General features: G+C 40.2%; 1 protein-coding gene, 1 long non-coding RNA gene and 1 other non-coding gene across 3 annotated transcripts; 1 reads left to right on the top strand and 2 right to left on the bottom strand.

Moving 5' to 3' along the window:
• Positions 1 to 103,683: 103,683 nt before the first annotated feature.
• LOC115485166 (small nucleolar RNA SNORA13) lies at positions 103,684 to 103,816 on the top strand. Its single transcript, XR_003945905.1, has one exon. It is a non-coding gene; the product is annotated as a small nucleolar RNA SNORA13 (small nucleolar RNA).
• Positions 103,817 to 107,660: 3,844 nt separating this feature from the next.
• On the bottom strand, positions 107,661 to 225,007 carry EPB41L4A (erythrocyte membrane protein band 4.1 like 4A). The gene is made up of 23 exons (XM_018924420.3): positions 224,789 to 225,007; positions 178,522 to 178,626; positions 171,632 to 171,683; positions 171,101 to 171,179; positions 167,361 to 167,458; positions 164,778 to 164,898; positions 160,540 to 160,627; positions 158,354 to 158,442; positions 157,914 to 157,977; positions 148,661 to 148,752; positions 147,672 to 147,749; positions 145,173 to 145,285; positions 138,961 to 139,042; positions 134,634 to 134,717; positions 132,338 to 132,451; positions 129,918 to 129,965; positions 125,481 to 125,558; positions 120,958 to 121,077; positions 115,532 to 115,579; positions 114,880 to 114,948; positions 113,899 to 114,009; positions 112,801 to 112,882; positions 107,661 to 111,768 (listed from the first exon to the last, which is right to left on the bottom strand). Exons 1-23 carry the CDS (start codon positions 224,885 to 224,887, stop codon positions 111,640 to 111,642), a joined length of 2,043 nt encoding a protein of 680 aa, XP_018779965.2. The 5' UTR covers positions 224,888 to 225,007; the 3' UTR covers positions 107,661 to 111,639.
• A 1,594-nt stretch (positions 225,008 to 226,601) lies between these two features.
• Positions 226,602 to 234,939, bottom strand: LOC127061067 (uncharacterized). Its single transcript, XR_007780498.1, has 3 exons — positions 234,882 to 234,939; positions 229,779 to 229,860; positions 226,602 to 226,669 (listed from the first exon to the last, which is right to left on the bottom strand). It is a non-coding gene; the product is annotated as an uncharacterized LOC127061067 (long non-coding RNA).
• Positions 234,940 to 249,006: the final 14,067 nt, after the last annotated feature.

Raw genomic sequence — 249,006 nt, 5'->3', positions numbered from 1 at the left:
AGAAGCTCTCTAAGGTTGGAAAAGACCTCCAAGATCATCAAGTCAAGCCATTCATTTACGGTGCTGTTCACCCCAGTCAGCCACCAAGCATTAATGAAACTGGATTTGTGACTGGAAAAATAATGGGGTTCTATAAATTTGTACTAAAAAGCATCTTCACTATTGTTACTAATTTTAAATCTTTTAGCTATAAAATATTTTTTAAGAAAATTATGAATAAATGGTCTGGCCCAGTCTATTTGTCAGTCTGTTCCCTGGAATTTTCAGGTGATTTATGACTCCTGTGCTTCTCCTTTTGAAGTGAGCTTTCTAGAAATGGTCAGCTTATTCACCTCCTTTTGAAGTAAACAAGCAGTATTGAAGTCAAGCATAGACCAAGCAGAAAAGTTTAAGACATCTGTGCTTCTGTGAGTATTTTTGCTCACAGAAATCTTTGAGCCTTCATCTGCCTATCTTTGAAATGGAGAAAAGTTACATTACATGGATGAAAAATTTGGGGCTGAGAATAAGTGTTGTAATTTGATATTTGTTTTTGTTTGAAGTTATTCTATTGGGAAAATACTTTCTCCACATCTCACAGCTCACAGGTTTGCATACATTAGCACATATATTAATGTATACATTAACATATATATTACATATGTTAATGCAATTTATGTGTACAATAACACATATATTAGATACAGCTTAGCTGTATCTAATAGTCTGATATAAAAACTATGCAAAAGGGAGAGGCAAAAAGAACTCATAATCATGCCATAATACCATCTGAAATCCCTCTTCTTTGCTTTATTACCTCCAAGCACAATTCTGCTGCAATACTTTTCCATTAAACATATTTCAGGAGCATCAGAAGAAAATAAAACCACTTTTTTAACGGGCTCTGTGAGCATAATTCTTGGCTTCCTCTACAGCCAAAAAGGGTTTTTGGTGGGCCCCATGCCACCATGCGTGGAGCAGGAGGGGGTGTGAGCCATGGGGGCGGCAGCAGAGCTGTGTCCCAGTCCCCACCATGGCAGGGGCAGCTGGGCAGTGAGAGCTGGCGTGATGTGCTGCTGCTCCAAGGACAGCTCCCCTTCCTCCTGGCAGCCCTCAAATGGAAACTGAGCAACCTGTGCAGAAGGAGATCTGTGTTGGGGTGGCTCAGGTGACCCAAGGGCTGCGGTGGCTGGCTGCAAACCCTCCAGAGGGGACCGGCAAGCAGGAGAGGCAGCGGGGAAGCCCTGAGTGTTTTGACTGCCAAGAGCTTTATGATTGTATGGATTAAGGCTGAATTTTTATGGGTGAGGATTAGGGGAAGGGCCAACAAGGCAGATATCCCAGGAGTCTGTTAAAGACCACCCAACCAGGATGAAGAGGCAGGTGAAATACTCCACAAGCAGCTCAAGAGTACATGTTGGTGCTGGCCCTTGGTCTCTTGGGAAACAAGAGAGCCCCGTGATCCAGGAGGAGATGGTCAGTGACCTGCTGCTCCACTTCAACATTCCAGATGTACTAAGGGAGCTTGTGGAAGGGCTCTTTGAGCCATTTTCCATTATTCTCCAGCAGTCCTGGCCAACCAGAGAGGCCCCAGGGAACTGGAAGTGAGCAAAGTCTCTGGAAGTGTTCAAGAACATGTGTAGATGTGGTAATTAGAGATGTGGTCTAACAGTGGACTTGGAGTGCTGGGTTAACTTAGAGTGCTGATCAACTTCTTATCCAACCTTAATCACATAATCACAGAACCATTAAGGTTGGAAAAGACCTCCAAGATCATCATGTCCAACCTTTGACCTAATGCTACTATGCCCAGTAAATGAAGTGAGAGGTGGTTTTGACTCTGTAATATGCAATTCAGGTAAAAAGAGAAAAGTTTTTTCCTTTGAATCTTTGTAGCAGTGAAAATAATCTTGTGGTTTCTCCCCAAGCCTGCCTCAGCAATTCCCTGGCAACAGTGCTTCAGTGAGAAATGTTGCAAAAACTAGAAAGAATTTTCTGGGCCCCTCTAACACTGGAAAACTTCCACCTGTTAAGTTAAAACTTCAGCATGAACTTCAAATGTTAAAGTTAAAGCACTGTAAGATAGAAAGTTATGTTTTATACCAAACAAAAACTGAAATACTGCAAATGTTTAGTGACCTTTGTTGCATTTAGGAGCAGTTTTGAGGCTATTTCAAAACTCAATTTTTCACCTTCATAGTGAATAGAAGAGTCTAGTCCTTAACGAGCGTATCACTTCCTATTTATTACTCTTTTGCTAATAGTTAACACAGAGTTGTTTCCTCACGCTGCAATTTCACTGTGACATTGCCACTATATTGCAAAGAAAGTATGAATCTCCTGCCACCTCATTTTCAGCTACAAAACCATATTTGTTCATTGCTATGGCAACAGCTGCCCCAGCCCAGCCTAATCGGCTGCTTGTCTAGACAGCATTAAACATATCTGTGCTTATGTGTGTCTGGTGTTAGCAGCCAGAAGGCGGGGTGAAAGGAAGAGAGGCAAGAGGGAAGAAGTGAGTGAAAGAGTAAAAGCATCTCAGAAGTGACCACATTTTACATTAGAATTCTTAGTTCTGGAGGCCTTTCCTGGGATGGGGTGTTAAAATGTGTTCCTCACTCCAGGCACACACGTTTGTAGGCTGGCATGAAAGAACTTCAGACTGATTTCTGATTTAGCTGAGTAAGGGGCCAGCACCACCCGCAGGCTACTGCAGAACGAAGGCATTTCTCAGGGGCAGAAATCCATTTCAATTTCCTACGGAGAAGAGTGATGTGCCTGAGTCTGAGCCAGGTCAGCAGGTCTTAGAAAGGACCTGAGGAAAGCCTTAGCTGTCATTCAGATCTGCGGGTTGGCTCCTGGGGGAAAGAGAGTAAAGCGCCCCAGCACTGTGCACCTCCCTTGGAAAGGGAGAGTTGAATGAAAGCTCCACCGCAGGGACAGTGGAGCAACTGAGCCCGGGTAGACCGAGAGAAGCCACTTCTTTCATGCAATCAAAGGAATACATATTTTCAGCCTTTTTCTTTCACACTGATAAATCCATATTTCACAGTGGAAGAGCGTGCAAACAGGGATCCTTCTTTTTTTCCTGTGCATGATACAAGCAGATACTCCCAAAGCCATTTCAACATATCTCTTAGATGTTCTTCTGGAAGACAGGCATCGACCTTCCAGCTGGCACTAAGTGACAAAGAAATACAGAGCTGTTCAGACTCAATTCAAGGACAAGGCCTGGTGGCAAACAGGCTCTTAGCCTGTTTGAGAAAAGCCAGAGATGAGTTTTACAGGTGTTTGTGGTGCCAACACCTTGCTTCTGTGTAGTGGGGATGATTTGTTGCCAGAACTGCTCAGAAAGAGAGCATCTCTTGTTGAAGAAAAGACAGCTAGACATTGTTGGTAGAGATACATAATTATCTTATTCTCAGTACCACCTTGTCTAGACAGAGAGTTGCTGAATCCAGGAGAAAAGACCCTCCCTGTGAAAACATTACAGGCAGCTCCCACTGTTGACTCCGTATTTTGTCTATACAGGACAAGGGGATGCAGTTTGCACTTTCTGAAACAGATTGAGTAGGTTGAGAGGAAAGATTGAAAGGGACAGTTTTTAACAAAAACATTATTTGGTGATCATATGTCCACTGTCCATTTTGCAGCCATCTCAAACTCATGTTCTCAGATAATATGGTGTTCATATGTTGCATCCCAGTATCCCAGCCCAACATCAGCAGAGTTACATTATACCCTTCCATGTTCTTGGCTCAGCACAATTCAAATTGGAGCATCTGATCATTCCAAAAAGGGATATTCTTGTAGAACTTTCATCCACCCCATAAATGGGAGGAAATGGTAAGCAAAACACCTACATATTGTATTTTACAGTTGAAAAGTATAACTACAGTCTCAACTGTAGTCTGGCAAACAATGTCCCACTTTTCAAGAAGGACGAGAAGGAGGACCCTGGAAAATACAGGCCTGTCAGTCTCACTTCAATGCCTTGCAAAATTATGGAGAATTATTTGGGGAAGTATTGAAAAACACCTGAAGGACAGCACAGTCACTGCTCACAGCCAGCACAGCTTCATGACAGGAAATTCCTGCTTATCCAACCTTATTTCTTTTCATGCCAATGTTATACCCACATAGCTGATGAAGAGAAGGCAGTTGATGACATCATTCTGGATTTCAGTAAGGATTTTGGTCCTGTCTCTCACAGGATCCCTCTGGACAAAATGTCCAGCACACAGCTGAATATTTATTTTATATCAAAAATAAAATAAATATTTTATATTTTTTAATTTTCTATTTTTGATCTACCCAGATCATCCCTATTACTTGGATGCCACATCAGGACTATTCCAGCCTAGGTGTCAGTGAGGGTGGGACTTTGACCATCTGTTTATGGTCCTGTACTGATAATTGTAATTGTTTGGTCTTAGGAACATCTCTTACATACTTACTGCTCTTCAAAAGTCTTAAAAGTGTCCACATCATACAAGTCACTCTCCTGCAGCCAAATTAATTACTTGTAGCTCTTTGAAAATGCTTTAATTGTCTAAAACCCAGTGTTATTTGGGTTAGCAATTAAGCCCAAGACAAGCTTAATGAGAGCAGTAGCATACATGAGGGTACTGTTGCTAGGCTCCTGCTTAAACCCCTTGAGTTTCCTTTGTTTAAATGCTCTTGGGAGAACAAAATAACTTCCTGAGACATCAAGTGCCTAAGCTGAAGCATTACTTGTAAGAGCTTAATATTTTCCATCAGGAGGCCAGACTGCTGATGAATCCCAATAATTGATATAATGTAGAAGAGATTGTATATGAGTGAGGATTTTATCTCAGTGTTAGTACTGCCCCTAGGAAAATTACCATCTGTGTTCAATAAAGGATGAAACTCACTGCTTGAATATGATTTTTGTGTTTAATGCTTAGCATCAGTTCTGTTTCTGAGGCAGACAACTATTCAGGATACTCTTTGGCAAAAAGTGCAGATGAAGAGGCACAATTCAAACACCGGAAGAATGATGTCTGTTATACAGAGAGATGCTCCAGAAAGTTTATTGTTTTTCTAAACAGAAATGATGTCCAGATGTCCAAAATTTACTGTCAGCTACTTCTCTCATGAGGCTGCCAGACATGCAGGAGAGCTGCCCATGTCTGATACTGTCTGTGCTCTGATCCTGGTGTCACTCTGCACTGGAACTGCTGGATCCAAACTGGATTGAAGCATTTGCTTCAGAATATTGGGAGCACATAATTCCCAACTGGACTGATGAAGGAGTGCTAGAGAGTATTTGTGTTAAACATCAGTTAATAAATATATCGTTGTTTCATATGGCATGAAATCTGAATTGTGATAACTGATGATTTCCATGAATAATAAAGCCACCACTATTATACATTTGATTGCACAGTAAGGTTGCAGGATTTGCAATCACTGCACTCTTTAATGAGGAAATTACATTTGCTGAAGAGACGCAAAAAGACAAATAGTTTGCATATTTTAAAAGGAAACACAAGATCTTTTAAAATTTTTTTTATTATAAATTAGGGAAGTCAAACACACTGCAGAGATTTACAGCAACACAGTAGAACTTATCTTTCTTCAGTTCTCTGTCATAATTCCCAAAAAACTTCAATGTTTTCAAAGCTTTAGAATTTTTTTTTTTTAAAACACCAAAATGAGCAACCACTCTGCTTCAATGCTTCTGCTTATAAAAAGGTGATTAATATTTACTTCTGCAGAACCTTTTTTTTTTTTTTTTCACATTGCTTGCCTTAGTGGACAAAGCTTTGTAATGTTCGCAAAGAATTTTCAAGCTGGCATCTTGTTTGTCTGTGCAGCTTTTCTGGCATGCAGTTGTACATTTGCTGTTATAATTCTTCTTGATGCACTTACTGCTGCTTTCATCTCGCCAGACCCTATCTAGAAAGAATCACTAAAACAGCTGCTACGCTGAGTGACTTCATGAAGGAAGAAAGGAGTGTTGCATGTCTTGAAAATTTCTCTGGTGTACAGCTTTAGCAAGTAAATATTGATAAAGTTGCCTTGATAAAAGTCACAGGTGCTTTTCTATTAGCATACTAGGAGATTTTTTTTTGGTGGGATAAGGATTTGGCCCACCTGTGTATTTTTACTGACACTCCTGAGCATGAACACCAAGTATTTAAAGCAGTTTTTTGGAGAATGATTTCTTACTTTATTCAGCTTTTTACAGTTTCTCATCTATGCCTCTGTTGTGCTTAGCTTGGCAAAACAATTCTCAGTTGTAAACTCAGCCATGAAAACTGTAAAAACTCAACATGTCCTGCTTTTGCCAGCTGAAGTAGCACAACCGTGCTTGGTGTGGATGCCACTAAGTTGTAAGTAACTAGTAACAGAAATAGTATCTGCTTCTGCCCTAAGGTGGAGACCTGCAAAACTTCCACAGAGCAAATCTTGGGGTCAGATTCTTGGGTTCCAGGCGCAGCCTGACAAATCCTGGGAAGGAGAGACAGGGCTGTGCAGTTGAAAGCAGAAGCCAGTTCTGTTCAATGTTTAGTTGCAGCTGCCCCTATGGCATGTTTGAATTTTTATGGTGAAGTTTATCTTACACATATGAACGCAGCTGTAGTGCCTGTACCCAGTCTGAGGGCTGCCAGGAGCTGGGGCAAACATCGCTCCAGAGTGTGCTGCAGCTCCACAGATGTCACACACAGGAACTGGTAGGTGTGGCATTCCCACCTGCTAGCCAAACTCTGTCTCAGCCCTAATTGTATTAAATAAAGTACATTAAATACATACATAAGAAAATCCCTGCCTAAAGGCCTCCAGCCCCCCCAAGAAGACCATAGTCTTTGGGAAAGCCAAAACAGGCCTTCCCATTCTTTTATCTCCTCATGCTTCCACTGCAATATTCCTTGGAGAAGAATATTGAGCTGAACTTTAAATGTTCCTCCTTTGAACCCATAGGTTGAGAAACCCTTCTGTGTGTTGCTTGTGAGGGTAAACTAAGCACTTGGGATAGAATCTGGCTTTTATACTTCTATTTTAGTTTCAGCAGCATTCATTAATAAAGCATGGCAGTTTGTCCTCATTCCAAATCAGTGGCAGCCTTGTTATACAATGTACTTTGATGTACGGTAATCTCTATCTGCTATCAGATTGGGAGACAAAATCATGCTGCTACACAGAATCTGATAATTTATCTCACTCTGACTTGGGAGCATGAAGGTTGCATCTAAAATGTGGAATTTGGTCCTTACATAATGAACTTTTTATAGTTTTTTTTTTTTTTTTAAATTGCTACTTGAAATCTGCTGTGACAGGCCTTTTTGTGTTTGTATGGATTTGTGTCTGCAGCATTAGTAGCAGTTTGGCCTTTCAGCCCAGTATTCATGGAAGGAAGGAAGAACTGGTAAAGGAAAGATTCACTGAACCATGAGTAAAACATTAAAACCGAGTAAAATATTAAGTGATGGCTGGTGGATCTGACTGAGCTTCAGGAAGGGAATCATAAGTACTCCCAGTTTCTCCTGGGTCATTATGTTTACTGCTGTGGATTGTTATGGGGTACATTTTATTTTCAATGTTCACAGAGAAATTGAAAACATTCCCTTAGAAAGATGGAGTTCCTGGTTCACAAGCTAGTTTTTCATGCGGGAAAATTAAGTATCCTTAAAACCAAAAATGATAAAAACATGTTCCTGAGTAGTAAGATCTAATCAGTTGTGTTATTATAGACCAAGTAATTAACCACAAACTAGCTTTACTTTAGAAAGTGAAATATTTTATTTTCTAGCCTTTCTGTCTAGGAAGGGATTTGAGTGTCTGTCAGATTTAAATCTCCTTAACAATTGACCGCAGAATAACGTGTATTAAAATTCAGACAGATTTATAATTTCAAGAAGATCTAAAATAACTCTAATGGGAAGAAATTAAAATAATAGAGACCTTTTTTCTCTATTGTGTTAGCAGAATCAGCCAGAGATGAAACCAACAGGATCCTAGTGTTCCCAAAAGGAATAATATCAATAGAATGAAATCACCTTCAGATTTGCATTAAAAAAAAAAAAAAAAAAAGTGCAGTGAATTCTTTGCCCTAGTATGATGCAAAGAGAGTTCTAAGAAATTAAAATGTACTTTTTCTTATTGAACTGCTCTGAAGGCACAAAGAATGTCATTTATACATTAGTTTATTTCATGTATTTCTGCCATAGAGTAACAGAACAGTTTGTGTTGGAAGAGACCTCTAAAGTTCATCTAGTCTAATCCCCTTTTCATGGGCAGGGACACCTTCATCCAGAACAGGTGGCTTAATAGCCCATTCAGCCTTGCTTTACACTTCCCAGGAATGGGGCATCCATCCACAGCTTCTCTGGGCAACCTCTGCCAGTGCCTCATCAACCTCTCAGTAAAGAATTTCTTATATCTAAAATAAGTCTACCCTCTTTTAGATTAAAACCATCACCCCTTGTCCTGTCCCTAGACACCCTGGTAAAACATTTTCCCTCTTTCTTATAAGCCACTCAATGTTTCCAAAGGGCACAGTAATGTCTTTCCAGAGCATTCCCTTCTCAGGTTGAACAACCCACTGTCTCAGCCTGTGTTCATGGCAGAGTTGTTTCAGACCTCTGAGGACCTCTGTGTCCCTCCTCTGGAGCCACTTGCACAGGTCTGTCTCTTCCTTGTAGCAAAAACCACAGAGCTGGATGCAGAGGGCAGAAATGTAACTCAGAGAAATGCTGTTCTGTAGTGTGCCCTCAGTACCCTGCACCCCAATAATGGCATTTCACCAGCCCTCAGGTCTGACTGCCTGTTGTCTAGTCTTAGTGAAAGGCACTGGTATCAAAGCTGAGATTGAACATGTAGGGAATCTTGAATATGGGAGTCTAGGGAGACACAGAGAACAGACAGCCTAGGAAAGGAGGGTATCAAAGGCTGGTCAAGCAGCATTCTTCTTTTCCAGTCTGTTCTCTCTCTGCGACAGAAACTTCTGTGTATCTGATTTCCAGGAAGGTCACAAGCCATATTTCACTGACCTTTGTGTTAGGGGAGGCACAGTAGGTGAAATGAATGCAACACAGCGGTGTTTGCTGCCAAGCTTTTACACCTTATTTGCTTGTGCAAAAGAAACAACTGGATTCATAACTTCAGTCATAAAAAAGGACAAAAAGGGCTAGACTAGCATAAGGAAGCAGCTTGATTGAGACCTCCCTCTCTGGCCTGGAAGCAGCAGCATCTTTCACCTCTGCAGCAAGAAATGAAGCTCCACAGACAGATCTGCACACCCTGAGAGAACCACGAGGAGATGAGGTCCTGCATGTCTTTTTCTAAAGAGCAGTTGCAGGGATTCTTGCAGCCAAAATTGCTATTGGAGAAACACTTTTTCACCTGAAACTTTAGCTGAGTGTTAATTCTCTCACTGGAATTCTGCCCTCTAAGTCTTGCAGACACGGGATCAGATTGTCTGTGGCATCCACCTCATACTGTCTTCTGGCAGAGTGGGGTGGCTGACAGGGAGTTCATCACAACACTCTCAGTCTTTCTATTTAGGGGCCCAGTGTGGGTTACACCACAGAGGATGCATGCCAGCTGCTGCACTGAGAAAAAAAACTCAGTTTATTCTCTCCCCTCCCTGCACTCTTGGTTCTTTAGGGAAAAATCGTACTCGAGCTATGACCTCTGAATACACTGAGATTCTTTCCAACACAGAAATGTATCTAAGTAAAGCTTTTTCTACCTTTACTGAAATATACAGGTGTCTAAGAAAATACCCAAATGTGGCTGCCACCACGTTAGAAGATTTCTAGGTGTCTTCAGGGACACTTTGATAACTTCCAGGAGTATGAAACCATCTGCAAATTCCAGACAGTGGTTTTAACTGAAAATATTGTGTTCTGGGGATAGATTGCAATGAAAAGTCCTAAAAATGAGCAATATGACAGAGAGGAAGATGCTTTTGATCTTGTTAGACCTAGGTTAGAACCTTAAGAAGTATCTGAACATAAGACTCCGCGATATTCTCATACCTTAGTGCAAGAATTACACCAGTTCAAAACTTCTCTGTCATGGAGAGACTATTTCTTTGTAAGAGCGTCAAATGAACACACATTTACCATCAAACTTATCTTCCAGTAGATACAAGTACATAAATTTCTATTCTATATGCAACAATTGTGCTGGGGATTCATCACTGTGCTTTTCCAATTCTTGCTTCAAGTAAGAGGTTGTCAGAGTTATTCTCTGCTGCTGGGCCCCTTGTTCCTCACTTTCATTTCATCATTATAACAAGCAGGAGGTACCAAGAGGGCTTATAACTTTCAAAGACTATTTTCCATGAGCTGTATTTGACTTTTGTCTGTCAAATTCCTAATTCTGTAGTTTAACGTACATGGCCCCATACAGTCACCGTGTGAATAGGCAGACCCTGGAGTGCCACACCAATTCTTGCTTGAACTAGTTTAGTGAGGTTGGGGTTTTTTGTTTGTGGGGCTTGTTTGTTTGTTTGTTTTCAATTTTGTTTTGGTTTGGTTTTGGGGGTGTTTTAGTGGCTTTTTTTGAAACAGTCCATAAAATGAATCTGAGAAGAAAGGGAACAGTGGTCTGTGAATTATATTGCCAGTACATGCTCTTATCTGCAATACTGACATGGTACTGCCTGATCCAGTATTTAGTGGAAAACAGTTTCTCAGCAAAGAGTTACAGATTGCGGTAGGGTTGCTGCCAGAGCAGAATGTCAGCTTAAGCAACAGAGCCTTGAATCCAGGGTGGCTGTCAGGAATCCTTGCTGGAGGACACCCCATTAGGCTTTAAATTTTCATGCACTGCAGAACTGCCAGCTTCTTCTTACTCAGCTTCAGTCATTCATTACTTTCTCTGTCACACTTTTTTAATCGTGAATTTCAGTAGAGAATTCATGAGCAACTCCACACATCCATAAGAAAATCCCTTACATTCTCCCCTTGAAGCTAATTTTGTAACCCTGTGTAAAAGAAGCTGACAGTGAGATCATCTGTAAGGGAGTTCTGGATCATTTCTCTGTTACTGGAAACACAGTCAAGGGAAGAAGAGACCACTTGGAGTATATTTTTGCCAATCTTCCATCATACAGTGACACACAGTCACTGACATCTACATTCTTGCATAAATTCTGCTACTTCTTTCCTTCTTTCCCTCTATTAAATGACATCCCAGGAAAAATCAGTGTCTGAACTTCTGTGAAACTAATATTTAAGGTTAGTTTGTGGTACCATAACAGTGGGAGGGTTTCTCTCATTTGGATAATAAGAAAAATGTGGCTTTCAGGAGTACAAGACTAATGAGAAACAGTAAAGGTATGAATGCCTGCCTCTTGTTTTGCTAAAGAAAAAAAAGTCTTCACTCCCTCAGAGCAGTCAGAAAGCTAGGCTTCTCAGAAGTCATGCATTCTGAACACAGCTTTTTATCAGTGGCTTGACCTAATAAAGATATTTGGAGAGGGGACTTTATGCTTTGGTTAATTGGCAAACAGAGATCAGAACAGACCAGCTCAGTCAGTGGTTCAGATAGAGCCTCAGTAATCAAAACGTACATAGTGTTCAAGAAAATGGAGTGACAGGACCATGATGATCTCAGCTTGGTGTAAATTTAACAGGACTAGGGGGCAGAGCTAGCCTAAATATCTTGAAGACAGGTAAACACAGTGACTGTGAAATGTGCTGTCTGACACCCATTCCCCAAGGAGAAGCAGTGTACCTCTAAATCCCCAGGCAGAAACAACTTCCCAGGCAGCAATAAGCTTCAGCTCTTATTTAGCCAAATCATTCCCAGCTGTTCAGTTTTCTCTGTGTTACTACTGAAACTGTCAACAAGACTGACCATTACTGCAAAATCTTTGTTTAGCTTCAACTGGACTTGTGAGGCTCACAAGGAGTTGGACCTTTTCTAGTGGAATCCTAGGTGTGACAGGATACAGCCTTAGGGAACAATTTTGATTCAGCTTTACAGGGAGGATAATTGCATTCAGCAAATTCAGATGCCAGTAGAAAGTCTTGTGTTGAGTCCTGCCCTAATGCAGATGTCCAAGAACACAACTGCAAGTAATGGATCACATTTCCAGTGACAGCCATATGAGGTTTTTTCCCCCTCTCAGATTTCTTTTGTTGTGGTTTAACCCCAGCCAGGAGCCAAGCCCCACGGAGATGCTCCTCCATGAGCAGGACTGGGAAGAGCATCAGAAAGGTAAAAGCTACAAAACTCATTGGTTGAGATCCAGACATTTAATAGGGAAAACAAAAGCCACACGTACAAGCAAAACAAAACAAGGAATTAATTCACTGCTTCCTGTGGCCAGGCAGGTGTTTCAGCCATTCCAGGAAAGCAGGGCCCATCACACTAATGTCACTTCAGAAGACAAACCCCATCACTCCAAACAGCCCTCCTTCCTCCTTCTCCCCACTTTATACACTGAGCCTGATGTCACAAGGTCTGGAATATCCCTTTGGTCAGCTGGGGTCACCTGTCCTGGCTGTGTCTTTTCCCAGCTTCCCAGGCACCCCCAGCCCTTTCCCCAGTGAGGTGGTGTGAAAAGCAGGAAAGGCCTTGGCTTTGTGCAATCCCTGCTCAGCATATCAAAAACATCTCGGAATTATCAATTCTGTGTTCAGCAAAAGTATGTAACACAGCCCCATGCCTGCCACTGAGAGGAAAACTAACTCTACACCAGCCAAAACCATCACAGAACCTCAGAATCAAAGTTGAGTAAGATACAAAGAGAAGATCAAAAAGAAAAAGCTCTTTCCAAAGGTGCAGCAGCTCAGAGGCCACTATGCAAGATTGCACCACCACGTGATTGCACTGCCATGCACGCAGCTGCCCACTGGGAGTAAAGCAGAGGTACAGAATCTAAGTGTGGGGATCATGGGTCTGTTCTTTCATCTCTGAGATACTCCTCACATTCCCAAAATTAATGTGTGGTGCAATCACTGGTCTCTATCACACTGATTTCCCAGACATGCTTGAGAGATGGCGAATGTCAGATAAAGATAATAACACAGTAAAAGTTAATTGTTCAAGCAGGATCAAAGCAAGAAATTTCCTGAGGATCCTTCAGATAGAAAGCATGAACTCATAGTATATAGCTGTAAAAATTACTCCCTTAGTAAAAAAGCCACAGAGTACTGGCAAAGGTCCCTTCATTTTCTCCCAAAAGATCCAGATAAAAGTATGAAGAAAAAGGAGTAATATAAAAGCAGCAAGATGCACTAAATGGAGCAGTCCTTGTTCCAGGACTTCTTGTAAGTTATCACCCTAATACTAATGCTCTGGGTTGCCAGGGAGTCAGAGAAAAGCAGGCCAGTAAATGTATTGATTCCTCACAATATTATTTCCAGCAGAACAAGCAGTACTAATATTTAGTCTTGTTCCTCTCCTTTCCCCTTGAAAATATTTTGCTGCCAGACACATATCTGGAAAACAGGCATTCTGTCTTGGAGATGGGGGGCATTCCCCTGAGAGGCTGTTTCAAGTGGTGACAAACTTGATGGTGAACCAGTAAATTGTGCTACCTGGCTTCTTGTGGACTTTGTTGTGGCCGCAACTTTGACACAACTCTTGGCTATCTCCAGTTCTTCCATGTTTTGTAAAATTGTATCAGCTCCTGCCACAGCACCATTGATTGGAACAAAAATTCAGAAAATTTTTGCTGTTATGACACTGTTATTGTCCATAAAATAAAAGGCTCACAGAGGCAAGTTTAAAAGGAATTTATTAGACATCAGCGTGCATGTCTATTGTATAATAGATTGTATATTTATTATGCAGAAGACGAACATGTATACCTATTATAAAAAGCTAAGCTTTACAGGAGAGAAGGCATCTTTTACTAGCAGGCTGACACAGTTTATAACAGTCAGGTAAGATCACCCAGTCCCTTCATCAAGCCAGACAGAAGCCCCAAGCTCCATGCCAAACAGATGTTGGAAAAGATACCTGCCTACACCGTTCTTCCTACTGCCACATGGGCAGTAATATGTCTTGCACTGGATTGTCAGTTGTTCCAAATAAACAGTGACATTTTATACCACAATAGGTTTTTTTTAAATAAAGCACTACAGAAATTTACTGCATTAAGCATTCTCTTCTATACTGTTGTTATGTAATTCTAAATACAAAATACCTGAACCATAGACTACATATCAGACCATGGTTAAGTTTGTCTATATAAATAACAAATAAAAGTGAATATTTGAGAAAAATACTGTCTTCAGAAGATGTGATATATCACAGTAGCCACAGAAAAGGAGAAAATATTCAGCACTTTGAAGGTTGAGTATTAAAAATATTACACAATTATTTTTATGATAAAGGAAGAAAGAGCTTTTTTTTCCATCTAGAATAAAATTGTACAAATGTTTCTAGACTTCTAGACTTTAAACCCCTTAATAACCCCTCGTGAAAACACACAAGCATGGTCTAGGAAGGAAACTGTTTTCTGTCTCTTGTAGTAGGTAGTACAAAACTATACAAGAGAAAATCTCCTATTCAGTCTGTAATTTCTAAAACAAGTTTTCAGTACAGATCACATATCCAGGCATCTCAGCCCCACCAGCAGCAGATGAAGTGTCCAAACCCCCTTTCCATCCTTACTGAGGAGGCAGGCAGGCAGGCAAGGCATATTGAGGGAGACGTGAAAGAACAGGGACAGTGTTCTACCTGGAAGAACCTTGCCCTGGACATGCAGTCTCCTCAGATTTTGGGAGTGGCTCTTCACCACAAACCATCTGTAAGCAGCTGTTCTGTGCCTAGAGCAGTGGTTGTGCTTCCAGCTCCTGTTGTAACTTGTGTGAACTCCCCTGCAGAACTCATTAAGGCACCTGGTTGAGGAGGTAAAATGAAAGAAATTTCCATCATTTAATAGAAGACATAATTGTCAAACTGTTATTAAGGACTCAGAGGGATTATAGAAAATCCTCCAGGTGCTTGAAAAAAAAACCCGTTAGTCCATTAGGAAGGGCTGGAAAGATTGCTGTTTCAGCTAGTTTTCCTGTACAACTCATAAATATTGCCTGTCAAATCCCAAACTCTTTACCCAGACAAAATCCTGCTGAGCAAATGGAATTTTGCCTGAGGAAGGACTGAATGAGGTTTTCTACAGTTAGCTCTTTGAGCCTGGCACTGAAGGACTCATTGTCACGATAACACAACCTATTATCACTGAATCTGACAAGGTGGAGCACATCTTTATACATTGTCCCATGTGCATTTGTTTAGTCTGGGATTCATTGTCACCAAATGTACACAATGCACTGGTCAAATTTGTGTTTGTCCCACACACACCTATGATTCATGCATTGTTATTTTCCATCATTTTTGTGTCAGGTAAAGATACAAATACAAGTGTTTGTTTTTTTTTTTTTTTTGTTTTTTTTGGGTTTTTTTGTAACTGTCAAGCTTTCTTCAATTTGTGGTTCTCCTAAAAACAGAACACTATTGACGATACCTTCACTGTCCTTAACTGTCTTTTATGAATTCCTCAGAGGCATCCCTTAAGAGTTGCTGTATCAGAAAGCTGAAAGACACTGCTATCTAAAATAATTTCCTCTTAAGTACTAAAGCTGCAGGCACATGGGTTAAGTAGTTCTTAAAATCTGACAACAAAAGGAAAGGTTCTGATGTTTTCACTTGCTCTTTGACAGAAAGATTTTCAGTGGGTCTACTCCTGCAGTGAAATAACATAAGGTAAATAAGAGCATTATGGTGCAACTTTAAATTATTGGTCTTTATCAATACTGTGTGCACAAGTATCTGCTGCAGTCTTGGAGCACTGCAGGACCTTGAAATTGTCCTGACCTGGATTTTGCTGGTACTGGGTAACTTCCCGATATTATTCCTCATAAATGAATTACACAGATTGTGTTTACCCTCTGTTGGAGGCACAGCACTGTGTGTTATTGTTATGTCTAATGTCAGCATTTGCTCAGGGCAGAACCAGACAAAAATAAATTGGCTGAGATTAACCTAACACACTTGAATTTCACAGGCTCACATGAATGCCAGAAGTGTAAATTAGGAAAGAAAGTAAATCTAAGTGTTCTTTACGCAAAAAGTTCAGCTGAAGTGCTCTGAGAGAGCTCAGTTCCTGGTTCACCCATGAAAGAGATGGCTTGGTCAGATGCCAATTCAGCTCAGTGCATGAAAGTCCAATTCTTCTGTAGGACATGAATGAGCAGATACTACTTGGATGATCTAACATCATTTCAATGGGCTTGATGCAAATCCTGAACAGACTGACAGCTGAGGCCAAACATCTGAATCATGAGCGTGAGATCTACTCCCCTTCTCTGTGCATTTTGAAGGCAGTGGGGCGTATTCTGCACTGATCTAGTGCACTGAGGAGAGCAGTAAAGCAGCTATGTCTGTTAAAACATAGTCACACTATTCTCTTTCAGTGGCATTTAAAAGGAGCTGTGAATATTTCAGCATAGAAGGCCTGAAATCATACTTAGCAACACAAATTAGTGTCTTGATTTCCAGATTAATTGGACGCCTGAAAGTTCTTTTCCAGCTGCTGTTGCTAAACACTGTAGAAAACAAAGCCACTAATTTGTACAAACTAACTACAGACATGATACACAGAGGAACGTGTGTGTGCAGGTAGTCATCCTCTCATGTCTCTTCTGTCTTTACCCACCAAAAGTGATGTATTAATGAAGATGTAAGAAAAAGCCTGAACTCAATAAATTGCAGATGGAAGCACGAGCTCCACTTAACACAGATGACAGTGTGGATCCCTGGATGTCACTCACTTTATTCATAGAATCATAGAATAAGCTGAGTTGGAAGGGACACATCAGGATCATTCAGTCCAACTCCTGGCCCTGCACAAGACACCCCAAGAGCCACATGATGTGCCTGAGGGTGTTGTCCTACTTGAACTCTATCAGGCTGGTACTGTGACCACTACCTTGGAGATCCTATTCCAGTGCCCTAACGCTCTCTGGAAGAAAAATCTTTTCCTGATGTCCAGCCTAAATCTCCCCTGGTAGAACTTAAGGCTACTCCCTTGGGTCCTGTTAATGGTCACCCCAGAGAAGAGGTCATTGTCTGCCCCTCCTCATTCCCTGATGTGGAAGTTGCAGACCCCAATGGGGTCTTCTCTCAGTCTCCTTTTCTCCAGGCTGAACAGACCAGATGCCTTCAGCCACACCTCATATGACTTCACCTCAAGGCCCTCCACCATCCTCGTGGCCCCCTTTGGACATTCTCTGAAAGCTTAACTCCTTTTTCAAATTGCGATACCCAAAACTGCCCCAGACTCAGGGTGAGGCCATCCTAGTGCAGAGCAGATGGACAATAAAGAGCTAAATGTATTCTAGTGTGAGCAAGTTCCAGTGAATCTGACATATATCGCCTGTGCTTCTTTGCAGCATGCATGACAATGAGTTTGCAAAATGCCTGTAGAAGTTGATTTTATAACAGGATCTTCTCACACGCACACGAGGTAACTAGACTGGGGTTCATGGCTCTGTGTTTAGTCATAATTGTTGCAGGTCTGTGAGCTGGGTATGCACATACCTGTGACAGTCAGAGGAGTCCTGGTCTGTAGATAGGCTATTGAGAGTAATCAATCTCACCACAGATCAGTGTGTGCTTTAGGATCAGATTAATCAATTTCTCCTCTGCACTGCTTAGGCAGACCCTACACACAAGGCACATATCACTTTCGAGGTTTTCCTTGAAAGCTTACACCCCGTCTTCATTTATCAGGAAACTTTGTGAAAAGTCAGCTATCTTCTTGAAATATTGTTTTGCCTCAATGTTTCTTCTCCTGTTTTACTTGGTGAGACTCTGATATTCCTGCAGGCCGATCCTCATGTCTGAACTTCCACATTTCTCACTGTTGCAATACCATTCTATTCTCCCTTGTTATCACATTTCTCACTTGTCTTGCTTGCAAATGCAAGCCCAAGAATAATCATGCAAGTCACAGTGTTGCCCCTTTGGTCTGCAGCTGTCTCATTCTGACCAACCCAAAATTCAGCAAGTTCCTCACAGGGAACATCACCTTCAGTCCAAGCTGTCTCTTGGTCCTCGCATTCAGGTCCTGATTAATGTCAAGGATATTCTTTTCAATAGTAGTAGTATTGTATTACTGGACCTTGCTCCATGACACATGTACCTACCAGGATTTTTTTATTATAGCAGCACACAGGGAGAGCTCAGCCCTGATCCTCATTTTTAAACTAAAATATAGGCTTACAAAAATAACAGAAGGCCAAATTTTCTGATCATGTCCTTTCCAGGAATTAACTTCAAATGGAGAAATGTCACTTTTCCAAATGATTGCTGGCTACTCTAGAGAATAATTATGCAGCCTGCAGAAGGATGCAGAGCTTGTAAAGTCTGCTGCACATCCCAGTATGTTTTTTCCAAGGCAGTTTTTCATTCAACATTTTTTGGATATAGATAAGAGAATTCACCCTCATTTTAGTGTGGTATGCATCTGGTTTTCTTGTTTCAACAAGAGCTTGGAAGATACCCATTTCCACATTATTTTTTGAGGGCTTTAGAAAAAATAGATCTGAATATATTCTTCTCATTCCTATTTCTGACTGAGTCCAGCATATTATGAGGGATGCTTTAACTACAAAACCAAGTTGTTTTACATCTACAGCTGAGGGGAAAAAGAAATTAAAATAATTCTTTCAGAATGTCCTATGGCTATAATTCTTAATTCTTTACTGTCTCTAATATTCTTCTTCTAAGGTTTGTTCTCACCAATGGTGCTGTGGTAAAACGGCTATGAGCCAAAATTGGGAAACAGCATATATTTCTCCAAGTCTTTTCCATTTCCTGGGCTCCATCACAGTGACGTATGTGTGTCCAGAAGAGTGGTGGAGAGAAGAAGGGAAATTATTGGTTCTGTTGGTCTCCTGCTAGAAAAAATTCCTGTTAATACAGTAGACAGTAAGAGCAGCTGTATCAGGATATTATACCAAAGGACATACTGACAAATCCATGAACTCCTTCTCCTGTAGTGTCAGTACTTTCAGAGTGTACTTTCCATAAATCTTGATGAAATGGTCAGATTTCTATATAATAATTTATAAAATATCCTTCCAAACAATATCCCCTCTCATTTGAAATTTTACCGGAATCCTGTGAGCTTGCTGATTATTGTGAGTTCTCACAAACGCTCTTAACAATGGACCAAAATAAAATGTTTGACATGGCAACTTCACTGTGAAACCCACAGATTCTTCAAGGCTTCCCTCAACTACCCTTAGGACTTGGCATCTTTGCCACACAGTGCTTTTCCTCTGCTTAATCATCCTTGATGCAAAATGGAAAGCAAAGAATTACTGAACAAGGAAGGTTGTTGAAAAAGGTTTCATTCTATTATCTCTCTGCTATCTAAAGTCCACATTTACCATATACCTCTATTACACATTTCTTCTATGCACTGCCCTAATCATTACTTCATTAATTTACTTCATAGCTGTATTACATGTAAATTATTTCTGTAAATGTGTTGTAAACACATTTATTTTCACTCATGCCTATTTTCGTTTCCATCTATTTTCACTTCAGAAATGTTAAATTACAAGACCGAAGAGTCAACATGTCAATTTTAAATGTTAGGGAATCTTAATAAGTATAATTCAATTTGTAGGTGCTGTGACAATGTTTTCCTAGAGAAATGTTCGTAAATTTAAAAGGAGGGGCAAAATTCATTCCTGCTTTATCTACTTCTGAAGACAGCAACTCAAAACAGTGAAATTCGATGGATGCAGAAGGGGAGGACCCTCGGTGCTGTGGATCAAGCTGTGTCCTTGCTCCAGTCTCCATGACTGGGAAAGGACAAATGCTGTCAGCAGTGCCTTGCAGTGCCATCAGGCCATCTGCTCACACACCTCAGGTGCAGGAGGACTGCTGCAAGGCATCTCATTTGCTGGGCAGCAAGGCAGCATATGGAGCCCTCACATCAACACCTGTCCAATATAAACCTGCAGCCACACCTCCCGTGCCACCTGGCGCCTTTCCTGCCCTGTTTTCGGCAGGTGCAAGTGCAGGCGCAGGTTTGGAGGTGCTAAAGCAAAAGCTTTTCAGAGCTCAGACCTCTCTGCATCAGACACTGTCTGCCAGGCCAAGCATGACCTTGTAGCACACAGCTGGGCATTCTCTCACAGTTCCTACCCCGGGATGTGTGGAAACACTACAGGTGTGGTGGGATCAGCTGCGTGCTAAACTGGGATTATCCACTAGTCTCTGCTCTTGATCTCTTTAGGGATATCATGAGCAATGAAAATTGATAGCAGCAATGGGTGCTGGCAGCACTTTCTCGGGTTCTCCAGGTCTCTTGTTTCAGTCACTGGCCCTTTCATATCAGGAAGAAACACCAGAGTGTTGTGAGAATACAAGGAGAGACAGGTGGCACAGAGATTAACCTGCAGGGAAAGTCTGTAAGAAAGTAGATTGCAAAATAACTGAAAGTAAATATTGGCTTAATGTCTATATAAACATGTGTCTCTCCCTTCTTTCCAGAGCCCTGAGGGAGAGACAGGCGAGTGTGAAAGCACTCTCTATGGCAGTGTGGCTGTGACACTGCCCTGGTGTCATTCAAACCCCTCACTGTTAATCAATAGCAGAGATGGAAATGTTAACAGCACAGAGCAGGAAACAGAGCTCAAACCATAAACACCACCTGCTTCCAACCGTCTAGTGACTGCATCTTAAAAATCAGGAAGGGGTTGTCTAAATCCATTAAGGCACTTACCATAAATATGTGTAGCAGACCTGTCATTTTGGGTTAGGGAGAAAAGAGAACAAGACACCCTACACACTGAGAAAATACATGAAATTACAGACAGTTTAAGTCAGACTGTGCAGTTCATGGCCTGTCAACTTCTCCATTTAACATCAATTTTCAAGATTCAACTGAAAAATTTGCCCTAAGTCTTGCCAAACAAAGTTTTGAAAAAGGGCAGGTAACCAATTTTCCATTATTCCTTTCTTCACAAGCATTTGAAAACAATTATGAAGTCATTTTAGACTTCAATAGTACAGAGGGATGTCTATTTTACAGTAGCCGGTGTGAAATACAAAGCTGTGTTTCGTGCCAGGTACATAGAGGCAACATGTGTCGCCCTGATTTTGTAAAACTTTGTTAAGCCTTCTGATGTTTACATTCTTTCAACAAACTTTCTCACACACAATTCTGTAAATAACCTATGTTTTGCATTCTTTCATGGAGGTGGAGAGAATTGATGGACCCTTGGTCTGTCCAGTGGCATTGGAGAGGTGGCACTGTCACCCTCCAATCCACTGTCGCCTTTGGAAAACTATAAATGTTGGAGTCAGAAAATAAAGGTCCTTTTTTTTTGTTCCCCTCAAGAGCAGCAGTGTCTGTGTCATAATTTCGTGCCTTATCACAACAAACATGTGTATTTGTGATTGTAATATGTGTGAAAACTGACCCTGGGACAGTTAGAAAGATGAATTCTAATAATGACTGAGAAAAATAAAGCATGGAAGAAGGCTTGAACCTATCCTTTGTTTGCAATTAACCTTTATAAGTCTTAAGTAGATTTAGGAGCATTCGAATTAAAGCTTTAAGGATGTTGCTTTTTGACAGGAATTTTCTGCTTGTAGATAAGCCTTAACTAGTTTTGCAATAATAACCTTTTGAAGTATAATTTTAGAAGATTTCTGGTAGTAAGGATCTTTGAAACTATAGCTTTATATTATATAGAAAGGAAACGTGCAGCTTGAGAATGGAAGATGAACATCAACTCAAGGACTAATAGGTTCGACCAAGGGAAGCTGGACATCACTGCTATGAGATTTATAGCCCTTGCAATCAGATGCTGGACCCACATCTGGAATCTGGACTTCAGCAGATGAAATACTCCTTCCTTCTTTCAGAAACCGAACCACTGCCACCTGGGACACTCCTTTTCTGGGATTCATCCCGAGAAAAATTAAATCACAATAGTGTGTAGACTTGTGATATAAAAATTGGGAAGAGAAACTGCTGATGAGTAAAAATTTGGAATAGAAACTGCTGAGAAAGCTTATGAGTACCCCTATAAATACCTGTAAGCCCCAACCATCGGTGTGCAATTGGAGGGAAAACTTCCCCCACTGTACCCAGCGCTGTATTGCTCATACTTTACCACATTAATTAATAAATTGATTGCTGCTTGAATATTGGCCTAGTCAAGCTTCTTATTTATAACACTGGGTAAGGATTAACAAAAATAGGATGTAGACAACAACACAAATACGTACATCAATGAAGCACTATGAAATGTAAGTAAGCATTTAGATTGGAGACTGCACTTTAACAACCAAAAAAGGCTTCTGTATGATGGAAAGGGTAACAGTGAAGATTATAAAAGAGTGAGCATAGATTAAAAATGTCACCCATGAACAGAGAAGTTGGCTTGTGGGGGAGGGGGGGCAGTATTTGTTTTTGACTCTTAAAACAATTTCACTTTCAGTGTAGGTCTTCAGAAAATGTTGTACCTTGTTCAGAAATTAATTTGGTCACTTGATATGCTGCTAAGCTTGCTGAGATAAACTGTTGCCCCTATGGGTATTTGGGAAGTAATGAAAACTTGAGTTCAACAAGTTTTTCTGCGCAGCTCTAAAACAACTTGTGGTATTTTTTTTCAGGCTGGTGTGCTAAGAATAGAGGAGGTCACTTCTTGAATAGGATCAAAAATGGGTAGTACCCCTTTTGCATGTGATAGTGAAAATGTGCTACTTAACTCATTAGGTTACTATGGGTCATTTACTTATTCTACTGTCACTCTCAAGTAGGTGACCAAAGATTGACAATACATGGTCACCAGTCAGCAGCCAATGTAATACAAACTACCAGACTCAAAAAGCAAATGAAAGTGAAATTTCTGTAGAAACACCTTTCCTTGAAGTGCTACTGGTTCTTATCTAAGCTTTTGGATGCTATGCCTGCAGGACCCCTGATTCCTCTGGGCTGAAATGATGAATGTTTGGTCCTTAAATGCACTCCCTTATGGATCCAGATTTTCCATCCAAGGCTCTTACTTGGTCTTACCACAGACCCATTGTAAAGGATTGTTTAGGCTGATGGGGATTGTACTTAGGCATAAACACTCAAGATCTGGCATGGCTCTTTCCCAGGGGCTGCGGGTCAATACTGCCTGGTGCTGTTTGTAAGAGTAAATTAAACCCCCAAAAATCATACAAAGGAGTATCATCTGTCAAAGAGTAGTGAGATAAATAATGCTTCTATTCCTATTGGTAGTCTTTGGAAACAGAGGTGAAACAACCTCACTGATGCTGCTCAGCTGGAAAGAAAAGCCATCCAAGTTTTTAACATCATGACACAAAAATATCATAGTTCAGGGAATGTGTGGTTGAAAGCAAAGAGAACATTCTTTGTACATAAAACTTGGTAGAAAAAACTGGAAAAGCTTAATGGGAAGTTAATAGTGTGCTAGAATGTAACCTGCACAGCTCATATTAGAAAACCACTGCTCTCTGATGCACTTTCAGTTTCCTGTTTAGGGTTTGTCAGGGTCCCTTTGCCTTCAGAGTTGTAATTCAATTTTTCAAAAGACACCTGTTCTCTCCAGTTTTCCTCTATGTTTCTTCAGCAAAATCCCTGGCCAGCCTAGGGTTTGAATCCTTTTATTCTCTAATTTACTAAGTCTCTCTTTCCACCTACAATTTATCTTTCCTGCTCTCTTTTCCTTCAGGCCATCACAATAGCACCAGTCCATGAACACCCATACTTCCTCTTTCTTACTTCTGTTCCCTCTCCATTAGAACAGAGTCTCCTGTTTAGTCAAACTGACTTTCTTAATGTTCTATCATATTTACTGGAATTTTGGCCCTCACATGGAACTATGACTGGGCCGTCCATAATAAATCCTGACAGTAGCTGCCCTCTGGCTCTTTAAATAACATGTCAAGCATTTTTCCTTCTCAGATTATTTGCTCTGCATTGATTTGAAGCCACTGGTGATCCACAAAAGAAGACGAGAGCTGGGTGAGGGTGACCTCAGTTCTTCAGTATGACCATTTGTACAGCAGATTAAGTGCTGTACTTCATCTGCAGCATGATTAACAGGATCAAAGGGGCTGGCAGTTAGCTCTGGAGGTTGAGCTCCTATTTTGACAATAGCTTCATAGAGACTTGCTATCAAATTATTGCTCAAATATGAAGTGGGTGGTACATATATATAGGGGTTTTTTTTAGCCTGGTGAGCTGTGTGCAGGCTGAGTGCTCTTTCCTGCAGAGAAAAATTTATGCAGTCATAGAATGAAGGGTTGAAGGGACTTTAAAGGTCATCTTTTAGGGTAGGGACACCTTTCACTGGAACAGATTACTCAGAGTTCTATCCAACCTGGGCTTGAGCACCTCCAGAGATGGGGAGTTCATGGTCTGTCTGGGTAATCTGTTGAACATCCTTATAGTAAAGTGCCTGAACATCCTTATAGTAAAGAATTACTTCCCAATAACTAATCTAAATCTCCAGTCTTAATGTAGACCCACTTTATTTAGGGGTCTACATGAAGGGACTCTGAGTTCTTCCTAGAGCCTTCTCCAGGCTGAACAGCCCCAACTCTCTCAGCCTGCCATCATAGGAGATAATATTTTGTTATAAGAAACAAATTACCATTCCTCACCACAGTATAGCAGTGTCAACAAGTGGAACAATAGTGACATGGTCCCTAAACTGCTCCACAAGTCTCTGTTGACTAGCCTGCCTTACCTTGCCAAAAGAAAAGCTGTTTCTCAGCACTGCCTTCCTGTTCACACCTGACTGCTCTCAAGCATCCCTTCTCTGTGTCCCTGTTGCCTGTGTGTGACACAAGGGTGGTAAATGGGAATGTACCCCAAGCCATCCCCTTTATTTTCCTTCCTGTTGTATGCCATCCAGGAGCATACATCTGAGGGAAATGAATGGGGAAAAGTAGAGGGCAGCTGTAGTATGAGCTATCTCTCTTTGTCATAGCAGTCTTGGCTGGCTTGAGCTTCCCAGCAGCAGCTCTTGAAATGCAGCAGCAGTCCAATTTTATTATAGCAGAAGATACTAATACTGTCTTTTTTTTACAAAGGATAAGAATAACATTTATTTCCGGCTGAGGTCAGCTGTATTTCTAAACTCTTCAGAATGTTTGCACTAAAATATTTACATGGGTAACAATTACATGACAAAAGCTCATTATGCTATGACATATTATAATAGATTGTAATTTTACATACACAGAATCAGTTTCTTTACATGTATAAAATCACAAAAGCACTCTTTTAACTTCTGTAACTGGGTAAAATTACTGCACATTTTTTCCCAACTGTTTAGTTCTGAAAACTCCACATCCAATAGTCTCTATGGGGAAGCTCAGTACAAATCTAACAATTCCACGTACCCAGTAAAATAAAAAACAAGTGCACTGAAAAAATAAATGCATTATTTGTCATACATGTTTACTCAAACAGAAGGACTTCACTGCCTAAGTTACAATAAAACATCCCCAGCACTGGAAGGACATGGAGCTGTTGGAGAGAGTCCAGAGGAGGCACCAAGGTGATCAGAGGGATGGAGCTCCTCTGCTATGAGGGAAGGCTGAGAGAATGGGGATTGTTCAGCCTGGAGAAGAGAAGGCTTTGAGATGACCTATCTGTGACCTTCCAGTCCCTGAAGGGAGCTCACAAGAAAGATGGAGAGGGACTTCTTACAAGAGTTTGGAGTGTAAGGGGGACAAGGGGGAATGTCTTCAAACTGAAAGATCAGGTTCAGATAAGATATTAGGAGGAATGTCTTTTCTGTGAGGCCCTGGCACAGGTTGTCCAAAGAAGCTGTGGCTGCCCCATGCCTGGAAGTGTTCAAGGCCAGGCTGGATGGGGTTTGGAGCAGCCTGGGATAGTAGAAGGCATCCCTGCCCATGGCAAGAGGGGTTGGAGCCAGATCATCTGTCAGGTCCCTTCAACCCAGCCCATTCTGTGATTCTGATTCATTGGGCACTTCGTGACTTGATGGACTCTACCAGGAGCTCAGCATTAGATTAGGACAGCATCAGAATCATGGTTTTTAGCCAGAATCGTCACCCCAGTACTGCACTGACCTCATGTGCACACCAAGCAGCCACCTGAAGCTGGCCTCAAACAGGCCAGAACCGGTGCTGACATGAAGAGAAGAAATGTCAGGAGCTAGTCAGGAAGCAGAACTTACTCTTTTTCTCATTAATGGGCCAACAGGGAGCATGTGTATGTCAGGCCAGCTTCTGCACAGGAGCACATCAACAGCAACAGTGGCAAGAAATGCCTCCCTCTATCTTTAAGCCAAAAACTCTGTGTCATTTCCTCTTGGACCAGAGCCTTGCTACCATGATTCATGCTCTGCTTGGTTACTACAACCCACTGCATCTGGAGCTGCACAGATGCAGACTGAAAATCTACAAAGCCAGACACACTCATGAGAATCCTGACTGAGGAATAACTGTCTACAAGACTGGAGTGAGACATTCTGGTACCTTGAAAATGTAGTCTCAAATAAAGTCAAAAGTCCAGCCATTTTTTCTTGAGAAGAACAGAACCACAAAGAGGTAAGGAGGAGGTCTTTTATGTCAGCAACCAAGTCATTAACATAATGGGTGAACATACATAACATTACTCTCATGTTTAACTCCATTGTCCAGATCTACCAGTAAGAAAAATGAAGGCAGATGAAAAGTAGAAATCTGTTTCTCTCATGCAAGGAAGTTTCCATTGCTTGCACAGCCTCTATAGCTTAAGCTGTACTTTTTCCCCATAAGCAATAAATTCAGTTAAGAAATAACACTTTGGACACAACTGTCTTTGACTCATTGGGGATCTAAGTCCAGCTGAATTTCTCTCCAGACTGGGGAAATCTGAATTTTATCAGCTTCATGAATCACCACCAGCTTTCCTCACTTGACTCCAGAGTCACCCAGTTTCCATTCTTTGGACATTAACCCATTCAGAAACAATGTGAAATAATGGGTGGAGGGTCCTTCTAATGCAGTGCCTGGCTGTGAAGAAGGGTTAGTCATCTAGAGCCTGACAAAAGTCTTCCCAAGAGAGCTGGTGACCAGTTATTTAGAGGAGAACACGGAGTACAGCCTGTTCCAAGCCAAGTAGTGTCTTCCAGGCAAACTGATCCCACTTCCTGTCATTGTAGCTACAATACCTTGCAAAAATTATGGCTTGAAGCTGCACAAACCAGGTATAAGTGAACAAATTACCTTGGCAAATGGAACAGTAGCTACAGATGATGATGATGTAAAGTGGATGGATTTGTATCTACATAAGACATTCAACTTAGTAGCTTTTAAATGTATGTTAGCATTCTAACAGAGTTTTGCGTAATGTTCTTATGCTAATATCAGGCCAGGCAGAACCATGCTGTATGAATGTTATTCATCAGTGACAATCAAACCAGTCATAATCAGAGTTTAGCGTTTTCTTTAAAATATATTTTGCTGTTATCAAGCTCATGCCTAATGAAACATAACAAAAGGACACTGCAGATTTAGGTGAGGTTTAACAAAGGATAGCCATTAAAATTAAGCAATTTGGTTTAATTGTCTCTAGTCATTCAGCATGGAAAGCCTTATCAAAGCATCTGACAGTGACTACCCTAATTTATTTCCTCAGTTTAAATATGATTCACACTACAACCAAAGTTGCTTCTGTGAACTCTACTACACCGTTTTAATGGGCGGGTGGATAGAGAAGAGAATGAGAGGAAAAAAAGATATATTGATAGTCAGTCAAGGAATTTGTAATTAATCTAACTAAATAGGTTCACAAACCATACTAGTGGCAGAAAGACTATAAAATCTTCAGAAATGTTGAAATGTCTAGATGTAAGATCCCAAATGCATAGACACTTTAAAAAACAAGATGTAGGCTCCCAGCTCACTGCACTGAGTGTCTTACACCAAATCTGTGTGTACTTTCCTTCCCACTCAACCCCCTGGCCACAGGGTAAACAACTGGAGAGAAATTTACAAAAGGGTGAAGCACCCAATCCCAAGCCTCTAAGCACCACTTTCTAATATTAAGCAAAACAGTGTGTATCTTTCCAAGCTCTGCCTCACTATTACTTATGGAGAAAGACACCTAAATATTAAGATACCTGCATTGTGGTGTGTCTGGTGGGGCTTAAGCAAGAAGCAGCTTCATCAGTGCAGCTCAGGGACAAGATTTAACAAGGTTTCTCACTACTCTGACTCCACCCTGCCCATTTTCTACATCCAGTCCAGTATCTGCTGCACTCTCACACAATGTCCCATTTTCAAACACCTAATCCTGAAACAAACTTCAGGTGCAAAGCTCCAGCACTGCTCTGTGACAGCCAAAGACTGGGCCTGTGCATTAAGGCCAACTGTACTGCTGTTGGAATAAACTCTATGAAGAAAATCAATCTCCTTTAAATGGAGAAGAGCCATGACTCCTATACCTTCAGACCTTGCACCTCTCATTCTTGTTTTCCTATGGGATAACCTGAATCCAGACCTGCATTGTATTTACTCCCCTACTTCTACTGGCCAGTGAAAAGGGGGAACATCACCCACAAACACCAGAAAGCTCTGTGATTGTGGCAAAACCTGGTAAGAATCTCTGTTGCTATGGTGAACGTCTCCGTTTTTAAAGATGAGTGTATGGTAGTGGCATGAACAAGCCAAGCACAGCGAGTATGAGAAGGCCACCTAGGCTATGTACAATGAGCACCTTCACTCGCATACATTGAACAACAGTAACTGTACAAATTAATTAACTAGTTGCTGCCCTGATACTGAGAATTCCTTCAGACTGGCTAGTTCTCATTCTGAAAAGAAATGGTCTTATTTGTCACTTTCTTGATTCTCCAAGAAGTGTCCAGACAACAACATTAAAGCAAGGTGTCAACCAGGGACAATTTTTAGGCCAATTGCTTCTCCATTGTTCATCTTGACAAACCAGCCTTCCCAGAGTACTCATCTATCAACTGTCTGAACCATATTTTACATTCAAAGGTTTCTAACACTGTGAATTAAACATGTTGGAGGCAACACCTGGAAAAAATCTAAACCTCCCCCCTGCTGCTGGCAGATTGGAGAGCAGAGAGCTCTGTACATCATTGATTGAGATCCACTCTAATGAGGGTGAAAACAATCCTATCAATCTAAATACGAAATTAATATTTAGAGACATTCTTTGGATAGGTAAGGCGAGGTTATCAGCTCTTGGCAGATTGAACAAAGGAATGCATGGTAGGTTTTCCCAGGGAGTGATCTCTAAAAGGTACACCCCAGCAAAATTACTGTTAAGAATTTTGCTTCTTTATCTTTATTTGTGCTTTCCAAACCCCGACTTTTACACAACTTCAGAGTTTTAGACTGTGTGGAAAGAAGGTGTATCTACCAGACTTTAGTGTCCTACTGAAAGCAAGCATGCGTCTTTGGAAAACCTTTGTCCAAAATCTCTGGTGCCTGTAGCCTCTTTATCTTTTTATCTCCAGACTGAGAAAATAGGAGCCAAATATTTACATTAAATGGACACTTAATAAAAAGTTTACTTTTATTAAGTAAACTTTTAATTTGTTAAGTTGTTATTTATTATAAAAACTATGTATCTGGAAGGAATACTGATATTCCTTCTTTTTTTGATTCTTTTCCCCTTCAATTTACTCAAAAAGCTCCTCAAAAGCAGGGCTAGTCAAAGCATCCATTAAACAATGGGAGCAGGGGGCCCTGTCAAGGGAATAATAACTTGTGCAAATATTTTAATTTAGTCATCATTTCTTGAAGTTCTTTATTCCATTTAACTATGGAGAATGAAAAATTTTGCTCAGATTTTATGCATTGAAAACTGACTTTGTTCCTTTGGCTTTTTGTATTTAAATTATAAAACAGAAACCTTTCAGCAGAAAATATCTTGACAACAGTAAAATATTTTTGGGGGTAGTCAGTTTCCAAAAGAGAATGTTGATTTTTTTGACTGGCCATTCTTATCATTGATCTTTCCCTAACAGTGTGGAACATGATGTCAGTGAATTATCACACAGAAGAAAATTGTTTTCTTTTCTCACTGTAGTAAACACTAGGCTAGCTTGTCTCAAACAATAGGAGAGACACCATTTAATTTAGACCTAAATTGATTTAGTCCACAGTCAGGCTGATGAATAAACTGTGGACAATAGGAACACTGAATCTGAGCTAAAACAAAAGAATCAACATATACTGAAAAATTCAAGTCTGGAAATGGTGGACATTCAAGCTTGAGCAGGCTGAATTAACTTAGTTATCTGCTTAAAATCTGGTTTAAAAGCTCATCATGAAAAGGAATTAGCACAGTACTGCTCATTTAGTTCCCATCAGCAAAACTGTCATTTTACCACTTCGTGGCTCTGACAGGTTATGTCACAGCCCTCTCACTTCAGGTCTTTCCAGTTAAATAATATTTTATTGCTTATTAGCAGTGTCATTGTCCCACCAAAAGCACATATCTAAGCACCAGTAAGACCGTGCATATAATTAACTAATTAGATACAACAGGACCTTTTGCCAACAGAAGAGAAGAATCACATTTCAACCCTTGAATCACTACAGCCTGGTTTCATGGATCTGAAAAGAAAAAGCATAATCTGAAAACAAAAGCCTACTTATCACTTGAATTCCCCACAGAAGGAGTTGTGTAAGGTCAGAGTGAAACCTTGGCTCTGCCTTCCTGACACACAGAGTAGTCCAGCTGAACAGGCACAGTTGGTGTTTTTCTGCTGAATTGTTGCAAAAATTTGATCCTGTCAGATAGCAGCATGAAGGAATCTGACTCATATTCATAATGCTCCTGAGGTGCTCTGGGGTGATGGCAATAATGTGACTCTGTTTGCTTCAAACACTCTAGAGAGGTAGAAGAAAAACACCACAATATGGTATGTGTGGTCTTAAGCATTCTACAGCCATGGATAGACTGGAAACAAACAAACAACAGAAAAAATGTAGCCATGTGTTACTTAGGTAAGAAGCAGTGAAGACTTAACATTCTTCAGTGATTGCCTGCGACAGGAGATGGGCTCAGAGCCAGGCATGCACACATCTGCCTTCCCTGCCAGAAAAATATGCCTGGTTAGAAGTTAGCTGCTAATCTCTTCAGCAGGGTATTTACAGTCCTACTGTAGGCCTGGAAGAGTGGCTATGGAAGACTTTTAACAAATCTTCTTCGTGTTTGCAATAAGGAGGTTAATGTATACATTTTATATTTGTTGAAGATTCTTCTCTGCACAAAATTTATATGTTTTTCTGAGCATCCCAACACCTTTTTTTAATACTGGAGAAAGAAAACAGAAATCACCTGTAGTGACAGGCAGTGTGAACCCTTGATTTCAACTAAATTCACACCAGAAGACAGGAGAGGTTAGCAAAAAGAGGAGCCACAAAACTTCAATTATCCATTTGAAGTGTTTGAAATATCAGGGGCAACACCAGCAGAGAGGCTACAGACCCACAGTTGACCAAAAGACTGGCCACAAGTAGGCACTGAGTGACCCTGTGCTTTAGCACAGAGGGCTGGAATATCTGCTTAGCCACAGCCCCAGCCCTCAGGAGTGGTGTGGGTGAAGCTGATATCCCTTTTAAAAGGATACCTATCTTCAACTCAGCCACCTACTGGATGGGTGATGATCATTCCCCCTCTGTGTTATTGAATGACCTTGGCCTTTGTGTGTTACTTGGACAAAAAAGTCCCACCTGGAGATAGGTCTTACATGAATAAATGTATCTAATAATGAAAAAAGGTAAAGTAGCTGCCATGTGATAATCACTTATATTTTTTGTTATTCTAAGCTGTGCTTTTAATGGCTCAGAGTGGCAGAAATGGCAGAAAAAATATGAAAAAAGAATGTTCTTCTTCTCTGGTAGTAATCTACACCTTAATTACAACATTCTGTTGTTAGCACCTTTTAATAAGTCTTAAATTAAAAAAAAAAAAAAGGAAAATGAAAGACATGAATGCAGAAGATACAGCTGTGAAAGTTCATAGTGGAGGAATCTTGGAAAAGTAAATGGATGTGACTCTGACAGCAGAAGTAGACCATCCCTGATGCAAAAAAACATAGTTATAAAACTCCTAGCATTTATACTGAGAAAGAAAATGCGTAAGAGGTTACAGAAAATCCTTTTCCAAGCAGTGCTGCTTGACAAGAGCTAGTTTGAAGTTCACAGAACATCCTGAGATAAGCAAAGCAGTAGGAGCTAATGGACAGAAAGGGCTTCCTGACCGCTTGCTCCCATATCAGGAGACAGCCAAGGCTTACTTTTTTTCTGGACATACTGCAGCAGTTTGATTTGCTGACCTACTTGGGTGGAGCAATTTGCCAAGAAGACTCTGTCCAACAAGCCATCATCTGTATCGTGTGATGCAGCCAAACAAGCCTCCAATTTTGCCAGAAGCAAGACCGATGCAGTAGCAGGGGACTTAGCACAAGCTGTCTGGGATGGTGCTCTGATTCATCTGCAGCACTGGCTGGGACAGGGGGACTCTATTTTTCACTACTGTCTGCCTGAAAGAAGGCAGAAGGAACAAGTCTCATTAGTTCTGGACACCATCCTAGGAGGCAAAGCGCTGCAGAAACATAAAAATCATACTAATCCAGGAAGACAGGACTAGGAGGCACCTCCAGAAGCTACCTAATTCACATCCTACCACTAGTACTGCACTTCTTGCTGCCACCATAAATGTGGCTGTGAGGAACCATTCACAAAAGAGAAAAATGTGAACCAAAGTGCATACATAGCCACCCACAGCAATGCTGAAGGAACGGGAAACTGAAACTCATTTACTACATATTCATTTTCGCCTTAGACGCTTTTGTAAGTCCAGCCTAAAAATAAAGTCAGAATGTTGGCTAATATTACAAAGAACTTGATGAAAGTACTACAGAGCTCTTGAAGAAAGAGTGATAAAATTATCCCTTTTTCCACCATTGAGATTTTCACTCTATTTTTAACTCTGTTTGTTTCTCTCCTCTGAAATGTTATAATTACTGGAGAAGCAGAGCAAACTTTTGAAGGAGAAGCTGAAAATTTCCTGGTGTTACCAAAAATTTCAAAATGTACTTCTGGCTTCTAGCAGTTTCCTTTATCTCTGTGTATAGAAATAACACAGCTTCAGGGCAAAGATCCCTCCGAAAATTAATACCTATTTCTGGTATTGTTTCTTTCTTTTTTTCCTGTCTTCAACAGCACATGTTCCAAATACAATCTTGTAAACTCTCAACAGTATTCTTCTTCAATATTGCAGTATTTTCATAAACAACTTCAGTCTGAAAAAAAAGAAAAAATTGTTAGGAAGCAAAGACAGACTGCAGCAGAAGCCAGAAACAAATCTGGTTTCTTGAGGACTCTTCAGTGACTAAAGGGAGCTCTTTTCATTTGCATCATTATTCTGGTGCTTGGTCAAAGTTATGACTGCATTTTTGTATTTGAAGAATTTTCCTTAGTAGTTGCATATAGAGTAATGGGTCAGAGTAGCTGGAGGATTTTTCTAACATATTTATTTTATTTATGAAATAGACACCTGCCGTTTACTTTAGATTTCCCTGGAAGCCTTTTTAAGATTGGGTAAGGCAGTGGTTCATGTCATAAATTTTCAAAACTTTTTCCTTGGCTGCGTAGAACTGGGCTACTTGAAATAAATTTTTTTTCATGTGTGAAGAATTTGCTGCTAAAGCTCTCTCAGTTTTCCTCTGAAAGTAGATTTTCCAGAGCTGAGTCACAGGTCATGCTCGATATAAACAGGGGGGTAAACAGCACAGGCCAGCACACAATATTGCAACAAAATAAAATGTTGCAGCAACACAGCTTCAAAAAGATGCTCACAGTACAGCTCCTGTGAGTCACAAAACTTTCAGGATTACTCCTTTATGTGCCATCCAGACATATAGATCAGTCACAGTGCAGTCTGTCCTTCAGGTGTGTCCTGATACCTCTCCCATCTCAGGGCTATTTCACATGGCTCATGGGTGTTCCAGCAGCCTGAACAGCTGGATGTTTTCTAGAAACAAGTGGGAAACTATTAGTCTTTTCATCAAAGATCTCAAGATTCCTTCAGCGAAGAAAACATTTTGGGAACATGGATTTATTTCAACTTAAGACCCAAGAAACCTCATGGCTTAGTGTTTTATAGCTGCTGCCCGTCTCACTTTGGAACCCAGCCTGTGTTGCATTAGTCATTGGTTGCATCAGTCAGCCTTTTCTTGTAAAGGACACCCTATCAGCTCTCTCTGAAGGCATGGCTGTAGAGCAGAGGGGATCTGGGCTCCCACACAAGACCTGGCCATCCACTGCCCCCTCAGACACAGTGGCTGGACACAGGACAAGGCAGGAACATGCTGTGCTCCCCAGGTCCACAGCACTGCCACACCTTCATTTCAGAAGGACAGGAGTTATTCTAGCTAATTTAACTAGTTCCCTGGAGGCAGAGTGAGGAGGAGATCAGACTCTCTCAGATCTGAATCCATGAGAATAGTTGAAAAACTTACATATTAAAAGTAAGGGTCCTCTTCCTGGTCCTTAAGTGCTAAGAAAGTAAATACTTCACACTCTGTTACTGCTTTCCAAAGCTGGGTAGCCCCAATAAGTGCATGCCCTTTGCTTTGGAATGTCAACTGCTAGTGCTAGCAGTATTTTACTCAACAGTGGTGAGCATTAATAACCACTAATTAGTATGACCATTAATGGTTGAGATGGAAAATGGCTCAAGAGAATGGTCCTTTCAGGCAGCTGTGGACCATCGGGTGCATCGATGGTCATACCTGTATTCTCCTTATCACAAGAAATGCAGGAACCACAGGGGAAGCAAGTCCAAAGTCCTTGATTACAGAGCCAGACTCACATAAACACAGGTACCAAGGTATCAAGGTGGGGCACAGATTTTCCATTTACCTCTTTAGAGAGGCAGAGCTCTTATTTACACCCAAGACATTTCTCACTTTAATACATGCCCTCTCCTACATTTACCCTCTAATAACACCTGCTATTTTACTCATAGACAAACAGATCCCCTGGCAGAAATGTAATATCATACTCAGGAGTGGCAGGCTGGCTGCTGGACTTGCACTTGCTGGCTGAAGGACAGTGCTTTTCTTTCACGAGATCAATGTCTTTGCCTACCAAGTGCCAGTGTGACCAAAATCAGGGTGGCACAACTGTTTAAGAAAAGATAAGGGTTTCCATTCCTTTATGTGCCCATATATTGTTCTACAAAGGCCATTCCAGAAAGTTTGCTGCTGTCTGATTCTTTTTATCTGAATGCCTGTGCTGACATGGAGGCTGACTGAAGTACTGCAGTTATTATAAAATAATCAGGGGAATTTGGGAAAGCAATGTTCTTGTACCAGCTGCCTCTGAACAAATAATCCTTGCAAATGTAAAAAGAGCAAATGTGTGCCAGTTTTTGCCATGGGCCAAAGGACAAGTTGAAGAACCATCTATGGCTATGCAGTTGTGCACAACAGCAGATAGCTTTGAACATCCTGTGTTCTTTCAGGAGACCTCTTGTCCCAGCTCTACATCACATAAATTATTACAATTATCATGAGACACTTGGTGGGCTATCAAGGTACTTCATGACATTTAGCCCTTCTTTAGTTAACTCTGTCACCAAGGCAACAGAAGTGCACTGTCGAAGTGACATATTCCATGCTCAGGTGTTAGCCATCCTAAATATGATCTTGTCAGGAGTAGATGAGCTGAGATGATTAAACTTTTGGATGAGTCTGATTAACTGATTAGTCTACAATCTAAACAGCTGTTTTCAAAATTATACTCTATGTCTTCAAGGGAACAGAGAAAATATGGCTTGAATTATGAGGTGTACTTTTCTTCCCACCATTAATTGGTTTTTGTTGAATTTACATCAAATTTTCATTACTGTAGTGTTCAGTGGAACTCAGAAGCCAGAAATTGCAGATATATTATCAGAATATAGGAAAAGGATTAATTGAGAGATTTTCATAAGGCTGTCTTGAAGTTATGAGAAGAAAAAACATACCAAGCTTCTTCTGATCTGTGGTTATGAGTGCTTAGTCATGTCTGTATGTATAGCTTTAGCACCATGCAGCTGAGTGCATAAAATGGCTTTTGCATTGATATCACCAGTTAAGAAAATCAAGTCCACAATTAAGACAGAAATAGATTTTAATTACAAATGAAGGTTATGTAAGTGTAAGTGCAGATGAAATAATTAGAGCCTTTATAGTGAAATCCTGAATGCTTGTTCATGAAGACATAAGAAGTTATAGCAACATCTGGTTCAATAAGAGAATAGAATACTCTTTTCATTTTTTAAGTACCTGCTAATGTGAAAAGAAAATGTCTCTGACCTGGAACACTTGCAAAGTGCACACACTGCACTTTAAAAACATAGCAGCATGTTGTTTATTGATGCATGTTGAATGTTTTAAAGTAAGGCATGACAAGCAATGCATAAAGAAGTAAATCAACTAATTTAATCCTTTCCACTGTGACTCATGTTATCCAGGCTGCACACTGGAAAACAAAGTGGCAACTTGCTGAAAACCAGCAGACAGCACAAACATAGAGACCACCCCTTTACAAACACTTCACTGGAGGATGTCCTTTAGAAGCTGGGGTTTTCTGCAGTCTTTGATAATATTATAGTAAGATAAATTCCTTTGCAGCCTCTGCTTATGACTACCACAGTTTGCCCAATTTTTTTTTTTTTTTAATAAAAAAGGGCACATTGCTTTAGATCACAGTTACTGTGATTCCTTGATTACAAGTCAAAATCTGAATGTTTCACAGTCCATGACAAATAAACTTGTGTGGCTTTTGCTGTTAGAGGAAGAAATGCCCTGAAACAGAAAAATAGTAGCACTTGTGGTGTCATTACAGTGACATCAACTGGGAATACCCCTAGGATGACTGTACCCCAGAAATACCCTCTAAATATCTCATGGAAGGAATAAGGAAAAACAAACTGAACTAAAATTGCTCTATAAAGATCTTTCAGTGGTAAAAGCAATATGACATGTGATTGCACTTCCTGTGTGCATAAAATTTGCACAGGAAGTCTAGGAAGTTAAGATGTCTTTGGAGCCTACTTTGGTCAAAAGAACGCAAAGAAAATGTGTTTTCCATTACTCCCTCTAGTTGGCACTTTCTAAGTGGTTCCCTAAACACAGATAGCAATGCCTCATCTTGAAACAAAAAATAAATTCTTTATCTCAGTTTTGACTTGAAATCTGAGGACTTGGATTCCCTGAGAACTCAAAATCCTATTCTGCAGAATGATTTTTTTTCAGGCTCTAAAGGTATTAGCTGACAATTCTTAAACCTTAAACCTCATTCTTAAACCTCATGTACACCCTTTATTCATTTACCTTCTACACCGACTTCCTTAAAAAATGCCTTATGAAAAAAAGTGTTGCACTGACCTCAGCAACTTGCTCTACAAGAAAAATATGATACAAAACTAACACAAGAGATAGCAAGAAAAAACTCTTTCTGGAATACTACCTTTCCAAATAAAGGGCTCTTTAATAATGATTTTATCTTCTCTCATTTTCTTTTTCAATCTCACATTTTTTTTTTTTACTTCCAAAGTAATTTGAGAGCTACTACTTAATAACTAAATATACTTCTTGCTGCTCTTTTTCTGTAACTCAGAGACCCCAAGATTTTCTGCAGGTGGAAGCGATGCCACCTAAAGACAGATAAAGATATTTAGTACTTCTTTCTACCTCGGCTTAGTTAAGAGAGAGCAGATAGATCCTCCTAAACCTCCTGTGTACACAAACTCTGATTTACATTAAAACAAAGCCATCATGAAACCTCTCAACAGGGAAGATAAAACCAAACTTTGCCAACTCACTGTGGGGCAGAGCAGGACTGTGTCCAGGACACAGCCTGGGAGCGGGAGAGCCAAGCACTGTCTGATTGCTTTGTCTGGCAGAGGAGGGGCTGGGGGTTATCACAGGGGCTTCAGCATTGTTGCTGCACTTCAGACAGTGCAGCAAGGTTCTGAGGTTTCATCTTCCCTATAGAAATTATCCTTTTCCCTGCATGTGCCTGTAGCAGGTTCTGAAATGGCAATTCCCATGTAGGCACAGCATATCCAGAGGCATGAAACTCTGTAGATTGATCTGCTAGACATAAATCCAGATCCAGCCCTAAGTCACGGGCAAAATGCATTTCAGACAATATGGTCCCACTGCCACTGTAAAAAGATGATGAGGAAGTTGTGAATGGGAGATGTTTAGGATACAATCTTCAGGCAGAAGGATTTTGTTTATTTTGTTGTTCTGGGACATGGGATATCATTTTCTTCTGAGCAGCAGGTTATCTGCATTTGGGGATCCACTTGGAAACATCAAAATAGAAAAAAAAGCATTCACTTTTCCTTTACACTGGTACCTCAATTTCTGAAATTTTTTCATGAGTTGCATGAATATATTAATTCAAATATAATAGCAAGAAAGAGTGAGCAGAGGTATGATTAAATTAGTCTGATGTTTGTTTCAGTGAAGAAAGTAAGTTTCAGTAAGTTTGTTTCAGTGAAGAAAAGCAGCCCCAGCTTTGAATATAGGATTCCTTGTTTCCTTTATGGACAGCAATTATTAAATTTTATACAGACATAGGTTGACTTCATGCACATGCACACAAAAAGTCCAACAGCAACAACCAGAAAAATGAAAACAACAGAAAGAAATCTTAGAAGATTTGCAGAAGAGACCAGAAACTAAAAAAATTTAATCTATCCAAGCCTAACTGAAGTCGTTGCATTCTGTGGCATACTTGATCTGAATGGGTTTCATTCATTTTAATGACTAACAATGTATTTATTATTTTGCATTTTGTAATAACAGATTGGCAGTGATATCTCTAAAGTATTAAAAATGCAAATGACCATAAGAGCTTCCACCTCAGTCTCTCTCTTGTTTTTCTTGGGCTGATTAAGGACTATCTTCAGTATTTAACTCCATGCTTAGCATATTGTCTGTACTTGTCTGTGTTCTGGTGATGAACCTGAAGAGTTAATTTGAGGAAAAAGAAAATAAATACCTTAAAATTTATTTGTATGAGAAAACCTGAGCTATTTTTGCTTCAGAAATAAATAATCTTGTACCTGTTCAGCTGCTATGGAAGTTATGACTTTGTCTCTTTTAAGCCTGTCCCTGTTTTATTGATTAAACCTGTCACAGTTTGAAAACATCTCTATCAAGGACCATTTCTGATTATCAATCCCATGAAACAGCTGGAAACACTACTATATACAACTGTTACTTTCAAAAGGAAGTGAGTAGAAAATAACCAACAGAAAACAAAATAACCAGTAGCATAAAATAATCATAGTGATTTTTGCTGCAAAGAAAACTGGCTGATTTCATCCATTTCATATTGATGGATTTTTATCAAAGTCTATAACTTTTTTTTTTTTACTGGAAATTATGCCTAACTGCCTTGTTTCTACCACCAGTTTTGCCTTTGTTGCACTATGTTTATTGGAATATCCCTGCAATTTGTTGTCTTTGCTCACAGCCACGGTCAATGAGTGCCTTAGAGATGACAAATACGTCTTGTGATAACAAGTCTGCCACTGAGTGAAAAGAAGTTGGGCCTTGTTTTCATCCTGTATTCTTTTCCTTAAGTAACCAGAGGGTACAAATGACTGATAATGTGAGAAATTATTGGTGCCACTAGTTCAAAAGCTTCTTCTGACACCAATGCCTTTGTCTGGACTGAGTTGAAAGGAAAGAGTTTTTAACCCCTGCTAGAGCCACGTATTCCTTTGTAATCCTCTCAGAAATACAGAAAATCTCCTGGCACGTGATCTCTGTGACAGAGAAGACTGAGTGGCCAAGGATTCATCTTTCACAGCTGAAAGAAAGCAGCAGAGTTTTGTATGGCTGTTTGTGGTTTCCCCCACCTTGAGTGCAAAGACCTGTGCTATTCCAGCACTTCCACTGTGTCCCGCAATTTGTTGGAACCAGAAAAGGACTGATTAAAAGGTTTGCCATTATAAGGGACACCCAGCAGACTAAGAAGGAACACAGTTTCTTTTTTCTTTTTTTTTTTTTTTTTTTAATGGAAATGGCAAAATTATCTAGAAGAGCTGTTTCTCTGTCTTTGTCTTATTTGCAGTCTGGATGCTGGGGACCCAAAATGTAAGCAGCTCTGCAGTAGTGACAGGCTGCTCTTCTTACCTTCTCCTTAGCTTGCTTGCAAAACTCAAAATTGGAGAACTTGTATCCAGTGTTACTTTAAGAGAAAAGATAGATCCTCTTCATGAAAATGGATTTCTAGTTTCCACATGACTACTAGATGACAACTGCTTTTCCTAATAATCTGTAAAGGAAAGTATTTGGGAGGGAAAATAATTCCCCTGTTGCTATCAGGATGTCTGTTCTGTCTAGGCCTCCTTCTTGGAGATGATTATTTTACATCTGGATTGTAGTTATCTGATTGTACCAGAGGTACACAGTGGTATTTTGCAGCTGAAAATGGTCCATCACAGATTCTCAAACTTATTTAGGTTTATGGAAAAAATTCTTATTTGGAAAAGTTAAAAAGGAAGGTGAACAATGTTGCTGAAGATGTAACCCCCACTCACTTCAAACAGTCCATCCCAGTGCTATGCTAAAATAAGACTAGATTTGTTTGCAGATGAGCCTTTTTTGTGTTGATCAAAGATTTAAAGAACAAACTAAATGGTATTTTAATTTGTTGTGATTACTTATACTGTCTCCAATCTTGATAAGACTGATCAAGGACATACTACATATGTCAAAGTTTAATGCCATTTTGACAGCATTGTGCCATCTTTCTCTGGAAAGATTATTGTATTTTTCTCAAAACACAAAAAACAAGGCTGACAATATCAGTTTAATTTTCTAAAAATAACTCCCTTTACTGATACTAAGAACTTATTCTGGAGCTGTCAAAAGAAAATTTTCTGTTCACCCATTCCACTGATAGTGAATACTTATAGAAAAGAGGAGTGTCAGTTTTAACTGTGGTTTCAAAAGTCTTCTGAAGCTTCCAAAATGGATTGAATCTTCCACAATTCACAGGTCAGGGATGACACAGAGATCTGTGGGCTCTGTTTCATCACAAAGAAAAACATGGAAACTTTGAACATCTACTTTCAAAACAACATTGTAATATTCTTTCTTTCGGGACCATGACAGGTTTTCATAGTCATAGATAGGTGGAAAAGAAAGAAAGTCAAACAGCAAAAACAAGTAAATGTGTTGGAGAGAATTAGTTGCTCTGGCAAATCAAGTACAAAAGGGAGGGGTAGGGGTTTTTGATCAGTAAGAGTGCAAATCTATGCCATGAAAACTCAGAAATTAAATATGAATTTTAAAGGGACAAGTTGATGGTCATTAGTAGAGTTTCCATACTACACCTCCTCCCTCAAAGAAATTGGATGGCAAAATCAAAAGAATATTGGATACATTTATAAGACATCTGATCCTTGGAGAAATGAGGCTTGATAAACAGAAATTAAAATTGAAGATTTAATGAAATTGCCACTATAGCAAAATAACTCTTCCGGCTGCTATGAGATAGATACTCATGAAAGCTGTAATGAGTTGGATGAGTAACTTGCTTTTAATCAGCCAGCTCTTGCATGATGACTTTTTAAAATATGCAATTTGGTAATAACACAAGAAAATTTTTGAAGTAGCAGCTGGAGAACATGGCAGGAAACCTGTGGTAACAAAGACTAAAAAAATACTACTTCTTTGCTTATTAGTCAGCGACTAGGTGGTTTGGCTTACCCAAACCTTGATTGCAAATTAACCAGTCTGTCAAATTCCATGTTTTTTGAGATCCCCAAAAGTTGACTAGCATTAAATAATACTGCAAATGCAAATAATACTGTATTTGTAATGAGACAGCCTAAGAGTCTGCTAGGGGTCCAGAGGTACAATACTCATGGCACTGAATGTCTTCCCAGTCCATTCTTCCTTTGCTGTTATAAATATCAGGATCAAAATAAAAGTTTTTATGCAGTCCTTCCATGCATAGGCATTTCCAAACCTCAGTGATCAATTTCTCATCAGTGAATGCAGCATCACAATCAAGAAGTGTCCATGTATGTCTCTGTCAGGACTGAATTTCTGGCCAGGTCTGGCTAGAAACAGGGCAGCTCTCATGTGTGTTGCCATCTGTGGTAAAGATCTTTCAGCAGTGATCTGTGCAGAAATGTCTTTCCAAGTATCTCTGGGACCAGGATCTCAGGAACTTTAGGCACACTGGTTCATTCAAAAATCTAAACCAGTGGTAGGCATGAGTAGGAATGAGCTGGGCATCGAGTTCATCTGTTGTGACAATCAAGGGCTCCTGTGTATCTGTAAAGAGTCAAACTCTTACAAGGTGGAGGACATGAAGAAACAGGCCACAAGGAGGGCTTATAGGAGTGCAGTTTTGAATTTGAGTACCTACAGTTTTTTCTAGCTGCACTACAGTCATCCTAACCTTTGCAAGATTTTCAGACTGAAGAATCACCTTTAAAGGTTCATTGAAAGCTCTGGATGGACAAAGGAACTGAATAGTCACCTTACTGTTCCATCTGTTCTTTCCACCAAGAATATCCATCAAGCAGCTTTTCCCAAACCTAAGGGTCAGTAGCAGCTCTCAAGCTTTCTCAGTCTGACCAGTTCCTTACCCAGCTGCTCTTGACTCCTGTGTGAATGGCCTCCCAGAGCCTTCTATGTTCCTTTCTCCAGCCTTGGCTTCTAGACTGACCTGCTTATCCACTCTGACAGGACCAGGTCATCCTCTTTAAACTGAACTCTGGAAATCCAGATTTTGAGACTCAGCCATGTGCACTGCAGCCAGCCCAAGGCTCTGCTGTCTTTCCAAAGGAATGTGAGACCAGCATGATGTAATTCCTGCTTAACCCTTAAATTAAACAACACCTTCCTTCTGGTTTCTCCCTCCTGTTCAAGAAGGAAGATGTAGTGATAAAACAAGTTCATTCTGGACAGTCCTAATGTTTTAGAGGCAAGAAAATATAAGCTATAAAGGCTCATACAAATCACCAGAGAATTTTGTAGGTGTCTGTTAATCTCTGAGCAGTCCTTTAGCCAAATCATACTTTCCAATGCAGCTGTTAATTACTTTGCCAGGTCCTATCCCAGACTGCACATTCTGAAGTCTAACGCAGTCATATTGGCAGTGGCATATTCTGACAGATTTCTTACATGGAAAGTCCCTCCTCTGTAATTAATGTTCTCCTTTTAGTTTCCCAGTAGCATCCCAGCGCTTACCAGCCTCCCGAATGAAGACTGAACCATATTGCATTAGTTAATGAAATAATCAGAGCAGACAGTCTTGTCCAGAGGTACTTGTCATATACATCAAATGAGCCACAAGCAGGAGGCACAGGGAGGGAAAACAAGTGGGTAGGACTGTGCAGTTGCAGTGACTCAGCCTGTGTAATTAGCATTAGATGGTGGCTTTTATGTCATTACTCAATGTAAGGTGAAGTGCAGTTTACTTCAAGATGCTGCAGTCTTTCAAGGGAATCCTTGTGCACTTGGTAATGAGTAATTCACTCATGCACTGTGTCCACTTCTTTCCTCAGCACTGAGGAATGTACAGTACAGCTTTCAGTATCCTTAGGGCCCACAACAAGGAGGGCTGGCATTCCCGTGCTGCAGAGATTGCTGGGCTGCATGAGGAAGAAAGAATTGCCACTCAAAATTCTGGCTACAAGTAGAAGTCTCTTTTTTTTCTCTTTACACACAGTTGAATTGCTTCAGTAAATGAATGTGTACAATATACGTTGCTGTGCACATAGAGATAATTAACTGCAATACTTCCTTCAAGGGTAAATAGAAGTGAAATGAGTTTATCTGTTTGTAATTTCAGTAAGAACAAATTTATTTAGTTCTCGTAAATATAAAAAATAATTCATCCAATTTCTTAACTTAGTAAAATTTTCAACACTAATATAGTGGTAACTACATAAATCTACCACAATAGCAAAATAAATTCACAAAGACACCTGGCAGTATAACCTCTTTTTTTTTTTTTTTGACAAATGTGATTTTGAAAATTCAATACAAAAATATATTATTTTCAAATAAACTCTGAAAAGAAACATATAGCTTCATCAATAACCATTTTCTTATCATTATTTTACTATGAATAGAGCTTGAACAGAATGCTCTCTAATATTTTAAAGGATTCAAGTTTCTCCTAAACACCAGATCACTATGTAGAGCTTCTTTTTGAAATGTACACCTTGTATTTCACACAATCACAAACACCTTAGTAAGTGATAGGTCAAAATAAATCCTGACCCATTAAATTCTGAAACACATCTGGTTAAATATAATATTTTCTGCAAAGTCTTCTATTCACTCAGTTGCAAGACAACAAATCCTGTTTGTATTCAGAAAACAAAGTAAATCATATTAAAGGAGATACAATAGTCTGGATTTGGAACTGGGTAACTAGTAGCAACTGGTTTAACTTTACTTTCCGTGGTGATGTTAGCAACATTGGTTCCTTGAAATGACTGCATGTAAAGGAATCAAAAAATACATGTATTGGAAAGAAATCAAGCAGTAGAATAATTTCATATATTAGGAATTAGATTATAAACCATTAAGAGCCCCAAAAGCACCAAGTACATTTCCCTACATGCCATCTCTACTTGCAGTAGCATAAACATCCCTAGTTCAGTAATAAAATGTTTCTTTATGACGCAGTAGATGATTTCCCAGTGATGTCAGTTCCTAAGCCATGATCTTAAGAAGCAGCTTTGATACTGATAGCAAGAAGACTAATAAATGCAAATTCATATTGCTCTATGACTGGCCTAGTAATGCTCAATGCAGTGAAAGTTACTCCAATATTGTAATTCACAACTTTGTCCTTAATATCTGGCAGCCTTTTAGCCTCTTACTGAAGGAAAAACCCTGGAGGCAAAACTAGCTTTACCTCTTAAAGCATAAACCAATGTTTATTTTTCCTTCATCTCACCTAGGTCAAGAGAATATTTGTTTACATAGTCTGATAAAATCTTGATTTTTATCAAAACCCAGAACTACTATGAAATAAAATACTAAAATGGCTATTGAAATGGGAAGGGTTAGATGGGGGTTTTTTTGAGATTCTTCATGCTGTGTTCACAGTAACTGAAATGACAGCAGACATGGTTCTTATCACTACGTACAAATCAGTAATCCTGCATATTTCTCTGCACTTCATACTGCCTAATAAAAGAATACAGCCCTAAATTTGGTAACATATACTATTGGTTGCTGTGGAAAGGAAGTGGAGTGCCAGCTGGGAAGATGGGGATCTAGGAAATGGGGAAAATATCTACTGCCTTAGGGTAGAAAGGTGTTTGGGAGATCATGGGACAGGAGATGAGAAATGGGAATTGAGCTACGTAAGGGTCTGGTCAGGCAAGAAAAGAGCCTGGAAATAAAAACTAAGTCTGTAAAACTAGGACTGAAAATACAGGTGCTTATATCCATAGGATACAGAAATACATGTCTTTCTACCTGTTATCATACACCCAGTTCTGCAGAGGACCACATGTCAGGGAATCTTGTACTCCTTCCTATGCTTAGTGTGTACTGTTTTCCTTGGCTACTCTCACCTCTTCTTCCCAGATATTTTTCTCTTCAGGTCATTTTTATGCTTCCTTGCTTCTCCTGCTTCCCTGGTGTCAGCTTTGTGCCAGCACCAGAAAGGGTGCCCCATGTCCTTAAGGAAGATGGGGCCCTGCCTGCACCAGGGCAAGGAGCTGGCACAGTCACAATCCCCTCATCCCACAGCAGCCACAGCTGGACAGAGGGTCTTCCATGCTCAAAAGCCAACAGCCAGGCTCTGACAAGTTCCCACTGCACTCCTGAGAGATGAGTTCTTTTTTTGGACTCATCATCTGTCTAAAATACATTTTTCAGTGATGTCAAGAGACGCATTTTGGTTGTAAGCAGCCAGCCTTCCTGCCAAATCTACAGCCCTGCTTCAAAACATGGGCGTGCAGAGCTTCCACTGAATGACTGCATTGCTTATGTTAACACGGAAGGGAGCATGGGTATTTTTGCCTCATACAGTCTTTGGATATGGCTGAACTTTCCAAAATGTTTAAGCCTGAAGGTTAAATGATACATTAATGTACAGAGGGTTTTATAAGGCAACTTGCCAGGCAAAAATAAAGATAGGCTTCAACAATTTGCCCTGTTGAAAATACCATGATCTGATAGGAGCAAAGATACAGATGAAGAACTCAAATATGAAAAATGAGAGGAAGTGTTTAGAAGAGATAAGCAAGTTTAAAATAAAATAAAATTAACAGATTGAAAACCTATAGTAGAAAAAAAAAATCTTCCCAGCACTGAAATTTGATTAGACGTAGAATGCTAGTCCTTTGGGGATGGTGTAAGCCCCATGATTCGTGACCCAGCCTATAAAAATAGGTTGGACAAAATATTAGAAACATATGTCCTGCTGAATAACCCTGTGCTTTGAGATGGATGAACCGGATGACCAAATTTGACTTTTCCATCTGTACCATCCATGAATCCAAGAGAATTTCTGTATCAGTCTGTGGATGAACAAACCAGAAACCTCACTGAAAGACCTAGCGCTGTCATCAGTGCCTGTGCCAATTAGCACCTTGCTTCACAGCAGCCCTTTCTCCTCTAAATTCCTCTTAAAATTGTATTCCAAGGGAAAAAGCTCACAGAAGAGAAGAAGATAAATGTGAAAGTTCTTGTGCAGCAGTCCAGGAAATGTCTGAATTTCTTCCCTGGACAAAGGGGATGGAAATGCTAGAAAAAGGAAGGAAGAAGAAAGAACATGATTTGCTAGAAATGTGATCTGAAAACTATGGCCAGTCACCAAGGTCAGCACCTCATCCTGTAACTCTGCCTCTCCTTCCCATGAGCAGCACGAGTGGCTCAGAGACTTTATCATTCTGCTGACTCGCTAGCAAATGTACACCCCCTCTCTCATCAGTGCAGGAATCTTTGTGAGATGCTTCAGTGATGATTTAAAAAGCAAAATTAATTTACAGCTTGAACAGCCATCCACAGAAGAATTCCTAGTTTGCATGGGTAACCTGTGCTGTAAGGTCAAACACAAGGTTGACACAAGAGAGCTCCCTGCAGCAGCAGGAGTAGGCTGCTCAGCAAGACAAGAAGAAAACAGGCAAAACAGAGAGTGATAACAATTTTCACATTCAGTCATAAAATTGCAAATTCTTCACTTCCTACAAAGAGAGCCACATGTCTCACTGCAATAGAACTGAAAAGAGAGCAGTTTGAAGCCATAAACTGCATGATTTTCAATAAAAGGAGTGCAAAAAATTCTGTTGCTTAATAGTTGGAATGCGCTTTAACAGTTTGTAGAATTATGGAATCATAGAAAAAGCTGAGTTTGAAGGTACCCATCAGGATCATCGAGTCCCACTCCTGGCCCTGTGCAGGACACCCCTGAGAGTTATCCCACGTTGCCTGAAAGTGTTGTCCAAAGGCTCATTGAGCTCAGTCAGCTTGGTGGTGTGACCACTGCCCTGGGGACCCTGTTCCAATGCTGCTGTGATTAAGCAGTTGTAGAACTGCTCAGTTGAAATAAATCATGCAGCTGAGTTCTAACACTCAACAAAAGAGTGTTAGAAATAAAATAGCTACTTTACCTGCCCTCTAAGGGTGGTTATTTTGGGTTATCTGGTTTAAAATTCAGTATGAGAAGTGACACCTGGAATTACCATTTTGAATCTGCTTTCAAATCAGGGTGACTGTGTGAAAACTGGGCCTTTGACTTTCATCAAACCAGACACAAATATATGAACTCGTGGTGAAAACATTATTTCTGGATCACCAATTTCTGTCTGGCCTAACACACACCTCTTTCATCCAGATTCAGTGAGGATGGAGCAGTGTCCTGTCACGGGGAGCTATGACTGGCTGTCAGATGCTGAGTTCGGATGAGCCTCCCCAAAAATCTGAACTTGTTTGGTAGTTAAAGGGCAGAAACTGGAACTTCCTGAAAACTATCAACTGTCCTGTTCATTTTCTTCTAAGTCTTGATGTTTTAATAGTTACAGGTGTTTGCGTTTGACAACATTTAGATATTGCTGAGGACAAAACCTGCTGCTTCTCAAAAAGTCTTTCTAATTCTTACTGTAAAGTCCTGCGTAGAGGAACATTTCCCTAGCAGTGGAGTTGCATTAATCAGTTCTGCCTAGCTGTGGCTCTTTCAGCATCCATCCTTCTCCTTTTGTTCCACTACAATACAGCACTGAAGCAGATGCAGTAACTGACTTTTGCATATAATCCCATGCACTTGCTTTTAATTTTGCAAAGATTGCCAACAAATTATACAGCTTGAGTTTCCATGCTTAGCACCAACAAATTTCACATTTAAAGCAGGGATTCAGCTACTTTCATTATGCAGGAGGAAAGAAGCATAAGTTTCATAATTATGACATTCATCTTCCACTTTATGGAAAGTGACTAGTTGTATTGTGTTTCTGCTGCTAGGTTTTGTTAGTGGTGGGTTACTGGGTGGTTTCTGTGAGGATCTGCCAGAAGGTCCCCCCACGGCCAGCACAGGCAGTGCCAGCTGGCTCCAGGATGGATCCACCGCTGGCCAAGGCCAAGCCCATCAGCACTGGCGGCAAAGCCTCTGTGACGACAGATGTAAGAAGGAAGATGTGATTGAGCAGATGTAATTGTGCTCAGAGAAGAGAGGGGAGAGAACATGTGAGAGGAACAACTCTGCAGACACCTGGGTCAGAGGAAAAGGAGGGACAGGAAGTGCTCCAGGTGCCAGATCTGAGATTCCCCTGTAGCCCAAGGCAAGGTGCAGCCTGTGGTGAAGACCCCGTGCCTCTGCAGCACATGGAGATCCACAGAGATGCAGAGATCCCCCTGCAGCCTGTGGATGAGCCTGACTGGAGCAGGAGGATGCCCGAGAAAGGCTGTGATGCCATGGGAAGCTGGACCAGCCTTCTGGCAGGACCTGAGGCCCTGTGGAGCGGGTTTCCTGGAAGAACTTGCAATTCTGTGGGAACCCAAGCTGGAGCAGGCTGCTCCTGAAGCACTGCACCCTGTGCTGGGGAAGTTAATGAGGAATCATAGCCCTTGGGAAGGATGCATGCTAGAGAGGTTCATGGAGAGAGAGTCCACACTGGAACAGGGGATGAACGCCTCTCCATGAGCAGCACCAGCAATCAAGTGTGATGAACTGACCATAACCCCCATTCCCTGTCTCCATGGGCCTCAGGGAGAGGAGGTAGAGCCTGGAAAGGAGGCAGAGGTGGGGGAAAGCTGTCTTTAATGGGTTTTTTTACTTCTTATTATCCTGCTCTGATTTTTGTTGTTAATAAATTCAACTAATTTCCCCAAGCTGGGTCTGTTTTTCCTCTGATGGTAATCATAGAGTGATCTCTCCCTGTTTTTGTCTCAACTCATAAGCTTTCGTGATATTTTCCCTCCCCTGTCCAGCTGTGGAGGGGAGTGACAGAGTGGCTTTGACGGGTGCCTGGCATCCAGTCACAGCATCAGCCCACCACAAGAAAGCCAACACCGTAACAGACACCTTGAGAGATATGGTTCTCTCTCTTTTAAGGCCAGTGAAATGGAAAATGTTGTCAGTGACAAAACACAGCGAGACACAGCTGGAAATGACTGAAAGCTTGGCATGATGTAAATGAGAAGACGCAGAGGCAGAAGAGTGTCTCCCTGCAGAGGCTGACCTGGCACAAACCATTGTAGCTCAAGGTTTGGCCTCAGGAAGGCACCAAATTATTATGAGACCTCAGACTTCAATGCAAGTGTAGAGAATAACAGAGAGAGAGAGAGTCATTATGGTGATGGAGCAGAAAATTGGTAGGTAACCCAAGACTAAGAGGAACATCACAGAGAAAAGTAGCAGAAGAATACTGATTTGGATGGGTTGCCTGTGGAAGAATGTGAGGACAGAAGAAAGGGAGGAAGAAAGCTCCCAGAGCAAAGATATTCCCAAGGAAGGGTTTGGCTGCACCTAAGGGAAAACAGAAAATAGAAACTATGAAGCAGCTCTTCCCAAAAAGGGGTGGAGAAGCAGAAATAACAAAAATAGAATGTGTCATAAGGATGATAGACAGAAATAAATGTAAAATTGAGCCAAATCACAGAATGATATGCAGACAGGAGAAAAATGCAGGGAAGGAATTCCATATGAACAGCAAAATAAGTGGGTTTACATTCTCCTTTAGAAGAATTTCATGGGCCATTCACAGAATGGGGGAGTGGGCTCTCTGCCAAGATGAAAAATGCGGGCATGTCTCTGAAGGGATCATCACAGAAGGGGAGGAGAGGGCAATGAGATGCATGATTCAGCTAAATTCCTTCTGGGATGATTAAAAGACACTTATGTGCCACAGGAGAGGAAGGGAAAAAGATGGAGGTACTCAGTCTCCAGTGAAGTGCTTCTAGTATTAGAAGGGATGAAAATGTGGACAAGATGCCAAAAAATACAAACAGGTATTAAGAGAAACAAACTTCTAAGAATGAATGCTACTTCATGGAAGAAATTTTACAACTTCATCCTGCTTTTTATGCATCCAGACACATAAAACATGAACATTTTATTCTAAATTTTTTATAAGTGTGTAACTGATTCTCTTGTTCCCAGTAGTCCTCAGGATTCCTCACACCAGCTAAACACCTGGGCTGAAAACAGCAAACTATCATTAGCTATGGAGACTCCAAAACTTCCTTACTCCTCTTAGGCAGCTCTCACAGGTGAATGCTGCCATGAGTGCAAAGGAAATAAAGGCTTGTGGTACTAGATGAGCTTTTCAGGTCACTGTATGAAGTTAGCTCTCCTGAGCCTCCATATTGAGACTGTCATTCCTCCCATGTATTGCGGCGTTGGTCAAAGTAAATGATAAAACCACTGCATTTACAAATATTTAGGAAGGAAGGAAGGACGGTGGAAGGAGGAAGTCAGGAAGGAAGGAACAGGAAGGAAGGAAGGAAGGGGAACGGCCTACTGCAGTCCTTGCATGCCGGCATGCCGCAGGCAAGGACGTGCCGTACCGGCCTGTGCGCAAGGCAGTCAGTGGCGAAGGACTCACCGTTTTCTGCCTGCCGTAGGGGTCCTGCCTGCCTCTCCGACATTACGTTAAGGAAGGACTTAAGGACCGGACGGAGCCGGAAAGTACTGACAGTAACTGGCCGGCCTGCCGCCGGCTTCCTTCCTTCCTTCCTTCCTGCCCTTCCAGTTCCTTCCTTCCTTCCGGCCTTTCCTCCTTCCGCCCGTGTCCTGCCTTCCCTCCTGCCGGTGCCGGCCTTGTCCCGGCCTCCGGGTGCCACCCCCCCCCCCCCCCCTCGCTTCCGATCCTCTGCCGGCCGCCTTCCTTCCTTTTCGCGCCCTTCCTTTGCTTCCGGCCAGCCGGCCTCCTGCCGGCGCCGGCCCGTGGGCGGCCGGCCGGCCGGCCTGGCGGCCAGGCCTTGCCTGCCTGCCGGCCGTTCCGCGACGCCAGGCCGGCACTGCGGCCGTCCTTCCGGCCGGCCGTTGTCCTTCCCGGACCGGCCTACGCGCTGCTGCCGGCCGGCCGGTCCGGCCTGTCCTCTCCGGCCCGTGCCGGCCCGCGGGGCCGTTGCCCGGCCGCCGTGTCGGGCCCTGCCGGCCGGCCGTTGCTTCTCCTGTTGCAGCGGCCGCCGGCCCGTGCCGTGCCGGCCTGCCGGCCTGCCGTCCGTCCTTCCATTCTTACCGTCTCCCCCGTCCCTTCCGGCATGCCTCCTTCCTTCCTTCCTGCCTCCTGCCGGCCTCCCCGTCCTGCATGCCTGCCGTACCGTCCGTCCTCTTCCTTTTCCTGCCTGCCGGCCGCCGTCCGTGCCGGCCGGCCTTCCTTCCCTCCCTTCCCTTCCCTGCCGTCCTGCCGTCCTACTCCCGTCCTTCCGTCCGGCCGTCCTTGCATGCCGTGCCAGTGCCGTCCTTCCTCCCTGTGTTTCTCCTTTCGTTTTTTTTCCGTCTTTTTTCTTTCCTCTTAGTCTCCCCTGCCCCTCTTCTATCCCTTTCCAGAACAGGGAAAATTAAGATCATGGGTCTGATTTACACTTCTGGTTAATTTCTAATTGAAAAATGAGAAGCCTGATCTTGTGATAAGTTTAATTGCTTACCATTTTTAATCACTATTAAATGCCACTACCAGGCACTAAACTCACCTTACCTGACGGGAGTACAAGCTCTTTTTGGAAATTCAAAGTATTTTTATATGATCCTACACACAAAATATATTAGGTTTGGCAGCAGGATAAAGGGATTATTTTCAATGCTTAGGATAAATTAAGAAAGAAAAATCAATTATAAAAGCAGTCTATTTTGTGTTGTTGAAATAGAAGTAATCTTCTCCAATAATCTAATAATCAATACCCTTTGAATGTTTGAAAGATCTCCTGTCTGCAATAAACATCAAATCTACTAATTTTAATGTGTATATCTTACGGCATTCACTTCCCCTGAACCTGTTATCCATGGCCTACATTTTTGTGAAACCTAGGTTTCAATGCAAAACTGAGAAGATATTGTCCAAAGGATAAGTTATGATCCTCTCTAAAAAGGTGTATGGATAGCAAAACAAAAAAAGATAAGGAATTGTTCTTTTTACTATCATACATATTCATAAACCCTTTGTATTTACTCCAGTCAGGCACAAGAAGATTATTAACCCTTTTAAGATTACTAACTTTTGTTTATCGAAGCCAACTCTTCAAGGTAGGTGAAAACTTTTCTTAGATATGTTTGTATGTTGCTAACATTATGTATGCAGTACAGGAGACACACAGAGAGATTTCCATTCTGAAATGTTTACCCTAAGATAACAACATCTGTTACCATGATGTTTTAGATCTTACTAATTTAAAACAGAAGAAGGACTTACAGCAATGTGTAAAAAATCATTTCAGATATTCCCTCTTTGACTGTTTCAGTCCATCTGTAATCGCTGGTGTCCAGCATCCAAGAAAACATCTTGCCAAAGCACAGAACCACTGGGAAAGAATTCTAATATCCTACAAATTCAAGTATGTACTTTCCTTGGAGACTGTATTTTGAAACTGTATTATTTATTGTTTGTAAATGTCAGTCATGCTCTTGTCAGACATTTTTAGTTTCCTAGGATGAAGAATTGAGGATTTGCAGAAGAATTCAGAGTGTAAAATAAGTCAAAATATTAAATTCAATTCCAGAATCATAAAACTAATTTAAATTGGGAGATTAATTATTTCAGTGGTTTTCCCTTCAATCCCTCAAGACCTCCATGTACACTATTACATTATCAAATGTAAGAATGAAAATGTCATGTTTTCATGATTTCAAAAATTTTAAAAAAACATTTTTTACAAAATAGACTCTATTTACATGGAAGTTTTTCTTTAGACAGTCATATTCTACAGCAATTCCTTTCTCATGAAAAATTACTGAAAACTCATAGAATATTTGAAGACTACAGTGTTGAGATACAGTTTTGTAACCCAAATATAAGCAGCAGGTACTGGAGATCACTGAAATCTGAAAGGAATAGCATTAGGAACTGCCACATGCAAAAGAGCAAAGTGAGTCATGTACATCAAAATTTCTTCTCAGCATCACTATTTACCTCTCACTGATGGAGATTGTTACACTGCTAGCAAAATCCATTCCATTAAATAAGATGAAACTATGTCACCCTTTGCTTTGCACTCTTTTCTTCTTTCTACTAGAATCTAATTGTAAATTCCCCTTGGTATGATCACTCACTCCCTTCCTCTCTTGCCTGCTTTTCCCTCCTCTTCCATCTTTCTGCCAGACTAAAATAACCTTTAGAGCAGCACAAGGCTGTCACAACCTCCCGCAGTAAATAGTGAATAAAGGAGATAATAAACTCAGGATATGACAAAGAGCTTTCTTTTCTTTCTTTTCTTTTGAAGAGTGAGTACAGAGCTACGTAAGAAAAACAGATTCCCAAATTCTTCACATTCTTGTGGTTCAACACAAGACATTCCTTCCAGCCATATATTTTCCATAGGGAAACCACACAAGATAATATGTAATAAGAAGCCTTGCAGGCAGACTGCCTTGGCTTCCTGTAGGTTTTGCAAAGAAAATGCTGAACAAAGCAGACAGTTCCTAGGCCTGCCCCATTCCGGCCCGGATATGGAGATCCAACTGAGCTCTACCAGTATGGAGAATGGAGCTGGAAAAGGCAAAAAGGCCCACAGTCATTTTCTACAGTGTAGTATTAGCTTAAAATAATAATCCAGTCACTTCAAATAGGTGACATTCCTGCCAGAGCAATGGAACTGTATTTGCCTTATAGAAATATTCAGTATGTGTCATCAGTCAGAGGCTGAATTAAGATCAGCCTGTATGAGCTGGAGACAGCACAAGCTGAGCTGAATTCTACTGTGCTCTGATTTTGTCATCCATTCAATTGCAAAAGCTGTAGGAAAACCACAGTCCCCCAGGGACAGCTGTGCTATTGGAGATGCCTAACTCCTAACCTTCATCCTGGGAACAACTAGACTAAACTACAGTACAGAGAATATTCATCACTAAAATAGAAAGGACTACAGGAAATATGAAGACAGACTCTTCTCTGATGCACAGTGAGGAGCCAACTGTCCCAGCTTGCAGCAAAAGCAATTCTGACTAGATTTCTGGAGAAAATGTTCTCTGTGGGAGAGGTTAAGCACTAGAAGAGGTGTCCCAAGAAGATACTCCATCCTTGGAGGAGATGTCTTGTCCCCAGCCAGGCCAGGCTCTGAGTGACTTCATCCAGCTTGGGTATGAGATTGGACTCGATGGTCTCAAGAAAACCTGTCAAAACTGATTTTTTTTTTTTTTTAATGAAGTTAACATTTTCTACACAAATATTCTCCAGCCATGTTTGAGACTCACTTTTCTGCATAATTTTTTATTTTGATACCAAAATGTTACCAACCAGGAAGCACAGCACGTGAAAGTGTAGATAAACTTCCTCAAGTCTACGCTTCCCTCCAGTCCCAGCCTCTCTCCTGACCAAAGCCTGCTTACATGTTTTTTAACAGATTAGGCAAAATGAGATTTTTCTTTTTTGCTTTGCAGACCAGCTCAACATTGCAGCACTCAGAATTCAGGCCAGGAGAACTAGGAGCAGACAGCTGATTTGGCTACCTCCACCCAAAACATGCTCCACACAGATGCTCAGCAAGTTGCCTGGCATGTGCTAGCAGCATCTGTATCCAGGATGTCATTCACTGAACAAAAAGTGGGAGGTCATAGTTCCATTTTGACCAGGGTCTGGTCTGCCAGCACATCCATGCCCGTGCTGTGAGTGAACACAAAAACCTTCCCCAGGAGAGAGGGAATGCTGCTAGCCATCAGAATCAAGGCAATGAAAGGTCTTGTGCTCCTGTCTTGCCTAGACAAACCCGGTCCTCGGTACCTTTATACTGCTGAACAAATTAGTGCAGAGCTCTTCATCCACCCTTCTCCTCCTCCTCCTCACCTCTAAAAGGCCACACTGTGCACTTGGAACAATTCCTAGGCTCACAAACTGCTTTCAGAACTTGTCAAGGAAACTCAGTGTTTACCAAAGTTTTGTTGAGGGGTCTCCTCAAAGGCTGCATGGGCAACTTCAGCTGGAGACAAAAAAAATGGGCTGGTTCACAATCTGAAAAAGAGCCTTGTGTATGATGTGCTAGGCAAAAACTTCTCACCCCTATCATTCTTCAGAGGTTTACCACAGGGTTTTATTCCATCTCCCACCTGGATTTCCATGCCATGGTGCCAACCTCAGCACACAGGCAAAGTTCATATAAGTGCCATGGCTAGTAAGCAATGAGACAGACTATTAGAAAGAGCCAGGAATTCATCCTAGCAAGCAATTGTATAGCAACCAGTGCAACATCAAGCAAATGATGAGTCATATTATATTAATAAAATATTTTAGGCAGTTTCTCTTCACAATATGATATTATCTGTGCAGGAGTTTTCCAGAAAATTTATAATTGACTAGATGAAGAGACGAGAGAAATCAGTTTGAATAAAGCATTTCAGCAGGGAATTTGAGCCAAAAGGTCATACTCAGAGATTAGTATTTTCTACAAAACTAGGAGGAAGAATGTCTCAGGTGTTGAGGAATATATTTAGTGCAGGTAGCTCACTGTGCAGATTGAGGTCTGGGTGGCAGAGCCTGAGGCAAGCGTCCATGAACCCCCAGCCTTTTGCCTAACAAATGCACAGGGATCTCTGGCACAGCCAAGTGAGGGACACTGCAGGAGACAAGGACTCAGCAGGGAGACCCCAGATGCCCCCATGCAAACTGACAGAGTATAAAAGCCATAGAGTCCCTTTCTGGGGGGTCCCTCCTCCTCCTCCTTGGCACCAGCCTGAGGTGTTATTCTGTGGTTGCACAATGATTACATTATTTTAGGGTCCCAGAGGTGTGAGACTCTGCTGTGGGAAACCAGAAGTGGAGGCAGTAAGGAAAGTGGTCTGGAAGCCGAGCAGGGGATCCATCACCTCCCTGGGGCCGCAGCCACTGAGGGGCTTCGATCCAGGCAGGTGGGGCCAGTGCGGCTGACAGAGCAGCCCCTGGGTGCTCAGACAGCAAAGTTTCCTTAAGGCACTCAAGTCTGACACAAGAAAATGACCTCCAAGTGCAGACATTATTAATAAAGATCCAATACTCATCTAGGTTTACACTACAAAGAATTTGTATGAGAATAATGTGAAGCTAAGAAAAATACGAAGCCCTACCCAACACAGCTGTACTGACAAAAGACCTTACTGGAAAAACGGCATTTTTTCAGAATAATAGCTTGTTTCCCCCAGGGGCAGGTGAGTGGGAGGCCACGGTGGCTTTGCTATCTGTGTAAACTGGAAATCTTTGCCTTTATAGCTCTACTGCTAATATATGCCATCTAAGTGTCTACATTCTAGGAAAGCACTCCTTATGTAAACAAACACAGGCTAAAGTTCAACCTTTTCTTGCTAAATTCCCTAGACTTCTCTGTTTTAAAAGTCACCGTTCAGATAAAATTGGATAGGCTCTGTGTATTTCTGAAGTTGTCATCCAGGCAAAATTCTTTTTGCCAGAGCATTACTTTTTGAAGGCACTTTAGAACAAGCATATTCAAATGTAAGTAGGATATACTACTAGTTCAGATTTTTAAGCTTCAAAGTAGAAGTTAATAAATCAAAACTAAGAGAAAATAATTTACCATGTTCTCTGATAGTTAACAAGCCTGATTCACATCTCTTGGAAAAGTTTGATAGTTGCCATATATCTGCCTCCAGAATAGTGCTAGTGCTGGCATATCCCACTGCTGGCAATGCCTGTAACTGCTGTTTCAGCATTTTCCTCCTCTGGTAAGCATGCTAGCCTACCTGCATAAGCATGCCATTTGGCCTTAAACAAATTACTCCCCAGATTCTTGGCCAGGGTAGTTTGAGTGTGTTATTTAAAATGCAAAAACCCTTTCTGTTTTTCTCCTACTGATTTATCAAAAATGTTCTACATAAAAGATTTGGCTTAACGGGAACATTATTAGCTCTGGTCAAGTCCTTGACTTGGCATCATGCAGAAGGCTGGTAGCTATTGGTCTTATAGGCCCTAGAGTGGTAACCACGTTTATCTAGCAATTTTCTTCAATCTTCTGCCGAACATGAAAGCAGGCAAAAATGTCTCCACAGTCTTGAAACAAAACCAGAGGGGGGAGGGGGGGGGGGGTGTTGAAGGAGGACTGCAATGAGGAAGCAATTAGTCAGAACTGCAAGGATTGTGCATTTCAGCCAGGCATGTGTTCTTTTATTTATCTGGGTTTATAAGTGAAGACAACAAGGGGAGCCAAATTTTAAAGAACAAATTGTACATCTTTAGTACCTAAGTTCCATAAATATGTAATACTGCATGTCCTAAAAACACTGATCCTGGGCCAAGATAAAGTCAGTTAAGAACATTATAACAAAAAAGGAAAAAAGAAAAAGAACGTAAAAATAGTGTATTTTCATACCACAAAAGATCTGTAGATCATCTTAAGCAAAGAAATCATGTGGGCGTTCTTATATTAGATTCTGATTTCTTCCACTGTATTACTTACAGAACAGAAAAAAAAAAAGGTACAGGATTTTAAGTGTCCTTCATTATGAATATGCTAGTCTCAAAAGAAAATATTTTTACATGCGATTATTTATTTATATATTTTTATAAAATGCAGCTAAGTGCAGACCTCTGCTGCTCTGTGACAATAGCCCTCATCTTCCACCTACAGGCACAAAAGTTACTTGTACCTTGCATTTACAAGAGGTGTCCCAAGGCAAGGTTCAAGCCCAAATGCACCATTCACACAAACAGAAAGTACAGCCAGAGGCCACTTTAGGAAACACAATACATGCCCAGATACGCCCAAAGCCTTGGCTGATTGTTGGTTGGATGTCCTGACACACATCTTAGAGCTGACAGGCTCCCCGGGGCCTGCCTGTGGGCAGTCACTGCAGCAGTGGTGTGGATTAGGAAGTGAAGTCAATCCTAATGCTGCTCACAGCTTTTTCTGGCACCACTCACAAAGCACAACATAGATAAAGCCATAGAATCCAAGGTGTGTGTCACTGCAATTCCACTGAGCAAAGAAGACCACAGTGTGGAAAGTTTCAAGTTTTCTTTCACTTCGCCTCTTGCCACTCAATGCCCACTAGCTCAGGGCCATGAGCTACACAAAGAGTGTGTCTTGCAGACCACCACAGAGATGAAGAGGAACTGCTGGGTTGTGCTTACAAGTATGACCACAGGCAGAATATTCCAGATGTGCCAAATGGCATAAGAGAGAGTGGATAATGAACCTCTGTCTTTCTGACCAGCCCTAAGGGTCTTGCAAACACCCTGCCTCATACAGACTGTGCAAGATTTGTGTACAAGAGCTTTCCTCTTTCTCCTGTTTCCTTCTATCTCATGTTTTTCACAAAATGAGACACATGTTGTAGTCTGATTTTCAGCCCTCTGGCTAAGTGCTTGGTGTTACATAGCAATTACAAAATAGCAAGTGTTTATGATGTGTGCTTATTCTTGTACATATTTTCTTATGTTTGCTTAATTAGGTTCTGCATCTTTTCCTGTTATTATTTGCTCAAAGACAACAGAAGCCCTCTAGCTTGGCTAGTGCCTTTTCTTATTTGAAGATTGGTGTTGATAAGAATTACATTTTCATTGCCAATATCACACTAAGATCAACGACTCATGAATACCATTTATTCATTTAGTATAAACTTGTGAGTAAATGTCACTGCTTAAACTAACAGAAAAAAAAAAAAAAAGACCAGCAGAATACAATGTGGATGACAAGCCCCTCACTAATTTCTCTGTTGTCTGAAAAGTATAAAATGTTTGCCATCCTTCACATGACTATTTACTTTGTTTATACCCATGACATTTAATTCATTCTCTGATTCACTAAAAATAGCTTTCATTCCTTGTGTAACACAGGAGAAAGGTTGGTCTTAGCTCACATTAGAAAATGAGTAATACTGTTGCTGGTTCTCAGTGAGCTCCCAATTCCTGTGGGTGAAATTCATCTTCATGGGTGGGGAGGAGGGGGGAGGAGGATCTACTCCAGACCTGTGCCACATTTTAGTCCACAGAGCAGGGAGTTAGCACTAAGCTGATATTTAACCCTTCCCACCAGAGACTGACAAGCCATGAATTTGAAAATGAGTGTCAGTCCGGAGCCTTGTCCCCCTAAAGACACAGCAGTCTGCTCTCAGCTTTCATGCTACAGATCCAAGCCTATGACTCAGACATATGAAAGGATTTAGATCTCTGAAATAAATCACCAGCAGGACTTCAGTCAAAACATTCAAGTCTTGTGACCTCTGTCTAACCACATTGCTGAGTAAATCTTGGAGATACCTCAGGTCTGAGGCAGGCAGTTTAATGGGAGCATCTTGTCCAGCTCAGCCTCTGTGCAGATGTGACTCAGAAAAGCCTCTGCTGAAATCACTACCAGTGAGGTCCTTCAAGGCCCAAGGATGCTCCCCACCTCAGGGATTTTAGCAGGCATCCACAAATCTTACCCAACACACCCCAACAGCTCGTTCAAAACTGCGGCCAGACAAGAGAAAGCTGATAACGGCATAGCTGAAAACAGCAGCACACCCAGTAGGTGTCTATTGGCATATTTTGATGTCACTTGCCAAGATTAAGCTACACAGCTTCTAAAATAAGTCGTTTACAACAGTCTTTTACGGTACACTAAATATTTTCATTGAGTTCAGAAAGGATAAAAAAATGTACCAGCACCACGAGGTCTGGACAGATGTTTTGTCTTTCAAAATTAAATTCTGAAAAAAACCACAGATCTGGATCTCTAAAAATGAGAACTTGGTTTTCCAATGGCTATTTCAACTATCCACCAACTGAATTCTTACTCCCTGTCTCTCAAATTTCCATCAGTCATTACAGCTTTTTATGGGAAAATGTTGTCTTCTTTCAGTTTCACAAACAAATTACACACATAAATTATTGAGCTAATAAAAAGAGTTGAGGAATATCCTCTGATAATCAATGACAGTAATAACTTACAAACAAATATTTCAAAGATTTTGCCATAAAGAGGATCAGAAAATATGAGGCTGTGACATATTTACATCACACAGCATTCAATACCACTATACAGACTGTACATTAAATTATCCACATTTCACGGCAATGATGAACAGCGAGATCAGCATTTCAAATATCACAAGAATCATCCCTGCAATTAGTCACCAAGGAATGACTACTACACATGGCAGACTGTACTGAATAACTAATATTCTGTAGTGCTAATGAAAAGCAAATCTATAGCTTTTCTTATTACTAATATAATAATTAATTCAGACACAGATCTTTCACTTACTCTAAAACCGGGACTTTAAATCAGAAAGTAAAGGTCAGTTCTATTTTCCATCACTTCAGCTGCTCTGAGGAGCTGTACAATTATAATCAGGAAATGCACAATTATAACTCATGGGAAAACTTAATCCAATGAATCAAAATATTTTTTGAATTTAATTAATTTGTACGCTACCAAGAAAAAATGGTAATTTACCGTTTTGAGGTCAAATGGTATGAGATCATTTACCTGCTATTATTCTTTTCCAAGAACTCCAGTAGCTTTACATACCAGCCTAGGACCCCTACTTAATCACTCATTTCATATACTGAGATACCTGTACGTTGCAAAACTATTTTCTTTCTTGGTTTCAGAACATCACAAAAACATTCCTACATCACAATCATATGTTAATGGCCATATCACTAAATTATTAGTACAATTTAGAATTATTTCCTCTTTAAGGAAATTGGCCCAGATTGTTTCAATATTTTGCCATTTCATTAGCATTGTGTACGTTGCTTGCCTTGTTAAGGGATAGAGATTTTCAAATTTGACTACATTTTTTGTGTATCAAGTTTAGATGCATTAAGAAGACTTCACTGTCTAAATAACTCTCTTTAAAATTATCAAGAGTGGGGGACACAAGGTTTGAATCCACAACTCAGATGTAAAACTTACTTTTGGAAATCAAAATAGCTTCTTTTTATAACCATGTTCAATAACATAAAATAAACCAAAGATGTTGCTTAAAATCAAATTGTCTCTCACCAGTTTCCCACATGATTATATGACAGGCTGTGCAACACAGAGGAGGATGAGGGAGACAGTGGTGGGACCTTCTCAGAGACCCTGCAGGCTCAGGAGTCTCGTCCCACCACGGCAGCAGAGGTGCAGGTGGACTCTGTGCCATCTCAGGCAGTAAGGCAAGGGTCTGTAGAATGTGAGGGCTGGAGGCAGGTCACTGACCACACAAGAAAGAGGGCTCCTGCTCCACCTGAAGACCAGCAGTTAGCAAATAGTTTTGGTACCTCACAAAACAGGTATGAGGGTCTGGAGTGATCATAGATTCATAGAATGGTTTGGGTTGAAAGGGATTGTAAAGATCTTCCAGTTCCAACCTCCTCTGCCATTCAATAGCAACATCTTCCACAAGACCAATTTGCTCAGGGCCCCTTCTAACCTGGACTTGAGCACCTCTGGAGATGGGGCAGCCACCACCTCCCTGGTTAACCTGTGCCAGGACCTCACCACGCTCACAGCAAAGAGCTTCCTCCTAATATCTGATCCAAACCTACTCTCATTCAGTTTGAAGCCATTCCCCCTTGTCTGATCAGTACATGTCCTCTCCATTCTTCTTGTAGGCTCTCCTCAGGTACCAAAGAGATCTCTGCTCCAGACTGAACAATCCCAATTCTCTCAGTCTTTTCTCATAGGAGAGTTGCTCACTCCCTCTGATCACCTTGGTGGTCTCCTTAGGACTCGCCTATATTTTTAAAGAAATATGTGACTCCTTTATTATTCCATGTTCAGTTATAAGTTCAACAACTGAAAAGATGGACAGACTTTCAAAACTTCTTAGCTTCCATAACTGAGGATAGATTTTTGGATTAGACAGATATATCAAGCACAAAATTCTCGGGTGTCCAGCCACTAGGGTCACAGTGGAAACTGGTAAACAATGAGAATTTTAAAAAAAGCCCTAAACTGGTAATTGCAATGGGAATTTAAAGCATCCAGTACTGCATATTTTCACTTTTTCAAAATATTAAGTGCACAATACTCAAAAGCCAATAATTTCTTTTGCTTTAGCAAGGCTCACGATCCCATGATTCACAATCCTTCATATTACAAATCAGTACTGTGGTGGAAATGAATTAGTATTAAATTTTAAGGAGCAGGATGATGTCTGAATCACTTCCCCAAATCTTCAGTGTTTAGAAGATGGATAGTGTGGAGAAGAGTATACTTCTCATCAATCCCATTATATATTTACTTGATGTCAATATTCCATTTATTCCACTTAAACAAGTCCACAGATGCAGTTACACTGTAAGTTATTAGTTTGATTAAAAATTGTACTTAAAAATATAATTTTAAAACTGGTCTTCCTCTACTACTTCCCAATGGTCTCTGGGAACTGCTATATACAGTTCTGGCAAGCACTAACTTCACAGCTGCTATGAGTTAGTTATTTATTTATGCATCATCCTACTTGGCACAATAGGTTTGATTTTGTTAAAGGCACAGTGAATGGGCACAAATCAGAAATTTCAAATTAATTCATGGCTATCAACTGTTAATGTTAGAGGCTGATAGCCATTGCTCAGACATTGCTCACTCTCCAGAAGTGTGAAAGCCATAGAGGTTGCTCAGCCTTCCTCTCTTGGCCCTCTGACTTGCTTTCCTCTCTAACTTGGCCCTCAAGCTGTGAAAGGACAATCTCTGGCATCTCAGGCTCTTGGCCAACAGATACCTGACTGGAAAAAAATCTCACAGAAATTACCTGAGTGGGAATTTTGGATTATGAAACATTTTCAGGGCCAGTGCCTTAACTGATTTCTCATCTACCACTTCCAATTAGGCAGCTGAAAAAGCACTATGGGTGAATCTTACACTTCTCGCTGGGAAGGTGATGAAATTCAGTTTTCTTCAGGTTACCCAGTAGCTGCCAAATTCCATGAGGCCTCCTGTTACTGGTGATCTCCTGTGTTTGAAGCCAAAATTCCAAAGCAGTGAGGTGCTGGGCTGTGCTGGGGAGGATATGGTGTCCTACAGTAGTCAGTGACTGGGGAGCTGTGTGACACCCTGGCATGCCATGTCAGTGGAGCATCCCACAGGTGCCTGACAGGGCACACTGTGACACCAGCCTGTGCTTTGCACCCATCAGCAGATTAGGACTCAGGGTCACTGTCAGAAACATTTACCCACTGGATGACATCCCTTTGCAGCCCATCCTGATGGCAAATCTAGAGTGCTTCTGAGGGCTCTTGGGACAAGTCTGGAAGAGCAGTCAGGACATTCCCTGGTGGAACTGGCTTTTGCTGTGAAAAGCAGTATGAAATATCCATGTATGCATGCTGCAATCAATCTGGCATGTTGTCCAACACTGATCATCACTATAGTTACAGGGCCTGATCTATTTTGGGTCCAAAATGACAAAGAAATGTAGAATATCATCCATTTGTAGGCTGGCCAGTCATGCAAGCATTAAAAATACGTGTGGTAAATCAAGTAACTAAGCAGAGGTAGGCAGACAGAAATGTGGATTTTGAGATGCAAAATATTATGCCTTTATCTGTTTCAGTGAAATGACACATCCTTCAGCAGAGGATCTGGTGTAGTCATCGGTTTTTGTGGTACTGTACAAGTACTGCACTTCTGGCAATTGCCACTAACTAACTGAAAAAAAGAACAAAATACACAAAAACTATGTCTTACTCCCTTTCTTAAAAAAAAAATAAAACCCACGAACTAGAACATCTTGAGTAAATTGTGGAATAACATCTCTGTTTGTTTTTGTTTGTTACTAATACTACATACTACACCATACTACAGTGAACTGTTTTGAGGTCTTAAAAAATGCATTCAGCCTCATCACACTAAATGGGAAAGTTTCTGTAAAAACTGTTTTGCTTGTGAAGTGAAAAATTATGTTTTTAATAATTTAAGCATCATCTACCAATACTGCACTATCCCACTGAATAATTCAGAAGTATATTAGGTTGATGTTACAACATTTCAAATCTAATATTTGTATTTTAAGTCACCCTTTCTCATCAAGTCTCCATAAATAATCTGACTAAGATAAATTAATCCCTGATTTGATGCCTTGTGCTGATAAGTAAGTGCAGATAGTTTGCAGGCTAGTTTTAAAGTTGGGGCTATGTCTAAACAACCACTGCTTCAGTCAAATCTTTTCAATCAGTTCCTCACATCACATTGCTACTGAAAACTAAACCACTTTTGATACCAGAAAATGTGGTATGCATTTTGGGCTCTTCATTTTCAACTTGAGAGAGACTTGGCAAAGGATTAAACTAGAGAGCATAACTGGATTTTGAATACCAGAATAGTGCTCTGCTACCAAACTGCCTACCCATGCCCTTGCTCACCAGGAATTTCCAACACTAGGACATGAAAACAGCTGAAACAACAGTTCTAAATTCTCCTTCCTTGATTTTCCCCAGGGTGTCAATCAGGCTAGAGTCCTGGCCCACACATAACCCATTCCCAACATCAAAATCAGACCAGTTTAGCCCTCATCCTTAAACGTATTTACACGCAGTCACATTCTGTCCTTGCTTACACAAGCATGGATGAGAGGCTTGCCAATAGCCCACTTTTTGGCTGGCAGCTGTCAGACTGGCAGGGCCAGCCACAGGCCCAGCAGCCAGCTGTTCCTCTACTCTAAATTGTTCATTAACCTGATGCTCAGCACCTCACTGGCTGTTTGCCCAGGCTTTCTTCTGGCAGACAGCTCACCTCCTGTTTTCAGTCGTTACTATCTGTGCTATTTTCTTCTTCCCCAAGTGATTCAGTGTTTTTTGGGCATAATTTCACCACTGTTCCACCATTCTTTCACAACTTTGTCCCATCCTTTTTCCTCCTAGTGGCTTGCACTACCTTTTCTTGTCTTTATTGTATCTTCCTCCTCACCTCATGCCTGTTAATAGTTCCTTGTTCTCTTTCTCGCAGCACTATTCCCACCATCTTCCTGTTCTTCCTCTCTACTCCAAGGAAAATTTTCTTGCCTTCTCCTGGCCACTTGTCTTACTCAATCTTTGGCACATTTTCCTACCTTTCCTACCAGCCATCTCTGTTCTTCCATGGTTTGCTGCTTGATCCTTGCTCCTAAAGTCATGCTTCTCCACATCTTCAAACATTTCCAGAAGTCACCTACTGTATCTGGCTGCCCCACTTGGCATAGAGCCCTGCAATTAACACAACTCCATTTCTGTGTTGGCCTCTCCTGCTCTCCTTCATGCTGCCTGTTAACATGCCTAAGAACAAGTAGCTGGAAAATGAGGTTTCTCTTTTCCTGTTCAATTCACCTCAAACTATCCCTTCATGCTCCTATACATCATATGTGAGTTATTTTCCCCTCAAATCTGGCTCCTCCAAGTCAAAAACCTTTTGCTGTGCTTCTCAAATAATGATTAAAACATTTCTACTATGCAGACTTTCTCCGTTCCCTCCAACATTCCTTTTTATTCCAGTTGGACGTGTCTGATGTGAGTAGATTGAATTTGCTTGTAAAGTCCTGAGTGATGTTCCTGACATACTCTAAGTTTATTTACTTTATGTCTTGTAAAGGTTGCAGTACTGTTCAGGACTTACTATGCACTTCTAAATGACAAACAAACACAAATTATAAAATTCAGTTCCACTGCAATCTGCAAATATATTGCTGCTTCTTTTTAATGCTGAAATTAGCAATTGAAAGTTTTAGTGAATTTTTTAGTGAAAGCGAATTTTAGTTTTAGCGAAAATGAATTTTAATTGTAGATAGTCCTCTTCTACTCTTTCTGTCACATAAATCCCTCTTTCAGTAGTGAGCCTGAGAAATGTCAAAACCAGGATGACAGAAACAATGCAAGGAGAAAGGTGGGGAATGCTAAAGGAATAAATAAACAAATTTTTAAAAAGAACAACAAAAAAACAAAAAAACAAACCAATCAAACCAAGTAAAACAAAACCAAACCAAAACAAAACCCAAAAACCCCGCAAATAAACAAATAAAATAAAAGAAGACAAAAAAAACCCCACACACAGAAAGGAAAGCATGCACTCAACAGTTGATCTAAGATCTAAGACTCGGGCTTATTGCATTCACTGAAAACTAATCTTCCATTTTCCTGAAGCTCAAGGCAAAACCCTGAGCCCATTACAGTGACTTAGGCCAAGGTGTTGACATGTTACCTGATTTCTGAAAATTTGTCCTCTCTGTCAAAGTGAAAATATTTGATTCAGTGAGGTCAGTAGAAGCCTCTTTTCTAGTTAAAGTACAAAAACACTTACAAATGCACCCCTATGGCAATGTACTTCTATCCATCTCCTCAGGCCTTGACACAACAAAATAAAAAAAAAACAAGGACTGATTCTGCCAAGGTTTTTTCAATTATAAAAGTTTACCTTATTTTTTTCCCTATTATGTGTTAGCTGAATTTGAGTGAAGAGTATCATGTCTCTGAAATCATGAAGGGAGCAACATATTTGAAAAAATATGTTCTAGAAAATTAATGCAGTACCTGGAAATTGTGTTTAACAAGGTTTCCTAAAAGCTGTGGGTCATAGCAAATGACAGTATATCTCCTCCTCATGTACTTTTTTCGGTGGATTTGCCACCCACAATTGTACTGGGACTAGAGCAGGAGATGCTGCTATGATGTATACTGCCTGTCCTTGAACCTTATTGCACATAGTAAATCTATAGCTGTGTAGGTGACCTTGCTGGAGGATAATAATTTAAATAGTCAGAATAGCAGGGAACAATATTTAATCTAGGGTGGAAATTAATGTCAGAGAAGGACAGGAAGATTTTCTTCCATTTCTTACCACTGCAGCCAATATAAAATCATTGGTTTCTACATTGCCATTTGTGGCTTTTCTGATGCCACCTAAATTGTCAGAGGCCATTGTTTCAACAAAGTCTCTAATCTGCGCCTGCATTATTCATTTGTTCTTGTTGACTTACAGAATTTTCACATACACTTATAAATGTGTGCCTGCATCACAATTGTAATATCGATTGAAAGGCATTTTAAGAACCACTCAGCATGTACTCCACTAAGCTGGCAGCAGCAATCTCTACACAAAATGCCTCTTGCAGCCTAATTTCAACAATCCCACTCTCAACGACAGATTTCCTAGTGGGTAGCAAACATCTGTAGATGTATTTGAGTATCTGTACAACTGTAACCATGGGCTTGAATAAATCTGTCTTTCTTCTTCTTACAAAGGTAGCCTGCAGTGATTACTACTTATGGCAAATTTCCACACTTAAATTTTACTCTTTTTTATCATGTGATGCTACAATCCTTGCTGCAGTCTGAGTGTGAAAACAGGAGTGTGACTGTGTTTCTGTCTGCCACAGAAGTTTGAAGACAGCCCACACCCTGGCTCCCAGACAATCCCACCTGCAGCTTTCTCTAACATCCAAAGAGTTTTACTAGGCCATAATATCTCTAGAGAATTAATTTTGCATTTTTCTCTCTCATCATTGCATCTCAGTTGTTGTTTTGGTCTGCATTTTGTATGCAGTATGTACAGCACATTTACAAAGAGAAAAGTTATTTACCATCAGGGAAGGAAATGTTTGCATGTTTTGGTCACATTGAGGTATGTGATTTGGTGCAAGGGAGATATGTATGCTTCAGTGCTGCTTGAGATGGAAGCAGGTAGAATTACAGAAAGTACAGAGCAAAAAGGTTGGCATGACCTTTTGAGAACCATGTGTAATGTTATACTATCAGGCAGGAATATAATGTGAACAGACAAATGGAAGAAGAAATTTAACATGTCCTGTTCCTGAGACAGTTGCCAAACAGGCTGAGTAAAATCTGCCCACAAAAAAGTATGAGATAATGCAGGCATACCTTAGCCTGAATGATTATCACAATTAAATCATAATTATTTGAGAAGCATTACAGCACAAGCAATATACCAAGAGCTGCCTCAGTATAGCACAAGCTTGTTGCTAATACAGATCACATTCCAAATCCACTTCAGTCTATGGCACGCAGCCAAGTGGAAGAGTATCTGCTATGAGCTCATCGTCCTGGGGGAAAGGGGATGGGCTGCAGGAAGCCAACTACACTGAACAGCCAGTGCTGGCTGGGTGAGCCTCCTTCTCACTCAGCCAGCGGCTCCCAGCAGCTTAAGGTCAGGTACCACCTCTACACAGAGATGACTTTACAAAGGGGTGTTAAACAAAGGGTTTGCAACCACTTTCTGCCTATAGCTTTCCTTCACTTGTCTCTTTCTTTCTGGAATTAACTCTTCTGAGGCTACTCAGTACTTAAATCACCCTTCACCCTTCACTCTCCTGCACTGGCCATTATTATGGATTGTTTATTGCTCTCAGAATTTCTAGAAGTGCTTCTAGAAATAAAGGGCACTGAATTCTTAACTTCCCAAGGTTTTCCTCTTCCCACTCTTCTCAGTGCCTTCTGAACCCGAGAAATATACACCCCTCTACATCTCAGCACATAAACTGCACTTAGAAAAATGACATCTATTTATTTATCCTGGTCACCCATAAAGGAGTCTGTGTACAGGTTCAATTTTCAGGGAGTCGCAACTGAAGAAGCCTTGCCATTCTCACAGTTGTCCACTCTTCCACTTTCAACTCATCTGTCACTGACTATATAGGTAAACATAGCTCATTTCTTCCAATTTACAGAGAAATCCACTTCATTTCAAAGTCTGGAGTTTTTTTGTTTGTGATGTGCTGCAGAATATTGCACCATTGCTTACTGCAGTATTAATAATTCTTGTCCCCAGGCAGCATATCCTGAAAGATCTCTTCCACACCACATGGTTGCCGAGGCAATTGCAGTTATTCCAATGTGCAAAGCTTGGCATCTGGGTCCAGGAGCTTAATAACCAGAGGGTTAGCTCCTGATGAATCCCCTGGGAGTCTTGAAAAAACATTTAAGAATTGACACTATGGAAGCATTGAGTTGATATCCTGTGCTTAGCTGAAAAATACTTCTACAACCTGAAATTTAGACAAATTCTTGGACTACACCTGTGAGTTTACATTTCAAGGTTTTCATTAAAATTTTGGATTTAGACAAGTTCTTACTTTGTCTGGTTTATGATACTAATTGTGCTTTCAGCTCCTGTCTGAACCTAAGTGAATGATTCCCTGTTTTATCAACTGGAAAAATTCTTCCTTTGCTCAGTCATTTTTGGTGTTAGGTCCTTATGTGAGACACCTGCATGTGTCATCCTGATTCTCCCACTTGCAAACAGATCTGAGATAAAAAGAACAGCTAATAACACCATGGCCTCACATTTCTTGGCTAGGGTGTACAAGCTGGTTTCATCACTAGATACCAAAAAGATGTACCGATAATCCTCAAACAGCCACTGCTGTCTCTGGATCCCTGGGATTACTCATGCTCTGTATCTCACAGGACTTGAGCTAGAGGGGGGTCAGCCAACCCTGGAGTCTGTCTAGTTCTTTGCCCATGGTGGATCACCATTACTACTGATGTTAAATTATACTGAGTTTCAACAGCTGTTGTGCAGCTTTCCAAGCAGCTGGGAGCTGCTCTAATGCTGCAGTCCTTTCCCATGATGTGCTTTCCATCCAGAAGCAGTTGAGAGAGAAGACTCAGATGAAACTACCTGTTAACAGCCATGCAGCAAACTGAGTGCTCAGGGACAGACCTGGTACCTGAAATTGAGTTTGTACTGGACTACTTACAAAAAGTTTCTGGTCTACTAGCCTATGTAATTTCCTCAGCTTTACCACCATTACTCACAAGTGACCTCACTGACCATCTAGGAAGAGTTTTGGGTCAGATGTAATTCTGCCCTGTTATTATATTTTATGCATCATTACTTTCTCTTGGTTTTGTAATGCTGATTGGGTTTTTTACCACCATGAATCTCCATGAAAAGCAGCAAAAAGAAAGACAATACCACACTCTGTTAGGGCAGGTCCTGTCAACATGATAATCCATCCCTGAGAAGTGCAACACCCTTTTGCAATACAGCACAGAAATACTTTTCTTTCATTATAGCTGATTGTGTTTGCTCAATTAAATTAATGCACACAATAGTTCTGTCTAAATCAGAGCTTTCAGCTTTGTTTGCACAGGCAAAAGGAAACCTCAACCCTTTCAACACATCCAAGAGCTACCCATTCAAGCAGAATGTCCCAAAAGCAAACATTCTCGAAAGGGAAACCAGAATTTAAAACCTGTTAAAACCTTCAAGTTTCAATGCAAACTGTTTTGTGCTCCCATTGTTTCAGCAGAAATTGCTCCAATATGCAGTCTAGACCATAGCCTTGACAGACTTATCTTTTATTCATGGGAGAAACTGAGAGAGCAGAAAAGAGAGATGATCTCTCTGCTGCAGATTTCATTGTACACCTACTCACTCCTTGCTGCTGTTTCGCTGACATCAGTGTGTTTTGTCCTTTAGCATCTATTATCCATCACCATATGTCCTCTGTTCACAAACATGATCCTCAGGGAGTCAAATAGCAAAGCATTCTAAATATCAGATATTCATTGCAAATGGTCTGTCCCTTGCACCATACGCACACTCACTATGTGCATGGCCCCACCTCTGGACAGAAGCAGGTTTCCACTCAAGTTTTAGACCTCTTTTCCACAGATTGTGGTGACACAGGGCTTTAGGCCAGTCTACTTTTGTTTAATTTGAGCATTATAACGTCAGTCCTGCACAATGCTGATGCAGGTAGCACCCAGACTGCACAACTCAGAGGGTTCAAGTCTTCCACAGCCCTCTCCTTATTGCGAGGTGAGAAGGGGAGAATCTTTTATGCCCTACAGGCCACAGGAGGAAACTGAGGCCAAGCCATTCCCGAAATCCTTCTGTCCTCCCCTTCACTGGCCAAGGACTGACTCCTCTGCAGAGGGAAGCAGCAAGAACAGGGCTCTGAGTTGAGCAGGGGTAACACAACTTGGCAATGCACCAGCAGCCTGCAGTTGTCTGAATGCCACACCCCTCTGTCTACTGCAAGTCACCCTTGCACAGAACTGGAGGAAAGGAGGAAAAGCACAGAGATGCATTCTTCTGTGACTGTGGGCATACCTTCTACCTTATCAGGGTAGGAAGCTTGGAGCTGTTTCAAGTTTGCTTTGATTTAACTGGATGCATCATGCACCCAGAATCTTCTCACTGGTCTGGCTCCTTGGCTTAAAAAATCCCAGCTCTGCTGGGTAGCCATGACTTCTAGCAGAGAAGTGATATTTTTGAAACAGAAGGCAAGGAGATTCCAAGAGAAAAACAGGATGCCTGATTGTGCACCTCAGGGAGAGACTGACTAATGCCCGGTGGCAGTAAACCTCCGCTCACCGCTGAGAGAGACAACTGTGGACAAGGGAGGAAGGTAGGGAAATGAGTGGAAACACCAAAGACTGTGGAATATAAATAGTTTTGTATTCTTCCAGAGTATGCCACACTAGAAATTATTTTCCAGTTGCTACATTCGCAGGCATTAGACAATCAGGAAATTCAACCTTCTCTCCCTTTTAACATGTTACATTTTGGCAGCTCACAGCAGTTCATTTGGCAGGCGCGTGCACCAAATGTGCCTTTCAGTCTTGTAACAGATGGAGTACATTACACACAGAACTGCATGTCTCACATACAATATCTAACACTTAAACTAGGAAAGGACATCCAACAGATCCCACTGACCACAAAATTACTTCCATATTGCTGAAGGGAAGAATTTTATAAATTAGTTAGAAGGAAATATCCTCCCTCCTCTTGGTAAATAAATGTGTTATGCCTGACTCTGTAGACCTTGTTTTCAAAGATGCAAACAAGTTATTCTTATATTCACATTTCACTTTGGATATGTCCCACCTGAAATCTAAACCTAAATTATTAAATATCCTCTGATCTGTTTACATTTGTGGTATAATTCTTTCATAAAGAATGAGTACTGGATCATTTTGCTAGCTATTTGGTTTTAGTGGCTTCTTTGTTATATGTTTATAATTCCCAGAATAAAATATAAACCATAGGCTTAGAGGATCATAGGCTTCTGATTAATCTACAGATAAAAATGTTTTTACTCAATTCATAGATCAAATCTAAAGGTACTGTAATTTCAAGTACAACTTACAGATGATTTTCAGAAATTCTCAGAAATTTATTTCCTAAGTGCCCACAGCATACAGGTCGATGGAGTTAAAGAAGGTACCTTTTAAAGCATGGCAGCTACCAGGTGCATGGAAAAGAATAGCCAGAGGGCAGAATAGAAAAAATGAAAGGAGGACAAAATATTAAAATATAAACACTGATGGGTTTACTATTTATATATTCAGAAACTGAAGGAGGGATTTGCACAGTTGTGAATTGCATAGCAAGTTAGAAACTACCAGTGAATGTTTAATACATATTAAATACATGTGCTAAATTATACAGAATATTATACAACATATATTAAGCACTCATGGGTGCTTTCTAATTTGCAGTGTGACTTGAGGTGAGATAGTCACTTCTTCAATTTCAGAATCGTTCAGATGGGGATAAAAAATATTTGTTGATATCAGTGGTCTAGCCTGAGGATGTCCCGGTATTTGAACAGCAGCCATTTATGTGTATAGTGCTACAGTTTTTATCACTGAATTATGGATAGTGCTGTCAGTACTTCAGCAACTCAAACACCAAGGTAAGCCAAAAAATCCTATCCTTTTCACTGCAGAGCTGTACTTAAGAAACAGGCTGTGGGCCTGCTTTCTCCTGTGATCAACACTGTCTCGTCTAGAGCAGGGTCAACTGTAGAGACAAAGAAATTAGGTGTACAATGGATGCTGCAATGTTCGCTGCTGCTCAGTGTGACTTACCAGAAATCATGGGAGACTTCATCCTGCCCCCTCGTAAACTCTTCATGGGGAAGAGTTTAAAGAGTTTCGTTTCTGCAATTTTTTATACATGTATGTGTGACTAGCTGTTTATTGATATACATCCTGACATGAAATAAGTCTGATACAAAGCAAAACATAACACTTCATTTGTGGACATAGCAATGCATTGTTTGGTCTGTCTGAAACCAGACCCTGTTTGGTCTGTCTGGAGGACAAGGGCATATAATTAGACAGTAACTATACATATGTGAACAGAATTGCAGTACAGAAAGTTCAACAAAATAATTGATTTTATTTGTTCTCATTTTATGGAAGATAACAATAGATCTTCAAGAAAACCTCCAGAGCCAAATACTTTTCTTCAAAAAATTCATTTCCTGCTGTCACAGAAACAATCTTAAACTGAGCAAAGCAGAGGAACAAAGTTAATGTTGACTGAATTCTTACATTCCAAAAACTTATCCAGACCATGAAGACAAGATAACAGAGAGGGGTAAAGAACAACTCTTAATTCACGGAACGAGAGTAAAAATTTACAAAAAGGAATAGTCGTGTATTTAGCCAAGCCTTATCTCTTTGCTCCAAGTACAGATGCATTTTATTATGCCAGAGACAAGAGCCAAAAAAGCAAGTTCACAAATTTCTGTATGACACAAAACAATGCTGTTTACAACCGCAGCATGTAGATGTATTACTTCACTATAAACGTATAACAAACAATTTCAGGCATAAAAATTCAATTCTGCTTGAGAATTCAGTTGCACCTATAAAACAAGCCAAAACAAAGCAGGCAAATAAGACGAATAAAAAGCGCATCAGACTGGCTGTGACCAGTCCAAGGCTTCTCCTCTCACACATGTGAATCTTCTTGGTTCTGCTGTGCTATTGAATCTAGACAAAGGAAGTCTGTACTCCACAGACCCAGACTGCTCTCCAGGACAGGGCTCTAGACTGTAGAGTGGCATTGGTAAAGTGCTGAGGACTGGGGCCTTGTGGGGCTTTTATAATGTTAATAATGATTATATGGACAAAGGCACTGATGACAATGCACTCAGCAGAGACAGAGCTGTGCTGCCAGCAAAAATGCTGTACTAGATAAATTATCAAGCCTGGGTTGCCTGAGTTCTTCGTTCACTATTCACGTGCAAGACATCAGTCAGTTTAAGCAATACCCCACTGTGCTCTGAGATGAGCTAAGCATTCTGATTTCCTCAGATCTAACTCCAGAAATAAAGGATAAATGTGTGCAATATATAGAAAGAGAGGTGTAGGGCTTGTGTGCACAGCTCTGGATTTGCTGTAATTAAAACCATGACTTGGCAAGCCATAAGGGTCATCTCAGGAACCCACAGGGCACGGTGTTGTGCACGTGCTGTGCTAAACACGCTGACTCACGGACATTGCCAGTGTTAGATGTCATGGTTTGAAAACTGATGACTCTGCTGTCACCAAGCAACAGTGGCAAAAAAAAGCAGCATGTCGCGCTTCAGCAACAGCAGTTCTCATCCAGAACTTTGATTTGATTCTTTGGTAAGAATTTGGGGTGCTAACAGCTAGGGTACAGGACCATCTCTTACAAGATTTCAGACAGAAACTGCTGCATCTAGACCAGCTAAAACCAAAAGAGAGCCTGAGTAAGAGCTCAGATAGCCATATTCCTACTGTTAGGCCTATCTTAGAATACTGCAGGGGCTGGTTTGCAGGCAAATATCTAAATATCCCCTAAATTATCTCAAAGAAATGCACATATAATAAAGGACACCTTTCCAACATCTATGCTCCTGACTTTTGTTTCTAGTACCCTGAACACAAACCTGCAGCGTGGATTTGCTGTGGAATTGTTATTAGGATATAGACCGAAATACAACTGACAAGACTCTTGTCAGCAAGCACCTTTAAAAAAGCCCCACCATGTCAAAACCAAAATCAAAACAACAAAGCAGCAAAATCAAACAAAACTTCAACAAAACAGCATTGGTTTTAGCCAATTTTTACTCATAGTCACCAAAGCAGTGTAAAAATAGTAATTAGATAGTTATACCACAGGCATGAACACAGTACAAATATTTTGGTTTATGTATTCTAAGGGTCTCAACCATCCCTCAGAAAGAAGATTATTAAGACAATTAAAACATCTCAGCATTTGAGTTTGTGTTAATCCTGAAGGCCTCTGCTAAAACTTTGTACAGGGGGAAAGCAACTACAAGTTTGAACTAGATCACATAAAATGACACCTGCTTTCATTACATTCTGTATTTCATTCTTTTTTGCTCTTCCTTCCATTTGATATAAAGCACATTTTTAATACAGGTTACATCAGTGCCACGTTCTCCAAGAACATTTCCCATGATATACAAGGTTTCCACATGAATGAAGGTAATGAAAAAATCATTTATTTCCAGCTTTGGTGAAATTCACAAAACCTGTGTAGTGGCTATGCAGGTTTGTAAAAACAAATCATTTGAATTCTCCAGTCCCTTGACAGGTTATGTCTTGGCAAGCTTCCATTTCATCTTTCCAGATATTTGATAGAATTTGTATGACTTTCTGACAGCTACACTTGGTGTTGTTGCAAACTATCATTCCATTGCAGCCCTGCTTCATCCTCCTCTATCTGCTCAGCCACCCTCCACCTGGTGGGGGTAAGGATTTTAAGACTGAGTGCAGCTGCTTCAATGGGTGATCACTGCAGCTCACAAACTGGAACAGGAGATGAATGTGGACCAAATTTTATATTGCTGCTGTGATGGGCTGGAAACAGCAGTGGCTAAAGTGCCTTCACTGGTCATCATCCAGATGTTTGCATCATCCAGAAGTTAGTGATCTCCAGGAGGCGAAAGCTGGGGAAAAGGGGGTGACAATACGACTTCAACACTGGGACTCACACTTGCTGTTCCAGCCCCCCCAGAAAAAAAACTCACCTATTCAATTGAATTCCACTCCCACTTACAATAATGCCTTCTCACATTTTTATGCTTCTTTATCTTGTTAAAAATACCTTAGCTAGTTTCCCAATTGGTTAAGATAATCATATTGCTTCAATAGCCAAGGCAGCTCCTTCTGGGCATGGTCCAAGGACACAGATTTTGAGTTTAGACCTCTCTGTTGTTATCCACATCTTATTCACCTTATTGTACTGCAGTGTGATCTTAATGAAGTTTCCTCTTCCAGACTTGAAAAGGTGACAATTTGATTTGATTTTCAATCATACCCCTTCCTGAGAGTGTGTGGTTACTGATACTCTCTGACCTCAATAAGTTATCCGTTGGATTCTAGGTGACATTTAACTGCATAAGCTCTGATCCGAATACTTTGAGAGCTGCCCATTTGGAAAAATTTCTCTTTCCTCGTGGGACAGAGTTAATGCATCTGCCAAAGGTGCTGGTCCACCTGGAACTCTGAAAAAATAAAAGAAAGGGAGTGATGGAAGGCATTTTCTTCTATGGCCTTGCTCCAGGACTTCTCCATCTTTCAATAAAACCTGCTTGGGATTTTTAGACTAGTGCAATGGGTATTGTCAGACACTGAATTGAATCTCATTGAACCTGGTTCAGATATGTCCTCTCACCGAACAGGCAAAGGAATTCTGTTGCTATAAGTAAAAGGGGCTTTTTTTTGAAGTTTGAATGGATGCTGAGTTCATAAGTTAGGAAAAAAAGGGAGATGCTGATAGAGCAGGACAAAAAAATCAGATTTGTTTGGGCATAGAAGGAGGTACAAAACCATGGTTGGTCACTGACATGTTTTATGAAAAATACTTTCCCTAGGATTTTTCCTCCTGAGAAGCTGAGAGGCCTCAGGAACAAAATGTAAACAATTCTTATCTGCTGCTGTGGAATGCAACAGGTGGATCTGTGATTGGTCTCATGTGGTTGTTTCTAATTAATGGCCAATCACAGCCCAGCTGTCTGGACTGTCAGTCAGTCTGAGCCTTTGTTGTTCATTCCTTTTCTATTCTTAGCTAGGCTTCTGCTGAAATCCTTTCTTCTATTCTTTTAGTATAGTTTTAATATAATATATAACATAAAATAATAAATCAAGCCTTCTGAACGTAGAGTCAACTTTCTCGTCTCTTCCCTCATCCTGCGACCCCTGCAATCACCGTCACAATGGTTGGTCCTAAACTAAAAGAATATGAGGAGGAAATTATTTGATTACTCTTCTGCTCAAAAAAAAAAATCCAAATTTTTTGTGTTATTGCAAACAAATAGACCAGAACAAACTAACTCAGCTCACTGCTTGGTCTCTTTTGCTCACTGGAATATCCTTAAAAGCCCCAAATGTTTTCTAGTCACTTGGACCAAGAGGAAAGCAATTATCTGTGCTAGGTCTTTTGGGAAGAAAGAGAATTTGTGTGGGTAGATCTATTCCCTGCTGTTCTACATTTGTTCATGTTTCTGATGGGTGTATTATGGTTAATTAAGCTTTACATAATTTGTTATTTAAATAATTGCTAAATTATTTAATTCTCAAGTAATTGTAGGGTCTAGATCTGGAAATGGATGGAAAAAAGAAACAGTATAGTTGCCCATGGAACAATATTAGTCAGGTGTTTTATTTTTCTCCGATTTTCTTTCTCTTTTTTCCCCACCTCTCAGGAGATGGGTAGTATTCCATAACTTGACCCCAATCATACCTTTTCTTGAATTATCTGAATTTTCCATCTCTCTTACTTTAACCAACACCTAATCATTACTTGGAAACAGAAGCTGGAAGCTTTTTACAAAAGAAAAGCAGGGAGGAAATGAACAAGACAGCATGTTTTCTAGTCCATCCAAAAGACCAAAAGCTTTCTCTCTTCAACACACCTCCACATGAAACTGTGTTGTAAATAAATTCAGGGCCCAAATTCAAAGGAAAAATAAATCAAACATAATTAAAAGAACTTTACAGAAAAACCTTGAACATTATTTTAGCTTTCTGCATTGTCCATTATTGACTCCTACCTGAACTGTTTGAAACTAAACATCTTTGTTTAAAAAAAAAAACCAGTTGTCATTATCAAAATGATACTTTGATTCATCTCCATCTATCTTATCTGCACACATGGTGGCTTGGCCACCTGTTTAGTGTCAACAAAAGAGCCTCTTCCTTTCTTACAGGAGCAGAGAGCCAAGGATATAATTACTATAGATGGTGCATGGAACACAATTGTCTTAAACTTTCCAGCTTTTATTTATCATGATAAACTTTCTTCTCTGTATCTTACTCTTCTGGGTAATTTCATGGTTTCTGCACTTGAAGGGGGAAATGAAACTAGAATTCCATCACAGGTGTTGTTGACTGATAAAGACAGAGAATGGAGTCTATTTTTAGAGCTAGCTAACTAATAAGTTTAATTGTTTATCACTAATGTTCCCAGACTCAGATGTTGTGATAATTGCAATGGATGGTCTGAAATGCAATAAACAGATGACAAGACATGAAATGTTACATTGATGTATCAAAGTTTTATTTCAATATATTCTATCTACTTATAGGGGAAAAAAAAGAAAACTTAAAATCTCAAAAAATGAGCTTTGAGCTTTTCTTCAAAGTCATCCATTATTGATGGAAATGGGTTTTTTCCAAAGTACCACTTAAAACACTTGATCTTTAGCACTAACAAATACAAGAAAAATACTTTATTAACACAAAACCTATAGAAAGAGATTAGCGCTTGGAATTTTTTGATATGTCCATCTCCTCATCTTGTCCATATTATCCTTTATTTAAGTGGAATCACTTAAGTTGTCCCTGTGTGTTTTCTGGTCTAAGCTCTTACCCAAAACAGGTCTCCAAAGAGTCTCCAAGTTGGATTAGGCTGCTCAGTGTTGGGCCTACAATGAGAAATCTCCAGAGATCAAACATTAAATATTTTCACAGGGCACCTGTGCCAAATCACTCCCACAATTAACAGGTTTTTGCCTTATACCTACTTAGAATCACTTTTCTACAAGTAGGAACTGTTGCCTTTTGTCCTTCAAGCTCACACCCCTGGGACCAGTGGGGCTTCATCTTGTAAACAGCCCTCACTCCACAGCTGAAGAACTAAGTCCTGAAAACTGCACCCAAAAAACCCATACTGGGGTCCCATAAAGGGATACAGTACTCCAGATGTGGCCCAATAAGTATATAAAGTGAATAATGAATGGTAAATGAATTCTGGCTAATGAAGCCCATCTTCCATACACAATCTCCATCTTTAATCACCATGCTGCTAGTACTTAATATTTGTTCCTCCAGGCACACAGGTTCCAAACAGGCCAAAACTTTGGTTTTGTGTACAGCCTAGCTGAAATAAAACCTATGCTATCGCTCCTTTAAAAAGATTAGTAAACAAATGTTAAATATAATACCTCCACAGAGGTAATCTGATGAGCAGAATAAATGTAGATGTCCAAATCTAGTATCACTTAAGCCATGAAACATGGAAGTCTTATTATTTCAAAAGGCTGTTCTAACCTCAAGCCTCCAACCCCTCACAGCATGAACAAAATAATGGTTATTTCCAAAATAGCCTTGAGTTAGAAACTGGATCAAACATTGGACTTTTCACTAGTTTAATGGTGATGTTTTGCTACTGTTAGACTGAAATGCTACTTTTCTCTGAACAAACACTAGAAAATTGGACACTGATTTTTGCTAGCTGTTTGAAAGGTGTAGTAGACCATGGACCATTTCTTTTGGTCTGCCCAGGTAACTGTACATATGGCTTACCATGGTAGTTTCTTTTTATTATAAGAACACCTGGTGTCCTATTGAGTACTCCTGTCTAGACAAAATTTATTACAAGATTTTTCATAAAGTTTTTCTCTTCTTGCACAAAAAAGTTCTACAAAGAAATAATGGAGAACTAATTCTTCTTTTCTTCCTTACAAGTGCACTGGATTCTTCTTACTAAACAGAGTTTTTATGTAGTCCATTTTAACATGTTGTTGCTAGTCTTCTAAACAGGTGAAGCAAAGCCTTTGTTTTCTCTCCCTTTACACTACCTTTTCTTAAGCACAAACTACTTGTCTTCTAAGCAAGGTCTCTCAAACATTAGGTTCTGAAAAAGAAAAAAATATTTATTTTGTTTGTGCTATGAGCTTTTTCAGGATCTGAAATGCTGTCTGAATGAGATCTTTTTCAGAAAATGTTTTTCAAAGTCTGTCTAAGCACAAACAGTGATTTTGACAAAGCTTACAATAAGGTAGGGATTGAACTATTAGTTTCACAGATCACCTGCCAAAAGATTAGAAAGAATCAGTAAGAAATTACTTGTATGATTCTGAAGTCAAGTCACATCTTGCTGTGGTAAGAAAGCAAGCCATAAAATGAAGGATAGACAAGGTTTTTACATAAGAAGGCAAGTTTTATTCATGTTTATAGCAACTGAAACAACACAAGTTTTTGTCTCAGTCTTTGGGCAGTAAAAAAGTGAACAACAGCAGTTCATCTAAGCAGAGAAAGCCTGTATCACTGAAGGCACATCAGGGAGAGAAAAGGAAGAGAAAAGACATTCCCTGTCATTAACTTTTGCTTATCAGTCAGCATCTCCACTTCCAACTCTTGAACTGCAACTCTTCAAGCCCATTGCTGTTAGCCCTGCAACATGTCCAGAAATGCTGATCAGCATCAGAGTGTCAAAAGTTGTTAGAGACATACCTCATCGAGGAAAAAACCCAAACGAAAACAACAACAGCAAAATTACAAGGCTTTTGCTAGTGTGCATTAATAAATTTGCATATAAAGTTGCAGGTCTGTTAGGAAAATCTTTTGACTCAGCTAAACTCATTAACATTATAGTGGCAAAATCATTCCATTGGTCCTATTTCCAGAATGCCTTATACAGGAATGGGAGCTACTAAAATCAACCCATCTCCCAGGAGTTTGAAACTGCTGAAAAGGCAGTCAGGCTACTGGGTGCCAGAGCCACCCAGCTACTTGTCAGCCACTCTTCTTCAGAACTAACTTACACCACACCTAACACCAGTGACTTGGTGCAATTGATGTCAACATCAAGGAACAAGCCTAGCAGAAAAGCATTTCAAAAATTTATGTAAATTAGAACAGCAGATACAGGGGAAGAAAAAGCAGCATGAATAAGGGGGGTAAATGGGCACAAAGTCACAAAAAAAGTCAGACACAGCAACTGCAGAGCTTTGTGGAGCAGAAACAGGCATTTTCCACTCTTAAATGTAACTTGCCCATGGAACTTGTCTATGAAAACAGTTCAGTTTGAAGAAATTCACTTGGAGAAGTAAATCTGCAGCCTGGATTAAAACCATGAATTCACAGAAAAATTTAGTTTCCCTGATTTTCAGTCCAGTATATTTAATACTTACTAATTGTTAGGAAATAAAAATAAGTTTAGGTTTTAAATATAATATTAAGCACATTGCTATGTGCTTAATATTATATTTAATTAATGTAATATATAATATTAATATTAATTATAATTATATTATTATTATATATTATATATTATATAATATTAATTATAATTATTATTATATATATTATATTAATATTAATTATATATAATATTAATATTAATTATATTATATATAATATAATATTAATTTAATTAATATTAATATTATATTCAAAACCAAGCAGCCTGAATTATTCACATTTCATACATTTATAAAAAATACCTGGCTGTATTTCAGCTTCAGTCTTAATAAAAACAGCCACTTGTACACTACCTTGTTCAAATACCAGAAAAAATTTTACACCTACGTGAAAAAAAAGTATCAACAAAATACACTGTAAACGTTGCTTACAATTTTTAAATTTACTAGGGAAAAAATAATTCCTAACTTAATGACTATTCCCAAATGTACAATATTCTACTCATGACAGAAAAGTACTTCACTGCATAGATCCTGTTTGAAGCACTAAGGTCATATATTGTCAGCACTAAGGTCATATATTGTCAGATAAATTGCTTCCTAACTAATCAATCAGCCTGGGAAAAAGTGCTGCAAGAAAGCCTGCTACAGTATGCTTAAGTGATGAAGTCAATATCTTTTGCCTTCATATATTCAACAACTATTATAATTAATGTGTGGAGAGACAGGAATGTCTCCCTGAAGATGGTCTGTTAAGTGAACATCCAAAAAATAGAAGTTTTCAGATCAAAACCATGAATTTAAGAAAAAAATGATATTTTTTAAGGGAAACATATCTGATGCATTGGGAAAAGCAACACACCCTAACAAGTGACTACTTTTCTCAACCAAAACTAATAAACCTTTCCAATGTCGTATATTAAATATGTGCAAAGAAGTACTCAGAAATTACATTAACAGAAATTGCTTAGCAACTTATTTCAAATAGCAGAAAAATACAAGGAAACCATAAGTAATTCACACTTAATTAACAGCAAGGGAACATATTCATTGAATAAAGGATTTGAATAAAATTATTGTCTTGCATCTTGCAGTTCAGGTTTCCATGACAACTTTTCTTTACTCATGAATAGCAGGTTTGAAGTAGTACCAAAGTATGATTCAAATGTATTTTACATTTTATTTGAGCTTATCAAGCAAGATCCCTAGTAAAGAGAAGAGAAAATACACGCTTATTACATTCATTTTACAAAATACCTGAGTGTGCACTACAAAAGAGTCCGCAATGGTGATGTGATGGTAATTATTTCAATTTAAACTCCTGACTGCTAGCAATAGTGGCACATACTGAAAGCCTATGCTTATAAAACATTTAATTACCATAAACGAGGCTAGTCAAATTTATTTCAAATATGAACAAGTTTTGCTTGCAACTGAAGTGTCTCTGCATTTTCTAGGTTTCATCATTAAAACTGCACAGGAACTCAAACTCCTGTTAACTTCAAAGTATCACTATCTGAATAATCAGCAGTAGAAAGAGCAATTTTCTCATGTGAGCGGAGTGTTAAATGGAAGGACAATTATGGTGAAGTACCTTCCAGTGACTATGATGTCATCAAACCAGCTTAAATAAAATTATCATTTGGGGTACCCTTGTGTTCAAAAATTCAATACATCTCCAACATTTGAGGATGACAAGATTAAAAAAAAAAATGAAGCAAGGAGGATTACCACATAAATAAATTAGCTAGATTTCTTTTTCAAGATAAATTTTTCTTACACAAGCTCCATTCTCTGTGTTCATCAATTTGAAAACTCCATAGAATTAATAGGGCAAATTTAAAGACTGAATTTGCAATTATCACAAAATAAGTATTCAGCTTTTCCCAAATGATACATATCTTTTTCTTCTACCTCAAGGAGCTCTGGAGACAGGTGCAGAGACACATGAGCATGCTCAGCACAGCTTATTAACTCAGGCTCAGAGTCATGGAAATGTAGCTATATGATCTGTAGGCAAAAGCTGGCCCAGTTCCAGGAAACTTTAAGTGTAGTCAGAGGAAATGTATTCACTTTTTGTGTCTGTCCATAAAAATGGCACTCACAGCCCGAATTTCAGCTTCAGCTTCAGTTCATTCTGCTTGTCAGAAATTTTTGAAGCTCAGCATGTGATTTAGAGCTGCCCAAATTTAAGCATCAGCTACATCAAATCCCCAGAACAGAACTCTTCATCTGAGTTTACTGAGTTCACATTTGAAAAGACTGGCCATGGTCACTGATTTTCAATCGGAGGTTTCATGCTTTATTTCTAACTGTGAAATCCAGGCCTAGTTTTAACAGGCTAAGGCTGAGAATAAAAGGCACATCTACCAGAGTGCTTTTTAGAGGATTTGCAAGGTGAAGAACACTGGCAGCTCTTCCCAGAAAAGTACTGTGTTCACTGCCCTGGAGCATCCCACTGAGATACTGAAAATACAGCTCATGTGCAAATATTTCTTCCCTCTATTTTTCAGTAACATTTTGCCCTATGACAAAGGTCTTGTGCATAGCCCTACTCCTTTGCTTTCTGTACCTGCATAGAGAATCTGTTTTATGTCACCTTGTGCTAATAATATTTACTCACAAAAGATTGTCACCAGGAACTACTTCAATCTGTTGCAGAAAAATGCTCACTTGAAGTGTTTCAGAGTGTTTGCCTGAGGAATACATTTGATCATTGCCTGTCACCTACTTGTGAAATAATGCATTTTTAAGTACATTTAACAAGTTTCTGTTATCTTTTGTCCTTCTCCCAGAGATATTAAGATGCTAGAATCTAAGATAAAATGTATGTTTGTCACATCACATTTGTACCACAGAAGGACTGTGCTTGATAGTCTATACAGAGGATTCCTAATGTGATGTTTAGAATGGCTGATTCACTCACATGAGTCAAAGTCACAAGACTGAGATGAAATCCCAATCAGAACTGTGTTGACTGATGTCAACAAAAGAAAACAGTATGAAGGAAACACAGAGAACAGTTGAGTCCTGAGTCCAATTCTAGTATTTTAAAGGCAAGCTCAGTTGTCAGTTTTCTTCTATCACATACACAGTTGTATCAATGCTAATTTCTGGGGAAGAAAGATAAAAGGATTAGGAATACTACTAAATATTACTAAAAAACACCAGCTGAGGTCTTATATAATTCCTTCTATATACTGCACACACCATATGTATAAAAATAGAATTTGTGGACACTAAAATATGACAATGTTGTATAGCATCTGCAATTCTTTTCTCTTACAGAGTTTATTCTTGTGCATTTTGTGTTCAAATTAATAGAGAAATTTTAAAGCCATCAATAAATTATAGAAGCTCCCTTTCCTTAAAAAGTTATGAATTTGATGTTTTTAGTCTTTTAAGGTATTACAGTTGTCAAATATATTAAATGTTGCAGTTTTAAGACAAATCTTTGCTTTAAAAATCCAAAGCTAGAGCAAATACTGGATTAAATTACATTAATAATGGCTCATGAACATAGCCTATTTTTGAAAGAAAAAACTCCTACATAACTAATTTTTAGAAAAGTGAAGAAAACGTTTTCTTGTCATGCTCTCTTCTTCCTGTAATCATTTGTTGTGTTTAGAGGTTTCAAAATTTGGAATAAATCTCGTAGGTGATAAATTAATAGGAACTGCACATTATCATGATCACAGTCACCAGATAAATTGTAGGGGGTCAGACAGATTACTAATCCTGCATTCATATAAATATGTATGTAGGAGACATGGACTGGAGCATGGGCCAGTCTCTCTGTTTAGGTTTTACCTGAAAAACACCTCAATACTGCAGTACCATACAAGCATGACAGGTCCAAACAAGAATGATATTCTCTTTTCCATAACACAATGGTCCATTTGTATTTTATGGAATTATACAACTTTGTAAAAAAACTTTCAAGGGTGTGTTTATCTATTTTAAAAATCCAGAGAATTACAAGAACACTTGTAATATTCATTACCTGTATGTGCCACCCTCTAGAACAGACCAAAACCTACCTCCTGCAAGTGACCTTTTTTATCAAGACCTTCATGAGAAAAACACATGGTGACTATCTTCCTTTAAACACAGGCTTGATTTTTGTGCTTTATCTGTACAGCAAAGCACACAACCAACTAAACTTCAGTGAACAGTCCCACTAGCTCCATTTTGTGAAAATAATTCCATGAACCGTAGTGAACTGTAGCAAAAAAGTCAGCAAGCCTTGGCATCATTACTGTTTAAAAATTCTGTCTAAACAAAGGCTGTCTTCAGCATAAAAGTGAAGAAGTCTGGCTCTGCACATTTTTAATTTCATTCTCTTCCACCCTGAATAGAGCAAATCTTATATTAAAACAAAACAAAATCATTTCACAAGCTACTTTAAAAATACATTCAAAGCTGTAGGCGTTTGCATAGAGAAAAAAACAAAAAGAAGGAAGAATCTCACTTTTAAGGATTCCACCAGTTATAGGAAAAACTCCATTACTCCCCCACACTATGAACCTTCCCAAAATATATATATATGTATGTATTAATATCAAACCCTCCATATCATCTCCAGTATCTTTACCATCTGTTAGCATATACGACAAAGAAGGTACTGGACAAGTAAAATTATTTCATGGAGTTGTGTCTTCTTCTTAGATCACAGCTCCATTTGTGAAGTTGTGCAACGCTTCACTTAAATCAAAACACACCAAGATGGAATGACATTGCATAAAAAAGACACATGCAAGAACACTATTTTGTGATGCAAAAATACGGTTTGGTTTATGATACAGCATAGCAAGTGTTTCTGAACTTCTCCCAGATCATTTCAGAGCAAGCAAAAACATGTGTCCAAATCTTCAATTCATTTGAACTAATACACATTAGTTATTCTCATATATTCATTCTCATCTTGTTATGGTATATATGAGCTTCTGTTTAGTATTACAAATCGAGATGATTTTCCATTCTGCTGTAGTATGTTACTGCCAAGAATGAGTCACCTTAATCACATGGAATTTTAAGTGGCTAGTCCCTGCTTTTTGGGCTGAATAAATTAAGTTTTCTGCAATCCTGACCTGCCATGGCCCATATTTAATAAAAATGTTTATCGTTCTAGTTTCAGGTAATTATAATAAACAAATGCATAGTTTCTGAGATGACTGAATCTTTGTGCAAATCTGCAGCTTTGAATCTGAGTTCAGTGAAGTTATCCCATAGGCAAAGGGCATAAGTTTAAAAATATTCCTTGACTAGAAGCACTGCTTTCTCTGACATTTTTTTAACCTAGGCCTAAAATACAGCTATCCCTCTAAAATTCCTCTAGTCATGGCTTCAGTGTTAGCTCAGATGCATTGCTCTACATGAACAAACCAAACCAAACCAACCAACTAAACAACCAAAAACAACAACTCAGAGAGAGATAGGAAAGATGCTCAAGAACTAATAAAATGATGTCCTGGTTCTTTTTTCAAGTGCATTTTTCTGGAGATGGTCAGGAAACAGCTTTTTTTGCCCGCATTATGCAATCTTTCTAGCAGTCACATAGCTTATAGCCCTTCTTTAGAAGATACTTTATTCTCTACTTCAAAAATCCATATTTGAGTATTTAGTTTTTCTTTCAGTAACAAACTTGTCTTATGTCTAAGCGCTTTTCACTCCCAGGCAAAATGAAATCTGCTTTTGCTTTCAATTTTTAAACAGCTATGTAACAGCAATATAAAGGACACAAAAGTATGTGGACATGTTTCCAGTTTACCTTTAAAATGCAGAATTAACTATATTTCTCTATTTTCAAATCACTTACTTTCTTAGGCCCAGATCTTGTATTTATATGCATTTAATCTTAAGAAGATAATTAATGGCACTGCTGCCCTGCAGGAATTCAGGTAATCTTGATAACATTGTTTTCACTAGCTCTTCACTACAGATCAGATTTTCAGAAAACAAATTCTCAAGGTTGAAAATTATAATTTTAAGGTTTTTATTCACATCTGGGACAGTAGGGTTCCATTATTTTTTTAGTCTACTGAGTGGTCTTCTGAACACTACTGGAAATGAAGATGTATATACCGGGATATATGAAAAAAGCCTAGACTTTACAAGTGATTGCAATTTGGACCCTGCACGCTACTTGGCTTATCTGTAAAGAAGGAAAAAGGAGATTAGATTCAAAAATAGGAAACCCTTTCCAGGAGCAATTTAGGATTTGGAAAAGCATCTCCAGCCTGAGCATTTGGCTGTGCCAGAGAACATGTTTGGCTAGGATTCAGCATCAATGCTTATCAGTTTGCAGGGCTCACACACACACACTCTGATGCCTCCCTTTCAAGGGCAAGTGAATTATCTAATACCCACTTTTGGAGCTGTTTGCAGTGGGTAGTGGCATCTCTACCATGCTGTCTAAGTTTTCCTGGAGGTGACCAAGGCAAGCCTGCCAGGGGTAACTACAATTGCAGCAGGGTGGGGTTCTGTTCAGTCTGTCCCAGAAATAAACCCTCGTGCAGTGCTGCAGAACCCAGGTTCTGCAGTGCTGCACGCTGCTAAAGCTACATTACTGTTCATGCCTGAATGGCCCCATTTAACGACACCTTGCAGGTGTCTGCTTAAGTGAAGGTCATACCTTCCTCTAGATGTGCACGGAAGTAGGAAGCCAAGACTCACAAACAACCTCCTCTTCCCCTATAACACTAAAGAACGTTCTATTTTGTTATAATTGAATATAATTAATTGTTCTGTTTCAATGTTCCCTAATGTTCCGCATGTAGATCTGACCAGTTCCATAAACCAGCAGTCCTGAGGAAAGATCCTATTTTACATTTCTCATTGGATCAATTTCTGTTTTGAAAATACTGATTTTCTCATTACCTGAAAGTGTAAGCATTACAAGGTGTTCTGTGGGTAGCAGAACTAAGAAGCAGGCTTCTTAGGGTTGCATCCTTTGTTCTCAACCTTTAGAGAACACCCTCACAAAGGCAAGAAATAGAACACGCAGCTGCTAACATCCAGCTCCCAGCTGGTTAATGTGCTGCCAAACACAACATCTAACACCTGAGCTGTCTGTGTTATTTCTTTCCATGACAGCTTTTGCTTCTGAAGAGGCAGTACTTTTCATTAGATCTATAGGAGGAAAGTTTCTGAAAAACAATTCTTTTAAGTGTCAAATCCATAATACTAAACTAGACTATCTAATCTATAATACTAAGAATGAAGAAAACATACTACTATAGACACTGTAATATCCATTCTCTTTGTTAGCTATGCCTGTGTCCCAGCTGCTTGATTGCTCAAGCACCAGTTACCCATTGCCTGCTTCCAAGTTGTAAACACTTCATGGAGCATGGGACTACCAACTACTGTTTACCACATATTAGCCCACACAGATAGGGGGGAGAAGCAGAACAACAACAAGCCTTGTTGTTCTTAGAATCTTTTCTTCACATAAACAAAGAAACCTGAAGATTTTTGTTATCTCGGGACATTCTGCTCCCTGTTCATTAGAGAGGGGAACACAGTGCATTACAATTGATAGTTTGGGGGTTTTTAAGTAACTGAGTAATAACAGACTATCTCACTTTAGCCACATGCCAAGGAAGTTCCCTATGAAGAACTAGAGTGACAGCTTTCTGAGAGTCAGACCATTACACATCTGAGAGGCATACAGATCTATTCTCCTGGCTACTTATGTTCCTGCCCATCTGTTGCAGTGGCAAGGTGCCTGCTTATGGACAGACATGTCCATTTCAATAAAGCAAAAATAACAATTGTCAAGAACAAAAAAGCTTCCAGGTGACGTAAAATCTCCGGTACTCATGATTCCACAAGGAATCGCTCCTCAGCTGCAGCAATACCATATGCTCCTCTCACACCACTCCCAGTGACATGTATGCCAAACTCTGTTGGTAGGAAGAAAGGACACCGTGAGTTGACAATTGCCAGGATGACAGACTGAATACAGCAGGAGGAACCTGAGAAGTACGCTAAGACAACATGTGGGGTTCAAACATGTCACAAAGAAGCACAACTGGCATCCGTGGCTGGTAAATCATTCACAGCTGAAGTGTGTCAGTTGTAACCAAGACACTCCAATTTGTATTCTCTACCTTCATATTAAAACAAAACTTTCTTTTTTTTTTTTTTTTTTTTTTTTTTAACTGATATACTGATGTCTCTTAGGCAGGTCTTTTGGGCATTCTGCATTTATTATTCTTCTGGAACCCTCATATTAGTAAATTCAAATTAAAATGAAGTACTTTCTGAGAAGCCCAAATTTAGCATCGGATTTGAAAGTCAAGATGAGTTAATTCCTGTTCGCATATGATCATGAGAACATTCAGCAGAACAGGGAAACCCATTGTTTTCAAAGGACATACAAAACCTGGCATTCACTAAGCAACTTCATGAAAAATATACATAAAGAAGACTCAGTGTATTCCATTTAGATGAGTGAACTCTAAGGGTAACAGGAGGAAAAGGTAGTTAATACTTGTTTATCTTGTCCTCCTGAAACCAGTGAGCAGACCTATTGAGAAACAAAAGCTTTTCCTGTAGTCACTTCCTGACACAGAGCAGTTTTTAAGTTCGAAGTAAATGAAATTTAGACAAAATCATATTTGGTTGCCAGTCTAAAGGCAACTTCCAGAGAAGCTGAATGTATTCTGGATTTTTACTAGTTGAGATGTTAAACAGTAGCAAATTACACGTTGAATTTGAAAATCTGCATTTATTCGAGGCACCTAAAAGACAAATTTGAACCTGGCCAGGTTGCAGCAGAGTCTTCCATTTAGAAGTCTGAGTGAAACAGCAAGTATACGTTGGTAAGCAAAGCCAGCACTACACAGCAACAAACAGACAATGAGCACAGTGAAATAGTGACATCTATGTTTGAAAACTGTTTTCATATGGATATCAGGGTGCTCTGAAAGGCTTCTGCCTTCATGCCCATATTGAGTCATATGTACAGGTGTACTGCAGTACAGAACCAAGACTTGGCTGCTCTGGGATCAGATCCATGGAGGAATATAGGCTTCACAGTCCTGAGAGTACTATGGTGATCCCATGTTGCCTTGGCTTTAAAGTCTACATCTCTCTACCCTACAAAGGGAGAGCTCAATATTTCAGAACAAGTATGAGGAAAAAACCCCAGTATTTTCACACAGAATCACACACACAGAATCACTAGGCTGAAGAGACCTTTAAGATCATCAAGTCCAATCCAGCACTAACACCTCAACTAGACCACGGCACCAAGTGCCACATCCAGCCTTTTTTTAAACACATCCCAGGGATGATGACTTCACCACTCCCTGGGCAGACTATTCCAGTACTTTATCACCCTTTCTGTAAAAAACTTTTTATCCAACTATTTATCCTAATATCCAACAAATATTTCCCTTGGCACAGCTTGACATTGTGTCCTCTGGTTCTGTCAGTTGCTGCCTGGATAAAGAGACCAACCCCCACCTGACTACAACCACCTTTCAGGAAGTTGTAGGGAGTGATAATGTCACCTTTTCTCCAGGCTAAACTACCCCAGCTCCCTCAGTTATTCCTCACAGGGTTTGTGTTCCAAGCCCCTCTCCAGCCTTGTTATTCTTCTCTGGACACAAGTGAAGGTACAGCCCCACCAGTGCCAAGTACAGGGGGAGAGTGACCTCCCTGCTCCTGCTGGCCACACTGTTCCTGTTACAGGCCAAGGATGCCCTTGGCCTTCTGGGCCACCAGGGCACACTGCTGCCTCATGTTCAGCCAGCTGTTGATCAGTACCCCCAGGTCCCTTTCCATGTGGGCACTGTCCAGCCACAGCATCCCCAGCCTGTAACATTGCAGGGGGTTATTGTGGCCAAAATACAGGACTCAGAACTTGGACTTATTAAATGCCATCCTACTGGATTCTGCCCATCCATCCAACCATTCCAAGTCTCTCTGCGGAGCCCTCCTACCTTCCAATAGATGAACACAGCTCCCAGCTTAGCGTCATCCACAAATTTACTAATGAAAGACTCAACACCCTCATCCATGTCATCAATAAAAATATTGAACAGAACTGGCCCCAGCACAGAGCCCTGAGGACACCACTGCTGACTGGCCCCAGCTGGATGCAGCACCGCTCACCACCACTCCCTGGGCCCAGCCATCCAGCCAGTTCTGAACCCAGCAAGGAGTGCTCCTGTCCCAGCCCTGGGCTGCAGCTTTTCCAGGAGTGTGCTGTGGGAGACAGTGTCAAAGGCCTTGCTGAAGTCCAAACAGACAACACCCACAGCCTTTCCTGCATCCACCAGGTGGGTCACTTGGTCATAAAAGGAGACAAGGCAGGTCAAACCTCCTAAACCCATGCTGAATTTACCTTACCAGGTACTGAGGTCAGGAGAACTGGTCTGTAATTACCAGGATCCTCTTTCCCACCCTTTTTATGAATGGGTGTCACACTGGCCAGCTTCCAGTCTGGCACCTCACCAGTGAGCCAGGACTGTTGGTAGATGATGGAGAGCAGCTTTGCAAGTTCATCTGCCAGTTCCCTCATCACCGTGGGATGGATCACTGGTCCCACTGATTTATGAACATCTAAGTGAGTCGGCAGTTCTCTGACAGCCTCCTCCTGGATAACAGGGGGACCATTCTGCTTCCTGACACAATCTGCCAACCCAGGAGGACAGCTGTCCTGAGGACAAGCCATCTTCCCACTAAAGAAGGCATAGAAGCACTTCTGCCTTCTCCTCATCTGCAGCTACTAAGTTCCCTCTCACATCCAATAGAGAAAAAAGGTTGGTACTCTTCATTTTACCATTAATATATTTGTAAAAACATTTTTTATTATCTTTTATAAAAATTGCCAAATTAAGTTCAAACTGAGCTTTGGCCTCCCTAATTTTTTTCCTACCTAGCAAATGCCCTAGCAATTTCCTTAAATACTCCCTGAGAAATCTGACCCTCCTTCCAAAGATGATACCTCCTCTTTTTATTCCTAAGCTCCTTCAAAACTTCATTGTCAATCCAAGCTGCTTGTTTTCCTCATCAACTCATCTTTCAGCTCACAGGGACAATCCGTTCCTGTGCCCTCAAGATCTCTGTGTTGAAGCATGCCCACCTTCCTGGACTCCTTCATTTTTAAGGGCTACTCCCCAAGGAACTCTCTGAATAAGTCTCCTAAAGAGGGAAAGTCTGCCCTCCAGAAATTTGATATAAAAGTCTTGATGTTTGATGTTCCTCCTGATTTCACCAAACATTGAAAAATCTACAATTTCATGATCACTGTGCCCCAAGCGGCCTCCAACCACCACATCTCCCATCTCTATTTGTAAACAACAGGTCTAACATAGTCCCTCCCCTGGTGGGCTCACTCACCAACTGTTGACAAAACGTTGTCCCCCCACACACTCTAAAAACTCCTGGACTACCTCTTTTCTGCTCTATTAAGTCCCCAGCAGATGTCTGGTAGGGTAAAATCACTTACAAGAGCAAGGGCTGGTGATCCTGAAACATTCTCCAGGTGCTTGTAGAACGAGTTGTCCACCTCCTCTTCCTGGTTGTGTGAACAGTAACAGACTCCCAGTAGGATGTCAGCCTTGTTGGCCTTCTCCCTAATTCTTACCCATAGGCATTCAACTTCAGCATCATTAGTTTCAATATCTATGGCATCAAAACCCTCCCTAATATAAAGGGCCACCCCTCCACCTCTTCCCCTTTTCCAGTCTCTCCTGAAGAGCTTGTAGCCATCCAGTGCAGTATTCCAGCCGTGTGAGTTATCACACCACATTTCCATGATGGCAATTACATCAGAGCTTTCCTGCTGAACCACAGCCTCCAGCTCTTCTTGCTTGTTACCCTGCTGCACGCATTAGTGTACATGCACCTCAGCTGGACTGCAGATTTCACTCCTAACTCAGGCTTACCACCCTTGGGCCTGCTTCCAGACAGCCCAGCTGCATCCCCTTCCCCCTTCAAACCTAGTTTAAAACCCTCTCAATGTGTTCCGCCAGTTCATGAGCTAAAAACCTTCTGCCCTTAACAGAGAGATGGAGCCCATTCAGTTCCATCAGGCCAGGAGCCAAAAAAGGAACATAATAAAGGGATCCAAAATTCTGCTTTGAGCCACTTGTTAATAACATGGGTTCTCCTGTTCCTTTCAATGTTTTCCTCCACCACCAAAGGGACTGAGCAGAACACTACCTGAGCTCCTGCCCTACCAACCACTTGACCCAGTGCCCTAAAGTCCCTTTTTATTGCTCTGACACTCCTCTTTTCAACCTCATCACTGTCAGACTGGAGTATGAGGAGTAGGTATTAATCAGAGGGTCAAATCAGCCCAGGGAGTCTCTCGGTAATATCCCATATCCGAGCCCCAGGGAGGCAGCAAATCTCCCTGCAGGATGGGTCCGGTTGACAAATGGGACCCTCTGTTCCCCTCAGAAGGGAATCACCCACTATGACTACCCTTCTTTTCTTTTTAATGTCAGAAGTGGTGTTCTGTCCAACAGACAAAGTGTAATTAGGAGGTTCACTGGGCAGATAATTTTCTTCTATATCTAGAGGCTGAGCCTCTAGATCCAGGGCCTCATACCTATTCTGAAGTGGCATCTGGCTAGGTGATGGGGTCAGGAGGAGTTTTTATTACCTCCCCAAGTAGGGACCCTCCCCAAGAAGGGACCCCCCTACATCCACCAGGTGTCCTTCTATTGCCTCCTATTGACAGTGGGAAACATGGCAGTCTTCTGACTCCTGATGGGTCTCCCTCAAGGATGGAAAGGCTGAACTCCACCAATCTATTTTCCCTTTTACTTCCCCGGTACTCCTTAGTCTTTCAACTTCCTCCTTAAGCTTGGCCACCAGTGAAAGGAGATCATTCACCTGTTCACACCACAGGCAGGCTTCTTAGGCAATGCCCCCTAGAACCACTGGAAAATGTGTTGGCTTGACACAGGCTAAGATAATCAGAGCTCTTCTTTCATTCTGTAATTGCACACATCCTCTTTAATTAAGAAATTGCAGAGTAGAAGATCCTTTCAAACACTCTGCACAGGAATGGTCTGGACAGACGCCTCCTTTTGGAGGGTTCTACTTGGCTACATACACTTTTACTAATTGCAGTTTTTGATCGTGTAAAAACCATTACTAACAAAAAAAAAAAAAAAAAAAACCACAAAAAAACCCAAAAGAAACAACAAACAAAAAAACCTCACCAGCAGAAGGAAACCTGCAACCCTGCCTGTGTGAACTGCCACACAAACAGCCGTGCCATGCTCTCAGATGCCATGCTCCCTAGAGCCCTCTTTTAATTACCCTGCTGCCCGCAGGAGGAAAAACCCACCCTGCACCCGCGTGGCTAACATGAACAACCAAGTGCTACCTGTAAGGGTCAACAGAAAGCTTGCTACCAAAGCATCACTCTGCCCTTTCCATAGTTTAGCATTGCATTTACCCCAGTGAGAAGGCTAGTCTGCAAGGAGGAACAGGTATGTAAGGTATCCAGTGCCTCAGTTGGCTCAGCCTGGTCTGCAACCAATGTGCATCCCTGCCATTGCAGCTGGGTATGTCCTCAGTGTACCCTGAACACAAACTTCTCCTAGGGAATGGACACCTGTGACCAGCAGATGTTCTAGTCCAACTTAAAGCCAATAGCTCTTGAGGAGAAGTAAAAACTTGTATCCCATTTTCATGGTGAATAAAGCTATGGGGGTTTTCTTATGCACGGGACAAGAATTGCAAACCTATTCCTGTTGCAGTACAAATGAATACCACAGTGTATAATTTATCATTTATAATTCATCACTCCTAATTGCTCATAGTGAATGGGACAAATATTGTAGATTAATACTGACATTTTTCACATTGCAGCCTGAAAGGATCTTCTACTCTGCAATTTCCTAATTAAAGAGGATGTGTGCAATCACAGAATGAAAGAAAAGCTCTGATTATCTTAGCCTATGTCAAGCCAACACATTTTCCAGTGAAACTACAATGTTGAGGGTTAATAAGCAGCATTAGTGTAAAATAATGTTAACTCTGCATATTAACACTAGCAGATAGCATTATTTCTCAACTACGAGCACAGTCTCACAACTGAGTATTTAATTCTCTGAATCACACTGTGCTGTCATTTCAAAAGAAAAATCTCCTGGAATTTTACATCCTACTCAGAAAAGATATATTTAAAAAACCTGAACCATGCAAAAGATCAATGGTCATCAAATAATACTATAGAAGTGCATACCAGAAGAAGCAGATGGGGAAAGAAGGCAGAAAAGCACATGGATTGAACTGATTTCCAGTTCTGTGGTCAGTTTGCAGCAAGCCAAGCCAATTTTTACAGCCTGCAGTTTCCTTCCAGATGCCCTTTTTCCTAAGGACTCTATGGAAGCAAGTCACAAGGTGAATGAATTGTCACATAATCTTCACCTAGGTTGCACCTAGCTGCCTCCCGTCAAAGGATCCCTCAAGATTTGTCACTAATTATTCCATGTTTCTAGGAAGTCTCAGGTCTACCATTTAAGCAGAACAGAACTGTACTATATTCATAACTGCTTTTCTGGTTAGGTGAAAAGTAGGATCCACTGTTACCATTAGGTAAAACAATACTGCTCACTGACTAAAAAATATGGCCATCTAGAAAATATGGGCAGGGATAGATATGTGTCAAAATACTCTTAAAAGGGCATCACTTTTTCTTTATTAGTCCAAATTAGGTAATTCCTAAGCACATCAGGACTAGGAACTTCTAGCAGGGACATAGAAATGTCAGATCACTACAGAAAAGGCCAGATGAAAGACATCAGCGGTTAACTTTTCCAGAGATGGCCATTTTTAAGCACTCCTCTCACCAGAAACCTTGTCAGCACATCTCTCTCCTTCCAGTTCCCCTGCTTCCCGGTGACCAAGAGACACTGTGATTTTCAAGATATGTCATTTGTATACAGACAGCAGCACTTACAGTAATGATTTGCCAGCACCCTTTTCAGAGTGAGAAATGCTGCCAACACAGTCAGTGCACAGAGAATTGTTGCAACTTCTTATACCTATATAGAGGTAAAAGCCAGAACAGTGATGCATCACTCTGCAACACAGCCATGGGCTCCATTCTTACAAAGCCAGAGAAGGTGCAGCTACAGAATATTTTTACAAAGAAAATGTATTGGTAATTTAAGTACCTGGTTATCTGGACAAGAATAAACAAGCCCTTTTCTATACCATAAATGTTGTTGAATCTCTTCTACTCCTTTTCACTAGGAATTAAAGAACAGGGAACAAGGAGAGAGCCTGGGACCTGTCCAAGGGACTCTACAAAGAGAACACATCCTGAAGAAAAGGCTGAACCCCACGAAGTGGTAATTTTTGTCACCACTGTTCTGCCCATTTCCACAGGACTGAAAGAACCTTGTTCCAAGAAACTGAAGAAATTATTCAAGCTAAACCTGGAAGCCATATTCAAAAGTGCCCAATGTCAAATTAACTGAACACACTACTCCTGGCTAACATGCAAAGTGCCATATTAAGACTGAACTTCTAATGGAAAGGAAAAAAAATACTTTCACAAACCACCCTAAAAAACTACCAGCACTACCACTACTACACGGTGGTAATTTAGATAAATAGTCACCACTTTTACTCCATGCGCACCTTGACTGAGCTTCTCAACAATAAATAAACAGTTCAAACCCGTAACAATGATGGTAAGAATGAGGTAAGAATACACATAAGTGTATGTTTATGCTAACTAATGTTTTGAAAATAAAAGCTATTTCTAGACTATTTGAATGCATCAGGAATTAGAGTTAACTTTTCCAAAACAAGTGTAGTGTATATACCATATACAGTGCAAGACAGTGCCAATACACATACAAAAACACCTTTGTTTGAAAATAATCAGTCCACCAACTCAAAAACTAAAACTGTTTGGCTTAATAACAGAGAAATTCTCACAATCAGAATCTGGGGCAGGTTCATCCACCATCTCCACAGAGCAGCTGAGCAGCTCATATCTGCTGAGCAGAACTGTGGACACTATGCCAAGAACTAATGTGTCATTTCCTACACCAGTTTCAAGTTTTCTTCCGAATTCACGAGTAAATAAATAAGGGAATGAGCCATTGAGACAAGAGCTTATAAGATTAGGCCATTCTTTGGCTCTCCAGAATATCTGAAAACATGCTAATTGACATTAACACTCTTTCAGAAATACAGCCAGCTTCTTGCTTCTGGAGGCAAGCTCACCACTTACAGGTGACTTCACACTGACTCACGGCCAGCTCCATACCCTTCCCCTAATTCAGCTGGTACTGACAAAAGACAAGGTACGCCTCTGACAGATCACTGCGACGCTCCTGTACCCCCAGCAACCTGGCATTACTGTCCTGGCCGTATTGCTCGCCATTCTTGGCATTACACTGACCTCTGGTGGGTTGCAGGAAAACAAGACGGAGAGAATTAATGTGGATAAAAAGCAAAGGAAATCATACCCTGCAATTTCGGTGGGAGTTCAGCGAGGGCACGCAGAAAGTCTGACTTTGAAAGTGCCTCAAGGCAGCCCGATAGGAGCAATGCCACACTAATGCCTTGCTGTTCACAAATCACTTCAGAGATATATCAGCTTTTACTCCCTTCAAATTGTCTACTGTGTTGTGTTAGGATTTCCTGTAACGCCACTAAAATATTGTGCATGTAGCAGCCCCTTAATCTTTATGATGAAAAGGAAGCAAAGAATAGGTGAACCTGCATATTCTCTCTGCAACATACATCTCAAACTGAAGTATATATGTTTAACCTTTCTTGACTCTTCTCAGGCTATTTTTATTTTTATTTATTTTATCATCTTCAATTGCACATTTTGGTGTGCCTGAAGGCAAATTGCATGTTTTTAGGAGTCTGACCCTTTCAGTGACCGGTTTTGTGGCATGCTGCCACAAATACCAGCACTGACAAAACTCATGGAGCAGTTAATTGATGTTGGGAACTGAAATGAGGCCACAAGCCAGGAAGGGCAGGAACTGGTTTTCTTGCTGAAGAAAGCACTAAAGGGAATTTTAGCCTTACAAGTTAGTGCTGGAATTCAGTCAGGAAAACTAAGGACACACCCAGAGAGAGTGGAACAAAACAAGATGTTTATTGCAGATTCAGATTTTGACTACTTATTAGCATTCACAAGAAACCAATGACTACTGAAAAGGATGAGGAGCCAGAACTGTGCTTACTCCACTTGTAGAGTGAGACTGAATATTCACTCTCCCTTGCCCATAGTGATAAATTTATAAATAACTTAGTTTGACATCATATTTCCTAGGGAGTGCTGGTGCGGGGAGCCCCCTTCTGACTATGTCAGTTGCCAGCTGTTGAATTCTACTTTGAAAATAAGAAGTAAGAGTCAATTAAGAGATCATTTACAATATGCAGCACTTTTTAAAACTAAAGTTAATGTCATTTAAAGCCTAATAGGCTCTTTCAGTACTAACTTGTCAGAAATATTCTCAGGTCTGACAAAACACATCAGTAAAAAGAAAAGGCCTTTTGTGCATGTTCAGGAAGTGCCCAAGAATATTTTAAAAGAAAGGAAAAATCTCAGCTTATGTAGCTGTTAACAGCAGACTCACTTAAGTGCTGGGTTTGAAGCAGCTCATCATACCTTGAAAACACAAATGCTGTCCACATGTACTCAGAGACACAGGTACCTTGCTGCTGGAAGTCTGCAGTACCACTTGCAAGGTAATTAAACAAACTGAAAAGAAATGTGTCCAAAAAAATGAATACACTAGCAAGTGTAGTCATTATCATTGCTCCCTCCCATGCTTTCTCTATTTGGCAGGATGACAAGTAGTGCACTTAGCACTTTCAGCCAGCCAAATTATGCCTTTTCAGAAAACCTTCAAGAAATTAATATTCTTTAGCCCTTTTATAATTTGGCTTTAAAAATATTGCAAATAACATTAAAATAATTCCAGTGATTAAATAACTTATCACATGCTTAAGAAACAAAAGAGAAAGTAGTACCTCACCATTAGCTTCAAAGATAAAAAGCCTGTCTTATGCCTTTCACTAGGCAGGTTCAGGTTTTCTTTCTTAATCACTGTTGGGTCAAAGTTGTCCTCTTGTGCCCTGTGGCTGTGTTGACAAGCTGGAATACATCAACCACTGCATGCTACTGGACAGTAGTTTAACTCAGATTCCACATAAGAGACCACAAAGCTACAACAGGGCTTTGTACCAGAGCAGATAATTCACAGCTGCTAACTATGCAAAATGTTCAATAAATAATCTGAACAACAGAGTCATCTGCTGGGACAGCAGAAGTGTCCTGACCTGGCAAAGCAGGACTCACACTTTAACCTTCTGTTAAACCTCCCACATATTTAAATGTGGTTCTGTTTCCACCTCAAGAGGTTGTTCTTATCTACTAGGTAACTAAGAATTATTGTTAGTTATGCCTTCAATCTAGCATGTCCTGGTTTTGTGGGAATATTTGTAAGAAATAAAATGATTACAGATTCAGAGATTAGGAATTCAGATTCACTGTGATCTAGAAGAGAGGCACATTAAGTCATTTGAATTGGAATTATGTTGCCACTTTCCAGAAAATTCTAACCCTGATAGGACTAAATGAATCAGTTTGAAAAAGTAAATAAATCCAGCTGTGCAGTATCATCTCCTGTCTTTTGTAAATTGTGCCACTGATTATTTTTACTGTCTTCAAAGTTCAGTAAGAAAAGAAAAACAGGATGTGCGATCAATGTCCCTAACCTGTTTATGATCTGAAAAGCTTTGATCACTGTTTTCTCATGGTGTATGATTGCTTCAGCAAGTTTACAGATGATATCAAACTGAAAGGCCTGATAGAAGAGATTATCTTCAAAGAGACCTCAAGAGGTTTGAGAGGTGGGTTCACAAGACTTGGTGTTGTTCAACCTGGAGAAGAGAAGGCTACAGGCAGACCTGTAGCCTTTAAAGCAGCCTTTCAATACTTAAAGAGAGCTTATAAGAAAGATATAGGCAGGCTTTTTACCATTGCCTGTAGTGACAGAACAATGAACAACGAACAAAGGTCTCAAACTAAAAGAGAAATTTAGACATTAGAATCGGACATAAGAAATTCTGTACTCTGAGGATAGAGTCAGATTGCCCAGGGAAGCTGTGAATGTCCCCATTACTGGAAGTCTTCAAAGCCAGGTTGGTGGGGTGTCTTTGTGCAACCTGGTCTAGTGAAGGATGCCCTTTCCAATGGCACAGAGTTTGGATTAGCAGGTCTCTTCCAACTCGGACCATTCTGTGACTCTGTGACTCAGTAACAATTGCTGGGTTCACCTGAAGTGACTACATCATTCATACAGTCAGTTAGTGTTCTATAGATGGAACATTTCCTCATTTAGCTATTCAAGTTCTCCTGTACCCCCAGGCATAAATAATAAATGTCACAGACCTTTAAAGCTTTGTCCTCAGTATACTGTTCACTTAGGTAATCAAAACCTAGTTAGATCTGACTTAAACTTCTGTCCAGGCAGCTGTCCCTGAGCAGCAAATCAACACTTGACTGTATCAGCAACACAGATCTCCACTGATTTAATAGCTTGACTGTCACCAACAACGTCACCCATGTCCCTCCAAGACCACTACTTGTGAATTATAAGTATCACTTTACTCAAAGTGCTGACCTTTATACATGCATAAGTTTGGCTTGAGGCAACGCCTAAGACAATGTTCCTCATGTGCAAAAAAGAATTTCAAATGACAAGTGAAAGCTATTAGAGGTGAATCTGTTTAAAATTAATGTTGACATTATTTTAGTTTGTGCTATAAACAGAGCACGAATATACCCTGTCTTAGACATATCTAAGCAAAATTGCACAAAAGCTAATTTCTGTAAAGCAAACTAATGTTGCACCCCTGCCAGTATGTCGACTGTTCCAGAAGCTCCAAGTGATGACATCTGCTTGCCCCTTAACTTTTTCTTTTAGTTATCTTTACTCCTCCTATCTTGGCTGTAATTAATCATGTCTCTTTGCCTGGGCATTAGGCAGCCTTCTCATAACCTCCTGTAATTTACCTAAGGTGAACACACACCTGCAGAACACACTTCAGGCTGTTCTGCAGAAGTGACTTGGCAACTCTGCCTTCCAGACCTGTATAAGTGCTTCCTCTGATATTCCCAGGTAAGGAGGAGCCAAAAGAAGCAAGCAGACCACAGCAGCCCCAAAAAGCAGAGCAAGGAATCTCCGCTAGATTCCAGCAAAGAACATGAAACCCTATAGAGTGCAAGAAAACGCTGACCACAAACAAGGAAGCAGGCACACAGACGTGAACTGCAGAGATTCCAACTTGCACCTGACATCTTGTGTTTCACCCACAGAAAATTGTGAATTTTGGGATTCTAAAGTGCCAGAATCAGTAGTGTTGTGGAATTTTTTGTTAGATGATAGCTTAATCCACCAGAGCAAGGCAGGTAGGAGAGCTGTACAGGTTTCCCTATAGATGGCACCAGCCCCATCCTGCTCTTCCCTAGACACACTGCCAGTTTATCTTCCTGTTGTACCTGCCTGCTCTGATTCCCCCTTCTCACAGGACTTCAAATGTGTGAACACAAGGCCAGGAAATGTGGAAAATGTGCACTCAGAGCTGACCTTCTGCCAACATTCAAGGCTTAAGGATCGAGGACTCTCTCAACTTGCTGTGCGCTCCAAGGCCGGCTCCTCTCTGCATGTGCTCCCGGTGGAGCAAACAGCAGGACACTGCTGGGATAGATGCGGCCCATTTTGGCTCTCTGAACACAGACACAGCTAAGTTTAGAAAAGAAACATTGCCTATTCTGCAAGGGAGCAAAGTGGAGGTTTCCATAAATTAAGCATACCGAAGGGTAAAAGGTCACAGCTTTCACACAGCGTAACATCCTCGGCCCACCTAATGCATGTTTATTTCTGTGATGTAACCCCGCGCAATCCTTCAAACACAGCCTTTTTCTTTACTAAACAACTTCTACTGTATGTTATCTGAGGGCACTGGTTATGTTTACAAAAGGCGAGGGGAATTCAGCCTGGGGACAGACAATTCAACCTGAAAGCACCGCAACTTCGAGCGAGCGGTGAAGGGGCTGGGGCGTTATGTGCAGTCACCTCACCGTGATCTGCCCCCGTAAAGACGAAGGGAACCCCGGGAACGTGCCCGCCGCAGCCTCGTCGCCTCGAGGGCACAGGGAAGACAGGGAGCCCCCACAAAGGCCCGGGTAACACCGGGAGCAGCCACAAGGAACAGGAAGTACCTGCAACTTCCTCTCCGCAGCCCCCACACGCCTCGGCGGGGGCGGTACTGCGCATGCGCAGACGGCAGGAGGCGACACTGTCCACCTCGCTGAGGTGCCTCCATGGCCGCGGTGAGACAGGGGGGAGAGCCGATGCTGGTCCGCACTCCGGCGCCTTTCCGAGGCGGTGTCGCCTGCTCAGAACTCCTTGTGCGTGGATGGCCGAGTCTGGAGCCTCGCATCTGCCGCACACTCAGTACGCGGCCGCTGCGCTGCGGGAAGAGGAGGAGGCGACGCACGGCATGCGCCCCTCCCTTTCGGGAGGTATGGTTCGGCCCGCGGGAGGCGCGCCGGTTTTGTGCGGCGGCCGTGGCTGCTGAGGGAGCTGCGGTGTGAGGCTGCGGTTATTGGCACTGCTTGTCTTCGAAATCGGGCACTTACCTCTAGTACGTCCTTTTAGACTCTTTGTATTCTTCGTGTGTCACCGTCGCTCTTCAAAATATGTCCTCTCCCTTTTTTTTTTCCCAGATGAAAGCAATGGAAGTTGGTCAGTGGCCGGAGCATGCACCAGCATGACCAAAAGATGTCCGACGAGTATGGTATTCTTGCCTTTTCTTATTAATGTTTGCTCTATATAAAATGTTACTTAATTTTGAATTTTTAAATATTTTTCAACTGATTAATTGTTTTTCTTCATAAGCTGTAAATTTAATTTTAGAGGTAAAGAGTTCCCATACTTAAGTTTTGGCCTTTGTGTTGCCCATTCATTCCTGTCCAGAATGGATGTGGTGTCAAAAAAGGCAAACAGGAATTCTTGCTCAAACTGGTTTAGAGAGCTGGTTATGTACCTTCCTCCTCTCTGTTTTGGCAAGGACAAAATACCCCAAACAACATGCAGAAATAGTATGGTTGAGTAGCTATGTAGTAGATTTTATTGTTCTGTCTTTTAAAGTGGATAATCTGACTGTTATTAAAAGAGGAAAAGCTAAAATTATAATGGCCACTTCTACCATTTTTTCAGCTCGCCTGTCTGTCATTACATCTGCAAGTAATTAGTACATAACTTTCCAGGGTTCCAGCAGTGGCCTCTAGATTTTCTCTTGTAAAAAGACATTTACAGCTTAATACTCATGCATAGAAAAGATTAAAATCTTCCTAAACGGGAAAAATTGTGTTTTGTTTTTGTAGATTTGTGGGTCTGTTATTCAGTAGTGAATAATGTGTTGTCTGCTCTTTTGCTGATCATTCCTTGATGCCCTTTTGAAAGTGTAAAGTGCTCTTTGATATTGTCAGATTCCTGACAGAATACTTAATGCTAGGAATGCTTCTTACAGGTTTCCAGTGTGTTTTCCTGGTGAAAGCCTCTGAGCTTGAGAAGGTCATGTGGGAAGAAGCCACCAAGCGCTGATTGCAGAGCTGTGAGTAACAATAATTCCTTGTGCAACGCTGTCCTGTAACCTGCTGTTACAATGAAGCAGGCTTTCTGCTGAGGAGGAGGTTTAGCACCATGACTTCGGAGCAGAAATCAGAACTGAAACAGTGAGAGTGAGATCAGCCTGATGGCTATATTCTTATCAAAAAGAGCAAAGTGAAAGCTACAAAATTAAAATGTTGTGTGGGTGGCTTGTTAAATCAGTATGTGGCTGCCAGTGTGTCCAAGACAAGGACTTGCTTTCTCATGTTTGCTTTTAGGGGTCTGATACTGTGGAACAACAGTTCAGAACCTAAGGATTGAGAATATTTAAAAGACTGTCAAAATATGAAAGAAAGCTTGGAATCTCATATGCCAGATACTGCTTCACTGTAAAGTCTTGGAAAAGCTAATACTACTGCAAAGCTGAGTAGCGCAAGTCAGCCCAAATTTCATTAGTACAAACAGCGTATTAATAAAAATTGCATGCACTGTCAAGTCTTTCTTTTGTGTAACCTACATTCCCAAGGGTGTGACATGTAATCCAAGTCTCTGAAGCCAGGAACTTCTGGGTCAATACTGGAAGTCTGGTGTAAGAATGATCCTGTACTACGTCATTGTAGATTTAGTTGGGTTGGGTTTTTTTTCCTGAGAAAATATAACTAATCTTCAGTGAAGGGATGAAACTCCTCCAGGATGGCCATAATGCTCTTGAAAGTTATAAAATCAGAAAGTTTCATCAACAAAATGTGAGAATCTGCTTGAGCAACACAGATGCACTGGATCCTTTACTATTGCTGCTGGTAGGAAATGAGCTTGTGAAATCCATCCACACCTTCTGCACCCCAGGCACTGGAGACTTTTGCAGGGCTGAAGAGTAAGGTGGCACTCTGTGTATGAATCTCTCTGGGAAGAGAAAAGTTTGTGTAATCCATTATTAGTAATGTGTCCAGTAACAGGGCTGCTGCTTGTTTTCCAGCATAAAAATATTAAATCATGTGTATTATTGGTTTACTGTTCCCAGAGTGTTTTCTAATGCACAGTCATGTGCTTGAGTTAGTATTGCAGAAATTTCTGTTGATTCCCACTAGCCAGAAAGTGTTATTACTGCCATGAGCTTGTAGTTAGCATCTGAATTCTTGCTTAGGTGGGCAAAAGGCCTCTCTTACAGGTAGACTTCCTAAAAATTAGATTTGCAAATTTTACCTTTTTGCCCAAGGGATGAGGGGAAGCTCATCTTTGTAATTTTGTATTAGTGTTGGGTATTTGGAGGATGTTACTGAAAAGAGCTGTGTGCTACATGTGTCCAGTCTCACACTGTGTGTTTATTTTTTCCTTAGGAAGACTTGTTAGAACCAGCATGAGGGTAATACCTGTCTATTGAAACACTCCTGCCTAAGAAACAAAAAACTGTTTAAAAGATGGACTACTAAGCCTACATGTAGTAAGACAAAGTGCATTTAACTGCATTGTGGCAATGTCTGGTAATGATTATATAGATAAAAAAAATAAAGATTTATGTTTCTGTTCTCAGAATTTCCATATTTTCCAAGCTTTAGTAACAATTGCTTCTGTTTCAGACTTCAGACTTCTTTGTGTTATTCTTGGGATACCAGTGCACCTCTTTGGATGAAACAATGCCTAAGAGTGAGTTGGGGTGTGATGACTTAAACCTGTAGTATTTGGAGATGGGGTTGGCTGAGATTTGTATTGTGGTAGCAAAAGAAGAAATTTAAAAAGTAGAAATTCAGCAAACCTGGTTTAAAAATAGCAGGAAAGGTGTTTATCCAACATGGAGAACGGCAAGCTTGGTTTATTATCATCACCTTGACCAGCTACGTCATGTGGTACTTCAGCATAACTTAGAGTGAAATACTCTTGCGGTAATTGGGATTGCTGCTTATTTTTCTAGGAAGACTTAACATGGTTTATCAGAGGAACAAATGCTTAAATTGTGTATCTTGCATTGTGTGATTTTTCAGTACTGAATGTAAGCATGTTACTAATTCTAAGTGTAAGGTTGTTTTTGGTTCGTCAAGAGAGAAGAAGGTTTAGACAAGGGTAACTTTTAAGATATACAGCTTGTAATTATGGGATGTACTTGAAAGTTTAGGGTTTTTATTAGAGATTACATTCCCTGAAGATACCATCTGTTCAGGAGTTCTGCTCATGGGCCTTTGTTCTTGAAGTGTAAAACCAAGAGGAGTAGCTTTTAAAAACTTTAGAACAAAAAATCTCAAGAGCAACAGCTAGTGACAAGATTTGATGATTGGTACCTAACCCCAGGGTTAGATACTTGATTGGTATCAACTCCAGAGTAAACTTCCTTTCAGCTAAAAAAGATGTAGAACCCCAGTCTTTAATGTGTAATACAGATCTTATAGTGGGTTAGAACAAGGGAAAAGTGAGGTACAGGGAGCAATAGGTGCATGCAGAGGTCACAGATTACTTAAATAATAATGCTGGTAAATGTGAAGTACAATGTTAAACTTTAGGACTGCCTTTTATTTTGTATGACTGGCTAACTGAATTGCACCCTTGAAGAAAGCATCAGACTATAAGAATCTGCTCAGCAATAAAAACTGAAGAGAAAGAGTAAGGTATTCATACTCTGGAACAACCTACTTTATGTACTGAAACCCTACTTTGCAGGAACTGGGTGGACAGCATGTGCTCCTGGGAAGTAGAAGAGTAAATGTTTTGGATGGAGTTTGTTTTTGGGTTTTTTTGGTTTTTTTTTTTTTTTTTTTTGTTGTTGTTTTTTTGGTTTGTTTTGGTTTTTTTTTGTTGTTGTTTTTTTGTTGTTGTTTTGCTCTTGCTTCTGCTTCAAAAACTCCTTTGTCTTGACCCACAAGGATTTTTTCCATCTAATTCCCTTGCCCATCCTGTTAAGGAGGGGAGTGATAGAGCAGCTTGGTGGGCACCTGGTATCCTGCCAAGGTCAATACACCACAGCTTTTACTCAGGAGAACAAATACAGGAATAAAATCAGACACATTAAGGAGAGAGTGTCTGCCACACTGGCTCTGTATCTGTGTGTTTGCTTTGACAGCTTACATAGTCTGCTGTTGCTCTCTGGTGATTTTTAGATGAGAAAGGAAACTGGTATAGATGTGCACTGGAAATGCAAAGCTTACACTGACAACTTCCTGCTACAAGATAAAATACTTAATCTGGAGAGGCTGTATCCTCAAGTGGATTTTAATTGGTACTACACCTGTTTTTACCAGATGGTGGTGTCAAATGAATCCGTGTTTCTGAAGGCTTTGCTCCTTAGTGTAATGTAAATAAGACACACAGGCAACCATGCAATGCCCTAAAAATTCAAGTTTTACTTGACTTTTAAATAACCTGGACACAAGTATTGACGCAGCCATCTATCAACTCGTTTTAAAATAAAGTACACTGTTGCTTCATGAATACCTAATGTACATGGAACAAATGTATCACATTGGTATGTTCATGTATGTTGTCTTCAAACACCTTTCTAGGGGGTTCTGAATTAAACAAATCTTCCCGAAAGAAAACATGCTATCTCTTCAGTTCAGTATCCACCTGTATAAAGGGAATGAATTTGGCAACTTAAATGGTAATGACTTTGCAGCAAATATCATCAATATAATGAGCTTCATTAGAATACAAGTTGCAGAGTTAGTGATACTGGTAAGAGGTGCAGTGTAGAAAACAGCAGGTCCAGGCTAGTTCCAAATGAAAGAAATCAGCCAACTAAGCAAGGGAACCAGTACAGGATATACAACAGTGCTTTTGTGCTGTGGTTAGCAAGCCCTCTTTATTGTATAAAATACATGTTTTGCAAAAGGTTGTACAAATATGTTGTAATTGTTGCTAATTAGTGAGAGTTCTGTAACTTAGCAATGCTTAGCACTTACGGAAATTTCAGAAGAGGTAAAGGCAGAGGCACAAAGTTAAAATCATTGGCCTGAGATCAATTCAGTGAGAATTAGGATGAGAAGGCCTCAGATACCAGTCCTTTGTCCAAGTGAACAGGGGTTCATATATGGCATTCAACACCAGGGTAAATTTCTGACACTGTTATGTATCTCATGTCTTTTGCCTGATTCATCAGGATGTACAAGTATTTTAGACTGACATCCAGACTCCAGATCTGAAAATGCAACTGCCTCAAGGTATTGAACACCCCAGGAGAGCTGGGGAAGGGTAGCAGCAATGGAGAGGACAAGGTGTAGCTCAGAGCTGTAAGAGGCTGGTCACTTTGACATGTAGAGCTGGTTTAGGTGCAGAAGGCATAGCTGTGACACAGTAAGTGTTTTCAGTGGTTGATCACTGATGTGTATCTCTAATAAAAAAGGTGCTTTTCCTCAAATGATTGAGGAAAAGAAGCTTGAAGGGAAAGGAGGATCACATGTATAAAAGAAATTTGCTTTTTTGTACTATTAGCTGACAGTGATGTCCTTGTTACAAGTTTTGCCTTGTTTTGGCACAACAAAACATTTGGAAAATGTGTAATAGAGGCAATATATCTTTAGTCTTTTGTGGACACAAAACTGGATTGTAGTGGCCCAGGCTAACATCAGACTTGCTAAAAACCTGCTTCCTCCATAGTCTCATCAGGGAGAAGATCACTAACTCAAATCTAGGGCTCTCTCTGTAAACTTTTCATCTCAATGCAGAAAAGTTGGCTTGATTACAAAAACAACTCCAGTGACTTGAGAATTTAAACCTTTCACTACTAGACTAGACAGAAGCTCTTTTCTGATGTAGTGCATTAAGTAAAATACCATGCACTTGGCTGAGGGTATCCGGCAATAACACATAAAAGGCCCACAGGAAGACAAAAGCATACAGGAAAACATGAGGTTCAATATAAACCTTCTTGATCAGTATTTAAAGATTGGCAAGATAGGTACACTATGTACAGATAATTCTCAATAGCACAAATCCTCCTGCAGTATGTGCTACTTACCTGTGCCTGGGTTAGGATAGCAAACTAATGGTAATGTTTAGAAGGCAGCAAACTATAAGCAAGCATGTAATGGTCCAAGCTAGAATACCTTCTCAAAGGAACAAGGAGTGGCTTTCATTGCTGACACTAACCAGTTCTTGTACAGTTTGTCATTTTTCAGTTGTCTTCCAAAAGATTGTGATGCTCTCCATTAAGCCATTTTGCCATGGTGATTTTCTTTTCCTAGGGGTTGATCAGGGGTTTTTGTTGTGGTTTGGGTTTGGAATTTTTTCCAGTTTGGTTTGTTTTGGTTTTGCTTGTTTGTTTGTTTTTGTTTGGGCTTTTTTGACTGTTGTTCTTGCCAGTACTACACAAGGTCATAAACAGATCCTAAAGGATCACTTTAAATTGGAGCAATGAAATGAAACCATTTAACAAACTTACAAAGTTGGGCAAATACTTCAAGCCAAGCCCAACAATGCCTAAGAATTAAATCCACAGGAAATTAAAAAAATTCTAAAGAACTTCCATGAAAACTGAATTTTTACTACATTCATTTTACTACATGATTTTTTTTGATCTTGCTCTTTCCTTCCCTTAAATTTGTTCACTGAAACTGTAGAAGGAGAGCTGGTACAAGTAAATGACCAAAGAAAAGCATTTGTTAAGTGAATTTGCCTTCCCTGCAGCACTTCCCAACCTAGAGACCACTTCATACTGTGATAGGAATATACAAACTCTGTGGCTGCCACCCTGGCTAGTAACATCCACCTGACCACCTGAGATCATGAAACAATGAAGAATGAAAAAATAAAGTGGAAAATAAAACACATTGTACAACATTTTGCTTACCAGTTTAGTCAGTTAAAATGTGTATTAGTAATCCAATGCCTCTTGTAAAGTGAAACCTAAACACCTTATGCTAACTCCAGTTCTCAAGCAGTGTTGCTTTTCTGACAGGGCTGCAATTCCCTGGTGTTGCTTGGACTGGAAAAGACAGGATCACTGCAAATCTGTGGGTTGTGAGGGTTGAGTGTAGAGAGGACAGATGTAGAAAGGCACGTGAGCTGCTACAGCTGTTTGCGACACTGATGGACAAAGTCAGTACTTAGTTCAATGATTACACTTAGCAAAAAATTGCTTCCACGACACAAAGACTTTGCTAAGCTCCCTAACAAGTCAGCAACACCTAAAGGTTCATCTGTGTGCTGACTGTGGACAAATGGGAGGCAGAGAAGTGATTTTCTGATATTGGTAAGTGATAGAACAAGAGGAAAGCCAGGCATCGCTTCAGATATATATTAGAAGATAACCCACTCAATGTGCAGCATCATTAAAACTTAGTATTCTTACCATGACAATAGAAAAAAAAATTATAGTTCTCATACCTGAAATACTGCCTTTGTCATTTTTACATAGTAGAAATGGCTCAGAGAAAAGTGTCAGATTATTTTATATGAGATATTAAGACAGATTTTGCTAATCTAAATTTAAAAAAAAAAAAAAGCGCTATTTTCTAACTGTTTTAAATACTACTCCACAAGTTTTATTTAACCAGCACTGAAGTGCCTGGTTAAGCAGTCTTAACACAGTGGGTCAATTTATATTCCCCAGTTTCCAGTGTGCTTTACTACAGGTTGGTAAATGTATTTAAATATTCTTTTAAATAGTCCCTCTACACAAAAGGACATTAAAAATTTAGAACACTTAAACCTGCCCAAAGCAAAGTAAGTCTGTGTCACCTCTGGAATGCACTGCTACAGCATGTTACAGAGTCTATTGTTTTTGAGCTAAAATGTTTGAGTCAGAATTTGTATCAACAACACAAGTGTCTGTTATTGTGCTAGGTTAAAATAACCCTTGTAAGAGCTATCTGTCCTTATGTCTCAGAACATAAGTTGATCCCCATATAAATTGTGAAGATAATTTCCCCATATCACACTGTATTGCACAATTGACCAAAAATATGACTATTTTACTTATCTTGAAGCATCTGATCCTGATCGTGTCAGTTAACAGTCACTTCTTGGAACAAGGCTATTCAGTTACAGAGCAGACCATGAAGCCTGTTTTGTTGCAGCAATTTTTTTGTTGTTGTTCATTTTTTGGAAATGTAACTGCTGATCTTTCAGTTTTGCAAAGACTTTTGGTTTCAGTTGTCTATCAGGCAGCCTGTCCTCAATCAGTCACACCACTAGAATGGTGTTGGTGATAAAACCATTGCTTGGTCTTCCCAACAAGCAGGCTGCACTGTCAGGTGTCCTGAAGGAAAGACCACCATGTCAACTTCAGTTCCTTCCCTTGCACACATAAACAAATTTTCACTTTCCAAAGACCAAAATCCATTCACCATTGTCAATTCATCAGTCAAGTCTCCACCTTGAAGCGTGACACCTGTACCGTTTTTACAATCTTAGTGTTGGGCTTTCCATCAACATTATTAGTGGATATCAGAGATGGTTCTTCTATTAGGCTGTCCTTAGATCCATTCTGCCTCTGAAAAGAATAAATTAAACATGTTGTTGAAAAGATACAGCAGAATTTAAACACTATTTTCCTAACTTGCTATGAAAGCCTTAGGCAATTCTGTATATGTATATATACATACATCAGGAGTATTAAAGTCTCTACATTTATTTGATCAAACAGAACTTTTTTCCTCTCTTGCCTCCTGTCAGCTGCTGCCCCTTTGTGCTATTGCCTATTCAGGAAATGCCATGATTAATTATTTGATATTTAGCAAAACTCTGCATGTAAACACTCACAAGGAATTAATATCCACTGTCATGAGGGAGCCTGGGGCAGAGGGAAAAGAGAGGTGTTTGTACACACTGAACATTTTAACATTACTGGTATGTAAGGTAGGTGTCTGGAATTCTCCCTTCATATTTTGGTTCTCCTTTTGTGTGTTTGTACAAAAGACCTGTGAGTGCTTTTGCTTAGAGTTTGCTTCGCACATTCTGATTTCAATAAAGCTATGAAAACTGAGAGATATGGTAGTGTAACATATGATGAAAGACAGTGACTAAGTTAGATTAAGAAAAGGCAAGTTCTGTTCTTTTTAGATGTCAATAGCCTAAAAAAAATTCAGTGTTTGGGGGGGGACGACGGAAATAAAAGAGAAAGGAAAATAAAAGAAGCACTGTTTCAAGCCCAAGCAACAAAACTCTTCAGACAACCTCTAAAAGAGATTAATAAATGATGTGATTACAACAGCATCACAACCACATCTGCATAATTAAAGAAGTGGTAAAAGTCAGTTTTCCTTGAAGCAGAGGTGCATCTTAGGAATGCATCAGATTGGGAAAGAATTCTCCAACAGCAGAAAGAGGGGCTACAGAACTACATGTATTTTGGAATACAAACAAAGTGTAAGTAAAATACAAAATTTCAATTCACACTGCTCCTGAAAAAAAAAATCTCATCTTTATTTTTCACTGAAAAACAAAGACTATCTAAATAAAGCACCCCAGCCCCACTTCTCCCTCCAATAAAAAGAAAACTTGAAAAGGATGTACAATCACTAACCTGTTGAGTCAGCTGGATGCTGGGAACTTTCCCATCTGAAGATCGTGTAACAGGCAGTGGAGGGACCAGATCAGTTTTGACACTGGAATTATGATACCACAAAATGGATATTGCTTTAATGAGGTAAACTATAACTGTGCAGAGGAAGAACAATGAAACTGACAGACTGCTCTATTGATCTGAAAGGCTTCTACCACCTGACTTAGGACACCTGAAAGCTGTCATGTTGATCCTTTGTGGGCACCTTCAGGGCATAGCCCATCCATCCCTGTGTTTTCCTGGTCTTTGGAAGCAGCCTAAATTGATATAACATCAGTGAATGACAGGATGGTTTGGTTTGGGAGGGACCATAAAGATCATCCAGTTCCACCTCCTGCTATACGCCTGGATACCTTTCACTATCCCAGGTTGCTCAGAGTTACTTCCAACTGGTCTTGGGTACTTCTAGGGATGGGGCAGCCACAGCTTCTCTGGGCAACCTCTGCCAGGACCTGGCCACCCTCATGGCAAAGACAAGTCTCACGTGAAATCATGGGTGTGCCACAGCTCCTTCAGGGTGCTATTCAGCTAAAACTAGCCTTGCATATGGGGACTGCTTTCATATTTTATGGCTTTGCTGCAGCTGAGAATAGGACTGTTGCTTTTCCATTCATAAGTACTCTTCAGTCTTCTAGGAAAGACTGATCCACCAGTTGATGAAAGGGGTTGTACTAGAGTTCCCATGAAAAAAATTACAGACCTAAAACTGATAACATCTTAACTCTATCAAGGATGAAGTTACCTGGAAAGCAGCTCATGGATTCTCATCCCCTAAGCAACTTTATGACCTATCACTGAAGATCAGTACAGGTTTATTTCAGCCTTTTCAGTTTTTCCTCCTTCCAAATGGATCAAGAAAGCCACTGTGGCTGAGAACAGACCATAAATGTTTTTGGAGTTGTTCCATTCATGTTTAGCTCTGAAGACATAATACTCAGGCGGTCACCTGAACCCTGTACCACCAACAAGCCACATTTGTGCAGCTTATTACCACCACGATCTCAAACAACTTTTGGGCTGCACTAGACTAGTTCAGTGCTAATAACCATGTTCACATACTTCACTTCAGACAGGACTGATCTCTCCCCGTCGGAGCACTGGGACCGCCGGTACTGCCGGTAGCTGCGAGGGGAGTGCGAGTGCCGGATGCGGATGGGGTCGCCTTGAGTCCTAAGAGAGACACAGAATTCACAACAGGGCCTTGGTCAACCAGATCCTTGGCACAAAACACAAATTCAGCTGCAGACTGAGAATCTTCGCATTTCATACTGAAGTGTAACAGATGGCTTCTTGCACTGGCTGAATTTAAAGGGCTGATGCTCCTTTTTAGAAGTCTGGAGTTGGAATTCAATGCTTTAAGAGAGCAGAGGTCACAAACTAGCATGCCCATATTTGAAAATGGAACTTTAATAAAGAATGCATTAATTTATATGTCCTTAACATCAGCCTTTTCTGCCTAGTGGTGTTTGGAAATACATTATAATGCAACCCAGGATCCCATTTGTGCCACATTTAAGCTGCTTGCACTGACACTTGGAATCCCAAATGGGCAATTATTGCAGTGAAATGGATGTTGGTTCTTAAGGAAATAGCTGTGCCCTGGCAGCTGCCCATGACAAGCCAGGGAAGGGGTTGCAGAGATTAAAGAGTGCCTTGGATGATCAGAATATTTAAAACAAAGAAGTTTAAGAAAAATTTATTTTCTTGTTTGCATTCATTTCTTTCTGGTTCTGTAGTTTATAATGTAAGTTTCATGGCTGGCATAGGGAGACATACAGAACATACAGACAGATTCATGAGTGTGTGGGAGAGATTAGGAGAGATTAAGATGGGGTTTTTTTCTTATTTTGAAAAGAAAAAATATTTGACTTTAAGATTATTAAATGTCCCCACCCAACCCATCCTAGGGGAGTATTTGGAATAGATATGAGCTTATAGATTATATGTAAATCCATTCCTATTTCAGTAGGACAGAGTTCACAGTAAAATAAGAAAAGTGGGCTTTTATATTCAAAAAAATAAATTCTGACACAAACTCACTCCACTTTAGTGTATGGAATTTCTTTCAGTTGCTCCTCAGATAGGCCAGATGGATCCACAAGCTCCTTCCTATAAAGGATAAGGAAAAGTAAAAAATGTAACAGTAACTGTGAAGTTCAAAAATTTTTATTATATTGGGCTAAAAAGATATACTAAAACAAGCTGTTGTCAGCCCTGAAGCTATTTTGACATCAAAACAGGACACTTATTTTGAAATGAGTGTAACTTCACCTTGATTGCTTCAACTGCATGTCTCATCCTGTTCCACCTTCTCACCTCCCTGCAAACCTGATCTTGTTGCTTCACAATATCATGAACATTATGTGTGCTGAACAGTGAATATGATTTGGAATTGCTAAATATCTTCCTAAGGGGTAATGGGGTGTCATGCTAAAAATGTCGATATGACATTTTGGAAGCCACACAGGAATAAATCTCTAAAATGATGTATTGTTCTTTAAAAATTAATTTACATACAATAGTCATCTTTATTCAGTGCACTCAGAAACTTGCAGTATCTTCTACACACAGGAGGTCATTAACATACATAATTTACTGAAACTACATCAGTGTAGTGCCACAGTGGAGGGATTTGAATAACTGCATTAAAGGAAAGGAAGCATCTCTCAGACTCTACAAGGACCATACTTACTGAATATGTTTCCACAGTTCTTCTTTGGCTTGTACATCAGGGCTTCTCCTATAAATGTCAACAAAGACAACAAAGGCTGTGACAACAGCCAAAAACTGTGGAAACCATCATCTGACCATGTTGCTGTCCAAATAACTTTAAACAGCACAGACCCTGAACAGAAATCATGCTAAATGTAATCCAATAGTGACTTCAACTTTAAGGTTTGTTATCTCAGAAAACTCATTAAACTTCATTGCTTTATTTCAACTGAAAACTCGTTTCTTGAATGACAGGCTCTCAATCACAATTCCAGTTCCACCAGCCTTCAGCAAGAATGTACATAAAACATAAACAACAGCAGAATGCCCCAAGGCAAATCACTGCCCAGTTGCTGCCAATATTTAACCCTCCAAGGACAACATGTTTTGGAATCACACTTCTGAAAAAGGCCCTGAGAAATGTCCTGTGGGCCACAGAGCCCTTGGTGGGCAGAAGGAGGCACAGGCCACAGGCCACAGATCAGTAATCCCAGACATTCCCAGTAGACACCAGTAAAGACCTGAATGAACAACTCCACTCCAATCACAGTGCAGCCTCTCTCTTTCTGTCATCTCCAAAAAAGGTTTCTGCTCAATGTATGTATTTTTGGTGTCCAATACAAAAAAACAAACAAAAAAAAAAAAAAAAAAACCACCAACAAACTAATCAAACCAGCAACTCTGCCTACTATTTATGCACCTAAATATTTTAGCAAGTATTCAATTCACACACAAAGAATTTACCAAAAATGGTAATCTCCCTGTTGCAGACATAGAGATGGAGCAAAGCAAGCCTGAGGGGCAGGTTTTGCATTTTCTACTAAATCACAGAACAGATGCTTCTAACTAGAACCCCTTAATTTTTACTTTTCTTTTCCTTCTCTATTGCAAGGTAAGTGCAAAACAACTGTTGTTGTTTAAGCTGCACCTGGAATTCACCCAAATCCATTCAGAGAAATAGATTTAAGATTTTAGGCAGTGGCAAGGACTACATTTGCATGGAGAGATCAGGTAACTCTTTTCCTTGTCGTTATATAAGCTCAGTGTCAACAGCTAGACTGTTCCACACTATCTAAGATGTGAGGGATGCAACTTTTAGACACATACAGCACACATAAATATGCCCAAAGTTTCTCAAATACTAAGTCTTACACCATCAGGTCATACAGCCTGATCTTTTTTCCTCTTAGAAAAAAGCCTAACATATTCAAAGATAGATTAGGAGGCATGTAATCCAAATTTAGATGCAGATCAAGGAGGACAGCAGAGATCTGCATTTTTGCACCTTTAAATGGGCTCTCACCGTTACCATGTTTGGCTTATTTCCAGACTTCAGCCTAGGAATAATGTTCAGAGACATCTATATTGCAGTAAACACTATCCAGCTGATGTAAAGGCAGAATATATTGGAATGGTGATGTTTTGGGATACTTTTAAGATTTTGTAGGAGCAGAAGTACTAGGAGATACTACTTGACTGGTTTATAAACACCAGAGAAAGACCAAAGGGTGAAAAACAACCTAGCATTTGCGTTTCCCTAGTAGGGTTAAAATTAATTAATCCATAACCATCTCAGGCTCCAAGACTTTCCAGGCAGGATGATTCCCATTCTTGACAAACTGTTGTCCATTCCAGCTCCTCAGGTTCTCATGATGGCAACAGCTACAGCATGGGTGGTTTACAGTCCATTTTGTTGTCTGTGTTTAGAGCTTTTTAAAGACTTTCGTGTTTCTGTTTATTACAATGCATTTAGTTTTCTCTGATTTTCACTTCTATCTGTGCCTCCTGCTTTCTGTGACCAGCTCCAGGTATTTTTTTCTGTGATCTCTGCAATTTTCCCCTCTTTCCATCCCTGCAATTACACTAATAATAAAGACTTTGCTGTACAATACAATTCAGCAGTATGGTATCTCATGGGGCAAAAAAAAGAAAAAATAAAAAAGGGCTAAGTACAATACTCCTAATACTCCTTCACCCTTCTTGCATTTACTTCTCTTTATTGCATCTGTCTGTGCTGCTTTTAACTCCCTGATGCAGTAAATTCAGTGGCATTTAACAGCCTTTTTCACCCTTCAGTTTTGAAGCGATTTCTGCCCCCATGTAGCTTCCTGCTCACAAAATAGCAGCTGCAAACCCTGCCATCACCCTGGGGGTGGAAAGATAGGCATCCTCTATGAGGCTGAATAATCAGACAGTGGGGGATGTGAAAGCTCCCTGGAAAATGCCAGCTTCTCCAGGGAGGCTTTGTCATGCTTACTAGCCCTAGTTTGCGCAAGGAAGCAAAGCCCCAAGGTTGCTCCCTAACCCAGGACTCGCACAAAGCAGGGTATTGTGCACACCACTGACCCATTTGATCAGCTCATGGCTTTTACTTATTCATGGAAATACAGCAGTTCAAGACCTGGCCTTAAGTCTCAAGTATCACAAAGCATTGTGTGAAGCCTCACCAACAGTAAGAAATATTAATTTGTGGGGCAGCATGGAAAGAGAGTGGTTATATAGGAAGACATCTTCATTTCTCCACTTTCTAGGAACTGAGCTTCCTGCTTTCTGTGACCAGCTCCAGGTATTTTGCTCTGTGATCTCTGCCACTTTCCGTCTTTCCATCCCTGCAATTACACTAACAATAAAGACTTTGCTGTACAACACCAATTTAGCAGTATGGCATACCATGGGGAAAAAAAAGAAAAAAGGGCTAAATACAATGATTCCTCAGACCAAACTTCTCTTAGACATCACATCCTGCAACTGGTTATTTTCCATCTGTTTAAGAAATGTTACCATGCTGGGATAACCTTACAGCATTTATTCAAGTTAGCTCCCCACCAAAGAATATAAAGAAATACGAAGCAGATAAAGTAACTTAATTAAGGCATTTTCTTTCCAAAGGCGTGTTCCCCCCCTTCCTTTGAAAGCAAAATGAAGGAAAGCTTACAAAAAGAAAAGTGAAATGTAAGATGAAATGTAGGTATTGCACATACTGCATAGGACATTCATATTTGTATGGTTCTTAAGAGCCCACAACAAAGCAATTTAAATCTTTAAATCTTTAAAGCTAGATCACAATCCCACTTTTACTTTGTTTTCATCCTTTTACTGTGATTTTTTTTAAATCTCACTGGTTTGATATATGGTACTCAGATTGTCCTATCTCAGTATCTGAATCAATACCTTCTGGACAATTTGCATGCTAATCAGTTTCTCTAATGCACAAGGAACCTGATGGGACTTCCCAGTAAGTGATGAATCTCACGGGGGTTTTTTGTTTATTTTTTATTTCGTTTGCACAAGCTGAAACAGCTCTACACATTAATAAGGTCTCCATTATTTTTTGTGCCTGCATCTGCACCCTTATTAATATTTCAGTTTGAGTCACAAATGGTAAATTTAAATAGCCATGGAATTTTATGGCCATTCTTCTTAATTAGAAAAAGCCCTTTGGCTACACAGATGTTTTACATGAACTCCTGAAAATAAACCCTGTGGAACTAGAATTGGGAGCTCTCTGCATTTGCTTATTCCTTGAGGACAAAGAAAGGTCAAATTCCTGTCAAATACTTTTATTTCCAAGACCAAGGAGAAACTAACTTGCCACCACAAATTATTAATTTTACTCATTATCAAGCAAATGAAATGCACTATCCCAGGCACAGTAACAAACATTTCAGATACTACTTCACACATGGGAAGCTCCATTTACAAATGCAATAATGGACTTACTGTGAAAGAACTACCTGTTCCACTAAATTTAAGAGTTTGTATCAATTTTTGAATGGGCAAGTTGAAATGACCATTTGACAACATTTAAAACCAAAACAACCATAACCTATGGAATTATGTTTCCTTTTCTTCTGAACTGTGTCCAGTCAAGTAAACAACAGCTGAGCCAAACTAAATTAAATACATTCTCTTATAATGTACTACATGGTAACAGTTAAATGCCTTTACTAATTTATTTTCAAAAATTAGTTTGGGTTTATTTCATTGTGGGTTTCTTTGTTTTTGTGGGGTTTTTTTAACTAGAGAGTGTGATAAAAAGGAGAAACTAAGGGATAACTAAAAGAATAGCAAAAGGAAATGAGAAGCCTTCCAAAATCATCAGAACATCCTCATTTCTTTGCTTCCTCTAGGATCTTTGCTTTCTAAGTTAGATGCTTAACACCTATGTGCTTTTGTTAAAAGTAGTTTAAATTAAATATAACTCAGAATGTCACTGTGCTGGAAAATCAAAGCCAATTCCTAAGTTAAGTTAACCACAAGAGGGAACCCGTGCTGTCCAAACAATGAGATTTACCTGGTCTGTGGGTAAAAAAGAAAAGTTGGCTACAAATTTAATGTAACCATTATTAACTGAGTACATTTCCTAGTTTACAGCACTTTCTGTATATAATAAAACAAACCAAAATCAAATTTAATGAACTGTATTAGCTAGATTCCATATAAGTAAGCTTAATATTCCTGAGGTTTAGTACAATTACACCTAATAACCCAAGACTTTTGTGCAGCTGAAAGTGAACAAGTCTGTACAAAGCCTGTTAAAGAAGAAATTCCAATATTTGGAACTTTAAAGGTAAATTCTGTTCCTCATAAAGAAATAAAACTCTGCACTACAAAACTGGAGACAGCAATGAGTGCTAGCAACATGGGCAACTGAAAATAGAATTCAACGGGATTTTAATGCTGGAAATTTCAGGGCTGACTATGATTTCAGTGACACCAAACAGTGTGTCTATGCCCCAAAACCAGGCCATTTTAGAAGAAAAATATAAATGAAAGGAAACCAACATTTTCATTAGCCTGAGAAAATTAATTTCAAAAGCTGATAACTTCACCATGTCAGAACAGGCTGTAAGCAGGAACAGCAGTGCCTGGCAGAATGGCTTCATCATGGAAATCTTGACATTGGGATGCAATATATCACTGACTGCTGCTTGTCAAGGATATTTTTACATGGAAGCTGCTGCTTTTATCTGGAACACCACTGCAGATATTATATGATTAAACAGGTGTGCATGTATTCCACAGAAATGTTTGCAGCTATCAAGCAAAATCTCAATGCTTCCACAGACGTGCTGCCCAGAGCAGAGGAATCACTGTACTCATTACAGAACTAATGTTTAATGAGCCACAGAACCATCCTGGACTTCTTCCCAGGTGATGGACAGAGTTTCTCAGCAGCTTTGTTACAAAGCCCTCTCTTATTTGCTATTTGTGCCCTGAAATTCAAATCACTAAGCCAAGGCAATTTGACCACGAACACGAGTCTGATAATATGGGAGTATGCTGCGTGAAAATCTCTGCTCCTCAGCAGCCAAGAGCCACTGCCACACTGGAGGTATTCCTCCTGCTCTTTTCGACGATCCAACAGTCTAAATTTACACATCAAAGGCTGCAAGGGTTACATACGATCGAGATCTGTGCCTGGATCGCCGGTAGTTTGGATCTGCCTGGGCTTTCCCTTTCTGCCGCCGCAGCACAGCTTCCCACTGAGGAGCCGAGTCAACCATATCATTCTCCTGCCGCAATCTGCAAAAGAGGCACCAAGAGTTTAGTCTGAGGGCTCTCAGGGCAGGATGCTCTGAGAAGCAATGGGGTATTTCCACCCCCACCCCCCAAAAGATCCAGCTCCTGCAATGCTGTACTTAACCTTTCATCTTGCTAAATTCTAAGTAATACTGCATTAAAGTGTAAGAACTGCATTAAAGTGTAAGAACTATATAAAAGAAAACTTGCTGATTTGTTATTTAGAAACAGCATGAGCCAAAAATGTAACAATCCATGCCTTTAAGGACAGACCCACAACTTGCATTTTTCTTCCCAGTCCAGGCCAAACACCTGGAATTTTTCCCGGTTTACATATTCCACTCTACCTCATCTGCATCAAATGGGAGACCCCACATCATGCTACAAGGTTCTACTACTACAGCTTTCAGAAGCACTTTACTGCAGCATGCCCCTTCCTAGGATCCAGGAAAAAAACCACTAGATGATTCCCCACTCAGAAGAATCATCCTTTCATCCTAACCTGCAACAAAGCTCAGGATGCATGCAGATCTCCATGGCACTCTTTCTGCACCATCCCCTGAGGATTTGGTCCCTGTCATGGCTTGTGTGGATCTAAATGACATGCTATGCCTTTTATTCCTTCTTTTTTTAAGTTGGTTTGTTTAAAATCCATTAATTCATTGATGGAATGCATTAGAGATTGAGCTAAATATCAAAACCCTGTCAACTCAACACGTTTGTTAACAGGCTGCAGTAATGCCACAATGCACTTTGGTCAAGTGCTCCAGGCAGCACTTGACCAAAGTTCCACAGATGCTTCCCACAGTTTTGAGGTTGCACATATGTCTGCTGGGATGAAGTGCTAAAGTAGTGGAGCAAATGGATATGCTTGATCACAACAGTGAGTTTAAACTTCAGTAGGGATTTCAAAGCATCCCTGGAAAATATCTCCCAAGTGTGTATTGTCTGATTGGACAGCATGACTGTGATACTGGAGAAATCAGAGGGGAAGACTGACAGGTACAGCAAACAAAGAAGCCAGCAGAGATAAAGGGATTACACAGGAGACTGGAGACGTAGGCAATGCAAAGTATGTTGTTGTTGCTCTTCACTTCAGATGTACTTTTCTCTTTGAGTTTTGAATTGTATCAAGCTAAACCAGCTATACAGGCTTCTGCTTTTCCTTTAATCAGATCTTCTCTCACATGCATAATGAATTTTGAGCTCAATCCCCAGCTACTGTAAACAGACAGGACTCTACCAAATGGTATGAAGCATCTGGAGAAGACTGCAACCTCAGGTTTTGATTTCTAAGCAAATCATTTTAAATCTGTAATCTGCTGACAGGTATTAACATAAACTTCTATCTAAGGATTTAGTAGAAGGACTCACACAGCAACAAGTAATGAGTTGTGATTTTCATCCCAAATAATCCAATTTGTGCAAACAGCAATCACCCCATATGGCATAGACACCGCCAACTGCCTCCCACACGTGACAGTCACTTGCACAAAAATACTGAAAACCTAAATATATAAAGTTAGCACTGCAGCTATTAAAACAAGTCATGTCAGCAAACTCAAAGTACTGCTGCACCCCAGCAGAACTCTACTAGATGGAGATATGAAGAACATACATTTTGACATTCTGCAGTTGCAAAGAAAGGTAGTGTGCTCACATTTAACAAGGTAAAAGATGACCAAGGTACCACAATCTCTACATTATATAAATTATTTGAATGCAATGTTAAATTCTGATAATTTTGGGACAAGTCTTTTAGGGTTTTGGTGACAGAAGTGACACAAAAATGCTGAAAGAAATTTAGCTCAAATCCTAAATTTCTATTTAAAGGTACATTTGAATAAAGACTGTTGCCCTTGTACTGAAAGCCCGTTACAGCCTTTTAAACTTTTCACTGAGCACCAGCACAGGCTGCCCAGAGAGGTGGTGGTGTCTCCATCCTTGGAGATACTGAAGAGCTGTGTGGAAGTGATCCTGGACTCCCAGCTCTTGGTGGCCTGCTGGAGCAGGACCAGATGACACCCGGAGGTCCCTGCCAGCCTCAACCATTCAGTCACTCTCTGATTCTAATCAGATGCATCTTCTAAGTGTAGCCAGGAAGGAAAGTATGCTTCAGTATGCGCTGTCTGCTCCTTTAATCTATTTTTATCTGCACAATAAATTTTGACCACAGGATTGAAAACACAAATGCATTTCTTCTGTGATTGAAATATGCTCATCACAGGTTCTTCTTCGCTTTCATATGAATGTCTGCTTAGGAGAAAACATTTATATAATGGCGTGAAACCTCAAAGATTGAGATCAGGTAAAAAGATTTTCCCCAAGATTTTTCTAGTTTTCTACCTTCAGAAGCTCTCATCTATGTTTCTGGTTTTCTCTGATAATTTGTTTGCTTCTGGCAAATAATTCACAGATCTCCTGTCATGTGAACAATATATTCTACTCTACTGTGACCAGAAGCAGACTTCTTTGGTTAATGTGAGTATTCACTCTTTTTTTTCCCAATAAAATAAAACAGTTTTGTTTCTGGTGGTGTCAGGGATCTGATTATTGTACTGGGAAATAAATTGCATTAGTCTATGTAACAGCAGAAATTTGAGTAACAGCAGTTGCAAGCCTCATTATAATGTCCTATTTAACCCTGCTAGTGCTGGCTCATCTCTGAAAACAGGAAGCCTCTGACCTTCCAGCTTGTTATGTTCCTGCTATGGCTGCTAACAAAATGCAGAAATTCATTATGACTGGTTGTTTTCCTGCACTGCTCATAAGGAACAAATCTTAGACTTCCAGCTCATTTAGCACTTGTTTAATCTAACACTGATAATGATTTTTTTTCTGGTCAGATTTCAAGTGATCACCTAAGAACAACAGAGATTCAAACATTAACATTTTTGTTGTATCTTCCATTTCTGAAAATGTGAAAAACTTAGAAACAATAAAAAAATAGATTTTTTTTTCTTTTTATTTTTAATTTTTTTTTTTTCATGAAATGAGTAAGTGTGGGTAAAAGCCCTTTCATTCTTCAAAAAAAAAAAAAAAAAGATAAGCAGTACTTAATCCTTCTTACAATCCAGTCTTTATATTGCCAGGAGTTCTTAAAAACATTCTTGTGGTCAGTCTCTAATTTCTTTCACTTGCTTGTGGAGCTCCCTGCAGAAGGATTTTCACAAGAGGAAAAAACCCTGGCAAGAGTGCTCTGGGAGAAAGGGATACAAAATACCATTTACTGCTGATCACTGAAGCTACACTCAGCATGTCATTTAAACTTCAGCTGGAAAACAAACCTTCCATGCACACTAGGTTATTGTTAGCCAAGCACCCTACAAGACTGTGCTCTACTTTAGGTAAGCTTCAAAGAAATCTCATGTCTCAGATGTGCTTTATGCCATCCCATGTGAGTGTCACAATGGTTTTTAACATTTCTTTAACTACTGCAAGTCATGCTGAAAATGTAATTATACTGCATACTCCTGCTGCACTATCTAGCACAGAATTATTTCACAGCCCTTCCAGAGATTTGGAAATCATTTATCACTGACTGTAAGACATGAAGAAATGATGGCATATCATGCAGACAGTAACTTAGAAACTTTGCCTTAAAACAGCTCCTCTTTTGTCTAGTTACATTTCTCTTGTACTGTGTTTATGCAGTATGAAGAAATTCTTTGTGCTTTTAAAAAGTATATTTTCAGAAATACCTCCAGGATGTTGTGATCTCCAGTGCAACATAAAATATACAGCTTTGAAGGGAATTTTTAGGAAATCATTCGTTACGTCATCTTTTTCATACCAGCAACAAGAAAAATAGAATATATAATACAGGACTTGTTTGCATGACCTGATATGAACTATTGCTGCCCTATTAGAACTTGATGCTGTACACATTTTGGGTTTGGGCCCACACCTGACATTTTGGAAAACAAAATCTTTATAAAATTAAATACATGAATTTAAAAACAACATTGAGATTCATAGCCACTAAAAATATCTTTACTTCTCAACAGCTTATTTTCTGCTTGAAAAAATCTGCACTTGAATTTGTGAGGTAAAAGTATATGCTGAGAATATCATTATCAAGATATTATGCATTTTATTTGCATTTATACCACAAGTCTTTTGTAAGTGTGCCCTGCAATTGATCTTGTGGTTCATTACTGAGCTCTTCCCAAGGAACAGGAGAGCAGGCACTCATTGCATACAACTATAATGATGTATTATCACTCTTCTCATTCAGAAAGGGGTCTTGAGCTACCTCAGGAGGACTTTATACTCATAAAATATGTTAGATCCCTTCTTACTAGGTTTATCTGAAAAAAGTCCATCTCCATTTGTCTGTTTCATGTCTTCCTAAAGACATTAAATTCTTCATGTATTTCTGTCTAAAATACTTAATATATTGTCACCTGTTTCTCTTCTTCCGATGCTCTCTGTTGGAATTTTCGGATTCACTGCCACTGCTGGTGTTACAACGGGACCGTGACCTGGAGAAGAGAAATGCAACATCTCAAAATGAATGTATCTACTAACACCAAAATTACTGCAGTGTTAAATAGGGAAGAACAACACTGTAAAGACTTTACTCAGAAAACCAGAATTAAAAGACTCTGGAGTGCTTGTCTACACCTGCAGTCATATTATCTTTTTCTTATTAACTGATTGGGAAGAGCTGCTCCAAAAGTAGTGCACCCAGACTGTAGAACCATTTTGAATAATTTCAGTGTTTCATTAATTTTTTAAAAGTTGTATTATTTTATTGTTAGCATTCTTTTTGTGAATGCCACATCAACTTGTTTCTTGGAGGTGTGAAATGTTTCATCTCTGTATGGTTCTTTTCTTCTTGCAGATTCTGGTGTACCCGGCAGAAATTACTCAGAATTCTGGATTTGCAGGCAAAACAAAATGCTCTCAAATCTATATATTTTATTCCCCTCAACTCCCATCCTGTAAATTCTTAAGTCCTCCGTCTATGGAGTCTATTCTCCTCCCCATGCTAAATTAGGAAATCATTAGTTCAAATGTCTCCCACTCAAGTAAAAATGTGTTAGAAGAACAGGACAGCTAAAGTCTAGAAAAATCAGTTCAACCCAGCTTGTCTGAAGGGAATGTTAGGCAGTATGGTGAAACACCAGTAGCACTAGGATTCTGCTGCTCTTTATGGAAAAAAGAAGCCTGCACTACCCACAGGCAAACTCTTCTCTACTACCTGAGACCCTAAATCTGTGACTGCATTTTGGATAACACAGAACAGCTGTCAGGACTTTGGTCCTAGAATCCAGGACTCTACCACTCTACCACTGGCTAAAACTGGCACTCTCATCACAATCTGGTTTGGACTATTTGTTCTTTAGTGTGAGGATGGCTTGGGAATGGTTGGATTTGATGATCTGGAAAAGGTCCTTCCCAACCTGAACATTTCTGTGATTCCAAAGGCAGACGTGTTTCTCTGCTGTACTGACAGCCCAGCTGACTAATGAGGAAAACTGGCTAGTGTTAACAGGAGCTGAACTACAAGGATTTGGGCTGTCTGGAGTTGGAATTGGTGACATTTTTGTTTCAATGGAAAACAGAATCTTTCTTCTGAGGTCTCTGGCCATTAAATAGGAGCTATAAGAGGCTAAGTCCTGATGATGCTGGTAGACATACATATTTTCTTATGCCTCCTGGCTTTTCTTTCCCTCTTTGATAGCTGACATTTGTAAGAGGACAGATTTGTTAAACTACACCTCAAACAAGCCAAGGAGAGAAAGCAGTTCCTTAGGTGTGAGTAACAAGTAAGGGAAGCATTTAATGACAAGGTAGGAAGTTCCTGACTAGCACCTGCTCACTGCATGTTCTAATGGTTTAGGAAGAAGAGCCCAGAGAGGATGAGAGAAGATTGCTCCCAGGGAACAGCACAGATGCAGCATGAAGCTCTTCTATCTGGTCAGGCACACACCACTCTGCTTTCTAGAGGACTAGGACTAAATAACCAGGACACTGATACAGATGTCATTCTGACACACCTGAGAGCCTCAAGAAATTCTCCATAATACCTATGAATTATGGTTGCCTCCAACAAATTGCTGAGCCTTTAAATCCTTTGGTCTATGGAGTCTGTTCTGCCCTCTCTTCTAAATTAGGAAATCATTAGCTCAAATATCTCCCATTCAAACAAAAATCTCTTCGAATAATAGGACAGCTAAAGTCTAGGAAAATCAGAGAAGGATTTTTTTTTTCATTTTATAGCTTTAGTCAGGTTTGTTGGCCTTTGCCCTGGGGGAAGGGAATTGAAGTTTTTTTTCAGGGCATTGTTCCACTAGGCAGGGCCTGATGAACTTAACATCTCAACAGACTTGGAGTAGCACAGAAGAAACACAAAAGATAACAACCATCAATGACCATTAATGACCATCAGCTCTAAGCATCAACCCTGCCATGGTCATAGACACCTGGTCTGGGAAAAGAAAGATAGGAATGAGGACCAAATTAGCATTGGAAGCAAACAAATTCATAGCCAATAGAAAACCAAATACTGTGAACTGCATAGTTGGAACCAATGAGCATTGAACCAATGAATCTCTATGGGTTTTGACTGTATAGAGTTAGTGAAAAATCTGGTTAAATATATGTGTCGTGGAATTATTTCCTCTACACATTGAGGCTACGTGAGGATGAAATTATTTCTGTTGTTCTGTTGACATCCTGGTCAGAACAACATACTAGCCAGAAGAAAGTAATGCCTTGATTCTCTAACACAAAAAATGTTGTTGGGTTTTTTTTTGTTTTTCCCACAGTTTCAGTGACATCCCCAAACTTCATGTTCATAATATAAAGCCAGGTTATCCATGCTGCCAGCTAAAACTACACTTTTCTGGGTGAAGCTCAAAGTGGGAATAAAAAATATGTTTGTTAATACAGAAAATTGTAACCCCAAAGGAAGAAGGAAGATTAAAAGATGATGTCAAAAAGAGTCACTCAAGCACAATGGAAGAGTTAAGAGCAATAAATGCTCTAGAACTGCAGCAGCCCTTACACAGCCAAAAGTACACCTTTCCCCAGCCCAGTCTTATCAGATGTTTAATAAATATACCACTAACACCAATATCAATAAGTTGTTTGAGCAACACTGTTCTTTCACACTTCCAGATCATTAAAATGACTCTTCTACATTTTTCAGTATGACAAGAAGTTCCTTCATGTGATTTAAGAAATTTATCTCATAAGGTACCAAAACAGCCAAAAATCACAGCTTGGCAGGCAAAGTACAAGATAAAACATTCAAATTGATCAAATTCAAGATAACCCTTTCTCTAACTTTTCAGGAATGAAAATCTGATTCACCTTTTGGATACTGCCCACTGAATTACCTTTTGTACCTTTGTTTCCTTAGGAAAGTATTTGTGGGGAGACAGAAGGGCTCCTGAGCTGTCAGCTGAGTGGCAGCTGCTCATGCTTGTTGTCAGAATATTATCTTTCACTGAATATTAACTATCATCTTTTATTGAACTGAATACAATACCAAAAATGAGTAGAAAAAAAAGATTGTTGCCTAAATCAGGTGCAAGAACACATGAGATCATCCCAATCTCTGACAATCTTTAGGTATCTTTTGTCCTTCCTTCCCTGTTTTCCTTGTCATGCAATATATTTGATATTTTAGAGGTAGAATACTATATACTCTGCCATAAGGAGAGGGAACAAAGTCATAGTCAGTTTTACAAGAGACAAAACAAATACTGCCTAGGAGGGGGCTTGGAGGGCTGAGGAAAGCTCACATTCTGGCACGGTTTTTCCTAGTTAAAATGAGAGGAGAATAGCCAAATTGAGAGGAAGTGGAGGTCTTTTGCAATGTACAGTAACAACCATGTGGAAAGAGGTCCCTTCTGAGGCTTTCCACGTGAGAGGTTTAACTAAATGTTCCCAGTTTTATGTGCTGGACATCTATCACAGGACTACCACTGGCAGCTTGTAATGTTAACGTCCTTCCAAAAAATATTCTGTTATCTCCTAGCAAGTACAAAGTCCGTGAGCACTTTCTCTGGCTTCCTGTGATTGTCCAAGATGTTTGTATCTCTGCCAGAGCTCCTTTCCTGTGCTGCTGTAGTGATTCAGATCCTGGGAGTGCCTCCTCGCCTTCCCAAGCTCCAGGAGCCTCTGACATTGAAATGCACTCCACTCTCTCCTTATTCCAGCGGTGCAAGCAGGAGCACAGGAGCAAGGAGGATCACTAAACTGAGTCATGACAAGCAGATGTGGCAAAAATCTGTCAAAAGCCGAAGTTGTTGAAGGTCACACCCAAATTCACACCTGCATTTTATTTGAAATGTGATAACTAGTCAAGTCTGAAATGGGAGATGGGGGCAGGGAGGAGAAGCTTAAGACAGAATCAGCAAAAAAAATGTACAAGACAGCAAGAGGACCATCCGGAGTTACATATGCCTTTGCACTTCCCTCTGGCAGGACAATTCAGATGATAGCACACTTGTTTGCAAAACAGATTAATTAAAAGTGAGTAGGGAGACTGGAAAACTAAAAACAAATCTGCAGATTCAAAATCCAAAAGCTAAAAGTTCTGGAACTGACTTTCAAGTTGCAGATGAACCCTTAGGAACGTTTCACAAGCTGCTTCTGACATGGGCAGTAACAATGTGCTGCAAGACTCTGCTGTGATGAGGCTATGCCACAGAGCATTTTAGCAAAAGATAAGAAATAAAAAATAAAAAGGTCATAACACAACAAACCTTTTATACATTCAGGAAGATGAGGGAGAAGGAAGGAAAGAAGGGAATGCAAGAAGGGAAACCAAAATATGACCAGTACCTTCAGTATCATTTCATAGCTGCTATAGATAATATATTTACCTTCTCCTTTGCTTTAAATCTGAATCTTCACCACTGTTTTGATTTTTCCTGTGATATTAAGAAAGTTTTAATGAAGTGTCATAGAGTTACTTAATACAAATACACAGAATTACCCATAAAAAACCCAAAGTGTTTTAGTTTTTTGATGGATTTTTTTTTCTCAGTATGATGTCAGGCAGAGAAAATAGGCATGTGCTTGCCTTAAACCCTTCAGGACACCTTTATAATAAGCTTTGAAGGCATGATTCCATTCAAGCTCTCATTGCAGACCCCTGACTTGCAAAATTAAGCAGAGCGCGCTGCCCTTTAGAGTTTCCTACTGTTTCCAACATAGGAGAGCGTGGTGGTTTCCCCTTAACTCCAGAAAAGGGTGCATAAACAGCACAGCTATTGTTATTACCAGTTGGAAAAGGAAAGTACATTAACAAAACCAAGACTCAGGAAGGCATAATTAAGTTAAAATCCACCTACTATTGTCAGTCTTCACAGTCTCACATATGAGATAATACTTTAAAAAACATTTTGTTCATGTGGTAGCTCAAGAGAACATGGCATGTTCTGTCCACTGACTAGATCAGTCCAGTGCAAATCCCAGATGGCAAAACAACTTCCTGCTGCACAGTGCACAAACACTTTTCTTTTCTTGATATGAGAGAGCTTTGCACTGCATATCTCTACTCTTTTGCTTTTATAAAGCCAAAAGAGCCCTTCTGACAACTAAGCTAGCAATGCACCAGAAAACCTGTGCTGGTTTTGTCTGCAGTGGAGTTAGTTTTCTTCACAGTGGCAGGCACGGGGCTCTGTTTTGGGGTTGTGCTGAACACAGGGTTGGTAATATAGATATGCCTTTGTTATTGCTGAGCAGGGACTGCACAGAGCCAAGGTCCCACTGGGCAGGAGGCTGGGGGTACATGGGATGCTGGGAGGGGACACAGCCAGGACAGGTGACCCAAACTGACCAAAGGGATATCCCAGACCATGTGACATCAGGCTCAGTGTATAAAGTGGGGGAAGGAGGTGGAAGGAGGGATATTTGGACTGGGGATGGTGTTTGTCCTCCCACGTCACCCTTAGCGTGATAGGCTGCGCTCTGCTGGAAATGGCTGAACACCTGCTCAAAAAGCAGGGAAGCAGGGAATTCATTCCTTGGTTTGCTCTGCGTGGGTGCCTGGCTTTTGGTGTGTTTCCCAATTCACAAGGTTTCTACCTCCTACCCTTCTGATTCTCTCCCTGCTGGCAGGGGAGTGAGTGAGGGGCTGCCTTGGACTTGGCTGAGGTTAAAACATGACAATACCCATTCAGGAAACACATTGATGTTAGCACCTACAAGGGCTCTATCCAACAGAGCAAATAAAAATAACTCCATTGACTGAGAGTTACACTGATTTATTTGAGGTCACTAAGCATGCACTATGGGTGAGTTTCTTCTCTCCTGTCCCAGACAGCTAACGGCAGATAAAAGGTCTGAAACAGTTCAGAAACGTGACAAGGATAAAAGCTCCACATCAAACTGGATTTCCTCATCAATATAGCTGCCTTGTCAGAGACCCCTTTGCCAGCTCTGGCTCTGAAGGCCAAACAAGGTACTCATTTCAGAGCTGTCAGAAAGAGATGTAACTCTCAGGTGCTGGCTCCTAAGGCAGTTCTAGGAGACTGCAATGATTATGGCACAGCATCCGTGTTTGTTTATACTTCATAACAGATCACAGCACCTAAGAGTACAGTGATGAAAACAGCACCAGGGATGAAAACAGCTTCTCAGCAGGACAAATCATCCCAGGTAACGCACAGTCTTCTCAACACTCTATTGCTTCAGAACTGTTCCTGTAATTTGCTTTTTGGACATGCTCAAGGACACAGCACAGAATCTCCACCCATTTGATTTTACTCCTCTAAGTCATTCAATTCAGCTTGTACCAATTGAAATTGTCATTAGCTGTATTTTTGTCAGCGTCCTCTTTAATGCAAAGTGGCTCATCTATGGCACTGTTGAAGACAGCTTTATGGTTCATTTGTGTAATCCTTGGGGCAGTTAAAGTAAGGAAATGTACCTAGAACACTGCTTTGGAAGCTCACTGTCAAGCAAGCAAATCCATCAGTGCTTTCACTCATCAGGCAAAAAGAGCTCCAGTAACTAAAGGAATCTTGCCCATGCCAATAATGCAGCTTTTCACATTTTTAACATCATTTTCCCACAACAGCACACAAGTAAATAACCTGACCAAAGCTTCCTTTTCAAAAACAGCTGTGGTGTTCTTGCCCAGGTGTTTTTTTACTAGTAGGTAGGATTTTTTTTACTGGCCCCTGGAATAGCCCCTTTCCCAGGATGCAGCTGTGCCTCCACAGGCTGAGCACTGAGCATGCAGGACCTCCAGTTTTTACACAGAATAGTTGACACTAATTAATGCTGAGGCTCTTACCTCCTCCGCACTGGCTGCCCAGACTCATTCTCACTGCCACCAGATGGGTTCCTTCGGCGAGAGTAAGGAAACTTTGGTGATTTATTGCGGTCACTGGCAGAATTATACAGTCCACTAAGGTTAAAAAGGAAGAGCAAAGAGTCAGCTTTAAAATTTCCAGGGCAGTTGGGCCAGCTGAATTTCAGCTCACAAAAATTAAAAGATCCATGCACGCACGCACGCAGGCACACACACATAGAGGTGAGCATTCGGATATGCGTGCTTTTCTGGGTGTTAATGGGTGTTCCGTGTAAATGCAGAGAGTTCTGCTTTATAGCAATAGTTTTTTCACACTGAACCTTGAAATGTAGGAATGAGACCTCTTAACATTGCGAGGTCAACAACTCGAAGCTTACAAAGTATAGATTTTAGTTTATTAATATTCTTTTATAATAATAAAATTTCTGTGCTTTAATATGGCGTATCCAACCCAGAGCTAGGTATTCTCCATGTTTTCCTTGGATGCAAGTATGAAAACTTCCCATGTTTTGTCACGATATTTGTCTTCATCACAGAGCTGATGCTTGGGAACATGAAACAATTCTATCTCCATTTCTCTTCTGTTCATCCACGCAAACCTCTGCCAATGGTGTGGAGGTGTTCCAAGCTCCACCTTTCTTTCTGCTTCCCTAAAACCCTCTGGCCTTCAAACTGAATCCATTCTTCTTCAGCTACCTCTGCAGACAGTTGATTACTGCTCTACACAGGTGAAAAGTTCCCATAGCTCATCTCAATGAGAATTATTAAGAGCTGTGAAAGCTTCTGTGCAACATCCAGCCTGCTTATGTGTCTAAACCTGCATGGTGCTTTAGAATTAATAGTTTTGCAAAAACTCAATCCTACCATTGTTTGGCTTCTGCAAGATCAAACCTCCTGCTGTCCTGAGAGCAGTTTTAAACACTGGAGACATAAAGTGACAAGATGACACCACTTTTCTAAATATAACCAAAGAAAGGACTGTAGCAAAAGAATATTTGCTAGCTGCTTTGTTCCTGTTCTAGAAACTACTGTTGTTTACAGATGGAGCACAAGGGGTAAATCATCAGGGTACCCCAAATGAGACATCAGGTATAGATCTGAATTGTCACAGAAAGGCAGGACCATTCTGGGTTACATTTTACATGCTGTCTGGTTCAGTAGCCTGTTTCCAACAGCAGCTGTAAACAACCAGCTGCAGGAAGCAAAACCCTGAAGGCAGCTCCCCAGTGCTCCCGGAGTCCCACACCATTCCCAGTCCAGGGAATGTACTGAGCCAGCTGCTGCATCTTTGTCTTCACAAGCCCTTCAGGAGTTTTGTTCCATGACTCGCCCAGCTTCCTCCAGGAATTCACCTCCTTGCAAAGGAGGACCACAGGTCTCCCACTCATGCTGAGTCACTACTGACTGCCTTTTAAACCACTTTCAATAGCTTCACCTGAAGATCCTTACTTCTTTTACCAGAAATACAGAGTCCTGGTCATTTTCTCTTTTCTCAGTCCAGCCCTTGATTTTCTCTATGTCATCCCTTGAAATTCCCTCTTTTACAGTCTGAAGGAAGATTCCTTTCTGCCTCTGCCCTTGCTGCTTGTACAGACTTACTGCAGAGCCTTTCACATTTTTGATCACCTTTGCTGCTCCTCTCAAAGCCTATTCCTTTTCCTGAGATAAGAACATGAGAACTGCTTCCAAAATGTGATTCACCAATTCATATAATGGCATAATTCTGTTGTCTTGCTTTACTAATAATTGCTAATTGTTTTTCTGATTGCTATACAGCTTATGTTTTCTTTGTTATCCATCATAATTTCATAGCACTTTTTTCATCTTAACCAGAAATCTAGAATTATTTTCTTTGTCTTTCTGTACCTCTCTTTACGTTTTTTGACTCAACAGAATCTACCCATTAGTCACATTAGGAGACTTTCTGCCACTCTTCACAGACAAATTTCTCACTGTCCTAAAATATTTTGTCTCATCACCAAACTTTATTACCCCTTTTTCAAGTTCTTTGACAAATATTCTAAATATCAGTGGTCTATGAACAGATCTCTGTAAAAAGCCATTGCTGACATTCAGTCACTGGCTACCTCCTCTTACACATACTTCCTTAATTTTTAACTGTTCATTTATCCATGAAAGAGCCTATCTGCTTAGATGCAATACACATCTATTATGAATCAAATAACACATTAATATATTATATTAATAACCTTCAACCTTCTGCTGTGGTATGATATTTATTATTGCACAATATCTAAGACATCAAGTCTTGCCTTACCTTTGTGGGCCATTTTCCTCCCACGGAGCATTTGTTTTACTTCTTTGTGTTTCTGGACTGTTTTCATTTTTCATCTTTTTAAAGCTAAATAAGAGTACATAAGATAAATACACATGTATATATATATTTTTTAAAAATCCAAAACCTTGTACACAGATCACATTTTCTTTTATGCTGAACACTTAAAATTTAATTCTAAAGGCATGAGATCCACCTTGGCACATAGTTACTTGTTATGTGAAAGAGGGCAAAGAACTCCTATGTTGAAAATTCTCTCCTATAAAGAGCAAACATAAGGGGAAGGAGAAAGAAGAAATTAAAAAAAAAAAAAAAAAACAAACCAAAAAAACCCCACAAAAAAAGAGAAAAAAAATCAGCTCTGCAACCTCATAATTGTGGCAGCACTGAGTCAGAAAAACAGGTAATCCTGTCTCCAAATAAAGATGAACAGATACTTAAGCAAGAAGTCTAAGAGTAGGGCAAACATACAGTATGATCTCATAGTCTTCCATAACATGCAGTTAAAAGATTATTGAATCAGAGGCTTTACCTCCTTTTTATTTTACAAAGCTCTAAGTGAAACTTTTCTTCCATGGGTTTACTTAAATACCTTTAGAACACTTTTTAATTTTTGTCATAAATAGTACCTAGTAGGAGAATATTCCAGTATCTGGTTATGATATAAACAATTATTTAATGTTATCTCAACACTTCCACCTGGTTCAAAACTTCAATCCCTTGTTCTTGACTGATTCTGTGATTACAGAAAGAAATAAAGAAAAACAAACAGCTATGAACGACGGCTCCCTAAATCAAAAACTCCACCCCTTAAATTTTTTTACACGTTTTTAACTGTCTAATCCCTTTTTCAGGTGAAGAACCACAGACTACTTAACCTCTCCCCGTACAGGAGTCACCACATACCTCAGATAATCTTTATTGTATTTCTTTACCAATTTTCCAGGTGTACAGTGCGTACATTAAAATGGGAGCAACAAAGGGGTGATGAAAACTATTCAAAGCATGACAGATCACAGGTTCACAGGTTCACAGAGTAGCATATCCTTCTCATACCCTCCCCAGTAAAGCCTTGGGTTTTATTTTTGCCAGAAAGACATTTTTGTGAAAGAGCTGACCTTACTGACTGCTGCAAGGCAAAGTAAGAGGACAGTCACCTGGCTTGAGAGCTATATCAGCACTCGTAACCAGTCTCCCCCCATACCCATGGGGATGGGGGCAAAAAGCAGTATGCTCCAATTCTTCCTTTATTCCTATCATTCTCACAGTGACAGGTTTTACAGCTTCTGACCCATTAAGGCTCCCAGATAATTGCCACTTCAAATGCTGGGAAGTGGCTTTTAGCTGAAGCACACCCCTGTCCAAAGGCTCAGGAGAGCTTTTCCTGCAGCTCCATCTCCAGAGCTCTTTTCCTGCAGTTCACCTGAGACAGAACAAGGCAGCCACATTGATTTCCACTAAGGTCATCAAGTACTACTGACAGCAACCCCGTACAGTCATTAATACACCATATAGCTATAAAGTGCAACTCAAGCAGGAAAAATAAAAGCTTTATAGTTGCTTACAGAGAGGAGGATATAAGCTAGGAGTTCTTTCCCCAGAGCAGGAGGTGACAGACTCAGCTTTATGAAGGAATCGTGGCTGCTTAACTCACTAATCCATTTTTAACCTCAGCCTTTGGTTACTACAGGTCACTGAGTTAATCATTTAATTCTCGAAGAGTGAACAAAATGCAAAGCTACAGTAAGTCAGCGGGAAAAGAAATTAAATTACACCTTATCAGGTAAATAATTTTGTTAATACTGCACCCATTAATTATTGACTCATGGATGCATGCAATCTATTCCCAGGCTTAAAAATATGTGCTTACTATAGACTGAGCAAGTAACTCAGATAAATAAGTTTCTGTCCCACATTGCAAAAAGGAATTGATTTGCACAGCATGCGCTACTGAACAATACCTGCTGAACTTACACAACTGTGAATACTGTTTTCAAATCTTAAAAGGAGAAAGAAAATGTACCTGGGAGGTGAATTTACTGCATTAAATTCCTGAGTCATTATTCATTTTGAGCAGACACACTTTACAGACAGAAAGCTAGAGTGTGGCAGCTCTTCAAATACCAGCAGTATCTCCAGGAATGCAGTTGCAAAAGGTACTAATTTCATTCACAGAATGTGAAAGGGTTAGGATCTGAATTTCATTGGGGGGGTATGATTTGAGTTTATACCACTTACACAGAAGTGATTAACTATGGGTCTCAACAGTGAATTGGATGTTAAATATGAAAACTCAGCTTGTGAACACTACTGAAAGATGCTCTGCAAGCATCATTAACAACTAATCCAAGAATTACACAGGATGGAACAAACTTCCAAACCATAAGTGCTACACAAATTTTGTGTGCTATCTCTCACATCCACAAAGCCTGGCAAACCCAAAAGGTGTTTTTCATGTGCAGATAGAGACACAGAGAAAAAAACATCAAATACTAAAAGGAAAAACAATTTCCAACACTTTTTTTTTTTTTCCTGGAAGTGACTAACACTGTCTAAAACATGACTCAGTAAGAATCTGCCTGTGAACTGCTTTTAATCTGTCAAAGTAAGAAACTAAACTCAGTAACCTTGAAGCTGGCATATTGAGAGCCACTTATTCTGGTTCTTTGTCTAAAACCTGTCTTTCTAATTCTTTTTAACAGCTCATTGTTAAAAATTCTGTAGTAAAGAATCCCCCTAAAGCCTCCTAAAACAATGATCTCTGCACTATAGAATAATGGTACCTTTTGTTTTATATCTTTCTTTCTCCTAACAAATCACAGAACAACACAATGGTGGGGCCATCAGGGTTCTCTGGATGTCATCTAGTCCAGCTGCCTGCTCCAGCAGGGTGATCCAGACCCAGTTACCCAGAACTATTCCCAGACAGCTGCAGAATTATCTCCAAGGATGGAGACTCCACCACATTTCTGGACAACCTTTGCCAGTGCTCAGTCACCTGCACAGGCAAAAATTGTTTCCTGACATTGAGGGAATCTTCTGTGTTTCAGTGTGTGCCCACCTGGTCCTGTCACTGGGCACCACTGTAAAGAGCCTGGATCCATCCTCTTTGTGCCTTCCCTTCATGTATTTTTTTTACCTCTGTATTGTTCTCTACTTAATGGTTTAGCTTCAGCATGACCAAGTGGCAATCATAAGCTTTTTTTAACACACAATTAGCATTATTTTCTAAGGGCTATAATATGGATTCAATTTCCCTCAAAATGAGCAAGCAATTTAGCTCAGCTTTTCTTTTGGAGGTCAACTGTTCTAAATGTTAGACAATAGAGAACACTATCCACCAAGTATTTGCAGTACATCTTTTAGATCCTTTTTCAGAGTTCAGTCCAGATACCTAGTTTGTGAAGCCCACAGCCTCAATGCATAGGTAAGCCCACTTAAGAGTTACTCAGTCAAGAAAAAAAAAACAGCTGTCAGGATTGCCAAGCATGCAGGGACAGATATCTAGGCAGTTAAACAAAAGTTAAGTACAGTGGTTTTGACTCATTCTTTTGTAAGATCACTCTTTTTCTGATTCAAGCACATAAATTCCATCTAAAATTAGAGGTGGGGATACAAACCCCTTTCTGAATCTGAGCCTTACCTGTTCCTTTCAGATATGGTTAATAACCAGAGATGTGCACATCAACACTGAAAATTAGACACAGCAGACCACACAAGTGCAGGGGAGCCCTGACAATTCACTACTCCTACAGATCAGGAACAAACATGATTTTTACCTGATTTTTACTATAATTTGAGCAGTGTAATGGGCAATCACTGCAAGACTAACAAACCTACTGGGAGAGAGCCCACACCCAGCCCCTCCCTGTCACACATCCCAAGCTTGCCCTGTTCAGAGACAGAAAGCCCATGACCTGAGAGCTCTGACAGCCAGCCCACTGCTCCCAGAGGAGAGACTAATAGGACTTTACAGGACTATCCTGACCAGAGCACTCTGGGTCATTACCTGGTTGTTTTTTTTTCCTGTTTAAACCTGAGACTGCCTGCCTTCTCATTAACTTGTGCTGATTTATGGGTTTTCAAACCATGTGTCACCTGAAAACTCTATTCTGCATTGACTGGAAGATCAGGGTTTCATAAAATTAAATACTTGGCAACACTCTCTGACCTTTGTCAGCAGATGATCAAATGGTCCTGAACTCAAAGGCAGGATAAACTAATATTAATGATTACTAAATGTGTTCCCCTATCCAGTGCATTGTACAGCCTCTTCAAAGCTGTAAAGAAACTGTAAAGGACTACATACCTTTTCACTGGAGAAGGTGCAATAATTTTGGTAGTTCCTTCATTTTCCCCATTTGTCGTAATCTGGCTCATGTTCTTAGAACCTGGGAAAAAAAAAAAGCCCAAAACAGTTGAATCCTGTAGCAGAAATGTTTGCACACCTACTCAGCATAATCACCTACAGGGCAGCATGAGAGATAAAATGACATACAAAATACCTGGTTCATGCTCATCTTGTTGAGGGTGTGTAGGGATCACACCTTTGTGTCTTAGCCTTATTTCTAGTTGTAACAGGACACTATAAAGTTTAACATGAAGCACATTCATTACTCCTCCAAATAAGACAGAGGAGTCTGAAGCTGTTGTTCTCAAAGGCATACTCTGCCACTGCCAACTGAAGGAAATTCCCTGCTCAGTCAACAATGAGAATAAAGGTATGAGGAGAATACAGTTTGGTTCCTGCTGGTGCTGTGATTTCAGTTTCCATGCCATACATTAATATCAATCTGTAATTTCCCTTCAGTTCACACATTGTGTTTCCACCTAATTGGCAATTTCAGGCATTTCTTACAAAATTGTTACCATCTATAGAAACAGATGTCAAGTAGAACAACAGAACAATATCATTATAGACAGAGACCTCCTCTGGACAGGATTCTGAGCATGTTCGGAGATAATTAAATAGATTGAAGATTATAATACGATGTCCCCTGGATACAAGCAACAGCATCACAATGTTGTTCATATAGTGGTACAATACCCTAGCCATTTTGACTGGCTAAAACAAAAATGTGATGTCTTAATTAAGCTGTGAAAAGATTTTCTATGCTAAGTTTTCCCCTCAGCCTCAGAGAAAGGATTTCTTCACAATCTCTCTCAACTTCCCATACCACCCCTTTGGCATACAAAGTCTCTGGACCCTAGCTCAACACAAATACCTGAGATTTTTCTGATGCCTTTTGTCTGCTCATCAGCTGGTTCTCTTACAGGTTAGATTTTGCCAGTCTTCTGCAGAAATCAGCAAATATATGACTTTTGCCAACAAAAGAACTGATCTCAGTACTTCACATATTCCTCTGTGAGGCAGTTTTCAATTAAGTCACAGAAGGTCCTTCTCACTTAATGGAGTAACAAAAACTTGTGCTCCAAAACATATCATAGCAGTGAAACAACTGCCAGAAAAACAGCCTAGGGTCAGATGATATAAAAGTAATAGACACCTCCAGAAGTGATAGTTTACTGTGTTTGTTAATATCCTTACCATTCTGTAGGCACCCAGTCACCTCTGGGTGTCAGGCCACAGTGGGTTAATCAGAGTTTTCCATCCACGCTTCCAGAAACTGTAATGATTGTCTCCAAGTACGTTCCACCTGGTGTATCTTTTACTGACTACAGTACTGTTCTGTCAGCTTATACCTCTGTATGATGTGATTATCTAATATAATAGCGCAGACTCCAAAAACACTGTCCAAACACTAACCCCATGGCAAAAACTTAAGTTTATCACTGCTTCTTGCTTGCCAAGGCAACAGGCCTCTCAAAAATACCTTAGGCAGAAATCTTGAACATCTCAATCGTGGCCAGTTTCCCTGGTTGTTTACATTTGGCTGGATAAGGTACTCTCAGGACTGAGTGCCCAGCACTGAGCTTTTCCAATGAAGGGAATGCACACACTTAACCCCCTTTTACAGCCATATTGATGCTGATTTGCCCATTCAATTCAAGCCAACTATTACATTTTTAAAAACTCAAGTGTCCAAAACTGTATCAGCCTGGCAAGTTAGTTAGCTTGTCATGCCTGTTTCTTATCAGGTAAAGCCACTTAACTGACATTATCTGGAAGCAGTGTTTGTGTTTAAACCAAGTCATGAGAGCAGCAGATAGTGCGACCAAACGGAAAACACGCAGTAAGAGCTCATTCTTTGCACCCTGGGCTACTGTGAGCCTACAAAAATGAATGGACTTTCATACATCTACACCAGCCCAGCCTACTCTGTGATAAGAGCTGTTTTTCTTACTGGTTTCTAAGCCTGTAGCCTCAAGAGTTTGTTCATCTCACGCCCCATGACTGAAATGCGGAAGCAGTCACACCCATCCTTTTACCAAACACTGGATTTTAAGTAAACTTTAAAGTATAAAGCTCCAAGGACATAAATGAGGAAACAGCTAAAATCACCCCAAGATCCATTTTCTCAAAAATCTAACTTTCAGGTACAATCTTAGGATTCTCTGGGAAAAGACTTTAACTGGGCCAGACCAACAGTTCTACCTACCACGGCTACCAGTAGGGTAGCGACAGGCATCTGTGGCAAAATGTGATTGCTTAGGGAATATCACAACACAGACACTACTGTAATTGTAATACCCACACCTCGTTCTCCACCTGACCTCTAAGCACTTATTTTACACTGGTTTATACAACTGCCCCACGTGCCAAGGCAGGGACAAACCAAGTCCTCAGGTACCAAACAACAACAAACACTAAGCAATGTGTTTTCCACTGCTGAATAAACTCAGACCCACAGCAACAGGTCTGGTCACATCAATGTTTGTCCTGAGAGGATGTTCCCAAGGAGCTTTTCATGTTCAGCACTCAGCCAAAAGAATAATGAACACTTTCACAGTATGTATGAACACTGAACATTATCAGTCAGGCCCTAAGACAGTAAGAGAGAACAGCAGGAGATCCTGTTCCTCATTTGAGTTTATTATTTGCAAGCAGAGCAAAATGCAACTGTAATTCTCACTCAGATGAAAGCGAAAAAACAAGCAAATGAATGAAGTTTCACTTATCTCACTCACAAGACTTGACAGAACAAAACAAAAAAACCTCTTTCTCTAAATTAACACCAACTTGAATACCAGCCTAAACATACAGCAAAAAAACCCCTATGCACTACTATAAAAACACAGTCTCGATCTCATATAAAATCATAGCCATTAAAGTTTCCTGATGTGATTTTTGCACCAGCCCTAGAACAACTGAGATATGAAATGTATCAAACAAGTGACAAAATGGAGGTCACTACATTTTAAACCACTGCAATGCCTCTTCTAGGAAAATAATCTGCCATGCTAAAGCCAAAAGGTCTGCACTGTTCATCCTATCAGGGGAAGCAATCAATGGCAGTGGCTTGTACACACAAAAACATTTTCTCTCTGTTGACAATATCATCTCGTTCAATCTTGATGCTAAACCACAAATATTTTTACTGAAAACAGAAATAGTATTTTCTATCCCTGTCTTGGCTAGCACCTGCTCCAGGTCTTTACCAAGAATTCACAAAGTGTGTGCAGTCCTAAGGACTTCAGCATACTTTAGTGGACCAATGAGACAAAGAAACATTTTTGCTCAGCTCTGCTAAAGATAACTAAGCTCTACCTTCAGGGGACAGAAAAAATATATCAAAAGCACATACTATGTTTGTAACACCAGAACATGTACACAAAATGAAGCAACAAGGGGAAGGGTTTTAATTAGACATCAGATGTTGGAGGTTTTAGCACTCACAGACACTTATCTGATGGAGGCAATGCCAAGGTTATATGCTGCAGTCATGCCCTTAGCTCTAACTGTCCCCAGAGCCACTCCTGTGGCTGGTCCCATCACTGGTACTAATAGATTTTAAAAAATATTAAACAAAATCAAAATGGCTAATTGCAGTGATTGCAAAAATGAAGCCTTTAATATATTTTACTTTGCAGTATTAAGAGAAAAGGGAAAGAAGCAGATGAGAAAAGATGCTGAACTCAGAAAAGGCTACAGGAAGTTATTTCATATGACCTATTTGTGAGCTGTTATTGGATTTGGTGAAATAAATGGAAACCTGACTTTCATCCCAAAAAAATTAAGTTACAAGACTTTGTCTAGCTAGATCCTAATTAAAGGTGTATTTGACAGAAAATATCTTTTGACGTAATACATGTTAACTGAAATAATGTTGGATAAGTAATATTTAGCCTTAATATACCATATTACAAACAGAAAATGAAGAACAAAGGACTAGCCACCAATGATGACCATCTGCATATTGTCACTACGCAAAAGGAATATGTATTTTAAGAAGAAATGTAATTTAATTTTCTCAAATATTTTAGTCAGGGAAACTTTTGCATAACCTGTAAAACTTATTAGAGCACCAGGTTAATTAGCAAGATAAAAAATAGTCTACAAAATAAAATCTACAAATAAATTAAAAATATATATATAAATTGGGATAATATATTTAAGTAAATGATGCTTAAAATATGCCAAATAATCTTGATTCATTGTGTGAAATGGACTTTGTTATATCTAAGAACAATGTTAGGTAAAAAAGGGCAGATTTATTTAATGCAATAGACTATCACATGTTTCCTGTCACAGCAAGGAGAAGCAGCACTGGTCTTCGTTCTCCATCTGAAATCCTGTTTAGATGGAGGAAGAGTATTCAATGTTTATCACTGTGAATAGCAAAGACAAAATTTTTAAAAAAAAGGAGAAAATATGCTTATTCACAGGGCAAGATGGTATTTGAAAGACATAGCTCTCTTCCTTCAGCCCATATTTTGAGCTGGAAATTAAACAAATTATTTTAACATTAATATCATCTAGGTTAATACATTTGTCCCAGTGATATGACTGCACATTTGGAATACTTGGGTAATCAATTAAGCTGAATTTGAAAAGAAAACAGTTGGACGATAGAGATTACACAACTACATGTAAGTAAAATGGTGAAAAAGCAGACATTTTATTTTAAAGTGTGAGAAAGTGTTTAAATCCATCAAAATAGCAAACACATGTTGCCCAGAGAATTCTAATTCCAATTACATCAGCAGAAGAGGCTACAGAAAAGTTTCAGTTTTTCCTCATATTTCCAGCCAAAGAGACTGAAAACAAAATGAACAAACACAACACATGCACATCCTTGCAGCAGCACAGACCAACCTTTTCTGCCTGGGCTGAGGCAAACATTATTTTAAACCAAGAGCTGAATTTTAGCTGACAAATAGCCACATAAATTTCCTGAAACAGAACCAGGGACTAATGAGGTAGGAAATGCGATTTGGCTTGAACTGCTGCCCTAAGAACAGGACAGTCCATCTGAACAAAAAGTTTAAATTATTAGGTTGAAGGGTCACTAGCTACTTGTCCTCTCAGACACCCAGTTAAAACTGCACACACAATGAAATATATCAGGATCAGAAAGCAAAGCAATTCTTCTATTTTTACACTAAATAAAATTTTTTTTTTGAATGTTGTAAACTGCCTCCATTTTCCAAGGCTGAACTTTTAATTATGTTACACTTCAAGAGCCACCACAGCTGTAAGGCAGAGCACACCAGTTTTGTTTCTAAATCAAAAGACCACATTCAGGAAAAGCACTGGATGTTTCCAGAGGTATATATCTGCTCTCTTTTTAAAAACAGGTTCTCAAATTCTATAGTGGCATATTGAACAACAATAAGAGAGATACAATTTACATTTTAAAGCCCAGACAAGTTTTTTCTCAAACAGCAAACAAACACAGGCACAAGTTTGACCCAAGTGTGTGTGCCTTCTTGTCACAGATGAAGCTAAGCAATACTCATGTAATCATCTGTGGACCTGGAGCTTGACATCTCTATTGCTAAATTTCAGGAAGTATCCATTATCTAGGGCATGACTTCTCTGATCCAAGCTTAATCCTATCTCCTCTAACACCTGTGAAACCTTTCAGCTTGCCATGACAGCCTCTGCACGCAGAACAGATTTCCAGCTCACACATCTGAAGCATGGTAAAATTGAATGGTACTAACTTCTGTTCCACTTAGTAACAAAATAAAGGGATACTGTCCTTGAAATGGGAAGAGGGTGCAAAAAGTGTCACCCTGGGTCAAACAGGCCAAACAATGGGATACTAACCAAGACACGTGGGTATAAAATTCGTTTGCAAGAGACAGGCCTCCAGAAGGAAAAAAAAAAAAAAATGTTCGCACTGCCTCTTTTCTACCTTCCCTTTCAACCTTTACGTTAGACCTACATACATGGGGACTCATTCTCTTTAATCCACAGCAACTCTTTTATTTTATGTGGAAAGCTGGAGGTTCCATATCCTGTTAACCTTAGATGCAAATACTGACTAAAAGCAAAACACAGAATCCACTCCGAGAGACCCTCAAGGACACTGCAGCAGTTCTGGGTCGCCTTGTGATGACAAAATGAACCAAAAGAGAAGACACCTGCGCCCAGGTCAGCAGAGAAGGACCTACCTGTCTGTTGTGTTCTTTTGGGGTACGTTTTGCTGCGACTTCTTTCAATGCTCTGGTCAGGCCGTGGAAGCTGCACAGAAGGGTCTCTGGTCATTCGCAAAGACGCTTTGCCGCTTCAAAACACAATAAAATCATGAGAAAACACTTGGGAAAGTTATCCAACAGGATCCTTAGGCTGGAAAACAACCATGCTGTCATCCCACCTCTGGCTCTCCCATTGGTGGCACTACCCTGAATTTTGTTTTGAATCAGTCACTGGCAAAATCATCAACAGATTGTGCCAACTGCTCCTATGTTTGGCATTTCCAAGTGGGGATAGGCCAGTAAAACAAAATAGTTTTTGTTAGGAATGGATTAAGATAGCATGACCTTTTCTAACCTAGAATATTCTAACATACAACTTTCTTAAGTAAAATTATTATTCCCTGAACTTTTTCTGTAAGTTTCCTCCCAAGAAAACATGTTTAATATTATTTACACATACTTATTATTGTTCAGTTTCAGTCAGTTAGGGGCTACTCCTCTGGCATGTGGAATGACAGCCTAAAAGACTGCAAAACAAACTATAATAAAGGACTCTCACTAGCACAGCCCCAGATGACAACAAATTGAGTAAAAGTCTAGATTCTTGTTCACTGTAAGGTTTGTCTTCACTGCACAATTAAATTATTAAGTTTAAATAAATTATTTCAGACTCATTTTAATGTTCCTCTCAGTGTGACTAAACAGACTATAGTGGTAATAACAAAAATCTAAAATTCATGTTCCTTCCCAAAACTCCCTATTTGTTCCTAGAAACTTACTACACAAGAGAAGTAATTGTCACTATTAATTCCTTGACACCTGAAGTTATATCATTGTGAAGTAAAATAATTGTACAAGAAAGTAGTAAGCAACTATACAGGAATTACTTAGGTAGATTTTCTGAATTATGTGAATAGACTCCATGAAATACTGACAGTATTTTCACCAGTAGCCCTTCAGAGATAGTCAGCACTGCGGAATTTAAATGTTTTCAAAATTATAAAAGAATTGAAGGACAAAAAAATCTCAAATCCTAACCCTACATCAGAGTAATGTGGGTTTGTTTGTTTGTTTTTGTAGTTAGTTTATAGCATGCTCCCAAGTTAGCCAGAAAACTCTTCTGCTCAACTTTTAAGTTCAGCAAGCATGTCAGTCCTGCAAATTCCAGAAGCAATTTTAACAAAACATCTGGGAATAGGACCTTCCACCCCCACTAAGACCTCCAAAGCATCGGATCTTGAAAGAAGAAAATTGCTTTCCTGAAAACTGACACACAATGAGAGGTACCTAAAAGATTTAATTAAAAAAAAAAAACCAAAAAAAACAACCAACCAACCAAGCAAAACAGAACAACATTAAAAACACAACACCACAAGAAGAATGAAAATATTATGGTCCCCCCACTTACCCAGAAAAACAGTGGGATTATGGTTTCTGCTCTGAGGTAATGATGTGTACAGATACACAACACTGTCACTGCTTTCAGTGCTACAATGGGGACCAAAGACAAAAAGGGAAGACAACCAAAGTTGTCAGCTCTGCCCATCATCCCAACGTGGCAGGCCTGATCACGTATCACCCGTGACATTTATTAAAACAGGAAGAAAAACTGAACTGCACCACCAACAGCAATAGCTCAGACATAGTTAACTGCTCCATGGCATGTTTTTTTTTTAATTGATTGGAAAGTTCTTGCCAGTACAAAGCTTTCTCCTCCCCAGGACCAGTGTCCTGCTCCAATCTGCTGAGGCAATCCAACAGAAAAAACTCATCTGCAGCACTCTGGCAGGAATCAGTGAGCTCCTACCCATTATCCCAGATGGGTAATGCAGGCCAAGATCCACCACAAACACAAAAGGCAGGACAATCATTGCCCTGTTGTCCACAGCAAGGAGAATCTGGATCATGATAGAGAGTGATAGATGACCCAGTCTGGATTAGGAAAATGACAAAGATCTGCCAAACTAATGATTGTCAACCTTACTCATGATGATTCACTTATTTCTTTCATGATAGTGGAAACAGTGTTCCTTATCTATCCTTAATTTCAAGTTACAGCATCTTTCAAGGTTTAGAGCATTGAACATTCATCCAATGTTGTCCCCTATTCAAGTCAGAAAAGATACACCCTCATTTTGGCATTGCCCAGCTGTCAGGAAAACCTCTTTAGGACATGAACATAATTTCAGGACTCATGAGGAGATAATGATTTAAAGAATTGTCAAAGCTGCTCCCACTCTGAATACAGACTATAGCAAGCCTCAACCAGTTCTGGGGATCTGGAGAAGAAACATTTGTCCCAAAACTGACAGGCTCCCAAAGACAGCCTGTTAAAATGGTCCTGATTTATCTTTCATCTTCAGAACTTTACTGGGTCATATTCTGGGTGGTGGTTTTCTTTCATTGGAAGGAAAGAGGAGAAGAGGAATGAAGGAATGAATTGAAGTTTAAATGATCAAAAAAAAAAAAATTCACCTGTACCGATGTTTATAACCTATGGATCCAAATTTGCTGACTTTTCTTGACAGAGAGTTTGATTCATTCTCTGGCACCCTGTGTAGTTTGAAAAATAAAATAACAGAGTAAGTTGCATAGGTAGGTCTGAATTATTGTCCCCTTCCCAAGTCAAGAAAAAAGAATACAAATTTGGGCTTAAAAAATATTTTTTTTTTCTGCAAGTTCCTCTTCATCCCTACCTCTGGACAGATTCTTATGGGGTTAAGAGTCGCCCAAAGCCACCTGTTTGTTCCCCCTATTTTGACTACATATCTCTTTATCTCAGAGTCAAGTGTAAATTGCTGGCACCAGCAGCCTTTCACCTAATTTTGGGAGAAGGCAAACCCACCCTGCTACAGTAGGGAGACTGAAGGAGGGATTCTCAATTCACTCATTTACAGCACTGCTAAAGGCAGCCTGGAGGATTCCATCTATTCCCAGTTAGACACCTTAGCACATTTCTCTTGGTGTTTTTTGCATCAGTAAAATCAAGTGCTTTGAGATGTGCAGTACTGAGAAAATTTTATACACCTCAGTAAGTAAGCAAAACGTTATGGAAATTCTATGAATTTCTATTAAAATATATATATGTTTCTGTGCACTGTAGAAAATAGTAATGTCTGAATTCTAAAGGCCTCCTTCAAGCCACTAATCAGAAAATCTGATTATTAACTACATCCAAATCTATTTGGCAACTTAAATCCTGCCATCCTTCTGAAAAAGTCTACTCTACACAACCTGAAGTTGTTCAGAAAAGAATACTAAGCCAAAAAAAAGCCACCAAACTACCCAATTTTAAAAACATTGTTTCATATCACTGTAAGAAAAGGTGTTGGCTTTTAAAAGCATTCTATAACCAAGAGCACAAACGTGTTTCCAGGCAGAAAGCCTTTGTAGCACCACTCTGAAAGTATGGCAAGGCTCCCACTCAGTGTAGTGGCCCTGTGGAACACTTCTGCATCACTCACCTGAAAAATGTATGATGCTCTACACAGCATTTCCAGAGGTGTTTACAAGTGACCTTGTTACGTGCTTCAAAAAAGAAGGAAGTTTCATTGCACTGAAGACAAAACAAAACAGAAGAATGTTCTTATGGGGGACCCTGCCATTGGAGTGAATCTCATTTACTGAACACAAGAACCAGCTATCACATGTCAGTCCATGCCAGAAAAGAAATCAGCACAAAGAAAAGCAGGTCTATAATTCTGTAGAATTCTTCATTAAAAAGTGGTTTTCTTTTTGAAAAACAGAGAAAAGAGATTATTGAAACACTTATGTTCCTTTGTTCATATACATCAGCTTCTTTCCTAAATAAAACACATGCTTTTTGGGTTTATTTACAAAAATTATTACTCCAATGTTTTTTTAAACGGCAGCTCAGATGTCAATCAAAAATATTGGTTACCAGCATAAAAAAGGCAAGAATAAGGGAAAGAAAGAAAGGAGCTCAAGATCTGTTATAAACTAATATGAAGCAATGACAGCGGAAACACACAAAACAGGCCAAGGTTAACTTGAGGGGAAAAAAAAAAACCTGAGGAAGGGAAGGGTTTTCATTTTTAAAGAAAGCTAACTTCAGAATAATTCAAAATTCTAAGAAAAAGTTGAAAGTCTTAAAACCCAACTTAAAATCTCTTAAGGAAGACAACAACAGCAGGACAAAAGCATACACAAACCTTAAAAGCCAATCTCTGGAAACTGGCAGAGAAAAGAGAAGTGGGACACATGCAAACTGTGAAATACCTCCAACAGAAAAGGAGAAGCAACAGACACATCACAGTGCTTGTTTTCAACCAGCTAAACACTGAGATGTGCTCACAAAAAATACCCTTCCACCTGTTTTTCACTGGGTGAACAACTCTTTGCACAAAGCACGAGCAATCCCAGGGGTGAGTGTGAGAGCTCAGCACGGCATGACACCCCCGTCACAAAACTGAGTCTCAAACCATTTCAGCAAGGTGTGAGTTACAAAGGAGCTGTGATTCACACCACCTTCAGCAGCTGATTTTAAATAATCTGTGTCCTTGCATTACTTACACTTCAGCAGTGCCATGCATACACAAGTAAACAGCTCGGGCAAGTTCCTCCCTCTCCTCATTTATTGATGTTTATTATCACCTGCAAGCACCTTGCAAACTGTGAATGAATTCTCTATGTTCTCTAGAATTCAAAATTTCACCTATAACAAAAATCCAGTTGAATCCCTATTAACAGCTGTCAAGCAGCCCCACAAAACCTCAAATTAATTTCTCAAGTACCTTTTCCTTCATCTCGAAATAAATAACAGTAAAACAAAAGAATTTTGCACCTGTGGTTAGAATAACAGAGATTTCATTCCCTGACCAAAAAAAAAACAAAAAACCCTAAACGTTATACATGAGCTTATTTTCTGCCATGCCTTATTTTAGTTAAATGTCTGGCTGGAACAGACATTTAACTAAAATGTGCCATGGAACAGGCGAGGAATTAAATTAATTTGATGGTCTTCCATCAAAAGCACATTTTACTCTCCATGGCAAGAGAGAAGAATACAGGCAGTACAGTAAGACAATGACCACCAAGAATGTTGAAATTCAGGATTCATCCGATACTGCTGTGTATATCATAAAATTACTTTGTAGTACATTGGTTCCATAAATATATTCCCCAAGGCCCTCAGGTTTCATAGGGATCATCATCTCTCTGCAGCATTCACAAGTAGTTTAACTTATAGACAAAATAAATTTAATTCATTAAAAGTAAAAGCTTCCTGCAAAAATCTTGAAAATAGTCAAGGAGAAAAATCAATTTATCTTGGTCTCTTCCAGAATAACAACATTGCTCTTTCTCCTCTGATGGCTAGAAAGAAGAGTCTACCCATTGAAAAATCACAATGCATTTTGCATTGCAAAACTTTCAAAGAAAACGTGTAAAGTGGTGCTTTGTGTTTGCTTACTTTACACATAGCAGAAAAGTAGCTTTGGATTTCATTACTTGATTTAAATTACAATTTCTATATTAGACTGTCATCTAGTATGATTTCACATAAACCCACACAACTATACTCATCTTCAAAAGGATAATATCAAACTGGACTGTAGTATTGCAAACTTAAAGCAATATGATGAGTCAGTTTAGCTTCTGTTAGGAAATAACTCAATGACTCACTTTTAATATGCAGGATCTTGCTCCTTCTTTGTTCACTCCTACTTTTAGGCAAAGAATCCTCTGTTGCACTTAAATTTATTTAATTACATAATCTCAAAGGAAGGAGTTTCTGGTATGTGGGAAGGGAGGGACAGAGAGAAGACGGTTATGGTTTTGGTTTTTTTTTTTTAATTTAAGGAGAATTTTTAAAATAAGGTGTTTCTGCCATATATTACTGTTAGACCAGTTTGAAAGCCATTGGCATTCAACAGCAGGGGGAAAAAGTTTGGGGGAAAGTTCTAATTTTCTATTTTGTCTCCTTTAAGTTATAGTTTTAGAACTTTCCCATACACAGAAGAAACAGCAGGAAAACACAATAAAATCAGAAAGTCATAATAAGAGGGACTGTGTAGTTATACTGCCATGTCATAGAAAGATCTGACCAGCAAAAATTACTGATGCCATCATATGAAGGCATTATTTTCTAAGGTAGAAGAAAGTTCACCCTAGCTGGTAAGAAAAATGTTGATGATGCTGAAACATCTAAACTTAGTATTCAGCAATCAATGGCACTCAGGGAGGGCAAAAAATAAAAGGGGTGGTGGGGGGGAGGTGAGAGGAGGATAATAGTCCTGCAGATCAAATTTACCAAAACTTTATGGAATTCAGATCTGGAAAATGAAACAATTGCCTAAAAGTCATGGGACAGACCAACAAGCCTACTGACAACACAACCAGGCTTATTTATTTTAATTTGAAGGAAAACCGTATGTCTGAAAACTATGGTCTCAAAACTGATGCTTGCTATAACTCAATGGCACAATAATATTGTGCTGTTGAGAGGACAAAGAGCCTAAAACACTCATCCTCATCAAAGGGGAAACAAGTCATAATTCCTTCACCGTTTCTCAGCTTATCGGGGAAGGATTCTGTAACTTACTGCAACCAAGTATGACACTGCTTACAGCACAGCCAGGTTTAGGACACCCTCCATCTTCCTTTTAGGACTATTTAAGGTTTGTAAGAGTAGTGATTACCCTGACAATTGATAAATGCCTCTATAAAAAGTAACCAGAACCGGAGAGAGCAATGACTTTCTGGATTAACATTTCTCTCCCAAGGGAATTAATTGATTTGTATAGGTAAAGCAAGGATGGCCTTTCCTGTTAAGACTATGACCTTTTGTTCCCAATGAAAGACAACATTTTTAGCATTTTAGCAAAACACTAACAGGTAGTTAGTGTTAGCTGGGTGTTTTGCTTATTATTCTCATATATCTGAACCAAAAGAAACAAAGACCTATTGTAATTTTACTAATGATTTATAGGAAATGACACTTCCAAAGTCATTCAGTACTCTTTGGTGCAACACAAGCCTCTCCTGGCAACTCATCCTGTTGCTTTCAGAGTGCCCAGTGTACTAAAGGTGAGGCATTGTAAATCATGAACTGCTCCCAGAGCAGTCCTGGCTGTCTGCACTCTGGAGGTCTCTCTCCTTTGTGCCATCTTGGTGTTCGTCTGTTCTTTCAGGAAGCCCATTTTGCTGATCAAACAAGTAGAGCACCACTATTTTTGTATGGCTATTTTCAATCCCATCTGTGACTTGCAGGAGCAAGGGAGGGGCAGGATGATGGGACCAGAAGGTGCAGAAGGACCCTTGCAGCAGTAACCAAGCTGTGGGACTGCCTCCTCCTAACCCTGACAAAGGCACACTCTAAAAAATGTGAGGACAAGAGTTACATATCCCTCTCCTTTTAGGTGCTTTGGAAACTTGCCCTGCAGTCTCCAAAACACAGTACCTGCTAGTACCTCACCCCCATTTATAGCCACAGGAGGAGAGAGAGACCAGCACTGTGGATGCAGATGGCTTGTCTACATTACAAGCTTATAGACATTCAGCTTATACCCTGAAGCCCTTCCCTGTTTTAAGCTGGCTCCCAGAGCAGCCAGGAGACTGATCTGGCAGGGCTTTTAGGATCTCCACTAGAGAGCTGGGAATTGGAACAGTGCTGCACCCTAATACCCACACCTCTCAGGTGAAAGATTAAAAGCTTGTTACAAAACCCTTCAAAGGAGACAAGTCAGAGGGGTCATTGCCCTGCCTAAGCACAGAACACCTCTGGAGCTAGCACACAAGTTCAGGAGTGCTTGGCAAACAGCATCCTGCTTGCTTTGCCTCGCCAGCCTGATTTCACAGCTTTCAGGCTCAGAGGTGGCTTTGTGCCCAGCTAGCTCAGCTCCTAGGCAGGGCAAGAGAAGACACACACTTAAAATGACAGCTTTTCTCTCTGAGGGCCAGAAGATCCCTTGTTCTTGGAGTTCATGGATTACTCCCAGGATAAGGGACCATTGTCAACAGATTTACACCCATTCTAGGGAGAACTGAACCTGCCCACAGAGCAAAAATTATTAGAGAGCCACTGATTCAGAGCAGGCTTTAGCTACCTTAATTTATAAGACGTTTACAAGTTCCCAGCAATGCAGGCTCAGAAAACCCCAAAACCACTTGAGGAGCCACGCCAGCACACACACCACTCCTCCCAGCCACAGTCAGGGCTAGGGCTGCATAAGGAGGGACCTTGCCCTGTTACAGGGCACACTGCACATACACACACTACACCTGCACATGTAACAGAATCATTAACACTGGCTCTGAAGCTACTGCTTCAGAACATTATTCTTTGCCAGAATAATTATTCTAAGGCACATAGCTGGGTACCATCAGCTCTAAATTCCAATAGGAAGTATTCTGTCTTTTTATATAGACATATGCAGACAAATCACAGCTTATGTAACAAACAATGTACTATTACTGGTTACACAAGGTCAATCTTTATGAAAGTTATACCAAGTTGGCAATTAAAACTGATAAAACTGTGCCAGTTGCGTGTCAGCATTGAAATAAACATATCTCAGCTTTTCTAGCAACTACAGCAATTCAAAAACACTAAGGAAGAATTAGAAACAAAGAAAGCTGACAGTATCACCTCAGTGTCAGTGAATTTAATTTTGTGCAGGCCTTGAACCGATCCTATAGTACTTCCATGATGGCTCAGAAAGCAATTAAGAAAAGACAGGAAAACTCGCAAGCAACCAAAACATGCCAAAACTGTTTAATATGCTATATTAATATCACTGGGCTTACTCACCTCCACCCTTTACTATCACTCTGGGTGCAAATGCAAATGATGCAAAAGTCATTTGCAATTCTTAAACCATAAGAAAGATCAAACTGCTACTTTTGTCTGGAAACTACACATAAAATAAATTGGACTTAAGACTGAGAGCAATGTATCTTCAAATCCTGTTCAATCTTCCCAAGAAGCTACAGGAACAATAAATCAAATTAGAAGTTCCTGGCTGGAATTTGTAACTCAAGACAGAATACAGCATTTGATAGGAAAAGAAAGGATACAGCTGAACCATCTTATTAAAATATTTTTTTTTCAGACTAATGACACTTATGAAAAGCAGATTAAAAAGACAAAGCATATTTACAGTGTTTTCTGGACTATTTAAATTTCTTTAAAAATAAATATTGTATTTACACAAGTTTCAGCCACACAAAATGTGGAGGATTATGTACTTTGGACTTGCACCAGTGGTTGTTATTGTTCCTAAAGAGTCATTACCAATTTTGCCATGTGAATTTATCTGAATATGGAAGACTGCAGAGGAACACACAAAAATGTGGAAATAATTTTTAACTGGAAATAATTTTTAACTGGTTGGGAGATTGTTCTGACTCAAAAATACCCAAATTTCAAGATCTCTTGAAATAAAAATTTCAGAATTCAAAAAGGCCTTTCTCTTACTGGAGAAAAATGATGAAAGCAAGTGTTTTGCACATTGAATTCTTTCTGTTTTGTGAAACAAGAAAAGTAAGAACAGAAGTTTTGCATAAACCCTGCTAAGGAGTGAAATCATTCACGTGCATGTTCAGACACAGAGCAACTAAAGTAAAAGGCTCAGTTACACCAAACAGCACCAGGGTGCAGGGAACAGCACAAAAGTACTTGGTACCTACAGGCAAAAAAAACACATCTCTCACTCCTGCCTATTATCACATTTACATTCCCAGCCTACACAGTCTATCACAGCATGTTTTTCTCTGTTTCTTTCATGTCCCTAGTTGAGAGAGAAATATAGGAAGCAGGCTGTGCTCATCACATGGGGAAACACAGGAGGTGTGCTTGGCACCCCTTACACTCCTCACTTCCACACAGAGCATCCATTGTCACCAAGCTCTGTTTTGCTGGTGGAGCGGGGAGGGCTTTGGCAGCCACCTGTGTCACTGGATTGTTTCCAGCAAGGTTGCTCCACAGACATGCTGCCAGGAACTATGCACAGGCATTAGATAAATTTCTCAGTTTTCTCAGAAAAAAACTTCTTTAATCTTCAAAAATTATTGGTCATTTTATGTCACGTTCAGGGAATGTGGACATGTGAAGCCCTTGCAGGGGAAGGGTTCCTAATTTCATGCTGATGCTTAGAGGTGCCAGAAGGACCTAACACCTTTATAGCTCAGAATTCACAGCATGGATTCATACAGGGGGACAATTAAATGCTGGTTCAATTATTAACACCACTGAAAAAGAGCTTCAGTCTCACAGGTCCATGGATGGCCAAATATTATAGACAATATTTTGTTTATGAAGGGGCAACAGCAATGACCTAAGGGAGAAAACATATAATACAAGCAAAGTAGTGAAAGACAGATAGAACCAAAATACTGATGGTCATGCTTGTGCACAATAGCAACAGGTGTGCAGGAAAAAAATATGAGGCAGCTAAATAGACAGGAGTTATTCTCATGGAAGAGATATGAAAAGCACAAGAGGTTACATTACAAAACAGAAAAACCAAAGTAGCTTACTTTATTATAAGACACTAAGAAATAACATCTTCTGCTCAGTAAACATCAAGTTTATGAAAAGTGAAGCAATGTAAACAAGAAAATGAGCAACCACAGGTTTGGCTGACACAAACAACAGCGGGGTTTTGGTAGTCTGAAGGCATGGACTCGTACATTTAGACTGTCATCTGTCAAGAAGATCAGATGTCCATTTCCACCCACCCAGTGGGAAATACACAGATTCTTCTGGCATGGTAGAAAAAATTTCACACCAATCTCAGCAAGCAACACCAAAGAAGTTACCCCAAGTAACTCCATCTAGAGAAAGAGCTTTGCTGGTACTAAAGGCACCAACAGCTTCCTCTTCATGAGCAGTGAAAGGTGACAGTCAGTGTGAATACAGGGAGCTGGTGTGTGTGGAAACATGGATCAAAATTCACCCTGCAGAGAGTGTTTACAACATATGGAAAAGAAAAAACACTTGGTTCACCCAGAAATAATCTGCTCTGTTACAGGGTATTAGCTCCTTCACTTTATGCCATAAAGTTCAATTTAAAGACATGGGAAAGCCCCCATAATTTTTGCTCCTCCTGAATCTCTTCTGGAGCTCTCTGCAATTAACTGGAACAGACATTCCAGATTTGGTATACCACATCTGATACAAGGAAATTATTAATTCCCGGGGCTGTAGAATGATATTACAGGAGGCAGGATGGATTGAAAATGGCATATTTACTCTCCTGTAATACACTCATGTGTCACATGGGAGGACAAAGTGATAGCATTTATTAAAAAAATCTCAAGGGGAATAAAACAAAATTTTTAATCAGATTTTTTAGGAGTATTGGAAGATACACAAATACACTGATGAGCTCTTCCTCCTCTGTGCAGAAGAGCATAAATTGTTATGACAACTTTAATCCAGAGACTGAGGTTACTGTCTGCTTATTCCAATATATAATTTTGTTCTAAGTACCCCCAGATTGTTAAAAAAGGAAAAAGAAGATTTCTCTGTGCCATTTTGGCCCTTCCTGATCTTGTTAGGATATGAAGTGCTGGAGAAGTACTTCAGATTAGTATTACTTGCAAAGGCAAATTTTGTGAAGGTACACACCCCTGTACTTACTGTTCTACCCAACAATTTCCTAGAAATACCTGTCAAGGCTTGAAACTACCAAGTTCTGTCAAAATGTTTGCCTTGTGATCACAGAGTAAGAGTTCACCAGCCATCAATATTCACAGCCTCAACTTTTCCAAAACCTTCCAGGTTTAACACCCAGCATGCTACGGCTTTGCAATTCCACCTGGTTAAAATAAAACTGTGGAATTGTGGCATCAAAGAGAAGCCACAGCTTCACTTCTAAGCAATTCACTCCAAGTCAAACTCAGACTTGTTTATACATGAACTATCACGAACCCTTTACATGAAACATGGTGAAAAGTCTTCCCAGCCTTCCCCCAGCCTTTAAATAACTCTCCTATTTCAACAAACACACCTTCAGAAATAAAATTCCCATAGATTACTACACCAAATATAAATAAGCCACTTGGGAGTAACAAAAGAGAGATTTGCCAAGGCATCTGCAAAGACACCAGAAATACTGTCCACAAAAGGAGCAAGAGAAATGTCCTTATGGAAAAACCATGGATGAGACTGACAACCATTACAAGGATGAACAAAAACACATAGATAAAACAGTAAAGGGGATTTTTGCCAGCAAGTTAATACCATTTTAAAAAAACTTTCATGTTCCAAAAAGACATACAAAAAATATTTCAGCTAACTTGTAACTAAACCTGACAGCAAAAATCACAAACTGACTGCAACAAATGGATGTAATTTTTTTTTTTTCATACATTCTCCTCAACAGTTTCCTCCTCCTCTCCCTATTCTACGTGCTTTGTAGGGGATAATTTTTTTTTTTTCTTTTAGTTACTGCATCTTAAAACCTCCTCTCTTCCTATCAATCTGCTGTCCTTGCCCCACTGGAGCAAACATTGCTTTCTCTCAAATGGTCTAAGTGCAAAGCAATGTTAAACTCTGACAAATGGGTTTCAAGCTATATAATGTGGCTGCCTGTTTTGTGCCTGATAGCTTTGTGAGATTCCCTTCACCTACATTTGGTTTCATACAGTAAATTTCAATAAAACCAATTAGACTTTGACAGACACACTGAATTTCCACCTTCATTAGACCTAAAATAATTTTTTTGATCTTTTGAGGCCTGAATGAAAACTTACATCTTTTCCCAGGACTCGAAGTTCAAACTGTGTTTCCTTGAAGTGAACTTTCGTAATTCTAGGCCTGTAATATTGAGAAAAAAAGACAGACCAAACTTCATGACCTTTTAATTTCATGTGTGGAAAGACATAAAGTTGTATACATTTGCATACAAAGACAAAAAAAAAATCACAGGTAGATTTACTTTCTAGGTATGCCCTAGATGTCAGGAGACAATTAGTGATATGTAAACATTTCAGCATGAGTATGGTAAAAGTGATCTATCACCTGGACTACTAAAGAATTAAAAATCTGCATCATCCAAAGAAATGTTAAGAATTCTATGTATAATTTTTTGATATTGCTATGATTAAACTTTCACATAGATACCACAAATTGTAGACATCCATACAACATTGTTATTGTTTTAGTGCATACTACACATTTAAATAGTACATACCAGAAATACTTTCCTACTTGTTTTTTATTCTTGTAGACAACAACTCCTATAGGTGTTAATCCTAAAAAGTATTCAGATTTGTTTTCACCCTAGAAAATAAAAAACTCTGTCATTCATACAAGCAGAATCACAGTATCATGAGATCCAGTGAGAAATTCATTCTGGTGACATGAATATACTGTTTCACTCCGTACAAATGGGAAAATAGTACTTGATGCAAGTACTATTTGCAACTACTTAATATGCAAGCTTCTGTATGAAAATTTGTAGTTATGAGGGAAAAGAGGCAAGAAAGAATGGCAGCGAGAGAAAAAAAGAGAATTTCACACCATGATGAAAAGCAAAAATACCTTTTTTTTTCTGTTTTCTTACTGAATTAATTTTTGCTATTTGGCAAATGGCCAAAACTCAGAAAATTAATTCCTTATTCAGGCATGAATGCAACAGATATCCCAACTTCCAGCTGAAAGTAAGCAGTGATTTTTCTGACCCATAATACAACCGCACAGCTGTCTTCTCCCTCCTAAAATAGTGGCAGCTGCTTCTGCCTGCAAGTGAAGTAGTTCCTTTGGGAGAGTCAAGCTTCTTTTTTGTTGTTCAGAAAGGGCAATGGTATGCAGGGAACAGCCACATGCATCAACTCCTCCAAAGGAAACTGTTCCTGAAGTGAGGACACAAATCTCAAACTGCACTGGGGGAGAACAGGCTGAAAGCCCTGCTGCTGAGTGGCAGAAGGTCTCCACCTCCCCCGTTTACAGTCAATAACCAAAACCAGAAGCAGCTTACAGCTGAAAAGAGTGCAAACCCTAGTGCATGAGGTTAAAAGAAAGTCAGCTGGAAGAGCTCATTCACCTGCCTACTTGAGGCAATGAGGAAGAGCCCTGCAAGTCTAAACCAGCGGAGCATGAGCAGCAGAATTATCAACTGTGAGAGGCACTGACTTGAGACACTGAAAAAGCGTCCTGTGTGATCACAGGGCTGGCAAAGGTCAAGTTCACCTGGCAAAGTCTCCCTGTGCTCCTCAATGAATTAACTGCTAAAGGCAACTTTACTTTTAACATGACCAAGGGAGGAAAATAACTGCATCTCGTCATGTGTGCGGCCTCGGTCTCAAACGAGGGCTTCTGCTGCTGATGTAATTTAAGAAGAAACAATGATGTTCACAGGTTACCCAGGCAGGGATTTCATTGCACAACAAAGGCAAGTTATGAGGCAAAAAAAATTCCAGGCTGTACTAATTTAACATGATTTTGTTGGATCATGTTGGATCTTGTTCCAGCAACTCCCCATTTTTCCACTGGTGGGAGGGGAACAAAGCCTGGGATATGAATATAATTAAGCCATAGAGTGCATTAAAAGGTACTTTATATTGCAGGCTATACATTTTTCAGAGGAAATACATATCTAATCTTCAGGTAATATCTTGATTTCTTTATTTTCTTTCAAGTAATTTTACAAAGTACTGACATCTAACTCAGGGAACTATCTATACTACAATTCCCCATTTGAACTCCTGATTTTCTTTTATTCCAAAAAATGCCTGCCACAAGCAGAATGATTCAAACAAGATAGAATGATGTTTCCACCAGGAGCACATAGCCTCCAGGTGGTGACCTGGATCCAATCCCAACATAAATGCTGACAGACAAAAGAAATGGAGGGGTTTTCTGAGGCAATACAGACAACTTGCAATGCTGCATGATACAACATGGGAAGAAATTGAAACATACTCTGAATCTTTAGCAAAACCTTGACAACAAAGATTTTTAAAAGCCTGACGTGCTACTGCTACTCCACCCTAATTTTTGCAATGGTACTGAAAAGGTTTCAGGACACACTTGCTCTTATTTAAACTAAAGTAATGTGCAAATTCTTCTGTCAAAGACAAAGGTGATAACCCTCACCACCCATGTCCCCTGAGGCTTGCACAAATTACTTCTCTTCTATCTGAATTGTTTTTATCCAGAGTATAACTGATTGGTATTTATTGGCGTAATAAAATCACAGCATTCAATCTGAAAATCATTAGGCATTTGTATGCACGAATAACTGAATCCTCTCTGTCTGTAAATATATGTTCCTTTGCATTTCTTGAGTAGTGTTCCCTTTTCTGTTTTCCTGTGGCAACAAAACTATATAAGTTTCACACATTAGTGCAGTAATTATTTTTCACAGTTAATACTTACATAAACAGGATGGAGATCCACCCCATACATTTCCAGAGATTTGGCCACACCTAAGTAGTTCACTTCTGCCTCAGCAGGAACTTGACCCCTGTAAACACAATTATTTTTAAGAATTTAGTCATTCCAATCAACATATCGAAATGGATCATATTAATAAATATCGTTTTCTGGACACTTATGCAGCTCTTCTTACTAGTTTTTTAGACTATCATGGTCTTTTCAACTCTGAACTTCTTGTTCCAGGTAAGGCTAGATCTCTAGGGTTCTCCTGACACATCTATAAAATTTTTGCCTAATGCAAATACATATATATACATATATATATATATATATATATATATATATAGCCTTTTCATTGCTGTCACAAACACACTTCACACATTTAATTTTCAGGCTTCAATATGCAAAATAACATTTTTTTTTTCCAATAATTACATTATTATTAAAAAGGCAGGAATAGTATGACTGGTTGGGGTACTATTTCCTGATAGAAGTGTTGAAGCTCCTGAAAGCAAGGTTGATAACTTCAGAGAAATAATTACATTCTCCATAAAATCTTGCCTACAGTAAGTCACACCAGCTGGTGGCACCCAGATCTGCTATGTTGAAAACAAGATTTGGAGTCTGTCTCATGAGATTAGCCATTTCAAAGATCCTGCCTGCCTTCCTAGCTACAGGTATCAATCCAGCAGTTAAAAAGTACCACTGGCAGGAGAAAACTGGGAAAACTGGTGAGGGAAATATCCTGTCCGGTAGGAACATATTTGACATTACCAAAAATTGACTTATTTTCAAAAAGATCAAAACAACTAAATAAGTTCAAAGCCTTTTCCTCAGATTTTAATTTGCTCTTCGCTTAATATCTGTCACTGATACAAGAACAAGATTCTCTTTTGTAAGCCTGAAATAGTTGAAGCCATGTTTTCATTTTCACTTCTTTTTAACACTTATCTGAAAGTAACTGGACTGTTATTGTGGAAGTACAACACATCTTGTAAAAATATCAGGTCAAAAATATGCATATCCTGCTTCATCCTGTTGGTTTTCTTGGGGAAATACTTCACTGGATGTGCTACCTTTCAAATTCAAGGTGGGAAGTAGAGCATTCTACATTCAACATGTTGACCAAAAGATCTGGAAAAGTCCTGAATAGGCACATTCCTGCTTCCTGTGTCACCATCCTCTCTAGCCTAGAAGCTACCATCCAGGTTTTCCTAACTTTGTGTTATGGCTGACAAAGAAAAAAGGACTTCCAAGGTCAAAGACATGCAGCAGCTGTGCTAGCATTAAAGCAATAGATATTTAAAGGTATTCAAAGGCATTTAAAATAATTTCTTTGTATCTGAGAGATGGACTGCTTCAGCTCATCTTATCCGTAGCAGCACTGCCACTTTTCCAGGTGCTCTTCTCTCCAAGGACTCCTGGAAAAGCAGCAGACCTGATGCCCGTAAGAGAAATCTCTTTCTTTAAATCCCAGTAGATGTGTCATTCATTATCTGTATTCAGAACGTGCAGAACACTGGATATTCAGCACATCAGTAATGTCACATCTGTCACATCTTTTATACACTTTTGCTGTAAAAATTTAATCTGCGGCTTGATTTTTAAATTTAAAGTGTTGCAAGTATATCTCAGAAATGTAAGCAAAATGTTCACAGGGGCTGTATTGTCTCACTGAGTTTGCAAGCAGGCTAAATACCAGCCCTGAGAAAAATGGATTATCCCATTACTGAATTAGTGCTAGAATACAACTCCAATTTAAACCCTGCTGTTAGTCTTTCCTTACTGACCAGGCTTTGAAAAATGCTGATGTACCTTATTCCTCCATTCTCCCCTGCCTCTGAAAGGACCAAAAAGCTCAAATGTCAAATAAATTGTCTGAGTGTGTTTTTATAAATACTTTCAGAGTAATACACCATGTTTTAGAAACTGAATTTGCAAAAATATTGAAGGAAGCAAAGATGTGAGCTGAAGCTTCTGAAGGAAGCAGATGAGCAGATGGAAGCCAGAGGTAGAAGTCCTCCCAAAAGCAGATGGAAAAGCCAGAACGTGAAGGGATGAAGAACTGTCAGGGACTGAAAGAACTCCCATTAGTACAAAGAGTGTTTAATTTTTATTGTGTGTGAAAACATCTCCTCAGCATCACACATCCCAAAACTAAAGCAGTCTCTGCCAGTGGGAATGGCAGAGCTGGCAAAGTGACAGCCATGCAGCTCACACACACACACACACACACACACACACACACACACTCCTTTGGATGGACAAAGGGCACCTGAGTGCCATTTGAGGCTCTAAGCAACATTGAAAGCTGCTTTTAAAGCTAAATATCAAGGGCATTTTTGCTTTCCTCGTGCCCCACTGGTGGCATGAAGTGTTGATTCAAAACACAGCAGCAGCTGACTTGCCAAGCACGTCAGTGACAGACCTCCCACAGCCTAAAACGGGCTCAACCCCGGCTCTCCTGTCTGCACCCAGGGGTTCTCTCCCCCAGCACCAAGCTTTCCTCCCTCACAAGTGTGCCCCAAAGTCACTGCTTGATCCTCCAGACACGCCTGGCAGCATCAGGTCACCTCACACTGCTCTCTGACCTTGGAGATGTCATGGTGGTTTATAGATGGTTCTACAGTCACAGTAGGCAGGCTGCAGAGTCAGAAACCCCCTTCACTTTCCTCCCTCATCTTCCTTGCTTTAGAAAATTTCTCCAAAAACTGCATCCTTATTGAATCTCCAAATAACTATTGTGCTGTGTAAAAAAAACCCAAAAAACTGAGAGGAAACATGCAACCACAACCAGTTTTTCTTAACATAACCAGGAGAAGGAAGGTATATGCAGCGCCACAGCTGTTTTGAAAAACAAAAAACCCAACAAAACAAATCAAACAAAAAAAAACAAACCAAGAAACACAAAAAACTCCCATGTTTCCATGCTGGGACACAGAAAGAATAAAATAGTTCTTCCAAACCGTATCACAAACCTGTCCTTAAAATGCCTCAGGTCAATGAGACAATTTGGGATGCCCTCACTCATTATAGCTTCACATTTCCTAGCTGAAGAGACTGTGGTCACCTGTGCAGAAGTCAAAGCTGGCAGTGCTGATGGTAACAGCTGGGCTGAAGTAGCAGTGAGTACACCTTGGCTTTGCTCTCTGTTCTGATGCTGCTAAACCCCTGACACATAACTGCAGCCAAGCAGCAGAACAGTACCAGGGCTCCAGAGCAGTGAGTGTTTGACAGTGATCACTGCCCTTCACAACCACTGGCTTCTGAATCTAATGACTACAGAAACTTGAGAAAGGGAAATGAAGGCTGCTTAGTTCACAGCAATTCATCTCAAGTCTCATTTCTCACAAACCACTTCTGTGATGTTGAACCAAACTAACGAGCTGTGACTCAGTTTCCTCTCTCTGGAATGGAAAAAACCAATATTTTTTTACTTTATAGAAATACATGTAGCAAGTTCTCTGAAAAGCATCAATTAGTGTAAGGCTGTCATGCAACCACAGAGAAATAATTAGTGACAACAGACTCTCTTCCCTCAAAGAGAAAGCTCAGGTCAATGTGGCAAATGGCACAGACTCCAATTACTGGAAAACTTTTCAGAGAACAGCTGTGACCCTGAGTTAATACCTTTTCTCATTAAACAAGACACATGTAACAGTAACACACAATGCTACTGGCAAAAATTACTTAACCTTTATCCAGACTGTGGCTTCATTATAGGAAAAGAATCAAGAAATTTAGATCTACCACAAGATGACTAACTGATTTTCTTCACATTACTTTGACAAAGGCTATGATGAACACCCTCATGAAAGGGCTCTTACTGCTCTCATCTTCATAAATGGTTATATCACAATTGCACCTAACTTGGACCTGTTAGTACAAGCTTCCTTACACTTACCAGGAACGTGAACTTGGAGATAAGCAAGTAAATGTTTATTTTGGCTCCAAGTGTGAATTTCTGGCATATGTTTTATTGAAACCACTGGCTCTGAAACACCCATACCTAGGTCTGACACACCTCACATTTCCAGCTATTGTCCTACTCACTTCCTAAAAGAACAGCTTCGATATGTAAAATCTTTTCTGCTTCCGAGAGGAATAACTGGATTCCCTGTGTCCTTTCCTCAAGACTAGAAACCTCCACTTTGCCCCACAGGCTGTTCCTCCCCACCTGCCTAGCATCCCTGAGTCTGGTGTTACCTGCCAGGTTCCCAACAGAACTGAATTCTTACATCAGAGTCTTGTGTATCCGCTCTATGGCATCCTCCAGCTCTTCCTTCTGGTCAGGAACGAAGCGGTACTCGGAGACATAACCTGCAGTGTGCTTGTACGGGTCGTAGTCCCCCAGCTCAGCTACAGAACACAAGGAGAAAACAAAGGTCTTCTTCTCAAACAAAAAATGTGTTATACAATCTGCCTACTGGTGCCCAGCGACCCCTCTCCAGCTGACAGCAAATTTAATTGGCAGTCAGATAAGAAAAAAAGGAATGAAGGAAGAGAACACAGAACTATTCACATCAGCACACATAAAAGCAAGAAAAAAATTGTCTTCAAACATTTTAAAACTTATATCTAGAAAGTTAGAGCTAGAAAGAGCTAGAAGCCTTGACAGGAAACCTGCTGCTTATACAGGCCAGACAAGGTTTTAACCAAGCCAGCAATTTGAATTCAATGACATTGATTATTTGGCAGCATATGCAAAACAAGTGTAGAAGAAAAGTCTAGTTTTGTAATATTATGCTCTCATGATATGCTGCAATATTACTGGCAGAAAAGTTCCATATTATTTGTGGGACTTTAACATAAACTGTGAATACCAGAATGGAGGTAAACATCCTGTGAGTCCTGGAGAGAAGGTCTTCTAATGGTTTTTTTTGTGAAGAATCACAAGTTTTCTTTTTTCAATAAAATATCAGTGTATTTCCTGGATATCAAATTCACTTTTAAAGTAAAAACAGCTTTCAAAAGACTTTTCTTAAAGTCAAGAACATGATGAATAGCCAATGTAATTTTGTTTGATGCAACCCTGAATTTGTGCACATTAGTCATGTCTCTTCATATGTCGTAACATAATTATAAAACAAATATCATCTTGGCCAGAATTCACATCTACTGATCTTTACTGTAATTGCATCTAAGAAACTCTGCAAAAGTTAGTATTTCAATTTTATATAACCCTGGGTAATATCTGTACACTGGGTTTCTGAGAAAGATTTCACAGGAGCTTTCCATCCAATGCCCACTGAGCCAAAAACAAAGCCAAAAGGAGGCTTAAGAGCCAAGAAGGAAAAGACTCATCCTGCTGCTGATGTTTCTTTCCTAAATGTTGAAATGAAATTGCTAGAAAAAGACGGTGAGCTGCTCAGTAGGGATGTTGAGAAGTCTCACTGGAAAACCTTCATTAAAATTATGTGTTCAGTGTCTGAGACAGACATTTCTCAGGTGTCTTTATGTATTTGGAACAACTGCAAGCCCTAAATACAAGGATAAAGTTTTTTATAGAGCCCGTAGGAATGCATACCTCCTAGTGCCTGGAGTAACTTTAACTCACTGTATGTAACCTTGACCATGCTTTAACTCTTCTCTCTCCATAAAATTTCTCATTGTTTTCCAACAAAATATTTGAGATTAGAGTTACAGGAACAGGACTCTATACCAAAGCAACAGTTCTCACCACCTTACAGAATAGCTGAAGGGCATGAATTTACTTCTTTTACTCATTTCTCAAAATAAAATGAAGATGCTACCATCATTGCATATTTTCCTCCTTCACACTTGAAGTATTTCTCAGAGAAGGCGTGTCTGCCAGTAAAGTGAAATGTGAATTTTAAACCATTTTTCAGAGGATGATGTCATATTTTTTAGATGGCAAAATAAAGTCAAAAATAATTGTACACAAATAAATACTGCCTGAAATTTGAGCTTTTCAGATATACATATAATCCACCACAAAATCCTGTATTAGACCAATTCCCATTTCATACAAAAGTTATTCTGCCATGTCATTCTAAAATGGATAGAAAAGGAGGACTATTTTTTATGCTATATTAAGTGTTGTTGAGTCACACTTGTAACACCAATAATACAAATAATCTTTCCTCGACACAAATAATTTGAGGCAAATCTAAATTTAACACAGAAGAAATTACAGATAGAGGTCCCAGCATGGCAATTCACACAATTTTTGGTTGCAGTTCTGTTTGAATACAGATCTTCAGCTGCAATGCAAAAAGAATAACAGCTCCAGTAGACAGACAGCTCCTTTCTAATTGATTGCTAGTTCTAAAAAGCATGCAACATGTAACATCCACTCCTGAAAAGATCTGTACTGATGGATGAATGCAGATAAATACTGAATAAAATGAAAATTCTTCACCTCAGGTCAAATAATATTCTCCCATTAAGCAAACTTGCATTCATATTGATATAATGTAATTTTTCAGATAATACTTTGAGGCTACCAATAGCCTTTGAAATCTGTAGAACTCCTGATGAAGGTTTTGTCATACTCTACATGTAATACAAAGCCATAAAGTCTTAAGTACTTGAGAAAATATTCCCCAGCAAAGCAAATAATCTTTAGCAGAGTCTTCAGACTGATTTTAAAGTTTCTTCTTTACACTAATTATCATATTGCTCCTGCATTATCTATTCAGAATGGCCATTTATTTACAGCTCTTGAAGTGAAATCAGTCACACTACTTCTGTTTGGAAGTGAATGCATAAAGAGTTAATGCTGTCTTCAGCCATCACTTAAAAATAATCACAATGCAGGATTGAAAGAAATAAGCTTGCAGAGGGCCAGGAGAACTCACACTGAATTATGTATGCTCCCAGCTGTGCTGCAGTGTTGATTGGACAAGGCAAACGGCCCTGCAGAACATCTTGCTTTACCTGCAAGAAAAACTGATACCTAAAACACAGAGAAAAAACAAAGTTGTTATTTTAAGTCAAATTAATATTTCAAATTATCCCTTTCACCGTGCACATACCATGTACCACAATTATGTGACAGTAAATGCCTCTATTCCCCTCTAAATGACTTCCCCTATTGATCCTGAAGTAACAACTAAGATTCGTCCAGTGGAAGAACCCAGGAAATGGAGCACCCCCTCTTTTCCTATCTGCTTATATTGTGCAGATGCAATTACTTATCTCCCTAAAATGTCATTTCCCTCTTTTGACTTTCACAGAGCAGTCAGGAAGTAGGGAAGAGGGATAGGAATCAGAAAAATTGAACAAAAAACCTATCAAAGGGCAAAAGTTTAACCTCATCACGGGATCAGTGTAAAGGATGACTGGGTATTGGATGCTTGCTTACTCAAATATTTCCTCTCCACATACCAGAGTATTGACTACAATGCAGCAGGGAAGTTTGATGGAGCCCATGAAAAAGATGGATGGGTGTGCCATCAGCAACTAACTGAATCTGCCATAGCACAGGGAGGGTACTCTCCTGCTTGGAATAGTGATAGCAGGGGTGAAAATGTAATTTGCGAAGTCATAACCTGCTGCTACACTTGATAAAGCTGAGACCACTTAGAATCAATATGTCCAAAGCAGATGGAACAGACAAGATAACAAGCCATTATATAAAGGATTTGCAGTTTTGCAACTTTCCATAATGATTTATACTACATCTTTTAAACGCTGTTTGGATTTTTTCTGGTTTTATTACAACAGATTTATGCAGTGTTTCACATCATCCTAAGTTAATTTCTAGCACGGATTTCCTACGAAATGTAAAAATACAATGAAGGTAATTTTTTACAGAGAAAAAAAAGGTCTTCCATACAAGCACATAGCTTTTCCATTATTCACTACTTCAATTTTATCTATATAGAGCCATTCAGCTACTCTGCAAATAATTTATTCTGTGTTACAAGTAACTTATGAAAGCACCTTGGAATGCTCTGTAAGTTCAAAGTGCACCTACAGCGATTTCAGAGAAGTTTACAAACTGCAGGTGACATGGTAGCTGACTCAGAAAACTTATGGTCCAACCAAATTTTCTAGTCTTTATCAGATGAGCTTCTGAATAAAGATACCCATGTCTTTCTGATTAATGATTTCCCCTAGAGTTTGTGCTGTAACAGATGTTATGGTAGGAATGTCCATCCTCTAAAAACTGGTTAATGTTCTCTACTTTAGAGGAATGGCATTAGCATAGGAATTTCCTGGGAATGTCTCTGGGCAACACAAAGCACAGACACTCAAGGTTTCTTCACTCTAAGCAATACCTCAGTCCTGCTTCAAGCTTATGCTTGCAATCCTACCTAGACAAATTTTCCCTGTATTAATTATGATAATGGCCAAGATGATTTTAAATCCTCTGTGGAGTACACAACATCATCTTTCTGACATGAAATGCATTTCTGTTGCACACCCATACTTCTGTTAGCATTTCTCCACCTCTACAAAGCAGAGTTTGGAAGGAGAGTATGCTGGAAATATATTATCCTTGCAGCCTGTAATCCCAAAATAAAGTAGCATAGGAACCCTCAAAATATGCCTGCATCCTGCACTGTTAATTGCTTAAGTGACTCCTGAAAGGTGAACAATCTCAATTCCCACTGACAGCACTGAGCTCCTTGCCTTTGTCCACACCTATAGCTAAAGCAGCCTCATCTTGTGTGCCTATGTTTGTCATGAATATATTAGAGGGCCAAATTGCAAGTTTTCTCTAGCAAACATATCCAGCAAACACGGCAGTGTTAGCTTTTGCCGACAAGCCAGACAGACACTGCTGCATAGCAATTACAAATTTGACAGGTTTCAGGTTTTCATTATTTGCAAAGAGTAATCATGTAATGGCACAGATCATCACAATCTAATAACAACAGAGCTAGCTCTCATGTCCATTAAAGTAATAAATACATGCTTCAAAGAAACACATTGATTAGCACAAAGCAGTTAACACATCACTGGAATTACAGAGTTAGGCAGAATATTATTATTATAAAGGAAAAGAGGATCTTTAATGCTTCCTAAGTAGAAGGACCTTTAAGAGTCCCTTCCAATCAAATTATTCTAAGGAGATGGTGGTGGTGGTGTTTTAGTATTAGTATTAGTATTAGTATTAGTATTAGTATTGTTGTTGTTATTTTCCTGAACAAAAAAAACAAAACAAAAAAAAACACCCTTCCTTCCAAGTTTTAAGAGCCTATGGGAATAAGTGCTCATGGATGTTGAAGGCAGTTGGCTACTCAATGCATTTCATAGAAGACTGACATATCACATTCCTAGGCTGGCCTTCTGTACCACCCAAGGTGCCAGTTCTGCATGACCAAACTCTGTCAAGTCATGACCAGAGGCTTCCTAATGACACTGAAACCTTTCTTGGCTGGATTTGCACACTAATCAGCAGTGTAGATCACTGGCTGGCCTTATCACAGGGCAAAGAAATAACTTGTGAAAATTTAGCCCCCTGGCTCCACCCTGTCTCCTGGGAGGCAATCACAACAGGTTCTGTGGCCAAAGTTCCCTTTCCCAGGGACACTGTCTTTCCCTGTGAGGAGGATTTAAAGCTCTTCTGGGAAAGTACAGGAAAACAGCACCAAATTTCCATAGTACAGGGGCATCCCATTGCTGCCAGCTTAGGTTCCTTTACCTGCCAAGTCACAGCATTTTTTATTTTTACCAGGCCAGCCTGAGTCTTGTTACGTTGGAGATTTCCATTCCTGTTGTGCCAGTTGGAAACAAAAGAATTTTCTCACTCTGGAGTAAGAAAAATATTCTGCCTGTGCTGCAATCTTTGATTTAAGAAAATTAAAAACCTTGCATGCATTCTAATGAATCCTCATGTGCCACATTCTTAGGACATCAAAAGAAGTATTTTGGCATTTGTTAATGCAAGCCAGCACACTAATTTTGTCCGCCTACCTACACAAATTCACAAATTTCCTTTTGAACCTAAAGTTAATTGTCCAAGACATTTAATAAATAAAACAGACAGATAACCCCAAAACTGTGAGAGAGTTCAGAGAACCATGTGTGTGTGTCTGTGTGCAAGCAAGTGCATGTGTTACAGTGTGCCTCCTCATACCTTGCAGAGGACAAGCTTGGGTAAAAGAATCAGAGGCATGCAACTCTTCAATTTCCTTCACATATTTTTAGTAAATCCAAAAGAAATCCCCTTGAAAAACAGTTCTGGAATTTAGGCTATGGCAAATAAAGAAGAAAATTCCCTGTATTTATATCTGATATCTTAGTAAACACTAAACTTGGTCATAGCATAGTATAAATGCAGCTGTAACAATGCATTACTGAAAATATGGAAAAAAACCAAAACCCACTCTCAAAAACACATGTCAAGGCCCTTTGATTTTTGATCCACCAGAGAACATCTTTTCTTCTTGGGCTTCCTAACAGTCCTCACTATCAACCACTGTGAATTTAATCACAATTTTCTTTCTACACACCAGTGTTCAAGCAAAAACATTCAGCTGTTCAAGGAAAAAAAAAAACAACCCAGGCACACCACAACACTATGCACCTGGTTGAAATGTATTGCTAGCCTGAGATCAACAAACTACACTTTTATTAAATACTGTACCGTGTTATTTCTTCCTTAAGTTTACATGGATCTTCTGCATAAAATTTAATGCCAAAATACAAAGTGTATGGTGGTCCAGCTGCAGGAAAAAAAATTGGTGTAAAAGTGAGTTGTCATGAATTGCTAATTGGTATTAATTGTTACTAGTTGACTACAAAACAGCTACTAAGAAGCCTATCTTAACATTTTATGAAACTTGAAATTTTTAGAAAAAATGTTACATTCACACAGCAAATGGTTATGCTAAGCATGATAGAAGCATCACAGCCACTATAAAATTATACTAATTAAGAATAACACCATTTATTAGCCTAAAACAAAATTTAAGCACACAGCAGCCTTTGGACAATAATGACACTGTTAAATGATACCATGTGCAATCCATGTGTGAAATTTTGACAGAGCAAGGAACTGCAATAACAAACTTGTTAAGAACTATAAATCTGTTGTGAGTAGAATATTGTCGACTGTGTAGATGGAACATTGTTCCTTCATCTTTGTCCTTTAAGTTCCTTTAAGTTAAATACCTACTGTTTATCAATTCTTTATGTTCAGCAAGGGTCTTTGCAGGATCCAGCCAGTACTGCAAGACAGATAATTATGGAAATTAGTTACCTAACTTTGAAAATTAACACAGAATAACTGGTTATTTATATCACTTAACCTTTTCTTCTCCTTCCCTCATACTGAGCTGACAGGAGGAACTGCACTCTCACCCCTGGAAGAGAGATTGCTGCTGCTTGTGCTAGTAAAAATAAGTATCAGCCGCCATGAGAAAATATGTTTTTCTGTGAGTGCCACAGGTCTTGAGATCAGCATAGGTGAGATTAAGCACTTCAGTATGGTGGAGAAGAGACAAGAATCTCATCTGCCTTTTCATTTCTCCGGTGAGCACTTAGCTCTGTGGCCACGGCGCAAACCCATGCTTAAAATCACCGTGCAGCTATTTATTATTTCAAAGGCTGCCAGAATTTTCCTGAAGAATGCAAGAGGTGGGGGGAGGAGCGGGAGATTTCTAACATTTTATTTGCAAGCCAAAGATGAATGGAATTTCATGGATAATGCAAAGGCATTTTTCAAGCCAAAGTCAGATAGTAACGATGAGAGCCTTTAGAGGTCCAAGAACCCTAACACCAGCCTGCACACCTAGGCACACCTACACTAGATACCTGTTCAATGCTTGTACAGATGGATAAACAGTGTCAGCTATGGTTACACCACCAAGCTGATAGGCTGAAGTGCCAAGAGAAATGGAACAAAAAACCAGTGTCTCATTAATCCAGCACATTGCACAGCAGTTGCTGACAACAAACCCCGGCGTGGTGAATGCCAAGGCAGCTCCGGCTGCTGCCCTCGCCCTTCCCATCTCCTGGCAGCCCCTGTGACACTCCCAGTGGTCTCCCACCTCTGCCCCCTGCACAGGCTTGCCAACAGCTCACCACTGCTGCAGAGGGCTGGAGGGCACAGCACCTCCTCACCCAGCTGCAAGGGATCAACACTGTGAATCTAAAAGTATTTAACATTTACAGAAGAAGTGGGAAAAAAAAACATAACCATTTTGTAATAGTCCTAACCACTGCAACTATCCAGTTACTAAAGGGACTAGTTTACTAATAGTTCTTTACAAACATATTTAGTATTACTTTAATAATTTTTTATTTACTAAGACTGGTTAAAATGGTACAATGTTATTAAAGAAAATAACTCCTTTTTAAATTTTAGGCAGAAACTACATTTAAAAAAAAGTCTTTTAAAGTACAGCAGAAAGAATAAGTTGACTCTTTTGTCCTTTGTACTTTTACAAACCTGGCTCCCATACAAGCCAGGTATGTAAGCTGAATGCACCCAAGCACCATGCAGTATTTCGTAATTGGCTCTTTTAAGTGCCTGCGAGAACTTTACCACAAATCTGGAATCTTAATTTTTTCTATCTGCATAGGGTTAAACTTGGGTCAAATTCCATGAACCTGCTTGAAACAAAATATTAACTAGGTAGAAATGTTTGCTGTAGTATCAATCAATGAAGTGTCTAGTGCAGAAAGATCCATCAACTGCAAACTAAATGTTGGACTGTCTTAATTAGATTCTCACAATCAAGGTGTTAGTTTTTGATCACATTTATAACAGGAAGAAACACAATGTTGGAGAGAAAATGTGTCATATAATCTGAAATTATCAAGACTTCCTATGGCCTAGGACAACACTAAGAACTGGAACTGCTATGTCAGACTTTTCCTGCAAATGTTCAGTGCAAGGAACGTCAATCTGCTGAGTTCAGGATGTCCCTATTACATAAGATATGTAAAAATTTTCAGGCAATTCTTACATGCAAATGTGAATTTAATGCTACTATCTTTGTTTTTAGAATCTGAAGTTATATAGATTATATTTATTATGATATCATCAGTGAACTGATCCTGCTGCAGTCTAAACATTTATTTGTACTATCTGTAACTCACCTGACCATCAGCTTCATGTCTGTTGTTTTAATCCAATAATATTCTTCTAAAATTTCATGTTTCTACTCAATATTATCTGTCTCCATTTTCTTTACACTATTTATGACAACTAATTTAAAACACACAAACAATTCTCTTTCCTCCTAGATAATTTAGTATATTGTGCCTAGGGATGAGTATAAAAATTCATTTTAAAAAAAATCATTCAACAAAACATGGTCAAGTACAATTTGACTTTTTTTCTAAGATCTTGAGGACAAAATATGCTGTGCCTTGTATGACCTTAATTCTCTGTATTGCCATGGGTTACCTCTTATGTGCTGTGCTCTCAAGTTGTGAGCTCAACTTGAGAGCTTCCTCCTAGCAAGGGAGAAAAACACATCTACATTGCAGGGTGGGGGCATGGTGCAACATGAATTAATATCATCATTTGTCCTTCTGTATTTGTATTTCTCCTCTTAGAGCCCTAGGAGAGTGTCAGTATGTGATACATTCTGAGTGTAATAGCTCAGATTGGCACTATCAGGTCAGTATTTACTGTTGTAAATATTCTTATTGCTGTGCTATTTTTTGTATATAGCATGATTCTTTTGGCATTTCACAAAAGGGAACACCTTTGGGCTTCAGGAGGACCCTTTCCCTCATCAAATTCTGCTCAGCTTTTCCTGATATTATTATGTATTATTATTGTACTATTTTTCTATTATTATTATTATTATTATTATTATTATTATTATTATTATTATTGTTGTTGTTGTTGTTGTTGTTGTTGTTGTTGTTGTTGTTGTTGTTGTTGTTGCTATTATTATATCATGTATTATTATTGCTATCTCTGCCTTTTGTGTACCTCAATAAAATATTGGCCCCTTCCAGACCAGTAACTAGCCTGGCTGTCCCACACACCCTGATGAAGCCATCAAGGCAGCAGCCAAGGGATTGGGTGGAGAGTGCCTGGGAGCTTCAGCACAGCAGGAAGCAGCAGTGAGAGTGGCAGGACAGCCCTCCCAGCACCAGTTCACCCAGCCCCTGGAGAAGAACACCCCTGGACCACTGTTTCCCCCAAATACTACAGCAAGGAGAGACTGTAGAGGGAAGAGTGTGGCCAGCAAGTTGAGGGAGGTGATCCTGCTCCTCTCCTCAGCCCTAGTGAGGCACCTCTGGAAAACTTTGTCCAGTTCCGAGCTCCCTAGTGCAAGAGAGACAAGGAGCCAAAGGACAGGGTCCAGTGAAGGGTCACAGAGATGGCGAGGGCTTTGGAGCATGTCTTTTCTGAGGAGAGGTGGGATCTGGGCTGTTTAGTCTGGAGAAGAGAAGACTGCAAGGGGATCTCACTAATGTGTCTCCAAGGCAGGTGCCAGGAGGAAAGTACTGGACTCTTTTTAATGGTGCAAACTGACAGGACAAGGAGCAATGGCATAAACTAAAACACAGGAATTTACACCTCAATGCAAGGAAGAACTTCCTTCCATTGAGGGTGGCAGAGCACTGCCCAGGGAGGGTGTGGAGTCTCCCCCTCTGGAGACATCCTAAAACCCAGTATGTGCTCCTGTGTCACCTGCTCCAGGTCACTCTTCTTTATCAGGGGGGTGGACTGGGTGATCTCCAGGGGTCTCTTCCAACCTAATGATTCTGTGATTCTGGACAGAGTTTCCTAAGCCACCTTCAGCTTCTGCTGCACATATTCTGCAATTGTGTCTCACCTAGAAGTAGCAGATGGGGCACAGAGTCCTGGGAGATGAGGCAGAAACACAAATGCCCTCTCCAGGAAGACCCAGCTGAGAACCATATCCACATGGAGAACCATGAGGACAGTATCTGGTGTCAACTCACACTAATTTGGGTGCGGGCACTCTTGGCAGTAATGCAGAAAGCTCAGGGGAAGGTTAGATGAAAGAGCACAGTTAGGGGTTCTGTGGCACTCAAAGAAAATTGGTCTTTTTTTAAAGAACTTGCAGCACAAAGAAAGGTACTCAAAAACCACATGAGAAGAAGCACCACGTAGTCTGTCAACAGAGGAACTGAGAGATTAGGAAACACTACTGACAAGACACGGCACTAGCTGAACCCATCTGTTCACTGGGGTGTAGTTTCATAGCATGGAATTTTAATTCATTATTAAATGCTGTATTTTAACTAATTATTAGAAGATACACTTTGTTGTACCTTTGGAGACCTGTCTTGTTCAGAGCACTAAGCAGATGTAGGTAATGCTATTTTGACATCAACTTGTAATCTTCCAGAGCTTGATTTTTCCATTTGAATACTGTCCTTTTACTGCGGAGAGTTTGGGGAAACTTGGAATGTCAGTGAGGCAAAATTTGTGCAATATGACCAAATTACTACGCTAGAGACAGCGTCATCCAATTTATGCTTTACCCTACTGTTCGTGCCCCTGCCAGTGCCACCCAGTTCTGTCCATCTGTTTGCTGCATCCAGCTGTTCTCGCAGACTAATTAGTTTGTTGGCTCTTCAGGAAGAGACCATTTTAATGCTACACATTCATATACACTACACAGCACAGTGAAACCTTGTTCACTCGTTAAAGCCCTACTGGTAGTACTAAAATAATTATGATACCACCCACATGAGAGGTAGCTCACCAACACAGCACTTAAAAGACCACCTGGAAGTGCTGAGACATGCAAGAATAATGGGGAAAATAACCAAACAATCCCTTTCAAACTCTTAATAAGAAAAATGTTTATTTTGTGACTGATTTGTGTTCTTTAAAATACATCGTTTTGTCCACGCTGCTTTGTTCGTCATTCAGTTAAATCTATAGTGTGACAAAAAAACCTGACAGTACAAATAATAAAATTTTCCCCACCACAAGCAATGTATTAATAGGTAGCCCAACCCCCAAACACTTTTCTCCCTCTGAGACTAACTTAGGACCATGGTTTTAAAGCTAATTAGCAAGGTAACCTTTTTCCTCTTCCCTTAGGAAATCTACTGTGGTCGATCCAAAAAATCTCCAATCCAAAATGCAGATCTAGGCTTCTTGCCAGCCATTACTGAACTAATTCCCACAACAGCCCAGAAAGTTTTAGCCACAGTCAGCGTGCAACTAAATATATGTTTACAGCTAAAGGACAAGGTGTTGTTTGTTGTGTGAAAACTTTCCATTATACTGCCCATTCTTAAGAGCTTACAAGAGTTCACTAAAAATAGCAAACCACACATCATAAAACACATAAAACTAGACACAGCAGCACTGTTTGGCTCATTTATGAGCTTTTCAGATTGAAGGAGCATCAGCTTTTGGTTATCCTTTCACAGACAAACCACATGAAGAGGCCCCTTCTCAATGGTTTGTCACAGAGCAGCCCAGGTGCAAAGGCAGCAGCACACACTTGGCAGTCCCTGTGGCAGCATCTCCAAGGCTGGGCAGGAGCACTCCATAGGCTTGCACACAGCTGAGGTCCCATATCTACATGATAAGGGCAGTGTTTGTGTAAGAGCAGGCGAATGACAGAAGTGGGATAAACACCTTCCTAGTCCATGGGAAAATCAAGAATCACAGTGGCTTCCTGACATTGGGCTGGCTAGAGGATAAAGCCTAAAGCTAACATTAAATTTACACCACTGGAGCACCACATGAGAGAAAAAGTACAACAAAAGGACGTGCCCTAAAATGTGCTTTTATGTGTCCCTTTCACAATAGAGGTGAAATCCATTTTTATAGTCATCTTTTCATATACACCACTAAACATACCCTGTGTATGCTTCTGGAAATATTCCCAGGAACAGCCATTTCTATTTTATTTGCAACCACAGCTAAAAGGAAAATGCTTCTGAGAGCAAAAAATACCTACCTGCTCTTCATTCACACCTCAAATTCCTCAGGAAATCAAAACCACCAGTTTTAACAGTCTACCTTTAATTCACAGCTGAATCTGGCTTTCATCTTCACGGAATAAAATGATTAGAAGCTCATCAAGGAACTGAATTCATACATTTCTGAACTATGGCACACAAGTTAAAATACAGGGAATGGAGCAGTCTGTAGCTCTCAGTAGCAATCAGCAATCTGCTTAATACTTTTCTAAATTCAGTCTTTACATTATCAGCATCTGGTTAACAGAAGAAATCAGCAAATATTTAGCCAATTCAATAAGTTATTACTATATATAGATGAAACAGGGTCTTGTGCACTGCTATCATCACAAAACACTGGCTTCAAAACTGTGATGGCTTGAATTAATTTAACCATAGGCCAGGCAGGATTCCCTTCATAAATTTAAGGTAGTATGAAGACCATCCTGAGAATACAGCACTGGTTCCTCTTACTGAGCACCCCCTGCTCCTCACCTCTGCCTGCAGCAATCCTGCACAAGCCTGTGGTGGGGCAAACAGCACTGCTCCAAAACACTGCCTGCTTTGGCTGAAACATCTCAGCCTGGCTGAAACATCTCCTTGTCTGTTTAGGATGGTAACGTTCCAGTGGAAAAAGCCTCGGATGTGGGGTGAGTCCCTGCCACAGAGGCTCTAGAGAACATGGGCTCAGGGACACAGAGATGGTTCAGGCAGAGTGAAAATGGCATTGCCCAACACACCCTGAAACAGGAGTTTGGCTGGTGTTGCAGCAAGTGAAGCAGACTGTGATGCACTCAGGGACGCTGCTTCCCAGGCACTGCAGGGCCAGGTGAGGCTGAGCAGCACACAGCACCAGCCACTGGCTCCAGGGCACAGTATTAGAGAGGAAAAAATATCAATCCTACGTTCACATAATAATATTTACTATTTGTACTTTCTTAATTTAGTTTTCAACAACATTTAGCATTCGATTCCATTCCTATCTAAGACGCTAATGGCAATTCCAAAACAAACTATTACTGGAAACCTGAGCCAGGAAACAGCGCAAGTTAGAGGAAGTATGACAGTCTAACGCTTTATGGGCAAACAGCACAACAGGGTGAATTTTATACATGGCAAATCCAATCTGCTGTGTCTTTTACTCACCGTTTGATGACTTCGGTCACAGTAGCGCAGCCCAAAATAATCTATTTCCACCAGGTTTAAGTGACGAAATACGTAGCCCAGGACAACCGACCCTTTCGTCGACTTCTGTGGGAAAGAATTTACAGAGCCTATTCACAAAGATGCTCTGCCTTTGTCAGCTATGTGCAGTGGCATTCATGCATTCAATTAGCTTTGTCTAAAAAAAAAAAATAAAAATGAGGCAGTTCCCAGTGCCTTTAACAAAAATTTCAGCAGGACAGATGAAAATATGTTGCATGTTTGAAAAATAATTCTGTAAAATACTATTAGGAAGCTGGCAAGGTAGTAATTACATAATACCAAAAGAAAAACAAACAAATAAATAAAAACTCCACAGTTCTAGTGAACACAGCATTTTTCAAATCCCATTCGCCCTTCCAGCACAGACCTGTCACTCAAACTCTGACAATGGAGAACAGGAGGCAAAACTGCCCTTAAGACCTAAATTATACATCATTAACTTCTCTGTTACTAATCTTTGTAAAGAAGGTTAGTTTTATTTGTTCTCTTGTAAAATATTTTTGATAGTAGAAGGGAGAGCAGTCCAACACCCTGAATTGAAATAATCCCACTGTTTTCTTGAACAGCACTTCATTAAGTGTCTACGACAGTATTTGCAAAAAATGTTGGGGGCAATATGCTCTATAAAAAGCTCACTTCCACCTGAATGACTCGTATTTGTTGGTTCTCCTGGCAGCCAACAACAAACAGATGAGGAAGATGGAGAATAATTACACAGAATGATCCCCTCTCAGAATCAATTAGAGCCTTTGATGATTACAGTCCTAAATTCCACAAGAAAATATGGACACAACCCATAACTAGTTTTTGCTTAGCTGCTTCATATTTTAGAAACTACTAGACTGCAGTAAATTCACCACAGAGAAAAGAAACAGAAAGTGGAAGCTGTGAGATATTGTTTGTGCAGTTTCACTCTCTAACCTATGAACAGATAATTTCAAAATTACAATGGCAAATAATACTAATTTAAAAATTCTTTAATTTAGTTCTGCTGGTGAAGTACCAATCACATCACAACAGTGAAGGGCTGGGTTTTTTTCAGCAGGTGCATTTGGTCAGGATTCATATCTAATCCCAGAAACAGGGACAATACAACACTTTAAGGTGGCCACTCACACACTAAGCAAGCCGTGACACGGCAAACATCTCTGGTAGGCTGGAAATAGCATATCCATACTATTCACCAGATTTATTATGTATTTGCTTAAATTAAGAGATGTACTTGAAAGGTTCTCTTTGTCTGAATCCATCAGACTGGTTGTTTACTTCAGGCAACTGCAATTACATATTCCCTCAGCCTGTACAGTGAGCCTTAATGATCAGCCACAAAACAGAGGGCAATCTGGGGGAAACATGATTAAGGTAAGCAGAAATTCCCTACAACTCAATTCATCAAGTTGGATAAAGCAGAGCAATACAGTGATTTTATCATCAATTCCATCAACAAGAAGCTGAAGTCAGGTTGTGAGACCAACGCAAGAGTGACTACCAGGAGCACTGCAGAAAAGTTTAGAACAAAACAAAACACACCTTAAAAATACTAAAAATACAGGTTTGATTACTAGACAGCAGGGATTTAAGACTGAAGTGGTACTTGTCCTTGCTAATTTCGTTTTAAAATTAGTTGTCATTCAAAAGAAACTGAGGAGATATCCCACTAAAAAGGACATGGTTATCTCATCATTCATGTATTGGACTTAATGGTCCTGGTGAGCCCCTTCCAGCTGGCATGTTCTATGATTCTGTGTCATATAAGTTAAATTACCTTCAGCATTGTTAGCTATGTCCATCATCATTTAAACAGTACAGCAATGTCTTCGGAACCTAGGGCTGGACAGGCATCTTTAGAAACAGACACAAGAAAAGCTCAAAATAAACAAGCAGCCCTGACTTCAAATGACACATGCAGATAAACTATGGCAACACTTCCAGCTGGGCACTAAACCTAAGAGAACATTTTAAACTAAAGGATCTCCAACTCAGATCCAATGGTTTTTGACACTCTTAAACCCAGCGAGGTCAGTAAACCCTTGCAGAAGGTGTAAAAAGGGGTGCCTCCACCATGGCTCACAGGACACATCAAGTGGTGCCCACCCAAGCCTTGCTCAGCTTCTGTGACTGTGTGAAATTCAAATCTGTTTTCTTTCCATGAGCTTTCCACTTCTTGTCTGACCAGTACCATTATTCACAGTGTCATTTGGTTTTATTAACAGCACTTGGAAACAGTGATTGAGCCACCAAGATGAAGCTGTCAACTTCAATAATATAAGTATTATTATTTTACTTACAATAATAGTACACAATCCTGGGAGTAATCAAAGAAGCTTAAGTCTTACAGGAGTTCAACTTACATGACTCTGCACCAGTTTAGAATGCAACTACCCTTCTTGGCCTGAAGTCTTCTGCTTCATTCAGTTGAGAACTGCACAAGGAGTTTTTGGGACATCTTTCCTTCTACAGACCCTAAAGCTGGTATGTTATCCCCAAGAAAGGTGCATATATCAGACCTGGTTTGGTTAAAATTAAAGCCTTTCTTTTCTTTCAGAGATAAAGGGCTTTTAGACTGTTTTTTACTTATACTGCTAGACAGATAGAAAACATAAATGCCTGTTAATTTATTATCTTTTGACACAGCTCAGTTAACACTTCAATAATTGCAGGTCCGGCAGAAACAGGTGGTCTGGCTGTGAGGAAAGGCTGAGCAAACCCATCTAGCTCACAATGGCTGGGGGCTCTCCCCTCAACAGCAGCAAGGTGCTCAGTGCTTTGGTTACTCACAGCAAAAACAGACTGCATGCTGCAGCCTCCACAGCCCTCTCTGCCAATCCCTTTCACATCTTTCAGTACAGCCTGCTGAACACAAAGGAGTGCTCTGCAAGGGAACAGCCAGGATGTGAGCCAGGACCTATCCTCACACCCTTCTAACCTCACCTTCCTTAACCTCGTATTTTCCCAGCACTGGGAGCACAGTACAGGTAAAACACCGACCCTTGGTGAAACTACTGCAGACTCATTTTCAGTTGAAGGACTCAGTTTTAGCCACGTGATTTCAGGGTTTCATGCAAGTAATTTGCATCTTCAAGTCAAATCAAGAAAGAAGTTTTGCTGATGAATCCCTTAGTAACTACTTCTCAGTCCTGAAACACATTTTTACTTCATTTGCTGAAAGTTTTGCAAACTAAGAGAAACCATCTCATTTTCCCTGAGAAATTTACTGCAAAATTCAGCAAAGCTGGAAACCAAAACCATCAAAGACATTGACAGGATTACATTCACATCATATGGCATTGCAAAGGTTACATAATCTGCCTTGCTTTAAGCTTGGAGTTGCAAAACATTTGCATTCCTAGGGGTAAATCCAAGTACACTTGAAAATACCATCAGCAATGCTTTCAAGAGAGAACAAAGAATTGTTTCAATGAGTCATAACATCTTGCTTTACATGTTAGCACTGTGGCTTCATAAACCAGAAAGGCAGGTTTACACTGGCTAAAGAAAATGACAGCCAGAGCATTCAGAAGGCTGATTTACTTGTAGTTTTCTTAACCAAATTGAAATTATTCTTTTAAAAGCAGTACATAGAGTTCTGTGTTTTAACATATTCATATTGCTCTATATTTAGAATATCAAAATTCTTATCTTTTACACAGTTCACTGCTTTTTAGCTCCAGTGAGGTTTCTCTAATGGGTAGTTTTTCATTTTCTCTCTTCTGTTGTACAGAGCAGTGTGGAGGCCATATCAAAACTATTACTGACATTAACTGAATTTAAAGATAAAATCTCTGCCCCAGTAGTCCTTCTATTGAAGGAAAAGTGCTATAGGTAGTGAAGCCTCTTGTTATTGTCTCTTTTAGATCAAGCAGACATCATGGTGCATTTCTCCTGAAAATAATTCAATCCACATACTCCACCTCGTACAAACCCCCCCCCCCCGCCCCCCCAAAAAAAAGCTAAGGAAGATGCAGAATTTATGAGACTTTGCTCAGAAAAAGGACTCAGAACTTAGGCTGAACATAACCCTTGGCTTTTGAGATGCCCATCAGAGATGCATCATGCTTGGAGACCAAATTGCAGCCTTTGTCCTAGGTAAAGATTACTAAGGAGAGATTAAAATTATGCACAAGGGCAGCACACAATCATGCAGGAGAGTGAGCAGACCCAGAGCAGAAATAGGTGTCTCCAAACAGCACTTTCTCACTTTTCTTTTTGGTCTATTCTTTCTCCTTACCTCAAGCTCAAAGACTGGACACCGTTGCAAATTTTCATCACCTTCCCCTGACAAAAGCAGTAAGGCATAAAGCTTGGAAATAAAAGTTTTTGGGTTTTAACAATGAAGACTAAGGACCCCTGCTCCCCAAGGCTGTGTGCCACCCAGGCCTCAATTTGCATACCCCATGTTCAAGCACAGAAAAGTTTTTAAATTAAAAATGCTAAACATTTACAAATATTCTCCTAGACAAAACAGCTTAACCCTAATTTCCAGAATGCATGTCCAAACAGAGAAGAGTTTACATTACTGTTATTTTATACATTCAAGGCATTCCCCAGCACACTCACATATCAGAAGTAAATACTTTGAGGAACTGAGAATTTAATAAATACAAATGAAACATCACAGGCTGCTCTAAGTAGACACCATTAAAATGAACCACCCAAAATGTACTAATCCATCCCTGCTGCTCTGCTTGTATCTCACTGGTAGCAAACATTCCAACATGTTTTCAGAGGTTTTTGTGTGAGAACTCCTTGGATTTACAGGCACAGGCAGACCTCCCTATCATTGTTCCCAAGAACCTGACAAGGTGTCTGACCTGCCTGGATGTAACAGATCCCACAGAAATCTAAATGCTGTATATTAAGATAGCTGTAAATCAGTTTATCTTTCACTAGTGGTCAATCCATTGCATTTCAGTCAGAAAACGCTATTCTTAAAAAAATGTCTGAAGATGCACCATAATTTTTTGTTTTGCAATTATTGTATCTGTCACAAATTCATCTGCTCAGGGGCAGCCTTCTTGAGAGAGGGATACATTCCTGGAAGCGTGGACTCCAGCCAGTTGAACATATCCCCTTGTAACTACTGGCTGGAGTGTACTTTGAGGCACTGTCACAGGTAGATGTAAACCAATTTACTTGACTTTGAAACTTAGAAGAAAGTAAGTTAAAGAAATTATGCTTTAAAAATGTTTGGCTTTTTGGGAATGTTGGGAAATTGGGAAAAATATTGGAAAATTACTTCAGTTCGGTGGGGTCCTTTTTGGGAAAAAGATGTAAGCAAGTATAGTTATATTTACACGGTATAGCAATGCAATTTGGACATGCACACGTGTTAAAAGGAATGCTCTAAACAGGAATCAAAGCCCAATGAAGAAAAAAAAGGGCAATTAGATCAAGCAAATAAGTAAAGGGAAGAGAAATAAATTTTGGAAACATAATTGCTTACTAGTGCTTTAAAATTTATCTCTGCAACAAATGATATTTTACAAAATAGCAGCAACTGGTTCTGTTTAGAGGAATTCTAGCCATATAAATTTTGTTTAAAATCTATCCACTAATCTATCCCCTGATATTAACATTATCCAGTTCATTAGCATCTACATTCACCATGTGATAGATGAGTTAAGCTACCAACAATAATGCATTTCAAGTTTTCACAGAAAAGGTCTTTTCTGAAGAACTGAATACCAATGAACATTTCCATCATTCTAATGTACTTTGAATAAATCTACATTAAGAAATGAATTATGACAGTAATAATGAAATTAAAAACTACAGAATACAACCACTCATTGGGAATGGTGAAGATGTATGTTGCTACTGTTTTTTCTACTTTTTTTAAACTGCTCCTCACTCACAGCTCTTCACTCACACCATGTGTACCTGGTGTACCTTCTTGTCAGGAGAAGGCCCTTTTCTCTGTGAGGTGAGCAGCTCCATGGTAGAGCACTTGGTGGATGAGTTACCCTGGCAGAGAAAGGATGCTGTACCTACTTTTGGCACATCCATTCTAAATAAAGTAAGCATCCTGTTTTCTAGGTGATTTTCATGACACGGTTTCTGCAATTCTTTTTGCAGTCATTGAAATCTTTCTTGAAACCCTTCTCATATAAACTTCTTACAATTTTAAAAGTCTATTTTTTTGCTGCTGCTTATTTTGGCATTCTTGGTTTCTGTTTTGTCCCCCTTTTTAGTTATTTTGCCTTATTTATTTTTCTTCCTTTATTTGTTATGTTTCATTATGGCAATATTTCTCATGCTAGTTCTGTCAACTTACATACAAAATATCTATTGAGAAATAAATACATAGGTATAATCTTTTTTTATCAGTCATCTAGTCCTGGTATATTTGGTTCTATTCCTCCTATTTGTAATTTTGTGATTTCTGCCTTTGTGCCAAAGGGAGGCACTTGAGGTACTAAACCCTCAATTCTAACATCCTCTCTTTGACTATGGTCATCCACTTAAACACCTCTTTTAAATTAGGCGTGGCATGCATTTTCATGGGTACTACACTGATTATGCATAGCAGTTTTACAGCACAGGGACTTAAAATTTAAATATGTCACTTGCTTTGCTCAATTGCTTTAAGTGCAAGACTGACAAGGGAGAGTGTCAGTAAAGAGTTGAAACCTAAAAGGCTTTCAGAAAGAGAAGGTTAAAAATTAAAGACGAGACACTCACTCTGTCAAACTGCTCAGGGATTTTACTATCGTTTCAGCTGTTAAAAAGGTAATGAAATTATATTCTCGTTATAAGAAGTTGGCTCAAATTATTAGCTGGCAGAATGGTTAGAAAGTTTTCTGTGTTAGACTGTTTGGGAAGCTTTTAGGAGCAAGAAGAATGGGAAGGAGAAAAGGTCAGTGAACATCTTGCCAATCCTCTATTTTGCCATTTTTTCATTCAGAATGAATAGCTGTACTGTCAGAGCTGAGCATACCTGCAGAAGCTTGTTTGTACAGAGCTCCACTAGACTGAGCAAAAAAAAAAACCACTTTCTCATGCTCTCTCTCCTCAGCAAAGCCCAAATGTGGTGCCCGGCTTACCACCTGCTCTCAACCTTGTTAACATTTTTGCCTTCAAGTTGCTTCTTCCTTTCTTAAGATAATTATTTCTGCTGCTCTCTGACTTTTACCTGTGTCATACCCCTGTTTTTCTTCCCCCTCCTTTACTCTCCATTTCTCAAAGTTTCATCAGCGTTCTGGTCTTGAACTTATTCCCAAGTAGATTCTCAATTTATTTTTTAACCCTTTCTAAATCCCCATGTTGAAGAGTAAGGGCTACAACATGTACAGCATAGAGACTTAAATCTGTACATGAATTCATACCTTAGAAACCTCTAACAAGCTCAGTTAATTTTTTAAAAATAATTTCTTTTATTTCCCTTCTTAAAAAGCAATGGTGCAAGCATGATTTTAACATCTGATTCTGCTAATTGAACTCTCTCATTATCAGTCAAGAGATATTACAAGAGAAAAAGTTACAAGAAAAACAGTGGAACCTTCTCAGATGCAAAACTAACAGAAAGGACAAAGGGAAAGTATATTTCTTTTTTGGACACAGCCACCTTTTCTCCCTCGCTCTGGTGCAGGTGACTCAGGGAAGAAAGAGAGGGGGAAATGCAAAACAAAAATAGTAGCTGTCTCCATTCAACAAGCCTTTCAAAGCACAGAGATCTTTGGAACTTTCCTCTTCCACCACAAACCCAAGGGAGTCCTGCCCCACCACAGAGCCGCTCACATCCCAAAAAGCTTTTCCCAAACACTTTATGATTTTTAATATTTAAAAGTGTTCTTTCCCTTTTGATGAAGTTCAAATTCTCATTTGGGCTGACACCACCAAGTTATTTATTTCTGCAGTGGTGACAGATAGAAGGCAAAGGAATACATATATTATCCTGGAAAATGTACATATGATTTCTGTACATCTTTGATAATTTGATTGCCATGGTGCTTCCCAGAAAACTGATTCATTATACTGTAAACTTAATTCTTAATTTCTCAAAATAAACATTTGGAATTTCATATTAAAAAAAAATTTGAAGATTGACATTTTTTAAAAAGTCTTCATTTTTTTGTTCAATAGACATTTCCCATTAGAGCAATGGTGGATACAGTGCAAGTATTTTGTTCTAAAAATAGTTCTCCAGATATTCTCATTAACAAACGCCACACACACACACACACAGGCCAAAAAAAAAAAAAAAAAAAAAAAAAAAAAAAAAAAAAAAAAAGAAAAGCTAAAAAAAAAGCAAAACCACCACAGTCAACAAGTTTGCACCAGGACAAGAATAAGTTACCCATTATCAGGCCATAATGGCTGCTAATGGGGAACTCTATACACCTGCATTCTCTCCTTCCCTTCTAGAATTTCTGGCTGTCCTGAAGAGATGCTATCCAGTGCCACACACTGCATGGGCTCATATTACCATTTTACTGGTGCTGGGCTGCATTCAACTTTAACAGGCTTGACGGAAAAAAAAAAAAACCAACATAAAAGCCTTCCTGCATGGGAAAGGAAGGACGCTCACGGAGCAGCGGCAGCAGAGGGGGATGAAAAGGAAGTATCCATCACAGCTCCCAGCTCTTGTCACCCTCTGCTAGTGCTCCCTGGCCCCTCACACCCACACTCACAGCCAGAGTGCCTCATTTAGCTGTCAGTCAATTCCCGCATCATTCAGCTGTCAATCAGTCCCCGAATCCCTGCAGGTTCCAGCCCTGCATATTCAGATAAAACAGAATCGAAGCCAATCTTTTTTTCTTTTTTTTCTTTTTTTTTTCTTTCTTTTTTTTTTTTTTTGTAGAATGATACCCCTGCACATAAATAAACACAAAACGCAGGTGTTAAAACAGCAACACGCATAATTTAAATTTAAAGCATCGACAGAACCTGCCAACCATTAATTCATTCTTTTGTGTGAATGTGGCAGTGTCACCACCAGTTGTTTCCCCTCCCCCTGCAACTCACACAGGACTATCACTGTCTCCTCCCTGGCATCATTGCTCATCCCTGCCTGCCAGTGCCGTGCTCCTTAATTAGATCTACCCGTGGTGTAACCCAGGGGGTTTTGTGTGCTTTCCCGAACCACTTCCCAGTTCCTTGCCGTTTCCCACACGCTGCCTCATTCCACAGAGCGCCAGCTGCACCCTCCATGCTCACACCCCCTTGTCACAGACACTGCTGCTTCCCCCCGCCAGGCCTCCTCGCTGGCTCCTGCGGATTGCCCTGAATCCTCCCTCCACTACCCCGACCCACGACCCATCTGTTTCTTCATCCTCCCCTGCCGACTTTGCCCTTGTCCCCACGTGAATCAAGATAGGAAATTTCTCCACACTCTCATTTTGTGGGACAGGTCATGCAGAGACACATCCGACGGCTCCAAATGCAAGAAAATTGTTCTCAGTTTTAGTGCCCAAACTCAAGCATCAGGAACAGCGGGACCTGATAGGGCCAGTGTGAGATAGCATCCTAACCAGACTTCACTGAGAAAGTCTGAGGAAATCTCTCCTGAGAGAGAGATTCCAGCATCCTCAATGGGCTTATTTTAGGCATATCTTTAAAAAAAAAATTGAGAACAACACATCTCTGGCATGGTGACCATGCTGACAGCAATTGTACTCTCTTTGCTCCAAGAGTTTCTCAGACAAAAGTTGCCTGGTTTTCTTTTTTTGGAAATAGGTAAACTGATTTGAACAAAACTTTGTGAAATAATTCATTGCAGAGTTTGAAAACTGATGAGCAGAAAAGCTACAAAGAGAACAACCAACTCCAGCAGGGCTAACAAACCTCTCCCTTGCACCTTCTCTTCAGGAAAGTCCCACAAGCTTCTCAGACAGAATTTAAGGCTATTTCCTCAGAGATTTCATTAAAAAGTCAATATTACTCTGAACAAGCTTTTGGTCAAGGAATGGTAGTGATAACACATCTATATCCCTATGAAAACGTAATGCACAAAATATTCTGTGTGGTTTCAAGGGAAACTATGTCCTATCTTAGTAAGATTTTCTTTCCCTGTGACCTCCATTCTTTTTCCCTTTCAGCAATTAAACCTCTCAAGTAGCAACTTGATGTTAAGCCCACTGATTCAAGCAAGGACACTACTTTCTCACTGCTTAGTCTTCATTGGATCTATAAAATGGGTAGTATATTTGGAAGTGCCTTTATATTACATGGGAACTACAGAAACCAGAGAACACAATTTGCATGTTGACATAGTCATCAATAAAATGACCACAATCTCTTTATTTTTAAAAGATGTTTTACATACCAAGGTTGTTGGGGAAAGATTATTTAAAATGAGGCTACAAACCAATTAACTGCGATACCTTGACTTGAAACCTATTCCTGCAGAAGATTTTTATTCTTTGATATGGAACATTCAAGAAACAGAGCATTTTATACATGGAGTATTATGATATGTATGATACCTTACAAATATGAGAGTTATATTTTTATACATGGTGGCAGCTTACCTATGTAAGTTACCAAGAATTCCATAAATGAAAAAAAGAAAAAGACACACAAGATGAAAAAGAAAAGAAAAGAACAGAAAAAGAAAGAAAAAGAAAAACAGAAAGAAAAAGAAAAAGAAAAGAAAAAGAAAAAGAAAAAGAAAAGAAAAAAAGAAAAAAGAAAAAGAAAAGAAAAAGAAAAAAGAAAAAAAAAGAAACCACTCACCTTAATTAGCATCTCTACAATACATCTCCATGAAGAATATAAAGTGGTTACATATATGTGCAAATCTGGATAAATTTCTTTACTGCCAGCTGATAGGCAGATTAGTGATAAGCATAGAATAAAGATCTACACACAAACATGGCACACGTAATTTTGCAGAACTAGATCCTCCTTTCTTTACTTTTAGTACAAAACCAACTATTATGTCTGTGCATTAACAAAAGTTGCAGAGATGTAAGCAGTAAACTCCTTAATGCTCATAGTCTCAGTATTGTGACTCCACTGAAAAAAGGTATCCTTGCAGCATCTCCATTATCAGACTAACCAGGTTAGGTAATTAAATGCCCCAGGCATACCACCCTTTCCTATCTGCTAAACTCTATGGGTCCACTTACACATCTGAAGCAAGAAGGAAAACAGTTTTTAAAACAGCTTGCTGACTATAGACATGAAATCACAAACATGTTTCACATTAGGGGAAAAACAGGAGTTGATTATTATCAGAATACAACAAAAATCTGTTTAAATTTTTCACTGGTCATGTGAAAATAACACATTCAGATTTATGTAAATGTGAAATTTATTACTGACTTTTAATGCAGAGAATTTTAGATTAAGATTAGAAATAAGATTTAAGGTTAAAAATAAGATTTTAAGTCTTTAGCCTAAAATTTGCACACAGTGGAACTGTGCTCACAGTGCTTTCTTTGGGTCCAAACAGCTCACAGGTCCCAGATACATCCCAATAATCAGAGTAGAAAACTAATGACTGCAAGAAAAGCAAAATAAGCTATGAAACTGAAGGTTGATTGTAAAAACTCTCATGTTCAAATCCCGAGCTTGCAGGCAAACCACTGGTGCATTGTCAGGAGTCTCCAGCAGAGACTCTCCAGTTTTGTTACAGCTTTACCCTGCCACAGAACACTTCATGAACCTTAAACGATCATGTTTTAAAGGAATTTTTTTAAATACTGCATATGCCCAACACAATTCTTTCACTGCAGGCAAGTCATGACATATTCTGCAGACTAGATAATTTCATTTCAAACAGATCATTACTTTAATTTTTAACTTGCTCAAAATGTACTTAATTATTTCCAAATCTATAAGGCAAAATTTCCCATCTCTGATCTGTGTTGAATACAAGACTTTTGGCAGCATTATTTTTGTTTACAGTAAATTTAGCTTACTGGATGATTCGGACAAAATCCTATTCACACTGAAATCCGAAAGAAAAAAAAACAACAAACAAACAAACAAAAAACCACCAAAAACCAAAATCCCCAACCTTTTGCTTAAAGACAGGAGGTTCACACCCTTCAGTTTTGATCTGATTGCTTCAGGATAAAATAATGTGGTTTTCTCAGAGTAAAACCTGCAGCATATTCAGCAGAACTTAATAAAGTAATAGCCGTTAGGCTTCCCCTGTCATTTCAGGTAAGGGCACCATTTCTGTAAATTTTTAAGGTCTGCCACTTCATATGGTCCTCAACTATGCCCATACTCATCCCTTTGTCAATGGGCTGCTAAATGAGATATATCAAAGTAATAATTCTCAAAGTTTTGTTGAAAAATCAGTGACTCTCTTATTTTCCAGAATTAATTGTGACTAGCCACTCTTCCTTGTAAAATGTAAGGTTTTAACTTTTGCATCCTTTTTTTTTTTCCTGGTGATATGAACTCCTGCTCACAAAACTTCTCTGCTGACATCAGGACTGCTGATAACCACATCAGGACTGCTACATGACACAACACCCAAAACCATATTAGAATATGTATCTCTTTCTAGGTACGTGCTACAACATGTATGTTGTAAAATGATTTTTAAATAGCCGTGTTTGTTTATAAGCTGAGGAGGTTGTGTTATGATTTAGGGCATCCCCCAAAATACTGATGCTTCCCAGCCAAGGTGAGATCTGAAACTTCATCCCAGGTAGCTAATAAAAGGAAGACAGACACTAAAACTGCAAGATTGTCTCTTTCTACTGAAAGGTGTGGTTCTGTGTGAGTCAAAGTAGGTTTCAGCAAATATTTTCCACCATAGAAGTCTAAACCTAACAGGTGTTGGTCCAGTATCCACCGTGTTAAAGATTCATCCCAGCACTATTTCTCCCAGGCCCTGCTCCTCAGCCACCAGGTTGTACTACAATTTCTCAGCCATGACTAAGGATCAAGGTTTTCATTTATTTGCCCAATTATATGAATCTATAATGAAATACCCACTCAGGAAATGCTCTCAAGGACAGTCTCATCCAGCTTCCCAGCTGTAACAAACCCAGCAGCTCTCACCAAGATGGAGAAGGTGCTTGACATCCCCGTCCCCCTGCTGAAAAGAGGGTGGATGCCAGCCTACACAGCTGCTCCTGGGAATACAACTCCTCTGGTTTCAAAGAAAATGAACCAGGACAGTGCAGATCTCTCAGGTAAACTTCACAAATCTAATGGATTTTGACTTGCCATAGCTTGCTGACATCTCAGTCAGAAACCTGCTAGGAATTTTAGGCAGGTATCCAATCAGTATGAAAATGAACAAGTCGCCCAGGTTGTAGGAGTAGTGGAGTAGTGATCAGTTATCCCATCCACAGCACACAGATAAAGGGCATTTGGTATATCCAGATATGCAAAATGTATGAGATTTTACCTGCAAATTGGCCATCTCCCAGACAGATTTATGCTGTTAAAATACACAACTTACATCTAGATTGGGCCTGGGAGGACCAGAACACTGTGCCAGTGATGTACATGGCATTCATCCAGTTAATCAAGGAGGAGTAATGCCAGTGGCTTTGACGTTTCCAAGGCCCAGCCTGGACCTGCTGCCATGCAACATGCCACCAAAGTCAGTGCCTGAGATCATTCATGGATGAGTGGACAGCACTACCCTAGTATCTTCCCTGTATTCTAATATACATTTTAACTAAAAGTACAAACACAGAACAGGCAATAAACCCTCACTGAAAGAAGGATGATCAAAGATTATCCAGGCTACCTAAGAAAACACAGAAAATACTCAAGATGGATGCTGAAGGTTTGCCTGGTCCTATGTGCCCTCACTTCCACCCAGAGCGAAGTAGTTCTCACTTCTTTACATTCCAGCTGTTCACTCCTTTACAGTTGTCTGACAGCTTCTATAAACTCAGCTATTACCTAGCTGTCACTCCCTGCCACAAGAGCACAAACCTCTCCTGGGAACACTGAGAAGAAAGGTGACACTGACTCCATTAGAAAATCACAGAAAAGTCAAAGTTGGAAAAGACCTTTAAGACCACTGACACCAACCACTGACCCAGCACTGCCAAATCCATAACACTAAACCATGTCCCTAGGTGCAACATGTCCACATATTTTAGATACTTCCAGGGTGATGACTTAACCACTTCCTGGGGCAGCCTTTTGTTTTCCTTTGTTTGACAACCCCTCCATAAAGAAATTTTCCCTATTATGCAATATAAAACTCCCCAGCACTACTTGAGGCCATTTCTTCTTGTTCTATCACTTGCTCATGGGGAAAGCAACCAGTGCTCTCCTTCCAGCTGATTGTGGTTGTAGAGTAATAAGGTCTTTCCTGAGCCTCCTTTTCTCCAGACTAAACAACCCCTCTCATCAGACTTGTGTTCCAGACCCTTTCCCAGCTCCCAGAGAAGTTTCTCTTCTCTGGACATGTTCCAGCACCTCACTGACTTCCTTGTTGTGAGGGACTCAAAGCTGAACACAGGTTTTGAATATTATCATAGTCTGAAATATGCTGCTGATGTTTCCTCAAGAAAGGCAGTCGATGGATTTGGGGATTTCACATTTTGACACAGAAGCAGAACAGTATGAAAATCAAGTGCAGGCAATTGGAAGCAAGTGAAATAAGAAAAACCACCACCCTCACTTGCACAGCTAGATTGAGAATGGTCCATGGAGGCTGCCAAGAAACACATTCTGCTCAATTCAGAGTTGTTTGAAGCAGAAATAACATTACTTTTTTGCTAGATGAGGGAAACACATTGGTTATCTCCTTCAGAGCTGCAATAACCCAAACAATGCTGGAGCTCCCATCTTGGTAGGGGGACAGTTACCACTCAGGCCAAATTATCTGGCTAATAATTTTTGGAGAGGAGAAGGTTTGTTTCTCATTACAGTAGTTCTGAGGTAAGGCTTCATATATGTCCTCTATATCACTCTACTTTAGTCCATAATTACAGGTCTAAATCTTGGTTCAAACAAAGCCCTAGCAACTAGCCAGAACAAACTTTTGCTTGTTTTTACAGAAACTAGACTACATCTAGCACTAAATGTAAAAGGCAAAAAGTATGTTAGTATTGAAGAATTGAGATGTTTGCAAATTTGTGTTGACTTCATTTTGTTCACAAGTATTTTTAGTACTATTAGCATTCCTCCTGTTCTGATAGGAAAGTCTTCTTTGTACTTATTGCCCCAGTAAGAATCAATATTTTTATATTTTTCACCTCCACATTTGCAAGCATGATCATGCATGCTCTCTGTTACTAAAATGCTTATTTTTGTATGTATCTACTTTTCCTTGCTTTTTTGCATAAATACACTAAAATCAATACAGCTGAGTTATGCCCAAGCAAACCTCAGCATTCTATTGCTAAATCTAATAAATATCATTACACAATACCAAGATCCAAGTGGCTAAGACAGGTTACATGCCAAAATCCTACTGAAAAAGCCTACACTTCAAATATACATCAGTGAACTTTTGTGCAGCTCCTTCTTTCAAATTAGAAGGGAAAAAAATACAATCCTAGCCATGAAACCCAGTTTTAACTTCTTTCCCTGGAGATCATAAATGCATTTCACATTTGACAAAGGCAAAAAAAAAATTTCAATCTCTATCTGATTAATTTTATGAGTGCAACAACTCTCAGAGCCTCGAGACTTTTCAGGATCTTCAGCTGATACCAGCAGAAGGGCCTCAGATGGGTTCACAGGGCAGTTCACAAGACCTGTAAACACCTGGTGTTCAAACTGTTACAAACCAGCTGGCTGCACTGTTCCAGGCAACAAAACTAAAGAAAATGTTTGAATAAGTTAGGTGCACAGCTGTTGAGAGTCAAAGACATTGTTGGCTCACCAAACAGCAGAATATTGTAGGTCTTACTATGTTCCCCTATAAAATGTTTGCTCTCAAATCTGTCACAAAGAAGAAAAGGTGTGCAACTCCACTGTCAAAACCAACTGGCAAAAGTAGGCTCCAAATATTTCACTGTTTGACAAGTCAGCTGGTGACATGGCTGTTTTGACAGCACTCAACTCATTGTGTCCTAATCCTGCATTCACTGCACAAGCAAGATACTATTCAGAAAAACTGCACAGAAGGGCTTATATACATAACATTTACCAAAATAAGCACAAATTTAAGACCTAACAAGCGAACTGGGAAGTTTAAGATTTCTGTTTTATGAAAAAGGCAGTTTTTGGAGTCCAATTATTTCAGCAGCTTACTTGAGAAACAGATGCTCATAAAACAGCAGGCAGAATACACTGCCACCAGGACTATGAAGAGGGCAAATATTTCCTTCTTAGTAATTTTATAGCCATTATAATACCTATTTTTGCTTGCTTTCAGGTAAGATCTGTTGCAGTTAATCTGGTATATTCGCAGTCCTACCACCCTGGGAAAGTTCTGGGCTAATTAGGACCAGAGGTTACACATCAAAAGCCTTGTTAATTTACAGTCACCATATCTAAACAGGGATGAAGTACAACTTTTTTTATATTATTTATGGACAGACATGGTTCCTCGCTCTCCCCTGGCTGCCTGAGTTATATGACATTGATTAAGTCCCCTTTCTGTAAAAAGGTGAGTTTATCCAAGTCCCACACAACGATAAAGCAGGATAAAGTTGCGCAGAGAGCTGCAAAGGTTGCTAGTGGGGTGCAGCACATAGACATCCAAGTATCCCTGAGAACCTACCTACATTGCTGAGAACTCAAGGGAGGCTGTAGTTACAGCAAGCAACAACAGAGCCAGACTCTCATCACAGAGGCACAGTAAGAAAATGAAAGGATCACAAGATGCAGCAAAGGAAATCCCTCACTAGAGAGGGAGACAGAGGCTGCCCACAGCCACAGCCTATGGCAGTTTCTTCTTATGCCATTAGAGAGACTCAAAACTCCCCTGGAAAAGTTCCTGCTCTAACTTGGAAAGAAAATAAACTACATGACCTGCAGAGGGTCCTTCCAGCTTTAATGATCCTATCACACAACTTAACACACCCCGCAGAAGAGAGCTAATTAGCTCTGTATCACTTTATCTGCATTTGTCTGAAATTAGATTTCAATGGGAACAAGTGGAAATAGTAGTTTGGGGTAAGGATGCACATATCCTCTGCTTCCAAAGATGTTGTAAGAAACCTTTCTCATGCAGAAATAATTAAAATAAATGTATATAATTGATACAACTATAAAATCGGGGTAAATGGGAGGTAGTCTGTAAAACTCCCAACTCCTAACAGAACTTGTACAGACATCTAGTCAACAAGCATTATCAGTATTTTTATTGAAATGGTTATAAATAGTACACTTACTGTTCCAAGAAAATAGAGTATTGTTTATCAAAATGCTACTCTCTTCAAAAATATTTTGAAGGTATAAATACATATACTGAAAACTATTTTTATGTAATTGTGACAGCATATGATTAATTCATAGTAGACACTCTCATAATGACTATTCCCACAAAATACTTTATCTTCATTTTTATACTGCTTATATTTATATAAAAGGAAAGCAGGAATTAAAAGAAGTTACAGAAATCTCTTAGATATTAACTAAACTCTTAACTGCAGTGAGATATTCTAGTGTTAACCATCAAGTCAGCCTAACAGTAAAAGTAAACACGCCCGAAGACAGGTTATGCATAAAGTCAATTACACAACTGGGCTCTGTTTACCTATAGCAAAATTTCCAGAAATGCTGCCTCTGAGGAGTTTCTAAAGAGAATAGTTAGAAACTTGAGGCCAGCAGCATTTGTCATGAGTTCTTTTCAGTAATTATTAACAGAGGACTCTTAGTTCAAGCAGACTATTTTCAATAAATTACTGCGCTGCTAACAGGGCCACTTTGAAACAATGGCACAAGCATCTCAGTGACCCACTGAAAGCCATTTCAGGCACAGCATGATCTGATAGCTTAGCATTAATTATAACATAAGAAGACTGACTTTGCAATTCTAACATTTACTTTTGCCTTTCATGGTTTTATTCAACCAACTTAGCTCTATGCACTACTATGAATTATGGCTGTTAAAAAGAGAAAAATTTGGACAGCTTAAACAGGGCCAGCTATAAACACCTCTGTTGTAAGAGGACAATGCTTTGACTTTCCTCTGGGAAAGGCAATAGCAAACTGAATTTGCTTACATTTACCAACTGGATGAGGAAGGAAGCCCAGTCCTAAGAGAAACTGGAAATCAGTCTTTCACTCTCCAGTAACTACTGCTTACAGACTGGCAAAAATTAAAACAGAGCCTTGCCATTACATAGAGCTGATATCCCAGAACTTAGCACTGAACTTATGGATGTAGATTCTGCCATCTATGTCACAGAGTCAAATCTGCTATGTTTTTGAAACATTATGTTGATAGAGGAAAACATTTCTTATGCATAATTTATAATTAAAAGACATAGACAATTTTCTTACTAGAGCTTCGCAACTCAAGCAGTTCACAGCCAAATCTGCAGCTACAATTTGTTTCACTTAAAGATTAAACTTCCTTCTCCATTTATATATGGAAACGAGAAAGACAGTGTCTGAGAAAAAGGCAGCATTGAATACCAAATTCCAAGCATCTTTATCTGAATTTTTTTCTTTTTCCTTTTCCTTTACTTCCAGCACAGGAGAAACAAGTGCTACCTGCCTATAAAGCTCAGGCAGACTATACAGCATCTTACAATTCAAAAGTAATCTCCAAAACAATAGTTGTGAAAATACCAATGAACTATTAATTAAATTAAACAAATAATTTAATTAATATTGAAATTTTCAAGCACAAATTCTTTAAAAGCTGGTTGTTTCAAAGGCAAGAAGCAAGAACTTTTCTTAGTAGTACCAAAGTCCTAGCTCACCATAGGCTAGGCACCATCAGAACTATGTAAGTTTAGTATTTAAAAGAAAAGTTGCTTTCCTGCCAGCATACTCCTTAAAACTTTATACTTAAATACTTTTCAGGGAACTTTTCTAGCACCTTTGCTGTTTTATACAGAAAAATGAAATAAAACATTCTGACCTTAGGTAATTCCATAACTCAAGACACTAAGATAGTCTCCCAGGGCAAAATACTATTTCATAACCTCCACTTTATAGGCAGCTAGATAACTGATGGCTTCTTCAGATTACAGCTGTACCCTGCTTAAAATAAGTGCAATGAATTAGCATGTAAGGCATTTGTGCTAATAATGCTTTAAGAGAAGATACTTATCCTACTAGTCCTTCATTTTCTTATCTTTATAAAGCTGTTGGAAAGAAAATAAATTAACTCAAAATTTCAGTCCAAATCTGTGGTACTGCGGCCCCAGGCTCTGTTTTGGAAAGGAGTATTGTGATAATTGGACCCCACACAGATATGCCAGAAAAATCTTGATTTAAAGCTGTTGCCTTAGGCATTGGTCCAATTTGTCTATAAAACAGGAGAACCAAATCAGGTCTCAATCAAGAAATTATGCTGTGGATGCAAAGGCCACCTGTTAGTTACACCACTTTCCACAGGCAGGTTCCACATGAGCAACACATTTTAAACCCAAGAACTTATTTCCAAGTGCTTCAAACCAACCCAATGGAAGAATACAGAAGACTGCCATTAACTAAGATCATTAACATTGTTGGCTTATCCATCCATGTGGTGACACAATGCTGCTGTCTCATTCAGGCCTCCCAAATTCTTCGGAATCCAGTCTGCACGGTCTCATCTCAGCGGCATCTCCAGACACACCAGTCCCCCCTGTCCTCACATCCAGATCCTCCAGCACCACAGAGCTACCCTGAGGTTGAGGAATTTGAGCAAACCTGCTGCCAGCTTGAGACCGCGTGGCCATGGACCTATGCCTGTCAGTAGCCTCTGGCATGGGAAGTTCTGAGGCATCTGAGCTGACAGGTTTGTTGCAAGCAGAGGAAAATAAATTCTCGCTATTAGTATGCAACATCTGGCTCAACTTCAGCCACTGCTCACATTGTCCACCCAGAAGGACAGGTGAATTGATCCCAGGCCATTTTATTTATTCAAAATTTAAAAAAACAAAAAACCAAACACCACATCACTGGAGGTTCCAGGACCCAGTAATGTGTTTTCAATTAAAAACCTTCAGTTTCTTAGAGAAATAAGTAAACATTATGTAAAAGCCAGTTTGATTCCTAATTTGCTGGCCTTCACACTGCACAACAGTAGTTTAAACAAAAAGTAAGTCTCCACAGTGAATGAAAACAAAGCCACAATACCACACCTCCTTCTGCTAACCCACACAAGGAGGGCACTTCAACAGAGAATCTCCAACCCGAGACACAACATACATGATATTAAAGAAAATACAAAAATAAAACATACTGTTCTGTGCAGCAAGAAACAAGTTCACAGCTGCATGTTTCCTAAACCCCTTGGAGAGACCTGGAGATGTTTTCCTCCTGCTCCTCTCTATCCACACAATAATAATAAAAGTAGTCTTTTTCACTATAAATTATTAGTACAATTTTTGCAGCAGAACATATCTCAACATATGCAATTTAATTGTGGAACTTTCATGTTGATCACATACCAAAATAAACCATCAGAAATTCATGACCAACATTACTTTCTCATAAACTGTTTCAAAACTGGAGCTTGCAGTGAGAAACAATTACAAAGATCTTCCCTTCATAAAGGCACTTCTTTCTCCTTTCCTCCTTTTTTTTTTTCCATTTTCATTATGGGAAGAATAATATTAATATGCACTAGTAGTAAAAACCATGAAAGAGTAGTGTTTTACACCAAGGCTAAAATGCCTTATAAAACCCAAAAACAATTCAATTATCAATAGTGCCAAAAATCTACTCATTCTACAGCCAAAATGAATTGTATTTGAAAAAGCATTAAAAGCCACAAAACAAAACAAAGGATGACTAAAACAAGCATAAATAGTTTTTGCAACTAGTACCTTTTAAAATACAGCTAAATATTTTTGAACTTCAGTAAGCGTAGAATAAAACTGAATGTATCAGCTCTGTGCTACAACAGGAGTGGCAGAGCAATCGTCCACCATGACTATTGCCAAGCACATGTATAACTTAGTATTTTCTTAGTATTTCAATTTATCCAATACCCTTCTTTATGAATATGAGCAGCATTATCATAACTCTTGACAATATATTCTTGTTCTAATTGAAGGAAACCAGGCTGCTAACATTTTGTGTCCAAAATCTTTATTGTTAGCGTGAGTAGACTTGGCTGGCTTCCAGATGCCCACCCAGTCACTCCCTCACTTCCCCACCTCAGCTGGACAAAGGCAGAAAACAAGATTAAAAGCTCATGGGTCAAGATACAGACAGAGAAATTGCTTCATCAGTTACTGTCACAGGCAAAACAGACTCAGCTTGGGGAAAGGTGATTTAATTTGCTGACAATTACAAGAAGGATGGTGAGAAACAGCAGCAAAACTTAAAATGCTTTCCATTTCTTCTTGCCAGGCTCAATTTCACTTCATTTCTGAGTCCTGCATCCCCTCCCCAAGCAGTGCAGAGGGATGGGGAGCAGGGGTTGTGCTCAACCCATGACAGCCCCTCGCTGCTGCTCCATCCTTTCCTCTTCTCCCCTGCTCCCCTCACAGAGGCCACCCCTGCAGACCCCACCACAAAAGCCTTGCCATGTAAACATGATGTGATTGTGTAAATAGACTACAGAATAAACCTTAGAGAGCCTGATTATAGCGTTCCATAATGATGTTATTCTGGAGGGTGGGAGGGGGGGAAAGCTCTGCTAATAGGTTTCAAAACATCTCAGCTCCAGCACCAGAAATATCACATGTAAAATTGCCTTCCTCCAGATAATTAACCACAGTCAGGAAAAAAAAAATAAAATCAACAATTTTCTTTGTGTAAAATAAATGTGTATTATGGCAGGGGTCTGTTTTTCCCACACACACACACTCAAATTTTGGAGCCTGCTATAACAGCAACACTTTACTGGAGATGTCTGGCAGTTATAAGTAAATCTACCCTAAATAATGTTTAAAATTTATACCATAAAAATACCAATGAATGAATTAATTATTAATTAAATTAAATTAATGTTGGGAATTACACATCCTTAAAGGATAATTTTTAGTAGAGTACTGTCTTCCAAGTTCAAAGGAGGGTTTTGCAACAGTTTTTCTATGACCTGCAATGTAAGACCCCCTCTGGAAATTTGTAGACATTTGCAGACATTCCAATTTGTAGACATTCCAAAAGTCACTAAAGTGACAAGTAATGAGAAAAGCCAGTTGTTGGAGAAAATCACCTGAGCCTCTTGGTAAAACAAGAGGCTCAGGTGAAAACATGCCTTCCAACAATTGCAAAGACTCTCTGAAAACATGCCTTCCAACAATTGCAAAGGGCAAGATCGTCTATAGCAAGAAAATACACCAAATTCATGAAGTAAGGTTTCTGTCCTGACAAGCTGCAGCTCTGAATGGAATTTGGGCATCACCAGGAATAAGCAAGTGAACCTGAGATCACAGTGATGCAGTTATTAAGCAAGGGCAGGGAGAGAATACAACCCCATGAACTTCTGTACCAGGTATCCCTGTAGGAAGGTGGCAATATAATTGAATTGAAGAATATAATATAATTATATTGTTTAATTGAATATAATTGAAGAAATGTATAATATAATTTAATTTAATATAATTGAAGAAATGTAACTAGCTCTCTTCTGGTTCTGTACTTCAGGAATTAAAACTCATTCAGATGGGGATTTTTTAAAAACAAACAGATAAACTCTAGAAATCTTGACATTTGGGAGAGGTCAAAGAATGTTGAAATATTTGGTGTATCAGAAAGAGATTAAAGGTGATTTGGTCTGTGCCTCCCAGTATCAACACAAGAAAGGCCTCTGACAAAGGGCTTTTAAGAGCAAAAGGCAGAGTAATCTGAAATGGATAAAAGATATCTACACAAATTTGCAGTAAATATTAAAAAGAATTGACAGCGTCGCTAACAAAAATAACACATCAAACAACTGAGCAGGTGATACAGTAACACTTAATTTTAAAATTTACATTCTCATCACTGCCTTTTTAAAAACTGAGCACAAATTTCTGGAGAGGCAATACTGCATATATCTAAATTTTCACCAGCTAAGGAAGACAGAATGATTTCTGGGTGAGGACTGTTAACAGGATACCACCAAAATTAAACATCTGCTGTAGTGACCAATCACAGCTGCAGTGGAGGGTGTGTGGCTGTCTCCAAACACGTCAGAAAAATGTGTATTTCAAAGCCTGGACACTTGACTCATGGTCATGTTTCCAGTTCAGAGCACTGCCAGCAGAAGGGCTCACTGCCACTGAAGTTGTCCATAATCCTTCCTTACGAATGGGCATGCTAAGGATCCAAATTATCATGTTGGAGGGGAATGGCTCAAGGCAGTGCAATTCTGAAGCCAAAGACTCCTGTGGCAGAGGAGTTAATTTCTTTTTCTTTTTGTTTTTCTTTTTCTGTCCAGAGAGGTGAAAATACATTACTGGCTGGTAAAACTCAACTCCCCATAAATTAAAGTACTGCCTCTGGTGGCACTCAGATTTTCTCACTGTATCAGGCAGCAGCAAAACCTACAGAGACCTCCATGGTTCTCTCATGAGAAAGCTTAAGCTGTATTTTACACAAAACATAAAACACCTGTTAGGCGTTATCTTTCAGGTATATTGCATAATATCAGACAAAGGACTCAGTAAATAGGGAATTTTTTCCCCTCTGCCACTTCAATACCAAATACCATTCCCTATGTCCAAGAAGGTACATCCCTTCATTAGTCTTTTTGTTTACAGCAAGAGAGCAGTACTGGATTCAAACACTGATGGACAAATAGTGCTCTCAAACAAGCAAGTACCACGTGAAAGGGCTGGAAAAATTACCTCTATATTCAACTGCAATCACTATGTCAATAACAATCCCAAAGCTCTGGGATTCAAGTGAAGGGCAAAATAATAGCACAAACATGACAGCAGCTCAAGAAAGCAATAATTTAATTTCAGGTATAAAGGAATATTCTAATGTATTTTGTCTAAAAGAAGATGAATGCCAATTTTTAAGCACTTAGTTTTCTTGCTGTGCTTTTGCCAGACGGGCTGCTCTGTCATATCTGTCTCTGCAGGTTTATGAAACTGTATAATGCAGTAAAAATGAGCTAATGTATGGGCAGTTTTACATAATGATTGCTCCAAATTTGAAGCTGCATTGAAATTAGCACTTAAAGCAGAAACAAAATCCTTTTCCTTCACAGATGATGGGTGGGTTTTACTTCAATTGGCACAATCTGCCATAAAAGGCACTGCCTTTTCTTCTTATGGATGCTGCTTTTTAAAGAAGGAAAAGAATTACTGAATTACTTAGATGAAATAAACAGGCACAATTTCTGAGCTGATATTCTCATCCTTTATCCTGAGCGACAGGTTTTAGTGTCTGTATTCCACTCACTTTTATTTACCTGTGTCCTACCTGAAACAAAAAATTCCTTGTTCACAGTAATTTCTGTAAGTCAGACACAAAGCACTCTGAGATCCACATTGTCACACTTTGACTTCCATATGCAAGCCACACATGCAACTTAACTTTGCACAACTGATGTGATCTATACCAAAAATAGATAATTGGTACTTAAAAACTGCATTTCACTTCTTCCTTTCAAGAAAAAGTGAAGAGAAGGAAGAACTCCCAGAAAGAGGATGGGTTTTGTTTAAAACTGGATGAAACCAACAGTACAAATACTATTTCAATTCATTATTGGGGGTGGTTTTGTCAACAGCCATCAGCTCTAAATTTGCTTTCAAATTTTGAAAGGACTCAGATGAAGAATACCCTTCTTCTGGATCTCTCTGAGTGAGAGAGAAAATGAGTTCTTGCTTCAAAGCCATGTGCCTGAGACCAAAACATCCCTAAGCTGTACTAAAAGCAGCTGTGCATTAGGCTTCCTGTTGTACTGATAAGCAACATAAGACATGGCAGTAAATGTCTGCTTTCAACACAGTCGAGCAACAAAGAGAAAAACAATTCAACCCTACAGTCTGTTTTATTAAAGTAAGCCCTTTTTTTTTTGCTGCAAAAGAGAAACTGGAGGGATAGAACTGGAAGGATGTCCCGGGAGATCCAGCCAGGAAGGAGACAGCCAAAAATGCATTAAATGGAGGCAGAGGAAAAGAGCAGAAACAGTTATAAGGAGAGAGAGCACGGCTCCTCTCTTTCTCTCACTCCAAACACTGTGCGCTCTGTGAAAGAAACAAGCATCTTCTCCTGCCTAACAGGGAGGGCAGCACAAACATTTACCTTCAGGGAGCAGCTCACGAGCTTTGCATGTCCCCCGTGTGCCATCCACCCACTCTCACCCTCTTGTGAGACTCCTGTTGTGAGCTGCTGGTTCTGCAGAACCACCACCTGAGCATGCACGAAGAGGTGAGAAAGAGCCTGCCTAACAAGCCTGTACAAGTGACCACAGAGAGGACAAAAAAAAAAAAAAAAAACAAAAAAAAAAAAACAAAAAAAAAAAAAAAAAAAAAAAAAAAAAAAAAAAAAAAAAAAAAAAAACAAAAAAAAACCACTCAACACACCTCATAAAGCAAAATAAAACGGAAAAGGTAAAAAGAGAGCAAGGATGAAATAGGAACCAAAAGGCAATCAAAGTGTGCTGCTGAAAAGCTCAGAGAATTGCCTGTCAGGCATCAATCTATTGTGCAGGTTTATCCATATTAGGTTTTAAAACATGGTTTTTACCTCCCCTTGGGTACTGCGTGTAAGGCTAATTACGGAACGCTTCCAGGCAGGTGAGCAGGTGAGGCATACAGAGCACAATCTAGATTTGCTTTATATCCCCATCATACTATTTATCACCTATAAGGCAAAAAATCCTATGCCTTCTGCAGTCCCTGCCCACTCCAAGGCTTTCTGCTGTTACACAGGTGAAAGAATAGAATGTCCTAGTATTTCACAAACTGAATACAGGGCAGAGTAGTTTGTGAGAAGTGATCTAGAAACAGAGGCTTTTCAGCAGTCCCAGCTGGCCCAAGTAGGGATAAAGGAAAATATTTAATTGCTCTGCCAGAAAATTACTAACATGCTGGTAACCACATATAATCTCCAAAATTCTTTGAAACAGACCCAGACATGCTGTTGAGATTTGTTGTTTATTCACTTCTAAAAATTGACTAATTCTGTGTTAGTTTGTGGCATTGTGAGAAGCCTACCTGGCTTTATGAAACCATGACTGGCACCCCACAGTCGTGTCAAGATAGATTATTTCCACGGTGATGCTCCACAAAACCTGTCATGAGCCAGAACTGTAATTCTGCTATTTTCTTCACAAGGCCACAAACTACTTAAAAGTCCAGACAACAGCTATAAACCCACTTTTAAACACTGTACTAGTGGAAACTTTGGGAATACACAGGTCGTATCCAAAGGATTCCTAGTCTGGCCTCACTTCAGCTCAGAACACAGCATCGTACACAAACAAAGCACAAAACCACACCTGCCCTACTCAGACAATGCACTGCAAACATCCTTCAGGAAAACAAAATAGAACAAGCTCTTTGCTCATAGGAGATTTGCCACTCCCTGATGTTGTGTCACTGGGACAATCAACTCTGTCTCCTGAGTTCCTGATTTCCCTGATACATTTTCTGTCCCATACCACAGGCAGATACCCCAGGACATGCAGATCAACATTAGCAATGCACAGCTGGAATCACAGAATCACAGAAGAGTGAGGTTGGGAGGAGCTACAATGGGGTCATCTGGTCGAGCTGCCCCGCTCAAGCAGGGTCATCCCAGGACTGTGCCTAGGTTCTGGAATATCCCCAGTGAGGGAGAATCCACTCTGGGCAGTCTGTTCAGTGCTCATTCAGGCAAAACTTCCTGGAACATTTTCAAACTCCATAAGTTTAATGCAGAGCCAATGGAAATCTACGAAGCCATGTAAAATAGGAAACAGGCCACCAGGAAACATACATGAAAATCCTGCCCTTATGTTTTCAGGAAAATATACTCAGAAATCTGAAAAAATACTCTACATTTAGGATTTTTAAATGTAGGCTAAAAATGTGTGTTCACATGACCAGATAGTATAATAAATTGTGGGGGCTATGTTAATACTGTGCTTACATGTTAAATTAGTTTCCTTGACAAAAATTATTGAGGCATGAAGCAAACATTATGGGATGTGTGTGTGCAAAATCTCCTCTAAAATGAAAGAATCCACTGAACACCAATGTTTTGAAACTTTTACCACCAATTTCTGTTCTACTAGAACATTTATACTGTTTTTTAAATTGTCTTAATACCTTGACAAAATTACACACACACACACATTTTCTCCAGGCCCTTACCAAGGTCTTTTTCAACAGAGGAGGAAGTGATGAAAGTTGACCTTAAGTCTTTTGAAGTCTGTGGAAAATGTGAGATTTAACTAAGCTGTCTGTATAAAGATCCAATTACAATTCCTTAAATTTACATCATCTCAGTCAGCAAAAGTGACTGATAGTGTACATCACATGGACAACATATCTTTAAATTTCTTCCCATTGCAACCAACTCACAAAAATTCTGAGCACCTTCTGCTCCTTCACAAGAGGTTCAAAGCCCTCTTGCAGCCTTTTAGAAGTGGCAGCTCAGAAGTTCTTCAGCACACTTGCACTTTTCAGCCACCAATCTCCTGGAAAAAGGCTCTGGTCTTTCAATTACTTTTTTAGGTAGAGATATAGACAGACAGATCCCAGCATAAATGATATTTATATTTTTTATGTACTGTATACTCTTTTGTATAAAGGATATAATTTTTGAAAGGTATTTTTACACTGTGTATTTGTTTTCTTTTTTTTTTTTAATTCTATTTAAGGCTAATCTTTTCAGTAACTACTCAGTAAAATCAAATAGTTACAAAACTATGCAGGTAAACCTATGCACAGAACCTATCCAGATGCTTAAAAATCCTGAAAATTCATTTTTATAGCCAATATTTACTCAAGGTTTTAGATTTCCAGCTACGCAATTTAATCTTGCTCACTATAATCTCAAACCCACTCAGGTTCTATAAACCAGAGAGATAATGAATTTATTTTTTTTGTAACTAATTAGTCTGCTGAACTTTCAAGTGAAACTTGTTCTTGCTGATAACAAGAAGGTGAAGTTAAAGGTTAATATGGGAAAAAAATTATTTTTTTTCTGCTATCTGACAATGTTATGTCAAAACAATATTCCACATATCAGGATGTATCTTCTATGATGGATGATAAGCGTACTCAAAAGGCTGTAGAGACTAATTCCCCATGTACTAGAAAACAGTGCTCCTAGCACAGGTACAATGTATTGGAGCACTTTTGATTTGTAAACTCTTGCAATGACTTCCCAATTCCTAATGTATGTGTGGTTGCATTAAATCTGCCATAAAGGGAGATTAAAAGTCAATTCTGAGCCTGACTATAAATCACAAAGCTAAATAAATGCATGAAGAAAGCAAGTAACACTAAAATTTTATTGATGATAGCATATAATCCATGGATGTGCTTTTTTTTTTTAATTAAAGATATGGTACAGGTGCACAAGGAATCAATTCCTACACTCCAGCACAAACATTTTAAACAACAAGACCAAAAACATGGCATATATTAAGGGAGTGACACAAGAAGTGTAGATTTAAAAGCAATTGTTAAAGTATTTCTGATGCAGAGGAGTGGGAAAAGAAAAAAAATATGACTTGAATGAATTATGACCTCAATTTATTATGTTACACTGTATTCTGTAATTATTTCTGCACTTACTGTTCATATACACTCTATTAAGTGAAACAGGATGATAAAACTTTCCAGCAAGATGAAAAAAAAATTTATCTTTTGTAAATTAATTAGGGCAACTAAATTTCCTTTGAAATATTCCTATTTTGCTGGTCCAAGTAACATTTTTGCAAAAGATGCAGAGACATTAGTATCTCTGACTAACAAACTGCAGAGTTGTTCTGAGAGGGCTCTTTAGAGAAGTTCCTCGATAAAAACCACTGACTTCAGCCAGAAGTCCTTGTGCCTGCCTTTCAAATTACAGGGCATTGCATTGCTGCATTCAAACTTCTCACTCTGGGCATGGGAGGGTATTTGAAGGAAGATAGCAGATTCATTCCTTCTCTGCACACCACACAGCCTAAACAGGAAAGTCTCAGCCATTCCCCACAGGGGGCTCCTCACTTGGAGGGAACCTGCTGGGCTTTGATCCAAGAGATCCAGCTCCCACACCCTCCTGCCCACAGCACCTTGGCAGGTGGGGAAAGGGAGTGGCTGGGACCAGCCCTGTTCTAGCCATGGCCAGGTGGCATACAGCTCCTCAGGGACCACTGCCAACTGGAGTAAATTAAAGGAGACCTCAGGCTACCTAACATAGGGCTGGGACAAGTCAGGAGAGGAGGAACATGCAGCTGTAATCAGGATAGACTTCAAGAAGCACTCTCTTAATCAAAAACATGTTTTCTTCCTAATTCTGTTGAGCAATAAGAGTTTTACAAAGGTCTGCTAAGCCTATCTCTATCCCACCTGTCTCCATAGCCAGACTTACAAATACCAACAATTCTAGGCTGGAAGAAGCCTGAATGGGAAGGGACTCTGTGTCCCTCTGCTGTGTCATTCCTATTTCTACTGTGCTCAGGATTCCTGGATCTTAAAAAAGGTGCCAGAGTTAAAAATTCAACTGTAATACCCATGCTGCTATCCCACTCCCACAGCCCAGAAAGAGCATCAGGTGTGTAACTCAAAACAGGCTGCTCCTGACACCATGAATCTCAGCAAGCCAGCTGCCCAACTGGAGACAAACATCAACTGCTACAGTAAAGCTCTACAGACCCTCAGTAAAACTGAACCCAGCAACAGTGGGAAATATTGATTCAATGTACTTTTTCTGTTTCTGTGATTTTTCTGCCTGCATAGCAGTTGGCAAGAAAGGTGGTTAACATCACTTACAGTTTCAGATAAATGCTCCACTGTCAGAATGACAGCATGACCACGAAGGCCCCGAGCACTCCTCAAACATGAAAGGTCAGAACCAATCTAATAGGAAGCCATTATAAATAGCTTCTTCAAAGCCTGAGACCAGAATGCAAATATCAGTGAGTTCACTTGAAGGGACTTCCTGAAATCACAGAATCTTTTGGGTTGGAAAACATCTCCAACATTATCAAGTCCAAACTCTGACCAATCTAGATGGTACCACTTAGTGCCCTGTCCAGTCATTTCCTGAACACCTGCAGGGATTGTGACTCCACTACATCCCTGGACAGCCCATTCCAATGCTTGAACAATGTTTCCATGAAGAAGTTCTGCCTGATGTCCAAGCCTGGGACAGCTTGAGCTGTGTCCTCCGGTCCTGTTGCTAGATGTCTGGAAGCAGAGGGATCTTCTAAAAACCATGAGTTTTCTAAAATCTTTCTAAAATCATGGGGTTTACCTCTGGGAAGTAAATGCATAAGCATTTTAAAATGGGAAGGGACACTGGATTCAACAGTGTAGTGGAAATTATAAATATTGGATGCATAAGCCGGAAAACTTAAATTTCCAAATTAATTCTGGAGAGACAAATCTGTCCACAGCTATAGGCATTTTTTAAGGGGAGAGGGGCCAGGAAATTGGCAGAGCTGGTGGGTGAGGTTTGTTTGCTTTTTTTTTTTTTTTTTTTTTTCTCTGCTTCTGTTTTGTAGGTTTGTTTTAAGTCAACTCTTTTTGTTTTAATTTAAATAAAATCCCAGATATTTGCTTCATCACATTTCCAGTGTTCAGGGTCCTCTCAAATCTTCTAAAAAAGAACTGTATGAGAACTTGTATGTGGTAGAAGGACCTATATCTGATAAGATAAATTTTAATTAAAATATATATTTCATACTGCAGTGCTTATTTCCCCTCATGCCACTTGCCCCTCCTGCTTTATTACTGTCATCATGATTTAGAGATGAGACACAAAAAGGAATGCTAAAATACTGTAGTTCCCTGTGGCATGGATTGTAAAAGATACAATTACTAATCCCTGACTCCCAAAACATAAAGTTAAAATAGTGAAACAGCCAAACAAGCAAACAAAAAAAACATTTCCCCATTCCCACTTTTTTTAAGTGCAGAGATATGAAGCCCAGATTGTCCCAAGTCTGGTAGAAAAAGAACTGCACTCTGCTCATTCACATGCCATCTCAAGTCTTTGGCCAGCAAGGAAACAACAGAACCAGAAGAACTATTCAAGAAATGCAAGAGGAAACTGCAAAACAGTGAGGACATACTGCAGGAACAAAGATTCCTGGGGGTACTCAGAAACACTGAGTGTGAGAGAAGGAGCTAAGGTAAAACAAATCCAAATCCTGATATCTTCCTTAGGTACATGAGTAGGAGAGATGGTGGTGGAAGAGGCTGGCACTCAATTTAATATATTCAGGTAACCTCTATATTCAGGTAACCTCCTCCACCCTGGCTGTCAGACAATTGCCATGGTGTCTGCCTCCACTCAAAGTCAAAGCTTCCAGCATCTCCTAGCATCAAGCCTCTTAATGTTCTATAAAAAAGCATGTGGAAAAAGGTTAAGGATCAAATGTACTCTGTGCACAGACCCACTGAAGTCAGGAAAACGTGAAAGTAGATTAACTGAAAACAAACGTGACCCTGACGAGATGTCAGGGGAGGCTTTCTGCTGCGAGAGTAACAAAGGACTGCAGCTGAGCTCCTGGGAGGTTTTCAAAAACAGATCACACTAAAAGAACCTGTAAAGAATGAGCCACATAATTATGACCAAGCCCTCATGTAATATAATTCACTATACATTGACTATATATCCTACTCATCTGATTCCCTCCTGTCCCTGCAGTTCAACAGAAGCAATCCTGGCCATTGAGAAATGATGACTTCACCTTCAAGGGGAAAAAAAATCATAGCACTTGCTTTAGTTCCAAGCTTCTTCATAGAAATATGCAGGCTTACGGGTTTTAGGAGTCAGCAGGGTCCATGCTTTTGAGCTCCTCTCTGCAACCATGACAACAGAAAGTTTATTTCAAATTAAAGCAAGAAAGAAATTCAAGATTTTGGATTGAAAAAAACACCAAAGTGAAATCTACTCTAAGAATCAGACTGAAGCGTTGGGAGAGTTGAACCTCCCAGAGAAATCAGAGCCCTTCAAGATACGAAAGCTGAACAACCACCACCACAACCAGTGAAGGCTCTTAGCCAGCAGCAAATAAAAGGTAATGCAACTAAATCCTCTTAGTGCACTCTAAAATAAACTGAATTACTAAATATTTGCTATTCATGCATATGGACAGCTACCAGACTGAACACTTACCAGTTTGATCACATGTCCAAACCTTTCCATAGAAACTTGTAAGAATCAGCAGAGCCTGCAAATACTACACACAAGTAAAATATTTAGATACCGTAATCCCTCTGGAGAACTGAATTCCAAATGAGGTAACACACTGACCTGAATCACGGAACTTTCAGCTCAGTGTCACCACCTAAACAACTCTGACAGCCAAACCTTCCTTTTGAAGCAATTCTTCTGTGTGAAGAATTGCTAAGGGGCAAACATTTCTTTGTCTAGCAGCAGCTGTCCCTTAAAACTGTTAAGTCCACAGCCGCAACAGTATAAAATCTCTGCCTTCTGTTCCTAGCATTGAGTAAGAAAATGCCAGCTCATACGGCTGAGATGCTACTTCCCAGTCTCAGCTTCTGGGTCAAGCTCTCACACACCAGGTACCTCAATTTAAGCAACACTGTTTTCCTGATATTTACTCTGTAACCATTAATTCAGTCCTGAGAAGCTTTCAGAGTTGCCCGAGTGCCCAGTACAATCTTGAAAAAATACTTTTGAAAGACTCTTAGGCAAGCACCTAAACAGTTCTGAAAATAAGTTCCAAAGCCTGTGTCCTCTGTGCACAATTGCAATCCTGCCTATGATTATGTGACACATGATAACTCCCACTGAAACTGGCAGGCTCTTCCTCACCAAGGTCAGATCCTTCCAATTTCTTCACTTCATTATGCATAATTTTCTTCTGTTTGATCTGCACTTTATTTGTGTTGATATACTATTGTTTAAATGAAATTTGAGATAATTCAACAGAATTCTAGCAGAACATGTGTGAAATGACTAAACTCCAACAACTGCTTGACTTATTTTGGCTTAAACAAGTGTCATTAGAGGATATAATTCCCCCCTGAAACAAGAGCCAAAAACCAGAACAAAACCTTGTTTAAAACAATGTGTCCTTTTAAGCAGATCCAGCCTTCTATCTAAATGAGGTAGATCAAGGAAAAAAAAATCACAACAACCATCTGTTATATCTGTTATGACATAGTTCAATAAGTCTGTTATTTCACCAAAGCACTGTTTCTGCTAATTTTTAGCTTTATTATATAAATAAATATGTTTCAAGGTGTTTTAACCTTGTCCAACATATTCCTTTGCCCACAGGTGAGTAACCTATGTTACATAAGTGCTATCACAATGCATACTACAGGTGGACTGTATTTTATTTTCCCCATGAAAGCAGATCCAGTTAGTCAAATACCATTTCTGCATGCAGAGAAACTCTTGGGGTTTCAGCAGTCTGGCAGAGGGGATGGGATGATCAAAGGGGTTCAAGAGATTTTGGGTAGACTTTGATAAGGTCAGTACTCACTGTGACACTACCTGTTAGGCCTTTGTGAGATGTGCTACCTTGGCAGGTTTGAGTTAGAGATGCTTAAAATTTTCAGGCCTAGAAACCTTCTTCCATTCCCTCTGCTCCTGGAATCACAGTGTATCTCCCTCCCAGATGTGATGCAGGAGGAAACAGCTGTACACCTGAAAAATAACCTAAAACTATATGTACTAAGTATACTGGAGTATAAACTAACTGAGTCAAAGGCATTGTTTAATTAAATGTTCAGTTCCTTCTTCCAGATTGAAAATTATGCAAGGCTTCCTCTCCCTGTACTTGCAATAACCACTACTGCAATTTCCTTCAAATCGTACTTCTGGTTCTCCCCTGCTTCAGACTTTAAAGAGCAAACAAAACGCAGCTTTTCCCTACATTATTATATTTCCCCCCTTTTTCCAAGCCTGTACTGAATAGAAAAAGCCTGTATTAGGCCAGTCAGGTTTCCTCTTCCCCTGTAACTATTCCTAACCAACTTCAAAACGCGAGCACATTTGTATACACAGAGAACTCCCCAGCAAACACCTGCTTCTTAAAGGCACTGTACACTGCACTACCTCCTGTAATTTGCTGCTCAAGTACATTATTTCACTTCATTTTCTGTACACTCAGAAATCAACATTCAAAATTCAATTACACTGCAATTTCCTCAGTTCAAGTGATTTTTCTTATCCAGTATTCCTTCTGTATGCAAGAAAAGGAATATGAATCACAGCAAGTTTGACAAACAAGATAATAAGCAGCATCGTGTTAGATGTTCTTCATCTTATAGATAATAATACCAAGTCCATCTGCTCTATGTGGTTAGATTAGGTAGGGAAAAAATGCATATTAAGATGAAGAGCCTTTGCCTGTAGGCAAAGAAACTCTGCCACTTGCAACAGAATTGGATGAATCCACTGGTGGATTGGATACAAACAGTATAATCACCTCAAGCTGGGCATGGAGATGGGCAGCACACACATTTATGTAACTTTCAGAGAGGGGAATGCTGAAATGAACACTGACTTGTACTTTTGTAACTTTTCAAGTGAATGCTTATACCCTAGTACAGCAGGCACTTAAAAATCTGTCTGGTTTGAATTCTCTTCAAGGTAAGACACACAGCAGGATTAACTAATACTGAAGAAAAAAAAATCACCCTTTCAATTTTGAAGTTTCTTTGGGGGCATTCCTTGTCTATGAAAAGTTCCAAGTAAATATTCTTGGAGGGAGGGTTCTGTAAGCAAACTATGTGTGTATGTCACACACAGCAGCAGAAATATCTCTCTGTGTTGCCCTACTTCAAATCTTCTACCCTGATCTTTCTAAAACTCATGAACAAAACCAAAAATTAGCAATAATTAATTAATATCAAGATAATTGAAAGTGTCATGATCTGAGATAAAGACTAAGCAACAGGAAAAAGAAAATGTATCTATAACAAAAAACTGGGTTTGATTCATTTTCAGCCTACTCAGTGGAAGTGGTTTAACTGTCTCCCAATCAAGCCTTCCTCTCAGCAAAATATGTCAAGCTGGAGTCAAGCTCTCCTGCAGGACTTCTGCCTCCTTCTGAAGCTTTTCCATGCCACAGGAAAAGTTTTCAGTTTTCAAAAAAACTACAAACACTGCAAAGAAAGATTTAAAACAACAACAGGACTTAAGACTATTTTGTTTTTGACATGTTATAGATTCCTCTGCCCAGATAACTTCATTTTGCCAGGGCCCCTCCAATTTCTGTTGGAGGCAAACACACATGTAATACCAAAACTAAACCTATTATTTTTTCTGATCATTTGTTCTGACGTCTGTTCACCTGTTCCCAAAGCAGCAGACACTATAAACAAACACGGTCAGCATTGTAGTTTTTGTTTAAACAAAGATTTCAGGAGGCAGTTCATGAAACCTGGTTCTGTAGAAGATTTTTTCCAGGAAAGAAGGAAAAAAGAAACAAAAGAATAAAGATTCAGACATAGAAACAACAAACACGGCTTTCATGCTCTAAAGAGATACAAGAGCTGAATACTGACGAAAGCCCAAGGATGATTAAGAAAAAGATTTGACTTCTGTTAAAAAGGTAGAAATTTTTTACTTTTTTTTTACATGAATAACATCTGTCACCTTCATCCAATAAATTACACTCTTTCTTTCAAGTAAATTTTCATTTATTAATTGAACCTGCTCACAGAAAAATTGGTTTTAATTTGGCTCCTGTTGAAGTTGGTGACAAAGCATTCCAAAACATGTCATCAAGATTGGAATTGAAACCAGGTACAAAATTTCAAGTATTCTCTAATCCAGGAAAGACCATGGTAACTCACTATTTCTTTCAAAGGAAAAGAAAAAGAAACATTATTGCTAAATGATGGCCCAAGAAAGAGAATTGGCTTTTGCAGGAACTGCTGTGAGACACTGACAACACAGATAAAGGAATCTCATGGCCAAGAATATTTCCTTAGTAAATCTCATCCATTGCAACCTGGAGCACTGAGAGAGCTCCAGAACACTCCCCATTTTTGGAGAAAGATGGTTCAGTCAGAGGTGATTTTAAAGGCATTATAATTTGTCAACAGAAATGCACTTGTTAAGAACAAACGGCTTCTCAAAATAAGCCAGAATAAATGTGGTAGATACTCTTTGAAGGACACCAGAAACTTTTGTTTCCCACAGCTTTGGAGTTTGCAATGTTCCAGAAGAAGGACGCACACACTGAAAAGAGAATTGAAGTGTTCAGCTGACTTACGTGTTGTACACAAAAAGAAAAGATGGGACTTTGAGAAAGTAAAAAATAATAAAGGGAAGAATACAGCTGAAGAATCTGACATGATTTCAAAGCAGGGGGAAGATATTTGATCTTTTGAACATAAGGGCTTTATTCCATCCTAAAAATATAATTAAAAAACCACTTTTAATGTTTTTGCTCCTCCCCTCCCCAGTCCCTCCTCCCCTACCCAAAGTGGCCAATAGAAATTAAACCTAAAAAGCTGAGGGCAGGTCAGGACATTCCCACACCTCATCAAAAGGTTCCTCTACAAAGTCTTGTGGCTTTCTCCCCTTCTTTCACAAAGTCAATGGCAATACAAAAAAGTTTGTTTGTTGCAAGACCATTCTGTCCATTTGCAACTCTCCTTCATTTGCCCACAAACTTTTTCTCCTGATCACCTCTACTGAACTTAAGCTCTCTCTCTCCCGTGGTCCCGCCTGAGGTGTCCTAATTTGCTCTGAAGGGAGATCCAGGCACAGGTTTCAGGATTATTGGCTGCCTTGTCCCTTCCAAGGCATCCCGATACACATCACCCACCCCTTACCATCATGGTATGACAATCAGAATTATGAGAGTCTGACACTCAGCATTCTTTTGTTCTGGCATATTAAATAAACAAACCAACCACACAGACAAAAGATTGCCTGTCAGCCTGAAGCACAGTTGAAAGGACCCCTGCATAGGCGGTTCAGGCTCTGTGTGACAGCGTGGAAGTGTCAGGCTGCAACAAGCTCCTCTGCACTCCTTCTCACTTCCCACAGCCACAGGAACCACAGGGAATGAGGATCTGAGGATTCCTCCGTGGGAACAAACACTGAAGAAATGCTGGCCGTCATGGCCCTCCAGTCCCACTTGGTTCTGACCTGTGACTTGCGTTCCTTTCAATGTCCATGACAAGATGACACCACTTAATAAATAACAGCCACCCTCTACATCACAGCAAACCCCACCAGCACGGAACCAGGCCAGAGGCAGGGCCCAGTGCAGCATTCTTCTGTATCTGGTGCTGGCTAAAAAAAGCAAAACTCATTTCAAAACAGAGAGTTTTGCAGGCAGTTTGAGCCTCGCCCACCAAGGGAGATGTGGAGAATCTGCTTCCATGTTATCTGTCACACCAGCATTGAGGGATTCTCACAATTCTCACAAGGGGTGTGGAATCAATTGCTTAAGTCCCGAGTCATTGCTCAACTCACTCCTCATTTGTCTCCTGTGCATTCCTCCTCATTTTTATAATTCTAAACTGTTAGTTCCACCAGTTTTCTGTGGTACTCACAAACAGCATAAAAAGAAAATTTACTTTCCCTTATGGTTCGCAATGCAGTCTCTTATAAAGAGAATTCTTGCTCTGGTATTCTAAGGGGGGAAAAGAATAAAACCCTATTACATTCCTTCCAGCTACCATTCATCCACCAAACAGTAAAAATGTTTGTCACAATTCTTTCACACTGTGATCTGAATAAAACCGTGGAACCAAAACAAGACCTGTAATTTTTTTCCTATATCTGATGTATTTAAAAGATTAATAATAAAATAAACTAGATATTCTATATAACACACAAATGAGTATTATTATAGATAAAAAATATTTTCCAAAACACTACAAATAACCTCTTCTCAGACATAAATGAGAACTTTCAGTGAAATATATAGTATGTGGAAAACAAAAACAGATCCAGTGGGTTTTGTTTGGATGAACTTTCTTCTGGATCAATTCTATAAGATGATCAAGTGCCTTTAGTTCTACAAAGTGTTAAATCATGTGCTTGCCTACATTAGTAATCATGCCAAATTTTACCACTAATTATATATGGAAACTGCCATTTTCTGCCTTCCAAATTCTTTTCATGGAACTGAATACTGAAGGTCCTTCCTTTCCATTCCTAAAAGGCATTCTGTCTCTCACACAAACAAGAGAATTTATTCTTCAGTGCACTCAGTTCTTACTCTCCTAAGAACAGAGGAAAAGTATTGAAGTGCTGAATGATTTATTATCAAACTGGCTCACTCAACTATAAAGAGATTTTACCCACATACCCAAAACTTCAAGAACTACAGGAAGATAGATTTTCTTCTCTGCTTTATGGACAACCAGTTGTAATCCTGCAGAGTTTAAAATTTAAATATTGACAAATAAATAAACACATCACCCATACAAATTAGATCCTCTTTTCCTTCACATTAGTAACTACCCATTACTGTAATGACTTATTTTAAATGTAAGCAGGAGCAGTTGGATTTCACTGAATATAAAATCCTATGCTTGCTCTTATCAAGCATAAATAATGCAAACTCCTGATAGGAGTGAGAGTTTGCCATTTGCATGAACTTCCTTCACACCAAGACAGAATTAAAAAGAAATCATGAGGGCCAAGAGGAAAGAAAGACTTCTTAGAAAGGAATCTTTACAGTCCTCTGAGACCTCTAACAACCAAACTTTAATATAACTGCCCTAGTACCATAGGTTAATGGTACATTCAGCCTAATAGGGATCATCTAGAATGATCAAAAAAGCCTGTGCGGGTATATTAAATTTTGGTTGTTACTTTCAATAAAGATGATTTGTATATCAATTCAAAGGAACATCTGAGGTGTCTTTTTCCTGCCTCTGGAAAGGTACTGCTAGAATTACTATTCACAAAAGGTCTCTTCCCTTCAAAGAAATCAATGTTTGTGGTCACAAGCCAAGGAGAGCAGATAAAGTATGTTTCCCACTTGGTAAAACAGGCAGGTTCCCCTCTTCATGCTGCAGCAAAACCAAAGGAGCAGAGCTCTCATTTTGCAATGTTTCTATTGGTTTTCCACTTCTGAATAATAGCACAGGTTGACCTCGAGCATGTCCTTTTGACCTTAGAGCCTGCAGTGTTCAGCCATCCACAACTCAGGATGCAATGGAAGAAGTGGGAACAAAAGTTAAATCAATACTGAAATGACAACCTTCATTTTAAACACTGCAATTAAATCAGTATGCAGCAAGCACAAGATCTGATCAAAAAGCAGCATCTAAAATGTGAGCTTAAAAATGCAGTACGCAAAATTATACCCAGATACTGAAATGTGATTATTCTCTTGCAAATATATCTGTTGTGAAAAAAGTGAAGGTAATATAGCTGATGTATCATTACAAAAGTAAATCCCCTTTAGGAAAATAAATTTTTAAAAAATAATTTAAAAGACTGGCAAGTAATCTCTCATCTTTCTAGCAAAAATACAGATATTAATAATGATGCAACATGATGAATACCTAATTTCTCTTTTCCTCTCATGTGTTTAATATTATCTTGAAAACAGATAATTTTACAGCATGAAGTGACATAAAATTTTAGCTTCTAGAATCATGCTCTTTCTGAAACACCTTTTCAATTCAGTCTCTTCAAGATTTCTCCTGGTATAAAATGAAAATTTTTAGCAGATTTTTTTTTTGAGGGAAAGGATTGCAAGTCTGCAGCTGAATTTTAGTTTAGAATTTTCAGGAACTAAAATTAATAACATATCAAGAGATGATATTTAACTATACTAAAATACTTTAATACAAATGCTTGATCCAAGTTACATAAACCCAACACTGTACAACAAAGCAGCTTCACAGCTAACACTTTCCCTGGTCCTATTATGAAATTACTGCTCAATGAAAACAGAAGAACAGACACCTCTGACAATATTACTGCTCAAACCTCAGGTTGACTAAGATATAACTCCATTTAGAAGTTAATGGATTTACTTCTTGTTGTCTTGCTAGTTTCATTAATTAAATGAACTTAGGGAAAATAAAGTGTCTCATTGTTAATTTATTTTATGGTTATTCCATGGGTAATTAGAGATCGCTGTCCTCATCTGTAAAGATATTGTAAGAAATTAGCAATTTCAAATTTGTGACACAAATTTTTGCGGAGCAGTTCATAGCAATGTTCATGAGCCATTTTGTTCCTTTCATTCTCTGTAAACTAGAATTGTGCACTGTTCCAGTCCATTTTTAGAGGACTGAAATTGGTCAAAATTTCATATAAACCATCTGGTCCCCAGTGTGCAATCAGACGACCATTTTACACCCATAAAGGAAATTTAAGAAGCACCAGTACGTTTCTGATATGGAAGGGTGTAGGCATTATTAATAACTTACTTTTTTGTTGACTTTTTTTTTGTTGCTTTTGCGACAGAAAATCCTTAGATGTATGGTGTCAAGAGCGTTAAATAAGAAAATGAGTATTTATTCACACTCAGAACTTGATCATATTGTCTGTGTAGTTTTCCTGCTGCTATGCAAAATATGCACACATAACAGAACTGTTGTTCTATAAAGAAATATATTACAAGGTTGAAACATGACTGAGACTGTGTCCTTTTAATCAATTCACATTTTAATACCTGTTCTTTTCAAATCAAAGTGCAGAATATCAAGAAGAATCTGCCTTGAAATATTTTTCAATTAATTATTCCTTTATTAAGGAATAATTAAAGAGGGCAGAGGAAAATATGATTAAATATGCTTGAACTTTGATATTTCAGTTTAGTAACTCCTATAGGTGGTGAAAATACCATAGGTAGAAAGTAACTGCAATCTACCTTTAAAAAGATTTTTCAGATTTCTGAAGTAGTGTAACTAGAAAATTTTTTAAATTTCTTACAAAAAGATGCTTTCCTTTTCTAGTAAAATTTAGAAGAATAAACCAGCAGAAATCACTTACATAAAGAACACATTCCACATTCACGGCAAATTACTACCAAATTGATTTTAATGCTAATTCTCAATTAAAATAATGAGCACAATATAAGTTCTTTCTATTCACAGGATTCTATTTCTTGCTATCAAATGCATTCATTAAGCATTTTCACTGGGAAAAAACCATAAGATCCCTATCATTCCCAGGGTGACTCCTTGGTGTACCTACAGCTAATATAGCTGTAGGTACACCAAGGAGTGTAAAATTGCACCCCGTATCTTCTGTATACACTGTATTTTAAAGACATGAAGTCTGGAACTATTTAGCTTCACTGGGAACTGAAAAAAAAAAGTCAAACAAAATAAAGAAAAAAGCAAATAAATAAAAACTCCAAACAAAAAACCAAATTAAATGAAACAAATGAAGGAAAAAAAACAAACAAAAAACCCAAAACAAAAAAAAAAGAAAAAAATACTAGAATAATCCACAGAAAACTTTCTAAGAAATTGAGGGTTTACCTACTTCTGTAGATCATACTGAACTCTTCTGTTAATTATTCCATAAGTATCTTCACAATATGTAAAATATTCTAATTAACCCACTCATGCTTTTTACATCTCCAGTTATTTAACACAATTCCTAATACAAGTCACTCTCTATTTCAGGTTTTCTTTTTTGCTTTGTTGTTCTTTTGGGGTTGTGATTTTGCTGTTGTTGTTGATGTTGTTGTTTTGGTTTGGTTTTTTGAGGTGAGGGTTTGGTGGTTTTTTTTAACCATCTTTTTGCTACATTCTCAGTAAATCATCAAGTAAATGGTATGATGGCCAGAATATCACTGGCCACCAGTGATAAATGGTACCACCTAATAAAATAATATTACAGAACATATCCTTCTCCCAGAAAAACCTTGTGTATCTCTCCTGTTCTTCACTTCTCTTCTAATGGAATACTGCTGTTGGCCCATCACACATGTCAATCTAAAGAGAACACAAAAACTGTGCTCAGAAAGGAATCTCAAGGAGCACTTCAAAAGTGCAATGACCAGATGGCTTAAGACTAATTAGAGAGCTTCTTCACTGCAGAAGTAGCTAATACTTTTTTTTTTTTTTGAGATGTTTGTTCCAACCAAAGAGATGCAAACATGAGACACAGATGCTTCATATCATTTTTAGCTTCTTCAAGAGAAAAAACCAAAACAAATATCTCCCTTAAATACTATTTTCAATGGGGGAAAAAAAGGATTCTTAACACATATTACAAGATGAGCACTCTTTATGAAAACAGCTGGTCACCAATAGGTTTCAAGGCATTATTTTTAAGGGCCCACAGAGGTTTTCCTTAGCCACCAAAAACAAATTTGTGCAATAAGCGACACCACTGTTTACAAGGATGATTAGTCCAGTTCTTAACAGAGCCAAAATATGTAATGCCCACAACCCCTCAATCATGACAAAAGACCACTGACATGTCTTGCAACATCAACAGATGAGCTACAACTGGTGCTGTTCCATAATAATGCCTAAGTTATTGTTTTGTCTGTGTGAAGAGAAGACAAAGCAGCTGGAGAAGTGATTATTTTTCAGCTGGCAGCTCACTCTTACCATATCTTTAGCAAAAACCCATTTCTTAACTGGAAACTTGAACATCCTTTTAAGAGGAAATGCTGTTCCCATTTGAGGCCATACACCTTGACTAGACAGACTGTATGAGAATGTGGTGAATAGCCTCTTTCACCCCAAAATTGCTGGGACTAACAACTGCCATCACTTTTTTTATCTCAAAGCATGTACACTCCAGAATATCTCTGTTAATGTACTAGAAGGAAACATAAAAATTAAGACTATGAGACACCTGATGGCCTTTCCTGATTACCTCTTATCAGCCTCCTGTAAGCCCCAGTGCTGGAGACCCAGCTTACACATTTTCATAGAGCAGTGCTCTAACCTTAAACCACAAAGACGGAAAGGGAGAACAGCAATGCAACACTGAACACAGTAAAAACAAAAAAAAAAAGAGAAACAAAAAAAAAAAAAAAAAAAAAAACCACAAACACCTGAGAAACAAAAATGTGTTTGAGGAAGAGTTCCTCACAAACCCCTCCAGACAGCATGGTCCATGGCAGAATGGCCAGTTGCTATCACCCTAACAGCAAAGGGAAGTTGTTTCCCTGTCATACGACCTGAAAAAAGCCACTTGGCCTCTTTCCATCTCAGCTTCCCTACTTGGGAGCGAGAAGAAAACTAATCTTTTTCTTTCCCTAACAAGTCCACAGAGAAAAGTATCCCTAAATTGCAGTCAAAGTCCCATTCTTGTCATCTCTGCTCATTGTATCAATGTAAAGTACAATTTGAAGCCCACCGTAGTATGAGGAATGTGTCAATGAAATTGTAATTAAAACATATCGTGTTTTGATGAGTAGAGCTGCTGCCAAGCATAACAAGTCAGAAATAACCACTATACAAACTAAGCAATGCATCCTCAAAACTCTCTGGACACAAGTATCTACTTCACATCCAATTACCTGAAGAAACAAACTTGCCTCGGACTCCTACAGGGCACTGCCTTCCACCCTTCAAAACAAGTGGGTTTATATCCACTAATATCAAGCAAGTACCTAGATTGCCAAAAGCTGTTGAGCTGTGATTTTTATTTCTAAAAGACATGCATCTGCTTGGGGGAAAATAAGAGAACAAAGTTGCTTGTATAAGCATTTAAAAACCCCGCTCCTGTAACAAATAAAAATATGTGAAAGAGTACCAAAAGCTTATTTCCCATGTATCTCTGAACCAAATTAAAAGTGAAGATGACAAAAGGAAGATCCCATCCAGAATCTGTAGTTCTAAGGAAATGGTTTTTTAAAATATGTTGGTTTAAAATGAAACCCATATGAACTTTTACAAACTATACCCTGGTGTCAAAGCTGAAACACCAATTAAAAAAAAAAAAAGTTTCTGCATTTACATGTGTACATTTAAAAAGATTTAAAATAAAACATTTGTATTTCAAGGGTAAAGTGCCAAATGACAAAACATGACAGAAAATGACAAATTTTATGTTCTGTTTCATTAAGAATTGATAATGTAACATCCCTGGAAAGCCGTAGAATCATAACAACACAAATGTCCCCTGAGCAGTCAAAAATGACAGAAGCCAGGACTGAGTTGAAAAAGCCATTTCTGCCATCCTCCAGCTGTGAAGTGGACCAGGGCACAAAGGCCCAGCTGAAGGCTCACCCAGCAAAAGGCAAACCAGTGGCCACCGTTCAGCTGGACAGGAGCTGCTCTTCACGCACAGCTGCACAAACACTCCTGCAGGTACGAAGGCAAGGGAGGGCACCACGGTGGAAACCACTGCCTGTGAAAGGGCTCTGCAGTTCCTCACGCTGGGTTTTCAAAGGCTCGTGGAGCTACAGCACGGGGGTGTGGCTTCACGGAGTACAAACTATATCTTAAAACAAAGGAAAGAAGAAGAAAACACAGAAAACAGGCTGCTACAAAAAGGGAGATTCTCCCTTCCCCTCAGGCTTCCTGCTGTGCAACGTGAGTGCCTATGCCAAGATGTTAATGGACTACTACTTTTCTTGTCAGATCCACAGACTGTTCCAACTGATTCCATGACTGCTCCGTGGCAGGGTTCAAGACAGAGAAGGAGCAGGTAGAAGGGATGAAATATTCAGCATTACACCACATTCAGATCACACTAAGAATGGCAGGAAAACACACCCTCACATTAAGCAGACAGTTCCCAACACTGCAAGTCATGCATTCTTGGAAAGAAGTTACATCTTCAGACTCTTTCTTTCCCATGGGACATTAATTTCTGTTAGACACTGCACAAACCCTTCACTTTCAGGGTTTAGATTCATTAGACTAACCATCTTTGCAGATTATGCTTTTAGCATACTTCTGCAACTGCACGTTTACTGCACAAAAGCACACATGATATACACACATGCATCTGCACATAGAAAGGAAAGGCTTTTCAGAAGTGTCTAAACTTAGACTTCAAAGACTCTACACAGGTACTGAATTCCAGAGTCACCTGATTTGCTTACTCCTCTGTGCTAAGCATGGATTTATGGGCCTATCCGCAGGCAGTTGATTCAGCAAAGCTTGATAATTCTGAATACATGTAGACCTGGTAATACCACTGATTACAATTGAAAATGTATTGTTAAATATAAAATCCCTCTCCACACTACCCTCCTTCAGGTTCTCCTTTCCCCAGTTGCTTCATCAAGCTTCAATCATTCAAGCTAAAGCACAAAGGCATACAGAATTTTATTCTTTGGATGTCTTAAGTAAAACTGGTCAGCCATTTCCAACAATAAATTTTAGAAGAACAAATTTCTTTCATTGACTGTGTTTTCGCTTTTGGTTTTTGGGGTTTTTTTGGGTTTTTTTTTTTTTTTTTTTTGGTTGGTTGGTTTGGGGTTTTTGGTTGGGTTTTTTTTTTTTCTGATCCAACTATCCAGCACTGAAACCACGTTCTTAGGTTGCTAATAAATTCATGTCCCCGGCTCTTCGAACAAGGACTTCAAGTGTCTGCGACATGCTATCAGTTGTCATCAGGCTTAACCAAACAGGACCAAGTTAAGGGCCTTTAGAAAAATCTCAGTTTTCACAAGCTCTGTCAGGGCTCATTAGCGCTTGGCAGATGACTACTTTGAAGAGTTCATCCTCGCCGAGAGTGCTGCAGCGGCGCAGGAGCTGTTCCCACCGGCCGGGCGACGGGATACCGGGCTGGGGAGGCGGCTGGACCTTCACCCCTCCGCTCAAGAGCTGCAGCGCTCCCTCCCAGCACCGCTGCCCCCGGCCTTTACCCGGGAGAGAGCGTCCCAGGGCGGGCACGGCCCAAGGCAGAGGGAGCGGGGAATGACTCAACACGGGTGAGCAACACACTGTGCACACAGCCGCCTTCCCTTTTCTTGCTCTGGCAGGTACAGAACAATACCTCCGCGCCGAGCGTCCCGGGGTGGTGCCACGGGGTGGTGGGCACCTGCTCGCTTTAAGTCACTATCTCGAGGTGAAGCCTTCCAGAGCACCGTCCGCCCCACCGGCGCTCGTCACCCTGATCCATCTGTCCTTTGCAAGACCGTAAGCAAAGTTACGACGTTATTCCTTCCGAAACCCCTTTTTTTCCGCCGCCGCTCCCTTCCCGGCTACCCCAGCGCAGTCGGGAGGCAGCCGCCGCCGGGCAGCCCCGAGGGCTCTCCCGCATCGCGATTCCGCCGCCCTGCCGGAGTCCTTACCTTGATGCCTTGCTGCTGTGTGGTCAGGGTCAGCTTGGACTCGTCCAGGAGCAAAACTTCGCAGTAAAATTCCTCCGGGACCGCGCAGAAACAGCCCATGCCTGCTGAGATGGCCGAAGACGGGGCGGGGAGGCGAGAAGAGCCTCGGGCGGCGGCGGAGAGGAGCTGAGGCGCAGCCGGGTCTGGGCCGCACCCGGCTCCGCGCCCCGGCTGCGCGGATGGAGCCCGGCGGCTGCTAGGGCGCAGCGCCCAGCCCCGCGGGGCGGCCCGCCGCCATCCCGCGGAACAGCCTGGACGGGGCTGCCGGGCTCTCTCTGCGGGAGACGGGGGGGGGAAAAAGACCCGCGGCTTTTTTAGGAAGGCTCCCAGGGCACAGCCCTCGCCGGCGCCCGGCTGTCACGGCGGCTCCCCCGCCGCTGCCGCCCCCCGGGGAGGTACCGAGCCGCCCACCCGCCTCGTCCTCCGCCCCGTCCGCGCACGATTCCGCGCCTCCCCTTTGTGTGCAGGAGCGGGGCCGGGGAAGCGCTCTCCGCCGCCGCAGCCGGGGCGTGGGGGTGGTCCCCGCCCGGCCAGCGCGTTACCTCCGGCCGCGGACCCTGCGGGCGGAGCGAGGCGGTGACAGTGCCCGGCCGGCGCTGGGCTGCTCCCCCGGCTGCCAGCAGCCGTGCGGGGGGGTGCCGGCAGCGGTCGCCTCCTCCCCGTCGGGGGCGGAGGGATGGAGAGAAGAGAGACCCAGCGGCCGGGCAGCGCCGGCCGCCTCCTGCCGGCCGCCGGGCAGGACTCCCCCGGGGCGCCTTTGGGGCGGAGAGCGTCTGACGGCACCTGCCCGGCACCGGCACCGCGCCGCATCATGGCACGGGACCCCACCGGCGTTCCAGGTCGGGGACCGGGCCCTCGCTGCCCTCTGCCGTGGGGCGGGGGCGATGATCCCTGCCCCGGCCCGCGCTCCTCAGTTGTCCCCGTCGCCACTGGGCACCGCTGCCCGTCCCGGCGGCAGCGGCCCCGGTCTCCGTGGCAGCACTGACCCCTGCGGGCTGCGCCGGCTCCGCTCCGGCGGGGGTCAGATCGGGGAGCGGGTTTTGTCTCTGCGCTTGACAAAGTGCCTCAGGAGATCACGAGTGAAGGGGTCCAGCAGAAGTTGAATTTTTGAAAGTGCCCTAGATCGGAAGTCTTTTCTCCATCGTGCTGTTAAATACTGAGCTTCCTACACGTACATTTAATTTACAAAGCAACAGTATTATAAATAAACAAATAGATACATTTTAAAAAATCAATTTAAAAAATTGAAACCTAAACCCAACCAACAAAGAAAAGGAGGAACACGAGAGATCCTCCAACTGCCTTTGCAGTTGCTGTCTATAGTTTCTGGAGCACACAACAATCCCCTTTCTTTGCTGCACATACCTCATCTCCAAGATTTTTCCCTCTCAGGTAGAAGAAGGATCCTACAAGTTAAGCCCTGATCCCACAGGAGCTATAGTTTCTGGAGCACACAACAATCCCCTTTCTTTGCTGCACATACCTCATCTCCAAGATTTTTCCCTCTCAGGTAGAAGAAGGATCCTACAAGTTAAGCCCTGATCCCACAGGAGCCTGTGCTTTTACGTAAATCTGTATGCATGAGTCGTCCTATTGAAGAAGTTCACATGTATAAATTTAAGAATATGGAGAAGTGTTTTTCTTATGGTTAATAACTTGTTCGTGTAGCATAAGAGAGAGGCACAAGAAAATTATGTTTACAAAACCTACTGGGTATGTAGGTAAGTCTGCTTTTAAACACCTGTCCTAAATTTAACCCTGTTGCTCCCAAGTAATGACACTCTCATTTTCATGTTTGAACTTGGACCTTGGGGTGTTGGGATGTCCATATCCATCCTGTAGCTGAAAAAAAAAAAAAAAAAAAAAAAATTCCATGAGCACTGGGAAAATCAGGACAAAACTCACTATATAGGTTCAAAAATATAAAGCCTTTTGAAAGACTCAGAAGAACTTACAAAGACAAAGTTTAAAAATTCAAAAATTCAACTTCCTAACCTTTTTTCCTGGGCAATGAGAAACCCAATGAGAATGCCATCCAGAAAGCACAGAAAATTTAGGAAATTTACTCATGGCTTTCTAAACACATTTTGCAAACAGTTCTTGAGCCCCTCTGACAGCAGGCAGTTTTCTAGAGATCAGATGGTTCCTTTTCCCCTCGCTTTAGTCTATTTAGATCCATATATCATGCACACTGTGATATAAATTACCCTCTAAGTCAGTTAAAGTCATTATATATGCATAAATCACTGGTTAATCAAGTGAGAGGGAGGTTTAGTGAACTCAAAACTGCTTCAAAATCTTAATTGATAATTTTAAGTGTTCATACAGCTACAATCACAGTGCCAAATCTGAGCAGTTTTAGCAATACTACTCTGGGTTATATGTTGCTTATAAGCTGTCCAAGACATGCTTATAAGCATGTCTTCTCTTTTTGAAGATCCATTTTGTGCTGCTGCACATTAGCTGACTGGTCCATGGGAAAAATACAAAATACACAGTCATGTTGAGCTGATGCCAGTGTTTAGGGCACAGAGAAGTTAATTCATTAATTTCTCTCCTAGCCAGCTATTGTCAACAGTAAACACTTGATAAAGAAGCAGAACCAGAACCTGCTACTTGAGGTGAAAGCCTGGGAGGAGATTCTGAAATTCAGAAGTGAGAAAATCAGCCAGGGGAGCAGAGGAAGAGAGAATGGAATAGAAGGGATATAGACTATGAACCAGTATGAACCCTGAGAAGCTCAGGAAATCAAAACAACCAGCAGGTAAAAATGTAGGGCCCAGTTTTTCCTTGGAGCACCATGTTACAGAAGACCAGCCCTGCCCTCAGTCTTTCAAGTATCAGGACCAGCTCACAGCTTGTGAAGACTCTGATAGTCATCTGTTTTCCAAATCCATTAGGAAACTGGGCTCCTTGTTACTTCTCTCTACAGCAAAAAACACAGGTCAAGCACTGCAGAGGGAAACTTGTTCATGTAAGCTCTGATCACACAAACACTTATGGACATGTTTAACTCAGGCATGTAAGTACAGGACCAGAGCATAAAGGCATTTTTGTCTATTGCCTGTTTGATGAAGTAGCCAGCAGAACTCATTGCAGCCTCTGTGATCCAGTACACCCTCATTAAAATGTTCAGTTTTAGCTGCAATGCAGTATTTCCAATGAGGTCATATAAACAAGGCACCACAATGGCACCACACGAACTCCTACACATGAAGTGGTCTTTATTTTAAGACTTTATTTTAATCTTTATTTTTACCCATATTCTAACAGACAGGAATTTGACTGCCCAAAGGACACGGGGTTGCATATCTGCTTTCTCCCTCATTTTTACACAGTTTTGCTCACAAACATTTGCAGTCAGGAAGTTGATAATGTAGTAAGAGTTATGAAGACTTGTTTTAACTATTATCAGTATCATTTACCTATCACTATTATCCATTGGTATGTAGGGATGCAATTCCTGCATCTTATCCATGTGGGCTTCCAGCGACTGAGTGAAAAGTTTTAGGAAAGGCACAAAGCAAGCTCTTCATTCTTCTTTACATGTAAAAACAAGTCTCCTGGACCCAGTTCCCTGCTCAAACAATGAGCAGAGGCAAAGCACTGAAGTCTAATGCAAGAAAATTAAAATTAAAACAGAGAAACAGCACATACTCTCTGGGCTACATGTACAATACTGAATATATTTTCTGTTCAAGAAAAAGATCTTACTAAGACAACTGTTCAACAGTTATTGTCCAGCAGGGTCTCTGGTCTTTACTGGGAAAATAAGGTACAGCTCCCCCAGCAGCACAGCACTGCCCTGGTTTGGCACTGCCCACCTGCCCAGACACACTGTCCTCAGCCCTGCCACAGGGGTTCTCCAGAGCTCAACATGCTGTTAAGAACAGTACTTATTTGTGGTTCTTGGATCCTAAAAGAGGAGCAAAGCAGGCAGTGGAAAAAGAATACTTTCCACATAGCATTTTACAGTATTCAGAGGCAAAAGTTTGTTGCAATAGTGCATGAATTGACATTTTTAATTTCACTAATGAAAGGCTTTATTTAAAACACATTCAAGGATGCTGTCAACTACTGATTTATCTGGATTCTGTCTTACTACTACATGTCAGACATCTTTGCAACCACTGCACCATTACAATCTAGGATCAAAAATACTGTGAAAATAAATTTATTCAGATATTCATCAGTTTTATATTTCCTGCAAAAATGTTGACATTATGCTCTACACAATACATTTAGAGTCCTTAAAGCAAGATATGCCAGTTAAGACCACTTAATTACAAAACATGTTACAGAAAGGCCAAAGTTCAGATTATACAGTGCAAGGATAACATTAAAAAAAAACCCACACAGGCAAACAAAACAAAACATTTTCTAAAATCTTAGGAAGCCACAAAGTAAACTTGAACAGATTACATTTATTAGTCATTCTATGACAATAAATGCCTCGAGATCCTCTGAACTGACACTGGACTGAGTGACAATCAATTCCTGATTTTCTTCACACATTTAACAAGACCCCAGAAGACTGCAACACTGCAAACACACACTTAATAATTAAGGAAATAATAAGCATCTCTCACTTGCTGATTTTTAATAAGAACACACGACATTAACTATACCTCCTCCACCCAAGAAAAATTCAAAATAAAGTTTTCAGGGTATTTATTGTAAACCATATAGCTAAAATTAGAAACTGAAAGATCTGTACACTTTTATCAGGGGAAGAAAAAAAAATCTGGTTTTAGCTACTATTTATTGAACCTAATTTTGTGTGTGATGTGGTTTTATAAAGTTTCTGCCAAGACTTTGACAAGTTACCCCTATGCAAAGAAGAACCAGATGATCCTGTTTTATTTTGCTTATGCTTAGCTTCCTCAGCAGAACTTAAATAAGTTTTAATAGTAAAGGTAATTGGGTGGCAAGATGTAACAATCTAACTCACCGAGAGGAAACAAAACCAAGAATTCTCTACATGACTTCAAGTCAGGCTCTCACAACTTGAACCAGTTCCTTGTAGCCCCAGTCTGCAGAGAAAAACAGAGGCTGTGAAGGACTTGGATATTTGGGAGGTAATCTTCTTGCAGAGAAGAGTTTTTCATAGAATACTACCTAGTGGATAAACTTGCTTTTCTTAATAAAGCACAACAGACTATATCCATGCTTAAGCACAAAAAGGAGAAAATTGTCTCCACACTAGTGCACTTTTCCTATCCCATTAGAATAGCTCCAGACATGCATCTTTGGGATAAGACAATGAACAATGGTAAGCCAAAACCTATATCTCAGGGAGCTGGTGCTATGTCTGTTCGAAGGCATCCGATATACTGACATTCTTGTAGAAAGCAGTTGCTTTGAATACACTTAGTGAAGCATTTTTTATCCCAAGGACAGGCTGGCTGTGCTGGCTGGCAAATGACAGGGGGCTCAGGTAACCAGTCTGCTGCCTTTTGTGCCTCACATTGTTCAAACACAACAGAAACCATGTTTGTTGGTAACCATCACCTCCGCTTTTCCTCTCTGCCACTTTCTGAATGCAAGTTTTGGAGATTCTCAATTCTGTTCCATTGAGATTAATTAAACAGATGTCTACAAATGCCATGGCAATAAACCCAGGGACACAATAAACCTAAGCAATGATCTAGGCAAAGCAAACGCAGGCTGAGAGGACTCTCCCCAGCCAGAACTCCAAGCCAGGTCAGGGAGGCAATTAGTCAAGAGTGACACAGATGTCCATTAAGACAAGCATTTTCCATTCCTAAAAGAAAATATTTATATATAGAAGCCATCAGTAGGAAGTTCCGATGGACAAAACAGCTGACTACTTTTATGTTTAATAAACTCAATACTGTGAATCTTAATCTTTAAAAATTTAGGTCCAGTTTTCTGGGTTTTTTTTTTTTTTTTACAGGTATTAGATCTTCATTTATTCTCTCCTCTGATGTTTGGATATTACAGCCACGTTCTCAATTGAGAACTTCAATGCTAATCCTGAACACAGTTTCTAATTTAAACCTATCATTCTCATGTAGCTAATATCAATTTCTACTATCACTATTCTGAGATGTAAACTAAAATAGTATCAGCTGTAGTATGCAGCAGCACTTCAAGTTTTAGACAACCTGAAAATCTAGAGAGTTTCTAATACAATTTGTGTGAAGACTTGCCCTTTCTGGATAAGCAGTACTCTTTAGCTGAACCTTGAAAGCAAAAAATGCACTTATTGTCTGGACAACATCATCTGTTGTCTGATGAGATGGGGTGGTGATGGGATACTGGAGGAAATTGGAAGAAATAAATCTTTTCTTCAGTGACTACACTTATCAATGTTGATTTCAAAAGCAAAAAGATTTAAATAGCTCCCTGATTTAAATAGCAACTGATTAAGCAAATAACCAGGTTGTCATATATCTTGTAGACTCAGATAATTATTATGAGAAGATGCAGACTAAAACATGCCACATGTAGCCTGCTGCCTTTTCCTTTCAAATTTCCTTTTGGTAGCAGATGGATGAGAAGGATTCCTTCAAGCTCCTACATCTGCCTCTGATTCTGAGTGATGCTGAGCCTGCAGAGGGATTGCTCCAGCTCAAAGTCAGTCAGGGCCACTAAATTGTCTAACTGATTGCATGTTTATCATATTCTCTTCAATATGGGGGATGTTTCTTGATGCAGAAGACAGAAATTCACTCTGATAAAGTGTATTTTCTGGAATTATTAAGTCAGGCTGAACAACAGTGCGAGCTGGAAAATTTTCCCCTTTTCTGGGAGTTTCTAAGTGTGGTTACACCTGACTGACATATTTCTGTGTGTATCCTTTTTTAGCATTAGATTCTCTCCTTAAGACATATGGAAAAAAATGTAAATGGGACCTCCATGGGAGAGCAAGTCCCTTAATAAAGCAAGGAAATTTCAGAACTCATCTTGCCATCAGAATAAAAATTATCAGCACCCAGTGTTTTTCAAAGAAATGGATGAGGCGAATAAGAGGTTCAGAGCATTTTTAAAGCCCTGGTACTGCTGCCCTTCATATTCTTATAGTGTGTGTATGACACAGGCTTTAACAGTACAGCTATACCTTCAGCTCCTCATCAATCTGTATAACAGTCTAATTTGCTGCCACCCCACTTCTAAGTTCAAATTACTTGGCCATGCTAACATTCAGCGGGCTGAAACTAAAAAAGGAAAAACACAATTTCCAGCATAGGGGAGGAGAAGGGAGTATACAAGAAAAGTGCAGGAGAAAGAGGAGGAGGAGGAGAAAGAACATCTGTTTGTTGCTGGGATGAAAAGAACTGAAAAGTAAGTACACCATACAAAGGCGAAAGCTAGGAAAATAAAAGCAGCTAGGAGAGGTATATCAGAGAAGACAGAAATAAAAGGAAAAGTAGAGGAAAAGAGCATATAAAAAAAGAAAAAGAGGCTGAAAAAGAGGATGAAAGTATTATAAAAATGCTTTAAGCAGGATCTGCTCCTGTAGGAGCTGGGCCTGCCAAGCAGGGACAGAAAGAGAGTATCAGATGAGGTCATGAAAATGTAAACAGCTTTGATAGAATTGAAGTGCAAATGCTGCTTGCACAGGTCTTATCCTCCAATGTAACATTTTGCCTTGAAGGCAACAGGAATGTGGTCTAAGCACCATGGGTGTTCCTCCCCTTCATCTGCTTCCACAGACCTCTTGTGCTCCTCAAAAGCCAAACCTGCATTCCTGGCTTGGCTTCCTACCTAGCTGCACAGTAAAACAATTTTTAAAGGTGTGCTTCTGGTGCTTCCAGCAGAGAACTGGTAACCTGTCTTGCTGTAACTCCTCCTAAGCACATGGGTTATTAAACAGCAAGGTATGCTCTAGGTTGGTCATATAATATGGTTGTTGGGTTTTTTAATGTTTGAAGGTTCTTTTCCCCTGCACCTGAAAATAAAAAAATGAAGCAATTGCTCATGAAGCCAAGTACATTTCTATACCTTGAAAGTAAAAAAGGGATTTTGTCAGCCTTGGAGAACTACATGTCCCACATTAGATGTTCAGAGATGATAGTGAAAAAAATCAAAGTGTACACCTTTTTAGCATGCTAAATATTATGTACAAATTGATCACGCTATGGACGTTAGTTTATTTTCTAGGACATGAAAATAGGAATGCTACAGCTTACATAGCATGTAAAATGCAGTACTATTCTAATAGATGCATATTCTCAAAGCCACCACATTACAGAAAAGCACAGATTGCCAGGGACTGATGCAGCAGTGCTCCAAGGATATAAGGGCTCTGTACACAGTGTCTGTGAAGAAAAGATTAATGAGATTAAGCCATTCCTTCTCTATTAATATATCTACAGAAATGCTTTTTCTTTACAAACGGATAGTGTTCCATATTCATAATAACAAGTTCACCGATAATTTCCATTGCTGCTAGCACTGAATGATCACAATGAATTTTTAATTTGCTTGTACGTGTATTTATATCATGTTCATGCTGTTTTGATAGGGTCTGCATTCCTAGGATCTTAATTCATTGCCAGAACAGCATACCTGAAATACCATTTTGAATGGTGGTGTATTTATACTTTGACATCTATTAACCCAACTGATGCTTGTAACCAAGTTCTGCACCATTCCTTGCATATTTATAAATGGGTGTTTGTACAGACTACAATGCTACCAATTTTTTTACCAGTTAAAAATAAATGTTGTATTTTTGTTTGCTGCTGTCTGTATCATAAAAAAATAATAATAAAAAAAGTCTTTTATTTATACTGCTCTCTCAATAGAGGTATGAAGAAAACCAAGGCAATATTGACTGTATAGTAATAATTACTAATGATCCAAGTTCTCTTGTAAAAGATATAAGGACTGGCAGAAGAGGCAGACAGCTGACTGAAACAATATTGACCTTTTCAGAAAAACTTGGGTCTTCTAAATTGATTGTCTCATCTACTGCTTTGAAGCTTTCAAAGAAAGCATACTCAGCATAGAATAAGCATGACGTTTCAGGACAAGGATCCCATTTTGGGAAATATTTTTAAAAAGTCACCCACTTCTTGTTCCTTCCTGTGTGATCCTTCTCTGCACTTGGAGAAACCAAGTTTAGAATGCTGCTGAGCAGAACCTGTACCAGGTACAAGTGTCCAGGTCCTGTCAAGATATGCTGTAGGAATGGCCACTGGAGAGGGAGGATAGGTCAGCCCCACACATGGACCCACAGAGGACCCACTGTGGGGCACAGCCAATTCCTCAGCTAAGATGGTGGTTGACTCTGTAATAACACATTTAACAACATGGAAAAGTGCTGCACAATAACTGTGAGGGAAGACTGAGAAAAAAATCTGAGGAACAGCCTTGCAGACCCCAAGGTCAGTGAAAAAGGAGGGGCTTGAGGTGCTCCAGTGCCAGAGCTGAGACTCCCCTGCTCACCTTGGAGGAGACCATGGTGGGACAGCTGTGTCCCCGCAGCCCATGGTGGGCACAGGGGACAGAGATCAGGGCTGCACCCATGGAGGAACCCACACAGAATATGCAGAAAGTCCCAGGAAGAAAACCGCAGCCCATGGAGAGCCCACTCCAGAGGGGCTGTTGCCAGTGGACGGTAGCCCACACTGGAGCAGCTTTGGTGGCAGGATTGTGACCTGTGGGGAACCCACACTGTAGCAAAGCTGTTTCTGAAGGACTGACTGGAAAGGGAACAGCTGGACCAGTAGTGAAGATCTGCATCATCTGGCAAGGACCCACACGAGTAGTTCATGGAGGTCTGTATCCCACAGGAGGGATATGCTGCAGCAGAAGAAAAGTGAGGAGGAAGGAGAAGCATGAAAGAACTGCTATGGACTGACCCTAGCCCCTATTTCTCATGTCCCTTGCTGGAGGTAGAAAGAAGTGTTGACACTGAAGGAGAGCAGTTGAGCCTGGGAAGAAGTCAGGGAGGGCTTTCAGGTTTAGTCTTTGTTTCTCATCATGCTACTCTATTTTTAATTGGCAAATAATTAAACCAATATGATCCAAGTCAAATCTGCTTTGCCCATGACACTAATTAGTAAAAAGCCCCTGTTCTTACCTTGACCTATTAGATTTCCATCATATTTTCTGCCCCTATCCAGTCGATAATCATGAGTGAAAGAGAATGGGTGGACACCTGGACAACCTCAGTTGAGACTGACTCACCAGAGAACTGAAGATAATTCACCTGATATCAACAAATATGTTAGGATGATGGTACCAAAAGATAAATTTCAAAAGGATTTCAAGATGTTTCTAGGTCAAACTCCAGCTTAATCAGCTGTGAGGTTAGACAAAGTTTCCTCAGGACATTATTCAGCCTTGCTTTTAAAACCTTAGATGTTGGATACTACACAGCTTTATAGTCTCACAGGTAAATGAAAGGCATCAGGGCAGAATAATGTTTGCATCTATATGAATACGCATAAGACAGCCAACGTATAAATAAATCAGACACCACATTAGTCTGAATGAGGTTTTGAACATACCAGGATTCTCCAACCACAGAGCATTCTTTAATACATAATTTCATTAGCTTCTTTAACACAGGGTATTCCTGATGCCCTTTACACCTGACTTATACAAGATTAATAATTTGACCATAATCACAGAGAAAACTCACTAACACTTTGGCATTTATTTGGGCTTATACAAGAGCATGACCTTTAAGTTCACGGAGAAAATCTGAGGAACTGAACAGTGGCTGGGTTCTGAGATTATTCAGATACCTACAGAACAAGACAATATCTTCATTTGTGGGATCATCCATATATTTCTTCATAGGCAGAGACATACCTGATTAAAGAATACTGAAAAGCTATTCAGTTAAAATGAAATTACTAACCTTGTCAAGAATTTGATTGCTGGTTAGCTGGGAACAACACTTAAAAAAGTCCCCCCATGTAAGCTATTTCCAGGATGTCCCTCTTAGTTTCATTGCTCAGAACAGCTTGCTTTAGTGAAGAATCATTTTGGTTTTACTCTTCATCAAAAGGGACTGTATTGGCACTACTCTCTAGAGGAGACATGGCCAAAAGACACAATCCCTGAAGGGAGCCAGAATCCACCCTGTGAAGGCTGACTGTAAATAAGCCAATAGCCACTCAAACCTAGGCACACTGAGCTTCGGGCTTAAATTGGTGGCCAGAGAAGATGGTGATTCTTTATCTGGGGAATAATCACATTTCTTGATGATAACTGGATTGAATACAAGAGCTACAGTGACTCATGGGTCATCCCTAGGAAGTCTGGTAGCATTGAATGGGAAGAGAGATCGCTGAAAGTCACTGACAATTGAAGAAATATCTTCGGCTGCACAGTGAACAAGGTCAGAGCTCCTCACTGATTCTGAAAGAACTGCTTGTTAAAATATAAAAATGTATGATCTATAGTTATACTGAGGAAACAAAATCCTATTTTTAGAAGTATGGTTTAGGATATGAAGTAGTTGTATGATCTCATAATGAACTTTTTTTCAGTTCCCATCTATTAGACAATTTTTCTATGAAATTGGCAAAAGTAACTATATGTAAACTGAAAATGGTGATCATTATCTTAATTTCACTAATGCCTATGTTTATTCACCAGCTGTTCCCAATTTGAATAAAATATTGTATTTAACAATGCAGAACTTAAATCCCATTTTTCCTAAGTAACATGAGCAGTTTGAAATTTATCTAAAGTGACCAGACCTTATGGTGTCAAGATTTTGTAAATCAAATTCTTAAATATTGTCTATTTCAGTAGCTGAAGGCATTCTAAAGGCTCCTGGAATTACTCCACTATATCTACTGTTTTGCCACTGCCCATCAGAAAGTTTAATTTTACCAAAAGTATCTGGCTTTCAGTAATCAGAAAGTTAATGTTGCATTGATTGAAGAGTTCAGACATGATGCTCTGTTTCTTTTTTACAGTTTTAATTTCTTTCTTGGGTATACTTCCCACATATTACAGGTGATTTACTAGTATTTATACTAGATGATGTCAATGTATTTCTTTTTAGTATGCTAGATAAAACATGAAACTATTTATCTTGTTGCTTTTTGTGGGTTGTACAATATTCTTTTATTTTTTCAATTTCCCTTAGATTATTATTTTTCTTTGTTTGCTTTGGGTATTCTTATTCCACTAAGTATTATAAATTTAACAGCTTTTAGACCCACCTCTTTTGATCTTCTTCAGAGGCTATTCCTTCTCTGCCTTGTGACATGATAAGAGAAAGCCTTTTCCATATATTTTCTTAGTCCAATCAATCCACATTCTTTATGACCATCATTGCCATTTACTTGTAGGTATGTAATGTTTCTTAATCTGCTGCTAATACGGTGTGCTAGGAGTAGGTGATGTCCTAAACATTATTCTGTCTTTTAAACAATTGTTTCCTTCATTTGGGCTGTTGGATAATTTGCTAACAACTTAATCAGCTGTTTGACTGAAAAGTGTGAAGTCACCTTCACATTGATAAATTGGGTACCCAGTTGTTTTTCGTCTGGAATTAAAAGTAACTTTTTAACATAACATGCACTACGGAATGTTGCTACTTGATACTTTTGTGAATTTTAAAATAAAATAGGTGAAGTCTTATACTTTTTAAATGGTTTTAGAGAGGAAAATTACCATTACATACTACCTAAAGATAGAACTACAACATATAAAGTTAAATGCCTCTGGAACCAGCCATATTTTTCATGTAAATTTGAAGATTTCCTCACAAGGCAAAAAAAAAAGTACAAGACACTTACAAATCTTTTTTCTACTCTTGCTACATCAATAAATGGCTATACATCGTCTGTTCTATCCTTATAGCATCTTGTTTTCCATAGTTACTGAGATGTCATATAAATTTCTTTCTTTGACATTTGCTGAAAAATATATTTAAAAGATTGTATTTTAAAAGAATTTATTTGGACCCAAAAGTGCATAAATGTATTGAGAAAAAAATGAAGAATACATGACAGCATTTAAAGTAAAGTAAATGAACACTTCTTATTACAAAAGCAAGTACATATACATAGTTTTTAATTACGTAGGTTAGAAAAACTCATCATTCAAGTAAGCTTGAGTTCCTTTAATTGCTTTATTACTTATTTTTCAAATCTTTATAAACCACAGTCTTTTTAAATTTACATATCTGTTCCACTCTCTCTGTGCTGTAAATCTATATATATACAACTATATGTACTAATTTCAGTTTCTCTTGTTGTGTTTCACAGAGATTTTTTTAAAAATATATTTGTATGTACTACAAACCCTTTTTTTCAGCTATACTGTTTCTTCTTCTGCCAAGATATGGGAAACATGAGTTTGCTCACTGGCATTGGCATTAAATCCATATTGTCATAACTTATTATCCACGGGCTATATTATTTAAAAATACTGGAAATTGTTGCTTGAGCTGCATTGTCACAAATTGTTTATACCAACATTTCACATAGTCCTCCTTTTCTTAGTGATGTCAAACAAAACAGTGCAAAAAGCAACTGGTGCTTTTTAGACTCTTCGTGGTTTACAGCATATTAGCTTGTGCCCTAAGAGGTCAAAAAGTGAAGAGACAAAGAAGTAATTCAAGAGGATGAGAAACACCAACATGTTCCAAAAGCTTGTGCAAACGAAGCGCTTTTCTGTTGCCTCTACGCTTCATTATTTTTTTTCAAACACTATCAATTTATCTGTCCTGAGATTTTTTATAAGCTCTTCCTTCCCCTTCTCTCTCAAATGTAAACACAGATATGCTGAAAGGGGTTCTGCTCTCTGCCTTCTGCAACTTATAGTGCGAAGTTTAAACTGAACAAGTATTTCCTCTCTCTCCAAGTGGCGCTCTCAGCTTTGCAGAAGATGCCTTCCCTTTGTGGGCCATTGCTGGTGCAGGACAGCCAGCAGTTCCTGCAGGAGAGGCAGGAGGGCAGAGATGTGTGTGAGAAGCTGCCCTGATTCAAGAGCAGTGCCTAGGGCCAGAGCTCTGCTCTTCCCCAGCCTGGGCTCCCTGCCTCCTGCTGCCAAGGGGCTGGCAGTAGAGGGCTGGGCCGTGGCTGAAGAGCCCAACGGCCTTTGGCTGGGGGACACGCGTGGGGACCCTGACTGTGCAGCAGCTGGACACAGGGATGGGCAGGCCCTGTGTGGGCTGACTTACCTACATGAGCTGGGGCAGCGTGCCATCCTCTGTGCAGACGGCTGCCAGGGGCTGCCTGAAGAGTGCCCTGCTGCAGCCAGAGCCCTCCTGGCCTGGGGCCTGGGCAGCCCCAACTGTGCCCTGCCACAGAGCAAAGGGCCAGGGCAATCACCTCCTCCTCATCCTGCTGCTGCCGCTGGTCCGTCCCACTGCAGGGGATGGAAAAGAGAACCAAAGCTGGTCAGTGAAGACTGCCAGGCCGGTGCTGGCAGCCTGCCCTGCCAAGCCTTCACTGCTGGGCTGAAACATGTGGCACCCCAGGCAGGCATCTGGCAGCTGCAAGTGTGGCTGTGGTCTGTGGGCTCCTGAGAGCTGGTGTGCTGCTGGGACAAGCTGCCCCAGCCCTGGCCCGGCCTTTTTCCAAGCTGTGGGCAGCAGCACACATCCTCTCTCAGGGTGCCACACCTGCACAGCCACAGTCAGGGCACAAGAGAGGGCAGCTGGGCCAGAGCAGAAGGTTGCCTTTCCTTCCCAAACTCACCTGTGAAGTGAGCAGCAGGTCGTCCTCCCTCATTGAACAAGGCCATGGCAGGCCCTTGCTTGGGGTCAGCCTGCAAGAAGCCATCTGCACTCCCAGAGCAGCCCCGCAGCACAAAGAGCCACCAGCCAGCTGCCACCCAGCCCCAGCAGCCTGAGTGTGGCACACAGATGGCAGCTTCTGGCCCGCTGGCCTCTCTGCCCCTTGCAACAGCGCTCCTGCCAGCGGCAGCAGCAAGGATGTGCCGGCACTGCTGCTGGCTCCCCAAAGGCTCTGCTTGCCCAGTGGCAGCAAGGCTCCTTGCTTCCCTGCACACAAGGTCAGTGCTCTAGGCAAGGCTCCCTGGCAGCCCAGCACAGTGCATAGAGCAGTGCTCAGGCACAGAGCCTGCAGCACAGAAACGTTTGCTGCATGGCGGCTGTTCAACAGCGTGGCCAGGACTTTGATGCTTGGCAGGTGGCTGACTCGGATTCTCTGGGTCCTGTGCAGTAGCAAAAGGGATGGGCAGAGAGTTGGGTGAGCCCCAAGCAACTTGAGGTGCCTCATCAAGCAGCTGTGCCCGACAGCTGCCCACAGCTGCAGCTCTCCCCAGCTGAGGAGCTGTGTTCCCTGGTGCGGCCGCTGCAGAAGCATCCCCCTGCAGCAGCAGCAGCTTACCCCTGTAGTGTGCCCACCCACTGCTCCTTCAGTGCCTGGGAGCTGCAGGAAGAGGGGAGAGGGAGAGGGAGAGTGGAGGAGAACCAGCACCAGGCCACGCTGCCCCCAGCCCCTGGGGGGCAGAGAGGCACAGCCCTGCCCAGGGATCTGAAGCGCCGTGGTGGGGGTAGGACAGAGATGCTGCCCAAGCCCTGCCTCCCTGCCAGCTGCCACAGCAGCGGCTTTTGCCCTTGCCTTTTGGCAAGCCAATGCTGACCGGGCCACACAGGCCACTTGCTCTCTGCTCCTGCTCTGCACAGAAGCCAGAGGCAAGGCTGCCCAAGGCCTCCTGCTTCCACGGCTGGCAAGTTCTCCTGCCCTGCCATGGCACGTGGCACCATGACTCATGCAAAAGTGAGTGGACTCATGCAAAAGTGGCAGGAGCCACTGGGCCAGATGAGTATAATAGAGGTGGCATCCTCATTGCTGCCTTCCTGCTGCTGCTTTTGTTGTGCCTGCAGAGCCACCTCCTTCCTGGCGCTCAGCACCCATGGCTGGTCCAGGGCCAGGCAGAGCTGTGGGTGCAGGGTGGTGCCCCAGGTGCAGAGAGCAGAGGCAGGCAGGCAGGGGCAGGTGGCCTCGCTGGCATCCTTGCACAGAGACTTCCTTGGTGCATCTCCCTTCCATAGTAGCACAGATGAGTTTGGGATGGGCTATCCCAAAAAGAAGGGAGATGCCCTCTAGCCTTGGGGCTTTTTTTCCTTTACCCACTTTCCCAGTGGCAATTGGAGTTTTCCTTAACAGGCCTTGCAGCACCTTCTCCCCAAATGTGTGGCTCTGCCAACTACCCAGACTTTTTTATGGTTTCTTGGCCTGTCTTTGCACAACAGGGGGATCAGCTGGGCAGGCCTGTCTGTTTTCTGCCAGCTCCCAGCAGCCCTCTTTACCAAAACCCTCCTGGATCCTAAGGCAGGCATCTGCTAATTGCTCCCAATGACACCAACCAACACTTGTTTCAGTTCCAGTTTCACTAATTGTACCTTGCTCCAGCAGCGCTGTCCAGGTAGAAGTGCACCAAAGGCAACTTGAGTTGAAAATGGAAATGTGCTACAGCTTGTTGTACCCATGTTTCTTACATGGAATTACAAGTTCTGTTACAAGCTTACTACACATAGTTACATGTCTGCTGATTCCATGGCAAGCGACAGAGATCACTACCAGTAAACACCATCTCATCACTGACAGGTTACGAAGTGGTGCCTGTACACATTCCGTGTATGGAGGGAGAGTGACAAACCTCCCTGGCCCTCTCCAAATACCCACAGAGCTGGAAGGAAACTGCCCAATGCGATGCAGGTTTATGTAGGAATTGATGCAGAGAGAAACATAAGGATCTGCATTGTGAAAATATATTGACTTCTGTATACAAATGGCTCTACACAACATGAACCTGTGCAGAGCTATACAATGACCAAAGTACCCAGCTACCCTGTAACTAAAGACACAGAACTGTGCATAGCCCTACCATTCTGTGCACACTGAGGTAGAACTGGAGACAGGGACATAACTGTGGCATTCACATTCTCTGAACACAACTTCACCCATGGTTTTTCTCCTGGGAAACTAAAAGGCAGCGAGAGGCCTCAGAGAAAAGAAAAACAATTCTTACCTCATTTGCTTCTCCTGTGTTGTGCTCATGTGGAATATGTTTGGAGATTGTTTACCCAAGGTGATTGTTTGATTGGACTCCGGTGTGAGTTGTTTTGACTCATCGGCCAATTAGGGCCAAGTGTCATGAGTTTTCATTATTATCTTTTTAGCATTCAGTAAGTATATTTTCTGTATTCTTTAATATAGCATAGTATAGAATTCTTTAATATAATACAGTGTAATAAGTAATAAATTAGCCTTATGATAAGATGGAGTCAGATGCATTGTTCTTCCGTGCCACGGGGCTCGCCGTGCATTTACAACTCATACCTATATAGAGTCACCATGCTAACCCGGTACAAATAGGGCTAGGACAAGATACAGAGGGAACACAGACAGCCCATCTCCCCCGGGTCCCCCTCGGTCCCTTGGTCCCGTGCAGAGCAGCCCTTCTGAAAACATCAAGCAGACGGAGATCTCCAGGAAGCAAAGGTAGCACTGAGTCACTTGCGGAGTGCCCTCAGCTCCGCCATAACCTCAGCACACACACAAGCTCACCAGTCCCTTCAAAGCCTCCTAGCCCATCAGGGCTGCCATCCCCCTGAGCGTCCTTAGTGCCCTGAGCATCCCCAGCCCTCTCAGCCCGTGCCTTTTCCCTGCCCACCCAGCCTCCGCCACCATCCCCCTCAGCCCCCAGAGCCGCTGCTTGCTCTCAGCCCCCACCGCCTCACCGTCCCCTCCGTGCCGTGGGCACAGCAGCAGCTCCTCAGCAGCCGCAGGGTGCCTTCAGAGGCGCTGTTCCCCCTGTGGCAGCCCAGGTGCCCTCAGTCTTACCAGCCCTTCAGCAGCTCTCCGGTGCCTTGAGCCCCGGCCACCGAGGGGAACGGTGCCGGGTGCCGCCAGCACTTCCCGCTGCTCCCGCCAGGTGCGGGCAGCCGGGACCTGGGGCTGAAAGCACTGCTCGGCCCCAGGGGGGACGGGGTGGCAGGGCGCGCAAGGCAAGGGGGTACAGGGGCAGCAGAGTGGGGGAAAAGGGCAAAAAGCAGCATCTCCCTCTCCCAACAGCAAAAGATCTACCTCCTAGGCCATAAAGCTGGAACTTCTGAAATTGAAATTGATTGAAACTTTATCTCAAAGTGCAGCTCAAAGGACAGCTACAGCCAGAAGTGGAGGGAGAGCCATGGCATCTGCCCTATCTTCCCAGCCTCTCCCTCGGTGCTTTCTCCCGCGCAGAGCACTCCTCCTGCAGAGGTACTGCACATGGCCGTGTCAGAATCCAAGGGCTGCAGACGAGCTCTTGCCAAGCCTGGCCAGCAGCAGCCCTTGGTGGCTCTTGCCAGCACCTTGGGCTGACTCAGGGCAGTGTGGAGAGAAAGGAAGGCAGCAGAGCCAGGGGCATTCGTGGGCTGGGCTTCCTGGCCTGCCGCAGCCTCCCAGGTTGTCGGCATCTGTCGTCCCTCATCCTCCCCTTCCTCTCAGGCTGCTAGTCTCCATCTCTGGCCCAGGCCTTCTCACTGTCGTTTCCTGCTGGGTTCCTCCTCTGGGGTAGCCTGCAAGCCCTGATGTGCTCAGTTGGATTGGATGGGTAAAGCCCAGAGCCACGAGCTAAGTCCCTTCTTGCTGCAGTCAATGCAAGCGCCTTTCACCTGTGCGAGTCAGGAAGGCTCGTTGGGGCTTTGGCCTCAGGCAGGGAGAAGCTCTGGAGCTCTTGCTCTCCTTGCTTGGAGGCAAATCTGGGGGCACCTAAAGCAGAAATTCTGGAGGTGAGAGGTGGCAAGAGACAGGCTGGATGAGGAAAGGAGCAATTGCCAAATCGCCGCCTTAACTGCACAGAGAAGACACTGATTCACATCAGCCCCTCTCATCCACTACAGCTGTCCATAGAGAGGCTGGAGGGAGCTGGCATGAGCTGGCGTGGGAGAAGAAGCCTGCTCAAGCTGACTGCTCCCCAGCTGCCACTTGCAGTGCACAAGAAGAGAAAGGGCTGTTCATAGTACCAGAGGCAGTGCCCTGATGTGAACACCATGCCCTAACACAATGCACACTTTTTGATTTGGAAGCCTGCTCTCAATCAAGTGGAAAGTGTATATGCAACTGACACAGGGGAAGCATCGAGAGGGACAAGAGCTAAGTCTATCAGCTGGCAGCAAGTCTCCTGGGGCACTATTCTTTTTGAATAGGAAGCATAGAAGGAGACTGGAAATGAGGGAATGTTTTGGCCTGCTACCCACTAGACATGAAAAGTAATCTATGATGCAAATGTGGTGCTGGCTTTAAAAACTAGCTCAAGGCAGCTCAATACTCTTGCAACTGTAGCTGCTTGAGATGCAGGAATAGCTTCTGGTCTGCCAAACTATCTGTCTTAATGCTATAGAGAAATGAAATTGTCATCCCATATTCCCCTTTCTGTTTCAGCACAACTGGCCTTTCTCTGGGCAAAGCAGGGATATCTCTGAGTGTGGTGACAAGACTGGTTTAGCACTGTTAGAAATCATGCAGATGGATCATTTTTAAAAGAAACATAAGCTGTAACACTTGTATACTTAAAATTTATTTCTAAGATCTGCAGAGAGAAGTAGTTGTAAAATTGCGACTATCAAGTCAAAGGAAAATTGTGACTAACAAGTAGCACGGAAAAAAGGCACTTTTAAAAAATCTTGCATTTTGGCTAGTCAGAGTGGCTGCTGACCACTGAGAACACTGTGTGCCAGGCTTATCTGCTGGTACTCTAAAGAGAGTAATATTTCTATGCTTAAGATTTAAGACTCTAGTAATTACTTTTCTTGCAAGTATTCAAATGGTGACATACGTCCTGAATGTAGGTGCAAGTCATGTTCTTACTAGAGATAGGACATGCACTCTTCTGATTTTGTGGTCTCCTCATCACCTCCCCAATACTTCTGCATGCAATATATGACACCACTATACATATAACAAGCTTCAATGGTCAGTGGTATGAAGAACCCTTTGACACAATCTAAAATTCTTCTCTAGTTTAAGGACAGAGCTAACATCTTTTTCTCCTTAGGAAATTAAGACTAACTAGAGTTACCTGTTCCTGCAAGCTTTTTCTCACAAAAGCTTGATAATCTACAAATATTTTTAAGTATAACTACTACATGGAGAACTTTATTTAACCATAATTTCTTGTGTCTTACTTATATATTAATAATCTTCCTTACAAAGAGTAAGCGAGATTTCAGATCTCATATCTTTTACTATATGCACAGATCATTTAAGTGCACTCTATGACCTTGTGTTACAGAAGGTTTCAGGTCCTTGTATGGCTTTATTTTCTGTGGCCAGTCTAGGCAGCATGACAACAGTGCAAAGAGGTGTGTGATATGAATGTTATCCATACTGGGGAGAAAGAAGATTTTGCTTATGGAAGTGACCTGCCTGCACCAGGTGCTGGCTTTTACTCTTTTAGGATTTTGACAAAAGGCTTTTCTTGTAATCAGGGAGGAAGTCAAAATGTTGATGCTTGTCTAGGGTCATTCCTGTGTTACTGACCTGCAACTAAATGTGAGAACCTTCCTCTGGGCTACTGAGGCAATGGAAGACTCTCCAGCTGTCTGACTTGACTTTGGAATTAGGATCCTGAAATGGTCTGAGACAAATAAATTTAATACCATGGCAGAGAGAAATAGGGTCACACCTGGACACCTCTGTGGTGCACTCAGAATGGGAGCATCAGTCAAAGTTTGTAAGAGAAGCCCTTTCACTGAGACACAAAGCGCAAAAAGGATCCCCTTGCTACCTAAATTCCTCCTCAGAGAGGGATCAAGGTGCATCTCAATTTAATCTTAGCCCTACATTTAGTCAATGCTTTATGCCTAAATGATTATACAGCTGTAATACAATTTTTGTACTGATTTGTCTGACACAACTAAGGATGGCAAACCATAATTTATTTAAAACTATTACAATAATGCTAAGTAGTAGACAACAAATACTTCCATCAGAATTTCCACACAGTATAGGTACCTGTAACTATGCACTATTGTTGAAGCAGTGTTGAAGCACTGCTACAGCACTAAGGCTAGCAAAAAACATTCTTCAGGAGAGATTGCTGTTACTCACTCATACCAACTACCATGGTATGCAAATCTCTTTCACTCAGCCTCCAGGAGCAGCCTTGAGGTGTACTCACACTCAAGGGAAGGATTTTCACACACCTTAGGGAGGTATGCTAGAAGTCTTCACTGTGAAAAAGTGCGACTGGGGTTTTACACTATGACCTAAATGACAGTCAGTCATAGATATTTTCAGGCCAAGTGTTGCTAGGCTTATTCAGCAAAATACGCTCCTTTTTTGTTATCAGCTCTTTGGTTTCTTCTATTCAACACTTCTAATTCTTCATGCCAGAGCCTTGCATGGCCTTGCACTGGGTCTGATAGCTGGTCAAAGAGATCTAAAACCAGCATATCCTCTTTGCTTAATCTCATCCCTGAACACCAGGCCCTCCTTGTTCAGTTCATCACAGATGGAATGTAAATATGACTAAGTTCAAGCTGCTGTATCTGCTTAGGCAGAGTATCTTTCTACAGACTTACATTTAGAATGCTTTTTAGAGGTAAAAGTGTCAACTTAATTTCAAAATATTACAAAAGTGTCAACTTAATTTTTAAAATATTCTTATTCCACTTTTATGGGACTGTCTGTCTAAGCTACATTTTCAACACTGTGTCTGACATACTTCATTAGAACCTTCCTTCATCTCCTCCATCGTATTATGCATTGGATACCTCTGAACGCCAGGCTGTGTGCAGCCTTGCACTAGCCAGATGACAGTAATGATGATGATGAAGTTTTTATAGTATCATGTAGTACCTCTGGATTTCCTGCGTAGATCTTGGGTGCAGATATACAGAATGCTGAGCCTGAAACAACATCCATCACACAGAATCCACCCAGGATTCACCTTGCATTTCCTCCAGTGCAGCAAATGGCATCCATAAGTGCAGTGCAACAGGCAGCTCCTAAATTGTGCTTGATTTCAAGCCCTGTCTTAGGTGTGACAGGTTTATGTCTGCACCAGAAAAATATTAGGGAAAATATTTAAGGATTTGTTTCTTAATGAACCAGACAAGGACTTACCTCTAACTTTCCTCTTGATTTGATAGTCACCATATATATTAAAAGTGAGTAACACTCATCATACAGGCTGGCACATTTGTTTTTGTTGTTCTTATTTGGGGGATTTAATTTTCTATTATGCTCCCTCCCCACTCTGACTGGCTGTCTTGGTCCACTCCCACTTTTGACACCAAAGATGTCCCAACCCAGAAGGAGACTGGGGCGAGAGAAATTTATCAGATTCCTGAAATTATATTAGAAGCAAAAAAGATCAATATTACATCCGTGAACCACTTCTTGATAAAAAGAAAAAAAAAAGACTGTAAGAGAGACGACAGGAAAGGCAGAAGCAAAGGAAGGAAAAGGAAGAAAGAGCTGGAGAGAGAGACACATGGTGTTGCTACTATGGCTCTGGCTCTGGCCCATCAATGTTTGGTCGGCAAAATTTTCCACTGCAAGCATGGACAAGGGCGTGACTCTGAAGCTTGGTGAACAGCGTGGCTCCCACACTCCATGAACACAGAACACTGAGGAGGCTCAATTCAGAAAAGGCACCGGAACAGCAGCCAGGCTTCCTCCTCAAGGAAATTTACAGTGACAGTACAAATGCTCTCATCTGTGTCATCAAAGCAAATGCCCGGTTCTTGTACATTTGGACAAAGAAAGTTCCTGCAGACTTCAGAATATTCAGAAAATAGGCCTTTATTTCTTTGTTTCTTGTTGGGTTGCAGCTGTATAAGTTGGACTGTTCTGTTCCCCCTCCATTGAAATGGTTCTGCTCTGGTTCTTTCCTCCCTCCCTTGTATTGTCAGTTATCTCAACTCTACCCCAGTTACCATGGAGATCAATGCATCCTATCTCAAATCCCTCCCAAGTACCCTGTCTGTCACTCAACACTCCCACCTTTCCCTCTAGAAGCTTCCAGCTAGAGCATCAAGTGATTGGGGGCCCCTCCCTCAAGTTATTCCCATTGGTGCATTCCCAAAGTCAGTCGTTTGTATCTCTCTTCCCTCTGCAATTCTATTTGCCTGAAGACTGACTCCTCCCCCATTTCCTTCCCTCTTTATAAGCCGTTCTAACCCCCTCAAGCTGTCTTCAGCTGTTGGTTCCCCTGGAGGTGTTGTCTCTCTGATGGGATTCAATAAAGTCAGATTCACCCCAGCTGGAGCCCACTCTCTTCTGCTGATCATCGCTCCAAGCCACATCCTTCAACAAGGGGATTGCCTTAGCTGCTGTCCCAAATCACTGAAATCAGGACAGTGTCCCATTGCTGCTAGCAATACTGGTCAGCTAGCCGGGACATCCAGGAGGGACAATCCTCTCCAGCTGCCACTTTAGTTTGGTGCCCAACGTGATCTGGACCCCATGGATGAGGCCTGCAGGCATCTCTGAACATTGCTTCTGAGACGTCTGGAACAAGACTCCTTGGCTGTCAAGCTACCTCAGGTAGAGCAGACCCCTTTTTGGTGGGTGGAACTCCCGGGGGGAGATTGAGTTACGTCCATGTGACAGTAGATACCTTCTCCAGTGCCACCTATGCTTCAGCCCATACAGGGGAGAAAGCAGCTGACACGGAGAAACATATTGTGCAGGCTTTCTCTGTGTTGGGCATCCCCAAGGTCATCAAAACAGACAATGGCCGAGCGTAAAAATCCAGGGAACTCAAGAGCTTCTTGCAGCAATGGGCAATAGAGCACAAGACTGGCATCCCCTATTCCCCAACAGGCCAAGCCATGGTGGAGAGGACCCACCAGAGCCTGAAAAAAGTCCTTAAGCAAGAATGTACAGTACTGAGGGTGGAGTCCTCACATATCCGGCTGTCAAAAGCACTTTTCGCTATCAATTTTCTAAATTGTTCCTTTGACAACCTTAATCCCCCTATTGTGAGGTACTTTAGGCACCATGACTAGCTGCACCTGAAGGCCAGGCCACGTGTCCTAATCAAGGACCTGGAGACCTGGAAAACAGAAGGATGCTTTGACATGGTTACCTGGGGAAGAGGATACACATACGTGTCCACTCCCTCAGGTTTGAAATGGAGTCCTTCAAAATGGGTCAGGGCCTTTCTCCCGAGGAAGGTACCGGTTGTTGGGGTTGTGGCACCGCAGAGGGATCCCACAAGAGACCATCTTTCTGGTATACAATCTGGTAAGCGTCCTCTATATAGTCTGC

The sequence above is a fragment of the Serinus canaria genome, chromosome Z (genome assembly GCF_022539315.1).
Source record: "Serinus canaria isolate serCan28SL12 chromosome Z, serCan2020, whole genome shotgun sequence".
Lineage (NCBI taxonomy): Eukaryota > Metazoa > Chordata > Aves > Passeriformes > Fringillidae > Serinus > Serinus canaria.
The sequence above is the reverse complement of the archived record's forward strand: the minus strand, read 5'-3'. Positions and strand labels throughout refer to the sequence as shown.

Bases quoted from the DNA above. Each gene is read 5' to 3' on its own strand.
- EPB41L4A (XM_018924420.3), bottom strand. From the start codon at position 224,887: ATGGGCTGTTTCTGCGCGGTCCCGGAGGAATTTTACTGCGAAGTTTTG. The intron at 129,966-132,337 runs GTAAGAGCCTCA...TTAATATCACAG, and splicing joins GGGCAGCCAGTGCGGAGGAG to GAAAAATCAAAACAGTGGTG. The intron at 114,010-114,879 runs GTGAGTTTGTGT...TGTCTCTCTTAG, and splicing joins ATTCCATACACTAAAGTGGA to GACTCAAGGCGACCCCATCC.